This window comes from Ahaetulla prasina, chromosome 4 (assembly GCF_028640845.1).
Source record: "Ahaetulla prasina isolate Xishuangbanna chromosome 4, ASM2864084v1, whole genome shotgun sequence".
NCBI lineage: Eukaryota > Metazoa > Chordata > Lepidosauria > Squamata > Colubridae > Ahaetulla > Ahaetulla prasina.
The window spans coordinates 99,545,048-99,833,405 of NC_080542.1; the positions used below are offsets into that span (position 1 = coordinate 99,545,048).

Here is a 288,358-nt window from a genome sequence, read left to right on the forward strand (position 1 = left end):
ACAATATTATAAGTAATTATGTGCTCTTCGCTGATGATGTCAAACTATTTAACACTACCAACAATGCTGCTACCCTTCAAAAAGACCTTGACTTTATGTTGGAATGGTCAAAAATTTGGCAACTCCAAATCTCAACCAACAAATGCTCTGTCTTACACATTGGAAAAAAGAATCAGAACACTAAATACAAGCTTGATGGACATTGCCTTGTAGATGACCCTCACTCCGTCAAAGACCTTGGAGTTCTCATATCAAATTATCTAAATGCCAAAGCCCACTGCAACTACATCGCCAAAAAGGCTTAAAGAGTTGTAAACCTAATCTTGCATAGCTTCTTCTCCGGAAAGATTACACTACTAACCAGAGCATACAAAACATTTGCTAGACAAATTCTCAATTACAGCTTGCCTGTCTGGAACCCACACTTCATTTCAAACATTAATACAATTGAGTGTGTCCAGAAATATTTTACAAGAAGAGTCCTCCTCTCCTCTGATCACAACAAAATACCTTATGGCACCAGACTTGAAATTCTGGATTTAGAAAATTTAGAACTATGCCGCCTTCGGCATGACTGAACATAACTCATAAAATCATTTGCTACAATGTCCTTCCTGTTGAAAATTACTTCAGTTTCAACCACAACAATACACGAGCACACAATAGATTTAAACTTAAAGTGAACTGCTCCAATCTTGATTGTAGAAAATATGACTTCAGTAACAGAGTTGTTAATGCCTGGAATGCACTACCTGACTCCGTGGTCTCATCCCAAAATCCCCAAAACTTTAACCAAAGACTGTCTACTATTGACCTCACCCCATTCCTAAGAGGTCTGTAAGGGACGTGCATAAGAGCACCAGCATGCCTATTGTTCCTGTCCTAATGTTCCCTTTGGTTGTACTCAATTTGTGTGGTTATTTTATGATTATACTTAAATAATATTAATTATAAATAAAGTAAATAAAAATAAAGTAAAATACTGGTACACAAGACATATATAAGCTAAAGTGCAATAAGAAAGCAAAATCCTAGTGATGATGTTACCTAGTTTGGTAATGAAATGTTCAGAAGCTAAATTGAAACAAGCTTGGAGAGCAAATCACTGCCAAAATCTCTACCTTGTTTATATAATCCTTCTATCTATATCTGAACTTGCTCCAGAGATGGACCTTTGGTTTGACTTTGGATTGGTTTCTGTGGATTTTTCTGGCATATGACCCTGTCTTTGTAACTGTGTCCAGCCAATATTTATTGTTACCCAGGTAAGAATTGTGCCCTGCCTTGATTTATGACTCTTCATGAATGCTTACATCTCCGTATTTACTGTAATTGACAATTCAAAAAATCAGTTAAATCTTACAAATGGAGATCAGCCCTTGATGGAACAATATCATAAAGTGGATAGAAATTTCATAGAAAGCAAGGTCCATAGTCTTCAATGTCCTCTATGATGTCAAAATCTTCTGTGAGGATCTAGCATGACTGTGTTAATCTTCAAGAAAGTGCAAATTGAATCACTACAGAAAACAGGAGGCCTCCAAAACAATGGAGGGTGTGCCAGGATATATTTAGCAGCAGGTGCAGCTGGTCACTCTAGATGGCTTGAGACAATTGACTAAGTCAAGGCATAAACTGAATTATTATAAGTAAACCTAGCCATTGATTAGGTCAATTGCCTTATGCAGTTTAGATTTAACTGTTGGCAATGGAAAAACAAAGATATTTTTAACAGCTAATCGTTAAAAACAAGTTTGCACAAGAATTATATACTTAGAGAAATTAAATGATTCTTAATTTCAGTAGCAGAGAGAGGGGTTATATAAATAAAATTAGCCATCTTAGAAAAGTGACTACATCAATATTGGAACAAGGGAACACATGTCCCAGAGCCACTGTGAGGAAAGGAAAAGATGTAATAGTCAAGTTTGTTGATGAGAGGTTTAACATGGTGATAAGAATAAAGACAGGACATAACATCCATTCAAATGCAAGGCCATCAAAGATAGAAAAGGAAATCATTGTTTTAAGTACTTATAAATTTATAATCAAAAAGGTATAGTGACAGTTGCCAGACATTTATTCAAGGAAAGTGAGAGTGTATAGTTAATCATAATAATGAAATTCTCTACATTCAAAGAAAAGAGGGCAGATAAAAGCAGGTTAGCCATCCAAACCAAATCTGCACTATGGCTCTTGTTTATTCCCAGTTTTTAACCAGGTGGAAATTCTTCTCACTGGTCTGAAGAATCTTACAGGGATATGAGTTTAAATGTTAAAAGTTGAGCAATATTTAATGGAGACAAAAAGGAGATTGATTTTAGGGGGAAAATAATTCTGCCTACATCATAAAATATCTGCCTGATTGTTTTGCATGCTAAAAATGTAAAATACACAAAAGTTAAAACAAGAGAACTGTGGCCACATGAACTAGTGCTGTGTGAATCAGTGAGACATTTATATTCCAAATTCATGTGGTCAATCTGAACCTAAATAGGATGTTTTGCCATTTCAAGGAGATATCAGTGCTGTAAAACTTTTTAAATGTTCCAAAACTCTTTGTTAAAGCATCAGTTTAGCTGAAAAGATTCTCCAGAAGAGAATGTATAGGAAGGAAGCTTCTTTCAGATTCTAGAACAAATTTTGCAGTTCCCCCTTCCCCTGCCAAAAAAAGTCAGAAAGTAGCTTTTACAATGAAGAAACAATATCTGGATCACAAAGGATGGACTGAGAAATAAGTGCCTTTGTAAGTAAAATAATTTATTCTTAGGTAGCAATGTGGTTAGGAGAGCAAAATTAGAAAAACAAATGAATAGAGGCACAGTCCAAACAATGTTCTTTTCCCCAAAAAACCTGCACACAATGGCACACAGAATGATGTTACATTAGTCAGGAGATTACAATACCAATACAAGTAGTAATTTGACTGCCTGATAGCCTATTCAGTTCATGCTTGGGTGCTTTCCAAGGTGCATTACAATGAGTAAGCTAGCTAGACACCAGAAAAAAAGACGAATGGCATCTTGCAGCATTGTTCAGGATCTTCTCCCTTCACCAAAGTCACCTTGCAAATGGGTGTCACATCTGGGAAGGTCCAGTACCAGCAGGGTTCTGATTGTCTGCACAAAGCACTAATTCATCTTCCCATTCAGGTGGTACTTATTTATATACTCACATAGAACATGCTTTTAAATGGCTCGGTGGACAAAAGCTGAGACAAATGACAGGCGCTCATCCCTCCACATGGCGCTAGGATTCAAACTATGGAGTACAGGCCCTGTCCAGCATCCTTAAACCACAGAAGCACCACATCTCTAGTAGCTCATATAATTCAATAAAATAGATAAAAAATGTAATGTATTACTGTAAGTTTTGGCGGGAGTTTTAGGCGGGAAATATCTCGGTTCTGATTGGATGCAGCCTCAGGCTGAAGTGTATATAAGGAGAGGTTTTTCTCCAGAGTTTTGCTGGGTCACACTATATTAAAGAGCTGTTGTCACTAACCTGGTCTCCTGCCTCGTCAATACCCAAACTTAACATTGGCGACGAGGATGGGATCTTGAGGCAGAGCACCAGAACAGAGCTGAACTCACTACGAGAATCAAACCCAGCAAGGTGACGGCCATTGCAGCGATGACCGGCTACACGCCACCCACTCCGTTTGACCCTGCCCAGGAGACATGGGGAATATATATGACCCGTTTCGAAAGTTTCCTGGAGGCAACGAGCTACAGGGAGTCTCCGACAACCGCAAACGGGCTTACTTCATAAGCCACTGTGGGTCAGCAGTCATCGCCGTCGCAGAAGCCCTAGCGGAGCCAACACCGCTACACTCCGTATCGTGGCAGACCCTTCAGACCCTCCTGAAGAATCACTACGCACCAGCCCCGTCCAAATACGTTCGACGGTACGAGTTTGGGGAGCGCAGGCAACAAGAAGGCGAGTCTATCAGCGACTACATGGCAGCCCTGAGACAAGCCTCCAAGCATTGCGAGTACCGCGATCTGGACGAAGAGCTGCTGGAACAACTTATACGGGGGGTCAGAGACATCCGTTTGAGGAGACGGTTGCTAGCCAAGAGCAACCTGACATTGGCAAACGCTCTGGACGAAGCCAGAGCCCATGAGATGTCCAACCATGCAGCAGACACCTTACAAAAGCGACTCACGCCGATGGCGGGCGCAAAGCCGAGCGCAGTCCACCACGAAGAAACCTATCGTGAGTCAACCAGCGAAGAGGAGGAAGAAGTCCACTACACCGGAAAATCGACAAAGGAAGACCCGGAGGAATGCGGAAGTTGCGGGGGGCGACATCAGCGCCAAAGATGTAAGTTCAGGGACGCCATTTGCCGGCGGTGTGAAAGGAAGGGGCACCTGGCTCAAGTCTGCCGAGCACCCCAACCTTCCCGCCGAAAATTCAAATCGGCCAATCAGAGCGGCTCTGAGTCAGAGATGCAAACCCCACATTCCCGCCAAAACTTACAGTAATACATTACACTCCTTCCCTCCCAGAAGGCACTTTGCCAATATTTGCATATTACTTCTCTACGTAGTCCTGCAGGTACGTGGGGCGTCTCCTGACTCTCCCGGACCTGCGCAGTTCACTTTCTGGAGTTGAGTCGAGCTTGCCGGAGGGACTTTTCGTTCCTCTGAGCTCCTCCTCCCGGCCATCCGGCCCTGGATTATTCGCCGGCTCGGACCTGCTGTCCTCTAGAGGGACCGGAGGGTGTCGCTGGACCTCGCCTGACTCAGATAAGTCTCTGTTTGGTTCTTTGCTTACGCTTTCTGTTTGTTCTTGGCGCCGGTCAGCTGTGGGGTTAATTAAATCATAGTCAGGGCTGTTCTCGCCTAATTCTGCCTTATCGCTCAATCTGTTTCTTAATTGATCTATGTGGCGCCCAGATTCTGCCATCGTCTAGTTCCACTAGATAAGATTTGGGGCCCGTTTGTCTATGACTATCCCCCTCTTCCAGTTAGGGCCGTCGCTGTAATTATGTGCCCACACCGAGTCTCCTATGTTTAACTCTCGGATTCTATCTGGTTTTGTTTTGAACCCGTCCTGTACGTAGTTCGGGTGTAGCCGGTCTAGCGGGCACCATAGCTTCCGCCCCATTAATAGCTCGGCTGGGCTGCGGCCGGTGGCCACACAGGGGGTCCTGTGTTGGACGGTTAGGAATGCGTCGATTTGTGCCTGCCAATCGCCGGGGCCGCTTCGTGATAGCGCTTCTTCGCACCGGACAAAACGTTCAGCAAGGCCGTTCGACGCAGGGTGGAACGGCGCTGAGAGGGCATGTCGGATGCCCTCTTCAGCCAGGTACCCTTCAAATAATGCTGCGGTGAACTGTGGGCCGTTATCGGACACGAGGGTGTCCGGTAGCCCGTGCGTGGCGAAAAGGTGTTTTAGTGCTGAGATGACAGCTCCCGCGGTTGTGGATTTCATTAGGATGATCTCCAGCCATTTGGAGAATGCATCCACCACAATTTAATTAACCCCACAGCTGACCGGCGCCAAGAACAAACAGAAAGCGTAAGCAAAGAACCAAACAGAGACTTATCTGAGTCAGGCGAGGTCCAGCGACACCCTCCGGTCCCTCTAGAGGACAGCAGGTCCAAGCCGGCGAATAATCCAGGGCCGGATGGCCGGGAGGAGGAGCTCAGAGGAACGAAAAGTCCCTCCGGCAAGCTCGACTCAACTCCAGAAAGTGAACTGCGCAGGTCCGGGAGAGTCAGGAGACGCCCCACGTACCTGCAGGACTACGTAGAGAAGTAATATGCAAATATTGGCAAAGTGCCTTCTGGGAGGGAAGGAGTGTAATGTATTACTGTAAGTTTTGGCGGGAGTTTTAGGCGGGAAATATCTCGGTTCTGATTGGATGCAGCCTCAGGCTGAAGTGTATATAAGGAGAGGTTTTTCTCCAGAGTTTTGCTGGGTCACACTATATTAAAGAGCTGTTGTCACTAACCTGGTCTCCTGCCTCATCAATACCCAAACTTAACAAAAAACATTTTATTTAACTTAATAGAGAGATTGTAATCACAAAGAATTTCTAAATTTGTTTCAGCGTGGAAAAGAGGATTCTCAGAATAAATAAGCAAACAATCTAACTCACCTCCTCCCAAAAATCAGTCAAAAAGTCATGAAAAAACATGCAGCTTTTAAAAATTAAGAAGGCTGAGAGATTGGACACTAATTGGAATACAATATTTAAACTTCCCCTAACAAATATTAAAGGAAGTTGAATATTTGAGACACTATTTCAGGAGAATCCAATTGCAAACTCCCCAAGAGCTAATGTAGTAAAATTGTGTGCTTTTTCTTAACAGTTTAAGAGCTTGAATGTGGGAGGAAGATGTTAGCCATTTTCATGCTTATTGAATTCAGAAGCTAGTAATAAATGAACTACACAGAGAGAACCATTCCTTTAAATAAAAAATGCAACCATTCTGATGAGGAGGTAGAGGAATAGGCTGTACCTCATTGATAAACTTTTAGACTGTGTTATTTTTGTAATGGACAATAGTATTCTGCAGGAAACTATGCATCAGAAATGAGACTGATAACACCGAACGTATGGTGAACAGAGGTAGAAGAAAATACGTTTTTCCGCTTTGAAACATCCAGAATAGTTCATATATTTTCAGGGAAGGCAGAAAGGAGATTCTGAGAGGGAAATTGAAGATTTGCAAGCCAGGGAATTAAATTACATTAGTTTGGACCAATGCATATGTGATTCGTAAGGTTGAAATCAATACATTCACAATACTATTTGTAAATTGAATGGGAAGCTCAAAATGTTGCAAGTTTTCCAAAAATTGTAAATGATAAATAGAAGTCCATCTTCTTCTGTGATTACACTTGAATGTGAAAACAAGACATCAGTAGTCTCAATCTGCACAGTACATTCAAACAGAGTGTATTTGCATGAGATGGAGAATTCAGTGAAGTTGTTTACAATACCAGAGTAGGAGTCCACAGGAGAGAGTGAAAAAGTTAAAAAGTTTAGCTATGTCCCTGCAAAGTGAAAGTTCCAGCTGACTTTATAGGTATTGTAAAAAGGCATAGAGCTTGGACAGCATGAGCATGGCCATCATGCCTTTTTTGTCCTGCACTAGTCTACATGCACTGCAGTTGTACTTCTAAACCTATATGCTTTTATAGGTTTATTACAGTTTTCTTATTTACAGAAAAGAAATTAAGTTTCTCTGTAAATCACACTGATATTGAAATTATTCAATTATTATTATTATAATAATTGAATAATTTATTATAATAATTTATTATTATAAATTATAATTTATAATAATAATTATTATTCCAGGTCCTCTAGCCAATGGGTTTCTGGAAGCTAAAACAGATTAATTTCCTGACAGGCCAAAGCTGGAATGTTTAGAGCAGCTGCAAGAGGCTTAGGAGGGATCCCCCTAACTCATTGGACTGTAAAGGTGACAGTGGAAGAATTGTACTTTCAGACTTTCAAAGTAGCTTTATCTCATCTGGTCCTGTTTTCTATTTGGTCCACCTGCAAAGGCTGACATATGTACATCACTTCAACTTTTCTCTTGCAAGTAGGATAACTCTGCTGGCTTCTAGCTATAGGGATTCAGTTTCTATAATTTATGATAAATGATAAGAGGTAGGAAATAGCAGAAGAATATAGTAATGTTTTCTTTTCCTGCTATACCCTCCCAAAATTCTTAGTCTTTCATCAAAATTTCAGCAAATTTGAAGTCTTTGGAATTCTCTGACAAATGGGCTTGTCCTATATTTCATTTGATGATATCTCTTTAAAGTTTAATCTCTTCCATTCCACCTTACACCAAATTAACTATTTTAAATTAGCAATATATTCTTGCAAGGAGAGCTAGCCTGTTGGAGGAGATGTATATCATGGTTGCAATCAGGTCAGCCACTTCATTGAAGTTAGCCCTTAGATAGGGTAAGGTAGAGTAAAGGTATCACAAAAATTGGTGTATTTGTCTAAGCCTGGACTGTTTTGCCTAAGAAGAGGGATTGGGCATTTTGTAACTCCCTTTGTTATTATATTATAAGCCATAATCAATCCATGAGAAAATGCTCCAGTTTTAGGGAGAGCTATAATTTACACTGAGAAACATAATTTATCAGAATTCCTATCAAGCTTGGTAATATATGGCTGCTATGGTATCCACTGGCTATGAGATTCTGCCATATTTAGCTGGCTCATTATCTGAGTGAACTAGTCTACCTTCTTTCCATTTGTTTATGACATTGGAACAAAGCATTATATCATCTGTGGCCACTGTTTAATTTTAGAGTTGGACTGCAGGCTCTTACTGTGGTATTGAGAGTTAGTCCATCTGTTTTAAGAGTCAGAGACATATCTTCTATGTCTCTTTAATGATTCAGTCTGGCCTGCATCAATTTCAGCATATATACCTGGATTATAATTGTAGATTCAGACATCATTCAGTGTGGACCAGAGGTGGGTTTTAGCAGGTTTTGACCAGTTCTGGAGAACCAGTAGTGGAAATTTTGAGTTCAGAGAACTGGTAGTAAAAATTCCAACTGGCCCTGCCCCCATCTATTCTCTGCCTCCCAAGTCCCAGCTGATTGGGAGGAAATGGGGATTTTACAGTATCCTTCCCCTGCCATGCCCACCGAGCCACGCCTACCAAGCCATATCACGCCGAAGCCACACCCACAGAACCGGTAGTAAAAAAAATTTGAAACCCACCACTGGTGTGGACATGCTCTATATGAATAATCCAGTTTCCGAAAGTTAACAAAAGTATCTCTAGATCTATATCATATTTCTATGGATGACTATATTCTCTAAATGTGTAAAAAAAGCTATGCCTAGATGTTTTTTATAGCATTTCTCTCAGATGTTATACTTATTGAGGGAAAAACCTTCTGCTGTTGATAATAATTTGGAAAATTTGAGATGTTTCAATTATGCAATCAATTCTTATCCAAACATTCTGAATGCAACTCCCTAAGACAAGATGGTAACCCCTTCCCCACCACTGTTCAGATAAGTCAACAATATATATCTCTGCATATTTATAGATAATGTTGGAAAAGTTGTTTAGCAAGGCTTTGAGGATCAAAAGTTTTTTTATCACATATTGAATGTAGATATTTCACAGCATAGATAATTTAAAATATATTTTATTATGTTCACTAAAAAAATTATATGCTTTAAATCTGTGAGTTTTCTATGAAACCCTTCACTTGCTTGAAATTGTAGTATCTACTAATCTTAAGAGTTCTAATAAGTCTTTCATACAGGCAAGTATTACTAAAAATTATATTCTTTTCAAACAATCCCCAACCGCAAAATTGCTGAAAAGCAGATTTCAATTACTATGCTCTACATTTCCCCTTTATCTGTACCCCCAATGTACCTTGAAAATTGAGTTTTTGCAGCATCTTAAGGTAGGCAGATTGCTGAGGGAAATTTCAGTGAAAGGTCTGAGGTGTGAAGTAGTTGGAAGCCAGAAAAGCAGAAATGATCACTCCAAGATTCTTTAGGGCCAGGAATAAAGAACACAATGCCAATCTTGAGTAAATTAGAAAATCATAAGTTTCAGATGCCACATAGCTTTAGATATAAAACTTCCTCTAGTATTTATGTGAGGTATGATTATTTGCATTTCAAGTGCCCCTTTCCCACAGTTTCAGTCCCTTAAATGTGTCAATTGCCAGTCTGAAATGTCAAAGTCTGGAATATATTACTTTCCCAGGCTATCAGCAGTCTTAATATGCTTACTTACAATTATAATGACCAGAAATAGAATTTCTTGTACTTGGCATTCTGCCACTATAGCATTCAAGGCAGGCAATACAAGAAGGAAGTAATCAAGGGAGGAATATATATTTGGATATGTTTAAGGCTGGATACATTCCAGATATTCTGGTGGTTGAAACTAGAGATTTTAAAGATAATGCAATGTTTTATAATATCACAGAAATATTATGGTATGTTCTGCCATTTTTTTCATGTAGTAGACCGAGTTACAGTTAATTTTTTGATTGTATGTTCAATACAGTAGCTTAATATGAATTTTTCTTTTGGCAAAAGAAGGGGGTTGTAACAGGTGTTCTTAAAATTATACCTGGAGGTTCTATGAACAAAGCTTATGCTTCTTTGTTCATCATGTACCTGAACATAAACAAAACTTATCGTTCTCAGGGCAAGATAAATTTCTATTAAGAGACAAGTACTGTAATTATGAATCCTGGCACCATTGCTAGCTTTTTTTACTTTCACTTCTCTCTCTGTATGCATTTTGTAATAGTTTTTCATCAAATGATGTTAGTCATGCCAACCCTTTTTCCTACAAGTTTTCTCTTAAGTCTCATTCTCTTTCAACCACAAACAATAAGAGCCCAATGCCATATGAGTTTGGAGGTGGCCCGCCAGCTCTAGAACAACACTGCAGATGGAGTCCTGTAGAATTAGACATTAAAATTATATTTTAAAAATGGAATACTCAAGAGAATCTGAATTAAACACTGAAGAGATGTCAGAAAGAAAAACATTACTTACAAAATGATCTTATTGGTTACGTCTCACGACTAGCTGACATATAGAATGGGTGAACTTATTCCTCCAAGAAACTGTTCAGCCCAACTACTCATTGGCTAGCACACAATATGTTAGGCTTGGATAGAACTCTCCCACTGTAAGCCCCAAGGTAGTAATAAAGTGTTCTTGCTCCTGTTTACTTAAGAGATAACCAAGAAATATGTGACTTTTTAGATAATTCTCTTTTCAGCAGCCTGCAATTTCATTGGGTTTCTATGCTTCAATACATTTCATTTGAGCTTTTTCAAATTAGGAAGTATGGGAATCCAAGATCTTCTGAGTGAATGAAAGGTATGTTACAGAAAAAAGATCAGTTCACCAAAAGCTCAACAGAAATTCTGAAATATTTCTCAAGTTTTAGAGAATCTCCACTTTTAGAGAAGAAAAAAAAACTTTTGAAAAAATGCAAGACAATTCCAGCAAATTATTGATAGTAATGTTAATAATAATTTTCAAATCTGGAAGAGAGTAGATTGAGTCTCAGTATACCCACCATTTGGGAAATCAACATCTGGCATGATGGAATACATGAAACTAGCATGTGTAATTTCACTAAGCAATCCTCAGTAAATCACCATGGCTCAGTATTGAATTCTTCTACCCTATCCCTTTCAGGATGGACAGCATCTGAAGATATAAGAATACAGAACATTGCTTTCTGCTGAGTTACGTTTAGTAATCCATTGGTTAAGTATTTTTGACGCTGATTAATTTTAAGATTTCACAGAGGAATTTTCCACTTGTATCTAGGAATACCAAGATTTGAACATGGAACTGTTGGCATCAAAATATGATGTCTTCCCTCGAGACATGAATCCTATATTTAATTCTGAATGGATGTTTACTACTAACAGATGTGTTAATACCTGCTATAAATGCAAAAGCATTTTGTGTTGTTATGTTGCGCATAAATTAGTTAGTTGAAGATATAAGCTTGCATTCATGAAAACTTGGATATAAGATTAAGAGCACTTCTATCAAAGTTTATATCCTGAAAGAGTTATAAATAAAATGCTAACCAAACACTGAATAATGGTAGAACAGAGGTAATCTGGATTCCTTATTGCTTCAATTAATGCTACTATTCAATATCACAAATTTCTATTTTCATTTATGAAATTAGTCATTCTCAATAAACTGTGACTGCTTAGTAAATTATTCAGAAAATTCCAAGCAAAAAACATGACATCCCTAGTCCCATTATTACAGTAGAGATACATATTTCTTATAAATAGGTAAGAATTGGGGGTGTGGGGTAGAAATGTGTTGGTGTTTATTATATGAAGTTGTATAAGATAGTAATATGTCATGTTGGTTACATTTTCTAATGAAAAATGTCAATATCTGGAAACATTTGTTATGTGCATTTCTCATACTTTTCAAGTATTTGGTGCCCTAATGGCATGTAAAATAATTCTTGGTGGCTAACCTTATTAGTTCAGACAAGTTACAAAGCATGACATTAACAAAAGAACTGTGTCATGTACTTTAAAACCAGAGGGGAAGAAGATAAGAGATTTAAAGATTTAAAAGTAAGTTACATGCCTTATCCAGATTAAACAGGAATTTTTGATGGAAGAAAAGTGAGCATCGTGGGTTTGATATTATGGAGTATCATAGCTTGTTTTCATTTGTTTAATATTATTTGTATGCATTTATTTATCCATATCACTTTGAGAGGTAGCATAAGAGTATCTAAAATAAACATTAATAAAAGACAATAATCTTTTTAATATCTTAATATTTATTTTATTGGTTATCATTTTTACATCTTTTTTGCTTATAATGTTGGGTCAATCACTATATCTTAACCTATTTCAAGTTATCCAGGATTCCTTGCTCAAATGAAGACCTAATCTTGAATTTATTCAGTTCCAGTCCAAAACCTCAACAATTAGTTCTGTTACATAAGTGAAAAAAGATAATTTCGAAATTAATTCCTTCTTCACACCACCCATCTATAAAAGATGGCTAATAGCAATCTGAAAGAATCATTACTTTCAGAAAATTAAAATAATTTTAAGAGAAAAACCTTAGATGAATTCTCAAAAAGTGAGGACTGGTATATTCATGGTCACAGAATGCGGAATATAGGAAAGCAGAGTTTAGAAGAAATAGCATTGACAAGTATAATTACTAACACACAAAATTGATAGGGGTCTCGGTTTAGTGTATGAGTCACAATGTTAGCATTGTCATTAACACATTATAATTTTACTTTTTATCTCCAAAGGTATCTACTGCTCAAAGATTTAAGATAGATGTTCTTTCACTTGACAATATCAGTATGGTACATTCATACAAACTTAAAATGGAACTGTATGTTTATTACAAAAGAACAATATAAATTTCACATTGCCCTGTTTGACTTTCTGGACTAATGTAGGCACTATGATAGCAACTAAAAGGAAAAAAGTATAAGCAAGAGAACAATATTTAACACTGTGTTTATTACTTCTTTCTTTGCAAAAAATCCTTTCAAAGGTTGTTTGTTTGCTTGGTTCTTTGACAAACTAGACTTGAAAACAACTCTTGATGTGACAATATGTCAGCGGAAAAAAGGGACATTTGGAGAAAATGTTGGTAAACCCAGATTTGCAAATACATGTTGATACCTTTAAATACTGTATAATGTTGGTTATAATTTTGAAAATATCTTGGCAGAGATTTACAAAAGCTGATCTAACCCATATGAAAATATGAAGAATATGAAATATGAAAACCTATGGAAGTTCTTATTTTTGTTTCCAGCATGAAACCTTATTTTACAAATACAAACTAGCTGAACTGTTAAGGGTTAAAGCCAACTACTAATTACTATGCAAACTATATGAGAGGACAGTCTATTTAAAATAATAATATTCTTATCAGTAACAAAGGCTGACATGTAGTAAAATGTTTTACATGTTTCTTTGAATGTTTGTTTTCTATTTCAACTACTTCCAAATTGTGCTCATCTTTGTAAGACGTTTGACCAACTCATAGCCCATGAGCCACAGGTAGTGGTTAGCTGCTTTCTATGTATGTGGCCTGGTAACTTTTAGGTCCAATACTCATTATTTCCTATTACTTTCAATGGAGACCAGACTGCTATACTTCCAGTGCTGTAAATAGGAGAGAAACATTAACCTGATTAGAATCAATATAGATTTCTTCTCAATGAAATATATCTTTATGCAGTCTGGGATACAACTAATAATGTGCAGGTTTCATTATTGTAAAATAGTAAGACATAAATTTAGCGTTCATTGGATTAAATTGTTCAGAGGAAGATTTATAAAATGAGTTTGAATTTGGCTTTGGTCAAAAATTAAGTTCCCATTGTATGTAATTCTTCAGCATCAAGAACAGAAGCTAAATTATAATAGTCACTTCATATTTTTTAGAACTTTTTTCAAGTGCTCACAATTGCACAATATTTCTCTTTCTGGTAATGATTCAGCAATCTCCAAGGGGCTGGATACTGAGATCAGTTATCCCAACATTTAAGAGATTTAAAAAATGACTTTTTCATACCAGACTTAATCGTTTGAAGCAAATTAGAAACTGCAGAAAATTACCTTTGAAAATAACTTTAGGGTAATTGTGGAGAACCACACCCTCTTTTCACACCTTTTTAAATTTGAGTTATCACTGCAAATAATGCTACAATAGCAGTAACCTTGAGGGGAAATACTTGAAAGTGAGCCCATTAGCAAGACTATATTACACATTATACAATGTCCATTGATGTAAAGAAACCACCAAGAAGATTGAGTCAAGATAAATATTATGAATAACTTTACAGCCTGAGGAATGAACAGGAAAATTAATTCAGTGTATTCAAATTTAAATAAAATTAATTCTGTTAAGAAACTATAGCTGAACTAGATTTCTTTTTACTTTTTCAATAAAAAAAGCATGATGCATTTCTTCCACTCCAATTATTTCCACAAGTAGAAGGGTTACACCCCTTATTCATTGCAGTTTCCTGCTCACAACTGTTCTATGCGTACAAACTTCGCATGTTAAACAATATTTGGATATTCTATATTAGCAAAATGGGTATTTAAACAAAATGATAAAACTGACAAATCAGCATGTATCATTAGATTGGGTTTTAAAGCCCAATGTCAAAATAATGTATTTTTCCTCTCAGACTTTGTAGAGTTAAAAAATACGTTGTTCTTAAGATAAGATAAGATAAGATAAGATAAGATAAGAATTAAGATAAGAATTTTGCTGCTACACACATATTCTGTATGATAACCTATTCTCAAACATATTCTGTATGATAACCTATTCTCAAAATAATTGCACACATGCAAATAGCTTTTACTATTATGTTTTAGGTTAAAAAGAAACATGCTTTTACAACCAAAAAAAAGGAACTCTTAAATTTTATGTAAAGTTAAGATACATCTAGAAGAGTCTGGAGATTTATCACAATCTTATAAAAGCCTATTCAGAATTTGCAGCAGATATTTCTTCTTTCCACCCTAGGAAAGAGACATCTATCCAGGATTGAACCTTCTAAGTGGGAGGCAAGCAGCTTCACTACTAGGCCACTAGGCCACTCTCATAGAAACTAGGATTTACCAACCATTAATTGATTTATAGGCTGCCAAAAATTTTTTAAAATCATGAGAACAATAGCCCATAAACAATAGAACATTTTCAATGAACAATGTGTTATAGCAAAGAAATTCTCATAGGTTACTCTTGTATCAATAACTTGTCCCTTCATGATAAATATTTTGATATACAAATTATTCCCCAATTCTTTTTATGTTTAGAAAAATCCAACATGAGAACAATTGTTTTTCTGGCATGATGTCCTGTTTGCATATATTAAAGTTAAAATAACTGAATAATTCATCCAAGTTGAATCTGTCTGTCCAATGATATCTATTGATGAGAATTCCAAGCCTGAAGAAATGTCACCGACAGAGATCACATATTCAATTCTCAGCAACGCTCCGCCCCCTTAGATCAATATTTCTCAGCCTTAACAACTTTTAAGATTTGTGGATTACAATTCCCAGAATCTCCTATTTTCAAAGAATTGTGGAATCATGGTTTTGCAGAACAGCATATGGAGATGACTAAAGATCTGCTGCTCAAATGAGTGCTATATTAAAATATTCTTGCTGTATTGATTATACTATTGATATTCTAGATTTAAAGTTTAAGTTAATTGAAAGCCATCTGAAGCCTTCGGAAATAGAGTTATATATAAGCAAAAATGATAAAATAAATGCATAAATAATCTTCATAGTAATGGATGCCCAAGATGGAAATACTTACTGATTGCAGTGTGTTCATGGTGAATTCATCCTTTAAAAATTTTACACAAGTTCTGGTCACATGTGCCATGACAACTCTTAAAAACTGGTCAAATTCTATCACAGTTGTTTCCATCATTTGCTTGTCTGAAACAATTGACAGGTAAGAATGGGGCAGACAAATAGAACAAAACCCATTTTATCTTATGGTATTTTCTGAGGCTATCTAAACTCAGAGTATTAACTGGAAAAGTCTGATGTAGTGTTGTAAAAATGCTATCTGGATACTATCCTTGCTTATCTCTTCTTTGATCAAAGCTTTGTGATGATTTTGGTAATAGTTGCACTGAATCACTGACATGTAGGAACAGGCTCTTCTATTTAAAAAGATAAATAGCAAGATGTAAAAATTTTAAGGTAAAACTTGGAAGGTAGGAAACAAAACCGTCTATGTAGGTTACCAACTTTTCATTTAATAAGGCTTGTAAAAGATCAATGCTGTACCAGCAGGATTTGAGGAGTTTTTAGTTACACAAATGATGATGTGGCCAGTTCTGTCCTTCAATAAATAAGGACAAGTCCCCAAGCTCAGCTATATTAGGAGCTGAAATAAAGTTTGCACAATTAATATTAATATTAGTAGAATATAAAGATGCTGAGATATTCTGAATAAACATAATTGAAATATTGCAGAAAAAACATGGTTGATAATGGTTTTGTTACGGGTAGGTATCTTTAATTTTTACAACTCTTACCTTTAAGCATTATGTTCTCATAAATAAACTTTATCCCAAGTACCTGTAATTACTGCTCATGTTAATATTAATATACAGATACACAGAAAGGAGACTGTGTCCCTCAATATTTGTGCTGATAGAAATGCTAGAAGATCTCTATCATAACAATACTCCCTTGTTCCCAAGTTCATTATAGTCACTTATATTGTTACTGTAAATCTTTCTAATGCCCCCATTGCCTCACTACAAAGAACATTTTTATAATGAGGGGTGGGGTATTAAAAAAGCAAACTCCATTCTTTACTAAATTATATCTTTAGTATCAGCACCATGGTGATTAAATCATAATAAAGCTTTTTAAAAATCATGTGAACATTCATCTGTAGTAGGTATCTATGTAAAAGAAAGAAAGCTGCTTTAGGGCATTTGCTAAGCTTCTTTGCTTTGTCCATCAGTTTCTATTCTATGACCATCCTAAAAGATTTATGCTCTGTGTTTTGAGAGTGTGTCATTAAATAGCTTTGCAGAATTAAAAAAAAATATTAAAATTTAAATATAACTTTTTAAAATGTGTGTTGGACCTTTGTGTCGTTCAAAAGAGGTCAAGTTCAAGACACTTATGAAAAGACTACATCCAGAGAGACTACAAGAGAAAGACTATTAGCTTTGCTCCACTTTTCTCTACCATTCTTTGATAATAAAATGATGTTATGAGCAGCAAGAGCAGCAGTGGAAGGAGAAACAAAAAGTAAAGATCCTATTGACATTTCAGTTCTGAGGCAGCAAGTCTTTTACTTAGGAGTAAGTCCCATCATATTCATTGCTTCTTGTTTCTGAAAAATAAATTTGGAGAAACAATTTTATTATTCAAATGAGTAAGGCATCTTTTAGCCATTTTAAATTTTAATTGTGATATATTCACAATAATCTGTTGAGCAATGTTATAGCCATGAATGTAAAGTATTTAAGAGATACTTAATCTTTTTAAACTACAGCTCCCACAATTCCATACTGTTATAGGCATGGTTGATGAGAAATGAAATAATAAACATCTGGAGGATAATAGTCTATCTGAGAAGGTATATTACCATGTCCAAAGATATTGCTTTCTTGAGCCAAGTAGTAATTACATTTCATGAATAGGAGGTTATGTAAGAATTTCAAAGGTGTAACTTTTCAACTATGTAATTGAGAATACATCTAAGTACTCAGTTACAAACATAGATAGTATATGCTTATCTTATTCTCCCTTCACCACCACCCTGACAATACCTAATCCAAAAATTCCATTTCATAAACTTATCTAAGTACAACTGAGATTAATATCCATATTGGGGTAATTTATGGAGATTAATCTCTATATTGGGTCCAGGTTACTTGAGGAATTGTCTCATCCCACTGGGACTGGCCTGTGCATCTGCACTGGCAGAAAAGACATTCCCATAGACGGGGCCCAGAAGGGCCTCTCTAACATGGTGCCTAGCTTTTGGAACATTTTACTCCCTGAGATGAGATTGATGCCTATCCTTCTGCCTTCTGCAAGAGCCTGAAGACCTGACTTTGCAAGATGGCTTGAGGCCCCAAAGGGGTCTATCACATAGGAAGTGATTAATGAAATAAGAAGCCCCCCATCCACATATCCTGCTTCCTCCCCATCTTTTAATTATTATTTTATTTTATTGTAATTTCCATTTTTATTGTTTAAGAAATATTTATGTTTTATTATTTTAATACTTTTAATTCTGTAAGTCACCTAGAATCACTTCAAAATGAGCTGGACAGTAAGTAAAAAAATAGAATAGAAGATTCCTTTGTATTACTTGAAGTTAGCATGGTGAATATGGCAAACACATGGTCTTATTTGGATTCCCATAACTTTCTCTAGGAAGCATAGTCTATTATTAAATGTCTATAGAAATTCTCAGTTATCCAGGTCATGGTTATCTTAAAGATGCTTTTTGAAAAAGTTGCACCTTTGAGATGGTTTATTATTACTTTTATATTTTTTATTGTTACATGTATTTCTTTTAGCTTAGGATTTTACATTATATATTTGTTATGTGTTGTTTTGGTATATGAGTCCTTGGAAGATCTGTTAACAAGACTCTCTGTGAGAAACAATAGGCATTTCTTCTGACCACAACATCGAACAGAATTAAATTCAACTAGGATTAGAATTGGATACCCCTAGTTGCTTTCCAATGAAATGAAATATACATCTCTTCACCAGTGCTAAAGTAAAATACCAATGCCATTCCAATTACTTTTCTACATGTAAAATGGGAGGATACCATATTGCTTTGGGTCAGTGATGGCTAACCTTTTTGCCATTGCGCGCCAGGAGCGGGGAGGGGGTGTCACGCGCATGCCCACACCCATAATTCTATGTGCCCTGCCCCTGCGTGCGCGATCCCCCCCATGTTCCTGGCATGCGATGGCATGGTAGGCCCATTTTTTGTACTCCCCAGCCTCCAAAGCCTTTCTAAGAGTCTGGGGATGACGAAAACAGCCTTCCCCATCCCCCCGAGGCCCTCCAGAGACCGAAAATGGCCCATTTACTGTTTCCAGTCTCTGGGACCTCCCGGGGGGGGGAACCATTTTCGCCTTCCCCAGACTCCTAGAAAGGCTCTGGAGGCTGGGGAGAGAGAAAACCGGGCCTTCCCCACCAACCCCAAGGCCCTCCAGAAGCAGGAAACAGCCAGTTTCCCTACTTCTGGTGGCCACAGAAGGCCTGAAAATCAGCTGTGTACCAGACCTGAGCTCACATGCCCACCAATATGGCTACACGTGCAATCTGTGGCACACGTGCCATAGGTTCACCATCACAGCTTTACAGTTTTCCTGAGTGGCCCAGATCCAGAATCATAATTTTGAAATATTTAATATAGTTAGGTTCCAGTTAGTGACAATCTTGCTATCACAAAAGAGTGAGTTTGTAACCTTGTGGGATGAGCTGCTATTAAAAATAAGCTGTGAAATGCTCATTTCCTTGTAACCAGGGGTGAAATCCACTTACCTTCGCTACACTTTGCAAATGTGAGAGCATGTGTCTCCTCCACACATGCACAGAGCTTTCTGCACATGCACAGAGGGTCAAAAATGGGATGTGATGACAGTGCTGGCGACGGGTGGCTGGAGCCTCCCACCGCCAGCACCATCAGTTCGTCCAAGCCAGAAAGAACAGGCTGAATTTCACCACTGCTTGTAACCGTCCCTATCATTTTCCAAAACATTCTAAACATACTACCATACATTTCTCTATGTAATTTTCCAGAAATAAACAGAACATATTTCATTTCATAGTAAAATCATCACCTTCTCCTCTCAAAATATAATATTTGAATAGTGACACTGAAATCACTGTTGCAAGTTTCTCAACTATGTCCTCAGATGAACATAAGCACATTGCACATATATATCTTTGCAAATTAGTATCTCATGATGAATTATATACAGTAAGGTAATTTGGCTGCAATTAGAGAAAAACTTCAGTTAGGGAAAACTTGACTGGATCTGTGAAATGGGAGACTAAGATTAATCAGAATGTGGCCGTAATTTTCAAATATATCCATATACTTTTTTGCCTCGAAATTAATACCAATCACCAACTTTCTTAAAACACATTTTAATTCACAAACTAATAAGAGAATTCTAATCCAAATAAGTGTTTTATCCACCAGGGAGGGGGGGGAGGGTATGTCCAGTCCCAGTGCGTGCTCACGGCTTTATTTCATTGGGTCCGAAGACGGGGGGGAGGGGGATGTTCAGAGCGTAGAGTGTTATTCCATCGGTACGGTAAGTGGGAGAGGCAGATATGGCAGAGGCAAGGGGTCGTATCGTTCCCTGGGAGCACGTGCTCAATGTTTAAAGGCGATCACGTGCTCCGGCCCCTCAGTCCTTACTCGTTCCCCGGATGGCCAAGATCCTCAGAGCTTGGGTCTTCGGCTGATGCTGTGCAATGCCCGGTCCGTGGTAAATAAGGCTCCCTTGATTTACAATCTTATATAGAGGGAGTCCGCGGACTTTACGGGCATTACAGAGACCTGGTTGGGCACAGAGGGGGGTGTTTCCCTGGTTGAACTGTGCCCTCCGGGTTTCCGTGCATTTCATCAGCCGAGGGCCCAAGGTAGGGGTGGGGGGGTGGCGGTTGTGATTAAAGAAAGCCTAGAGCCAAGGGAGTCCACTGTGCCTCAGATATCTGGTTGTGAATCCCTCCTTGTGAAGTGGGGTCATAGGAATCAGATGGGTCTGTTGATCGCGTACCTGGCTCCTTGCTGCGTGACTACAGCCCTGCCTGAACTGCTGGAGGTGCTTGCCGGGATGGCAGTTGAGACTCCCAGACTTTTGGTCATGGGGGATTTCAACTTGCCATCGGCCGGCTTGTCATCAATGGTAGCTCAGGAGTTCCAGGCTTCCATGACGGCCATGGACCTGATTCAAGTAATTGATGGCCCTACACACATGGGGGGAGGCACACTAGATCTGATTTTTATCTCTGGACAGTGGATTAATGATCTGGTATTAGGAGATTTAGTGACGGAACCAGTGTCATGGTCGGATCATTTTCTCCTTCGCTTGGACTTTCGGACCGCCGCTCACCACCGCAGGGAGACGGAACCAATGCGTTGGTTCCGTCCCAGGCGCCTGATGGACCCTGAGAGGTTCCGGACGGAGCTTGGGCCGTTTCCTGAGGATCTTGCCCACGGCACGACTGAAGAACTAGTTGCGGCCTGGGAGCGGGCCGCGGCTGGGGCTTTGGACCGTGTCATGCCTTTGCGGCCTCTGACCCGGCGTAGATCTCACTTGGCTCCCTGGTTCTCTGAGGAGCTGAGGGAGATGAAACGCCGGAGAAGACGCCTAGAGAATACCTGGAGGTCTAGCCGTTCCGAGGCTGATCGGACACTAGTGAGTTCTTTTACTAAGACCTACCTAGTGGCAATGAGGGAGGCAAAACGTTCCTACGTTTCCACCCTCATTGCATCGGCAGAAAATCGCCCGGCCGCCCTGTTTCGGGTGACTCGCTCCCTCCTTCAACAGGAGGGGCGGGATGACCCCCTACAGGGACGTGCTGAGGAGTTTAATGGTTATCTATACGATAAAATCGTTCAGCTTCGGGATAGTTTAGACCAAAATTGCGATGATCCAAGTGGGATGGCAGAGGCACGTCTTGTTGAGGTTATTTGGGATGAGTTTGAGACTGTGGCTCTCGAGGACGTGGACAGGTTACTGGGGAGGCTACATGCGACCACATGTTTACTGGACCCGTGTCCTTCCTGGCTGGTGCTGGCTACTCAGGAAGTGACACGAGGCTGGCTCCGGGGAATTGTAAATGCTTCATTGTTGGAAGGGGTTTTCCCCACTGCCTTGAAAGAGGCGGTGGTGAGACCCCTCCTCAAGAAGCCTTCCCTGGACCCAGCTATTTTGGGAAATTATCGTCCAGTCTCCAACCTTCGCTTTGTGGCGAAGGTTGTAGAGAGTGCGGTTGCATGGCAGCTTCCCCGGTACCTGGATGAAGCTGCCTATCTAAACCCGTTCCAATCCGGCTTCTGGTCCGGTCACAGTATGGAGACAGCTTTGGTCGCGTTGGTGGATGACCTCTGGAGGGCCAGGGATAGGGGTTGTTCCTCTGCCCTGGTCCTATTAGATCTCTCAGTGGCTTTTGATACCATCGACCATGGTATCTTGCTGCACCGGTTGGAGGGGTTGGGAGTGGGAGGCACCGTTTATCGGTGGTTTTCCTCCTATCTCTCCGACCGGTCGCAGACGGTGTTGACAGGGGGGCAGAGGTCGACCGCGAGGCACCTTACTTGTGGGGTGCCTCAGGGGTCGATTCTCTTGCCCCTCCTGTTCAACATCTACATGAAGCTGCTGGGTGAGGTCATCAGTGGTTTCGGGGTGAGTTATCATCTGTACGCTGATGACACTCAGTTGTACTTTTCCACCCCGGACCACCCCAATGAAGCTGTCGAAGTGCTGTCCCGGTGTCTGGAAGCCGTACGGGTCTGGATGGGGAGAAACAGACTCAAGCTCAATCCCTCCAAGACGGAGTGGCTGTGGATGCTGGCACCCCGGTACAGTCAGCTGCAGCCGCAGCTGGCTGTGGGGGGCGAGTTATTGGCCCCAACGGAGAGGGTGCGCAACTTGGGTGTCCTCTTGGATGGGCGGCTGTCGTTTGACGATCATTTGGCGGCCGTCTCCAAGAGGGCCTTCCACCAAGTACGCTTGGTGCGCAGTTACGCCCCTTCCTTGACCGGGATGCCTTATGCACGGTCACTCATGCCCTTGTCACTTCCTGCTTGGACTATTGCAATGCTCTCTACATGGGGCTGCCCTTGAAGTGCACCCGGAGGCTGCAGTTAGTCCAGAATGCAGCTGCGCGGGTAATAGTGGGAGCAACTCGTTGCTCCCATGTAACACCAATCCTGCGCAGTTTGCACTGGCTTCCTGTGGTCTTTCGGGTGCGCTTCAAGATTCTGATTACCACCTTTAAAGCGGTCCATGGCTTAGGACCCGGGTACTTACGGGACCGCCTGCTGTTACCTTTTGCCTCCCACCGACCCGTACGCTCACACAGAGAGGGCCTTCTCAGGGTGCCGTCCGCCAAGCAATGTCGGTTGGCGGCCCCCAGGGGAAGGGCCTTCTCTGTTGGAACTCCTACGCTTTGGAATGAACTTCCCCCTGGTTTACGTCAAGTGCCTGATCTTCAGACCTTTCACCGTGAGCTGAAAACGCACCTATTTATTCAAGTGGGACTGGACTGAAATTTTATTGGGGTTATTTATATTTTAAGATTTTAAATTGTTTTAATATTTCAGCCACATTATAATATGCTTTTTAATTTCTCTTAATGTTTATATATTGAATTTTATTTGGCTGTACACCGCCCTGAGTCCTTCGGGAGAAGGGCGGTATAAAAATCGAAATAAATAAAATAAATAAAATAAATACACTGAGAAATGCACTGAACAGCTTGGCAACTTTGGGTTGGGAAGAAAAAAGAGTTTTTCTTCAGGTGAAGCTCAACTTCCCTAAAACCCAGTAATTAAGACACAATCAATCCAGCCATGTCAGAGTTTAAATGGACAATAAACTGATTTTATTAAAAGATTTGCATACACTTTGTAAATATAAATTTAAATTCATAAATCATAAATTTAAAAATCATAAATAAAATAACATTTAATAATGATTTAACTAGGCTTCAGAATAAAATGTTGTATTACCCAAACTTACATTGTTTGATATTTTAGAATAATAATTTTATCTTTTTCCATGGCACTATAAAGGATGGACTCTAGACAAAATTCAGATTAAAGTATAACCAATGGACTTTAGTATGCATTTATGTATTCCTGTATATGGTTCTTCAGTTCTTAACTTAATACAGAAAAAGAGACTCCACCTTGAAGATACTGACTTAAAAAAAATGTTCCTTACTGGGAATTTTCTAAATAACATTAAACAAATGGGCCAAATTCTGTTTATGGTCAAAACATTTCATAAAAGTTTAATAGAAACTTTTTGAAAACCATCATGATATATAGAGGTTAAGATGCTGAACTAGAAACAAGAAAACTAGGTTCTAGTCCTTCTTAAGCATTGAAACTAATCGGATTACCTTGGGCTAGTCGTTCTAATCAGTATCAGAGTTGGTTTATTGCTCCATCAATTGATAAGCTTCACTAATAACCATATATTTATTAAACAAATCCATAGGGCAGAACAATTCACACAGAGATAACTCTGGGTGATTGACAATATTAAAAATCCACAACATAAAAACCTTCTCATAATCAATATTTTATTAAAGAAGTTTAAAACAGAACATAAATGTTTGCATTCTATGACCCATTCATAAATTTAAAAAATTAGCAAGCAGGTTTACTATAGATACAATGAATTAAATAAAGGTTAAGAATCAGACCAGGATATTTACAGATATCAGTTAATTAGTTTAAATTTCTCATAACCAGAATATCAGTGTCCAAAATTGTTAAGTAATAACCAATTTTTTAAAATTCTGTAAATATATGTAAATTTAGTCACAATAAATAAATATTATCTTTTTAGATTTAAAAAGTCATTTTTCCTTGAAAGCACTTCACCCAGCCCTCACCTGAAAAAGCAAAGCTCTCTTCAAACTACGTAAACACATTATTAAAGCCAGCTAATTATGCTTTTCCAAAATAAACACTGAAGATGCATGAAACCAACAGCTTTACTGTTGCCTTTTATTTCAATGTTCTCTTCATTCTTGCCACTTAATACTTATTTGTGGTAGCAGCTGGTAAGCCTACTCAATAGCTGCAGAACTTCTTTTGATCAACATCTATAGATATAATGCAGTCTAGGCCTAGTGAAACAGAATGAATTCTAAAATGTCATTGGCTTTTTAAACCTATATTTGTAATAGAGGCACTCTTTTGCAACTGAATGGCTCTGAAGATTAATACGTGTGCAAAGGCTCTTTTTCATTTCAGTTACTACTAGATCAAATAAAAGAACTCATCAGGAATAACTAGCAGTTATTGCTTCTTAATGAATGTGAAAAGTTAGCTGATTTCAGTTCAGTAAATACTGAAAGAAGTTTCATTACTACTTAAGCATTTTCAGCTTATTTTAAACTATTGAGGGTCATATCTACACCATAAATGAATTAACAACAATATTTTCCCTTCTGTTCCTTCTGCACATTGCAATGGTAGAGAATTGTAATTAATGAGAAAGCCTAAGATATCTAGCAGATTACTTTCAGAAACCCAATACAATTCCTGTTTTCCAGGTTCCTTATGAGAAGCAATGCCAGAAGTTAGTAGTGTAGATGACTCATGGCTAGACTTTTAATTTCAATTACTGCACTGCATATTTCAGTGAGATGTCTCTTAACTTTTTATAATTATCAGTAAATTAATACCATTAGTTTTTCCAAGGGAAGTTAACAAATGAAACTGTGTTTTAACCTGACCCCCCACAGACATTTCCATCTATTTATTTCACTGCCAATCATTGCACAAGTTGCATTATAAACACAAGAACATGAACACTGAAACAAGAATAAGAAAAGGTAACTTTAAAATCCATTCAATTTTCAACTGCTCCATAAAAGAATCTTGAACTATAACCTACCACATGCAAAACCAGTCAAACGGGCTCCTGCTTTCTCAATTTAACTGCACTGAATCCAAATGTTAATATCTAATAATATCGTTTTGAGTGAACTTCCAGTGACCCCCAAAAGGAAAATTCCAGAGTTCACATATTGTATAGGATTTGAACAAAGTTGCAGAAACAGTTATTGAACACAGGGATCATTTACAAACATTTTCATTTAGCACCTAATAATTATAATAATTTAACAAAAGACATGATTCCTCCAAAATGAGCCCAAGAAAACACCTTAATTGCTTAAACAGAAGCATTTTTCTGAGCCAGAGGACTTACTGGAGCCTAAATGATCATTTCTAAATGTTTAGGGTTGACAGTATCATACCCTATCCCCTCTGCTTCCTGGATTCCTGGTGGGCTAATGAAGGTGAACTGGTTTCACGATATTGCTCCCAGCATAGAGCATTTATGATATCATCAGCCACAGCACAGAAAGCAGAGATTCATGAACTCAGCATCTGGCAGATAAGCAAAAGAGAAGTTGATTTTCCAGAATATCCTTCCGTTCCATTCTCCAACCTTATTATAAAATTATAATGACACACCTTGTACTTTCTAGTTATATATTCATACAGACACTACTATATTATATGGTGTCTCAGCTTAAAGCATTCAAACACATTAGATAAAGTTTATTCCTTTTTTGCAAATACAAATAATACCATGTGCTTAATGCAATGGATTTATGTACAAAAATATAATTTTAATCACTGAGCTATTTTCCTTATTCCTTTGATTAGGATAATATTTACAACAGGTAGAAAAACAACACAATGCTTTAGAAATACGCAGGTACAAACCATTTCGAAAAATATACCCTCCATCATATTTTAGAATATCTTTCTACTCTTGGAAAGTTTGACTAACATGGGAATAAAAAGGATGTTGCAAACACTGCTCAAAAATGTAACTTGTAAATATACGCTCTTAACAATAAGGACAGGCAATTTGTTAGACCAGAAATAAGAGGAAAGATTTTCAGGATTTTAATATTTTAATCGTGTGCATTCTATAGTTTTCCTCAATCTGCATAGAAGTGCCGCAGATTTATAATGGTGTACACAATATGTTTCATTTATTTAACCTTGAGTTTATATGTTACTTCTTTGCCAAGGAATGACATTTAATACAGTTAACAAATGCAAAATATATTTTAAAAAAATCTTAAAATAACATTAGTCTAAGCACAAAGATTCTCCATTCTCTTTCAAAATGTATTCAGATAGGGCACTGCATTATTTGTTCTTTATACTAGGATTGTTGGTAGGGGGGTGGATGGGAAGCATAAATAGATCTCCCTTTCCACCAGCATTCATCCATAATCAGAGTAAGCATGCCCAAGCATGCCTATAATAATTAAGTATGCCATGTCTTAGGTAACACTATGTTCAAACAAGGCTTAAGATATGGCGCAATTGTAATGCTACAAATCCTTTAACTATTTTTCATGGATTACAAATCAGTTTACTCTTCTTAGGTATTCATAAAAAGGATGACTTTCAAGTAATTGCTTTAACCTTGGTTAAGAGATATGCCCATAACAAGAAGAAGCATCAGGGTTAACCAACATTCATTCTTAATTAGGATTCTGAAACCAAGTCTTGAAACTAATGAAAAACTCCATTTAAATGCAATAGGGAGACTTATTGTCTTTCATTTTAGTTAAGTTTTCATGAAAATATTAGTAATGATATAAGTATTATTTTGACCAGCTAATGAAAATTAGCATCATTCCTATCAGAAAGAGAACCCAATCTATGTTTCATTAGGGATTTGAACAGTACATACTTACTAGTGCCAAACTGATTTCGTTTGAAAGCTAAATTTGATTTTATGTAGTAAATTATTGAAATTTGCATCTAAAAATAGAAAAGTATGGAGGATCCATTAATTCAATTACTAATCAATCATGAGTCAAGGGAAAAGATTTTTGGGCAATCTGGTCAGATTTTCTTGAATTGCATTCTAAAGGAAATAAATTTAATAACACATTTAATAAACAATTTTAAGGCAGTTGTTGAAGAGAATCCAGAAGCTGCAACTGGTACAAAGTATGGCAGTGGGAGCATTTATGTGCACTCCAAGAATTAGCAAGTTACACCTCTGCACCATGTACTGCATTAGTTATGGTTTTGCTTCTGGGTTCAATTCAAAATGCTGCACGGCTTGGGGCTGAGTTATTTGAAGGCCTCTCCCTTAAATTACATCCATCAGTTCTGGCAGAAAATGTATGCTAAAAGTCCTGTCTATTAAGGAGTTCTGTCTGATGGATCTAGGAGAATAGTCTTTTCTGCCTGGCACTTGCATCATCTCCCTTGAGGGTAGACTGGCCCCAACATTATTGGCCTTTAGGAGACCCCTAACATAGTTTTGTAATCAGACGCAGGAATCCCATGGTGGTATGGAGCCAGTATGATGGCTGTATTGTTTATTGATTGTTTATCGATTCTCCTGTATGTTAAATTATATAATTAATTATTTTTAAATTGTTTTACTTTGTTTCAACTGTTATTTTTTGTTATTTATTTATATGTGTTTTGATTTTTGTTTTTAATTTTGTAAGCTACGCATGAGATGGGCAATTAATATCTATATAATATCCTACTCAATACCTTTATTTTTCTTTAATTACTGTTGTTATTTTTCTTTGGGGCAATAAATAAAAAAAAATTGCACACATTTTATTATGCACAAGAAATCTCAAATGTTTTTAAAAGGACTGATAAAAAAAAATTCAGTAATGAAGGAAACATCTTTATATACTTTCCATTGTATTAAAATACTATCTGAGAAAGGATCTGGTTAAAACAAACATGGGCAAAGTTACCAAAAATCTCGAAGTACTTGAAAACAATATTATATACAGTATTTATCTTAGAATGATCTAAATTAGAATAATTTTATTTTAAAATGCATATATATATATTCATCATCAGAAAGCTGATCAGTCTATAGTATGCAGAAAGTATACTGACATATATATACATACATATACATACATATATATATATATATACTATCAGTCTATATGTAAGTGTGGTTTCTGGATCTTAAAATAATTAACTATGGTACTATGATTCATATATAATTATCATTTTCCAGTAATTTCTATGTTGTTCAGTACTAATCACTCTTAAATCAACAGTCTCAAAATTCAAAAAAGAAGTGTATATATCAAGTGTGTTCCCTTGTTTAGAAAGAGCAAAATGGGCAAATTTTGTTTAACTCATATAGAACTATTCATATATGTTTAATGCAATCTTCCCCACTGAAATTAGTGAGACTATTTGATTGCTACATGATTTAGGATTAAAATATAGAGTCTAAATACTACATTAATAAAATAATCACTTCTAAAAGTCTAATAAAATATATTCAGTCAAGAAATTACTTGAGTTAACCTTTAAAATGAAATATCAGTTCACTCAGTGATATGTTAGCATTTAATGGTCAGTCTCTCTAGAGATGTAAACGAGATTACAAAGGAAGGCATTTATTAACAAAAATGTTATTCACTGATTTTTGATTTTGGGTGGATTTTTGAATGGTGACTATTTTGATAATGAAAGGAATGAAGGGAAAAATATGGCGACATGATGCTGAACTAGAGCAAGGAAACCCAGTTTTTTCCTTTGCATATACATGGTAGCCAGTTGGGTGATTTTGGGCTAGTGTACTAGCATGAACTAGATCAGGTGATAGATTTTAATCTATAAACTTCAATGAAGAGGGCTTCATTCTGAATATTCTGCAATATTCAAGCCAATAAAATAGTTATTTATATATAGGGTGTGGATTGATGTACACATGCATGAGGAGTGATGAAAAATCACTGATCCGTTATGTATAAACAATAAACTGTTTTTCTGTCAAGTTATTAGCCGTAATTAAATTTACATTTGAAACCATCTGCTAAAAGAACAGGAAGTACTTTCTTTGATACTTTATGTAGAGAAGAACTGTACAATAGGAGTTCCAGGTTAAGTCTGTTTCTTGTTTTAGATTAGCTTTAATGCCATTGTTTATGGTAGAAAATAAAACATACCTAATAAAATTCATTCAGTTTATTTTTTATTTTTTGCCAGAAATAAGGATGGCTCTAAATCAATGATGGCTAACCTTTTTGCCATCACGTGCCAAGTGGGGTGGAGCACAGGAGGATCATGTGTGCGCATACCCACACCCATAATTCTATATGACACCCCTTCCCCCGTGCATGACACACACCCCCATGCTCCCCTTGCTTTTGGCACGTGTTGGCCCAGTAGGCCCATTTTTCCCCCTCCCCAAGCTCCAAAGGCTTTCTAGAAGCCTAGGGAGTGCGAAAATGGCCTACCCTACCCTCTCCCCAGGCCCTCTGGAGGCCGGAAAGAGTCTGTTTCCCTGTTTCCCTTTCCCCATGGCCCTCTGAAGGCCAAAAACAGCCCGTTTGCTGACTTCTGGTGGGACCGGAAGGCCCGCTTTTTGCTCTCCTCAGGCTCCAGAGTCTTTCTAGGAGCCTGGGGAGAGTGAAAGACGGGCCTTCCCGACCCCACCACAGGCCCTCCAGAGGCCAGAAACAGTCTGTTTCACTACTTCCAGTGTGCCCAGAAGGCCTGAAAGTGTGCTCTGGAGCTGAGTTTGCATGCCCACCAATATGGCTCCGTGTGCCACAGGTGCCACAGGTTCGCCACCACCGCTCTATATATTACAATACCCAAGGTTATAATTCTCCAAACATTTTCTCCGTATATTGATTTTGTAACTGTTTATAATATGGATTTTAAGTAATATGGTTAGTCATGTTCTTCAGCTGGAGACAATTAAAATTGAGAATTATTATTCCTATTGTATGAATAACAGTATTAAGCAATATTAAACATAAATTCCTTCTGGGTAATTTAAACTTTTATTAATGATTAGCAAACAGTAGACAAGAGTAGCTTGCTGTGATTCAGTCTGTCCAGAGTAGTCAGGCCTGATACAGAGGCCTGCATAATCTATCATGCTTTATGTACTTTGAATTACTCTTGAGAAATAGATGCTATGCTCCTTTATTCATTCATACTAGAAATGTAATAGAAGAAGAATACACTAACACAAAAATTTGTAAAAGGCAGAGACAATCACAGAAAATCTGGAATTGGATTGCCCAATATAGCTGTTTGGAAAGCTATCTGGTTCAGACAATAATCAACATGTGCCCCCAATTCAAGATGACATCTGAAAAAATGAAACTTCCTGTCTGTCATTGATCAGTTTGAAAAACACACAATAGTTATAGCCTTATTACAGCCTGCCTTGATCTATAAACTCCTTCCCTAAATAGTATGGATCTCAGCTTCCAGAATTCTCAGCAATACCAACTTGACTTAGAATTTGGGAAACTTGGTGCACCTTTTTGGAGACCCTCCAAACTGAATTAATAAACCCTTCTCCTTTTTTAAAAAAATAAGAGATATTAGGAAACAGATTCTTTTAAACTCATTTGTTTAAGATCATAATTCACAAAAATAGAACAGCTTTTTAGATGTTCTATTCATTTCTTCACCATTCTCACTTTTCTAGAATTTTATAGAGAAACAAAAGTAATGTGGGAGGGAAACATACTATATTTGATTTTTTTTCAGTGCTCTAAAATACAAGAAGCATATGAAGTTTAAAAATAGTGTCATTTTAGTTCTGATTGCTTTGGTGGTCTCCTACTATTAAGCAGAGCTAAAAAAAATCTGTCTATACTGGTTTGATTCCATTTTGGATTAATTCAGATATGACTCATTCCTAGCAAACATATTTCAATGTTCATGTAAAATTTTATGTAAAAAAATTGGCTTCTATTACTATTTGACCATATTACAGTTTTGGTGATTTGCCTATAATGTAGGAAAGGCCCATACTGTCAAAAGGACAGCATAGTCTAACAATGACAACTGGCAACTGTTTTATGATATAGTGTAGCTACATACCTTAGTATTATATCCTGGACTGCATCTATATTTTCCCCATACATAGCCCTCAAGAGCAGCTTGGTCCATTATAATGTGGAACTTGACAAATAGTAGCACCTCCTGATGACATATTTTTATTCATCCAGATTGGCAATCAAGGTTTGGCCTTCGACAACAAATACATAGAAACCCTAAATCATTTCTCTCAAAACTATGAAGAAATCTGAATAGGTTTAAGTGCAAGACTGCTTCTCCTATGAGAATGGGTTATATAATAGATCAGAGAAGTCAGGAAACTAGTATAGGTGCAATAGGTAAGAAGTATGCAGACTTAACTATTTTTTAAAGATAATGTAAGGATAAGGATTCATGTTGAATTTGGACTGAGCCAACTAGATCAGGATTGTAGCATTTTAAAGTTCTACTTGAATAAGTAAAACAACTTAATGTTTAGTGAGTACAGTCTGTTAATACCCACATGATATATTTTGGGTGAGGGTGCATATAAATTGTGTTATGTAATCTTTACTTCTATGTCTCTTTCTGTGAAATAATAATAATAATAATAATAATAATAATAATAATAATAATAATAATAATAATTGTTGTTATTGTTAATATTTTTTAAAAGACAAGAGTTGCACTAAGTTATTAAAAAAAGGTGTATCTTCATAATCATTGCATAGACATCATTCTGTTAAAAGAGGTCTACAGATATATCTGTAATTAAGATTAATACATAATGTAGAAATTAGAAAAATGCAAAAAGGAATACACTAGATTTTGAATGCCCAAAAGCAATCATTGGTGTGGGGTTCCATTTCCAGATTCACGTTCCAGGTACACTGATTATACACTTTTAAGGCAGGGCTTTATTTTCTAAAGAAAAAGATATTTAAACTCTGTCTTTGAGTTGTGGTTACAAAAAAGATACAGTGCAAGAAGGAATCAATCTACTGTGACTCTCCAAAGATAAGAACCAAGAAAGAGCCACCCAATTGCTGAGGCATATCATCTCAATAAGCTTACAAAGTAATACTGCACAGCATAAAGCTCCCACAAAAAGCTTTTCAAAGTCCAGCATTTTAATTAATGGATAATATGAGTTGGCTTCTATCATAGTCAATCCAAATTTCAAAGAGACTCCACTAAATTTGTTTCTGGTATACAGCCTTTGGTCCTCCCTCTTTTCTCACTTCCCAGCCCCTTTTAACCTATCCCTTTGCTCCTCGACGCAGGTCTCCGAGGTTGAAGGATGGGTTCGCTTCCTCTGTCCCTTTGGAGAAAGGGTTGCTTGCTTGACAGGTGGGGAACGAGTCCAAGCGCTTGATATCTCCTCGATTCCCGCTGAGCTTTAAAATATTGATCACCTTTGTTAATCCCTTTTTCGGAGACTGTCCTGTTCGCTCTTTTTTCCCATCCCCTCCCTCGCCTTTCCTAGGGTTGGAAGTGAGCAGCAGCTGAACAACCAAGCATGTGGCGTATAAATATTGGAATAAACGAGCGGGGTGGGGGGGTGAGAAGAGGGGGTAGGGGAAATATATGGAAACAAGAGGGGAGGAGGAGGAGGAGGAGGAGATAAGCGGGGTGGGGGGCGAGCAGCCCTAGTGTGTCTGATACTCCGGTGTGGGGCGCTGCTCTCCGGGAGTGAAGAAGGGGAACAGTATTAGAAAAAAAGGGGGGGGAGAGAGAAAGGGGTGGGAATATAATAGCATTTAAAACAACAACAACAACACAAGCCAACAACAGTGATTAGCTCCTACCCGTCGCACAGGGACTGGGAGGGAACTGTTGTGTGTCTCACCTGACTTCCTTCTTCCCCGGGGCGGCGAAGGAGGCAGCGAGAGGCGCGCACATACCACTCTTCCCAACCAAAAGCAGCCTCCCCCCCCCACTCAAAAAAAAAAAGCCCTTAAAGGCTAGAAGGGAGAAGAAATGGGAGGCGCAAGCGGGCACGAGAGAAGAAAGAAAAGACTGCCACTCTATTGATAACAAAAATAACCGGCCGGTAGAAGCAAGCCGGCCACCCTCCCGCCAGCCTTCTTCAACCCTTCGCCTTTCGCTCCTTGGAACCCGCGCGCAGCTTCTTCCTTCGCGCTAGCCCAGCGACTGGCGGCGGCGGCGGCAGCGGCAGTGGCGTGTCTCGGCTCGGTTCCTATACCAGCGCGGGCAAGTCTCCGCAAGGGGGAGAGCCAGTGAGCCCAGACGGTTCAAGCCGAGCCTTTTTCTGCTTTGCTCCAGCTCCGAAGGAGGAAGAAGAGGGGAGAAAAAGAAAGAAAAGAAAAGGAACGCACCCAACAAACGAACGCCAAGAGATCCCGCGGACAGGACTGAGAATTCCAGAAAGAAGACGGAAGCCGCGCTTTTTGGGCACTTCGTTGGCCCTGGTGTGTGGCAAGAGGGTGGAAAAGGCAGGCGGGCGCCGCCTTCTCGTCGTCGTCTTCTTCCTTTCCTCAGTCACCGCCTGCCAGGCAGTTCAGAAGTGGGGGAGGGGGGAGGGAGGGAGGGTGGCTGTGTGTGGGCCTCCCCCCTCCTCCTTCCTTCCTTTAAACGCCCACTCTTGATGGGTGAAAAGGCAACTTGAAGTTCAGTGCAATTAACTTCGCCGGCGCCTGGGAAGCTGAAGGTGTCGCCCAGCCTCGCCCGCCCTCTCGCCGCGCTCTCATGAGTAAGTTCGTCTTCTTCTACCTTTTCCCCTCTCCCCATCCCGCCTTCGTTTTAGGTATGCTGCACCGACCGGTCACTCCCGTCACACCTATTTTTAAGTTTTTTAGGAACTTATTGTTGTGGACAGTCCATTTCGGTCGGCGACTGACAAAGCATGGAAATCCGATGGGAGGGAGGGATGTAGAGTCCTCTAATATTTGTTCTGAGATGTCGGGATCGGCTCTTAAGAGGAATCATCCTAGCCTCTTCTTTCTTTATTTCCAATAAAGGGAAACTCTACTACAATAGCTTGGTCTGGTGGAAAGCGGCTTGCAGACGCGCAAACACCTGCTTCGCGCTCCGTCGTCTTGCCGCCGCCTCCCAAGCCAAGAAGTTTGCAGGCGAGGTCCTTGGCAAGTTTGCTTGGCTCCGCCGTTCACTGTAATTCAGAAGTTTGGCTCAGTTCATAAGTTTCAAGCCCGGGGCCCCCGGGGATGGAGGACGAAGGGAGGGGGGAAGCGAGGGAGAGAGAGGTGCTTGCGGGATGCTTGCGGGTGGGAGGACAAATGGTGCGGGGAGGAGCGGGACAGTGAAGGCAAAGGGGGGGCGCGTCAACGCGGCGACGCACTTCGTTCTGCCACCGCGTCGTGAAAGTGAGGGAGTTTTAAAAGATTTATATCTCAGCTGTTTGTATGACAGGGGGAAAGGATGTATCCTGCAATATCGGGCAGAGATCAACTTGGGGTGTTTGTTGGCAGAAACGGGCTGGGGCTTTGCGGCTGGGGAACAGAGAAGGGGGGCATTTGGCCTGCCACTGACCTCCAGAAGGTGGCTCCTCATACAGGTGTATCTCCCTCTCTCCGCGTGAGGTCCTCCTTTCGTTCTCACAGTCCTGCCTCTTTTTTGCAGGAGGGGGAGCCCGGTGGTCTCCCAGGAGCTAAAAAGGTAATGCAGTTTCCTTTTGATGCTAACCTGTAGCAAAGCTGGTGCTGGGAGATCACTGAAGGGGCAGCTGGATCGCTTGCCTCTGTGGAAATGTTTCTGCAAAGTTACTCGGTATGTGGGCTCTTTTTTTCGGCGGCGTTTGACCACGTGGAAATAGAACTGTTGCTGACATGCATTATTAAATCGTATCGGTTGTGTTATCTAGAGTCAGTGCCAAAGTTTGGCGTGCTTGTCAAAGCTTCTTACATTTTTGTCCCTCTCTGAAAAGCTTTGGCAACTTTTGAGAGGCGTCTCTGAAAAGCTTTGGCAATGACAGCTAATGTGCCTGAGTTAAAATGTCTATTTTAGTGAAGAAGCCCTTTGCCTCATTGAAAGCTGCGATTAGTAGCTTTCAGTGTATTGACAGATTATTTTAAGATTACTCTTTTATTCAACCTTGCTTTATTTTATAGGCAAAGCATGAAAAAACATCTAGAATATAAGAGTGGAGAACTGGGACCTCTATTGCTATGCCTTTTTGAAGGAACTAATTTAGAAGCCACTCTTTATATTCTCATAATATTATTTAGATCTAGTACATTCATATACTTCTGCTCCAGACTACTGGCAGAAATTAGCAAAGAGGCTTACATTTTTGACAAATGTGCAGACAAGAATATCATTAATCGATGTTTTAAATCTTAACAACCTAAGCATCTGTTACAAAACAAATTTAATATATTTACTCTGTTTTTCTCACATTGTTAAGAAAGGTTATACTATGTGTAAAATTTCAGTTTTAGTTGGCAAAAGGAATTGATTGGATATTTCACTGTTCTTCAGGAGCGTTTACAGCAGTCACCAGATATGGAAGACTTAATTGCAACACACTCTTAAATAATAAAAAAAGCAATCAATATTAACATAACTCAGAAGCTCAGTATACCTCACTAAGTTTAGGCATAGCATAAATTTTGCTTTCTAAATGTCTGCCAGCATTCACATGAGTTGGGAGACATCGTGACAGACAAAGAGAAAGGTACAAAGCAAACATGTAAGAAAATACTTTGGAATTAGAATACACTGTAAATACATTTAGCACTTTGCACTTTATGAAGTGTTTACAGAAATCAATGGCTTATAAATGAAAAAGATACCAAAAGATATTTGCTTTATATATCCTAACAAAAACTAGAATGGAAAAACAATACAAATATATCTGTAATAGTGTTTTTTCTTTTCTTTCTTGGAAATTAAAATATGTAACAGTAGTTATATGTACTAATACCTGTTTCTTAGTGATAAAACATGTCAATGGAATGGGCCTAAAATAGAAAATTTCAATTCTCATGCATTTAACCATAGATCTTTTAAACTGCATTGTAATTTCTTATGGGAATCTTTTTACAACTGCATAATTTAGAAGAATTTCAGAATTCTACCTGTTCCCTAAGGTATATTAATTTAATAGAGAACATATGCCACTTTATTCCAATTCTGAACTGGAGTTTGATATAGAAAAATTATTTTGGCATTCAATTTGTGTTAAGACTTATGCTAGATAAGTAAGGAAAAACTATATATAACCTTTAAAATGTCATTCATTATTAAATGCCTCATGAGAACTATGTAGCTCCAAATCACGTAAGTACAAGGAAGTTCCATCACTTTTTCAAATCCAAAAATGAATACTTTTGCAAACCTTAGAAGAATCTGAAAATTAAATTTTCATAATTCTATTTAATAACAATGCTCAAGAAAATTTGGCCTAGTTTACGTGATTAATCTATTCCATTGTAACATAATTTAACTATATCTATATTAATAACAATAATAGAGATAATTATTCTAGTATGAATATACATGCTGTACAAAATTCACCCAGTCTCTAGAGTCCAGTCTGCTCTGACAAGAGTGCTGTATAAATTTTTCAAAAATGTCTTCACTGATATGTAATGATAGTTGTATTTTATGTGTATTATTACAGATTTTTAGTTTCCATTAAAAATCCTAAATGCTAAATCATACATTCTCTACAGTACGAGGGTCACCAAATACTTATAATATTTAAGTCACCATCAAATGTCTAACCTCCTTCACAGCCAGGTAACCTGGAATTGTTTTTCCCTCTCTCATGTTTAGTCTTATATTAGTATCTATTTTTGGTTGGTGAAGCAAAGGGTACCTTTGTAAAAAAAATCTTATTTGTTACTTCTATTAACATTAATGACTAACCAGGTATTGAGTTGATAACCAAGAGCGGTGTTTTGCTTAATTAAATTATTATACTTGGTTTCTAAAGAGAATCCTTACCTGTAAATTATATGATTTTATTATTTTTGTCCACCTGTACGTGTTTCTCATTTGTAACATTTCCATAAATAGGCTTGATTTCTAGAATACAAGAGAGAATCTTCTGTCAAGTATAAATGTGATTTTACTATAATGGGCACAGGATCTTGGTCATCTTGTTCTGGTTGAGGAATAAACACTTCTGATTTAAAGCCATTATACATCTAGTCTTTATTTATCTTACATTAAACTAACAGAGCATCAATCACAGGAAAAATATTACTTTCCTGAAGTAAATACTAGTTTATAAGTGAGTGCATGTATTTATATCCCTGTCTCCACTAAATAATGGCTCTGTCTTCTTTTTAATATCTACCTGGCAGTATTAACCATGGCAACTAAGTCTTTCTTGTTAGCATGCAGAAAAAAGTTTTGCTATTTGTACCAGGAGTAACTTAAAGAAAGATTCCATGGGAATCACAATATCTAAGTGGTGAATCTTAAGAAAAATAACATGACTAGCAAGTTACACAGTATCTTTATGAGCTGCTGAAGATAGGGGCAGAAGCATATTATTAATAACTGAAAGCACATATGTGTAAGTGAGGAAAAACGTTCAGCAAATCTGTCATCATGAAATCCAATGCATTTTAAACAAAAATGCCACTTAAAATAAAGTTAGTGCAGTTTGCAAAAGCCATTTACAAAGCTAGGTTTCTATATTAAGTTAAATTTTATTTTGAAATGTGAGTCTGTGTTTGGTATAAAATACGATTAAATCTATTCCTATTGTAACACATATAATGAAACCATCCTACAGGATAAGATGGAATCCTCTTGCCGAGTTTGTAGATTCTGTATAATATATTTCATCTTTAGAATTGAAAAACAAATTTAGATTTAATTTACAATTGGAAATATCATTTAATATTAATTTGTTGACATAATTAAGATTGTTTTAAAAAGTATTGTGTGATCATTGTTCATACATATTAACATATCATCTTAAAATATTTAAGCCTTTTAATATAATTACTTCAGTAGTGTTCAATAACAAGCAGCCTATTGTCATCTATCTACCCATTTTTTTAAAAAAAAAAGTTACAATGAGTATTACCTTCAGCTTCTGAAATGCAAAGCTAAAATCCAAATAGCCAAAATATCATCCAACCATACGTATTTGGCTACTTACCTGTGTACCAGTTTATCTATCTTAGTATTTATCTGCTGTACACTTGTTTGGACACTTCAATTCCAGGGCATGGTATGTTGAATATGTTCACAGCAATAGATTTGCATGTAAAATCAAATATTATCACCTATTATCAAAACTTCAGATTATCAGTGCGTTGATAATGTTGTTCACAAAGCAGTCTATATGTGTTAATAATTCATAACAATACATTGAACACAATAAAAAATGTCAACCAGAATTTTATCCACAGGACACCCACTGCATACTCATCCTCCAAATAAAATTAAAATATATTATTCCAAGCTTCAGATTTCCACTTTCTCTAATTAATATATGCTATAATCTGAATTTAAAAATTCTTTTTCAAGGATTGATTTTATATCTGGCTGAATAGCAAAACTTTCACAGATTTCCATTTTATTTATTGACATGCAACAGTTCTTAATATCTTTAAAAAATAAACTGAGTTTCAGACTTTAATATTTTCTATATTAAATAAGTATATACTAAGATATCCATTTCACTTCTTACGATAATTCTTAGTAAATAGATATTTTATTTTCAAGTAGATTAAATACAACTTCTAAAATAAGTAATATGCTTGATATTATTTCCTTCCATATTACAAGATAATCTTCGGATAATCAACAACAAAAATTAACTGCAAGTTATTGTTACAACAAATAAAAGCCAGCATCAAAAGATTTTTCTTGCAAGTGAAAATAATATTTCTCAATAGTTAGGGTTAGGCTATAGAAAGGCAATGTTCTTAGTGCAATTATATACGAGGAAAAATTCTTGCCAGAAATCAATATAAACATTAACAGAACAGGTTTTAGCATTTCAAATTATAAAACAGAAACTAATAAATATGCTTATGATTGAAAGAAGTTTGTGCTTCAATATGTAAACATTCTCTAGCTTTGAAATGTAAAAAAAGTGCTTTTCTTACAATTCAGTGACTTGAATTTATCCTTTATTATAAGCATTTTAAATATGACCTTACGATCAGTATTCTACATAGTTTTTAAATTATATTTCTTGACTGGTGTAATATGTGGCTTGTGGCTTCACACTGGGAATGGAAACCTACCCAGAATGTGAATTAGTGGAGCATTAAGAGTAGCATGTACTGATATGCTGGAGTGGAGGTGGTACTTTTATAATGTAATGTTTTGGAAAAAAATTTACGATGCCATAAGGCATTAATATATGTACCATTGTACATCTCTACATGTGCTCACATGTAAAAATAAGATTACAATTAATACTCCACAAAGCACAACATGTTTCTATTTTAACTTACAGGTTGAAGTTTAAAAATTACAATAGTCATAGCATAGTATGCATTACTACTATCTGACTTAGTACTTTTTTCTCAGTTCATGTTTAATTCTATGATAGTATACCATACTATAGTTTCCATGGTTCTTATACCACATAACTGAACTATTGCTTTCTACAAATGGTCATGCAACCATTTTGAAGATAATAGATTTGCAATACTTTTCTAGGAATAGGAGGCACTGATTCAAGGAAATGTATTTTTGAGGTGAGTTCCATTGTTTTATTATAAGGCTGAAGACCTAGGTCGCATAGAATGTTTTCTAATTAAATAAAATTAAAATGTGTCTACTTGCTACTTTGCTTGTGAAACAGCCTCTTTTTTCCTTTTTTCCCCACTTTTGAGATCACAGAGCGCCATTTCCAATTGAGAAGTATCTAGGATACATATGGTTTTCACAGGAATTTCTCATACGGAAAAGGATTCTTTTTTTAGTCTGTAATCTTGGATATTTCACTTAACATTTGTGTACCCATAACATGACATTTAATACAGTAGATATGCTTGTGAGAATTTGAAACATCAACATCAATAAAACAGTTTTAATGTTACTTTAGGGCTATCCATCTTTTTAGTCTTGTAAAAGGATGAATAGGGCAAACGTTTTGCACAGTAGGCAAACGTTTTGCACTTTTGAAGAATAAATCTTAAAAAATAGCAATATTATAATTTTTCCACCTAACATTCTAGGACCTTTTCCTCATTACTTGCTATAAACTTATTATACTGCAGTTCCCAAACCATCTCTTAGCATAGGTAAATACACAAGTGAACTTTGCGGAAAAGTAATATATATTCTACATATTGATTACTGAAATTAGATAGTGTTAATTGTGCTTATAAACGAATAAAATATAGATTTAGCCACATATTTTGAAGCTATAATTATTTGTAAATTTTCTTACATGCACTGTATCTTTTTTATAAACCAACTGCATCTTTATAGAAAACATATTTTTCAGATTGCATGTAATATGAACAGAAGGCTCATTTTGATTTACAAATCTTTTATAGTGTTTAAATCTATGTAGAAACAAAATTTTCCTGTGAACTTTATAAAGCAAGAACTATTTATTTACTATCTATTATTTAGGATTCTTGAAATAAATTGCATGTAACTGTATTACTTTGATTCACTAAACTAATTTTTCTTTGGAGTCCCTAATGTAGAAAAATAGTTACCCAACTTTATATTAAAAAGGAATTAACTTGTGAGATAACTACTTTTGAGCAATTATTTCTTTGACCAGGCCTTCCTATTAAGATTGTTGTATTAATTATATATGGTTTAGTAATTCTTCTTTCACCTATTAAAAGTAATATTATTTTATATTGATTTTATCATATTATAGTTTAATTATATTAGAAAAAGTTTCACAATATATAATAATGGGAATATATTAAGCAAATATTGTACATATAAACTTAAAAAAACTTTTTAATATTAATCTTGACATCTTTAAATGTCAGGATGTTTTGCTTATTGTTGCTTAGAACTGCAGTATTTCTGTATCCTGAAATAACTTTCTTTCTGTGATGTAGACTTTAAAAGTTTCAGGCATTTTTTTAAAAATCTGTTTTTAAGTTCTGTTTCCTTAATGACTTAACCCTTGCTTAAATTTTTCTTTTCAACAAATTATTTTATCCATATTCTCAGGACTGGATTTAACAACACAGTCCAAATAAGACAAAATAAGGGTAATTTATCTTAATCTGGCTATTTTATATATACATATATTGATGGAAGGTAGCTTGTTTTGAATCTGCAGCCTTGATGTTATTCCGGGACAGGCATGGAAATAATTAGAAATGCTGTCAGCTTTGTGAGAGAATTGCATGAATTTCCCTGTCAGACGATCATCTCTGTGTTCAGTTTCAAAGTGTGACTATTAAGTAAGGCATTTTTAAAAAAACATTGCCTTTGTAAAGTTAGAAAAATAGCTCAGCTGCTAATCAGGTGAGATCCGTGGCCTGTATTCTGAAGTGTGTCGGGTCTTCCTAGAATCTAGGCAGGGTACATAGTATGATTTCTTGTAACCGCATGGTTTCATTTCACTGAATTTGTAATTTCATTACTGATTATATATAAGCTGTTCATTCATTGAAGGAAGCTTGCTATTTTAAATTTTATCTTTCTAGTGTGCTTCAAAATACACTCTAAATTCTGTATCAATTCCAAAATATTATCTTCTAGTCTAGAGATCTTTTAGGAAAAATTAACCCAACAGAATGGATAGTTCTTATAGTTCTATAGATGTAATAGATGCATCAAAACAGCAAACTATATTCATGGCATATAGAATACGTGTTTCAAAAATCATTGTTGTATTTTCAGCCTGTGTTTTGCATATAGACTGTTTCTTTAAAATTGCTGTCTCCTCTATTTGCCCTATTAATTGTTGATATGTTGCCATCCATGAGACAAAAATTAGAGCTGTAATTAAATAATCATGTGATGCTCCTTAGTGCCAGTGAAAGCAAACTCATTTTTTCAGACCCTGATGGTCACTGATTATTCTATTACTACTAACTTGCTTTATTTATTCATTTTTGTAAACAGTCATGTATGTTAACTACTTGACTTCCTTTTAAAATTAAAAAATGTAAGAAAATTATATCAGTTAATTGACTAGTCATTCATAGAGACTTAAAGAAAACTTGTATTTTCTGCTTTTGGTTACCTGATTGGGAGAACTACATTGGTGGTGTGGTTTATGTGCCATTTAATTTACACTGATGTTTGGCTGAGTTGGTTGTTTATGTGGATTGCCAAGAGAATTACAAAAGGCATAGGGTATTAAAATTCAGAAATGATTAAAATTGAAATAAAAGGATGCTGTTTCTTTGCCAGTATTCTGGCAGTCATAATGACACACAGAGATTAGTTTCCACCTTCATCTTTCCTTCTTTCTCATTTCCTCTTGTTTATTGTTGACACATTTTCTCTTATGTTTTTTTCCTTCTGATCTCTCTGTATCCTTCAGTTATTCCCCCATTTTTATCTCTTTTTAGTATAGTGAGCTTCTTTAACCTTCTTATTATAATAACATCATATCTTATCAATATTTAATCTCCAGATATTTTGAGATTTCTCAAAACCCAGGTCACTTCTGTTAAATGAGGGGATGTTGCTTTTTCTTAAGTATCTTCCCTTTCTTTTGACAGTATAACTTGTAATGTTAAAACACATGTGTTAAGCTACTGCAGAAAAAAAGGAAATTTACCAGTCATGGAATAATCAGTTATGCATGAATTCAAATTTAACAGATGGATGCTGGGAGTTAAAAATTTCTCATTTGGCTTCTTGCTTTTTTCCCTGTTTTTACTACACCTGTCTCTTATGTACAGATAAACATCTAACATAGTTTACAGGGTTTTTAAAATATATAACTTAATATGTTTTCTTGCAAAAAATAAATTATCTGTTCCTTACCTTATATATTTAAAAAATATACACATTGCAAGTTTTATTAAATGTTAACTTGTGAAAATACAGCTTTTACAGTGTATGTTTAATTTCAAAGTTTAAATAATTTTTATCTCTAGTTTATTTATTCCAGCATTTTAGTTTGTATATATTGAAGAAAACATGTGCCTATGAAAGAGAAGCAGATACCAAAATGAAATGGACTATTGTCTAAACTATCTTGTTCAAAAAAGAAAAAAATCTGCATTTTATCAGCTCATATAGTATAGTGAGACATCCTAAAGGTTTCTCTAGGTAGTTATATAGCATATCACACTTTAGAGTAGGAAATTAATCTAGAGTAAAGCTCTTTAAATATTCCATTTAATTGCATGATTTATTGTGAAACCTTTATGCATGTTTATCTACAACAAATAACGTAATTATTTTGGCATTCCCACCATGCATTTAAGGTTACTGTGTTAAATTAAAACACAAGGGAGAAATCTTCAGATATTGCTAAACCAGAAAGTCTCATAAATCCAGACAATGGTGAGGAAAACTTGAAATTTTAATTTGGCAGCATCTGTAGACTAGAAGTTCTCTAAATTTTCAAAGTCCACCGAAGGCCATCACTCTGCTAAACAAATAATTCCCTCAACACTGTCAAACTATTTACTAAATCTGCACTACTATTAATCTTCGCATCGTTCCCATCACCAATCTCTTTCCACTTATGACTGTATGACTGTAACTATGTTGCTGGTAATCCTTATGATTTATATTGATATATTGACCATAATTTGTGTTGTAAATGTTGTACCTTGATGAAGGTATTTTTTCTTTTATGTACATTGAGAGCATATGCACCAAGACAAATTCCTTGTGTGTCCAATCACACTTGGCTAATAAAAAATTCTATTCTATTCTAAGTCCAGAAAAGTACGACATGTCATTCTAGTATTTCTTTAGCTTGAGCAGCCTTAGAAGATTATCTATGCATCTGTTTTGATGTTATAAAAAAGAAAAAAATCTTGTTTATCGAATTTTAAAACAATCAACTTTTGAAAACTCTATTGCTTTAAATATAGCCCAAAATACCATCATATGCATGTAAACTAAAATTCAGTAGGTTTTATTCCCTAGTAAAGATATTTGGTTCACTGGCCATGGACTATTTAGTTACTCTTACTTCTTTAGTATGCCAATCAAAATACCAACAAATACATGGTATTGTTAAACAATATTTGTTGCTCGTTTAGTAATTTAAAATCAGGGAAGGCCTATTTGTGGGAAAATAGGCCTTCCCTAAAGCTCTATCTGTGGAGAAATATGCCTTACATTCATGCTTCGACACATAAAAAGGGTATATGTTAGGAAAACTAGTGCTTATGTGGAGTTTTGAAGCTCAGTATAATTGGGCTTCAAAATTCCATATGAGCACCACATATTTTTAAATTTTATAGTCTAGACCTGTTAAACTGGAATAAATTTAATGTAGATTTTATATTGTAGTTATATGCCTTAAATACGTTGCAAAGCCTGAAAGGATTTTTATGGAAATAAGCGGTGGACATATACAATCAGTGTTATTGAATAAAGTGTTAATTGATCAGTCTTAAGAGAAAAGCTAAACTTTGAAGAAACTAAAATTATCCACCTTGGATATCCCATTTCTAATTACCTATCCAACTTAATTGCTATTCAGATCAGGTATTCTTCATCAGAATTAATTACTCCAAAACATTCTGCTATCATTATTAGCAGGCAATATTGTTAGAAGCAATATGTTGATGGAATAACAAATCATTAATTTATTTGATTATTGACCTAACAGTTTGATGCTTTAAAGCAAATAATCATTTTCCAACTGCTCTTGACAGATATAAAAGCTTTTTTAAAAAAAAAATACATTTGATCCATAAAAAGTCTTCAGGATACTTATTTACCATACATTTTACAGTCTGTATTTTAACTTGTGTCTTCATTGGGCTCTAGTATGGAGAATTTAAAATCTCTCTCTGGAATGGTTTGTAATAGCTTAAAAGTAGGATGGATATTTTATTTAAATGATAATAATTAAAATGATAATCTCTTTTTTCCCAGATTTTTCTTATGTATACTGCACTTATACAATTGCTACACAAAACATAATATTACTGCAATCTATTAGATATTCTATTTCAAGTCAATATCAAAGAATCTGTTTTTAACTAATGTGTAAGTCTTTGTACTTGTACCCTCATTTACACACTGAATAAAAACTGATTTGTCCTGTTTAAGGATATATTGTGCATAGTGTTACAATCTGGCTGTTCTGCTTCTTCAACATCCATTCTCTGTTTAATAAATAAAAAATTTGGAGAAAATTGCACATTTAACAGACATGTGCTTATTAATATGCTAATATAGAAAATATAGTTCAAAATACAGCAAAAGAACTCTCTTAGTTAAAAATTTGTATATACATAGCACCAGTGGACATTACTGTCCTATTTTTAAAAAAAGGTTTAAATAGGATTTTTAAAAAAAACTGTAATAGGGCAATCCATTCAATAAATAGTACTTTATTAGGAATTATTGTGTTGTTTTTTAAAAAGCAAATACTGTTGTTCCCTCCAATAAGTAATATCACTTTAAATACCTAATTAAATACTCTAAGCCATAATGTGGTTTGTTTCTTTTGCTATTAGCACAATAAATAGACACTCTTATTGTGTCTTAGCATTGTGTTTAAAGAAGGATTATTTGGCCAATAATATTTAATATTTTGTTATAAACCCAGCATTAAAAGTCTGAAGACAGATTAAATCAAGCAGGGAAAAAGCATGAATATGGTTTGCAGACTGAATATGGTTTGCAGGAGGGCGTACCTGTAAATATGCTTCTCTTTTATCAATTCTGTCAATAAACTGCACCAGGTTATTCTTTTTTTCTTAATAGCTGATATGTATAAGAATTTCTCCCCAATCCCAAGAGTTTCAAATGTTTCCCACTAATATCAAAAATTATGCAAAGTGGCATTACCTAAAGGATTATTGTTGGAGAATGAACATTATGACATTTTAAGATGGCAGTGGAAGTTTTTGAAAAAAGTCACTGCTGGAGAGTATAAAGGACTAATCTTATTCATTCCAAAAGCAGTTTCCCATGCTGCCAATATATGATTACTACTGTGCGGTCTACATAAGGCTCTCAGAAACTGCAATTGGTATAAAATGTGGCAGCTTGTCTATTTCATATATTTATTTCTTATTAAATATATGTTAATCAATTAACAAGTAATATTCATAACGAATGTATTGTTAATTTGATTTTACTGACTATTATGTAAACTATATAGAAAATATGTGTTTTGTCCTCAATCAGTAGAAAAGAGAAAATACAGCTATACATAATAACACTATCTAAATGGTTAGGGGACTCCGCAAATCTACAGAAACGAACATAATACATATCCTACTAATAGCAATAGAAGGCGCTGCACTGAGAAGACATATCCTTATGACACCATCTTTCTTTCATCCCTTATCCACTGGTGAGGCCGTTTTGATTTTAAAGTAGTGTTTTTCCTCTTTTGTGGTGAGTGTAAATCAATAAAGTTTTATCCTGACTCAAGACTTGATTTAGTTATTTAGGCTTCATCAGTCAATGCCTGATACTTGTCCAGTTCCTATGGGCCCTTGTGGTGCTGTGCTAAAGCTTGCTCTTCATGGCCATCTTGGTTTAGGTTACCAGAAAGATTGGATGCCTGGCTTCCACAGAGACATCATCTTATTTAAAGACTGGTTGATGCTGCTTATTTAAACATATATAATGTTTGATGGAAGAGAATTTAACACCAGAATTAAGATGCATTTTAATGAAAAGTCAATGGAATCTGGGAAAGAAAGCCTGATACTATTTTCTATTTTCAATTCTATTGATAAACCTGAGTCCCAATTGATAGGTCTGGAGGTAGAGTATAGTCCCAAGATGAATCAGGAGGGAGCTTTCTGTATACATTATGCAAGTTTACCGCTTTGCCTCACATAGTACCTGCGCTCAACTGATTTGTCATACAGACTAGTTTTGAATATGGGTTTACTAATCTCCAAGAACATCAGTTCAGAAATAGCATGACTTGTTACTTGGGCAACTTGAGAGGAAGCCTCTCTTCCAGCACATACCTAGGCCCACTGTGCTTTATTTTGAGAAATTATAGTGATTTTTCTTGCCAATTGGTGACAACAGTTGGGAAGAGAAGGCAGCCATGCAAACCCACCAATTGTTACCTTTAAATTAGCATATAGCACTAACTATAGAACATTAGTTACTGTTGTTCCTGCAATGAAATAGATCTTGTCCACTGGGGCAGCACAAATTATTCAGACAATTTAAGGCATGGAAAAATGTACTGTACATTAATGTGGCCTTGAGGAAGAACCCTGTATTCATCAAAAGGAATATATTAGGTGGGAGAAAACACAAGATTTAAACATGGAGTTGTTATGGATGAAATATCAAAGTAATTTAGTATTGAGGTCATCCAGATGCAGTCCTGATGATCCTGATACAAATCCACAAGGTTATTTGAAAAAAGAAAAAAAATTGAGAGGACAACAAAAAAGGAAATGGCGAAAAATGAGTGATTCTTCCTTTAAATTCACAAATCAATTGAATATATAGGCTGCAACCTTGCATCCATGTTTTTAACAGTAAAATCTTATACATTCTGTGGTACGTACTCCTAATAAACTTTTATAATTAAAGAAACAGTTAAGGGCATACCTGAATGCTAAAATATAAATTGGGCATCCTTTATATTTACTTTCAAAATAGAGCAAATTATTACAAATGAAGTTGTGTAAGTTAGCCATAAGAAAATATCAAATATATTGGGTATATCAAAATTAAATCACCAAAAGTGAAACTAGAAAGCATATCACATAATGAAAGAAGAACAGAGAGATTCACAGAAATAAAGAGGAGTTAATTTACATTATTAAAGAAACTATAAAAGGCTGTACTACTTCTTTTAAGAAAATAGAAGAAAACCAAAAAAATAAATGAAAAATAATGGGACAAGGAAGAAGAGGGGACAATAGGGAAAAAAATAACGTTATTTTGAAAAATCATGAATCTTTTCCAAAATGGCTGGATAGCATCTTTCAAGAAAAAAATTAAACATTTTGTCGAACAATGGTGAACACTACTATTGTTGAGAAGCTTACTATTTAATAAAATGTTTTTATTTATATAAATTAAAAAAATATGAGATTTTTAAAAAAATAAACAATATGAAATGGACATTCTTTTAGTTAATATTTTTTAAATCCATATCATAATATATTCTGATAATCTTTTCACAAGATTGATATGAGAACATGTGCTTTTGTTTATTATTTAAAAAATGTTACCATAGTGAGGAATAAATATATTTTTCTAACAAGAATTGGAATGTTTATGCAAAGAAGGCTATCCTTTTGCTTCCCAAATTATAAATGATCTTCCCAAAATTATTTCTTTCCCTGTTCGCCCAAGCTCAAGGACAACAGCAAAATCCAATCCATCTTTTATATGCTTCCATCTAATGGACAGAATTTTACCAAACTGAAGTTATAACTATCTACCTACTAGATATATTTTAAGAGATTTTAGGGTGTGATTACCCTGAACTTCTCTCCCCTCCACCCCAGTCCTGTTCAGTTTAGGCCTGTTTAGTGTCTTAATCTGGGCATCTCTCTAGGAAAGCTCTGTATTGCCACATTTTCCCCCCATTGCTCCTGCAGATTTACATTCCATCACGCTCCCCAATTACTAACTTAAATAAATACCCTATGTATTATCTAATGTAAAACATAGCATTTGAATATGTAATTATTTTTCATGAGTAAATACTATGTTCTGTAAGAGTATGTTAAACAAAAAAATCACTATAAATTGCCAATATGCAAGACATTAATTGCTGTATTAGACTAGAATAGGAAGTTGTAGAATATGCTAGAAGGCAGTAGCAATCTATCTTTAGATCATGCCAAAACTATTATACTGATGTATTTATGTAATTTACTCAGAGTCAAGCTCAATATGAATATAATTTAACCTGCCCATAAATATCTATTTATGCTATATTTATAATTATTTGTATTGATACATTGTATGTTATAAATGTGAAATATTTTCAAATTTTGTAAACTCAAATAAAATGGAATTTTATTAATGGTAAATATGATGGGTACTATTTTGAATGAACAATACTATCGTATTACCAAACTGCATTCTTGCATGAATGAAAAACTGTAAGTATCAGGGCTATGTGTAATTCCCCTCCCTTCTCTTTTCAGTCTTCAAATTTAAAATTTTGCTCTCATTATTTGGCCTGTTGTGCCCCTGCGTCATACTTTAATGCCCAGCCAGGAAAGCAAAAACCATGTCCTCAGAAAGTATGGTCCTGGGCATCAAAAGTTGCCACTCCGTGCTTGAATCAGATATACCTAATTCAATATACTGAATTTAGATTAAGTGCACATGCAATGAAATTGATAGAGGAGATTCCTGTCGCTCCTTTTATATAACAGAAAACAATACTCATAGGATCAAGAAAAATGTTTTTTTGCTTTTCAGGCAAAAATTCATTAGGATTTGAAACATGATAATAAAAATTGCAATGAAAAAAAATGATATTGGAAATCCTGTTGTAGGCTACTAATGTGCAAAAGGTCAATAGAATTCAAACACGCATGTTTTGATTGCTTTGTGCTAGTGTTGGCTGTTTCCTATTATATACAACCTTGCATTTTGGTCTTTCCTATAGCTAAAAATAATTAAAGAAACAAAAAAATACAGGAAAACAATGAAAGAATTGTTTGCTTTGTACTTTCCAACTAAAGTTCAAACTGAACTTGTTTTTTCTATGAAAGCAAAACCTAACTTTTGTGCCTGATATTGGATGCAGATTCAAGGAACAGGGAGATGAAGGTCTAGTCTCCTATACACACACTTACAGGGACACATGCATACAAAGAACCATAGTAACCACATTCCAATTATCAGCTAAATTTAATTCCTGCGATCATCATAAACCAGATCAGATTGTGTCTACATCCAGATTGTACTCTGAAACCAACTAATTAATCAGCAATGATTAGAGGCTTTAGACAAAGTGAAATACATGTTTCAGAAAAATAAACATTTAAGTTTATAACACTTCATTTCAACTGATTTGAACATTATTACAATCTAATTGATTATAATATTAGTATTTTTGATTTGCAGAAATTTCTTCAGAAATCTCTATTTCATGCTTTTGAAATGTAGTAAGGCCAGTTAAGTAAGGATCAGGTTTTAATTGCAGCTGATTATTAGAATACTCAATCAGTTTAAAGCTTGCAGTTCTAATAAACTTACCTTATTCCAAAATATATTGTTATATATTCTTTACAAAACTATTTATTTTGGCATCATTATATGTTTTCACATGTCTGACTCCTATTGTTCCCGTGTTAGCCAGTTAATTTTATTCCACATTTTAAATAATTTCAAAAAAGCTATCCATAATAATGAAACAAATGCATTTTTGAGACAGAAAGAATGACTGAATTTAATTAGACCTGTTTTCAGGTATCTTTCAATCTGAGTTCATTAATAATCATTCTAATTTTGTTTTCCTTATTCTTAGTCACTTTAAATGTTCCCAGGGCAGATATTTAACGATTCATATAATAACAACAGTATAAATTTTGTTTTACATTTGTATTTTAATTACATAGATATCTTTATCCTTAATACTGCAAGTAGAGTTCTGTACTGTTACTTGAACTTTTTTTTAAAAAAAATAAAAACTACCAAGTAGGCCCCCTTTGAAAGAAGAAAATTGATAATTGCCTGTCAATGCTTCCAGGTTTTGCATATTCTTTGTGTGTGTATGTTTGTGGGCACGTACACACATGCACATGTGGAGTTTTATCCAGTATGGGCCAGAGTATTTACGTTATAAACTTGGATTTAAAATTAAAATGGATTGTTCTAACTAGTATGCAGATTACACTATTAAAGAATTTAAACTAAATTGAAACTCTTCAGATATGTTAATATTACCACCCACAAAAGTTCTATCAACCTGGCCATTGGTCCTAACACACCTGTTACAGCTTCAATTATTTATATAGCTGCTTATATTTAAAACGTCTTCGAAGTCTATTTTCAACTTTGGGGATTTTTATGAACTATATGTTGTGCGACTCACACAACTGATAATAGCACAAATGAAATTTCTTAATTGCATGGATTATAAACCTTTATAACCTTTAGTCAAGCTGCTTTCCTTAGTTTAACTTAAGCAGTTGTCTTAAAGTGAGTAAGTTGTAGTCTTGTACTGAATTTGTTTGGACTATTGACTCTTGATTTCCAGGGGAGTCATCTGAATTTTAATAAGTGCACGTTCATGAGATTTTTAGATAGATTTACAAATATGTTGATAGCTGAACTGCCTTGATTGAAAAGAATTATATTTCAAATAACACATAGTATGGAATCTTAGTGTTTGATGGCTATTTCACACATGGTAGTTACACTATTTCAAGTTAAAAGCACTGATTATGAAGATATGCATGAAAAATGTGCTGCATTAATTTTATGTGTTTATATTTGTGTATGCACAGACAGGCTGAATATTAACTTCTATATTCTGATCTTTCAAATAACTGCTGTGTTTCAAGCATCATACTCTTTATTTCTAATATAGTAATATATTCTGTGCGTTCCTGACTGCTATAAATATTTTATGTATTTCACCCCATTACCATTTTCTACACAGTCTATGGTGTTTATATCTACTTCAGTAGATGCCAGCCTATGTAACTGTGTATCTTCAATGCTTTGATTTGATATTGTACAAAGATACATGTATTTAATAGTTTTTTTAAAACATTTGCTAATTTATACCTTTTTTGTTTGAAACTTTCAGCATTGTTTTTCATTTTCCTTAAGAAAAATGTAACTCCTAGTTGCCAATTTAAGAAAACACCTTGTTCATATGACAGCCTATTTACTTTAAAAAAAATACTTGCATTTGAAAAGCAGAACAGTAATTTCTGCTAGTTAGGTATACATACATACATACATATCCAGAAACTAATTAACTGGCTGCATCTAGGCTAAAGGTCTTAAAATTTTAATTCATGTTAACTAACTAGCTTGCTTAACTAGCTTCTGGATACTAGGCAGTATATTTCCTATAGATTAATAAAAAAGTTTCTATCGTATTGGTTTGCATGGACTTGTTTTTTCCTTCTTTCTACCAACATGGCTTGCTTCTCACCTGATAAGAGCATATTCACTGTACCATTAATTTTGATAATTATTAGAGTAGCAAGTGCAGTATTTACTGTCCCATAGTATGATTGGTGTCTTCCCAATATAAAGTACTGTGGCAGGCTAACATCCTTTCTAACTTTCAATGAAAGTTAAAATTATTGATATACATATGTTTTTCCATCTTGAGTAATCCCAGTATGTAGGTTTCAACTCCCAAATTTCTTAAAACACCATGATCATTACTGAAAATGCCGGAAAATGAATTTTGACATATAGGATTAATGGGGTAATACACCAGATCCTATCAACAAGCTGTATCACAAAAATTGGCACTAAGTTGTAGAAAATGGTGATAATTTACTACTGTTAAACTTTGTTTTCTGAGATTTCTTTTTACTTTGTTTTCTTCTAATTTACTTATTCTTTTTCTGCACTTCGCATAACTCTCTATATCCTGAAAATAGTCTGATGGGAACATATGTAAGTACATATGTCAAAAAGACTTACAAAAGCTGTAAAATATTCTTTAAAAAAACCCAAATCAAAACAAATTATTATTATTATTATTATTATTATTATTATTATTATTATTATTATTATTATTATTATTATTATTAAATTTGTATACCGCCCTTCTCCCGAAGGACTCAGGGCAGTGAACAGCCAAAATAAAATACAAAAGAAACAATACATACAATACTAAAAAACAACCCTTAAAAAACTTATTCAAATGCCAAATTTAAAATGTAATAATGCCCTATAAAATTGACAGAAATTTCAAACCCATAAAATTAAATTAAAATTTTTTTTTAAAAAAAAATCAAGCCAGTCCAGCAAGGCGGAATAAATAGGTTTTAAGTTTGCGGCGAAAGGTCCTAAGGTCAGATAGTTGTCGAAGTCCAGGGGGAAGTTCATTCCACAGGGTAGGAGCCCCCACAGAGAAGGCCCTCCCCCTGGGGGCCACCAGTCGACATTGTTTGGCTGACAGCACTCTGAGGAGTCCCTCTCTGTGAGAACGCACCGGTCGTTGGGAGATAGAGGACGGCAGTAGACGGTCCGATAAGTATCCCGGTCCTAAGCCATGGAGCGCTTTAAAGGTAGTAACCAATACCTTGAAGCGCACCCGGAAGACGACAGGTAGCCAGTGCAGTCTGCACAGGATAGGTGTTACATGGGAGCTTCGAACTGCTCCCTCAATAACCCGCGCAGCTGCATTCTGGACTAACTGGAGTCTCCAGTTAATGGAATGGAAAATGGAATGAATTGATGTCGTGGCATACTTTTTACAATCTTTTAATCTTTGGCTGCAGAATTACTGCTTCAGCCTGATCTATCTAATCTAATAAGCATATAATTGTGTTTATTTTATATTTTATAAAAAAACCCATGCAATACTTCAGATCATTCAGATCATTATGGTTGTCCCATTTCCACATCATCTTTGCATTACTATAATTATTCATTCTCAGTTATTCTCTCTAACGATGGTAAACTTTGGTGCAGCACTGCAGAGAATTGGCACAAATCCTACAGTACCATTCTCTTGAGCAATTTTTCATTTATTTTTCACTGTAACTCCTCCCTACTTAAAAAAAGTGCAGGCATAAAGTTTGCCAATTTGACATTTTTGTCTATGTGAACAAAACAAATCTGCAACAAACCTGTGTTAGAGATCTGAACATCTGTGTTATATAAATCTCCTGCCCAATTTTTCTGTAAGGTAATAAGATTTCAAAGAAACAACCCAGGAATTAAAACCTATTGTAATTATTTTGACTGACATTTAAATGATTATACTATACATTAATCCATTTTTATTAATGAGTTCCTTGCATATATAACATGCAAGACACTTCATTAGGGTTATCATTGGAAAATTATTAATCAAGCTGAGCCATAGGTTATTGGAGCAAGTTACCACTACTGAATTGCCTTTATTAAGGATTAATTTTATCTAATAATGGCTTTATGAATACACAACCTTAGTTAAGAAAACTATGGAGTATAACTTTTGTATGTGTAATACTGTTTTGTAAGAACTAATCAATGAAGCCCATTTCAATCTTAAAACTGGTAGCGTTTCCATTTGTCTATTCAAGCATTTAAGGCCAAACTTGGGTACAGGGGCAAATAAAATAGCTAATGGTGCTGCTGGTGTGTATATGTATTATTACTTCATGCTGCGACAATTACAGTATTCTCCCTTCCTTCTCCTCAATAGAGTATAGCGCGCTCCATCTCGTTTCTCCCTAGCTAAGAAACCTTGAATGCCAGCCATATGCTCCTGTGCATTATGCGCACCTGCTCTCCATTCCCCCCATCTCTGTAGATCTTTCTGCCTGGGCAGATGCCCACTTCTTTTTAGTCCCACTTTGTTTCTAAGTTTGTTAGGTGCGCTACTCTCGGGAGTTCCGTTCGTCTTTGGACAATTAGTGAGTTACCCCTATCCCGTTGCTATCAATAGCTGCTGTCCCGCTGGTGCTGAAGAAGGCGCTATGTATGTATGTACGTAGCTGCTTGGGGTTTAGAGACACTTTACGCTTTTCCTTGGCCGTCCCTCGATTCTCCCCTATGCCGCCCTCTCAACCCCTGAGCGCCCTCTCTCGCTAGCTTTATCAGGAAGTCGCTACTGCTGCTCCTGTTTTGGCCCGTACCCGGCGGCAGACCGCTCTGCATACGCTTCGCGATTGCCCAGTGCCCCTGCCAGCGGCATCTCTCGTTCGTCCGCATTGCTCCCTGTTATTCCGGGTATTGTGTGTAATAAATGCACAGCCGCCTCACACTAATCAAGCTGATTACAAATTCTTGCGCGCCCTGTGCCGGAAATCGCACCCCCCTCGGCTCTCTCTACCCCTCCCTTCGCCTCCCCCCTCCTCCGGCTTTCTGGTTTTAACCCCCTCCCCCTTCTACCTTAACCCTCCAGCCCCCTTTTTAATCCAATTCCCATTTCCACCCCTTTTAGGTGCCCTTTCTTCCATCCTCTCAAGCCCCCGCGCATCGATTTACGCCGTCACCACCACCTCCTGCTTGTCTGTCTCTCCCTCCCAGGACGGCGCGTCGGATGATCCGGGGCCGCCGGGGAAGAGCTCCAGGCAGCAGGAGGGAGGCTGTGTCCTCCTACTGTCTTAAACTGTATCTCTCTTAAAAAAAAACAAAAAAAAACAAAAAAAACAACAAGCCGGTAGCCCTCCGTGTTATTTTGTATTAAAATGAGGAGGAGGAGGAAGAAGAAGCAGCAGCAGCAGAAACAGCAGAAGCGGCAGCAGAAAGCAATAGCGGAGAGGAAAAGAGGAAGGAGCAGGAGCAAGGGACGGCGGCGGCAGGAGCAGGAGCAGGAGGAGGAGTGATGAGTCAACTAATAATTTAATGGGGACAGAGCAAGCGAGAGGGAGAGGGCGAGAGCGAGCAAGCCAAGCTGCGTCCCCGAGACACACACAAACACACACACACACACACATACATACACGCAGACACACAGCTCTGTAACATCCAGCAACAACCACCAAACCGGCCTAAATAACAGTTATAGCCAGCCGACAGACAACAAGAATTTGAAATCTCACAGGATTAATTTATTACTGTTTTTTTGGTAACCTGATTTCCCTTTTTCTCACTCCCATCTCTTGTCCCTAACCTTGATGTTGTTTAACTCTTCCTAACTATATTATTTTTAATTTTCTCAAATGAAGGATCTTGCTTTTGTTTTACTTTTGATGCTGATTGTATTTCTTTCCGTTCCTCCAACCCGCCCCCCCCCCCGGTCCGTTTGTCCGTCCGTCTCTCCGGGTAAATGAGAAAGAAGAGCTTCTATGCAATACAAAATAATAATAAACAACAAGCGCGATAGTGAAACTAAGTGTTTATATCTTTAGTTTCTACGTTTTCTGTAGCTTTTAGTATTTTTATTTTTATTTTATTTTCCGTGAAGCTTTGTGCAGAAAGTTTTCGGGTTAGTTTTTTTTTCTTTTTGTGGGAAGGAGGCATGCCTTCAGTTGTTATTTTCTATTTCTTTTTATTATTATCTCTGTTATAGTTTATTAGAAAAATAATTATAGATAGAAAACTCACTAGCTTTTCTGCTTTCTAATGAGTCAAATAGAAAAGCTATCTCACCCCCATCTCTTACTTCGTTTTTCCTCTGTTCAGACTTAGGCAGGTCATACCTAATCTCAGCTTCCCTCTTTTTTAAAAGAATGTTTTGATTCAGTATTGTCAGCATTATGTTTGTTTAAATATAATTATTATGTATTATTTATAATAATTATTTCCCTTTCTCATCCGTATTGCAGTCACCACATGTTTCTGTAAATTTATTAGTACTTTTTTCTCTCTTTCTTTGGGTTTCTTTCATTGTGTCCCCTCCAATAGCTGCTACATTTGGTTTATATATTTAATTTTTACCATCTTAAGAAAAGTAGAATTTTGAAAGGAAGCATCCTTCAGGGTTTTTTGTGTTTTGTTTTGTTTTTTTACAAAAAAGGATTTAGAAATCATCTTCAAGACATCGTTCTGCAAAGGAAATCTCCTTTGTTTCCATTATTTATATGCTGTCAAGTTTTGAAGTGGTGAGTTTCAGGTCTTTTTATGAAATTTCACTCAAACTGCAGTCTTCCTGTTTCTAGATAGTGTTTTGCTTCTTTGTCTCTTTAAAAGGTCACAGTGAAAGCTTGGCCTGGATTATCACAGCCATATGGAATGGATAAGAACAGAGCCTCTCTTAAATGTGATTAAGGGCTTTTATCAGAGAAAGGAGGAGGAGATAAAGAGAAAGGGGAGGGAGCTAAGTCTCAAAGTATTGAAGATACAGTAGTCACTTCTACTTGCAGAACCATATGCAAACAACTGAAACCCACTCACAAAATATTTAAAATGTCATCCTCCATCGACAGTATACACATGCAGTAGTGTATCTTTTTCTAAAAACTTATAGCATAGAACAAATGCTTGAATAGGAAACCAGCAGAAACTCTTCTCCCTGTCATATCCAAAGAAAATAATTAAGTCTTCATGACAAATCACATTGAGTATATCTCATTGGTATTTCAGATGGAGGGAAGCTTTATTGCACTTTAGCCTTGAATGTAAAAGTTTAAATTGGTAAATTATGTGGAGGTTTTTTTGTACCTTTTGTATACATTTATTTTCCATGATATTCTTTTTGCAAGATGGTTAAGGTGAACAATGTAGATACAGTGGATATGACCAATTCAATATTTTTAGTCACTATACTGTATACAATTGATTGCTAGCATGATATCTTTATTCACTGGTTATAACGGGAGACATATATGTGTTATCTAATGAAACAAAAAAATGGTGTTTGTTAAAGAATGGTAGGAATATCCCAGCTCAAAATATTTTAGTTTTTCAACTAATTTCAAATTAAGGAAAGAAAAGCTTGGATGTTAGACATGTTTTGATGAACTACTACCAAGGACCCAGTAGATGTTGGTAATTTAGATATGCAGTTTTGAGTTAAATAGCAGTTAATGTAATGAAAAAGAATAATCTTGATTAAAAAAGTGATTAAAGTAGGCATATTTATTGTTAATGAGACTCATAACCAAAAACAGATGGGACCACAATCAATGGTAAACCTTTGGTTCGCAGCATGTCACCCCAGAGTGCAAGGATAAATAACCATTATATTCTGAACTTTATATTTAGTCAATTGGTAGTTTTAAGGCTACAGCTAAACCTTAAGATTAACATTACTTTTTTATATAATGAAAGACAAAGCAGATATGATTAAGTAAGGAATATGCAGTGAGAATATATAGCATTATCACTAAAATGAAAATCTTGTCAGAGCTGAAAAAAGGGAGATATTTTTACTGTAGATTAAAACATTATTTATAAATGGTTTAATGTTTTTTCTTCGAAGTAATCTCAACTTTCCCCTTCACAGTGATAGTGTTCATACTTAATTTTTTAAATACTGCTTCATAAATGACTGGTCACCTGTTCCTAGTGTTCATATTACATATATAATAAAGCAGGTACTGTGATTTAATCTTTAAAAAGGTAGCAGAGCCTCTATTGTAAAGCAAACACCTGTTCACAATAACATATAAATAAATGTATTAATATAATTTTCAATAATTAAAAGTACTTTTGTGTTTTTGTATTACAGTAGTTAGTATGTGCTGTATTACAAAAAAAATCCTAGCAAAAAATAAATAAAGACTTTGTGAGCAATATTGAATGATAGTTGTTAGGCTAACAGCTTTTGTTTAGTTTGATAATGCAAAGTTGTCGATATTCAAAAATTCATCAAATGGTGTAATAGATTTGAAAGACTTTCAACTTGATACCCAAAAAAGTTAGAAGGGTTTAAGGGGAATTCCACATGGGGTATTTATATAGTAATGTAAGTGACCTAGAATTTTACATGTTGCTATAGAAAAATTAGTGTTTAATCTTAACTGATACTGAATTGCCTTTAATTATAGAAGACTTCTTTTTGTAAAATCTAAGTTAATATCTATATCTTTTTATAAATTCTAAGCACATAAATCATATTAAGCTTATAATCTTAGAAGTTATAAATAAGAAATTTATAGCAATGGCTATATTACTCTGAATGCTACTAAATGTATATGCAGTTCTCACTAATGATATATCTAAGATATAAATCTCATATATACAGGTACATAATGAGCTTTATTATATAAGAGTAGGAAAATATATATGCATATTTAAATGTTCTGATAGGTTTCATAGTTACACAACTTTCCCAGAAATATATTTTTTATTTTAAAGCTAGTTAATATTATGTGAACATGCTATACGAATGTATTATGTACTTGTGCAAAGCTGCCTACATAAAATTACGCACGCGTATACAACACATTTTTTTTTTCAAATCATGGCAGGTGATCTTTAGAGGCGGGACTGAGTATGGATCATTTGAACGAGGCAACTCAGGGGAAAGAACATTCAGAAATGTCTAACAATGTAAGCGATCCGAAGGGTCCACCAGCCAAAATTGCCCGCTTGGAACAGAATGGGAGCCCATTAGGAAGAGGAAGACTTGGAAGTACAGGAACTAAAATACAAGGAGTGCCTTTAAAACACTCTGGACACCTGATGAAAACACAAATTAGAAAAGGTAACACTATAATAATCTGATACATTAATTTTTAAATTTATATATATATATACATATACATATGTGTGTGTGTATGTGTGTGTGTATTGTCTTAGAAGAATCTTACTTTCAAGTTTGTGTATAATTTGTACCTCACAATGGCATTTTTATTCAACAAATATCGCATTCTTAAATCTGATAGACATGGTACTTGGAAGACTGAACTGTATACCTGGGTGGAGCATCTTGTTTTACAGGGTGGAGTCTTTTTAATAGAAAAAAAAAGTCATACTTTGATATTCTTTTTCTCAGTGAAAACAAATAACGCTATTAAGCAAGGTCAGTCTTCCTATAAACTCATTTTGTAGACATCTGTGTGTGTATTGTCAAAATACGGTACTTTTTAACATGTGAATAAATACAGAGGTTCTTGAAAAAGCCAGATTTATACTTCTATCTGCTCTTGACAAAAATCCAAAATTGGAAGATCAACATTTCTGAAGCATTTGCTAGTTGGATTCAAGAAAGTAATGCAAAGCTTGTTTGGTGTTCTGTGGAAAACTCCTTTATGACAATTTTTTCACACTTTATTTCCTTAAGTACAATTCATTACTGAGCAATGAACAACTTGGGTGTCATATTGTTCAGTGACTGGTTTGCTGTAATTAGACATTCTCACACAAGAAAAAAACGCTTTTAGAGCCAGTGACTGATGCAGTATGCATGTGTCCGTGGTTGTTGTTTGTATTACGGTTCTGTTGAAGTAAAATTAATAGCATACATGATCTTTTTGGATCATAAAAAGCACTCATGATAATTTAATCAAAATGTAACATATAATTTCAAATTCATTCAATGCTTTTTTCCTCAGTATTATTGTTGCATGTTTCTAAGTCAGATTTCTTGAAATTGCTACACTAAGACAATTAAAAACACCAAGTTACAATGGCTTCCGTACCGATGCATAACATTTATCATACAATCATTTACTTTTTCCTCGGATTGGCGAAAACAAAGAATATATTGATCTTAGAATGAACAGACACAGCAGTCCGTATTGTTTAGATCTGTATCTATTAAAAATGGAAAAACAGCACTTCAGCAAGTTCTTTGGCTTCTGCTCATGATTACCCTATTTATTGATTGTTTGCCAAGAATGTATGCATCTTAAGAAAGCCAAGGGTAAGGCATTAAAAATATAATTTATTGCTGCTTTTTAAACAGAGTGCATTAATATTGTACTTTGAAGCACTGGGTCTATGTAAAAAGGACTTTCTGACGCCTGTAAACATATAAGTTCCATAAATTCCTAAATAGGAGATTTCAGCTGTGTCTGGTATTATGTGATATTTGCACAGCAAACTTTAATGCCAGGACAGTTTTAGACAAGGATTCAACAGACTTCTCTGCTCCTTATGGCAGACACTCTGTTTATATAGACTTATAAACCTTCAGCAAATCCTCTAACATTGCTTTCAGGTTTAAATCATACTATATTTTTAGCAATGAACACTGACCAGTGGTTTCCCTTTAATACTAGAAGGTTATAAAGTTACTGCACTGTTTTGCTAAGTCCTTGAGTGATCAGCAACTTGGCAAGCTATACTAACTAATCAAGGAAGCTTTGCCATCATAGTATCAGATAGAAATATAGCATGCTTATCCTTATGGGGGAAGATTCTCATTTTTAGTTGAGACATATTTCCTACACTGCTTTTTTTAGTTTTAGTAATGCATTTTTCTCTTGTTTTGAGGTCAGTAAAAAAAAAAAAGATAAGGTAAACAAGATATATTATTGTAAATGTGAAATATGAAGTATGAAGAGAATTAGTGAATATTCTGCAGTTAGGCCTCTAATCTGATAATTTTAAATTCCTAGCCTCATTGTTGTGTTCTGATTTGGTAGGTGAGACCTTATCAAAACTCTAAAAAGAAATGAAGGGATAAGTTACCAATTTATATTGTGATATTTGTCTGGAGATTTTTTTTTCTGGTAATGTATGAGATATAAAATATTGGCAAGCATTTAGAATTGTGTTCCATGCTGAGTTTGTTTAACAAACTAGTGAATTTGAGCTTGTTTTGCAAACAAGCATAGAGAAGTTGGTTTGCAAAATGCAGACAGAATAATATCTCATGTAGAATCATACAATTTTGTGTCAATAGTTCCTTGAAATTGATATTAAAATATTCTGAAAATATAGAAAGAACAGAGCACTTTATTAAAAAAATAAAGAATATCCATGTAGGTTATACCATGTGTATTTAGAAATAAGACCTGTTGAATCCAATAAAATTCATAGGTCTAAAGTGTGTGTGTATGTGTATGTGCGTATAATTTTGGACTACAATAAATTTACAGAAATTAGCTTTCCAAAACATCTTCTATATTCAGTTTTCTCTTGTTATTCCAAACCATACAATTAGCTAAGATCAGATTGGTTTTTTAAAACTATTTTTTAAGTATAAAAATTTGAAGAAAAATGAGATTAAGGCAATATTTTATGAGTACTGCTAATGCAGTAATTTTCTATATTAGTTTGTATACTGCCAACAATTTTTATTGTAAATAGAATTATGTAAATTGCATTGCAGTGGCTTGTTCTGAAGTTTTCTGCAATTGTATATTTAAGTAGTAGTGCTTAAATAGTACTTTTCACAAGTAATCATACAAGTAATGGACGATCAGGATTATATCTCTGCAAGCAATCTTATTCTTTATATATATAATTCAGTATTGAATTTCTCGACAGATTCCTCGACCTTTTGCCCTCTTTATTAAATATGTTCGTGTTGTTTCTCATACCTTGCAAAAACAAGAGTTGGTGTTTGTTCAGCTCTGTAATAATTCTTTAATAGACCACTCAGAAAGTATATGTAAGTACTGTGCAAATATTATTTCTGAACATTGTTATCTTATAGGAACCATGCTTCCAGTTTTCTGTGTTGTGGAACATTATGAAAATTCCATTGAGTATGATTGCAAGGAAGAACATGCAGAATTTGTTTTAGTAAGGAAGGACATGTTATTCAACCAGCTAATTGAAATGGCATTATTATCACTTGGATATTCTCATAGCTCTGCTGCCCAAGCAAAAGGTAAATGTCATGATAAATTACAAAATAATTTGTATTTATTAATGGGGACAGTGAAGCACAATTTCCTTGGTTTCAGGAATGTTAAGAATGCAAAATATAGTTGCTGTATATGTAACAGTAATACATCCTTCAAATTTTGCTTAGTTCCATTTTCATAGCTATTTATTTTATTCGTAGGAAACGTTGAGATATGATAGTACTTTTCAAATAATTTTAGTGAAAGAGGCAACATTAACAATATATAAATTTAAAGCATTTTTCAATAGATGAGTAGTTAAAAATTAACTTTAAGCCTCTGGTTCTGTTTTTTTGGTTTTTTTTGGTGAAATTTGCACATCTTTAGTGTGCAAAAGAGTAAGAAGGTGTAGGGCACTGTTTATGATTTCTATAGATTTCTGTATCTGTTTATCAATTCTTGCTGCAAGAGAAGAAAAAATTAAACGGTGAATTGATTTTAAATTTCATTAAAAGATGGAAGTTATTTACAAGTAATTTTACAAACATATTCTTTTATCTAATTTCTTAACATTGTTGACATAGTTTTCCTGGAATCGTTCTGTTTGATGCAGGATTGATCCAGGTTGGGAAATGGAACCCAGTTCCTCTATCCTATGTGACAGATGCTCCTGATGCCACTGTAGCTGACATGCTGCAGGATGTTTATCACGTAGTCACACTGAAAATCCAATTGCACAGGTATGTCACATACAGCAGAAATCTGAGTAAGAATCAGAATCTGATATATTGTGACTACTCCAAATCTGCTTAACTCAGCATAAAAACTGTAAATATTACCTACATTCTTTTGTTACTGCAGTATGGGGGTAATAAACCAGCCCACAATATGGTAAGAAATTTTATATTTAGATAGTTCTGTTTCACAGCTTTTTTTTCCTGGGATCTCATTAAAAGTATATAGCATTTTAGTCAATTAAATGATGCATTGCAAGAAGGCATTTTACATAAAGTTTACTTAAGAGAAAAATATTTTTGCATATCATGAACAGCACCATCTGTGTGCATTTTGAAAAAAGAATGACTTGTTCACTCTTATTGTTGCAGTCAAGGCTTTAAAATTTCGCTGTAACTAAAAGAGGGGGGAAGCTAATATATTAATTCTTTTCATGATCAGTCGTGAAAAGGCATTACACCTTAAATTGTTTTACCAAGCGCATCAGAGCAGGAAGGTAGAAGTAACATGGAAAAATAGTCGCCACATGCAGCTGATGTATAATTCATGCATCAATACAGCAGATGTGTTGTATAAAGTAATTAACTAATCGGAACAATCAGGAGACTGAGAGCAATCTCCAGATGCATCTGCTTGATGCACAGAATGAAATCTGTCTGTCTTAAAGGAATGTTCTGCAGCAGAATGCAATCCTGTAATAATCCTTTTTCTAATCAATGTCTCAAATAGTTGCCCTAAACTAGAAGACTTGCCTCCTGAACAATGGTCTCACACAACAGTAAGAAATGCTCTGAAGGATTTACTGAAGGATATGAACCAGAGTTCATTGGCCAAGGAGTGTCCCCTTTCACAGGTACTTAGCATAAAATTCAGTAAATAGGCAGTGTTGAACTGAGATTTCTGCATACAGTTGCCACTAGAATTTTTGGAAAAAAAAATAAGAATTCACATTTTTACATTGATGTACTATATTTTAAGCATCAATCAACCATTTAAGATAGTGTAGTCTGTGAACAAGTTGAATATTCATTCAATTTTAATATCAAAACTGCTTTGAAATTTTTTATCAGAAGAACATGTTTATTATAATAGTTAATGGAGATCATAAAACCATTCCCAGGTTTAATTTTTATGGTACATAAAAAGTAGATTAATTTTGAAATGTTATAAAAGCTATTATACAGAAATTTAATTTAACTAATTTAGCTATATAATACTAAATAAACAACTTTTGCATAATGGATAAAAATGATTCAACTACATTGCTAAAAAAACTTCTGAATTCATTCCCACTGTTGAGGTTTATATGAGAAATGTGCAAATTAAAATGCACTTGTATTAGATTTTAAGATAGAAAAAACATGCAATAAATTATAATTTCAATTTAATTACAGTATTATTCTATGTGGATAAATATTTTCAATCAAAAATTATTTTGATGTATTTTTAGATTCAATGTTCCCCCCTACTTAATTTTTGTGGAAGGAAATGTAATCTTGATCATTATCAGGATGTACAGTATATAGTCCCTTCATTAATTCATTCTGATTTCCATAACCATAAATAATTGTCCAAAGGTAACTTCTGTAGTTTCTACTACCAATCCATTTGATTTCTCATTCAATTGATCAATTGTCAGTATAATCAATCTTTCTTAGGTTTTTTTTTTAAGATATATCATGCAGATAAAAAATTTCAAATGGTTATACCATCATGAATCACACCACAAAGTTGTTAGATTAAGTTTCAGAGCAATATGAATTCCCTTACTGACTATGCAAGTGGTAGTGTCTTTCACATTAAAAAGAAAAACTATTTTGACTTTAAAGATAGAAAAGCATAATTAGTTTATATGCTAAACCAAACTTACCGATCCGGAAATATTCTCATATGAAAAAGCATGTGTGCGATATTAGTTTAAAATTAACAAAACAATTAATATATTTTATTTCAGTAAACCTTTTTACAAATCTGTAAAATAAGACAATGTTTTTATTCTTATGTTGTAGCTTGAGACTAAGGGACACCTAATTCATTTTGGAGACAGATTTGCACTTGGAACTTCCTGATTTACAGCTTGATCTTTTTCTCTTGATTCTGACACTATTGATTGTTCAGCTTCTAGAAAGTAGTTTAATTACATTTGAATTATTATTTAATTTTTATGTTTAACATACCAACTTTCTTAATAAATGTTATTGAAATAAATGGTTGTTTTATCCAAACAAATGTTGAATCTTCGGGAATCAAGATATGTAGGATATATTCCCTGTTTTCTTCGGAATGTTTATGTAGATAGAACATTTGTATTTAGAAAACTCATATGCCTACTAGAGGCTTTGACCTGAGTATATTTGTGGTTACCATGTAAGAATCAATCACTCTTACTTTTAGGACATAGAAACAAAAATGATGCTTGCAATTTTTATTGTACAAAAACATTCATTTGGGGCCATGGAATTATATTTACATTTGATAAGATCTTATCCAGTTCTGTGTGTAAATGGAGATTTCCTGGTAATTCAATGGTTTCCAATGAAAGATTGTGATACAAATATCAGAAGTAAATATAGCTAATATGTGTGGGTAGTCCCTTTAGTGCTGATTTTAAAGACAGTGCAGATTGATAGTCTGATGCTATGTATGTTTGATGCGCACATTACTTAGAAATAAGTTCCACTTTGTTCAGTAGTTTCTTTGTAAATAGGTTTCTATAGACTTATATATAAAAAGAGCAAATTAATTTCCAGAAAACATATTTTGCTTATTTTGACACATATTGCATTCTAGTTGCAGCTTGTCCAGAGTTATATATGTGATGCAATGAGAAATGAAAAGATCTATCTCCTTTATATCAGTTTCATTACATTAAATGTAATCTGAAAAACTAATAAGACAGTACTTCTCAACCTTTGATATTTTAAGTTCATTTTGCCAAATAATTTTGGTCTTAACTATGATAAAACAGAAAGATATTTTTCTCTAAACAGACATTTGAACATTTATAGGCATTATAATTATTATTTGCAGAAAATTTAAAAAACTTAAAGTTTCAACGTTTTGCCTTTTACCCTACATATATTGTTTTCTGGATTTCACCTTGCCACCTGCTTATCACCCATTAGGAGCCACTCTGCTAAACAGCATTAATATACAAAGAGAATATTAATTTTATTGGACTTAGGTATTTTATTAATTCATTCAATTTGTATGCCACCTGCCCCCTAGTGATTTTGGAAGAGTATAGTAATCAAGCACTCATACTCTTCTTTTTTCCCCAGAAATCTAGGTGAGAATTTTTACATGCCAAGTATCATTGGGCTAATATCACTGAGAAAGAATTGTATTCCATTTTGCATGCTTGTATCACTGGTTTCAGTTCAATTAAGTATAGAATTGTAACAATGTTAATGTTTCAATATTGTCTTGTATAATTTTATGCACAAATATAATGGACAGAGAAAAATAATCCTCTGTAAGATGGATATAAAATCATGTTATTTAAAGTTATTAAGAAGACTTGCCATTGCCTACTAATTTTCCATATTCAGCATATCAAAAACTAAGAAACAGATTTGTATTGAATCTGAGATTTTGAGTCAAAGATTTAGCTTTATATAAACCTATACTAACAGTCCTAAGGAAGTCATTAATAAAGAATCACTAATGAATGATTTCGCTTATATCAAACAAAATCATCTTGTATATACTCTATGTATTGGGCTGTCTTACATATTTTGTGTTTTATTTAGCACTTTTTCACCATCAGTATAATGAAATTTGCATTCTACTTTTTGTTTATAATCGTAGTTTTTTTTTCTTTCTTACGGCTTTTAAGAAATATATGAACATCCTTTTAATGGTTGCAGTACTTATGAAGTGTGCAAGAATATTTATTGCCACTATGTGTAAAGCAACTTACATATAACACACACACAAATGCCCATGTGCAGCATTTATTATGTACCCTGACAAGTTTGGGACCTAAAGATGGTTAGCTATTTGCAGAATAAATAAGCAGCAAATAGCTACTTATTGAAAGAATTATTTTGTGGTTTTGGAAATTAGCTTTGAAGTGCAGGGTATCTTACATTGACCTTTGCTTAAGCACTGCAGGATCATATCTCCAGTCTTTTGAGCTTTTGAGTAGACATCTTCATGCATTTTGTTATTTTAGTAGTTTTTAGCCTAATTTTGAAAGCCTTCTGCAAATGACCAAGTTTCTGATAAGAATATTCTATCATTAGAATAGTCCTGTAGGAACAACATAAAAGGGAGGAAATGACATTGCAGAAGGAGAAATAAAAAGTTCAGCCATTAATATGTGTTCAGTATTTCACTACAGATTTAAACTTTGTCTAAGCACCAGTGTCCAGTTTCCTCTATCAATTGTACATTTTATTTATGTAAAATATGAATATTTTAATTTCTAGGATTAAATCCCATATATTAGCATACTAAGATGGACAAAATGTAGGTTATGGTTGAGGAAAAGTAATCAAGCTTAAAGGCCATTATTCCTACAAAATAGATTTTCCTGGTTTAATATTAAACTTAGCTGTTGAGCACCAAGTTGGAGAAAAATTCTATGGAAGTGAATGAAGTTGTGATAGCATGGAAAACTACTTTCAAGGAAGAGTACATTGTGTTTTTCATTGTTTTTTAAAAGACTCATTTTCATTGAAAGTCATATATAAGTTTTGTACTATACTGCTAATTCCTTTAAGGCTGGTAAAATGCATTATTTGAATCTATCCGGTTATTGGAGTGAAGTTTAATTCAAATGGAAGGAACAGTACACTTCAGATCTGGCTGAGGGGCTCAGTATGTATTCTAAATGAGCCCCTATGAATACGGCAGTAGGTTAGATGTTTGCAAATTAAGAGAGAATTCAGATATGATGGAAGTACGATCGATCAGTGAGGGATTGTCTCTGTAGTTGAATGGGGGTTGTACTTCCTGTAAATAATTATACTGACTCAATATTAATTACTTAATGCTATGTTGTCATTAGGGGTGCTATCAATTGTTCAAAATATCTTTTTATCAGGTTTGATTAATATTTATCCATCAAATTCATATAACCACCCCTCTCCCTTCTCTGGGCAGTGCACTAAAATAGTGCACTATTTTAAAGGTAGCCTAGATAATTCTGGAAATTTCCACTTAAAGCACTGAGTCATATGTGAAACAGACTTTCAAAAGACTGCAAACACTCCATCCAGAATAAATGTTTGCGTTTGAACAGCTGAATTCATCTATTGCTATGTTAGTTGTGGTCAATTTTATGCCATTTTGAAGTACTGAATTTAATTTTAAGTCCCAGATAATTTGGGCCTCTTTTATCTCAAGGATCACTTGATTCCACATCTATAAGATTGATGCCGGGTATAGTATTATCTACTATATCTTTTCACTGATGGCATTCCATTTCATATTTTTACTACTGTCTGGCCTCTACTTTCCATTTGTTTTGATTTTTTTTTAAAGGTCCATTTTAGAGATTGTAATAAATTGGTGTTTGGTTTTTTAAAATAAGACCAATTTTACTTGATTTAAAATATACGTATTTCACTTCAATTTTATACAAATGCAGAAAGGGAGACACACACACTGATATGGACAAAGAAAAGAAGTATCATTGTTCTGATGCCTGGCAATATTTTTTGTGACATGTTATGGATTGGGTGCAGAGGGAGACTGCAAAAGACAAGAGTTGTAAAGTGGTGATTCCACGGACGGTATCTTGCAAACTTTTCACCCTTCCAAAATGAATAAATAAACAAATTAAATAAATAAAATAAATTCAGCAGATTCCTTATAATGTTTCTTGCTTTGATTGCCTCACTCTTTTTTTTCTAATTTCCTTACATTTGATATATTTGCCGTCACCTTGAATTATAAATAATCCACATGCACAACATTTATAGCAAGTTGATCAACATTAACTATCACATAACACAATATTTATAATGCCACAAACAAACTTGTAACAACTTGGAATCAGCTTTAATAAATAAATAAATAAATAATTTAATAAATATTTAATGGAAAAGTGCTGTTAAAAGTTATATTTCTTCCTAATTCATTGATTTACAGATGTGGAATAACAGCTAAGATAATATAGCTTATCTCTCCATATTTTCTTTATAGGATTCTTTCATTTATCAGACTATAAAACAGCATTTACCTGAAGGATGAAACAAGTAATAGCTGTTTCCAATTGTCAAACTGGTCTAGGGCCTGATTTTTTACATTTCTTTATTGAGAAATATTTTTAGTATATGTTAGCTGCTTAAAGTATAGAACAGCCAGAAATATAAGATCATACACATACATGTACAATACTTCTATATTTAAAATTGTTATAGGCTATAACTTTTTAATTTTAATTTTACAAATGCTTATACTCAGTCTGTGAAAAATGGAGAAAACCACATTAGCAGTAGCAACAGCAACAACAAATACTTTTATATGTTTTCACAATCACAATAGTTGCATCATGTCATAGAACAGTTGACTGTTAATACACAATTCTTTGTTACCAGTCCTTTGAGAATTAAGGCTGTTTCTTGTATGTATATGATGCAAACAATGTTGCAATGGCAGTTGACTATTTAATATTGCCCTATACATTTGACTATTTAATTATTGCCCTATACATTGTAAGCCGCCCTGAGTCTTCGGAGAAGGGCGGGGTATAAATGTAAACAAAAAAAAAATAAAAAAAAATAATATAAAAGTGATAGGTCAGTTGATCTGCCAAGTTCATCTCCCTCCCTCCCTCCCTCCCTCTCTCTCTCTCTCTCTCTCTCTCTATTTATATATATATATATATATATATATATATATATATGTATGTATGTATGTATGTATAATTTGAATTTTTAAGAACTATATAGTTTCAATTTTAGAGAATATTTTATTAATCTGATACGTTTCAAAACTATCTCACAGAAATCAAAGCAAACTAAAATAGAGGCCCAAAGTAATATATGTTCAATTTTTTATTCAACTTACTTGTTTTAGCATTGGATTGGTGCTTTAATTCTCTGGAATATTTTTCAGACTACCTGGGGAAAAAATAAGAGTTAATTTCTCATTTGTCTTGACACAAGTATTCATAGAATATATTATTTTCAAATATTTTTGGTTTGGTCTTTGACCATAAGTGAGCCACTGAATTACAAAGAGATACCAAATGCTATGGATCAAAACTTTCAAGTAGTAGGAAAATTTGCACCGTGCAGGTAGTCCTTGACTTAGGACCATTTGTTCAGCAGTTGTTCAAAGTTATGAGAACCCTGAAGTAAAAGACTTTTGATTCATGTCCAAAATTAGTGCTGTAAAAATCCTTCCTTGGTCACATGATTAGCAGCCTGCCTGACAAAACTCCAGAAACACTACAATTCCCCCCACCCTCCTACATCTCCCAATCTTTTGGGCTCCTGCCATTCTTCATTCTACCTAGTTGTCTTCACTGTCTTCCTCTTCAGACTTAAGATGAGGCTTTATTAGTAAAGTTGCTGGGGCTGGCTTCATGCTGTTAAAAGGAATGGGGGGAGGAGCCAAAATCAATCTTTATTTCACAGCATGAAGCCAGCCCCAGATCTACCCAGGAGCTCTGTAGAGTGCTGTTTTGACATAGTATGGCCCAAGGCATAGCTTTGCCTTTTTTAATAGCACAAAAGCAAGTGGCAGAGCACAAGGCAATGGATTTTGGAGTGCAGGATGGTAAGAGAAACTAGGACTAGGCTAAAGTAATTTCGGGTTCGCAAGGCATGGCAACCAGCCCAAAGCTTTTTGCCACTCATAGGTGCAGGGTCACCTAACAAGCAGAGATGAAAAAGAAGATGGGTAGCTGGGGTAAATTGGAAGCAGGCTGTATCTTATTGAGGAATGACTTGGATTGGCTTGGATACTCAGTTAATAGATACTTTGCTGCTGATTTATGTTTGTATTCAGTGTCTGATGCATCTCACTGCAGTGTCCAATAGTCAACAACCTTGATGGACTTTAGATACCCCGTTAACATTTTTCCATTGTGGCAGTGTCTTGGTGAAACCTTTCAGCATGCTTGTCACTGACTGGACTTTTAGATTTTCAGGAAAGAAGTCCAAATGTAAATGCAGAAAATGAATCTTCGGTGACATGTTGCATTTCATGGTCTGTAAGAAGTTTGTCAACCAGCTGGATATAGTTTAGTGCTCTGTAGTTGCCAAGAAAATTCTCAATGACATTCTTGAATGCTTTCCAGGTGATTTTCTCTAGCCCCTCTAACAGATCTTCAAACCACTTGTCATTGACGACATATCTGATCTGTGGACAAACAAAAATGCATCAGTTATTCTTGGAAATATCTCTCCAATAATGAAAACCTTCACCTTGATCATCGCTTTCACAACATTTTTCATTAGTCCTAATTTTATGTGAAGAGAAGGTGAAAATATCTTATAGGTCAACAAATGGTTCATGTGCTATGGGTTTTTTTCCTATCCTGGAACCAAATTCTTTTACAGTGGTCATTTCTTTTTAAAGTAATGTAAGCCTTTTGCACATTACTGTCTCATTCGGATATGTAACAACAATAGTTGTTAAATCCAAGCTGCATTCCAAGCAGCAGAGCCACTACATTAGATCTCCACAGATATTCCAGGTATTCTTGGTGTACTGAATATGCTTCAACTACAGTTCCATGTTTTTGTATTTTTCTTCCATATGTGCAGCCTAGTTAACATGTTCTGAAGGGCATATAATGCCATTGTGTAAAAACAGAAGATTTCTGTAAAATGGTATGTGATATGTTAAATTACAGGTTATCTTCATGCTTAGGAGTCAAAAATGTATAAGATATAGCCCAAAATGTTGAGGTAGTAAAATCTTTGTTATCCAGTGTTATAGTAGCAGTTTTAAATGCTCCATTTCATTTAGTTAATATTTTCTTTCATTTATAAGTTGTCACAATCTATATTGGCTTGTTTATAAAAATAAAACAATATTAAAATAAAAATATCAGCACAAAAGAAATAATACAATAATACAAATTCATCATTCCCCCAAATGATCTCCTACAGTCTGTCCTAAATTTCCTAAAGAGAATGTACTAATTTGACTTCTATGGAAGGTTGTTCCATAATAGAGAAATGCAGCAAAACAACAACGAAAACAAACAATATCCACTATATGCAAAGCTTTGCCCCCTTAACTTCTCAGTAATAAGAGATTAACAAACTTCCTGGGAAACTGAAGCAAATGATATTAGAAAATCATCTGAGTCCTTTGTAGATGAACACAAAAACTGATTTGCACTCATAATCAATGGGCAACCAATTCAAAATCCACAGTAAGGGAATTACATGGTTATGGCAGCTCTAAATTACCGATATACAGTCTGATGCACTTTGTGCTAGTTGCAATTTCTAAGTGATCTTCAAAGGTGGTATTGTGAGTGTACTATAGTAGACTAGTTGTGTACTGATAAATTCTTGCTATTCAGAATAAATATGCTATTCAGAGTAAGACCATAATCACCCACCCACTATTTAGCAGGAGTCCAGGAAGATCATCCTGGTCATAGACCTCTTCATTCAGGGGACATGTCAGCACATCCCAAGTTACAATTAGATGTAGCAGTTTGCTTTTCTGAACACATGGCAATTTGGGTTTCACTTGGATTAGATTTAGGCAGCAATGGAGCACCCTTTGATTTACTTTCCTCTTTTTTTTGTATCCTTGAACCATAATGAAAATACTAACCTCAGAATTTGAATATACAAACAGTGAAAGGCAACGCCATTATTAGAATAACACGATGGTAAGCAATAGTAGTGGAACAATTTATAGACAGATGTAAATGTCTTTATGAAATGCAATGCCGTACTACAAATAATTTTAAAAGCCTTTTCTGTATTTGTTAGCATTGGTGTTGAGGTCAGTGAAAATCTGTTTTGTTTTAGAGCCATGCATCTATATTATTTATTTTGTTTTCATTTAATTTTCCAGTGAATGTTTTAAAAAAAAACCACCAAACACAATTTATTACTTTTCTCATTTGAAAATTGTATATATTCTTGAAATAGTGTGAAGTGTTTCAAAGAGGGATTTCCAGAAGCATGTTGGCACAAGTGAAACACCTTACCTTGAAGAGTGAGCAACTAATTCTTGGAAAACTTAGGTGAAAACTCAGTAGATTTATAAGAAAAATGCTTGACTTTTACTAACATGCTTTGCAGAGCAATTTGTTTTGAGTGTTCTTCACAACCCTATTTCCACCCAAAATTTACTACTTTTTATATATATTTTACACCTCTTAATAAACACTTTTTATATTTCGCATACTTTATATAGTACATGCTCTGTTTACAGCTTTTTAGATTTAACATTTCTCCAAAATTCTTATACTTTTTAAGTGCATTTCGGTTTAAGAATACTGATTTAAACTTCTAAGTTACAGTAAGAATAGTGACTAGCAAAAATGGTGACTGCACCAGGAGCTGTTGATAGAGTTCTGCAGAGAAATTGTTGAGTCTGTCATTTGTACTTCTTTAACTGTCTGGTTTGCTACCAAACAGACAGATACATACTCCAATGGATAATTAGGACTGCAGAAAAAAACAATTGCAGCCAGCTTACTTTCTGTAGATGACCTATATATTGCATAAGTCAGAATTAGGGCTGAGAAAATACCTATATATCCTTAACATCAGTGGTGGGGTTCAAATAATTTAACAACCGGTTCTCTGCCCTAATGATTTCTTCCAACAACCATTGGAAGTTAACAACCAAACTGCTCAGAAAGTTAACAACCGGTTCTCCCGAAGTGGTGCGAACTGGCTGAGTCCCACCACTGCTTAACATCCTGGAAATAACCTGTTTCAACTCTTCTCAAGATGCCACTACAGCTTTTTTCTATATAGCTTTTTGGGCCTTTAAACATATCACATTAACACCCCTATATATGTACACACATGGTGTGTGTGTGTGTATGAGATGTATATGTTATATGTATACACACAACTTGCACATAATACACACACACACACACACACACACACGTGTGTATATGTATATCTGTGTGTGTGTATGAGATGTATATGTTATATGTATACACACAACTTGCACATAATATGTGTGTGTGTATGTATATCTGTGTGTGTGTATAGTTTGTACATAAGTGTGTTTTTGTATACATATGTGTGTGTAGTGTGTACATATAAAATTTGCATTCCAAAGAATAGCATTTATTTAGAGACTTTTTTTATAGGTGTATCACCAAGTATATAGAGATGTAGTTATGCAAACTGCATAATGCCTATGTAAATCTTATTTATACTTGCATTTTAGTCCTTTTATGATTTATCATATTCCAAGGATAGTTTTTTCCTCTCTCTGCTTATTATATTGTTGGAACAGAAAAGGAATGGAGTATCTTCAGCCACAATACAAATTGTTAATATGGTTGAAATTACAATATTTTAACAGCTATTAAATATATTTTCAGAAGAGGAGGAACATACTGGGGTGAATTCTGCAAATGAAGCACAGGAGGACAGTGTAGAAATTTATGTTAAATCCACAGTAATCCATGACACTGAAGGACATCTGAGTTATAATCCCATGAAAGCCCATGCTTCCAAATGGGTAAGAGATTGATATCTATGGAGCCCTTTGCTGTTTGGAAATATCCAGGCATACACAATAAACTTCTGTTGTCTGCTTCTCCCTGTATGGAATGGATAGAAGCTACCCACTTTTCCCCTAGAGAATTCCACCTTTGTCTACTAGTGGAAGTATTTAAATAGTTACTATAAAAATTTTATAGTAACTGTATAATGTGATTCTTTTTTAATGTGACTTCAACAAGATCATGTCCTTCCTAAAATAAATACTATGTGATTACTTTTTAAAGTTTTGACAGTTTAAACATTTAAACTGACAGTTTAAACAGTCTGAACATAAAACAATCTAGAATTGACAAAATAATTTAAATATGATTATATTGAATCCTGTTTAGAATTATATTGCAATATCTTGCATAAACTTACTTATATTTTAGATAATAACATATTTGTGATTTATGTAGAGTTTGACAGCTTACAAAATAGGGCCATGTATATGCAACCTTGGGTTCTAAAGATGTCATTGATTATGATAGGAAAAAATACAGAATCTTTGGGGCATTAATTCAGATTCTAGAAGGTTAATACAAATAATGTTTGTGTGCAAACATGCATGTGTGCTATTCCTGCAAGTTATTAAATCCCCAACTAATATCCAATCTACAGCCCTTCAGCTTGGGAGGTAAAGGAAGTTTAACCCAAAAGTTGCCTTATTGGAAATTTCTGCTATAAAGCATTGAGGCAATAATTGGCCATGGACAAATCACTTGTAAATTTTTTGAAATTTACCTAAAGATTGTATAGTTCTCATTCTCTTGATTTTTATAGATAGAGGCCACAAAACTTTACAGAAATAAGCTTAAAACTGAAGTTGCTATCAAAATATTCTTATTTACTCACCACTTTCATATTTTAAAAAAGCATTTTCATATTTTAAAAAAGCTATGAAAACTAGATATCTGTTCATTTTATATAAAATAAGAAGAAACATTTTCAGATATAATAAACCCTCAATATATATTCTCATTACAGATACAATAGCAGTAGCATTTAGATTTATATACCACCTGATAGTGCTTTACAGCACTCTCTGAGCAATTTACAACGTCAGCATATTGCCCCCAGCAATCTGGGTTATCATTTTATTGATTTTGGAAGAATAGAAGGCTGTCAACCTTTAGCCTGTCAAGATCAACACAGATTTTGGGCAGAATTAGTCTGCAATACTGGATTGTAACCACTGTACCACCAGGGATACAATTTTTACATTGTATGTTCTTATGCATGTGTAGCATTCTGTTTGTTATTGTATACAAATGTAAAATCCCATTCGTATTTTAGTTAATACCTGTCTCTTCTTTTAGTCTTAAAGGGATACTTCAATTTTATTTTAAGAATAGCAACCCCCTCAGTCTCTTTTGACTTTCAGAAAGTTATTACATGCCTAGCTTTCCTTACATTTCCTTTACCTAAAGCTATGATTCCAGTCATACTTATTTTTGTGCATTTATTACATATTTTAAAAGATTTGAATTCCATCTATTCTCCAAGGAATTAAAGGACTCATTACAGATAATATCATATTTAACCAGTAAAACATTTTGCTTTATTATGAGACCTTTAATGTCAAACTCAAAACATAGGCACAAAAATTCAATGCTCATCAATCATAAATATTTACTAAAATAGCAATTAATTTAAAACAGTATATAACATTGTGCATCAAAAGTTCTCCCAAAAAGGAAGGTATTTATTAAATGAATATGCTTCCTGCTCACAATATTTGCCCAAATGCTTTGCTTTTAATAAAAAGAACACTGTAACTGTAAGAGTCTAAAAATTGAATTCAACATTGGAATTTAATTTCACTTTTCTTTGCATAATGTTTTGATATGTAAATGTTCATGGCAAATTATGTTTTCTGTATTTCCAACTACATCTCTGTAATTTAAAAATTGCATTGTGTCTATTATGTTGCTCAGAATTTTCTGTCCTCCTTAGATAATATTTTAGATTTCTTCTTAAATTATACAAAACTTTTTGCTAAAATTAAATACTTCTTTGGAACTAATATTTGGCAGTATATGGCATGGTAATCAATAGAAAGCTTGAAAATCTTCTAAACATGTGACTTAATAGTAGTGATAAATTGTAGCAAAAGGCTGTCAAATTGCAACTATGTGTCATTTGTAATAACAATCTTTTAAATATCTTTTTATAAAATTAATTACAGTTTAGTAGAAATACAGTAGCTGATGGGGGCCCCCAATCAGAATCATAACATAACATAACATAACAACAGAGTTGGAAGGGACCTTGGAGGCCTTCTAGTCCAACCCCCTGCCCAGGCAGGAAACCCTACGCCATCTCAGTTAGATGGTTATCTAACATTTTCTTAAAAATTTCCAGTGTTGGAGCATTCACAACTTGTGAATCTGTATACTATATTTCCTTTTCCCCATCTTGTTTCTTAAAAATTAGCTTCCTTATTAAGTTGTTTTTAATTTTTACGATACATAAATACTGACACTGAGTATTCAGAAGATACTTGAGCAAAGATAGAGCAATCATCTTGAGATGAATCAGAGAGACAGAAACAAAGACAAAATGTAATAACAACAAGGAAAGTGAAGTAGGTATATTTCTGAGCTAATTGGCAGTGTGTTGGAAACAACTTGCATATTTACTTCAAACAGTAATGCTCAAGCAACTGTTATGCTGACTTTACATTTTATGCATTCTTTACATTTTATATGTTCTGTAAAGCTAAATTTATTTGTTTGTTCGTTTATTTGTTTAAACTTGCTGTCCCATCCCAATTCTCTCTTCATTCCTGAACAACCTGTTCCTTTTACTCGGGTCAATTATACTTTGCTGTACTTGTTTCCACTATCTATACTGTCAGTAGAGAAAAATCACATTTTCCCTGAGATTTGTCCCACTTTTTTCAGCCAAATACTATTTTTCATAATATTTTATACATTCCACCTTATAATTTTAAAGTTCAGCCAAATGGTATAGTAGCTAACATGTTTAACTGGCACCAGAGAGACTTTAAAAATTCATGGAAGTTCAATGGGTGTCACACTCTCTTAGCGTAAGCTACTTAATAAGATTGTTGTGGGGAACAAATCAGAGGAGGGAATTCTCTATATGCCATCTTGAGTTCATGAATGAAAAGTAAATATAACAAATAAAAGTTAGCTATTTTTAGTTTCAGTCAGTTTTTCCATGTAGAAATTTTAAGAACAGGTGGAGGACATATTTTCTCCTTTAGGAAAATTGTTTCTTCAATAATATTTTTTTTTGGGGGGGGGAGATGCCATGACAACAGATGGCAGAAACACTTACGTTATATAAATGCCCACATAATGAAAGTTAAGATATTGTTCCTACTATTATGTTTTTAAACAATATTGAATAAAGTGATTATTTTCCATCTTATTTTGGATAGAGTTTCAATATCTGCTCCTGAATCCTAAATCAATTACATTATTTGATAACTGTATACCATATACCAGCTATTGTAGCCATTTGGGTACATGATAGTGTCCCTGAGATCAAACGCAATGCTAGGAACTAGCTTGCCTTCCTTCCTTCCTTCCTTCCTTCCTTCCTTCCTTCCTTCCTTCCTTCCTTCCTTCCTTCCTTCCTTCCTTCCTTCCTTCCAGATGGTTTTCAATATATTTACAGCCTTAGCTTGGATATACAATATTAATTACTTTGAATTTTCAGAATGTTTATTCAATTTTAAGCATGGATAGTATGTTAATAAGTCATAATTATTTGTTAAATATATGTCGTGTATCAGTGTTTTTTAATATTAGCAATAGTGTCAAATTTTGTGTACATCAGTTTGTGTCTATTTAAATACTTGATGAATTTATTCATACATCTGACTATTGTATTCAAACTATCAATTAGGTTTGCAAAAAGAAAAAGAAAAAATGGAAGAATTATGACTTAAATCTACATAAATCTGTTGGAAATAGCAGTCACAATTTAATCTTTGTGATTTCCTGATTGGCTACTATTTCTTTAAGGCTTGTCTTGAATTTCACAAAGTTCAAGAGCCATTGTATTTCCAGAATAGCAAAATAAATAATAATAATAATAATAATAATAATAATAATTTAATTTAATTTGTATACCGCCCTTCTCCCGAAGGACTCAGGGCGGTTTACAGCCAAGTAAAAACAACAATCAATAACACAATACAAATAAAACAATAACTAAAAAACTTATTCAAATTTGGCCCCAATTTAAAATAAATTTAAACCATAAAACCCAATTAAAAATTAAAAACCCAATAATAAGATCTAAAAATTCTATGCCAGTCCTGCGCGGAAAAATAGGTACGTCTTCAGCTCGCGGCAGAAGGTCCGAAGGTCAGGGAGTTGTCGGAGTCCAGGGGGAAGTTCATTCCATAGAGTAAGAGCCCCCACAGAGAAGGCCCTTCCCCTGGGGCTGACAGCACCCTAAGGAGTCCCTCTCTGTGAGAGCGCATGGGTCGGTGGGAGGCAAACAGTGGTCCCGTAAATACCCCGGTCCTAAGCCATGGAGCGCTTTAAAGGTGGTAACCAACACCTTGAAGTGCACCCGGAAGACCACAGGTAGCCAGTGCAGCTTGAGCAGGATTGGTGTTATATGGGAGCCACGAGCAGCTCCATAAATACAGGTAGTCTTCCCTTAACATGCTAATTTGAACTGTAATTATGTCAATAAGTGACATGGTTTAAGTTAAAAACCTTGTCACTGTGCAGTTAGTGATGACAGTTCTGGTTGCTAATGTTAAATGATGATTGCATGGATTGTTACTGGGACTTTATGTAAATACAACTTATGACTTCCTGCTGGCTTTGTCTGTGACTTTGCTTTTTGAAAGAGAGGGAAGGTCACAAATCATAATTACATGACCCTGGGACACTGTAATGTCATCACAAGCTGGGGATACTACAATAGTCATAAAAGCAAAGATCCATCATAACTACTACTTGTTTTATCACTTGTAAATTCGAATGGCCATTGAATAAGAGGTTGTTGGAGTTTCTGATGCTTTTCATAATGTTTGAAATTGTCTTTAATAATTTTCAAAAAAAATAAGAGTCTAGCTACCTATTAAGCTGAATGAGAAATCTAAACGATGTCACTGTGACCTGGTAAATAAATTCTGGAATAAAATATTCTGGCTTGGTGCTATAAATGAATTCGGCCATTGTTTCTAGTTTGGACATAAAGGAAGCTATAATTAATTATGGTTTCCTGATCCGTTTCCTATTCCAATGAAAGAAAATAAATGTCAATGTGAATATATATGAAGCTAGATCACAGTTCACTTTGTAAAATAGAGATTGGATTGCCAGAACGTAACAACTGTAATTCTGGTGGTTCTTTAATATAGTGTCTATTATTTATATCAGAAACAGCATTGTCATGAGCCTTATTTTAATGAATTAAAATATACAGACATTAAAAGCTATTCAGAGTTCATTTTTGTAAATAGGAGAGAAAAGGAACTAGAAGTTTGACAGGTTGTTCAGCAAGTGTGACTTCAACTGAGAATTATAAAATTAGATACTCCTTTATACTGATAAGATATTAATATGATACCTTTAAAATGTTACTGTTAACATTTGAAATCTGAAAATTACCCATAAGGAGTAATGGGTAGCAATTTTTATATTTTACTAAGAATGTAACATATTTTAATGGTATGTAGGAAAGACCTGGGCCAATTTGCAGAATGCAATGATATAACTAAAGCAACAGCTGGGACACAACAAAAAGTGGCTCAGACAATGATCCTGAATTTCTATGGGAGCTTGCCCCATGAAGTTCAGAGTGAACCAGGATAAATTCAGGATGATCGTCATTCAGTGTGAAATGTATATGGGAGGCAGGCTATATGACTTTTTACTGATCACACCAAAATGTGAAGGAAGCAGCAATTAAGTGGACAATACCATCTGATGCTGGACAACTATTAGAACTTCATGCATAAATTTAAATGATACCTTGGGCATCCCATATAGAGAATTGCTGCTAGTTGAGTGATCCAGAAGTCCAAACAGAATAAGGTCATATATTTCAGACTTTAAATTATTTGCCTGCAATGTAGGATAGAATGATTTAGCCTTTACAGGTGATTCTTGACGTATGGGATTGAAATGTTGGACATAAACCATTGCAGTCATAAGTGAGGCACTACACAGCCAGATTTGATTTTCCAACCATTTCTACAACAGTTGTGTTGAATCATCACAGTCATTAAGCAAACACCGTAGTCATATGTGCAACATTTTATCCAGTGGGTAGTTTTTGCCAGCAAACAGCAGATATGTTGCAAAATGGGATTATGCTGCAGTTGATCATAAATGCAATCCGATTGTTAAGCTCCTGAAATATATTCATTTGACTATGACCACAATAATTGTAACTTCAAGAATGGATTATTTTTTTCCAAGTATGTTGTAACTTTGAATGGTCATTAAGCAACCAATTGAAAGTACCTATATTGATCAGAGAAAGGCTGTCTGTGGAGCTAAGGGAGCCAAGGCTCTCAAAATATTATGGAGGAGCTGTATCAATGTTTTGTAATAATAGACACCTACCTGGGAGGATAAAGGAAGGAGGGAATGGTAAGGGGAAAATAACTTAAAGCCTGTGTTCCCCCAAGCCACTAGCTAAATGGTCTCCTCAATATCCAATGTGGGAGAATCCCTGCAATCCAGATGCCTCTCTTTAGAGAAGCAAAGCAGAAAGTATCAAAGCTATGCTTTTACTGTGGTGCCCAATAATGTTTGGTAAAAGCACTAGCATTAGACATAGCAATAAGATAGTAAATCAACAGATCATGTAGCCAGTAAGAGCTCAGCTTACTTCAAAGTAGTACACTGGTGAAACTTTACTGATCCATTTCTAAGAAGCTCCGAAGGGGAGCAGAGGCTTCCACCATTTAAGGACAATTTAAGGACAATTGTTGATAGCAGGCAAGCATATTTAATCATTCTTGTTATTGGTACTTTAGATTCTAGGCAGATGGTGGGATTTTCTTTTCCTGTAGACTTGAGGACAACCAGTAATTTCATATGTATAGAAATAATACAGAAGCTAAAGCTCTAGAAAACTTAAGCTCTAGAAAACCCAATGTTAGTCGAGATGATTGACAGCCACCAAGAGCAGGTTGACTTTGTAGCTGAATCAGCAAAAGTACAGTCATGTTCCCACTCCACCTGCAATACTTTCTGGGTTTTGCTAATTTTTATAGGAAATTCATTCTTAATTTTGCTGGCCACCTAAAACTGCCAGCTCCAATGAAAGGATCAGCAATTGTCATGATTAATCCAAGAACAAACAGCATTTCAAGGATTAAAACACCTTTTTGTTTCTGACCCTGACCCTTCCTGTCCCTTTGTGGTACACACAGATGCTTTCAATATGGCGATAGGGTTGCTGTCGCATAGAAGAGAAGAAACATATTTACCATTGTATTGAGCACAGTGGTTAGAACACAGTATTGCAGGCTAACTCTGCCCACTGCAGGAGTTTGATTCTGACAGGCTCAAGGTTGACTCAACCTTTTATCTTAAGGAGGTGAGTAAAATGAGGAACCAGATTGTAGGGGCCAATATGCTGACTCTATAAACCACTTAGAAAGGGCTGTAAAGCATTATAAAGTGGTATTTAAGTCTAAGTGCTATTGCTATTATTATTGCTATTGTAGGCCTTTTACACCTGAATGTTCTTCCCAACTGAAAGGAACTTTGATATTTTCAATAAAGAGATGTTGGTAGTAAAAAATGCTATTCGATGATAGAGATGTCTGCTGGAAGGAGCAATCCACCCTCTACAAGTTCATACAGACCATAAGAATTTAGAGGTTCGGCAAAACATTCAATCTTTCACCCCTCATCAAATTGCTTTGTTTTTACAAACCTTCCGGGCTTCCAAAACAATTTTTCAGATAATGTCTCACCTAAAACAATTCAATGCATACTCTCTCCCTTCCCCTCTCTCTCTCACACACACATCATAATAATTTTGAGATAGTGTCTCATCTAAGACAATACAATATATGGTCTCCTTCTCCCTCCACCCTCCCTCTCTCCCTCCTTCCCCATTCCCTCACACACACACACACACACTCCATAATAATAGCTATGCAATTCAGGATATGAGGGCCAGGGGCAAGAAGGTTCCTGATGGAGAGACAACTCTTGTGTAATTTTGGAGAGTTACCAGTAGAAGAGGAAATGACACAGCTACATTTTGTTCTCATTGTCCAAACTCAGTTTCCATTATGAACTCAGGATTGAGGCAATGAGTCTGAAGGGGAGAATGGTGTCATGGAATCTGGGGAAAAGTCTAGGGGAATGGGCCAACAAATGCTGCCTAGGGAATTATAGATAAGCATAGCTCAAAGCTGTATAATGGACAGGGCAAAAGGTTCCAAAGATACCTTCCTAATTTCTCAGAGTGTCCCGGAGACAGGAGAATTGTATTTTCCAACTTGCAATATTCTGTTAATGTAACTTTATAATAAAGTTGAAGTAGCTTATCTGGTTGTGTTTTGAATCTGGTCTACCTGGTAACGTTGGCAGGTATTAATGTATAAATAAATCCCTATCTGAAAACAAAGGCATGGGTTTTATAACAAGTAGATTCTTATTTGTATGCAAGCTTGTAGCATGACAAAAGAACATAATTTTGCGCACACACACACACACACACACACACATATATGTAGGTCTTTGGTTATTCGGGTTTTCTCCCGCGTAAAATTGGAAGTGTTTTGGCGACGTTTCGACGAAGTCTCATTCGTCATCTTCAGGCTTCAGCTTCGTGCTTCTGGGAGCAATGTGTGACTTCCAATTTTACGCGGGAGAAAACCCGAATAACCAAAGACCTACATACAAACACCCGCGAAAACCTCAGAAAATATGTATGTATGTATGTATGTATGTATGTATGTATGTATGTATGTATGTATGTATATACTATCTACCAATTAATGGAAACTTTCTGGGTAGAAGGCAGGATACAGTACAAACTGAAATAATAAAATCTCTTTCAAATAATTTTTCCAGGGTATGAAAAATACCTAAGCTGATTCATTTACATTTATAATCCATTTACTATATTTTGCTTCATATTTTGAAAAAGATTTTAGCCACTAGAAACGCAGTACAATACACAGATGGAACATAAGAGAAACTACAACAATCTGTGTCTGTAAAAGGAATGTTGCATCTTACATACTCCACTTTACCCTGTATAAACATATTTTGATGTCTGTTTTTATAGATTTTGAGGCAAGGAAGACTTTGTTAAAAGAATTGTTTTTTCCTGAGTAGTCGCAATTTCAATTTTGCTTTACCTGGAATATGAAAGCAGATGGTCTGCATCTCTTTTGAATATTTATAACTATCAAAAACAATCTCTTGTTATTCACCCTTAGGCTTATGAGATGTCAGAACTGTTCTAGTAGGGAAAAATTGTCTTGGGTGTTTACTAAAAGAGGATTATATTAAGCTGAAATGACTATACATTTTCTAGTTTAATATTTGTTCATCAGCTGTTTAATCATATTTAGATAATTGTGTAAATAAGTTGTTGTAACTCTTGCCCCATCTACTGATCTAGCTTGAATGCTTTCAATATGCAAAGACAAATGTCTATTTATTTTCCTTCTTTAAAAAAATTAAAAAGACCTGTTAAAGTTTTGTACATGATACTTTGAACATATGAGGGATATAGCCTAATATTAGGTTATTTCAGAGAACATCTGTTTTGGAAATTTCCTGTTATATTATTTGGCATACTTTCATAAGCAGTGAAATGTCTATTTTAATCGAAGTTGTTCATAATTTTTATCAAAGATGTGTATGACTAAAGCTTAAGATATTGTTAAAGAGGATAGAGGATATTTGGTTACAGTGGAGGATAAATGGATTTTTGACCTGAAGCTGAGCAATCACAGATAATAGATTTTGTAGTGGCTGGTTGAGTTGGCAGTAAAGCATGAACAGTTTTAGTTTAGATAATTGAACTGACCTGATTAATGTTGCTCTTTTTTGTTTCTGAAAAATACAACAATGCACTTTCAGACACAGCCATTTATGATCAGAGAATCTATATTCAGGTTATTATGAACCTATTCTGAATGCAACCTAAAATGTTGCATTCATTGCTGAAGAATGAAATAAATATAAAAAAAGTTATCTAAACTAAGTAAATAAATATAAGTAGATTGCTGAGAATATATTTTCTTTAAGTTAGAAAATGTATGTAAAATTACTTGGATGCCACTATGGTCATAATATGCAATAACATAACTCCAGATATTGAATAAATTTTTGTCCAGATGAAACAAAAATGAACTTTAGAAAAAAAAATTCAATCCCTATTGCCATACAGTTATGGAAGAGATAATTATAAATAATGCATTTGGCTGCAAAAGAAAGCTGAGATTGTGGCAGATGGTATCATCCCAGTGTAGTAGGGCTTTTGCAAAGGTGGCACCATTTCAGATCAAACCTTCATCAGACAATCACAAAAAGAACTACAGCTACTGGGTGTGTATACATGTGGGTACTTTTAGATGGTAAGTCACATGAGCTCAAGTAATTTACAGTAAATGGAGACAGGGTTCTGTGGGTTTTTAAAATATCTTTTCTGAGTTATGTGTCAAGAAAGAGCAAAAGCTGTTATCAAATCATAGAAACATCTACTTCTGACACCATACCATATTATAATTAGTTTCTTAGATTTATGGATCTTTACAAACTGCTAACATCTATAGCAAAATTCAAAAACAACTGAAAATGTCTAAGCTTTTGTAAAACTGACTACCTTCAAATGAATCTATACTTTGAAACAGAAGAGAATATAGCAAACATTTTTGTTTCTAAAATCAAGCTGTAAAGATCATTAAAGATGTGAGAGGATTTTAAGGATTAATCAATGATAAGTTTGGAAGATAATTTATGCATATATGAAACAGGGGCTGGAATAGCTCAGGCTGTTAGAGCCTGTTATTAGAACATAGTAGCCTGCAATGACTGCAGGTTCAAGCCCAGCCCAAGGTTGACTCAGCCTTCTATCCTTTATAAGGTAGGTAAAATGAGGACCCAGATTGTTGGGGGGGGGGCAATAAATTGACTTTGTAAAAATATACAAATAGAATGAGACTATGTAAGCCGCCCTGAGTCTTCGGAGAAGGGCGGGATATAAATGTAAACAAAAAAAAAAGAATGAACACAATAATTCCTTGTAAGGATCTTCTAACAGTAATCTTTTAAACTTGTATTTGTAATAAGATCATAGAGCACATGACTGATGACAATGTATTGCTTAATAGTTTTGAAAGTATTGCGGAAGCTCATTCCCTTGATACTCTAATCTAGGCTCTTCAAGTTTGGACTTCTAAAATAACTTACCTTGGACCACTACTTCACCATAAATAATTTTCATACTTTGTTATTGTATTATCCTTCATTTTAATAATTTCATAAAGTCATATGGCAATGTAAACAATATAAATTTTGGCTCAGACACCCCTGATTATTGCAATGATTATGATTGCATGCCTTTTCACCTAAAACTGAAGAGACAGATGAACAGGTTTATGCTACTATTATTAAAATATATAATCCAGTGTTGAAGTTTCAGGTCAAAAGTAATATAAAAAGAGTAGCTGAATTGCTTTCTTTCTCTTAGCAATGGATAATTGATTAATTCCAATTAATGTAAATGTTTAAGTGTACATTTTTCTTGGTTGTATGAAGGAATGTACGTACGTACGTATGTGCTGTAGAAATTCAGAATACACTAGTCAGAAAGGAGGAGCATATGGTGTATTTTTTGCTTCTGGAAATAGAAGCACTTTTTAGAAGTATTTCTAGAGATGATCTAGTTATGCACTGAAATAGTGAAATGCATTTTTGAAAATTATTTCAGTACAATTAAGGCTAGTTGTTCATTCATTATGACTTTTTGAGCAAATGACCTTCATGAAGAACAATATATTTACAATGCTGTATGGTAGTCTCCCATTTTGAAACATTTTGTTTCACCCCTTAAGTTTATAGAATTATACGTTTCAGATATAAAGTTTAGCTATACCAAAACATAAACTTAATGTAATATTTTTGCATAGTTGTTAATATTTTTGTTTTTCTTACATCAGTATATATTTTGTAGAACAAAATATGATATTAAAATAATATTTAAATGTAATGGCTGCTGAATATACTACAAGATTTGCCAATAAATGTTTTAAATCATAACAACATAAAACTGTATATTATCTTGTAACTGGGAATGTTACTAATCAAATAATTAAAATATCTTCTATTAAACATTATAATAATATAATTGCTCTTTCTCTTCTTTTTTAGAGTATGATATCTTCCATTGTGAACAGCACTTACTATGCAAATGTCTCAGCAGCAAAATGTCAGGAATTTGGGCGATGGTATAAACATTTCAAGAAGGCAAAAGATATGATGGGTAAGCAAAGCGATCAAAGTTCATCTGGTATTGTCTACATGCTTATGACTGAATACATTTTAAGCTTTGTTTGGATAGTATAAATGGACTAAATTTTATATATCTGATAATGGTGTTTGATACAGCAAATATTTGATAATATTTTGTAAAATATAATGAGAAAAAGAGAGAGAAAGAAAAAAGGAAGGAAGTATAGAGAAAGAAAGAAAGAGAGAGAGAGAGAGAAAGAAGAAGGAAGGAAGGAAGGGAAGGAAGGAAGGAAGAAAGATAGCACAAATATTTAGTTTCAAAATCAGTCATAATTATAATCAAATCATTAATATGTCCTATTCTTTCCATAGTTTGGAAAAGGTATTTAACTTATTTTGCCTAATTGAATATAGCCCATAGCTCTTATATGACATTTCTTAGTAATAACAGTGTGTAATATTTGCAATAGTTATTGAAAATATTTTCAAAAGTATTTCCTCTATAACAAGTGTTACAATATGTCCTAAATCAGTATTATATTACTTCCTTGTTTGTTACATGTCTATCTCAGACAGGAAAGGAGATAGCATTGGCAATAAGGCAGTCATGTAAGACTTTTCTGCTGATCTTTGTATAAAATTCCATGTCATTACAGTTCTGTAAAATAAAATAAACCATTTGCAACTGTCTGTACATGGGAATAGATATTGCCTAAATTAGATAAAACACTGATTTACATATCTTATTTATTTCAATGAATGTACTATAAAAATAACAACATTTGCATTGAGTCCATGTGAAATTCAAATTTTAGAAACTTTGTTTTTCAAACTTTTCACACACACACGCACACAGCAAATAAACTGAAGTGAAATTAGTGATGCAACCTATAGAAGATATACTAGCCTATATTTGATATTTATGATAGAAATGTTGCACGCAATTGTAAGTTGCACATAAGATTTTGGTTTCTCTGATTTGAGATGTAAAAACATGAGACTTATTTATTTTTTTTAATTTTTTTAATTTTTTTTTTATTTTTTTATTACTTTTTTCCAACAAACAAAAAAGATATTCAGCAATATCATAGGTGAAGACATAATGTAATCTAATTCAAAAATATTATGAGATATTCTGTGAAATACTAATACAAATTACTAATATGAATAGTCCACAATATTTTAATTCTTGACAAGGCAGAAAAGCTTACATGACTTACTAATTCCAATCTCTTTAGGTAAGGCCTGGATAGCAACTTAGCAAAATGGGTATCTTTTATTATACAATTTTAACATTTGAAAATTTAGGCAGCATTTTCACCAAAGAGATTCAACAGGTACAGAAGGTAACAAATTACAGAACAGAAAAGCTACTGGCCTAAGAAGGAAAATGGAACAGACTGCAGGTGAAGTTATGCATGTTCATATTTGAAGACTGAGAAATAAAATAATGGCTTGCCTATATGAAAATATAATCTTTCCGCATGTGTGTTGTAGTTAAAGAGCAATACTGTATACTACTATATTCATATAGGAAGCGCCTACCAAGGCACTTCAAGGTTGAAAGGATTAGCTGGTGACATCACTGTTGCCCAAGGTATATCCAAGGGGGCTCCTGTTGTGTTCCTATTATTTTCACACCAAAGTGGTACTATTTATCCACCTGCATTTGCATGCTTTCAAACTGCTAAATGAGCAGGAGCTGGGACAAATTAATGGCAGTTCATTACACCAAATCCCTTGCACTCCTGGGTTTAGAACTGTAGAGTTGTTGAATTCTCAATGGTCTTCTGACTCAGTATCCTAACCACCGGAGCCCTTCGAGCAATATTGTAAGACAGACAGACAGACAGACATATGGTACTCCTTTAAGACACTTTTTTGTTTGTTTATTTTTGTGGAGACCATTTTGAATGATAAGCTGAATAATGCAACATTAGAAATCTTTTTAGAATTCTAACTGGCTGCATCATTTCTCCTGCCTTTCTTCACCAGATCTGGGGCTATGAATAAATGGCCAATTTTGAAGCATTAAACACCCAGTATTAACACTCTAATGCATTTCAGCCTCTCACATAAATAAAAGTGGCTGCCAGTACTGGATGTTCAAGATATGTAACAGCTTAATGCTCACAGCCACTTTTACCCCCAAACTTATACTACGTCTTTCTGTAACTATGAAACTTGCGGGGAGTAAAAATGATGTATATATATTATATAATTTTAAAAACAAACATTTTAAATTATTTAGATGAATATCTAAAGTTAATCTATAAATTCATACACTGAAATGGTTTGATGTGTGACCAAAATATTTTGGAATGTTGTCTTCATTTTCAATTTTATGCTAGTTCACTTCTTCATTTTCAAAAGAATTTTTTTTTAATCATTCCAGTGAAAAGTATTTACTTGTTCTAGGCTGAGAAGTAAAAAAATCCCTCAAAGCAAGGAAAACAGCTTCTGTATTGTTGTTAAGAAAGATAAACCTTTTCAGCTACTCTACTATAAAAAAGAATTAAAGACTCCTGGACAAAAAACAGGAATAAATTGTTTTCTTTTATGGTCTCTAAAGGCAGCCATCCATCTGCAACCAGCTTCATCAGTTTGGTTGTTTCAGAGAATTAGATAATCAAAAGCAATATGGATGGATTAGGGTTCATCTTTGCTTCTTTGCCTGATTACTTCTAACACTTCAACTAATACTTGGAACATAGCTAGCCAATTTGTCATCTGCATTTAGAAGGCAAATATCTGTAAAGGTGCAAGAGTGCACCAATTGGACACTTTTTCAGATCCAGAGTCCCTTCTCATGGTCACTCTTGCTTCAGTCACTTAATGTGTGGACTATTGCAGTGTGCAGAGGCTGCCTTGAAGACTAGAGAGAAGCTGCAGCTGGTTCATCCATGTAACGTCTCTGCTACATTAGTTTCCACTAAGCTTTTGGTGACATTAAAAGTGCTCTAATCTCATTATAATCTATAAAACCATTTTGGGGCAGAATTTAGTTACCTGAAGGACTACCTCTCTCACATTATTTCACCTCTGTGATATAGTTAGCCATATAAGAAAATACATTTCTGTGTGCCCCATAACTTCTGACTGAATACATACCTTTCATTTTCCATCTATTAAACAATATCTTTGGATGGATTTTAGAAAGTGCACCTTACTAATAATCCTATAACTGATGTCTGGAAGGCCTGGCCTTCAAGATTTTAGATAATCCTTAAAAACTTGCCTTTCCCTCCCCCCCCCCGCCCCTTTAAGGTAGGTTGTGCCTAACTGATATAAATTGTTTGATATAGTTGTAAAAGAGTTTTCCTTACTATGTAGAGCTCCTTTTGTTATTTTATGATTTTTAGGTATTGAATGGTTTTATCTATATGCTGCTACAATTAGTTTTTTATTTGTGGTAGTCTTATAAATCAAAATTATAATAATAAATATAAATAACCCATAGGAATTTTGGTTCTTCTCTATCCTTTTCAACAGTATTTACTTCTTTAAATAGAGTCGGTATCTCAGACTTGGGCATTTTATGGCCCGCGGGCCACATCCAGCCCTTTGACTGTCTCTGTCAGGTCTGCGGTGACGGCGGCTGGGGGAGCAGTGGCTGCGGGGGGGAGGTAGTGGCAGCCCTCCACAACAGTCTCAGTTTCTCATGTGGCCCCTTGGGAAAATTAATTTCTCCCCCCGCTGTATCTGCAAATATACTTACTGAAAAGTGCTTTGAGGGGTTGCCTTCCTTCAGGTAAATATAATATTGTCTTGTTGTTATAACTATATTAAGTATATTATTCAGGATCCTGATAAAGTTGAAAAAGTTCCTATGTTCTTTTAATCAAATATATATATATTGAAAGGTAGTCCTCAACTTACAACTACAATTGAGCCCAAAATTTCTGTTGCTAAGCAAGACAGTTGTTAAGTGAAATTAAGTCCAGGACCTTTCTTGACACAGCTGATAAGTCAATCATTGCAGTTTTTAAGTTAGCAACACAATTGTTAAATGAACCTGGTTTCCCCATTGACTTGGCTTGTCAGAAGGTCACAAATTGTGATCATAGGACACTGCAACTGCCATATATACAAATCAGTTGCCAAGCATCTGAATTTTAATCATGTGGCCATGGGAATGCTGAAACTTATCATTAAGTGTGAAATCTGTCACTTTTTCACTGCTGATGTAACTAAATGAATCATTCTAAGTCAAAGACTGCCTGTGTATGTGTGTGTGTGTGTATATGTGTATACATATACATATAGATATACATATATTAACTGAAATGAATTTAAAAAATAAAAAATGGGTATCTGTGAAAAAGTGAATATACAGTATATATTTAAGCCAATTATATATATAAGCCAATTAAAACCATCATTTATATTTATATAAAAAAATCTGGATACAAAATGTATAAAAGTATTCTTATATATTGGGATCTTCTGAGAAAATAGTGCAAAGCTTGTGAAAAATCATTTGAAAAAGCTCTTTGTTTGCATCTGAATCTGCTTCTTAAAGGTGCAACGAATCTGCTCTGAAGCTGAAGGTTTGTAGCCAGATGTATGTTCAGAAAGAAGATATTGACGAAACAAAGATTTGCACATCCCTACATATCATTTGATTAACATCTCTTAAATTGAATGCTGAGAATAAGAGAGCAATGATCCAAATTCAGCTATTCTTTTTTTATATATTCACTTATTTCTTTGGACCAAATATTTATACTCTGTTTTCTCCTTCTTAGCTGAAATGGACAGCCTTTCTGAACTATCACAACAAGGTGCCAACCACGTCAACTTTGGTCACCAGCCAGTCCCAGGGAACACTGCTGAACAGCCACCATCCCCTGTTCAGCTGTCTCATAGCAGTCAACCATCTGTTCGGACCCCACTTCCAAACATGCACCCTGGACTTACCCCCATTAGTCCTCAATTGGTAAACCAACAATTGGTAATGGCCCAGTTGCTAAACCAGCAGTATGCAGTGAACAGACTTCTAGCCCAACAGTCCTTAAATCAACAGTACTTGAACCATCCCCCTCCTGTCAGCAGATCCATCAACAAGCCGTTGGAACAACAGGTCTCAACTAATACAGAGGTGTCTTCCGAAATCTACCAGTGGGTGCGTGACGAATTGAAACGAGCAGGAATCTCACAGGCAGTTTTTGCACGTGTGGCATTTAACAGAACTCAGGTTAGTTTTTTTAAAAAATGTATATAATTTATATAGAACTGGTAGTTAACTTAACCACTTTAGACTGTGATCCTAAATACCCTTACTTATGCTAAGGAATTTTTAAAAAATTCTCTTTTTTTTTTCATCTTTCTCTTTTCTTTATCTCTCTTTTTTAATGGCAATTATTTGGGGAAACAGCAAATCTTTTGCTAAGATTTTTAACAATCTATTTGATATAGTTGCCCTTTATCTCTATGCTATTAAACCTTCCACATTCATCCTTTTAATGGTGCAAGTATGGATTTATTTATCTAGAACAATTATAAAGCCACAGTAATTAAGAACTTTTTTATTCACTTTATTGGCTCAATTCACTTCTCTCTAAATTAATTACACTTTGTGCATGCTGTGGACACATAGAAGCAATATTTGCAAGCTGGGTTTTTTCCCAGAGACTAAATATACACAATCCTTTTATTTCAATGTTTTTATCTCAATTTTATTTCTAAAAGGAGACGTGGTATTGTAAAACCAAACCAAAGCAAATTCAATAATATAAAAATACTACTTGAAAAATATTCTTCTAAAATATTGCTTCAGTAATTATTAAATAAATTTAATACTTTAAAAATAATAGCTGTATAAATGCCTAAGGTGGTGGTCTAGAAACAGTGAGTTAAAATTCTTTCTGACTATCTCACTCAGCTCACACCTCTGAGTTGTCCAAAAATAGAAGCAAAAATTCCTTTTTGAGGAAGATGGGTGGTTAAGAAATTTAATGAATGATTGAATGTCTAGTAAAGAAATGAGGCCATAACCCCTTCTATAATAATATTAAAATTATTATACACTTATTAATTGTATTAACAGTTCTTCATTATGAATAAAGTCAGAAGTTCATATCTCTTAAGTTTTTAACAATCAAAAATGCCAGATGTGTGTTGAATACTTTCATAATAATCTCTTAATCTATTGCACTACTAGCATTTCAAAGCTTCAAAATCTCCAAATAACTATTATTTGAACCACCTCCATCCTTTAAATTTTATCTTGCATAACTTAAACAGATTTGTTTTCTTTATAAAATTAATCAAGCTTCTTAGGTCAATAGTTGGAGTTGTCATATATATATCAGATAAGGTTTCTTGGATTCATTCCCAGTTATATTCTGACCTTGTCACAGTCCGGAGATACTGTCACAGTCCGGAGATATTCCCACATATCTGGGAATGGTTTGAACTTTTTGATCTGGGAAGTTGACAGGGTCTTCAAAAATTATGTTCATAGCTATCTGCTTGTTAGATCCATGGTCCACCTACCCCGGCTTGTTAAAGCAGCCTGGTAAAGGTCATTGCATTGGTTAATTCCATTTTTGAATGAGGCATTGTTCCTATACCATTAAAAAGCCATCCCCACCTAAAGAAAGCATTACTGGATCCCAATGTTCTGGACAATTTTCTACTAATATCTCACTTTCCATTTTGGGGAAAGATAGTAGAGAAAGTGGTAGTGCAACAGGTTCAGAGGACCATGGAGGAAAAGGATAGGACACTTTTCAGTCAGGATTCAGACCTTGATATGGAATAGAAAAATCATAGTTCATGCTTTTGGATGACCTTTGTTATGGGTAGAATAGGGGTAATGAATGGACCCTTGCTCTTCATGACATTTTGTGATTTTTGACAACATTAACCATGTTATCTTTTGGGCATGATATTGTATTGATTTGCTTTCTTCTTTGGGATTGATTCAAATTGATGATGATTGGGGAAGAGAGGTCCTGTTCTTGGCCCTTCTATGTGGCATGCCACAAGGTTCAGTGATTTCTCCTTTTCTTTTTAAGATGAGGCCACTGGGTAAGTGCATCTGTCACCAGAACGTGAGATTATGTTGATGATATCCAATTGTACATCTCCAACTCTGATGAATTAAGCAATACCATGACCGTCTTATCCAGTAACTGGAAATTGTGAGGGTCTGAATAGCAAACAAAAAGTTTCATCTGAGCCCTGGCAAGACTGTGTGGTTTTGGTTTGGGCCCTCTGATCCAGCTTTATGTCATCATATGTGTTAGTCTGCAGTCCCCTAATCATCTTTGTTGCTCTTCTCTGCACTCCTTCCATCAATGGCTATATGTACGCCTAAACGGTGTATGTTATATTTCTGCTCTGTGAGGTGAACTGGTGCCAGTTTTCTTCTGTGTCCAATTCAATGTCCTGGTTTTAACCTATAAAGCCCTTTATGGCATGGGACCAAGCTATCTGAGAAACCACCTCTTACCACTTACACCAGCCTGCTTTATCAGATCTTGTAGAGTAGGCATGCTATATTATGTACCATTGGTCAAGAATTTACATTTGGTAGTTCCCAGAAATGTGCCTTTTCTGTTGTAATGCCTTATGGAACATCCTTCACCCTGAAATTCGGTTGGCCCAATCACTTTGAATATTCTGAAAGACCCTCAAGATATGTTTGTATAACCAGGCTTAAAGCTAATATTGAACTGGATACTTGGACAGATGGCTCCATGGTTGAGGAGGTCATTTTTTAATTCTCTCTATACTTTTGATTATATTTTGGGTTTTTAAGTATTTAATAATATTTTTTAATAATTGTAATTCTTGCTTTTGTTTTGTTATTTATTTATTTATTTATTTTTTATTGCAGAGTTTTACAAAAAAAATTTTCAATACATCTCACTCCCCTCCCCCCACCCATCTTCACCCACCCACCCGGACTTCCCAAAGCAAAATACAGGGTATAAGATCTAACAATCATAAGCTAAAATACATTAATTATCCATAAATTCCCATCCCTCCCCTATAACCTCAACTCTCCTTCTCCATAATAAAGAGAAAAAAAAGGAAATGTTCATTCATAAGATATTTGATATTTCTTCATCCAATAATTGTTCTAATTGTAGTCAGTCCATCTTCTTCATTCCAGTATATTTTCTTGTGGGTATTCATTCAGGTACACTGAAGTTTCCACCACTTCCATCAGTTCAGTACTTTTAACATCCATACCCAATAACATCAATTACTAAATAAACATTATCTTCTTCTAATTTTTTTTTATATAATCAACCAAACTTTAACATTTTATAAAATTTTCTCTTTTAACTTTTTAACTTATATAAAATTAACATTTAACCCAATTTTTTCCTCCCCCATATTTTCATATCAGTGAATTACCAAATATTTTATAACCATTTTGTCATACAAGCCTTAACCAATTCCATTTCTTTTTTTAATTTTTTCGCAACACTTTATATAACCAACATCAATTTTTGTCCAACATAACTAAATCCACCATATATAATAAAATAACATCAATATAATATATCTCCCATATTTAAGTTACAGATTAAGACATATACACCCCAATTCAATTTCCAAATACTATCTATAAAGCATTTTATATAAGAAGAAAAATTTTTCCCTTGAGTTTTATACTTATCTAATTAACTACTTACTAAAGCCAAATATAAATTATCCTTTCTACTTTTTATATCCCAAAATTTTGCTTGTGATTTACCCTTTCCCATAAAAAGAAGCTCTTTTCGTTTGAAATTGTTGCTTCTTTACTCCTTGTTCTTTACGTTTAGTAATTACAATCATTCTTTGCTCTTCCCCTGCTCCTTTCAACCTTTCTTCCTTAGTCACAGCCTCTACTTTAGATTGTATTTGCTTTGCTACCTTCTCACACTTTTTAACCACTTCCACTTCTCTTCCCATTTTAATTTCTAGCAGTGGTGGAGTTCCAGCCTTCAATACATTAGTATAAAAATCTCTTGCTTTAAATACCGTATTAAGTCAGTATTTCTCTCCTGCGTAATTTACTTTTAGTTCAGCTGGAACATCCCATCTGACCATTTCTAAATTCGTCCACCAAAACAGCAAACTCTTTTCTATTTCTTAAAATTTTTGAGGGAATTTCTTTTAGCACTAATACCTCTTGTCCTAATATTTGAGCTTGTAAAATCTCAGTCCTAATCTTCCTAGCTATAAAATAAATCACTACATCTCTTGGTAACTGTCTTTCTCTTGCAACCCATGAATTAACACAATAGATTTTTTTCAATTTGCGTTTTAAGACCTACAGATTTCTGTCCAATCATCTGTGCGAAAACCTCTGCAAAGACATCTTTTAAATTCTCTCGCTTATTTTCTTTCAAACCTCTCACTCTCAATGCAGATTCCGTTACTCTATATTGCAACAAAACTCGTTCTTCATCTGCAGTCTCTACCTTAGTCTGAAGCTCCTCTATTTTATTTTTTAAGTCCAAATTAACTTGATTAACTTCTTCAACTCTTTCATCCAGCTGATTTGTGTATTCAAGAAAACTTTTAAATGCTGCCACCATATCTTTTTTTATATCTTCATCCTGAGCTTCAAGAGTATCTTTAACTTTCATTATTTTCTCTTCAATTTCCTTTTGATCTATAGCAAAAATTTGAGCCTTTAGAAATTCCTTCAACTCTTCTTGTAGTTTATACAGATATAATAGATTTATATAGATTTATATAGATTTATATATAGAGCTAACGAGGCACCAATTTCCTTAGAAACAGCAGGCTTTAATTGCACAGAAGCCATCTTATTTAAACTTTATACTTTGCAACAAAGTCAACTGTTCATAAACTCCTTATTTGGGTTGGGTAAATCAATTCTGCAGTCCTTCAACTTTTCTCTTTAACATTTCTTCACATAAGTATAAAATCCAGCAAGTTTAAACAGAGTTAAGGGTGTTAACGATGCTAACAAGGACTTCCTTAACTTTCGTTTTCACACCCTATTAAGCAGAGGTGCCATTTCCTTTCTTCTCAAGCACCGTTCAAAAATTGAGTTGAGGTCTGATGCTTACATCAGCCTGTCCTCCTGCCTTTGTTCCGTCTGCTTAAGGTAAATTAAGATTGATCTTCATCTTAATTAACCAGCAGAGATGGTCACGGCGTTTTGTTCTGCATTAATAAATTAATGCAGAGGATCCCGGATCCAGAGCTTTCACCAGGCTTAAATAGGGAGCTCTCACCCTTTTTGCCCCTAGAATTTTTTCCGGGGGTCTCAGGGAGCTCTACCTCCACCTGGCAGTTCACCTTTCCCTCTTCTTCCGAGGGAAAGGTTTCCAAGACATCTGCTGAGCGCTGTCTGAATGACTTTAATGAGATTGCGGGGCTGACGGTCCGAAAGGACTGTCTCCAATGCCTACGGCGCCACCTGAAGTCCCGCTTGTTTTGTTATTTATTATTGTATGCCATCCAGAATTGCCTTCAATGAGATGGGCAGCTATATGAATTTGATTCATGAATAAATAAAACAAACACAAACAGTTGCTTGATTTTTATAATTCAGATTTCATTAGCAAAGTCCAGCAATTTAAGCTTTTAAACTGAAAAATTGAATTTGACTCTTCAATCATTCTGACCATTCTAAAAGAATACATTGAAAATATTTTGTGATTGCTCTTCGTTCTGTGATTTTTTTCACTGAAATATTGGAATAATTTTCACATTTAATTTAATTTATTTATCAATAAATTAAATTAAATTTGGATAGGTTTGCAGCCATAATTGTTGCAGTCATTTTGCTAAAATCAATAACAAATGAAGACTGCATAGTTTGATTCTAACAATATACAGTCTTGGACTTACGAGCCCAATTAAGTCCAAAATTTCTGTTGCTAAGCAAAATAGCTGTTAAGTGAATTTTACCCCATTTTATGAGCTTTCTTGCCACAGTTATTAAGGGAATCATTGCAGTTGTTAAATTAGTACCACAGTTTGTTTAGTGAATCTGGCTTCCCCATTGACTTTGCTTGTCAGAAGGATGCAAAAGTGATCACATGATCCTGGGACACTGCAACTGTCATTAATACATGCCAGTTGCCAAGCATCCAAATTTTGATCATGTGATCATGGTCATATAATTCTGATCATGTGATCATTATAAGTGTGAAAGTCACTTTTTTCAGTGCTGTTGTAATGCTGAACATTCACTAAACAAATGGTTGTAAGTACTGTAATTAAAATTAACCATTTCTATTTTCATTTTTTTACTTATTAGATTTATTTTTCTCTCATCTTGTCTAGAGTGATTATTAGTGAGATAGGATCAGGTTCTTTTGCTGATACAAACAATATCATAAGGTTATATACAATGTTTTAATTGCTATATGGGTAATCTTTGTTTAGCAATCACAATTAAAGTAAAGAAGTTGCTAAATGAAACTATGATTGTGCTTATGATCATATTTCAGCTTTACTTTGCTTTACAGAACTGCAAAGCGCATGAATGCAGTGATTGGTTGTAAAATTACTTTTTCATCACTATTGTAACTGTGACAGTCACTAACCGGGCAATTGCTAAATGAGAACTACCTGTTCTATTATAACTAGAGATTTTAGATATAATATTCTAAATACTCTAGTATTATATCTAGATATAATACTAGAGATTTTAAATATAATATTCAGCCAATACCAATATTTTTACATTACATTATCAGTGATAGATAATGAAACTAGATCAAAATTATGACAATAATTGAATTGAACACTTCCTGTGTTTCTTAATGCCTGTCTCACTTGTTATATAATGATCTTTTCATATTTGAGGAAAAGGCCATTATGGATAAAGTGAGAAATGAATTTAAAACCATAGCAAAGTCCTATCCAGGTTACCAAGTTTGGTGTTCATTTCTTTCTTTCTTCTTTTTTTCATTTCACATTTGGTACACTGTTTATTTTCCAGTAAAATGAAGGATGAAGATGCATTATTCAGAAAATGATAACAGTAATGGACCATCTTGTAATGTTTTATTGAATTTGAGTTCTACAAATTACGTGGTAGAGGAAAATTTGCCTGCTTAAGTATAACAGAAATTGCTACTGTGTTCATATAATTCTTCATAGTGTAATTTAAGAAAAACTCACTACCCATATTACTGTTTGAATAAAAGGTAAAAAGGTGCTATTACACTATCATGACAGCTCTCCTCTTGCTAATAAGTGACAAAGACAAATGTGTCTGCTTATATGTTCCTTGGCAGGACTCCAGATATGCGGGTGGAGTTTGAAAATAATGTTCCACCTGGATATGAGATTTCAATCCACTGCAATGCAGATAGCATTCAGTGATGTTAAGCATATTGGTATTTGGGGGTGAGGGAAAGTTTCATCAGATCATAGTTTTCTTTGGAGAGCTTTGAAATTCCATGAAGCTGATAAAAATCTTTCTGAAATAGTGATTATATTTAAAGATCAGACAAACTGGGAACCAAAAAGCTGTGCTTTAATTCTCTCATTTTGAAGAATTTGTAATTAGCATTGGAACCACTTGATATTTTTTTAAATCATTTCTCTATTTATGATGATTTGTAAAAAAATTAATTACTTTTTGTAATGTGGTTATGATGAAGAACTGCATGGAAAAATAAGTAAATATAATTAAATATTTCTTTATTTCACACAAAAGCAAAAGTCTAAACGTTAGTGCAATTGTAATCAAAAATATAAAACAAAAGGGATATAATGTTCAGGTGTGAGATTCATGGAGATAAGCGGCAATCAAAATTAGGTATATTTTAAACTTCAAAATACTATCTAAATAAAATGTATTAAGATTATATTGGTCTGTCTGAAAATAGTTTAGAAAGGGCTCTTACGCAGAAAATATATTTCTCACTAGTATGAGCCTACAAACATGTATTCAGAGTCATCAAATATGTCATGTTTTCTGATAAATTAGGTTTAAAAACCTAATGGTATTGCAGCAAGTAAACACAAATTATTGTAAATGGACAAATTTAATATAAAAGTTTCTAAAATTTTTGAAATATACAATGGACATAAAGAATCTGGCTTGGATTATAGAAAGTAAGATTTGGAAGTGTAGAATTATGAAACAAACTATGTGATTGCACATAGTTGCACAGTGGTTCAGTAAAATATCTAGCAGGATATAGAAGAGGAAAAAATAAGGACAGAATTTCCCACTAGTGAACTGCAATCCTTGTTCTTCCAAATCCAAAAATTTTCTTCCAAAAATTTGAAGCATATAATTTTGGAGATAGAGAGCTAGCAGAAATTTGTACAGATAGTTCTCAAATTACGACCACAGCTGGGGTGAAAATTTTTGTTGTTAAGCAAGGCAGTTAAAAAGTGAATCATATCCAATTTTATGATATTTTGCCACATTTGTTAAGAAAATCACTGCAGTTGCAAGTTAATTGTGGATGTTAAGCAAATCTGACTTCCCCATTAACTTTGCTTGTTGGAAGCTGACAGTGAAGTTCATAAATGGTAATCACATGACCCAGATGACAGTAAGTACATGCTGGTTTTATTTTATTATCGTGACTATGGGGATGTTACAATGATATAAGTGCTAATTCAGTCGAAAGTCACTTGTTTCAGTGCCATTTTAACTTTGAATGGTCACTATTTTGAGAAAATAATAGGCATAAATACAATCCTTAATCCACATATGAACATTTGGAAAATGGCAGTCTGTGTTCATTAGTTAAGATGCATGTAAGTTAGAGTTGTCTACTTAATTTTAGTGTCAAATTCTAAAATAAACTGGGATAAGCTGATTTTTCTAGGACCTGGAAAGACTGGTGGCAATAATGAGCAACAGAGCTGATTTATCAGTGTCTTTAAAAATGTTGGGAGGATTAGATACAATCTCTGATTTGATTTAGTTAATTTGGTTTAATATTTAAGCAAAAAAGGTAGGTTAAGCTCCTCAAAGGCTTAGATTTATTAATCCTGGGAAGAGTTGTGAAAAGAGATTTTCATTTTCAAAGGACCTCCTTTTTTCTATCAAATAAAATAATGTTTCCATTAAACTATCATAATATAGTCTTAGGACACTCAAAACTGCATTCAAACCAAAAGAGCCAACCCTATCCATTAAATCCAATTCTCTCAACTTTAGTTATGATTTATTGGGGAGGGTCATTTTTTTCAGATTAATATATTTATTTTTGCTTTTACTTTACTAGGTAATCAACTTCAATGGTCCATATGTATGCTTACCATGATAATTACCACAGACTTTGATGGCTGAAAGTGGCAGAAATCAAAATTGCTTGTTTTTTAAACAAAGATGATAGTAATACCAATGCATATAACTTATAGCGTGAAAAATAAGAAAGTGTATACGCTTGTATATTGTCTAAAGCTTCTGTCATTTAATAAAAAGTAAATTCAATTTGTCTCAGGAAGACTTAATAACTGTGGCAAAAATCTTGATCTTTAGTATCTAGTGATGAAGTAGGTTCTAAATTTGAAAATAAATAAGTTTGATTCTGTGAAGTAATTAACCATCACAGGGTAAAATTTAAAAAGCTCCAGCATTCCATAATTACAAAGTAAAGCTTTTGAGGGTATTTCCTTAAAAAGAATGTAAGAACGTTGGATATTAAGAAGCTATTTTCTTGATTGTCTGAGGTTATTGGTAGTAAAGTGCAAAATGTCTTGAATTCTTAACATTTTGAAATTGAAACACTGATTCCACTGTTGTTGAAACAATTGAATTTGAATTTAGCATTTTTTTACCTGAAATGCTTCAGTTGGAAAATATTGTTAGTCAGAAGTGGTAAACCTCAACTTTGGATAATCATAAGTAAATAGAAAAAGAACTCTTAGGAGAATCAACTATGAATTGAAACTTCTATAATATTATTCTCTCATTTTTCATGTTTAAATAAATAAATGAGTATATACACAAATATCAAATATGAAATTTTATATTAAATAAAAAGTCAGTAAAAACAGACTAATTAAGCACAGTTGGTTTGTTTTATACATAAAACAGATGCTTAGTAACAAATTAATACAGCTCAGGTTTTCTTCTGGGCTACCTAAATTGTCAGTAGTAAGTTCCTATTCAGAATTACTGTTTTTGTGTGTGTGCATTTTCTGAGGTGGTAACAAAGACAACTATGATTTCATGGCATCTTTCTGGTTTCACTTTGCTATATAAGCCATTTGAGTGTACTTGTATATAAATATATACATATTTATTCTGCAGGGCTTGCTCTCAGAAATCCTGCGAAAAGAAGAAGACCCCAAGACTGCTTCGCAATCTTTATTAGTAAACCTTCGGGCAATGCAGAATTTCTTGCAGCTGCCTGAAGCAGAAAGAGATCGAATATACCAGGATGAAAGAGAAAGAAGCTTGAATGCAGCTTCTGCTATGGGCCCAACACCTCTAATAAGCACACCACCCAGCCGACCTTCACAAGTAAATTATTTTCTACATTTTTCATACCTTTTTATACATACATACATACATACCTTACAAGTATATCTATTTGTAATTAAGGCAAGCTTCACAATATTTTCGACAGATAATATAATATCTGTATTAACACAGATAATGTAATGAATTTTAATTCATTATTTTAACAACATCAGAATTGTTGTCTATGTAACAGCATAGTTTACTAGTGTCCTTTTTAAAAATCATATCAAACTGGAGCAGACATTTTAAAGAAATTGTCAGTTGAATTGAACAATTTAGTTCATTCCATTTCAAGATTTTAAATACCAATTTTAGTGAGTATTGGTGCCGCTAGTTTAAGTGTGATGCTATATGTATCTTGTGTTGGAGAATTGGCAAATTCATTAAATGGCTTACAGTTTCTTAATGAATTCAGTTACATGTGAATAAGAGATTAAGGCTCAACAGAACAGTTTACAGTAAATAAATTGTATTTTCAACAAAAATATGCCAATGATATATCTTTTAATACTTGGAAATCATTCATTTTACCATAATTAATAAATCTAATTTAGTATTTTTCTATAAATCTGGCTAAAAGAATGTTGTATTGAAATATCTAAGATATTTTTTGGATGCACATTTCCTGTTTCTTGTTACATAGATAAGAACTGACCTTCATATTTAGAAGATAAAATAATTTTGGAGACCTTCTTACTATATCTTTAGCTTTTGACTGATGATTTAAACTTTAATAGTCAAAATGTGCTTTTTATAAACTATTGTCTTTTTTATGTCACCTTTTAATGACATATTTGGAGTAGCAAAATATAAAATAGAGCCTTCCATTCTTGAGAAAACCACCATGGAGAGAGCAGTTAATGGAAATACTACTATGTAAATATAACTGTGTTTCCAGGCGCCACAGTAATAATGGAGTAGTAAACTTTGTCCCAATAAAAGGCTATTTGGAAAGTATGTGCTCTTATTATAACTCTTGTGCATTTGCTGAACAGGCTTGAAAAGTAGTCTGTTTTCATTGAAATGAAATACTTCATGAATTTAAATGCACAGTATAAGATTAAAAGCTAAACAAGGATTTAAAAGTAATTTTGTTCCTAAACTAAAACAGTACTTAAAAGAATGCATTTATAGAGTGTATGTGTGTGCATATGTCTGTATGCACATACCTGAGAAAAATATGAACATTTATGTTTATTAATACGTATTAATTTAATGATTCAGCCTTTATCTATTTTGGCTATGTTATTTCTATTTTTATAATCAATCAAAAGTGTGATGTGCTAGATTTTCTAGATTAAACATATTTAAATAGCTTCATCTGATGAGCGTAAAAGCTTAGAATAAGTTTATACAAATGTTAGTGTATTTTTTACTCATTACGAATGAAGGCAAATATATGTGGAAATATATTGCGGGATCCAATCTGGATCAGTCACCGGGACCAGAGGTTTTGTCTTCTGAGCTTTCAGGCTCATATTGCAGCCCATTCTCAGGGAACTCCTCTTTCACCAGAATTTTTCTTCATTGTTGTATTACTAGTTGTATTACATTATAAATAATGGAAGTTAAGTCTTGCATATTTAAATATAGCATTTTAGTGTTTGATTTGACTTATTTGCAATGTCTTGTGTATTGGTAATGCTACATGAAAACCAGTGAATGTGAACCACATATTTTTGATTTTAATTTTATCATTCATTCTTCAATTTTATCATTCATTCTTCACTGTCTTAACACTCTGTTTTAGTAATCTTAATTTTATAACCTCACTTTTTGTTGAGGATTAGATTTATAAAGTAAACTAAATGATGACTGATGCTTTCAATAGAAATTATGGAGAAAAACCATAGCCTCTGAAAGGTTAATTAGCAGTATATAATATAGTGTTCACTAGAGCACAGCAAACTAATCATCCATGCTATTCTTAATGGGTCAGGAGAAAATGTTAAGAAAGAAGGGATAGATATTTGGGTTACTCTGCTAAGCAAGAAACAGATTTTTGGAGGAGAAAAAAATGTTTTTTTGAAGCAAGGTTTATCAACATACATCAACCGTCTCCTAACGTTTTGTTAAATGTTTATACATTTTTTTCTATAAAGATGTATGAGTCTTTATCCATTAATATTCTTATAATCAAAGCAATCTCTATTATAATCAGTGAAAAGCTTTCATAAAAATAAATATAAGTGATCAAAATAGTTATGTATCTAAGTAGATAGATAGCTTAGGTGCAAGAGTGTGTGTGTGTGTGTGTGTGTGAATATAGATATATAGGTATACGTATATAAGTATATTTTTATTTTTAAGTTTATAAGTCCATATGTACATACACACACACAAAAAAAACTGTCCAGTAAAATACTGTTTAGACATTAAAATTTTAATAATGTTGATGCTTATGTGTTTATTAGTCTTATAAAATGGTTCAAATGTTAATTAGGAGCAGAGTTTTGATCTCACTTCATTGCAACACTTCACTACTTTTCATTAAAGCATCCTAAAATTTGCAGCTATTTAGATGTCTGAAAAAATAGTTTTGCTACTTCAAGTGGCTGACTTATTTAAATTTAATACAATCCTTAGGTAGCAACATTTTTTCCTCAAGTTTAAACTAAAGTAAAAGTTGAACTTATTTAATAAACAGCAGAAAAGGACTCATCATATTCATATGTACATATATGTCTTTTGTAAGATATAACTTATGTTACTTTAGCACATTTCAAAAATATGTTCTCTCATCTTGCAAAGGGGGGCATGATGGCTCAGCAGTTAAATAGACTGAGCTTGTCAGCTGGAAAGCTGACAGCCTATGTTTAACATTTAAGCACCGTGCAATTGGGTGAGCTCCCATTCCTACCCCTGCTCCTCCTGCCCACCTAACATTTTGAAAGCATGCAAATGAGAGTAGATTAATAGGTACCACTTCAGCCAAAAAATGGAGATGAGTACTGTGCCCTAGAGTCAGACACAACTGGACAGGGAAACCTTTACCTTAATCTTGCAAACAACAAGGTGACTTAGAATAATCTAGCACACATTCCTGCAATGCTCCCACTTTTTTTCTAATCAATAATTTAGAGCAACATGGGGTCTAAGGGATTATTCAATTTTTACATTATTTCTTAAGACATTGGAACATTAAAATGTATTCCAGATTATCCTAAACTAGAAAGTTATTCTGAAAGAAATCCATAAAACTATGACAAAATTAAACACTGAATATATTTTTAAAAATTATAAGTAAATGTATAAAATATGCAACTGTGACCAGTTGACCATTCTAGCTGGGGGAAAAAATTATACTGTAATTAGATGTTCTATGATAAATTATACACAGTGGCTCAGTGGCTAAGTTGCTGAGCTGGTCGATCAAAAGGTCGGCAGTTCAGCAGTTCGAATCCCTAGTGCTGTGTAACGGAGTGAGCTCCCGTGACTTGTCCCAGCTTCTGCCAACCTAGCAGTTCGAAAGCACGTAAAAAATGCAAGTAGAAAAATAGGGACCACCTTTGGTGGGAAGGTAACAGTGTTCCGTGTGCCTTTGGTGTTGAGTCATGCCAGCCATTTGATCACGGAGACATCTTTGGACATCGTTGGCTCTTCAGCTTTGAAACATGAGCACTGCCCCCTAGAATTGGGAACGACTAGCAAATATGTGCGAAGGGAACCTTTGCCTTTACCTTAGGATAAATTATAAAGTGAACCATACTGAAGCAGTGCAAGTAGTCCTACAGTTGTACAAAAGAAAAGAGGGATATAAATTTAATAATAAACAATCAATCAATTAATAACAGATTTTATTTAATTTGTTGTTGTTAGTTGCGAAGTCATGCTCGACTCATCGCGACCCCATTGACAATGTTTGTCCAGGCCTTCCTGTCCTGTATCATCCTCTGGAGTCAATTTAAGCAGATGCCTACTGCTTCAGTGACTCCATCCAGCCACCTCGTTCTCTGCCATTCCGTTCTTCTTTTGCCCTCAATCTTTCACAGCATTAGGCTCTTCTCCAGTGAGTCCTTCCTTCTCATTAAGTGGCCAAAGTATAATGAAACTGTGAGAGGATTATGTTCAACATATACCTCATCAGAAATAATCCATGAATAAATTAGAATTATTCTGATGTCTCCTCAAAGTTGGACATGCAATGAATATTGAACCCTTTTCAATTTTCAATATATCTGGATAAATATGACCTAAAATATTATGTGTTATAAACTCAAATCTTAAAACTAGATAAAGAAAGCCCAATTAAATTAATGAGTAAAAAAGGTTATATTTTATTTATTGAGGAAAGTGATCCAGTTTAACATATTTGTGTGTATAATAATTGTTCTGTTCCCCTCCAGACAACAATAACTGCAAATAAACATTTCCAGTGTATAGTGATCAGTATTCCATCTTTTTACTTACAACAATCTTGTCTTTAATCTATTTGAATGCTACCTATTCCTTATCTTGAATTTCTTCAAAATTTTAACAAATATCTTTTGTCAAGTACAAAAGGAAGAAATTATACCAACTGCTGTCTTGATATTTTTGGTATTTTTATTTCCTTCTTAATTTTAGAGCCTCATTTTATTATTTTATTTTATTTTTTTATATTCTGGGATAATTTTTGTTCACTTTGTTTTCCACAATCATTATCAGATTAAAAAAATTTCCAATGCTTTTTTCTAACATCTTCTGGTATAACAGGTTCTTCTGAGAACTATACAACATAGCTCACACTAATGTCTCACCGTCCTTGTTATTCCACTTTGATAACCATTATAAGTTGATATACTTAAAATCGTCTATTACAATGTCTTTCCTGTTGAAGACTACTTCAGCTTCAATTGCAACAATACATGAGCACACAATAGATTTAAGCTTAATGTTTACCGCTCCAATCTTGATTGCAGAAAATATGACTTCAGTAACAGAGTAGTTAATGCTTGGAATAAACTACCTGACTTTGGGGTCTCTTCACAAAATACCCAAAGCTTCAACCAAAAACTGTCTACTATTGACCTCACCCCATTTCTAAGAGGTCTGTAAGGGGCGTGGATAAGAGGACAAGCATGCCTACCATTCCTGTCCTATTGTTTCCTTTCGTTATATCCAATTAATATAGTTATTACATGCTCATACTCATATATGCTTATATATTTTATAGTTATTACATGCTTACGCTTATATATACTGTGTGACAAAAATAAATAAATAAATAAAAATAAATACCTCCAATATCAAAAATAATGTTTCTTTCCCATGAAAATGCATGTATTCTTTAAAATTAATTTCAAAGACTTAATATTGAAAAACATTCCTTTCCTTAGACCTTACTCCATTTAAAACTTTCTACAGTCAAAACTTTGCCTTGCTTTTTTGCTGTTAATTTTGAATTCTTGAAGATATAAAAATACAGTTTTATTTTTTTATATTAACAATACGACACTGACCTGATGCTTCCAATCTTGTTATTTGAAAGAGTCCAACTTTTTAATGTAATTAGTAGGCAATTTCTAATTGTGCTGACAAAGAAAGTGTGAATTTAATCTTCTCTGAAGACTGGCGTGGCTGGAACAAGAATGGCAAATTCTTCATTCCCATTTCTCCCAACCTCGAGAGACCACCATTTTAAGAGTCTTCTTCATGAGGAGCAAATATATGAAGTACAATTTAGGTAATCTCCCATACTCTCTTTCTTCAGAGAGGATAAAAGGAGCCAATCTACTTGTTGGCTCCTTGTTCTTAACCATAACTGGTATTTCTGCAAAATGCAAATCCATCTTAAATCTGCCATTTCTTCCCAGAAAACCAGAATTCATCAATAATGGTAAACTATCTTGCTCCAAAGTCAGCAAAGCAGACTCAAACCATGATACAGCCAGTACCATATTTTATACATGGGTGAATTATATAACACTTTTCTTTTGAGCCAACAATTTGCTCTTGTCTATTTACAGAAAAATCTTCCAATACCTTTTGTCTTACTAATGTGGTCTTTTGCAAATTATAGATGACCAGCAATGTCGCACTGGTAGCTTTCTTGTAACTCTGTCATGTAACCATTATTGTTCATGTTTCCCGGATGATGATGTCATGGATATTCACTAAACCAAGAGAGGCTTTTGATTTCTTAGATATTATCCTGGGATCCCTTGAGACCTCCTAGATATATCTTGCTCTTGATATGATCTTTGTTGGTTAACCAGTCCTGGGTGGCAATGGTGATGAATGGACACAATTTGTCCAGCAATGGACTGGTAGCGTCCAAAGTCTTTGGAAATAGTTTTGTAATGTTTTCCAGCATGGTGAGCATCAACAACTTTTTCTTAAATGTTCTCAGAAATCTCCTTTTTATGAACCATGAAACATACCCACAAATTTGCATTGTAAAGTTTCAGACTTCCATAACAAATACCCAGAATTATCTTCTTTAAATACTGTCATACTCCTACCTGATTATTGTCCCATTGATTGAAACATTTGAGTCTATTTTCCCCATCAAATTAAGTGATAAGCCGACAGGTTCACACACTTTATCATACAAATATATAGCTTTGGATCATACACCTCGATAAATGTCTTTGATGAACAAATATAATATTTTTGACTTATTTGTTTAACTCGGTTTTGCTTATATAATTTTAGGACTTGGGTGGAGAACAGATTTTAGGTTTTAGGTCATAGTTATGAAAAAAAGTTGAAAGCTCAAATGGGTTCACTAACCTTTAAATGTTGAGTGAAATTAATTTACCTTACCTTAAAATTGCCTATAAAGTCTGACAGATTATCTATGATAAAAATGCAGGTAAATATTCCTCCATTTTGTTTAGGAAATTTTTTACAAAGAAAATTGGAAAAATGTACAGGCATTTATTAGTTTTTAAAAAAAATATATTTATTTATTTAGAAGCATTTATTTATTTCATTTGCCATAAAATAATTCTCCTTAACACTATAGGGAGGGAGAAACCACTTAAATGAAACATTCTATTTGATCATTTCTATCAGAATCTACTTAGAATTTTTTAAATTAAAAATTTGAAGTTAATAAAACTTCATTGTAGAATTGAATTGGAGAAATGAATTGCAGAGGTATGACAAAAGAGAGGCATCTTTGCTTATTCTCTCTATGTGTTGAACATGGCGGCCAAAGAGGATTTCCATGAGTGCATTCTTATGCTGGGATACAACAAAGAATAAAAGGATGTCTTATAACTAAGGCAATTTTCATATTCAGGGGACCTCTCTTTTTGAAGATGAAATAGTGAAGTTCACTTAAAGCTCTACTTGTCTCTCTTGGCATGTTATTTAAACATTTGGCAGTATCTTGTTATAGGAAATATATAATTATTTCACCTTATTATTATAATTGAGTTTGAGAATAAGCCCTCTTGATTTCAGTGGAACTTATTTATAATTAAGAGCACTTAAAGTCTAGTGTGTACTGACAGTTATAGTGCTCTTAACTGGGCATCTTTTTTATCTGCTGAATAATGATATATCGTATTTCTAGGTAAAAACAACGGCTATTTCAACAGAAAGAAATGGAAAACCTGAAAATAATACCATGAACATTAATGCTTCCATTTATGATGAGATCCAACAGGAAATGAAAAGAGCTAAAGTATCTCAAGCATTATTTGCAAAGGTTGCAGCAACAAAAAGCCAGGTAAGTCTTGTGGTCATCTGTGAATTAATGTTGCTATTCTTGCTTCTTTGTTGTTAGTTGGATGAATGTATGAATAAAATTCTTTAAATGTTAAGTGTGATTAAACACAATAAGAAATTAAATATAATTAAATATGGCTTCTCTAGAGTGTAGGTCAAGATGTTTTTAGCTGTCTATATTTTTTCTGATACATTATAAAACATGACATATTCATTGACAGTATGGTGAAAAAGTATTATGTAGACCTGTCATGAACTGTTCAAATTGTAGCCTCTTATTTATTTATTTATTTTATTTATTTTTCACATTTATATATCGCCCTATCTCCCTAGGGACTCAGGGCGGTTCACAGGCAATTAAAAATACATATAAATACAAACTAAAATGACACGTAAAAAACTTATTCCATAGCCGAATTGTTAAAAACAGTATAAATAATAAAAACCCATTTAAAACCAGTAAATTTAAAATCTAATCCAGTCCCGCGCAGATGAATAAGTGTGTTTTAAGATCGCGATGGAAGGTTCGGAGGTCCGGAAGTTGACGAAGTCCTGGAGGGAGTTCGTTCCAGAGGGTGGGAGCCCCCACAGAGAAGGCCCTTCCCCTGGGTGTCGCCAGACAGCACTGCCTAGCTGACGGCACCCTGAGGAGTCCCTCTCTGTGAGAGCGCACGGGTCGGTGAGAGATATTTGGTAGCAGTAGGCGGTCCCGTAAATAGCCCGGCCCTATGCCTATGCTTAATCCGTTCAATATAATATTACCACTCGTTATAGGTTCAAATCTGGATATCCTTCAATTCTTTCTGTTCCATTTCCCCAATCTAGTCTTCTTTTGATTTAAGACTAGAAAGTTTAATGGTTAGTCCCATGTATGCATAGAGCTTTCTGAATCATACAGAAAATAAGAGTGCAGATTTAAGAGAAAGGAGCCCAAAGGCGAGGAAACATAATGTGGTGGAGGATGGGGAGGTTTTAGGTAGAGAATAATTTTATAAAGAAACAAATGTAAACAAATTTAATATAAAGCTTGGGAGTTTAGAATTTATTTGAGGACTGCTTTATTGTAAGTGGATTCCAACTAGGGTGATATACTTTATGACTTGACCTGCTGTTATGGGCGTCCCAATGGGGAACAATATAAAGACTTTACTAACTAAATATTCAGAGAATACGTTCAAGAATATTTTTGTTGAATGAAATGTTAGGAGACACACATAGCTCAAGAAAAAAAAATTGTTAACAGTAAGAAAAAAGTGGTACTTCCAAACTGTTTCTAAGATAAACCAACAGAACTATTCATTGCTTCAGTGCACATGGTGACACTCAAGGAGCAACTTGTCAGCAACAACTTCTGTGTCTTTTGTGAATTCTAAGCATGATCCTGAGAAACTAAATGTTTGGTATAGAAATGAGCTTTCAAACTGTTTCATGGAATCCTGGGTTTCCATGAGATTCCATAAAATGGGATTCCTTGAGACAATTCCTTGAGACAACGGGAAATAAATTTACTTGAACTCAGTTAGTTGTTTTTTTTAATCATTAAAGGTTTGCATGTTAATCAGGAAATCCAGGGATATATTTTGTAACCAAGATTCTACTCTGATGCCTGAAATATTTTTTTGAATCCCTCAAAGCTTGTCTTTCTTTAAGAGTTCAAGACAGCATATCCATCTATTAATTTCATCCATTTTTCCTGCCCAATATTTAACAAATTATGTTAAACTAACCGGTTCAACAATACTTGTGGTCTTTAGGGCTGAAGATTTTAACTGGATTTCCCTATTCCTAATATAGCACTCTAACCATGGTGAGCCGCAGTGGTTAGAATGCAGTATTGCAGGCTACTTCTGCTGATCACTGGCTGCCAGCAGTTTGGCAGTTCGGGTCTCAGCAGCTCAAGGTTGACTCAGCCTTCCATCCTTCTGAAATCGGTAAAATGAGGACCCAGATTGTTGGGGGGAAAAGCTGATTCTGTAAAACTTAGAGAGGGCTATAAAGCACTGTGAAGCGGTATATAAGTCTAAGTGCTATTGCTATTGCTAACATAGGATAGGAAACTTGGTTCTTTTCATCTGTTTTTAATTCCCTCCCCATAAATCACAGCCAACATATTTAGTAGTAAGTTATAATGAAATTATATATAAATAAAATGTTACATGTTTTAAAAATTAAATTCTGGCATAGATTTTATAATTAAGAATATATTGTTTGAAATCTAATACATACAAGTAACCTTTAAATAGTGCTCTAGTTTAAGCAACACAAAATCACGATAGTTCCCAGCTCAGATTGAATAATTTGTGGCTTGAGTTCAGGATACCAAAAATGAAGGCAATCAAAGACTGAATGTTCTGGGCACATTTATTCATATTGTTTGAATATATTGTGACAGTAGTTTGTTTTTTGACTTGATCAGGTGTAATAATTAACTTTTTATCTTTGATGGATTTCTTTTCCCTATGCACAAACTTTAATGCACCTTCCACAACAAACAAGCACAATGTTGTTTTTATATAGCTAAGGTACTTTTCCTATTCTTGAATTTGTGATTGTATTTATTATTTTATGGGATATTGAATTAAACCTGCCATATATGTTTAGACTTTAACCTGAATGTTTTTATATCAGTATAATAGAGGGTATGATAGCATATATCCCATGAATATGGAATGATTTATTTTGGAGTAAACATCTATTTCAAATAACTTTGGTTAATTGGTAAATTAGAAAAAAGTGACACTAACAACAATTTTTAAAATTTAAAATGTCATTTTAATAAATTTCATCTGCCGATGAAGGAATCCTTTCAGAGTGCTGGAATAACTTATGTGTTTACATCTCTGAACAAACATGCAGAATTAAAATATATGAAATGTAAGTTTTGACTCAATTTTGCTAGCTGATCATTGTTCTTGGAATATATTTGTAAATTTAAATTATTCTGAAAATATTTAAAAAATGGTTATTAAATTGCAAACTTGATCTGAAAGGTTAAATTAGGTTTCTACTTTTCCCCTAAAAAAGGAAACACTTTTTCAGTCCTGACTAAATTGACTAATGTCACCTTTCTTTATACATGATAGAGCAGGGGTGTCAAATTTGTGTCATCACGTGACGTATCAGGATTTTTTTTCCCCCTTCGCTAAACCGGGCATGGGCATGGCCAGCGTGTAATGCATTCTGGCCTGTGGGCTGCAAGTTTGACAACCCTGTGATAGACTTTAAATTCTGTTATTGCAGTTTGCTTTATTATTTAAGCTGTAAGTTTGGAAACGTTGACATTTGGGAATTGCTCCATCTTTCATTATATAAAAAAGATGTTTCTTTTTAAAGTTATATGCTGTAAGGAATACTTAAAAGGATATTTTGGAAATGTTACATCAAAATGATTAAACTCAAGCTGTGGACTGTAAAAAATTACAGCTTTACAGGCCTCATGCCTGCCTACCCTTCAATCACTGTCAAAGTGATAATTCCTGCAATAATATGTTTCTTTTATTGTAGGATTCTAAACACCAAGTGCTGTTTAAACATTAAACTGAATTGTTTCTGTTAGCGTTGCATTCACTGTGTGATACATCAGACCAGTAAAATCTCTTGTGGAATGTAAAATTCTGTCATGAATCATGGCTTGTGTATTGGAAATTACTGTAATTTTGATTGGAAATTACAGGGCTCTTGAAATGTTTCTAATTATGATAGAATGTTAACCATGACTTCAAACCTGTATGCCTTTTTTTGTATTTCTACTTTCAAAAGAAGGTTATACAGTATGCATTAAGAAGAAATATCTGTTGTCAGCATCTCTTCATATACCTATCCTTAATATTTTTGCTTTATTACAATTTATTAGTTACTAAATTGTATATTATGTTGCACTGATATTAAGATTTTATGTTCCATGAATACCACCTGCAGTCACATTGGATTTCATATTACATTTTGTATTTATTATACATATTATTATACATTTATCATACATGGTGGCACAGTGGTTAGAGTGCAGTACTGCAGGCTACTTCTCTGACCGTCAGCTGCCTGCAATTTGGCAGTTGAAATCTCACTGGCTCAAGGTTGACTCAGCCTTCCATCCTTCCGAGGTGGGTAAAATGAGGACCCAAATTGTTTGGGGCAATATGCTGACTCTATAAACTACTTGGAGTTGTAAAGCACTATGAAGCGGAATATAAGTCTAAGTGCTATTACTTTTGCTATTATTTATTGATTAGGTTTTTATTTCCTTTATTATTTTTATAATAACTCAAGGTAACAAATTCAAAGCCTCTTCAGTTAGTCGGTTTTTAAAAATTATTTAAAAGAAAGTTAAAGCTCTAAAAATCCCTCTTAAAGGAGCTACTGAAATAAACAGCCCTCCCTTCATTACTGCCTAATAACATAGTGTAAGTATGCATTTTAAAAATAATATTTAAGAAAATTTAGATTGAAGCCATCATCATTATTAGTAACAAACTACTTAAAAACAACCTGTTGCCTCAAGTAAAAATTATATTTATCATAGGAATAATTAATTACCTTTGATTTATAATTTAAAGATATGTTATGTGGATCTATGTTATGTGGAGATCCACTATAATTTTAAGATTTATATTTTATAATTTTATTGAATTTATATTTAATTGCTTTTAATCTACTGTAAACTGCCTTTAACTCTTCCTATTTTGGGATCCCTGAAAAATCAGGTTAATTTTTTTTAAAATAAAAAATTGTTTTTATATAAGTTTCGTCCTAAGAAAAACATATTTTATTTCTTTTGAGTTTTCAGCACCAAATAATACTTTTGTTCATAGACAGCACTTAAAACTTTAATTTTTGTATTCATATGCCCATATAAAATATATGTTGCCATTTTATGGTGACTACCTCAAGCATTCATATTGCCTTGCCATATATATTGTGACATGGAAGTTTCTTATTTGTAAAGCTTTTTCTTCTCTCCAGTCTTGCACATTGATGGATGCTAAATAGAATCAGAAGACATAAGGCAAGTTTAGACAAATGTGGTATAGACTCTTGCTTTCATTAGCAAAAGTCATATCAGCGCTTTCATTAACAAAAGCTATTATTGATCATTTGAACAGCATAAGTCATATAAATACAAAAAACAAAATCACATTGTGTTTAGTTAATGCCATGGTATTGCTTACATTATGAAGATATATATTACCTGGTATGAAAGTTGATGATACCGTTAAGTTTCTATGACAATCTATTCATCTTGACCTATCGCATTAGATAATTGTAAAAAAAAAAATAGATTGTCTGGCATAACTTTGTTATATACCTGTTACTTTGGTGTAACATCCTACCATTAAATCTATATTCAAAACCATCATTTTTAACTATTTTTCATTCCTTTAATATAAGGGAATTTTAAGAAATAAGCACAAAAGAAATTTTCTATTTATTTCTACTTTATTGTAAGCAGTTAACATTATAAAAATTACAAAATTTTTGTAATAAAGAGCTTTTTTATATTTTTCCCTCTTGCTGATTTAAAGCAGAAATATGGCCGTTCTAATTGACACATAACAGTTGAACTGGGACTTATTTTTCCTATACCTCTGTTTTTGTTTTGGGGTTTTTTTTCTTGAGCTGGGCTAGAACCATCCATTTAGTTTTTGAGAATGCCCTTGAAATCTGTATATATCTCAGTTTTTATAAACAGTATACTGCTAAACACTGGTCTTTTGCTTGCAGCATCATACTTTCTTGGTATTTTTTTAATTAAAAGAAAAATATATAATAATATAAAGCACCTAAGAATGTATTGCCAGTTCTTTTGATACCTGTACAAATTACATTCAGTTCCAGGATTTTGTACAAAGAGATATCTACAAGAGGGAGTGACTGATACAAATAATACAATTTTTGTAATTTTCAACAAGGCATTGTGACTTTATCATGGCTTCAAACAGATGAAAATATATATGCACCTATAGCAAACTGTTTATTACAATACTATCATATTCAGTACCTGAATAACAGGTACTGTTAAAAACAACATAACATACAATATTAGCATTTTATTGGCACTGTTCTTTGTGGCTTGCATTTGCTGAACGAAATATAAATTGCGGGATCCTTGGTGCAATCTGAGCTTGGTGATTTTCATTCAAGCTGTGCATAAATTGTAAAGCACTGTGAAGCGGTATGTAAGTCTAAGTGCAATTGCTATTGCTGTTTCATTACCAAACTAGGTAACATAATCAGTGCAGTTATTGATGATGTTAGCTGATTTCATAATGAAATATCTTCAAGAAAACCATCCAACTCAGAGAGCACTAAGAATCTCACAGTTGAACCCAACAAATACTTTATCAGAATAGAAATTGTAGTTCAGTGAAGACTTACATTGTATATACTTAGTCATTCCATGAGTGTTTTAAATTGTGAACACTTCATTAGAAACATTCAATATTTTTCTTTATATAGAGTTTATTTGTAAAAACATGGTTAATTAACCGTTTTCAAACATTTACCCTCCTTATGTAATTGTTGGAGAATGTAATTGTCCTGATTTATTTTTCTTTTTTTCTCCCAATTCAGAGTTATACATATGCGTAGAGAGAGAGAGAGAGAAAGTATATTCTTACACATTTTTTTCTTAATTCCCATTCAATGATTCATATACATCAAAATGGAATGTACATTCTCACGCTAACATTTTTTTCTGATCATACTCCCACTTTAGGCTTTTCAGTTCATAACTCAGGTTTCAATATTCAGGGTTGAATGTAATTTTGAGATATTTGGATTTAAATTTATTCTTAGTCTGTGGGAGACCATGGCCAAGCAGAAATTTGCTTTGAGCACTGTGTGATGGAAGCAGAAATAAATATGTCCAAGGTAAATGTATGTGGCCCCAAAGTGCTTAACATTTTTCCCCTATGCCTATAGGACTTACCTGCTGTAATATTAATAACCTCAATGATTAATGTAATAATAGAGAAAACAGGTCATTATTGAAATTAAAACTAATAGTACAAGAATTGGGTCTCAGATATTTCATTCAATTCTTAGTATTCCAAAGTAAAATAACATAATATTGGTCAGTTGGCCTAACAGAATTAATTAAGATATATTAACTACATAATAAATGAGTAGTTAGTCTGCCTTTTTGACATTAGAGTAAGAACATAGTCTGAATTATGAAATAGTCAGATGAACAGGAAGGCAGATTTAAACTTAGCTACCATTCATCTTTTGATTTTGGAACACATCAGAGCTATGCAGGAATTAGGAAAAAATCTCTAGTGAATGAACCTAGATTGAAATCTAACATGTTTATTTGCATGTAAATAAAAAACAGATGGTGCACTACTACTTGATTTGCAGATACTGGGTGGTATAAATTAGCATACAGTTTTGGGAATGCTTTGCTAATGTAATGGGACAATGTCAAGTTTTGGTAGATCACAGTTTTATACTGTGTTATATTTTGCTTTTTTCTCACACATTTATCAATATATAAAAATCTGATTACCGTGTTTCCCCTTAAATAAGACCCTGTCTTATATTTTTTTGAATCCTGAAATAAGCACTTGGCCTTATTGCCATGTGCACAAAAGTCCGATTGGGTTTATTATCAGGAAATGTCTTATTTTGGGGAAAACGGTATTTTCTTTGGTAGAGCAGTTTAGAAGTTTGACTGACTCAAGGAGGTAGTGCTCATCTCTGATTCTCAGCCATTATCTGAGAGATGCTTTGGTCATCGTGTGGCCAACATGAAAGTACGGAATGCAGTAACCTTTCCAACTGAAGCATAGTGCCTATTTATCTACTCATGTTTGCATGCTTTCAAACTGCTCGGTTAGCAAGAGATGAGACAAGTAACAGGAACTCACCTCATTGCATGGGGTGCTTGAGTCTCGAACTCGGCCTGTCATTTTTCCAACTCACAAGCCAGCATCTTTAACTGCTGGGCCATTGTCCTTTATCATAGGATAGTATAAGATTTTCACAAGTCTAGTCTCTCAGCAACTTCATGATATTAAAACAAACTGTGAATTTTAAAAAAAACCTCTTCTGGAAAAAGAGAGATTAAACCATAATGTGTAATGTTTGATATTCTGAATAGATCTTTGGTCTGAAACAACATTACTTTTTTAAAAAAATTCTGTTAAGGAAACACTTTCACCTTTACACTTTATATATCAGTTAAATATAATGAAGTAATATTAATAGAATACAAGATACTGCATTCATTAAGATATTGATTGTGCCTTCTTTCTATCTCTGTCTTACAATACCTCATGATAAAATGAGCTCACAGAAATTCACAATGATGTACATAGCTGTTCTGTAACTCCTCAGGCTGCAGTGTTGCCTCAGTACCTCTGTTTCAGAAAATCAGATCATAGGCTGCATGCTGTCATATAATAAGGTGTCTGATCCTTATTACCAGTTTGTTGATGCACAGACTCCTTCAAATTGACCATTGCAACACATGGTTTCCCCTGAAACTAGCTGTGATAATTAGTGTGGCTCTAATGAGACAGAATGTCACTGATCTTGTGCTGAACTGTTGAGTATCGACGCTACGGATGGCAACTGTCATAGCTTGCCATCTGTGACAGAGCCTGGCATATTCTGTTAGCAAGGTAGAGCATGCTTAGTGAGTTGATTTGAAACAAATAGTTTGTTGCCTGATCAGAAAAAGCTGTGATATGGTAAAGGAGATGATATTTTTATATTTCCTGTTTCTGTTGTGCTAAATCAGTCACAAAAAAATGCTAACTAATCTATTTCAATTTACAATTAGAAAAATATTTACAGATGTTGTTTCACATTTTTGCTGTTTGTAAGGCAACAGTTCAGTTGCTTATTTTCATTTTTAAGTGAAAGGATTAAGTAGACAAAAATTATTTAATAAGATAAAAAATTGTCACATTTTCTTTTTATTATTGAACCAGATAATCCACACTGAATCCTTGATGTAAATGAATAATTTTCTCTCTTGGAGGAAGATTGCCTATTTTTGTTTTTTTATATACATGCAGTGTGTGTGTGTGTGTGTGTGTGTGTGTGTGTGTGTGTGTGTGTTTCTACCCCTTCACCAAAGAGATAGCCAAATAGAGGTTCCAAATAAGCAGGGAATTGCCACTGTGATATATATACCAAATGTATCTAAGTGTCAACAAAATAGAAAGATTATTTCTGACAGAGAAACCTATGCTTATTGGCTGGTGTTGTTCTTAACTGAAATACTGGTCACAAAATTTGTAGAAATGGAAGTCCAGCACCGTTTATCATTCCATGATGCTTTGTTGCTTTTTATTTCCTCTTCCTCTGGCAGACCACACAGGGCTTGTTCTGAAGAACATTTTCACTAATCTGATCAGGCAGCCAAATACGCCGGGAAAACTGCTTTAATGATCCCACTAATTACCTCAAGTCAATATGAACTGTATTATTAGACTGAGGGAAAATATTCCATTAGGTCTCCCCCTTGGGAGTTTCTCCGCTTTGTGATGTCACTGAAGCCTTCGCCCTCTTGCTTGTAATTAATTTTATTTACACACGCAGGCACGCACAAGGTCACACCTGCACAACCAGAGCTGGCCAGGGAGCTAGTAGCACTCAGCCTTAATCAGATCTGTCATAATTACCATTCTGCATGTTTCTGACACACGCTGTGAAATATTTCAATTTAACTGCCGCTACCAGCACAACCAGATGTAGTGCAAGTGTGGCTGCATTGGAAATATTATTCCTCAGGATAAACTCACTCCTCCTTTTTTTCCTCCGACCCCCTCTCCCTTTTAACAGCTAATGTGGCACAGAAGCTGATGTATCCTGTAAATCTTGAATGCAGCGCTAGATTGATAACAGCAGATTAGACAGTTTAACCACAAACAGCTTGTTCATTTTTCACAAATGAAAACCACATGTGGTGCAACTAAAATTCCAGGCCTCTTTTCAGTGATAGTTCTTTTTCTAGTTCCTTTGTTATTTGAGGTGTATTTTTTGTCACATAGGTTGTAAAACCCTGACTTACACACACAGAAATAATTGTTATCCAAGGTTCTAAACTTATTTATGGTAACTACATTTCATTAAACCTGTAATACAAAGTCAGTCAGCCAGCTAGCCAGGGGCAAAGCAAAATATTCATGAGATACTATTTTGTGTGTGTTATCACCTTAACCTACTTTTAGAAAATAACCTGCAGGATCATTTTATAAAAAAGCTCATCAGGTTGCAACTATATTTCTTATTTGCAAAGATATATTTTGTCAAAGGCTTGGAGAAACCCCCCTAAGTGAATTTTTACTGAAATAAAATAAAGATTGATGATACATCCTTTGCAATTTGGGGAACTCATAAGAAACAGTAAGTTTTGTGATTCAAAAAGATAAAAACCAAAGATACAAGTTATCAGCTTACATAATGTTCACAATGATTCCTACCACCTATTGCTTAAATTCAGCCATGCTACATAACTGCATTATATAAATATACCCCAAGATTTAATATTGCTTTCTATCCTGAAAGGAAAAACTCTACCATGTTTTCTAAATGTTTTTGAGTTAAAACTTTAGCAATATATTAAATATGAAAGCATGAAAAAATCTTATATTATTGAATTCTTTTTTTTAAAAAAACGTAAAATAGTTATTAAATTAAGAATGGACAATAGTATTTTCATTGTTATACTTTTTAAAAATATTTCATAGGGTTTATATCTATCTTTTTCTACTTGATGTGAAGCCAGTCTAAATAGTTTTCCTTGTCTCAGTTTTTCTCCATAACAGCATTAAGCTGAGAGAGAATCTCAAAATCACAAAGTGAGTTTCCATGACAGAGAGTGAACTTGAACCTGGGTCTTTCCAATTGAAGTTCAGCACCTTAGCACCATATTTCAGGTAATCCTTGACTTACAACTGTAATTGAGCCCAGAATTACAGTTGTAAATCGTGCTTGTCATTAAGCAGGTCATCACGTATTGTGCTCAATTTTACAACTTTTTTTGCTGCAACAGTTGAGTGAAAGCGACCTTCTTTTTCGGGTCCTTCATAACTTTGAATGGTCACTGACTAGTCAAATATTGAGGAATATCTATAGTATATTGTAGTAGGTTAATGATTGTTTTACAGTTGAATTGTAAATAAGTTCTTGCTTTTTAATAATAATAATAATAATAATAATTTAATTTTTATACCGCCCTTCTCCCGAAGGACTCAGGGCGGTGAACAGGCAAATAAAATAATACAATATATTACAATAAAACACATTTTAAAAAACTTATTCAAAATAGCCTAAATTTAAAATACTATACAAAATATATATTAAAAAAAAAAACCCAATAAAATCCATATTTAAAAACCCTATTTAAGCCTATTTTATACTCAGCATGTATGTATGCGTGTGTATGCATGTCTGTGCATGTTATGTGTGTGTAAATGTATATGTCGTGTCCCACTCCTCCGCTGACGGCCGGGTCAGGAAGTCCGTATCAAGTGTGCCTCTGCAGCTCTGCCAAAGTCCTATCAGAGTTCTCAAGGCAGGCAGGAGACCAGGAAGTGACTTCAGCAATCCAAGTTAGACTTTGCCTGACTCAGAGAATGCCAGAAAGCAGATCCTTTATATTGGCCATGGGGTGTGGCTCCATGACTCAGCACTTATCCAGGCCTGCCCCTCCCTTCCTTTTGCTGACATCGCCTCTCTATTCTCCAGAAGCGAGGATCTCTCCAGCCTCTAGCTGTTGGTAATCTTAGCTCATGACTGGCTTCACATTCTTCAGGCTCACATGCTGTGGGGGAGGGGTTTAGTTGCTCTGTTTGCCTGGGCATGGTGCCAGGACTGGGGGCTGAAGGCACGTCAGGCCCTTCGTCTTGCTCGGCCTGTCTGGGCATGGTGCCAGGGCTGGGGGCTGGAGGCATTCCAGGACATTCTTCCGAACTATCAGCATCCGGCAGGAGATAGAGGGGCCCAGCTGCAGCAGGGGGAGCGAGCGAGACACAACAGTATATGTATATATGTGTGTGTGTATTTACATATATATGCATACGTATGTGTGTATTTACATATGTGTGTGTGTGTATTAGATTAGAACAGAACAGAACAGAACAACAAAGTTGGAAGGGAGTTTGAAGGTCTTCTAGTCCAACCTCGTGCTCAGGCAGGAAACCCTGTACTATTTCAGACAATCTCTTTTTCAAAATTTCCAGTGTTGGAGCATTTACAACTTTTGTAGGCAAGTTGTTCTACTGATTAATTGTTCTAACTGTCAGGAAATAAATGGCCCAGAAGCTCATCTTCACTTAACTGTCACTGTTTATGACAGCCTTCATTGATATGAGGAAAAAACACTTCATATATTCCTTGTGATTCTCTCTCCTCACACTGCTCTGTTTTGTTCTCCTGCACTCAACATTAAATCAAGCTAGCCAATCAGAAAGGAGTGAAGAGTCGTTCCTGGTAATAAACAGAAATTTGTCTCCTTCTAAGCCAACAACAAAGTCTTTACCCAGCCTGCCAAAAGTTTAATGGCCAATTTGTTGACTCTTCAGTTATAAGCTATGAGAAATGGAATAAGAAAATCCATGTTAGTCTGAGAAAAGAAAGACCTCCTGTTTCTCTTGGTTCCTTTTTTTCTTCTGTACATCTGGTACCAAGTTAGTTGAGTAAGAAGAAAGCAATTACTCAGTAACAGTACATGAGCTGGTCTAGCTTAGTCTTTCCCTTCTTTGTAGCAGCCCTTACCTAAGATGATCTTGGAACTTTTGCAACACCTGTTTTAACTTCATAAAATAGGGTAGGATAGGGTAGAATGAAATGGAATGGAATGGAATAACAGGAATAGAAACTTTAGTGAAGTCAAATATAACTTTGGAGGATAAGATATGATAACTATATTATATAAGCAATATCAGAGAATTTTATTCTCAGATTCTGTTTCCAGGAAAGATTATTGCTGGAGTTCTATTTATTTGGGAACTCCTTGTGAATTTTTCCTGGGTGTTCTGTTGGCTACAATACACTACAGAATGCTGATCCTGGGGCATATGGAAACTAGCAAGATAACTGAAAAACCCAACTTTCTCTAAAATTAGAACAGCATTTTTAGAGCTAGATTTAACATGTTCCCATCAACACTCTTGCAAAGCAGGTAAAACAAAATACCATAGCAAAGTGAATATGTACATGTGATAATAAGAAAGTTGAAACATCTTATGGTTGATTCTGCTGCAAATTTTACAGAAATATTAGATCAATATACATCCTTCCCCTAATAAATTTCTAAGGAGACCAGACAATTTTTTACATGAACTTCTACAGCTTAAATCCTGCCATCACCCATGCAGTAGCTAAATGTTTGCTGCTGCAATGAAAATAAGGCAAAACTGATTGTAGGAGTCCTATTTTCACTGATGACACATTTGGTTATTTTAAATAATTTTTGGAGGATATTCTGGTGTGTAATCTTAATATATTTTAATTTATTACTGAATATATGATATTGTTTTAATAATATAATAGGGATGTTTAAAGTACCCTGTATTTGATTTACTTACGCTAGTCAATATACAATTGTGTTCATTTCCTTATTCTGATTCTACTTGTTACCTTTTGTTCCTTTTTGTTTGTTTTGTGTTGCTGGTCATTGACCTAATAAATATTACACAGAGAACAGTGATTCAGCTATCATCTGATTTGTACTTATGAATAAAAGTTACCTATGGGATTATTTAAAATAAAAATATAGATACTTTTACAAGTTTTGTTGGTTGGTTGGTTTGTTTATTTTGATATAGCCCAAAATACAGATCTGCTAGATTTTCCAGTGCAAGTACCTGTGAGAACTTGCAAACTTTTCAAGGACATTCTTATCCATTTTATTTGGATACTTATATTATGAATTATATAGTGGCTTTGTTTAAGTGGCTATACTATATATTTCCAAGCCAGAGAAGATATCTAAGGATACATATTACAACCAGTTTTAAAATGATAATAGAGGTAGTACACTTCTTCAGGTTATGTCACGGTAATTTTTTGCTAAATTGTACAACAAAGTTGCTGTCATTACCAGGGAAAAGGTTAAAGGGATGGCATGAGTAAGAAACTTTGCAATTGCTTAGGGCCAATGTTCCAGGTTGATTTTTTTTAGCTTTAGCTTTTTAGTTTGATTTTTTATTACCCCCGCAATATTTCTCTTTGTGTGGAGAAATTGATAGCAGAATTCAGTGCATTCCTAAAAACTGAAGTCAGCTGAATAGATTAAAAATGAATTGCATCAGTTTTAACAATACACTAAGATCACATGCAAAAATAACTAATAAAATATTGTGTCAATTTTTATAACTGAATATATAGATTACTAGAGCCAGGAAATTCCATCATGAAAAGACTAATTAAGCTTTGGAATTTTGCAATAATTAGTGAAGCTATATTTAATAAGCAGAAGTAACAGGTGATCAGAAGAGAGGTAATAATTTCATTCCATAGAAACCGATTAGTTGATAACTATGATAATGTAGGTATTATTGTTGTATGTTTAAAATATGTCAATAAAAGTTACAATTATAGTAAGATGCTATAGGAGGAACTATTTTATCAAGAACTAATTGAAACTAAAATGAAATGTGCTTGATTACATACATTAAAAAAATTTGTTTTTCATAATAATTTACATCAGGAAAAATGTAATAACAAAATATTTAACAATATCTGAAAAATATAAAACAAAATGTCATACTCTTGAAATGTAACATTCTTAAATCGTTGCTTGGTTTTGAAAATACAGTATAATATGGGCTCATTGCTGTTCTCTGTTTCTTCTCACACAGATTCCTTGTAGAATTCACCTTAATGGTGAAGTATACTAAGATTTCCCTCATAATTAAATTTTAAGTAAAGATTTAAAGCAGAATTAAAAATCCTGATTATGAAGGAGTATGATTAATCTTAATACTAGAGAGCTATTATAATATATAACATGGAAGACTTGGGGGTGAGGAAACATTCATAATCGTCCATCGTCTTAAATATTTATAAGGGGGTAAAAAGTAGGTGTTTTTTTTAAATCCTGCCTTTTTATTTTTATAACTCACGGTTGACTAATACTCCATTTTTCTCCTATTTTCCCCATAATAACAACCCTGTGAGGTATGCTGGGCTGAAAGAGAGTGACTAGTCCAAAATCACCCAGCTGGCTTTCATGTAATTATTTTCATATTTCAACAGAAGCATAATGACGGTTTTAAACACTTCCTTTAAACCCCAGCAATCTGTTTTATGATATGAATTACAACTTTTAATTTAACATTAAGACCTGAATTTATGACCTGACAGATAATTTATCTTATTTTAATTTTAAAAACCTTTTTGACCAGTATATTTTTGCCTATAATTGCAATTTTCATAGTATAGAACCACGACAGTGAACCTATGGCACACATGCCTGAAGTGGCACGCGGAGCCATGTCGCCTGGCACGCGCACCATCACCCATTCATCTTCTTGGTTTCTGGCGCACATGCACACGCGATAATCAGCTGGCCTTTGTGCATGCGGCAGTGCTGGAAACTTGAAGAGTTGGTTTTCCTTTTTCCTGAGTGATCATGACGTCAGCCAGCGGATCGTTGCACGTGCATATGCGCCAGAAACCAAGAAGAGGAACGGGCGATGCCATGCATGCCAGGTTTATTCATGTTTAATGAATAAAGATAAATAATAATAATCGACACAATTCAGTTGGAAAGAAGGAATGAAGGACGGCTATAAATGTGAGTACCCATGGTTAATCATTTTGTTTTTATTACATAAGAATACAAGTTTTAATACATTGTATTACAACAGATAATATATTGTAACAGGCAATGATTTTAATTAAGAATTTATGAATGGCATTTATTCTACTGGATAGGTAATTTAATGAAACCTAAAGTTAGAGAAAATAAAATAAATAAAATAAGTCAAAATAAGTGTAACATTATTTAGGGAAAATTTTATTTTGCCTTAATGGTCATATTTTCCAATAATTTAATAAAATTGGAGAGGTTTTGTTCATACATATTTCATCTATAAAAATACCAGTAATTCTATATATTATCGTACTAAATTATGATGAAAAGAAAATTAGATTTGTCTTTGTACTCATGCTTTCAGTAGACTAATTTTAAAAACGTATTTTTTATGTTTTGGTACCATTTGGTAGAGCTAAAAACCGGTTCAGAAAAACTTTTGAAATTCTTTCCAACCTGTTTACCAGCAGTATCTTTTATTTGTGTTTTTTTTAGCATTTTTTAATCCCGTCTTTATCATTTTATAACTAACTCAAGGCAATGAACATATATAATATTCTTCTTCCTATTTTCCCCACAATTCTATGAGGTGAGTTGGTCTGAGACATGGTAACTGGCCCAAAGTCTACCAGCCAGCTTTTATGCCTAAGGCAGCACTAGAACTCCTATTTCTATAGGAAGTCTTCTGTATATTCTACTTCTGAAGAAGTTGTGTATGCATATATAACTGTACTTTCTCAAATGGGAGTAATCAGGCTGTGTGCATATATTTTGCTTGTATGCGTGTCTAGTCAGGGTACGTGGATACGTATGGCCTATGGGCATATCTTTCTGCACTCATCTCAGGCTCTGTCTGGTCCAGGTGTGCACTGAGGACAATAGAGTGGCTGATACTATTCTGCTCTAATCAGCAGCATTCCAAATAACTATCACTCCCATATTGCTTGGTGATTTTTTTTTTCTAGATTGTTCTTCCCCAGAACCATTGTTGGATTTTCTGATCACACTAAAATCACACTAAATGTGATTTTATATTCAGAGGTCTTGCTGATTGAAAGCACTCCAGCCCCCTACAGAATTTCTTTCTAACATTCCTTTCTTTTAAAATAAAATTTGGAAAATGAAAAAATGGTATGTTATTAACACTATATTTATAAATTTATATTTATAAATTTAAAATTTATATAATATTCTATGCTCAGTTACCTGAAAGAAAGCTCCATTAAGCTTAAAACTTCTGAGATTTTGTTATTAGGCAAAAATATTTTTCTGAGAGGCATTAATTGGTTAAATTAATAAATTTAATACAAAATATTTTATTATCCTAATAACAAAATCCTGCATATATTTTCTCAGATGTTTTATGCTCAATGGAGCATAGAATATTGTATAAATTTTAAATTTATCTTACATGTAAATATAGCATTAATAACATACTATTTTTTCATTTCCCAAATTTTATTTTAAATGAAACAAAATTTTGGGAAAAATATTAATCAAAATTGATATTTGATCTATCTTGAATCAAAAGCAGCTTTTGGGCTCCATATGAGATTTTTAATAATCAAATGGCTTGATTATTAGTACATATTTGTTTAAACAAGGTTAGTTATTATTTTAATGCTAATGTAAAAATATTCATATTGTGCAATGTGAGGAATCTGAGTAGGAATAGGTCTTGTTAAAATGGTTCTTTGTGTAGTTGACCTTCACAGTTCAGTTATGTGCATTCTTTGCAGTTAAATTTAAGATATGTCCATAACAAAACTCTCTTGTATTTCAAGGTTTGCAAATGGATTCTTTTTGTTCAATGTATAAATCTCAGAGAAATGAAATTAAGCTGATGTTTTATTATTTGAGTAAACACAGTTAGTGGTTCAGATGTATATGTGTATCAGTCAATGTACTGTATTAGGGTTTTTTTCAGCCTCTCCTTCCTTTTCACATCACATAAAGCTATCCTTTGTAAGTCAAGAAATTTTCTGCAGGTTGCCATGAGATGAAAGGTGTTGAGTGGATGTATTCTATTAAAAGATAAGAAAACAAGAATTGATTGATGAGGATGACAAGACAGATGATCTATTTTGACATGGAGCAAAAACTACAAATTTCTGGATTGCTTGCAAACTCCATGATAGCTTTGGACTATACTCTGGCCCAGATGCTAGTGCTTCAAAGATTGAGTGACATTGAATATCAGTCTGAAGTCAGCTTTTTCATATCTCTAGAATCTCCTACATTCAGATTCCTGGAACCCAGCAAATCTTTTGTAAACTTGCTATTAATTGAGAAATGATTTTTCAAGACAAGGCACTAGATGTTTCCTTCAGTCCTTTTATTTGGCAGGTAGGCCAAAATCCTTACATCCCAGATCTGTGGCCTTACGATTCTATTGAAGTTGAAGTAACACATCCTTCTACAGGATCAACAAGGTAACACTAAGTCCCTTCTTTCTGCAAGTGCCAGGAAGAATGGACAATTTCTATAACTTATACTATAAATTTACCTCTATTCAGATTCAAATCCTGACATCACTCACAGATTAGGTAAACTTGTCACTGCAATAGTTAAAACTAGATGACATTTAATTTCAAACTAAACCTGATAACTCAAATTCCTTGAACCATTTTATTTTTCTTACCCTTCTCTTACTTTCTCTCCTCCTCTTTTGGAGCTCTAAATTATATTATAATAAATATGTAGTAACCAAATAAGTAGAATCAATTATATTCAAAGTATCCCAGATAGAATGTTTAATTAAAACTTTTAGATAAATAAAATATATGATACATACTTTATTTATCTAAATATTTTAATATATCAGCATTTAAATAATTAGCAAAATGGTTATTAAGAAATATACCTTTGTACTTACAGTAGTATTACTGTAATATACAGGTATGTTACAATACCTACCTTTATACTTACTTAGCAGTTAATTCTTGCAATTTCCACTGCCTTACATATTTAAATGAAGTCTGGTATTCCGGTTCTAAACAACTTTTCTTCCTCTTTTTTCTCTCTTGAGTAAATTGTACCCTTAACTATATTCCACTTCCCTTTTCATCCTGTAATGTTGTTGAATTGTATCTACATCTGGTCATTGAGTATAATAAAAAAAATTGATTTGATTTGAAACCAAATAGACATGCAATGCATTGGGAGAGCCTATTCTATGACAAACTTTAATCCTCTTTGAAATGCCTAAACAAAGCTTCTCTGTTTTATTTGTCTTTCAATGTCCATCTACTTCTCCTTCAAATCTTTATACATTTTTTCCTATATTTATTTCCCCAATGCAGCTACCCTCTCTTCTTCCCCTTCCCCTTCCCCATCCCATCCCATCCCATCCCATCCCATCATCTCCATTTCTATTTCTTTATATTGTTTTGCTTTTCTGCAGATAGGATGGAAAGGAATGTTATGTGCATGTATGAAAGAGTGGGCTGTGTATATAAAAATATACCTGCAACCAGATACAGGATAAATTAATTTTATAAATAGGACATAACAATAATGAGTAGTTATTTTTAATTGGTGGTTATTTGACCACATTAATATTAAACATTTTTTTGTTATTAATTTGGCTTTCTTTGAAGTATGGCTTCTACTGTATGAGTGGAGATACATATAACATACATACAACTAAATAAATATGTTATAACAACACATTTACTGGGAATACCAGGATAAGTTTCAGCTGAACTTATATGGAAGATATATATGATACATGATTTTTGTCTGCAGTATGTTTGGAGGTTGATCTTAAATTGTTTTCCTTTGAGGTAGATGCAGTTCTTGTGTTAAGTTGAATATAAACTGTTAAAGCTTTGGATGCAATTTTTAGAGCTCTCAAGAGTTACTTGAGATGTAATAATTTCTGGCATTTCTATAACACTTTCAAGTACCCCAGATATTTCACGTACACTGTATCTAATTATATCCTTGTATCAAAAACAGAAAAGGAATATTGTTTCACGTATCAAAGAATGGGTTGTTGCAGGTTGTAAAATATTACTCTGTTCTTAATGTACCTAAAAGTATTAGCTGTACTTCAAAAAATATGTACCAGCTAAATTACAAAAAAGTAGATAATTCAGTATATAATACTGAAATATAAGCAGGATGCTGGGGATATTTTTATGGGAAGAATATTTAAAACATTTCATTTTTCCAATCAGGGCTGAGGATGGACAGTTGCAGTTTTCTTTATTCAACAAAGGCACAGAGGTTTAAATCTGCAAATTCAGTAATTTTTGCTGGTTTTGCAACATTTTTGTATATTTGTAGTTGTAATCAGGAAAGAGCAAGTAGAACAAATGCTGCAAATGTATGCAAATGAGAGAGAAAGAAAGATTGTGCAAATAAAATGGTATCTAATATAAGGGAATAGATAATTTAGGCGAACAATAGCTCAAATTTAGATAATTGGAATACAGCAAAAACTAGAAATCTCAAGTTTGACTTGTTTTTTTAAATCTTACTGGAACAAAAACACAAAGTTGGAATAAAGCTAATTATGAGTTTTAGAAATATATTTTATATAACTGTTTTAAATATACTGACACATTTTTTTCCCATTCAATCAAGTCTGATTCTTGGTGATTTTTTCACTGTCTCCTTTCTAGGACTGATTGAAGGTAGCTGGCCCAAGGTCCTCAAGCTGGCTTTGTATCTTTGACGTGGGACTCAGTTTTCTGATTTCTAAACTGATGCCTTAATCACTACACCAAACTGACTCTCTACCCAATATTATTTTTATCCAATATTTATTTCTACATATTGTTTATAGTTGCAAGGGGCTCAGTTGGCTAAGACTCTGAGCTTGTTGATCGAAAGGTCGGCAGTTCAGCGGTTTGAATCCCTAGGGCCGCATAATGGGGTGAGCTCCCGTTACTTGTCCCAGCTTATGCCAGCCTAGCAGTTTGAAAGCACATAAAAAATGCAAGTAGAAAAATAGGGACCAACTTTGGTGGGAAGGTAACAGCGTTCTGTGCACCTTTGGCCTTTAGTCATGCCAGCCACATGACCACGGAGACAGTCTTGAGACAGTGCTGGCTCTTCGGCTTTGAGACGGAGATGAGCACCACCCCCTAGAGTCAGGAACGACTAGCACATATGTGCGAGGGGAACCTTTACCTTATTGTTTATAGCATCTGATCAATAGATCATATTATAAGGTCACACTTGTCCAAATATTGGTGAGCATTTATGCTACAGTACACTGTAACAGTTGTAAATGTGAATAAGTAGCCAAGTGCCTGAATTGTGATCATGTGACGACAGGGCTGGTAAAAAGTCCTAACTTCGAGGACAGGTCATAAATTACTTTTCTGAGGCCAATAATAAACAGTGGTCATAAGTTGAGGACTATTTATGTTATCACATTTGCTTAATTCCTGATGAATTCATAGACCCATCTGTGGCAGGCAAGACCTTTCGTGTCTGCTCATACAAATTGACAGCACATTTAAATGATCCTTTTAAAAAGACACATCTTTTTCAATAATTTGGGTAAACTGTTTTATTTAGATATCTATTAAACTTGCTTCCTCTGTCCCAATTATCTATACAAAAATGCATTCAGAATATCAGCTTTTTTTCTTATTGCCCATATCTTGGATTCTTTATTTGTAGAAGCAGTAAAGGAACAATTTGATATTGCGGTTATTTTGATCAAGCCTAAAATTATCCTCTTTCAAGATGAATGGTGATTTACCTAACGAAGAGTAGCACTGGGCCAATTCTTGGGAGACTCATAATTACATTGCTAAAGCCAGGTACTCTATTGAGTAGGGCCAGCCACAGCCATCAATTCACTGAATAGAAGCAGGCCCTTGTTTGAAGAAGCTATAACAGAACTGCTTGAACCAAAAAAAAAAAAATAGTAGTTAAAATTTCCTCCAGAAATGGAGCTACAATGCGATAGTACTATAGTGACTATTTCAGCCACATTCTGATAATCCTTTTTATACGTATACTGGAAAGGTCACTATTATGTTTCGGAACTCTCCATTTATAAGAAGAAACTTTATCTGGATGGCCATAGAAACATATTGTTTTTGGGAATACTCAGCAATGAAGAAAGTCAATATGGAGAATCTTTCTTGGAATGCAGGTTTTTTTCTCTGAAAAAAATGTATGCCTCTATGACACACACATATGATTTGCAGTATAATTCTTTTCATATCTACTCAAAAGTAAATTGCACTGAGTTCAGTACAACCCCTAATTTAGTGTATGTAGTTGAGATGGGACATATTTGCCATCTTTATATTACTGAATTCCAACTATCAGAATCTCTCACTGATCATTAAGTTAGTTGGCTTTGATGGCAATTATTTGGAGTTATTAGAAACATTTGGAGGGCAAGAAATCCATAATATAAGAGGATTTGATCCTGGAGATTCAGGGTTATACATCTAATATATCTCAAAATTATCTGTTAGGTCTCAGCAAGTAATTTGATGAGGCACTTTGCACATGCAGAGACATGCAGAGTATTTCCCAAGGTCTCCATGATGGACTTTCTGATATTTGGGCTTTGGAAGAGGATTAAAAACTGTTAATGCCAGAGATCCAAAGGGCTGCTTTGAATGTATTGCACATCCTAATTGTATAGAGGAAAGGTTTACAGTTAAATATTGAAAGCAGAATTATTTTATTATTTTTAACTAGCATGTATTCTTTCATTATAAAGAAGTCTGTAGTAATGGAGATTGTTTTAAGAACTCTGTAATATTTAAAGGAGTTAATATGAGAGAGAGAGAAAAAATCAAGGCAAACTTTTTTATTTCTGGACATGAGGAAGGGGGTTCTGATTAAATTACAAGTTTATTAGAATGAGATATAAGACAGTGCATTTTTTCTTGCCCTCAGCTTTAATGCCTTTAATCAAATAATGACCTTCTGGAAATAGTTAATTTTAAGCATTTGGAAAGATCAATACCACTTTGCCACCAAAAAATGGCCCTGATGATGTGAAATTTGATGTATTTAAAGTACCCTTTTAACCTAGTAAATAATTTAAAATGCTTTCAATAATCTTTTGCCACCATTATGTATCTCATTGTTAAAAGTATGGCTCTCAAAGTATGACCAATCTTTTGATCTTGGAGATTGGAGCCCAAAGCAAGTTCAATGAGTTTGCTTTCCTTACATACTTATGCAATCCTCTACAAGATTTATTAGAGAAGAAAGTGTGTGTGTGTGTGTGTGTGTGTGTGTGTGTAAATGATAGATAGATAGATAGATAGATAGATAGATAGATAGATAGATAGATAGATAGATAGATAGATAGATAGATAGCAGTCAGACAACAGACAAATGTATAGAGTTTTAACAATTTTTAACCTGTTTCTCCTTTTGGTGTAAAGGTGAAAAATTAGGTGACTAATTATTTTGGAAGTCCATTTTATCCAGTTTGTAGAACACTGGTATGAAATTATGTTTGAGTGTCATCAGTTTTCTAAATGGGAAAAATTACCCTCTATTAGCATGTTTGTGGGCAGATTAAAAACAGTCTTCATTAGCATAAGGAACACTTACTGATTCTTTATGAAACTAGAAAATTATTTGCTGAATGATAAATTGCTAGCTTTACAGTTAGTTGTTGTTGACAATGAGCTCATTCAAAATGCGTATTGCAGTTTAGCCTACAAGACTGAATTCCTTTTTACTCAGAACTACTGCTTAATGGATTATGTACTTAAACTCTGTTCATACTACATATGAAATGTAATTCATGCTTTTCATGAAAATATTTGTATCAAATATCATGCATATTTAGAGTGATTTCTTTTAATACTCTGTGTTTTTATGATATGTTACACTACAGAGATACAATAAAATGCATTCGCATATAATTTTAGAAAAGGAAAAACTCCCATAATACGAAGATTAGGAAGCATGAGTTAGTCTTTTGAATTTAATGGAGAAATCTTATTACATCATTTGAAAAAAAATTAAAATAGGACTGGGTACCCAAACAAAGAGCAATGCTATGTTTGTTGCTAAACATTTTAAGCATATGTAATGAAAGTATTTGCATTCTAAAGAATTAAGGATTAATTTTACTAGAAAGTACATAGGGATAGTGCTATCCCATTGCAGCCATGGTTAGCTTGAAGATCTACCCGCTTGTCTTGTCTGTCCAAATATCTTTATCCCTGGTTTTAGTGGATTAGGTTATATTCTATGAAGAATTCTATTACAATAAAAATTAAAACCAAAAGCTTTATTCATGTTTATTTGGACAGCATTATTCATTCTTAATAATTTATAAATCACATTTTGAAGGGGTTCTTTTGAATGCAAAGCAGTAAAATATTTTACCAAAAAAAATTGAAACCAGAAATTTATAGCTATTACAATAACAAGATACAAAAGGTTACAAATAACACTACTCGTTTATTTTTATTTTTTTTAACATCTGATATAATTTCCACTGAATTGTTTGGCAATTGATTTTCTGTTTTAAAATTTTATGTTTCTTTAATAGCATTCTTAAGGGGGGGGGAGGGAAGCTTACCATAGTTGCCTCCCTTTCATTTTTTGCTAACTGTAGCAAGACTTACATATGTCACTCAGCTACTATAAAAGTGCACAGCAGTTTTTCCTTCGTGGCAGATGGATTTTAAACTTGACTTCTCAATAAATGTAGGTTTACAATACATAACTTTACAGGATTTGTGTTGTATATAACAGGTTTGAACACATTATCTCAGAATTCATCTACATGGCATTTTCAGCTTATCCCAGGCCCCATGCCAGTATCTTAAGTAATAGGGAGAGAGTGTAGTGATTGATAGCAGCTAAAGGCGTGATTTTGAATAGAAACAAAGGCTTTAGAACAGAAGGTGTCAAATTAAACTTTGTCAGTTTGAAAAGTAGTAACATCCTGAAAGTTCATCTACATATTTACATGTGACTAATGTTTATATTTTGCTTTGCTTTGCTCCTTCTTTATATGCAGTGCAATGCTGCCTGGCAGGGTTGCTGCACAGCAGCGAAGGGTGTTCCTACTGTTGTTTTAGGATATATTTTTCCAAATACATACAAGTCCTAAGGGCAATCTTCCATATATGTTTTTATATACCAATATAGACGGATTTTTAATGAATACGTAATTTTTATGGTGAAACCCGCACGCACACATATACATTTCAGCGATCATTCTGGATTAAACTAGCCACTCTTAATAGTAATGCATTCACTTCTAGCATAATTCCAGTTGTGTAGGCCAAACCTTTCCGTTTTGATTTTACCCAAATGAACATGCTCCCAGTGAGAGATATCTGACGCATGATGCATTTTTCATAAAGTTACGAATATTACAAGTTACGTATCTGCATTTTCATTTGTATTGTTTGTTGAATTTGATTCCTATTATAAATAAAATAAAAATAAAATTTGCAAATTACAGCTTGATAAGAATTTTTCTATTAAGCACATTAAGCAAAAAGGATAAGGATGGGATGGGTTTCTCAGAATTAATAAAATAAATATGCTAAATAATTGTGGAATAAACATATTTGAGGAAAACATTACAAATACATTGTTTTAGATTTAAGATGCAGAAATTCTACATCGCTTCATTAAAATATCATTTTAAAAATTCAATATTATTTTAAAATATAAGCAAGTTAAGGATAATTTACTTTTTATAATGAAAAAAAGATTTTGTGTTTTAAATTTGGGTTTATATTTTGACAAAAAGCATTATATTTTAATCTTTTAAAATTACTAGACCACCCTAGAAAAGCTCATCAGACTGTATTTAAATGTGCAATTTATCACACTATTTGAGGCGGTAAGGAATTGGAAGTATTATTTCAGGGCAAAGGTTAATAGCCAAATACTGGAAATGTTTTATCAGACATAGATAATTAATAAGGATATGTTGACACTCGGAACACAGAAGTGACAAAAAGACCAAAATACTTTCTAAATGGATAGATTTTGTTGTGGGGTTGTTTTTTTCCTGGATTCACTTTTTGACTCATGCAGACTGTGTTAAGAAATTAGGTTTGATAATTTCAAAGAATATACTGAAAAAGGGTTTTATAGATAGATATATCCCATCTATTTATTTGATCAAATGTATCTTTGCTTTAAGATTTTATCCACTAAGGTTGAAGATGAGGCAGAATCACATGTTAATTTTTTTATTATCAATTACATAATGCCCTTCACATATATGCTTTTCACAGGATAACATAACTGTGCTGGATATTTGTCATTCAAGATTAACAGGAATCAATCCAAAAGAAAAAGTAAAGCACAGTGTTCTACTATTCCATGAAACATTTCTACCAGGCAATCTCCCACTAAAACTAAGATATTGAGAGCATATGCATCAAGACAAATTCCTTGTGTGTTCAATCACACTTGACCAATTAAAAAAAAATTCTATTCTATTCTATTCTATTCTATTTACATTTTTAAAAACTGCATTCCATATTTATGATATTTAGCAGTTCCCAGGGTCTTTTCAGTGGTTGCCCATACAATTTATCACTGTGTTTTATCTACAATTTACAAACAACCTAAAATGTTTTATACTATCAATAAAAAATATACTATCAAAATTTCCATCACTTTTTGTTAATGGTTGTTAGAGTTTAATATGTGGATTAAACAGGATTTGTTCCTGTGTTTTAATTTTTTATTACATTGTAAACTGTCTTAAAGGTTTGGTCTTCATAAGTAGTATTTAAAAATAGAGAGTTAATGTTAACAATATTTTTAAACTATTCTATAGTTAAAGCATTCTAGAATTTAAAACTAAATTGCCATGGACAATTATGTATCATTTTCTTGTTTGTCTTGAGGCATTTAGACTGACAAAGCTAAACATTGGTGTTCTTTGTCATGTTTGCTTAGTTTAAATATAAAAAAATGATATTGATATAATTTAAGACGGCATGTAGGCAATTGCTAAACTGTTAAGCAAAAAAAATATCTGTGCATCTATTTTAGAAGCAAATTAGCATTTGCTAGAGTTCTCTTGGGACAATCTTTTGGCATACTTTCAAGCTTGCTTTCTACTAAAACATATCTGGGTTAAAGCAGGTGCTTTTATAGTACATAGTTTGCATGGATATATGCAACATGGTTCAAAAATATGATCTTGTTCATATAATGCTTAAAATCATAAATTTAATTGGCAATTTTTTTTTCAAAACCAGAAGACTGAATTGGCTAGAACAGTATCAACAGGTTTTGATTTGTCTGCAGAGTCCCTCTGAGCACTCAACAAGAAAGAGGATACTCTGCTCAGTAATGTTTCTTCAAATAGGTTCTGTATTATATGATTAATGTGAACTTGGTCTCTACTCAGGTTAGATATAGGATACATTATCTAATTCTGAATTAAAGAATAACATCATGATTTTTTAAAAAGTAATATGGGTATGGTGTTTTCCCCGATTATACAGATATAGACTTATATTACCCCGTTTCCCCCAAAATAAGACATCCCCTAATAATAAACCCAATCCGGCTTTTGAGCGCATGGCAATAAGGCCAAGCGCTTATTTCAGTGTTCAAAAAAATATAAGACAGAGTCTTATTTTGGGGAAACACGATAGATAAAAATCAGCATTGTAGATACTATAATAGCAATACAACTATAGAACTCAAATAGCAAATTCTTTTTTCTTGTATATTTGAAATAATGATGTGCTGTAGTTGCTTTCTCTTAAAACAGTTCAAAGTTATTCTTAATCTAGATATTTGTATGCAAGATAAGTAAAAGTTCATGATGCTAGCTTTATAAACTGAGATTTTGCCTATGAACTGTCTATAGGATTCTCAAGAAGAAGAATGAAGTGAGATTGGGCAAAGATGTACATTTTGTTCTTAGTTTATTCACTTTGCTTCCAAGGAAAGTGCCTTTTGGCACCTAAATTTTTGATAAAGTTATCTAATGTTTTGCTGATCGTTGTCTTAAGGGCTGGCTCTGTGAACTCTTGCGTTGGAAAGAAGATCCCTCACCTGAGAATAGAACTCTGTGGGAGAATCTGTCAATGATCCGGAGGTTCCTCAGTCTTCCTCAGCCTGAACGAGATGCCATTTATGAACAAGAAAGCAACGCAGTTCATCACCATGGCGACAGACCTTCTCACATTATTCATGTTCCAGCAGAGCAAATGCAGGTTAGTTTACCTTGACCAATTCAGTTTAGGAGTAAGAAAAAAACAAAACAATTTATTCTTAAGAGAAAACCATTCTATCTCTTCTTGTTTTGTTTAATAGAAATATTTTAGTATGAATTAAAACACTCATGTTCAGTAGAATATGTGACTTTTTTTCTCAATGCAAAAGCATTTGTAAAAATTAATTTTAGAAGCCCTCTATTGGCAGGTTTTTTGTATTGGGTTTCCAAAGTTCTTTTTAAACTTAAAAAATAATGGGCATACGTAAAAGATGCTTAAAAGTGGGCACACTAATAGAATAATGTGAAGCATTTTTCTTTTCCAGCACTTTTTATACCAGCAATTGGGTGGATAGCTAAAAGCGATGACATTTTTTTAAAAAATGGTGCACGTCTATCACATGTAGTCATAATTCATAAATGCATAATGCTTAGTTATTTTAGGTGTCATGGCTTTAAAATAAGTTTAAAGATTCATTTAAGCAGAAAGAATAGGAATAGATTTGGCCCAGTTTTCTCATCCTACTTACCCTCAGTTTGAAAGTTAGGATGAGTCAATGTTTGTTTGTTTTTCCTTTAGAGCCCCTCTCCCACCACCCTTGGGAAAGGAGAGCATAGAGGCGCTTTCTTACCTGGCCTGCTGACCACTGGACCTTGGCTGGGTGCTGCTCCTCAGGTGAGCTGGCACAAGATTAATGTGTAGGAGAGATATGGAGAGGTTTTAGAACTTGATCCAGCTGTTTCTTTCCATTTATAAACAAATCAGGGTAAATTGCCTTTTTTAGGAATGGATGAGCCTTAATTTTATTTTAACCCAGCCTGACAATGTATTTAAAGGGCGAGTTTTAAATACAAATTATAAATAAATTGTGTCTTTTTTAAGTCCATCCTGTTTAAAATGTGGGATTGGACTTTTTTTCTCTCCTTTTCTATAAGTAATGGATTAGTCACTTCAGTCATTTATTGTATTATAAAAGCTATTTATAAAGCTTACCTGAAAGTAATTTATAGAGTTTTTTAGAAGTTAGCATAACTGTGATATTAAAAAATAAAACAAATGAAGCAATTGGATACTGGTTGATCAAAATTCTAAAAGTGAAATAGCTTACAATGAGTGATTTAGCCAAAGATGATAAACAAATAATTTTAGTACCAAGTGTTACTGCAAATTCCTGGAAATTACACATTTGAATACACTTACCACATGTAGAAATAAAATCTCCAGCAATTATCCAGCAATATATTTCCAAGATTCGTCCAATCTGCTAATAAAATTTTATTGACTTTTGTAGGTAAGACTAAAATTTGCAATCTTTAAACATATTGTTTAAAATTTTTAAAAATGAATCCCTATGGAAATTAGTAGCTACCAGTTCTAATCATGTATAGGCACATTATTTATTTAATTGTGTATTTTTTATATCCCACTTTGTTCTTGAGGCATTCAGTTTAGTGGTATAAATTAAAACATGAATATCAATTAAAATTATAACTAATCCAACTCAAAAACCAAGATAAAAAAATCCAGAATTGTCTCTCTTCAAGTACTAGCATATAAGTATAGCCAATAATGCAACATGAGACTTTGATCCTCCTGTTTCCTGAGGATCTGTCTCACGGCTCGACCGAAGAACTTGTCGCTGCCTGGGAAACGGTGGCGGCAGGGGCTTTGGATCGTGTCGTGCCTTTGCGGCCTCTGACCCGGCGCCATTCTCGACCAGCTCCTTGGTTCTCTGAGGAGCTGAGAGAGATGAAGCGCCGGAAAAGACGCCTAGAGAGCAACTGGAGGGCCAACCATTCTGAATCTGACCGAACACTAGTACGGTCTTATGTTCAGGCCTACTTAGTGGCGATAGGGACGGCAAAGCGGGAATACTTTTCTGCCCTTATCGCATCGGCAGATAACCGTCCAGCCGCCTTGTTTAGGGTGACCCGCTCCCTGCTTTTCCAGGGAGCTCGGGAGGACCCCTTGCAAGGACGTGCTGAGGAGTTTGGAATGTATCTGCACAATAAAATCGCTCAGATCCGGGACGGGCTGGACGCTGATTGGGTGGATTCGGGTGGGACGGCGGAGGCAGCTCTTGAGAATATTATTTGGGGGGAATTCGATTCTGTGACTCCCGAGGACATGGACAGGATACTTAGGGGGCTGAATGCTACCACATGTTTATTGGACCTATGTCCCTCCTGGTTGGTACTGGCCACACAGGAGGTTACACGAGGCTGGCTTCAGAGAATTGTTAACGCTTCTTTGAAGGAGGGTATCTTCCCCACAGCCTTGAAAGAGGCGGTGGTGAAATCCCTCCTCAAAAAGTCTTCCCTGGATCCAGTTATTTTATCGAATTACCGTCCAGTCTCTAACCTTCATTTTGTGGCGAAGGTTGTTGAGAGTGTTGTGGCACATCAGCTCCCTCGGTACCTGGATGAAACTGTTTATCTAGACCCGTGCCAGTCCGTCTTCCGGCCTGGGTACAGCATGGAGACAGCTTTGGTCGCGTTGGTTGATGATCTCTGGAGGACCCGGGATAGGGGTTGTTCCTCTATCCTGGTCCTACTTGATCTGTCAGCGGCTTTTGATACCATCGACCATGGTATCTTGCTGCAGTGGTTGGGGGGCCTGGGAGTGGGGGGCACCGTTTTTTGGTGGTTCTCCTCCTATCTCTCCGACCGCTTGCAGACAGTGTTGACGTGGGGCAGAGATCGACCGCGAGGCACCTCACATGTGGGGTGCCACAGGGGTCGGTTCTCTCGCCCCTCCTATTCAACATCTATATGAAACCGTTGGGGGAGATCATCAGTGGTTTTGGGGTGAGTTACCAACTGTACACTGATGACAACTGTACATTTCCACCCCGGATCACCCCAATGAAGCCGTCGATGTGATGTCCCGGTGCCTTGAAGCCATTCGGGTCTGGATGGGGACGAACAGACTTCGACTCAACCCATCCAAGACGGAGTGGCTGTGGATGCCGGCGTCCCGGTACAGTCAGCTAGTTCCGTCGCTGACTGTGGGGGGCGAGTCACTGTCCCCCAGGGAGTTGGTTCGCAGCTTAGGCGTTCTCCTGGATGCACGGCTGTCGTTGGAAGAACACTTGACGGCCGTTGCCAGGGGAGCTTTTTATCAGGTTCGCCTGATCCGCCAACTGCGTCCCTTCCTGGACCGGGATTCGTTATGCACGGTCACTCATGCCCTTGTTACCTCCCGCCTGGATTACTGCAATGCTCTCTACATGGGGCTCCCCTTGAAGAGCACCGGGAGACTTCAACTGGTACAGAATGTGGCTGCGCGGGGGATAGAGGGAGCGTCTTGGAGCTTCCATATAACACCTCTCCTACGCAAGCTGCACTGGTTACCACTGGTCTTCCGCGTGCAATTCAAGGTGTTGGTGATCATCTTTAAAGCGCTCCATGGCAAAGGACCAGGTTACTTACGGGACCGCCTACTGCTGCCAATAGCCTCCCATTGACCTGTGCGCTCCCACAGGGAGGGTCTCCTCGGGGTGCCGTCAGCTAAACAATGTCGGCTGGCGGCCCCCAGGGGAAGAGCCTTCTCTGTGGGGGCACCTACCCTATGGAACAAACTGCCTCTGGGGTACGCCTTCTTCCCGACCTCCGGGCCTTTAAGCGCAAGCTCAAGACTTTTTTGTTTCAACGAGCAGGGTTGGCCTAAGAGTTGAGGTTGAGTGGTTTTATTACTTGTTATTTTAATATTCGGCCTTATGGCCGAATAGATTTTTAAATTTCAAATATTGTGTTTTAATTTTTGTATATGTCTTTTTAACTTGGCTGTAAACCGCCCTGAGTCTTCGGAGAAGGGCGGTATAGAAATATATATGAATAAATAAATAAATAAATAAATAAATAAATAAATAAATAAATAAATAAATAAATAAATAAATAAATAAACATGAAACTCATAAGCATTAGGCCAGCCACATGTATCCTAGTCAAGAGTTATGTTATGTGTCCAAAGTCAACAATTTTTTAACTTGATGCTAAATGTAGAAGTGTTCTAGAATAATTAATTTCATATGAGAATTTTATATTTTATTATATCTATGTTCCAGATTTTGTCACAGTTTCTCAAAATAGCTTTTTATGTAGTGTAACATTGTTTTACACACACATATCCATGCACACAAATGCAGAGAGAGAGAGACGGAGGACAACCCTGTGAGATATGTTAAAATTCATACTTGAATGGTTGTTTGGGTTTTTCTGGATTCTAGCTGACACTATCAACCCCTTCACACAGGCACTCTCTTACAATTGTAAATGATAATAAATGACATATCCAACTGTTCTTTTTTTTTAAAGGCTTCATTTATTAAAATATCCTTTTATTCTGTTCCCTATCACAGAATATTTCTGAGGTTATTGAAGACTCAGGGCGGCTTACATTGTGTTAAGCAATAGTCTTCATCCATTTGTATATTATACAAAGTCAACTTTTATTGCCCCCAACAATTTGGGTCCTCATTTTACCTACCTTATAAAGGATGGAAGGCTGAGTCAACCTTGGGCCTGGTGGGACTTGAACTTGCAGTAATTGCAAGCAGCTGTGTTAATAACAGACTGCTTAGTCTGTTGAGCCACCAGAGGCCCCATATAAGGATTATTTTGAATTTCGCTTCTCTAGTCTAATGTAGTTGGTGTCTCAGTGATGTGTCACTTGTACATTTGAGCATTTATTTTTACTTTTTCTTCTATATTATATACAAAAAAGAACCAATCCAACACTTTGATAGGACACTGTGGATGAGCACTCAATATAGTTTTCAAGATGGCTGTGAATCCACATCACATAATTCAGTGCTAGGTTATCAGTCAGAATATTTCATGACAGTTTATCGAACATTTAATATCAAACATTTAATAAACATTTCATATATTAAATTAATACACCCTGCAGCATTCTGATAATATTCAATAATATGAAATAAGATTAATCTGGATTTTTTTTCTTGATAAATGCTGATTTTTAGTAATAAATGCATCCCCCCCCCAAAGCATTAAAAGATCAATTATGATCTGATACAGAATGTTCCCCAGTAAAGATGTCAGATCAAGTGCTCTGTAGTCCCTCACATTCAGAATTACAGAATAACAGAGTTGAAAGGGACTTGGAGGACTTCTAGTCTTATCCTCTGCTAAAGCAGGAAAACCTATACCATTCAGGACAAATGGTTGTTCTTAAATAATTTCTTAAAATCTCCATTGATGGAGTACTCACAAGTCATTCCACTAATCATTTTCACTGACAGGAAATTTGTCTTTAATTCTAAGTTGAATCTCTGTTTGTTAAGCTTCCATCCATTATTTCTTGTCTTGCCTCAGGTACATTGGGGAATAGATTGCTGCTTCCCACTTCTCTGTGATAGCTCCTCAAATATTAGAAGACTGCTATTGTATCAACTCCTAGTCCTTTTCTTCGTTAGACTAGACATTCTTAGTTCCTGCAACCATTCATTGTATAGTTTAGCTTCCAGTCCCTAATCTCTTTAATGCTCTTCTCTGCAGTTTCTAGAATCTCAGTATCTTTTTTGCATCATGCTGACCAAAACTGGATGCAGTATTCCAAGTATGGTCTTACCAGTGTAGTATAAAGTGGTAGTAACACTTCATGTTATCTTGATAGTATCCCTCTGTTGATGCAACAAAGGTGCATTGGCTTTTATGGTAACTGTAACAGGTTGCTGGCTCATACTTAAGGGATTGTCCACTAGGATTGCTAGATCCCTCTCACAATTACTACTGAGGCAGGTACCGCCTATTCTATATCTGTGCATTTGGTTTTTCTTGCCAAAAGTAAGTGTAAAACCTTACTTTTTCTACCACTGAATTGCATTTTGTTGAATAAGGCCTTTTTGTTGGATAAGGATTTCTGCATTCCTCTTTTTAAAATAATGTGACCCCACACAGCAATCTGGAATTCTTTGTTAGAATCAGATGAGATTTGCAAGCAATACTACTACTTCAATGGAAAATATATAGGCAGTCCTCAATTTAGGATTATTCATTTAATGATGGTTTCAAAGCAGGGGCGGGTCACTACCGGTTCACTTGTTGGCATGCACACATGCATGCGATCTTTCTGCACATGCGCAGAAACGTCCAGGTAGGTGGGCGGAGTCTCCTGCCGCTGCTGCTATTGTTTCACCCAAACCGGGGCAAATCGGTAGCAACCCACCACTGGTTCAAACTTGCAGTGATGCTGAAAAAAGTGTCTTACAATGCATTCTCAAAGTTGCAACTGTCGTACCATCCCCACAAACATATGATAATGATTTAAACACTTGGCAAACAGTTTTCATTTACAACAATTGCAGCACCTTGTGAGTGAGCAATTCCAATTTTCAACCTTCCTAGCCAGCTTTCAACAAATAAAGTCAGTGAGGGAAGCCAGATTTATTTAATGACCATGTAATTCTCTTATTGACAGTTTGATTTGCTTAATTACTGCAGTGATTCACTTAACAACCACAATAAAGTGGTCATAAAGTTGGGTCCAGTCACTTGATGACCCACATTTCTTTACAAATCTACTACAAACATACTGCAATATATAATAGGTAAGAAATGTGGTTAAAAAAATCAGGCATGATCTCCAGAATCACATATTTTTCTCAGACTCCCTTCCCTTTTTAAGCCCACATTTTCCCTGATTCATGTCTATAGATGTAGTCTGACAAAATAATTTATGTGGGCATGTTAGATGAGGGTCAGTACAAATGGTGAGATGTTTCAGTACTTTTCTGTATTGTACATGCATACACTTTGATCTTTGATCAACTGGAATGAAGGTGCTGTTTTTTTATTATTCAAACATTTAAAGTGCCCTAACTTTTTTTGCCAAAGTAAGTAGCATACATGGATATTTTGATTATTATACAGTGGTCAAGGTATGAAATAGTGATTGAAAATGTTTCGTTCAATATCATTAGTATTAACATTTTTATCCATGTGCTATCTATATTTAGTCTTTATTTCTAAAGACTAATACTTTATTAATACTAACCTAGTATTAATATATTAATTAGCATAGTATTAATAATACTCTAATAGTACTACATGATATTAATGCTATTAATTAATATACTATTAGTAATTGGTATTACTAATTAGTAATATTAGATTATAGACTATATAAATCAGGAAAGGCAATTTTGTGCAAGAAAAAGAAAGATGGTGAAAGATAAAATCATAGGGGCTAAGCATGCCCAGAGGTGTTCATTCTATTGCAACTCAAACAGTGTTATGGTTGTTTCTAAATAAAATAGCTGAAAACAAATCTTTTTATTATTATTTTTAACAAAAGTGTCTTTTTCAATTTGTGTTCTTAACTTTTTCTTTCATTGTCTATCAACAGCAGCAGCAGCAGTCCCAGCAACAGCCACCCCAGCAGCAGCCTCAGCAGCAGCAGCAGCCCCCACCCCCAGGTCCCAGATTACCCCCAAGGCAGCCAACAGTAGCATCACCAGCTGAATCTGAGGATGAAAATCGTCAGAAGAGTCGTCCACGAACAAAAATTTCTGTAGAAGCTCTGGGCATTCTTCAGAGTTTTATTCAAGATGTAGGCCTGTATCCAGATGAAGAAGCAATCCAAACTCTGTCAGCCCAGCTCGACTTACCGAAATACACCATTATCAAGTTCTTTCAGAACCAGCGATACTATGTCAAACACCATGGAAAGCTGAAAGATAACTCAGGCTTAGAAGTAGATGTGGCAGAATATAAGGAAGATGAGTTACTTAAGGATTTGGAAGAGGATGTCCAAAACAAAAGTACGAACACACTTTTTTCAGTTAAATTAGAAGATGAGTTATCAGTAGAAGGGAACACTGACTGTAACACTGTATTGAAAGACTGAAAAAGATAGTATTTATTCAACAGCATCACTGCTTACTAATAAAAAGAAAAATCCATCCTGTATACTGTCATCAACCTCTTTATTCGTTGTTTGGCCTATGAATCTTCCAAAACTTGCACAAAAGTTGAAAAAAAATTAAGGATAATACAGACTGCACTAGATATTTTACAAACTGCTTCAGCGATAGAAATGAAGCACTGAAGATTGTTTCATATTAATTTGTGTTCACTGGGTACATCAACATGTATCCAATAAGCATGATATCTGTGGGTTGTTTTTCTTCTTATTGTTGTTATTATTCTAGAGCTTTCAGACAAGCATTACTTTGTGACTTATTGTTTTTATTTTTTCCCAGTTATTGTTAACACTCCACACTTGATCTATGAAAGCTTAACATTTATTTAAGTAAAAGATAAAAGAAGAGTTAGTTACTCTTGCTCTATTGTATGTTACAAAAGAACTATAGACTGTGAGATGCAGTTTAAAGTTAACATATGCCAACAAATGCCTTGTATTATATGGCACTGCCGTAACTCAGATTTTTTTTCAAAAGTAAGAAGTCACTGTATCTTTTTCATTTTCATTTGTTATATGAATTTTTGAAAACAAAATGTGAATCATGGTTTTTCCCATTATTTATTTGTAGATCTTTAAATATCATGTTGTAATTAATTTTAGAAGTTTCCGTTAAATGTAATATTGCTTCTCTTGTTACCATATTGGGTTTTTTTTTCTATTTATAAGTGTATTTTGATGGGCAGTAAAACAAAGTGTCTTAAAAGTTTTAAATAGAAAAAATGTGCTTTACACAGTTGCCTATAAAAAGTGCTCTATGTTATCCAAGCAATTCATACTATAAGCTTCACTCTTATTGTTGTATGCAATTTTTACTATCATGCAAATAAGCTTAGGTAAATCAAACTAATAGATCACCTTAGAAACTTATGCAATTAATGTGAAAATAATTGATGTTTGCAATGTGTCTTCCTTTGGTTTACAATCAATTTTAAAGCTACAGCTGTATAAATTTTCTGTATAAAGGTGTATTTCTTTTTTATGAGTTTATTGCTATGAAAACACCAGTTATTTTGTTACAGCTGGCTGTTTTTATAAGTGTATCACAATTTTCTTTATGCAGAAATGTTCTGACTAGGAGTGGTTATTGACTGTAACTACACAATTAAAATTGTTTGTATGGTATGATATGATAGGGTTTGTGTGCATTTGTGTATCTTACAATAACAACACCAAAAAGTGTGTTGGATTTTTTATTAATTATCTTGAAAGATCATTTTCAATCACCTTAGCAACAACTTATATTGTGGATTTTAAATTATCCCAAACTACGAAACTGAAAAGATGCTGTTCAGAAATTTAGTTTTACTGTAAAAATCATAACCTGTCTCGACTTGATTTTAAAAGTTGCCTGGCGGACAAAGATAGCAGGATATTATTGAGTCAAAAGGCTATCAGGCAAAAACATATTTACAGTTCCTGGCAGTAATGCACTTATAATAAATGCAGCTGGTTTTGTTTTACAATATTTGAATTTATGATAACACTGTTTCTTACACTAACATATACACATTTTAAGATAACCATTAGGAGGCACAAACAAAAGAGGAAGGATATATAGTCCTTTCCTAGGTAAGATTTTATTTAATAACATTAATAATGGTGTTGATAAAAAATTATAGGGTTTTGATTTCACATGGACTACACGTTCAGGCTTGTAGGAGCTGATGTGATGATGCAAAAGAGTACTAAGGAATATATTGCTTTTTTAAAAATAAACATATTAAGTCTTCATAAATTCCATTTAAACATTTAAATGGAAATTTAAAGCAATTATACTTCAAGGCTCATAGTTATTACTTAGTTTATGACTATAATAATTTTTGAAGAAGTTACTTTTTGAACTACGCAATGTTTTATGCAAAAGAGAAGTAGTTTCCTCTTCTGTTGAAACTTATTTCCAATTAGCCAGTAGCACTGGATTACAACTCCTTCAATGTATGGCCAACAAACCCAAATGCTTGAGCATTAGATTGTGGAAAACTAACAGTGTTACAAAAACAAACAGCACAAAATATCATATTAATATATTTCCCCATTTTTGGCTTGCCAGTACAGCTAAAACAGAAATGGCAAACCTCTATATGCTTTAGATGAATCAGAGTTTAATGTGTCATCCAGATCTTAAAACTGTGTTTTGTCTTAATCATGGTTTGTTCAAACCAACTCGTAGCTTATAATTTTAAATTGGCTTATTTTACCAAACAAAAAGATGAATCAGTTTGACACTGGAATATAGGAAAAATCATAAAACAAGGAAAAAACAGTTGCATGTATCTTTGGCAACTTGACTGTGGCAATTAAGATGTTTAATTAAGTCTATGAAGAAAAAACTGGTAAGTTAAAAAAAAAATGGAAAGCCTGGCTGTAGTTGTTTTAAGGAATTAGCTTCACATATATCTATAAATAAGTAGTAGTAATGGGAGCACAATTCACCAAACTAAATGTCTTGATGCTTATTTGTATTAAAATGCCCCACTTATAATGCTTTGTCAGCATTTCTATTTGGCTGCATTTTAAAGCAACAAAAATCAAAATTGCTTGAGTGATTTGTTGGAGAAAATCTCAAAATCGTGTCTAAACAATTATTTGTTTAGCTGATTTTATGCCACTTGACTGTTTGCATGGATTCCCATTCCATTTTCTCATACACCCTCCTAGGATAAAAAATTAAGCATAACCCACAAATCACTCCAATCTGCAACCCACCAGTCACTCCAATTCCAAAGCTTTAAACAAATGGAACATTTGAAAGAATTATTCTTGAAGTGACGAAGGTTTTTTTCATGCTTTGTTTTATTTCTGGATGTAAACATTTGGACAGATTTTTTTTACTTCAAAAGATTTATCATATCTCTAGAACAATTATGCACGCCAGTTGCCAAGTGCCAGAAATGAGATCACATTTTCATGGGGGTTAGGGTAGCAGTTGTAACTGCAGATAAGTCATAAGTAGCCTTTTAAAAGTCCATCTTAATTTTAAATGATCATTAAGCAAGCAGTCATGTTAAAGTCTACCTGTACCTACTTCCTCCACTTTGTGCCACTAATGATCAATAATTTGCCATGAAATTTTAACATTATAGTTTGTCAGGGTGGATGCTAGGAACCATTACAACATGTGGGAAGGGGTATGTATTCTGCAAGTTGCTATAAGCCTGAAGGAAATGTTCTATGACTCAGAAAAAAAACACAGCTGATTGAAAACTAGCTATCATTGCTGTGCTCCTATATAAATTACTTGGAGGTCTCATGTATTACTATTTAGTGACTGTTTTACTGGAGAAGCAATGCATTTAAGATAAAACAAAGGTTGCATTGAACAATAAATAAAATTGTGTGTTTAATATTGAGAAGGCCGATCCATTCTCTACAAAACAGATAAAGTTCAGTTGGTATTTCTTTCTCATGTATGTAACTAGGCTATGACCTCCCTGATAAGAAAACTCCAGCTTTAAATAATTTGGAGGAGAGGGAGAGACAGATCACGACTTAGCTAACTGTGATTGGTAGAAACTGTTGCATAACACATCAGTTGACAGCCCCAAATAGAACAGAAATGTTATGTCTTGAAGGTTTGCAGGCAGGGATGGACCGCAACCGGTTTAACAACCAGTTCTGTGAGAGTGTGCTTTGCATGAGCACATGAGCTTTGCGTGCGCCTAACGCGCTTGTGTGCAGTGTTCAAAATACAGCAATTTGAAGCTTAGCTGCTTACCTTCTAAGGCAGCCGTGGTAAGTAGAACAGTGGAGGCGCGGAAATCAACTGTGCCACATGAATCAGCTGAGCCATAAAGAAGGAAATATAGGACAGGATAGTGCAGGGAGACAGGGCCAGCTGATTGTCGGTACTACCAGTTCTCCTGAACCAATCTGAACCGGCAGCAGCCCTCTATTGCTTGCAGAGCAAGACGTCTCTGTCTGCACTGTACTGTTTGATCCAGTTTTTCAACAATTAACATAGCAGTGACATAGATATAAACACGTCAGTGCAAATGTTAAATCTTTAAATTATTACTGATTTAATTTTGACATAATACAAGTGTGTCTTAATTTTTGGCCTTCTATCATGTGTTATTTCAAAGGGTTGCATCGTGTTAGATATATTTTGGGAATACTGTCCAATGGCTGGAATCCAAATATATTCTTGACTCCCCTACCCCTAATCTTACAGCTCTAAAAAGTTTTCTAAAAAATGTCCTTAGTTAAAGAAATAGTTTACCAAGAGGTGATAAGAAAAATTTAATCAAAAAGAAAATGCAGTTACTTAATGCAAAACTTACACTTTCTTTTTGAAATGCTGTAAATTTAAATTCTGACCAATTTCTTAGCTGGACAAAATTCCCGAGTGTTTTCTTTTAATTGCTTTTAAAATAATAACAGGGGAAAAAACACAAAAAGAGCAAAACACAAAAATACATTAAAAATACATAAGAAATGATTTAAAAAGTGAAAAAATTGAACAGAAAATAAGTTATAGTACTATATATAATTACCTAATATAAACATTATACAAGCATATGTGTGTGTATATATTACACTTTCTATCATGCTTTTTTTAACCTGTATTTTGTATAAATGACTCCTGTATTTCATTATTTATCTATGCAAAGTCCACTTCTATAGGGAGTCCTTTCATAAGTAACAAATGTAATCAGGTCTGCAGTTCATTAAGTAACTGGGACCCTAGTTTTAACTTTCCAACATGGGAATATCAGTCAATTAATAGACAATTAATTTACACTGTCCAGTTGTCAAATTTCATGTAATAGCGATGTAATTCAGGAAAAATATTATCTTTTGAAAATTAAAAGTTTTGTTGCATAATCACATTCGCATAGTCTACCTCATTCTCCCCAAATTTAGTAGGTATAGGACATGATAAAAACATGTGTTTTAAAGAAGCATTGTCCTTTTTACAAACTCAACAAAATGCTGTCCTAAACAATCCTTTTCTATACAGATATTGTGAAGTCCAATAAATTCTAAATATTATTTTTTATTGTATAAGTTGCAATTTAAGATTTATTGACATCTTGCTATAAAAGTTAAAACTCTCACATTGTCTAGGAACGTCTAATTCTTTATACCACTTATCTCTTAACATTGCATATCAATTAGATAAATATCTATAAAAACTAAGGGTTTTTTAAGTTTAAAAGATTTAAACACATTGTTCTGGTATCTCAGTTATCTCGGAAGTGGAAATCACTGCTGGTCCAGACAATATTGTTAACATATATTAGCTGTATATAATACCACTGAGTTATATCTGATAGATGATATTTTCTCTCAGCAAAGTATATGTTTAAAATTGATTCTCATCATCAATTTCAATTTCAATTAGTTGAAAGTCAATATCCCTGCTTTCATCCCATTTTTCCATATCACAATTTCCCCCCAATTTTTAATGTTGTATTACTCATGAAGTCAATTTACCACAGAAAAAATGATCTAATCTCTTTTTATTTGACATTCCATTCCATAGTTTTCCAATTTGATAGAACTGTTTCTGGAGATGGAAGGAAGGAAGGATTTTTGATGTTCTCTGGAAGATTTTCACAGAGAAACTTAACGAGGAAGCTGGTAGGAAGTCAGAAGTCACTCCCACTCCCTCTGCATTTTTGCTCATTCTTGGTTCTTCTGTTTCTCTCTTTAAGTAAGAAAATAACTCTAAAAGAATGATCCAATGTCTACAGGTTGTCTAGTGAATTATTAATTCACTATTAATAATATTAATATTAATAATAATAATAATAACAACAACAACAACAACAACAACACTATTACACGAGCACACAATAGATTTAAACTTAAAGTGAACCGCTCCAATCTTGGTGCAAAAAATATGACTTCAGTAATAGAGTTATTAATGCCTGGAATGCACTACCTGACTCTGTAGTCTCTTCACAAAATCCCCAAAGCTTTAACCAAAAACTATCTACTATTGACCTCACCCCATTCCTAAGAGGTCTGTAAGGGGCGTGCATAAGGGCACAAACGTGCTTACCGTCCCTGTCCTAATGTTCCCTTTGATTGTATCCAATTTGTATAGTTTTTCTTTTTTTTATACTTATGCTTATATATATGCTTATATATTGTATAGTTATTTCATGCTTATGCTTACATATACTATTGTGACAAATAAATAAATAAATAAATAAAAAAAAATAATTAATTGATTTCAGAATCAAGGAACCCTGTTAGATTTCACATATATATTAGGGAAGGGTTTACCAGTTTGATAACATAAACAGTTTACTCTAATGCTTAAGGTACTGGTCTAAGAACCAAGAGACCATTAGTTCCAGTCCTGTCATAGTCATGAAAAACTTTGGGCCAATTACTCTCTATCAACCAACCCATTTCACAGGGTAGTTGTTGTGAGGAAAATAGGAAGGAAAAAAATATTAGTTATTTTTTCCACCTTGAGTTATTTATAAACAATAATAAAGATGGCATAAAAATAAATGAATAAATAAATATTTAATCTCAAATTCCGTTATGATCAGAAGAACCAACTCACTGATGTGTTGATTAAACGTAAAAATGGAATAATATGCAGAGAAAAAATATATATGACAATATATGTGACATTTATAGGATATAATTGGCCTTCCTAAGTTGCCAGTATTTAACATCTAACTCCTTGCCCAATTCTTCAAAAAGAAAAAAAAGTATCTTCTCTCTTGTACAGCATTTCTTAGTTACTGGAAAGAATATAATTGCAAGCCCACATATATACTGAAATTTCCAAGATTGGTGGTGGTGGGGTTGTTATTAAAAGGAAATACATAGTCTTCATATTTGGATAGAAGTTTTCCAGATAAATGGGGTGATCTTGGCTATCGTCCAATATGAGTAGAATCTTGAAATTGATGCTTTTTCACGTCTCCATTTCCAGGATGAAATAGTAAAAAATAGTTTCCAAAGATGAGAAAGATGAGTCAAATTTTGATGATGATGATGATGGTGATGATGATGATGATGACGATGATGATATCAATTTCAGTTTCTGACTCTTGGACATGCTATGGGCCAGGTTTGTCCATATCTTTCAATCTTACACTGTAATCACAGTTAGCCTATCCTTTGTAGCTTTGAAGCCTGGCATCAACATTTTCTTTTTGCTGGTAAACTGTCTGGCATTTTCTTCCAGTAAAAGCTTGTTTATCCACATTGAATATTTGCATGTACTAAAATTGAAGGAGAAGGTGAAGGCTGAATTTCCTAGTCTAATTTACCTAGTGGGATTGATAGGTCATCTAGCAGTTGAAGCCAGTTATAATGAAGTTCTTTAAGAACTCTCAGATGAGGAATTACCTATTGCTCATAGAATATCTTATTCTCCTGTACGCTGCTAAGAGAGTCCAAAGCAATGGGTTGTTAACTTCATCTGATTGGCCAGAGACTGAGTTGAATTTGTTTAAACACACCTCCTCTTCATGTTTAGCCCCAGTTTATTAACTCAGTCGACCATAGAGAGACTACTTCCTTTAGCTCCATTGCTTTTGACTCTTTTATCAGCTCATAGGACTTCAATAAATTAGGAAAAATTCTTAAAAAAAGTTTTAAAGTGCCCAATTGTTTTTTCTTGACTGCTGGGAGCCGGAGCAGCAAGGAAAGAGGCTCGTGCTTCGCGTGCAGCCCAGCGCCGCTCAGCTGAGCCGCCCGAAAGCCAGCGGCCATTTTTTCACATTCCAAGCCTCTCAAGCCTCGTAGAATCGCCGGTTTGAGGAACGGACCTCACTGGACCTCACCAAACTGTAAGTGGAGGCCAGCGGAGCGCAGGAGAAGCCGTGGTGTCGGCTTCGCGCCTGCAGGGGTGGAGAAAAGATCCGTGGTGTCGGAGGCTAGTTCCCCCTGCCAACGCTGCAGTAAAAAGGGCACTATAGGAGCAGTGGTGCCTGCTTCGCGCCATTTGGGGACACCCCCCCCAAAGCAACCCCCCATGCAGCCTTTGAATGCTTTGAATCTGGCTGTGGTGTCAGCTTGGTGCTAACTGGCCCTTATTATTTGATCTTATTCCAGGATTCTCAGATCAGGGCCACTATATTATTTGGGCATATATTCCAGGGCCTCTGATAACCACTAGGCCTCATTTCCAAGATGGCGGATCGCAGCAGATCTCCTTCCCGGGCTTCTGCCTCGCCCTCCCAAGGACACCTTACTAGCGTGGCTCCTCCCCCTCACAAGAGCAGATCCAAATCAAGGGCTTCTGCCACCAAATCTAAGTCTTCTACTTCTCTCCAAACCTCTGCTGCTGCAGAGAGAGATGCCTCCAGAAGACAACGGGCCTTGGATAGGCAATTTGATAAAGCAAAACAAAGATTAGCAGAGGAAGGCAGGGAAACTTCTGTTCCACTAACTGAAGATTCTCCTTTATTAAATCAGCCTGGATGGTCTCCCACTATCCCTAGTGGTTCAGGAGAAAACCAGGAAACAATTTGTACAGTTTTTGGAGATTCTTCCAGAGCCATGCCTGAGCTCATCATCAGGCACCTTCGGCCACCTTCACTCCCACAGCAGCGGGAGTCTCCCACAGAGAGGACAGTAATCCTGCCATTTCTCAGGATATACGTCATCTTATCATGCAAACCATTTCTCAAAGCATTGACAATGCCTTCACTCAGAGAGGTTTCCCAGCTCCATCTCCTTCGGGCAGCTCTGACCAAAGACCCCATTCTGATAGCCACCCACCCAGACTATGCGCGCTGTGCACACGCTCTCCAACTTCTTCACACCATAGTGAGGACTCCTTTTTGGGGGAGGAAGACATAGTAGAGTATAATCTGTCTGAAGACGAAGAGTCTGCCCCAGACAAATCTGCTCCCACCGGCCTTTTTCGCCATGAGCTTTTCTACACATTACTACACAAGGCAAAAGTTACAGCCAACATGGGGGTTGCCTTACGCCAATCTGAGGGAGCTTCAGATCCGTCAGACCCCAACAAATTCCTCTTTACTGAACCAGTCTCAGAGCAACGGGTAATTCCTTCACCCAAGCTCTTCTTGGACACCATCCAACGTCAATGGGGTCACCCTGGTGCCATTCCTTCTCCTAGTGGCTCAGACAAAAAGATGTACATGACGGATCAAGATCTTGAGGACCTCCTCAAGGTTCCTACCGTAGACACCCCAATTGCCACTTTGGCTTCTTCCTCCAACATTATACCTTCAGATGCAGCAGAAGGTCTCCGAACGGAGGACCGCAGAGCGGAACTCTCCACCTGCAAAACCCATCAAGCGGCTGCCTGGGCTATCAGATCTGCCACAGCAGCCTCATTCTTTGCTAGAACCTCTTTGATATGGCTCAGACAAATGCAGGAGAGGATTCCTCAGGATGATTCCAGATTACATCAGGACATAAATAAATTGATAGCGGCTGCTGAATACACTGCAGATGCCACCCTTAATTCTGCAAAATTTGCATCCCGAGCCCTTGCTTCCAGCATCACCTCCAGGAGGCTGTTATGGCTCAGACAATGGCAAGCCGAAATGAAGACCAAATGGCAGTTAGCGGCTGCCCCATTTAAGGGTGGATCTCTCTTTGGTGAAGCCCTAGACCCTATTTTAATTGAGGGAAAAGACAAACGTAAGATCCTTCCCTACGTCTCTAGACGTTCATATAGACGTCCTTCTCTTCCTTACCGCAGACAGCCTTTTCGCATCCAGGATCCCGGGTTCCGATCCCCGGCCTATCAACGTTCCTTCCAACCTCCCCCTGACAGGTTTCAGGACAGACAGTCCTTTCGTGACAGGACCAGGCAATCCCAGACCAGACATCCCTACCGTGGATCCGGTTTCCGACCTTATCGCAGGAACAAATGACTATCCCGACCAGGATCCCATTGGCGGTCGTCTCACCAAGTTCGTCCCTACCTGGTCCCGCACGACAACCAATGCCTGGGTACTGCAAACCATCACCCTTGGTCTCTCCCTCGAATTCAATTCAAATCCTCCGAGGAGATTCATCCAATGCCAGATTCCCAAAGAACCCACCAAGAGGGCTCAAATGGAAGACGAGATTCGACACCTATTGTCCATCAGTGCCATAGAACCGGTTCCCATGCCTCACCAGGGGACCGGCTTCTATTCAATTCTTTTCCTAGTGGACAAAAAATCAGGCGGCACCAGAGCCATCTTAGACCTGAAGCAACTGAACCTTCACATCAAATATCGCAGATTCAAGATGCACTCCCTCAATTCAATCTTAGGGAGCATCAGAAGAGGGGACTATCTAACATCCATCGACCTCAAGGAGGCCTATCTACATGTACCCATCAGACCTGCCCACAGACGCTTTCTCAGGTTCAGTTATGCCGGAGCCCATTTTCAATACAGGGCCCTGCCCTTCGGTCTATCTTCCGCTCCTCGTACCTTCACCAAGATTCTGGATGCTGTGGCGGCCCACCTTCGCACAATTCCAGTAAGAATGCAATGTTACCTGGACGATATATTGATTCTGTCGTCCTCCGCCCAGCAGGCGTTACAGGACTTACAGGTAACAATTCAATCCCTACAGGATCACGGCTTTTCGGTCAACAAAGCAAAGAGCCATCTAGTGCCTACGACCGAAATTGTCCATCTGGGAGCAAGAATCAACACCAGATCCTGCCAGATGTTTCTTTCCCGAGACCGTCTCCTCAACATAAGAGACACGACAAAAAAGGTAAAGGCACTCAAGAGGGTTCCACTCACAGTTATTGGGAAAGATGGTCTCTTGTCTGTCGATCGTGCCCTGGGCACGTCTTCACTCATGACCCCTACAATGGCTACTTCTCCCACACCAAAGAACAGGCAACAGCCATACCGATATCAGAATTCCTCTACCCACAAAGGTCAGAAAGTCTCTACAGTGGTGGCTGTCTCCAGCCCTGACAAAGGGCTGCTCATTCCAGGAACATTGCCGTCTCGTCCTCACCACGGATGCAAGCCTCTACGGCTGGGGTGCCCACCTATCAGACCAGGTAACTCAGGGTCGTTGGTCCCCCAACGACCTCAAGAACGACATCAACTGGTTGGAAATGAGAGCTGCTCATCTAGCTCTCAGGTACTTCCAAGCGCAGCTATCAAACCATCATGTGCTACTGCTGACGGACAACACTACCACAAAGGCCCATGTGAACCGTCAAGGAGGCACCCGATCCCGCATATTGATGAAGGAGGCTGCAGCCATAGGCCTGTGGGCAGAAAAACATCTCTCACTACAGGCAGCCCACATATCCGGAGTCGCCAACACACAAGCGGATTGGCTGAGCAGGACGACCATCGATCAATCAGAGTGGCAACTGCATCCGGATCTGTTTCTCACAATCACGATCAAATTCGGGCAACCCATAGTAGACCTCTTTGCCAGCCCGACCAACAAACAACTTCCAAGGTTCTTCTCCAGGTTCCAAACCCCAGGAGCAGAAGGAACAGATGCTCTACGAAGTCAGTGGCCCCGGGGCCTTCTTTATGCCTTCCCCCCGACTCCCCTTCTGCCAAGGGTCATACGAAACATCTTGGAACAGAAAGCAGAAGTTCTCCTCATAGCCCCTTACTGGCCTCGACAGAGTTGGTTTGCGGATCTGGTGAGCCTGTCCATCAATCCACCTTGGCGAATTCCACCGGATCAGATTTCCCTACGCCAAGGAGCCATTCTCCACCCAGAACCTCAATGTTACCAACTAGCCATCTGGCACTTGACAGGGAGATACTAAAGAAAGAAAAACATTCCATGGGGGTCATCTCCACCCTTCTGGCTTCTAGACGCCCATCCACAACGCGTATTTACGAGGCCACATGGTCATCATTCCATCGCTGGTGTCTTAGACATTGAATAGAACCTACCTCTGCCTCCATTAGACATATCCTGCAATTCCTCCAGGACGGATTGGACAAGGGTTTAGCCACCAACACCATCCGCTGGCAGGTTGCAGCTCTTGCCACTGTTTTATTCTGTGACGGGACCTCCACACTTTCTCAACACCCCCGTATCCGACGTTTTCTGAGGGGAGCTTACAATCTGCGACCGCCTCCGGTACACAGATACCCTACCTGGGACCTAATCCTTGTCCTTCAGAAGCTTACGTCTTCCCCCTTTGAACCCTTGAGCTCCTCCAGTCTCAAGCTCTTAACCTTTAAAGTCGCCTTTCTCATAGCCATAACCTCAGCCCGCAGGATCTCCGAGATCGCTGCCCTTTTGGTCAGGAAGGACTTATTGATTTTTCACTCTAACCGAGTCATTCTCCGATTAGACCCTACCTTTCTTCCTAAAATAAACACAAGCTTTCATAGATCTCAAGAAGTCATCTTACCGGATTTTTGTCCTCATCCCAAGCATCCATCGGAGCGTCGATGGCACACGCTGGACGTAAGAAGGGCCCTGCGTATTTACCTCAACAGAACAGCTCCTTTCAGGAAGACAGAATCCCTATTTGTTTCCTTTCAACCAAGGGCTCTGGGCACCAAAGTCTCCCCATCCACCATAGGCAGGTGGATAAAAGCCTGTATTTCCATGGCCTACGACCAGCAGAAACACCATCTTCCAGGCCGCATCACTGCACACTCCACCCGCAGCGCGGCCACCACAGCTGCCTGGGCCACCCAGGCCTCTATCTTGGACATTTGCAGAGCAGCCACGTGGGCCTCTCCTTCGCCATTTATTAAAAACTACAAGATGGACCAATTTGCCTCAGCCGAGGCCTCATTCGGACGGAGGGTCCTGCAGCGAGTTCTTCCTGTTGCTGAATCTTCCTAATCTTTCCTTTCCCATCCTAGGGATATTTAGCTTGGGTATATCCCATTGCTTTGGACTCTCTTAGCAGCATACAGGAGAAGGAACTTTGGCTTACCTGAAGGTTCCTTCTATATACGCTGCGTGAGAGTCCAACCCCTCCCTATTTTCACTTATTGTTTTTGTCTATATACAGGGATCTGGAGGTTATTGTTCCGTTTTTTCCAGTTTTCACATTGAGTTCGTCTTCTCCAATACCGCTTCTTCGTTAATAAACTGGAGCTAAACAGGAAGAGGAGGTGTGTTTAAACAAATTCAACTCAGTCTCTGGCCAATCAGATGAAGTTAACAACCCATTGCTTTGGACTCTCACGCAGCGTACATAGAAGGAACCTTCAGGTAAGCCAATGTTCCTTACTTCTGCTTACTGTATCAAATCCAACTGACAATTGTTCATTGACAAGTATGCAAAATATAGTATTAGTCCACAACATTTGCCTCTCAATCTAGAACACAATATCTTCTAGGATTAAATCTAGAGTTACCTCCCTTCTGATCGTCCTGAAGACAGATTATTCTAAGAAACAGTCATTTAGATTATTTGGTTGTTTTTTTCTTGACCCAATCAGTATGAACCCATAATAACTGAAGTAACTTATTATTAAAAATAGCTACGCCTTTATGTTCCTCCCTCATTTCTTTCACTATCTAAAGACAGCTTTTTGATCTGATAGTGATAGCATATTCCTAAATCTGATTTACTCTTTTGGCCTGATATTACTACCCATTACAGTTCATTGGAAAAATCCAGTCTTCCAATATTTGCCAGTATACTATTGTCTTTATATTGTCTTTACATAAAGAATAGCATTTCTCCCACGTAAACTATCCCTTTCGGTAGAGATGGTAATAAGAAATAACTATTCCCGCTACTCCATCAGGTTTTTGGTATACCACTACATCTATATACTTGATCATAATCAAGTACTCTACCTCATTTTAATTCAAGAGTCTTCTGGTGCTGGAAAGAAATATTCATATACAACACAAACACAAAGTTGGCACAAACCTTTCTCCTTTCTCTGTTAAGCTTCTTTCTCCAGAGTCCACTCAGTAACATACTGTCAAAATAGCCCTTTATTTTGTTTTATTTAAAAAGGAGTATCATTTCAAAGGAAAAATCACTCTGAATCATTCTATCAGTTTGGGCTAAGCTCTGCTCTATTAAAGCTGTGAACCAGGTCAGAGCCCAACTTATAATATAAAGATTGAATTAATGTCAATTGAATTAAAGGCCCCAACAGTAATCTGATAGCTGCTGAACTTTCAAAAAGTAACTTTGATTGCTGGACTACCACTTTGTTTTATCTGTTTACACAGATTAATAACACATTCTAAATCCCTAAACACTGGAACTATTCTATCATTGTCCCAGTTTTCAAGAAAGGTGGAGCATTGATCCTTCTAATTGCCATCTGATTAGTCTCCTAAGCATTTCCAATACATTATATGCACACTTTGTTTTTATGAGTTTCCAGATTGGCTGCAACATGAAAAATTTCTAGTTGAAAAATAAGCAGGCTTTAAGGAAAGCAAATGATTGGCTAAAGTGTTAACAGAATAATACATTTTTTAGCAAAGAGATGCAGACATGCTTATTACCATTCCCTATGTATCACATTCATTGATTTCAAATCACCCTTTAATTCATTCCTTGGGAAAGAATCTAGTAGAAATTACTTCATTTCTGTATACATTAGAGATTACTTTATCTAATTAGAATGCTGAACAAAAATATGGTTACACAGTTTAGATATACTAGTAGCATCTACCTCTTTGCAGCTATTTTATTCCAGAAAGGTGAGAGAAAAGGTTGCATTTTTCACTCCTTCTCAATACTCAGCCATTAATTTTATTTTTTCTTCTTTTTATAACTCTATTTACATTGCATTTTTACTTTTTGTTTTGTTTTCTTGTGTGCTATCCAGAGTCAATCTTGAGATGGTTGATGATTGTAATTCAATTGAATGGTCATCACTTTAGCCAAGACCAATTCCAACCCCCTCAAACTTCATAATAGAAGAAAATGGCTGTGCTTTTCTATGTTGACAAGGCAGTTAATCTCTTTCTAACTCAGGCTATGGATATAGTGGGCTGTTTTCAATCTAAATAAAATAGCAACCTCCTACTGGTATAAAAGTTGAATATTACATTGATGAATAGATATAGATGAGGGATTGGGTGCCTGACTTTTCTTGATTTTTGTTTTGTTTTGTTTTATTGCTTGTGATTTCATCACTGTTGTCAGCCACCCAGGATTGTGCACAACAAAGTAGGTGGCAAGAGATAGAGATACAGATAGGAGAGATAAAGAGAGGGACGGAGGGGAAGAGGGGGAAGGAGAGAGGGAGGGAGAGAGAGAGAGAGAGAGAGACACAGAGAAAGAGATGATAGATAGATGATAGATAGATAGATAGAGATATATAAGAGAGAAAGAGAGAGATGGATTCTTTAATGTTGAATCATTCTCTCAGATATTATAGAGCTCTCAGATATGTGCTTAGAATAACTTAAAGCCTTTAAATATTATACAGTTTAGAGTCCCTTGTGGTCTTTCAAAGATAGCACTCCTCAAGAAAAGCCCTCTTGGCCATGGGTTTACCAAGGACCAGTTTCATTCCACCAGCAGCTATCTAGCATAACTCTCCAGATAGGATGAATTAGGCGACTAATTCTGGCAGAACATAAAAAGGACATTTTTCACACCAGCAAATGACCTCTATGTTAGTTGTCTAGTGTCCTTCTTTAAGAACTTCATTTGCAAATGAAGGTTGCTGTGGTACTGAGAATAACTTGTTTGTTTCCTATTATTGGAATGGAATGTTAACATCTTAGGACATTCACATTTCTTTCCAATATTTTATGCAGGAAATTTGTCCTTTAATTCCCCCAGTATATATTTCAGTTTACAATTCACCAGTCACTGATCCCAAATGTTTATATGTGAACACATGCAAAAACATATATACTCTTTTTGAAGCTTAATGCTGAGTAAGTGGGCTTTTTAATACTTTATTCATGAAGTAATTTTATGGCCCTGCTATTAGTTTTTAATATTTAGGGTTTCTTTTTATTAGTAGTTTTTATTAGTGCTATATTTCCATTTACAGCATTACAGTGAACCCTTTCTTTTAGTATTCCTGGTTTTTAAAACTTTTGTCTTTTTTAATTTAAACCTTGTAGCTTTTTATATTAATTGTACAAATTGCTGGTCAGTGACCGTAGCAATAAAGATTATGATTACGAATTATACTAATAAATCCAAACATATGTTACAAAACCAAACATATGTAAGAATTTCACTGATTGCATTATCATCATAAAACCTACAATTAGAAAAGAAAAAAAGGAACCTTGGCAACAATTTAAAGGAATGGATTTTACTTTTAACTTGCCTGTAAAATATATCTATTCCAACTCCCTTTTCTTGCCACTCCTTTTTCTCTGATACTGGCCTAGATCTCAAATAGCTTTGAATCTCATGAAGAAAACTATTCAGTGCCATGCATGTGCCAAGTTTAATACAGCTGCAGTATTAAAATGATGATCATGACGATGATGACGACGACGACGTGAAGGCAAATAAACTTTCATTCATACGGCATTTTCATTCATATGCTAAAAGTATTAGACTAGAGGCTAAAAAATAGTGGGTTTTAGTCCTTCTTTGTCTTAGCATAAAAATAGATGAGTGTCTTTGAAGATGAGAGTCCTTTTTCACAGCCCTAGATTAGGAAATTGAAGGGAAAAAAACTATCTGCTAATCCACACTGGACTCTGTTGATAATCCTCAACTGAGAATTGTGCAACCAACTGATTCAAGCTGATTATACACAGAAATATATACACACAAAGATAATGTTGGAAAAGCTCTTCATAACTTGAAACCATCGCTATCTATTGGACCCGATGGACTATGTGCATACTTCTTAAAAAAACTTTCCACTAATATAGCAGAACCCCTAAGCATAATCTTTGATAAAGCTTTCATGACCAGTTCTCTTCCCAAACTTTGGTCACTAGCCACAGTTATCCCAATCTTCAAAAAAGGAGAATCCAGCTTAGTTGAAAATTACAGACTAATGGACTGTGCTCGTCACCTGCAAAGTTATGGAATCAATCATCAACCAATCCATTACCTTCCACTTAGAAACAAACAACCTACTCTCTAATAAACAATTTGGTTTCAGGAAAAAATTATCATCTAACTTACAACTTCTCCACTGTAAAAACACATGGGCTACAAATCTTGATCAAGGCAAAACAATAGATGCAATCTACATAGACTTCTGCAAAGCTTTTGACTCAGTAGTACATGATAAACTTCTCCTAAAACGAAAATCCTATGGCATTTCAGGACTCCTTCACAAATGGATATCTGCTTTTCTGTCTAACAGACAACAAGTGGTCAAAATTGGCAATGCTTTATCAAATCCTGTTCCTGTCAAGAGTGGCGTTCCTCAAGGCAGCGTTCTTAGACCAACACTCTTCATACTATACATAAATGATCTTTGTGACAATCTCTCAAGTAATTGTGTTCTCTTTGCTGATAATGTCAAACTATTTAACACCACCGACAATACATTTACCATTCAAAAAGACCTTGATCATCTAACCGCTTGGTCTAAAACTTGGAACTCCAAATCTCAACCAGCAAATGTTCAGTCTTACACATTGGAAAAAAGAACCCAAACGCTAAGTACATACTTGATGGACATTACCTTACAGATGACCCCCACCCTGTTAAAGACCTTGGAGTTTTCATGTCAAATGATCTAAGTGCCAACGCCCACTGCAACTACATAGCAAAAAAGGCTCTAAGAGTTGTAAACCTAATCTTGCATAGCTTCTTTTCCAAAAACACTACACTACTAACCAGAGCATATAAAACATTTGCTAGGCCAATTCTAGAATACAGCTCACCTGTCTGGAACCCTCATCACATTTCTGACATCAATACAATTGAACAAGTCCAGAAATATTTTGCAAGAAGAGTTCTTCACTCCTCTGAAAACAACAAAATATCTTATCCCACCAGACTTGAAATCCTAGGCTTAGAAAACTTAGAACTCCGTCGCCTTCGACAAGACCTACGTTTAATTCATAGAATCATCTACAATAATGTCCTTCCTGTTAAAGACTATTCCAGCTTTAATTGCAATAATACAAGAGCAACCAATAGATTTAAACTTAATGTTAACCGCTTTAATCTAGATTGCAGAAAATATGACTTCTGTAAAAGAATCATCGGTGCTTGGAACACTTTATCTGACTCTGTGGTCTCTTCCCATAATCCCAAAAGCTTTAACCAAAAACTTTCTACTATTGACCTCATCCCATTCCTAAGAGGACCATAAGGGGTGTGCATAAGAGCACAAACGTGCCTACCATTCCTGTCCTATTTTTTTTCTTTTTTTTCTTTATATATATATATATATGTTTTCTGAGGTTTTCACGGGTGTTTGTATGTAAGTCTTTGGTTGTTCGGGTTTTCTCCCGTGTAAAATTGGAAATGTCTTGGCAACGTTTCGACGAAGTCTCATTCGTCATCTTCAGGCTTCAGCTTCGTGCTTCTGGGAGCAATGTGTGATCGCAGCTGTTTCTTCCTTTTAACTGCTAGTGGGGGTTTGAACTGATTGGGTGGGAGCTTGGCTGTGCTCTGATTGGATGGAGGTTTTTTTGTGCTCTGATTGGCTGGGGGTGTGTCCTGTTTGGGTGGGGGCTTGGTTGTGCTCAATTTAGTCTGTGTTGCAGGGGGATTTGAGCTGGTGAGCTGCATAGCTGTTGTTTGGCTTTGTGGTGGTGCTACATCTTCATCGTGGGTGTCAGTCTGCTGCATGTATGGATTGGAGGGGTTTGAAATGGCTAATGTTGCAGCTGCGGTCTGGCTTCTGGTCCTTGGTCGTGCTTCATGATCAGTGTGGGTTTGGGTCTGCTTTCTGGGTGGATGTGCGGTGGTGACATCCTGTGTGGACCTCGTGAGTGTGGGTCTGGTGTCATTCCTCGTGTTAGGGACTCGTTTGTCAATAAGAGCGGGTTTCCAAATGGCTGGTAGGCGGGAGGTATCATCTCGTTTGTTCATGCTGTGTGGGCGTTTTTCTATCTCAATGGCTTCTCTGATTATTCTGTTGTTAAAGTGTTCAGTTTTGGCGATAGTTCTGGTCTTTTTAAAGTCAATATCATGTCCTGTGACTTTAAAGTGTTGGACCAGGGAAGAAGTTGGTTCCTCTTTTTTGACTGAGTTCTTGTGTTCTTCAATGCGTGCACTTATTCTTCTGTTGGTTTGTCCGATGTATGTGGTGGGGCAGGCGGTGCATGGGATTTCATATACTCCTTGATTTTCTAACTCAATTTTGTCTTTGGGGTTTCTTAGGATGGTGGATATTTTTCTGTTTGTGCAGAATGCTGTCTTGATGTTGTGTTTGTGGAGGATCTTGCTGATTCTGTCTGTGGTGCCTTATATATATGGGAGGAGGGCTGTGCCGTTTTCTTGTTCTCTGTCTTGGATTTTAGTGGGGGGTTCTTTTTGGATTAGCTTGGTAATCTTATTTCTTTGGAATCCATTGGATGTTAGTACGTTAGTGAGAGTGTCTAGTTCGGTTTTTAGGTGTTGTTCGTCAGCTAAGCATTTTGTTCTGGAGATGAGTGTCTTGGCTACGGAGTTGATCTGTGCTGGGTGGTGGTGTGAGAGTGTTCTTCAATGCGTGCACTTATTCTTCTGTTAAACGGCACAGCCCTCCTCCCATATATATAAGGCACCACAGACAGAATCAGCAAGATCCTCCACAAACACAACATCAAGACAGCATTCTGCACAAACAGAAAAATATCCACCATCCTAAGAAACCCCAAAGACAAAATTGAGTTAGAAAATCAAGGAGTATATGAAATCCCATGCACCGCCTGCCCCACCACATACATTGGACAAACCAACAGAAGAATAAGTGCACGCATTGAAGAACACAAGAACTCATTCAAAAAAGAGGAACCAACTTCTTCCCTGGTCCAACACTTTAAAGTCACAGGACATGATATTGACTTTAAAAAGACCAGAACTATCGCCAAAACTGAACACTTTAACAACAGAATAATCAGAGAAGCCATTGAGATAGAAAAACGCCCACACAGCATGAACAAACGAGATGATACCTCCCGCCTACCAGCCATTTGGAAACCCGCTCTTATTGACAAATGAGTCCCTAACACGAGGAATGACACCAGACCCACACTCACGAGGTCTACACAGGATGTCACTACCGCACATCCACCCAGAAAGCAGACCCAAACCCACACTGATCATGAAGCACGACCAAGGACCAGAAGCCAGACCGCAGCTGCAACATTAGCCATTTCAAACCCCTCCAATCCATACATGCAGCAGACTGACACCCACTATGAAGATGTAGCACCACCACAAAGCCAAACAACAGCTATGCAGCTCACCAGCTCAAATCCCCCTGCAACACAGACTAAATTGAGCACAACCAAGCCCCCACCCAAACAGGACACACCCTCAGCCAATCAGAGCACAAAACCCTCCCATCCAATCAGAACACAGCCAAGCTCCCACCCAATCAGTCCAAACCCCCACTAGCAGTTAAAAGGAAGAAACAGCTGCGATCACACATTGCTCCCAGAAGCACGAAGCTGAAGCCTGAAGATGACGAATGAGACTTCGTCGAAACGTTGCCAAGACATTTCCAATTTTACATGGGAGAAAACCCGAACAACCAAATACATACATACATATATATATATATATATATATATATATATATATATATATATATATATATATATATATATATATATATATATGCTTATACCTCCTTATATTTCTTCATATATATGTTTATATACTATATAATCTTTTGTGTGATGCTTATGTATATTGTTGTGACAAAATAAAATAAAAAAATAAATAAATAAACAAATACATATATACAGAGGTGGAGGGGGGAGACAGGAGAGGAGAGGAGAGGAGAGGAGAGGAGAGGAGAGGAGAGGAGAAGAGAAGAGAAGAGAAGAGAAGAGAAGAGAAGAGAAGAGAAGAGAAGAGAAGAGAAGAGAAGAGAAGAGAAGAGAAAGAACGTTTATAAAACTAGGAAATAGTTCTGCCCAGTGTTAATATTCTTGTTCTCTGCCCCAAGGGTTATACACCTGGTGATTTTCAAGGGATGGATTTAAAAACAGTTGTGAAATATATTAACTAATGCATGAGAATATTCCAAGTATCATTTGTAGATAAGATAATATGGGGATGCTTTGATGTAGTGTGTGATGGAACACACAAACATACTTTCCATTATTTACCTTGTAAACCCTGGAACACGGAGGGAAAAATGATTTGTTCTGATTATCTTAAACTCTTCAGAATTATTTTTATAAGCATTGCAAAGCAGAACATTTTCATGTCTAAAAGCAAAGCAGAGAAACAGCTGCTTAATCTGATACTGATATTTAATAGTCTGAATGAAACTGAAATCTTTTGTTTGGAATTGTTCTGATTATTTTGGTTTTTTTAAAAAAAATCTGTAAGGCATAACTGTGGTTTATCTCTACAGGGCTTTTTAAATAAATTTTGTTTCTAAAATTACTAAGATCAGGAGCAACAACTAGAAATATTGATAATATATTGATAATATATTTTTAACTCCTTACTGGTTAAAACCACCATTCTGCTGAGTAAAAATATCAATCATAATCAGTAGTGGGTTTCAATTTTGTTAACTACTGGTTTGCTGGTGGGCACGCATGCATGATGCTTCTGCCCATGCACAGAGACATCCAGACGGGTGAGCGGAGTCTCCCGCTGCCACCACTACCGGTTCTCCCAATCCAGGGCGAATCAGTAGCAACCCACCACTGATCCTAATTCAAAATATACTTATTTATAATGCTAAACTGGTTTAGCATTAGTCATGACTAAATGAAAACACTTTGGTCGTAAAGGGATTAATATATTTCTAAATATATAAACAAAACCCCCAAAAAAGCAGTTACAAGTATATCAGGAGTACTAAAAGGGGAGTTTCTCAGCTGTATGTTGTCTGGAAGAGATATGATGAACCTGTGATATCTCTCAATCTCACTTTATAATTTTTCAAATGCCATTTGATACTTCACTGTAATTGATGAAAACCCATTGATAGGAGCTTGGAACAAGCTTGATGGACATTACCTTGTAGATGACCCTCACTCTGTCAAAGACCTTGGAGTTTTCATATCAAACGATCTAAGTGCCAAAACCCACTGCAACTACATTGCAAAAAAGGCTTTAAGAGTTGTAAACTTAATCTTGCATAGCTTCTTCTCCAGAAAGATTACACTACTAACCAGAGCATATAAAACATTTGCTAGACTAATTCTAGATTACAGCTCGCCTGTCTGGAACCCACACCTCGTTTCGAACATTAATACAATTGAGCGTGTCCAGAAATATTACACAAGAAGAGTTCTCCACTCCTCTGAATAAAAAAAAAAATACCTTATGCCACCAGACTTGAAATCCTGGGTTTAGAAAATTTAGAACTCCGCTGCCTTCGGCATGACCTGAGTATAACTCATAAAATCATCTGCTACAATGTCCTTCCTGTCAAAGACTACTTCAGCTTCAACCACAACAATACACGAGCACACAATAGATTTAAACTTAAAGCGAACCGCTCCAATCTTGATTGTAGAAAATATGACTTCAGTAACAGAGTTGTTAATGCCTGGAATACACTACCTGACTCTGTGGTCTCTTCCCAAATTCCCAAAGCTTTAACCAAAGACTATCTACTATTGACCTCACCCCATTCCTAAGAGGTCTGTAAGGGGTATGCATAAGAGCACCAGAGTGCCCATTATTCCTATCCTAATGTTCCCTTTGGTTGTGTCCAATTCGTATGGTTATTTCATGCTTATATATATTGTTGTGTTGACAAATAAATAAATAAAAATAAATAAAAAATAATTTTTGAATAAGGTTTCTATCCATTGAATTGCCATCCCATCCAGGTTACACTTAACTAGCAAGCTAATCAGGAAAATGTGGGGTATTTTATCAAGTACATTGCTAAAATACGTATTAAATCTACAGTGTTACCATAATCTATTAAGGAAGTTGTCTGATTTTTAAAAAATGAGCCAAATTATCTGGCAAGATTTGTTTTTGATTAATCTGTGCTGTTATAATTACCACATTATTTTCAAATATGCTTTCAAATTGATTGCTTTTGTAATATGTTTTGGATCATGCTACATGCAATTGCAAATATTTGAACAAAAAATATTAATAATAAAGATCTTAATTATTCCAAAATTTGATACACTATATTCATAATCCTTGAATAATTACAAATCTGCCGATATGGTGTATTATTAAAACTCTTGTTCTTATGACCTTTAACTGGTTGAAATAGTGCATCATAGTATAACATCTTTTCAACCAAAATCAGGGGTGAAATGCTCCTGGTTTGGATCCGGATTGCCCGATCCAGTAGCAATGGTGGTGGGTGGTTCGGTGAACTGGGAGTAAAAATTCCTGCCCCCCTCTGTCACAGCTGAGCCATGCAAGCATCAAAAGTTTTTTTTTTGGTTTGGTTTTTTTTTTACTTTTAAAAGCATTTTTTTTTGGCCAAAAATGTTTTTAAAAGTAAAAAAAAAAGCTTCTGATGATTGTGCGGCTCACTGGAATTGTCAGAACTCTTTAAAAGCATTTTTTTCTACAACCTCTTCAGCCGAAGAGGTTGGGCAAAAAAGCTTTTAAAAGGTTCCTCTGGCGATCCCAGCTGAGTTGCCTGATTGCCAGATCCTTTAAAAGCATTTTTTACAACCTCTTGGGCTGAAGAGGTTGTAAAAAATTGCTTTTAAAAAGTTCTGGTGATCAGGCAACTCAACTGAGATCATCAGAACCCTTTAAAAGCTTTTTTTCCTCTGGCGATCCCAGCTGAGTTGCCTGATCATCACAGGCTTTTAAAAGCATTTTTTTACAACCTCTTCAGCCGAAGAGGTTGTAGAAAAAATGCTTTTAAAAGAAAAAAGGCCACGCCCACCCAGTCACATTACCCTCACCACCATCAAGCCACACCCACAGAACCAGTAATAACAAATTTTATATTTCACCCCTGACCAAAATACTAACTTACAGAATGTGTCTAACATTTGGGACCATGTCTACTGTTAAACTGAAATTTGGCAAATTTTATAAAACACTTTATGATATAAAAATTAGCATAAAGTGTTTGATGACATAATACAAAATGTCATAAAATATTCCTTGTGGGCAACTGCTGATGTTCGACTTGCTATATAATTCAACATGGGCTACTTTCAAGGTTTTCTAGTACTTTAGAAGTTGATAGCATTGAGGAAATATCCCTAAAAAAAATTACCCAACAAATTACAAGTTGTATAATATTTTTAAAAACTTCAAAATCCATGGTAATGTGATATTCAATTATTGTGATGATCAAATTATATGCATGCATAATTCTTTATACAAGCACAGGTCTTTGGAATATGCTCATAAGTATTTACAAAATAGTAATATTTGATAATAAAGCTCAGGACAACAGCATAAGGCTGTATTGAAAATCAAATAGCCAACATGCCTAAGCCCATTCCAAGGATTACTATGGATCTGTATGCAGTTTACATACATTTATAAATCAATTACTGAAGTGTAAATTATAGTATTTTTCTATTTTTTAAACAAAGTGATCAGAGTAGTATAAGTCTGGGGAAAAATTGGTTAAAGATTTTAACATGGTAAAACAATGATAGCCCACCACAATTTTTCTATACCAACATATGAATAATAATTCATAAATGCTTTCTCAAATCTCTTTCTCTCACTCTCTTTCTCTCTTTTTTACTTCCAAAAATTATTCCCATGTCTGGTGAAGCTTTGCCAGCTCATTATTCAGTTGGAAATGCAGCTTCCAAACAGAATCTATTTTTATCTACATGCATTGAAAACCAGTCTTTTAATTTAGGTGGGTTGGCATTCTGTTGTGACCCTTTTCAATACATGAGCCTCTTGTCATTGAATTTAAATCATCAGTTGGGAAAAAGAAGGACGGACTTTGATTTGGCAAAGAAGTGTCAGTGCTCATTTGCCTCTCTCTCTCTCCCTTTTCTTATACTATCAAAGGCACCCAAATATCACAATGATTAACACAATGGAATAAAAACATAGTCTTCAAATACTTTCCATATTTTTCTGGCTTTGTATTATTTTTAAGTTAAGGAAATGCAGGCTTCTCCAAAAAGTCTTGGGCTGCAACTTTCAATCTCTCTACCACAAAACAGCAATCTGGGCCAACAAGCAGCAGCTTCTCCCTTTACACAAACTCATCAACAAGTATAAATGTTTTTGCAATAATCAGGAAATTATTGACCAAAGACAACACCCCCTTTCTGATAAACGATAGAAATGTTAATACTCTTGGCAAAATTGTTTTTGCACTAATTACTGTATCCATCTGCTCCGAAAGATTGATTAGATTAAAAATGTTTGTTCTCCTTTTCTCAGCAATCATGGGCTTCTTCTTGACATTAGGTTAGTCCTGCTACTGTCTCTGCAGAGATGGATATGCAGTTTTAATCAAACTAAAGTAAATGTTCATTTTAAATGGAAATAAGTCACTTTTCTTTCTTAAGGAAGTTTGAAGGGAAAAAAGCCACATTTGTATGGATGCTGAATTGTAAAATTGATATAACTTGGCTGATATAGCCAGTGTTGTAGTCTTTTCTATAGCTTTGTCCAGTTTCTCAGTTTATTGCAACAACTTATTGCAAATGTATGAACATCACACTTTTTTTCCCTTGAACTACCAAAAGCCAGATTAATTCAGACTCAATAGACAAAGCAATGGAAGCATGGAGAGTTGACTGATTTTTCAAACTCATTTCATTGACTGGATGGAGACTATTATTTTAAAAAAGGAACACTATGTGTTTTGTATGTGTGTGTGTGTGTGCCTGTGAGTCTCTCTCTCTCTCTTTAAAAAAATCTGCTTTATTTTTCTGTTTTACCAGTCTTACTTTTTTTCTTCTCTTTGTTTGTTCCTGGATGGTTACTTGATCCTTCTAAATTTCTTCTAAATTTTTACTCTGTATGAGGGAAATTGTTAGAACTTTTACTTCATACCAGCTCTGAGGGAAAGAAGCACATCTTCTTTTCCATTTTCTCAGCTGTTGTCTTTTGTGCTGTTGTTTCTTAATATCAGGGTGACAGTCTTTAAATATCTCTCTTTAATGCCTGGTTTTGGGCTCTCTTTATTCAAACTTTAACAGTAACAGAGTTGGAAGTTTCTTCATGAGGTCTATGGCTGCAGAGCAATTGGGTTACCACCTTGCCTTCCAGCTCATCTCAAAACCTCTTTTAGCTGGTAGTTGGGTCATCTTGATGAAGCAGGAGGGCCAAGAAAGGAGGAAGGTGTGCTTGCATTTTACTTATCACTATGCTATGCAAGCTAGGGTCTCTAATCTAGAAATCACTTTCCAAGCCAGCTTACTGTTGCCTGTATCCTACCAATTCAGAAATCTCAGAATACTGATAATTATCGAAGATATAGAAAAAGAGATTTCTGATGAATTAAAAATTAATTCCAAGCTTAAACTTTTTATTTTATTTATACATTTTTTATTTTTTCCATTTGGCAATTACTGACTTCTTCCACCCATTTCCTGTTCTCTGCCTCTGCCAACATTTGTTACTATTACTTTGCAGTTTTTTCAGAAATACAGCTCCACATCAATTGTGTCAGATTGCAGGTAATTCCCCACTGCCTTTCTTTTTCTTGTATTCTACAAGGGGTTTTTTTCCATTCTAATTTTATACATTCCTTTTGCATTCAAAACCAAGTAGCCCTAGAGACTTTCTGGCAAATATATAGGTTTTGTATAATATTATCCCACCTGCCACTCTTGTAAAGTGTAATTCCCATCTGTTGGTATTTGGACATAGAGTAAGAGTCCAGGTCAGGTCAGGAAGACACATAGAGGAAGTGCTGCTGCCTTCCATCCTGAATGGTACACAACCATTGCTTAAAAGGGCTATAACTCTACTCCAATATTGACAGAATATGGGGAGTAGAATATGGAGGAATAAGAGGAATAAGAAAAGGAGACTAGACTACCAGCAAGGAACTAGTGAATATTATTTGGAACCTTTAACCATATTAATCTCAGAGGTTTCAGCTTAAGAGCTAAAATAAAATAAGACAAAATAATGTTCTGCACTATTAGTTAGTTCTCATTACACAGGAGTTTTTGCTTTGTTTTAAGTTAAGAAGTTAAGTTAAGAAAAGACCTCCATTAACTCTCACTCATAATTTTACAATGATAGCACTATTATTAACAGTTGTGTTGTAATATTTTACTTTTTTATATATACTATAACTGATAGACGTAACAGAATACTTGTAAATATATACTTGTTGGGTAGGGAAGGATGTTAGCGTGATGGGATCTAGATTTTTTCAGGGTTTGGTGGAACCTAGAAGTGGTTCAAACCTCCTAGATTAGACTATGAAAGAATCCAAATGCCTACAATGTCTTTCTTGTGTTTGAGCACAGCTGTAGAAATACAACCTGTTTTCCTTTCCACCTCTTGGCAATGTATCTTCCTAGTGAAGAGCTTCGTGTCAATTAGCTCTCTGCATCTACCAGCACCTGCAAAGATGGTTGGCCTGTGATTGGAATATGAATGCCAGCCAAATAATAAATCCCTTAAAGAGGTACAGAAGAAAAACATCCTTTCCTCTAATTAAGCTGAAATCACTGCCTGACTCGCCCTGGACTGTTACTTGCACTAAGTCCAAATGCCACCACTCCAACAGATGGGAATTGCAAGCAGTGGCAGGCAGGACTAATATTATACAAAACTTACATATTTGCTAGAAAAACTCTATCACTATTTGGTGTTGAATCTAAAGGGAATGTATAAAATTAGAATGGAAAAAAGAACCCATGTAGAATACAAGGGAAAAAGGCGGTGGGGAATTACCTGCAATCTGACACAATTGATGTGGAGCTGTATTTCTGAAAAAACTGCAAAGTAATAGTAACAAATGTTGGCAGAGGCAGAGAACAGGAATTGGGTGGAAGAAGTCAGTAATTGCCAAATGGAAAAAATAATACATATATATAAGTAAAATAAAAAAATTAAGCTTGGAATTTTTAATTCATCAGAAATCTCTTTTTCTACATTTTCAATGATTGTCAGTATTCTGACATTTCTGAATTGGTAGGATACAGTTAACAATAAACTGGCTTGGAAAGTGATTTCTAGATTAGAGACTCTAGTGTGCATAACATAGTGCTTCAGAGAAAGATTTTTGGTTACACTTGTGACTACTAACCTGGGCAGCCTCCTGCCCACATCCAATAATCTTTCTTGGTGACATTAACTTAACACTTATTGGGCCCTAAATGAATGTACAACTGAACCCATATATGCAACTCTGTACAATACTGTAACTAATCTTGGACTTGTTCAACTAGTAACCAACAACACTAGACTCAACAACTGCCTTGATCTTATCTTCTGCAACAGTTGAAATTCAATTTATGGACTACAAATAAAAGAACCATTCTCCAACAGTGACCACAGCGACTTTTGTCTCAACTTACACCCTCTCAAAAATCACAATGATGAGATTCCCTGTTATAACTTTAAAAAAGCCAACTATGATCTCATAGACAATGAACTCTCATATCTTGATTGGCAAATTCTATTCTCTGACTGTAATACTGCTGACGACCATTACAACATTTTCTTGCACAAAGTCAAAAAAATCATTAAACTTTATGTACCACTAATATCCCACAAAACCAGAAGAAATAAACTACCAATATCAATAAGGAAATTATAATCCAGAAAAAAATCTCTTTGGCGAAAAAACAAAACTAACTATGTAGCTAACTTCAAAAACTGCTACAAAAACCTATGGCAACAAATAATTGACTGTACCAAATAAATGACTGTACCAATTATCACATCCAGCAAGAAGAAAACCTTCTATGCACAAAATCCACCCGTACCTTCTATAATTTTGTAGAATAGAATAGAATAGAATAGAATAGAATTTTTATTGGCCAAGTGTGATTGGACACACAAGGAATTTGTCTTGGTGCATATGCTGTCAGTGTACATAAAAGAAAAGATACGTTCATCAAGGTACAACATTTACAACACAATTGATGGTCAGTATATCAATATAAATCTTAAGGATTGCCAACAACAAGTTACAGTCATACAGTCATAAGTGGAAAGAGATTGATGAGATTGTTTGTAAACAACAAACTTAAAGATTCGAGATCCATCCCACCTCTAAAAGGACCAAATAACGGAGACTGTATTGACGAAACCGTTAAAGTCAATCTCTTTAACACATTTGTCACTTCTGTTTTTGTAAACAGCAACAACACACACACAATATTTCCCAGTCGTACTACAGACAATTACAATGATTAAGTACATACTGATTTTACAGAAGACAATGTTGAAAAGGCTCTACGCAATCTAAAACCATCTCTATCTATTGGACCTGGTAGACTATGTACATACTTCTTAAAAAAGCTTTCCACTGCAATTGCAGAACCTCTAAGCATAGTTTTTGAAAAATCTTTCAGTACCAGCACCTTGCCATACCAATGATCACAAGCCAAGGTCATACCTATCTTCAAAAATGGAGACCCTAGCCGAGTTGTAAATTACAGACCTATCTCTTTATGTTGCATCACCTGCAAAGTCATGGAATCAATCATTAATCAATCTATTACCCTCCATCTAGAGAAAAACAACCTACTTTCTATCAAACAATTTGGTTTCAGAGAAAATTTATCCTGTAATCTACAACTACTACATTGCAAAAACTTATGGACTACACATCTAAATCAGGGCAAAGCAATAGACACAGTTTAGATAGACTTCTGTAAAGCTTTTGATTCAGTGGTACATGACAAATTACTTCTAAAATTAAAATCCTATGGCATTTCTGGATTCCTACATAAATGGATAGCTGCCTTCCTGTCAAACAGACAACAAGTGGTCAAAATAGAAAGCGTTCTATCAAATGCTGTGCTGATTGCATAAAAAATAAAACCTACAATCAAAAAATCACCTCCAAACCCCCCCATCACCCATAACAATCAACCAGCCATCCCAGTATTCAATCAAGTACCCATCACCCTACCACCCATTCAACCAACCATCTCACCAGCCATTCAACCAACAGCCATCCAACCAACAACCCAACCAGCCATCCAAACAGCCATCCAAACAGCCATCCAAACAGCCATCCAAATAGCCATCTAAACAGCCATCCAAACAGCCACCCAACAATCCACCCACCCAACCATCCATCCATCCAAACAACCATCCATCCAAACAACCAAACTACCATCCAACCATCTATACAACCATCTGTTGTACACAACCCCCAACCTACTAACATCCAAAACTAGGTATGCACTCCCCTTACCTCTTCAACACCAATCATTTCAGATCTCAAATGCAAATTGATAAATGCAAGAAGCATATTACCCGAATTTATCCTCTTATTAAACAGTGGCACATTTGATATCATTTTTGTTTGTGAAACATGGCTGAACTCATCCCTTCCTGACTCCATTATCTCAAACAAAGAATATAAAGTCTATCGATCAGATCATGAAAACCGAAGAGGTGGTGGACTATGTGCATACTTCTTAAAAAAACTTTCCATTAATATAGCAGAACCCCTAAGTATTATCTTTGATAAAGCTTTCACTACCAGTTCTCTTCCCAAACTTTGGTCACTAGCCACAGTCATCCCTATCTTCAAAAAAGGAGACCCCAGCTTAGCTGAAAACTACAGACCGATCTCCCTTTGCTGCATCACCTGCAAAGTCATGGAATCTATCATCAACCAATCCATTACCTCACACTTAGAAACTAACAACCTACTCTCCAACAAACAATTTGGTTTCAGGAAAAAATTATCATGTAACTTACAACTTCTCCACTGCAAAAACATATGGACTTCAAATCTCGATCAAGGCAAATCAATAGATGCAATCTACATAGACGTCTGCAAAGCTTTTGACTCAGTAGTATACAATAAACTTCTCCTAAAACTAACATCCTATGGCATCTCAGGACCCCTCCACAAATGGATATCTGCTTTTCTGTCTAACAGACAACAAGTGGTCAAAATTGGCAATGCTTTATCAAATCCTGTTCCTGTCAAGAGTGGCGTTCCTCAAGGCAGTGTCCTTGGACCAACACTCTTTATACTATACATTAATGATCTTTGTGACCACATCTCAAATAATTGTGTTCTCTTTGCTGATGATGTCAAACTATTTAACACCACAGACAATACTTCTATCATTCAAAACCACCTTGATCATCTATCTGCTTCATCTAAAAATTGGCAGCTCCAAATTTCACCCAGCAAATGCTCAGTCTTACATATAGGAAAAAAGAACCCAAAAACTAAGTACATACTAGATGGACATTACCTTACAGACGACCCCCATCCCATTAAAGACCTTGGAGTTTTCATGTCAAATGATCTAAGTGCCAAAGCCCACTGCAACTACATAGCAAAAAAAGCTCTAAGGGTTGTAAACCTAATTTTGCGTAGCTTCTTTTCCAAAAACACCACACTACTAACCAGAGCATATAAAACATTTGCTAGACCAATTCTAGAATACAGCTCGCCTGTTTGGAACCCTCACCATAACTCTGACATAAATACAATTGAACGTGTCCAGAAATACTTTACAAGAAGAGTTCTCCATTCCTCTGAAAACAATAAAATACCTTATCCCACCAGACTTGAAATCCTAGGCTTAGAAAACTTGGAACTCCGTCGTCTTCGACAAGACCTAAGCTTAACTCACAGAATCATCTATTGTAATGTCCTTCCTGTTAAAGACTATTTCAGCTTTAATTGCAATAATACTAGAGCAACTAATAGATTTAAACTTAATGTCAACCGCTTTAATCTAGATTGCAGAAAATATGACTTCTGTAACAGAATCATCAGTGCTTGGAATACTTTACCTGACTCTGTGGTCTCTTCCCATAATCCTAAAAGTTTTATCCAAAAACTTTCTACTATTGACCTCACCCCATTCCTAAGAGGACCATAAGGGGCGTCCATAAGCGCACAAACGTGCCTACCGTTCCTGTCCTATTGTTTTTCTTTTCTTCTTCCTATATATATGCCTATACCTCCTTATATTTACTCATATATGTGTTTATATACTATATAATCTTTTTGTATGATACCTACATATATTGTTGTGACAAAATAAATAAAATAAAATAATAAATAAATAAATAAATCCTGTACCTGTTAATAGTGGTGTTCCCCAAGGCAGTATTTTAGGTCCAACACTCTTCATACTTTACATAAATGACCTTTGCGATCATTTTAAAAGCAATTGTGTTTTCTTTGCTGATGATATTAAACTATTCCACACTACAAACAATGCAACTACCCATCAAAAAGACCTTGATTATGTGTCAGATTGGTTTAAGAAGTGGCAACTTCAAATCTCAACCAACAAATTCTCTGTCTTGCACATTGGCAAAAAAAAATAATAATCAAAACATAAAATACAAATTGGATAGACGTGACCTTGTAGATGACCCTTACTCTGTCAATGACCTTGGAGTACACATTTCTAAAGATCTAAGTGCCAGAGCCCACTGTAACAACATTGCCAAAAAGGCACTAAGAGTTGTTAACCTAATCTTGCGTAGCTTCTTCTCTGGTAATATTGTACTACTAACAAGAGCATACAAAACATTTGCTAGACCAATCCTTGAATACAGCTCATCTGTCTGGAACCCACACTGCATATAGGATATAAATACAATAGAGAGAGTCCAGAGATATTTCACAAGAAGAGTCCTCCACTCCTCTGCTCGCAATATAGACTATTGCGACCTGGAATGTAAGTATTATAAAGTGTAAAGCGTTATGCTAATGGAAAATTATAATATGGATATTTGATGCAATGATGAAGTTTTAAAAAATACTTCTGGATGCAAAGAAATCAATAAATGAATTATTGTTGCCAAACTACAAGAATGAGAGAACTGCATATTGTGTATGAAGTGAAAAAGATAGTGGCAAAGAATGTAGTCATAGAGGACTACGAATGGTTCAGAAATTAAACATCAAAAGAAAGATGGAAAGCAATGGAAAGATTAAAAATTTTAAAGTAGAAGCAGGTAAATAGGGTTAAACATGAAGCTTTTAGCAAAACAAATGGAATTAAAAAGAAAATGTGGTGAAATTATTTGGAGTGAAAATAGAAACATGCTAACGTGAGTATTTCAAAATTTTGTGGCATTAATATATAGAATAGAATAGAATAGAATAGAATAGAATAGAATAGAATAGAATAGAATAGAATAGAATAGAAAATTTTATTGGCCAAGTGTGATTGGACACACAAGGAATTTGTCTTGGTGCATATGCTCTCAGTGTACATAAAAGAAAAGATACGTTCATCAAGGTACAACAATTACAACACAATTGATGGTCAATATATCAATATAAATCATAAGGACTGCCAGCAACAAAGTTACAGTCATACAGTCATAAGTGGAAAGAGATTGGTGATGGGAATTATGAGAAGATTAATAGTAGTGCAGATTTAGAATAGAATAGAATAGAATTTTTATTGGCCAAGTGTGATTGGACACACAAGGAATTTGTCTTGGTGCATATAGAATAGAATAGAATAGAATAGAATTTTATTGGCCAAGTGTGATTGGACACACAAGGAATTTGTCTTGGTGCATATGCTCTCAGTGTACATAAAAGAAAAGATACGTTCATCAAGGTACAACATTTACAACACAATTGATGATCAATATATCAATATAAATCATAAGGATTGGCAGCAACAAGTTATAGTCATACAGTCATAAGTGGAAAGAGATTGGTGATGGGAACTATGAAACGATTAATAGTAGTGCAGATTCAGTAAATAGTCTGACAGTGTTGAGGGAATTATTTGTTTAGCAGAGTGATGGCCTTCGGGAAAAAACTGCTCTTGTGTCTAGTTGTTCTGTTGTGCAGTGCTCTATAGTGTCGTTTTGAGGGTAGAGTTGAAACAGTTTATGTCCTGGATGTGAGGGATCTGTAAATATTTTCACGGCCCTCTTCTTGATTCATGCAGTATACAGGTCCTCAATGGAAGGCAGGTTGGTAGCCATTATTTTTTCTGCAGTTCTAATTATCCTCAGAAGTCTGTGTCTTTCTTGTTGGGTTGCAGAACCGAACCAGACAGTTATATTAGAAGATGGAATTTAAATGAAATATATAAATGTTGGTATCCAAATGGAAATATGATGAAAAGGAAAACATAAATGCAGGCAGATTGTTTTAAAAATGGTAATGCTACGTGTGTAGATGATATAAGTGAAAAAATACTAAAATATTGACATATCGGTACTTGCTTATGGAGCATCTGTTTGATTTGTTTAATACATGTACAAATGTTATCCTTTGTGTCTAACATATGAAAAAAACTCTCTTAGCTTTCTACTATACACAGGAAAAGTAACAAGACATTAATATGTTAAATTTTTCCTGGGAAATTATTCCTGGCAGAATTCTGATCAAAAGATATGAAACTCAGCAAAATTGGGAAATACCCTGCTGGGCAGGGCAGGTCTTTTACAAATTCATGAATGTGGGAGAATTTATTGTTTGTGGATTGAAATATCAAGTTCACTATATTTGCCAAGGAAAATAAAACAATAATAAGTTGTATGTAAATAGTGGGAAATTAGAACAACAATATACTTCTTGGCCTTTGGGCAAAGAGCAAATATATAGTTGTGTATGATATTTAATAAAGATAAAAATAAATGGAGACAATTTTAGGTTAATGTATACAAATGGTGTTTGAAAGATAGTGGGTAGTGTATTTTCTATTGTGAAGCAGGAATAACAAAAGAAATGGAAACCTTTGCGAATATATTCAGTGCATGTTTCTATTTATTATACTGAAGTGGGAATTTGGTATGGCAGCAGAAATATAAAAATTTGGATTGGGAATGGTTTAATGTGTGATGAGCAAAATGAGATAATCAATGTGTAATGATTTATAGACTAACTACAAAAAATAGTGACCTTAGTTAAAGAAATAAAGTGGACACAAATGATTTGATAATAGAGAATAAATCAGGATTAAACTGCAAAATAAATATGTGAGAGAAGACTTGTTAAAATATATATGTTTTAACATACATATGTTGAAATATCTATTATTCTTGTCTATGCTTATTTGATTTCTGGTATGATTGGAGGCCGTACGGGTCTGGATGGGGAGAAACAGGCTCAAGCTCAATCCCTCCAAGACAGAGTGGCTGTGGATGCCGGCATCCTGGTACAGTCAGCTGAGTCCACGGCTGACTGTTGGGGGCAAGTCACTGGCCCCGATGGAGAGGGTGCGCAACTTGGGCATCCTCCTGGATGAACGGCTGTCTTTTGAAGATCATTTGACGGCCGTCTCCAGGAGAGCTTTTTACCAGGTTCACCTGGTGCGCCAGTTGCGCCCCTTTCTAGACCAGGATGCCCTATGCACGGTCACTCACGCCCTCGTGACGTCTCGTCTGGATTACTGCAATGCTCTCTACATGGGGCTCCCCTTGAAGGGCATCCGGAGACTGCAGTTAGTTCAGAATGCGGCTGCGTGGGTTATAGAGGGAGCCCCTCGTGGCTCCCGTATGACACCTATCCTGCGCAGACTGCACTGGCTACCTGTGGCCTTCCGGGTGCGCTTCAAAGTTTTGGTAACCTCCTTTAAAGCGCTCCATGGCATAGGGACGGGTTACTTACGGGACCGTCTACTGCTACCGAATACCTCTCACCGGCCCGTGCGCTCTCACAGAGAGGGACTCCTCAGGGTGCCGTCAGCTAGGCAGTGTCGTCTGGCGACGCCCAGGGGAAGGGCCTTCTCTGTGGGGGCTCCCACCCTCTGGAACAAACTCCCCCCAGGACTCCGTCAACTTCCGGACCTCCGAACCTTCCGTCACGAGCTTAAAACACACTTATTCATCTGCGCAGGACTGGACTAGTTTTTTAAATTTATAGGGGTTTTAATTGGTTTTAATATTTATACTATTTTTAATAATTTGGCTTTTAGAATAAGTTTTTTAAATGGTTTTCTTAATTTGTACATATATGTTTTTACTTGCCTGTGAACCGCCCTGAGTCCTTCGGGAGATAGGGCGGTATACAAATACGAATAAATAAATAAATAAATAAATAAATAAAATTAGCAAGTATTGGTCTTGTCGGTATTGGTTTTACCAGAATAACAAAGTAACAGAATTGGAAAGGGCCTTGGTGATCTTCTAGTTCAACCCCCTGTTCAGAAAGGAAACCCCAGTGGTGGGATTCAGCCAGTTCGCACCACTTCGGGAGAACCGGTTGTTAACTTTCTGAGCAGTTTGGTGAACTGGTTGTTGGAAGAAATCATTAGGGCAGAGAACCGGTTGTTAAATTATTTTAATCCCACCACCTGGGAAACTCTATATCATTTCAGATAAATAGTTATCCAATCTCTTCTTAAAAACTTACATTGTTGGAGCATTCAAACATCTGGAGGCAAGTTGAACTTCTGGAGGCAGCCACTCAGATATGTTTCTCCAGCTGAGCTGATATTACTTTTCAGGGGTGATCTAGAATATTTGGTGATGCTTTCTTCAAACAACCTCCCAAATAAGTTACCTTTGTTTGACAGGATTCTGCCAATTGTTTTCCCTTTCCATAAACCAATAACTCAAGGGTATTAAGCTGCTAAAGCAGGGACTTCTGTCTAGCCATTCCAATATTACTTATGTGATGCACATTGTGGCAGATTGCCAATAATGCAACTGTTCTTGCCTTGATAGAACAAGAAGTGGCTTATAAACTAGTTATTTTGAGCCTGATTAAACACTGGAACCATCCTAGCTTCATTTTTGAATTGTCCTTTGGTTGTCTGTGTCAAAATATCTTGACCTTTTGATTCCCGTAAGCTGAGAGTCCTTTACTTAAAGAAAACTGACAGATTTCTCTACTTATGCCTGAGTAAATAGGGCCAAGAAGCTACTAAGCTACTTCATAGTTATTTCAAAGAGCAGATTTCAGCTGGAACACAACAGCTTGGGAGGGTCGAAGCAATTTCCACTGAGTCTAAATTTCTGTATGAAGAATATCCAGGGTTATGCTTTCTGCATAACCCTCTTTCTTTCTGTTAGAACCTCACTTTTTAATCATTAAAAAATGTATCCATTTTCACAAAACTAAAACACTGCATTTTCATGTCAGGTTACAAGTGATGATAAACATTTTCTGCAAAGTATAATGCTTTCAACATTCTACTGATGAGGCAAGAAAATTAGAAATTTGCAAAGTTGGTAAGGTTAAACTAAAATATTATTTTAATTTAAAATAATATACACAAAGATAAAAAGAAATGCCATATATTGTAAATTATAAAGAAAGGAAAAGGGGTTTATTTATTTTACTTAACGCAGCCTCTCCCAGTTTCCCATGCTGACTATATATCAAACAGAAGATTGGTCTAAATCATATCCTTCACTTTCGTAGCATGTACCTTAGCTCAAGAAATTCAAGCTAACTTTCTCTCTATAAAAAAGAGATCTAAATTATATATAAATAGAAATAGGCAAGACTGTCAATATATGGTATTTGTAATATTTCAATAATCCATTACATTACTCTTTAATATCCTAAAGAGTAATGGATTATTGAAATATTACAAAGGGCAAAGGCAAATAAGAAACTACTTACTTGAAGGGCTCTTAATTTTTATTTTATTTTTTTAGTTGTTGTTGTTGGGCTCAATATTCGGAATTTAGAGAAAATGCCATTTCCCCATTTATGTGAATTTGTGCATGTTTGCAATTATTATTTTTTTAAAAAAATCAGCTAGAATAAGATTTCTCTGGTTGGTGAAGGAGATGTCTGTGGCAATTGGTGCCTATGGAGATCAGCTTGGAGGCAACAGTGCTGAAAAATAAATATTTTCAAAGATGGGAACTCTGCTCAATCGCAATCACATTTCATTTCCCTAAAATATGGCTTTTTTAAAATCCACTGTAAATTTTGAATTAGCAGTGAATTGTGCTTGTTAAATGTCTTGTATCCTTGTACAACTACTGCTTGCAAATGATTTATAAAATAATTAATTCGCTGGAGTCGGAATGCATGATTTAGAATAATCAACGTCAGAAAAATAACTGCCACTCCCTATAGATCAGCCCCCAATGTTTTGAGCAGAAATTTAGTTACTTGCCAAGAACTGTTAACCTTCAAGTTAGATGGCAAGATAAAAGTCCGTTTCCAATGTTCAGTCAGTTGCAGCATTCTTCCTGGAATGGCTCTACAAGGTCACAAATTGCTGGATGTATGCACAGAGAAATGTTCATAGTCCCCTTTTATGGAGTTTTCTTCCTTCCTTCCTTCCTTCCTTCCTTCCTTCCTTCCTTCCTTCCTTCCTTCCTTCCTTCCTTCCTTCCTTCCTTCCTTCCTTCTTTCCTTCCTTCCTTCCTTCCTTCCTCCCTCCCTCCCTCCCTCCTTTCCTTCCTTCCTTCCTTCCTTTCAAAAGGTATCATTGTTACACAACATTTAAAACAAATATTGCTGTATTTTAAACAGTCTTCTATCTGAAAGAATTGCATCATTCTAGTCACATTTAAAAATAAAGACAGGTATAGAATAGAGAATAGGGACCTTAAAGTTCAAACATGATTTGTTTCTTTCCCTATTTTTCTTTATAAATAGCTGCTATTGTGAGATGTTAGAAGACTATCTGAACCTGTCTGTCCCTCTGAATGTTGAGTTTACAAGACAGACAAGCTGGTATCATGCTTGACTGTCAGTCTAAGCCTATGCAAAAAGGTTCATGCTTATGAAGTAAAATCGCAAAATAAGTACAAGTGCCCACCACAAAAAAAGGGTACTTTTTCCACAGATTAATATTGGTAAAATTGGTATTCTGAGTGCTTGAGAAATGTCAACTCAACAAGATAAAGAAAGATACTCTTCAAGGAAATAGCAGAATAGATCAGAAATTTTAGAAAGGAGAAGATTTGTAAACCTCAAACTCATCTAGGTTTATTCCAGTAATGCCAAATGTACCAGTAATTTAATGTTATTACAGGTAGTCCTTGACCACAATTGAGCCAAAAAAAATTTGTTGTTAAGTGAAACATTTGTCAAGTGAGTTTGACCTTTCTTGCCTCAGTTGTTAAGTGAATCACTCCAGCTGATTAGTTAATAACCAGGTTGTTAAATGAACCTGGCTTCCCCATTGCCTTTGTTTGTCAGAAGGTTGCAAAGGGGGATCACAGGAGATGATCTTGGGACACAGCAACGGTCATAAATATAAACCAGTTGCCAAGCATCTTAATTTTGATCACATGATCATGGGGATATTGGAAAGGTCATAACTGTAACTTTTTTCAGTGCCATTGTAACTTTGAAAAGTCACTAAGTGAACTGTTGTAAATTGAGGATTACCTGTACTTGTACTCTCAGAGTAAGAAGTTCTGGAAGGTAACAGTAGTCAATTGGGCAAAGTTTGGAATTTTCTGTCATTGAACATCACAGCATTCTCTTCTGCTTCACAGATCTAAGTCTTTCTTACATAGATGCCTGGTTTACATTTTTGCTTTCTATATCAGTACAGTATTTCAACTACTCTGACGTTTTGCAGGAAGGAGCAAGTTAGATGAATTTAATTTAATTTTAATTAATTTGTTTAAATTTTAATTCATTGGATTTTGAGACTACCCAACTCCAAAAGACTATGGGTGGCTTACAATGTTTAAAATACATAATTTAAAAAGCAGGATGAAAGCCTGTTCCAGGGCTTCTTCTGCAACTATCAGGGTTCTGATATGTGTGGTTCTACTACATGGTGTTTCACATCTAGCCATTCTTCTTGTTTTTGGCAATGTTAGATGAAAGTTTTCTTAGAGGGAACAATTTATTTTCTCCATCAATCACTATTTCAAAATATTCCTTCCCAATCCATTGTGGATATCTTGCCAAACATTTAAAAATTTGTAATTTTCTTTCCTTTCCATTTCCTAATGGAATTAGTGAACACCACGAAAAATGAAATGAAAATGAAAAACAGCACTAATGGAATTAGTGAACACCACAGGATTCTCAAACTGTACCCTATTAATGTGTCGTCTGTAAGGAGTGAAAGAGAGATTTAGAATAGAGTAGACAATCTTTACTTAGGGATAGAACAATATTCTTATGTAAGAGGAGAGCAATTCTGATCACTATACTAAGTCAAGCTATGATTTTACCATATAAAGGCTTTTTAGACTATTAACTAATCTTTTAGTGACAGAACATTATTCTAATTTCTAAATTATAACTTAGGTTTATAGGCTTAACAACAAGAGGTCTGAAATTGAATGTCTACCGACTTAAAATGTAAGATAGATCTCTTTAAATACTTTTTATTTTTATTTATTTGGCAGCATTAATTTTAAAACGTATTCCTCATTGAGAAGGTGCCAGGAATGGTTGATAATCCAAGAAAATATATGAAAAGAAAAGAAAAAATTATGGAAAAGAAAAGTAATACTTAATGTACAAGCTCTCACAGCAAAATCAGCAGTGAAGAACTGAATGCCACAGCTGGAAGAATATGCCACCAAAATCAAAAAAACAAAACAAAACAAAAAACAAATTACCCATATCAATAAAAAAGCTTCAATCCAAAAAAAAAAAAATCCCTCTGGAGAAGAAACAAAAAAGGCTATGTAGCAAATTTCAAAAACTGCTACAGAAATATATGCAACCAAATAAAAATTGAATGCACCAATTACCACACTAAGTAAGAAGAAGACCTTCTATGCACAAATTCCAATCGTGCTTTTTATAATTTTGTGAACAACAAACTTAAAGACTCGAGATCCATACCACCACTAAAAGATTCTAACGGCAAAGAATATAATGATGAAACAGTTAAAGCAAACCTCTTCAACACATTCTTTGGCACAGTCTTTGTTAACAGTAATGGCTTATACCCGACATTCCCCAATCGTACCAACAATGAGTACAACGCCTAACATATATAGATTTCACAGAATATAATGTTGAAAAAGCTCTTCACAAACTGAACCATCCCTATCTATTGGACCTGATGGACTATGCATACTTCTTAAAAAAGCTTTCCACTAATACAGCAGAACCCCTAAGCATAATCTTTGAAAAAGCTTTCACGACCAGTTCCCTTCCCAAACTTTGGTCACTTGCCACGGTCATCCCTGTCTTCAAAAAAGGAGACCCCAGCCTAGTTGAAAATTACAGACCTATCTCTCTTTGCTGTGTCACCTGCAAAGTAATGGAATCTATCATCAACCAATCCATTACCCTCCACCTAGAAACAAACAACCTACTCTAAAATTATGTAATTTACAACTTCTTCACTGCAAAAACATATGGACTACAAATCTTGATCAGGGCAAAGCAATAGATGCAATCTACATAGTCTTCTGTAAAGCTTTTGATACACTAGTACATGATAAACTTCTCATAAAACTAAAATCCTACGGCATCTCAGAACCCCTCCACAATTGGATAACAGCTTTCCTATCAAACAGACAACAAGTGGTTAAAATTGGCAATGCTCTCTCAAATCCTGTTCCTGTCAAAAGTAGCATTCCCCAAGGCAGCGTTCTTGGACCAACACTCTTCATATTATACATTAATGATATCTGTGACCATATTACAACTAATGATATCAAACTATTCAACATCACCAACAATACAACTACCCTTCAAAAGGGTAGTTCAAAAAGACCTTGACTTTGTATCTAAATGGTCTAAAATTTGGCAACTCCAAATCTCAACCAGCAAATGCTCAGTCTTACATATTGGGGAAAAAAACCTAAACACTAAGTACAGGCTTGATGGACATTACCTTACAGATGACCCCCACCCTGTTAAAGACCTTGGAGTTTTCATATCAAATGATCTAAGTGTCAAAGCCCACTATAACTACATCGCAAAAAAGGCCTTAAGAGTTGTAAACCTAATCTTGCGTAGCTTCTTCTCTAAAAACACTACACTACTAACCAGAGCATATAAAACATTTGCTAGACCAATTCTTGAATACAGCTCAACTGTTTGGAACCCATACCACATTTCTGACATCAGTATAATTGAACGTGTCCAGAAATATTTTACAATAAGAGTTCTCTACCCCTCTGAAAACAACAAAATACCTTATGCCACCAGACTTGAAATCCTGGGTTTAGAAAATTTAGAACTATGCCGCCTTCAACATGACCTGAGTTTAACTCATAGAATCATCTATTACAATATCCTTCCTGTCAAAGACTACTTCAGCTTCAATTGCAACAATACACGAGCACACAATAGATTTAAGCTTAATTTTAACCACTCCAATTTTGATTGCAGAAAATATGACTTCAGTAACAGAGTTGTTAATACTTGGAATATACTACCTGATTCTGTGGTCTCATCCCAAAATCCCCAAAGCTTCAACCAAAAACTGTCTACTATTGACCTCACCCCATTCCTAACAGATCTGTAAGGGGCGGGCATAAGAGCACAAGTGTGCCTACTATTCCTGTTCTATTGTTTTCTTTCGTTATATCCAATTAATATAGTTATTACATACTAATACTTATATATATGCTTATATATTGTATAGTTATTTCATGCTTATGCTTATATATACTGTGTGACAAAATAAAATAAATAAATAAATAAATAAATAAATAAAACACTATTTCTTTTAGATTTAATGAGAAATGGCTGAAATTGGTTCGAGCTGACTTATTCAAGAACAAGTACCCAGTATTTTAAACAACATTGTTTAATATGGTAATTATAATATTATCTCATTATAAATCAATACCATTTTCCTCTTTCTTTTTTCTCTGAAGAAGATCCCCTAGTCCTCTAGTAATTGAAAATGGTGGTTCATCATCCATCTTTCTTTTTTCACGACTGTGAAAAGACTGAATGCAATGCAACTGCATGTTCTGGAATATAGGTATAGATATAGAGATACATATATATCCAGTATCAGACCACTCATACTGGGTAATGCCTCACCAATGAGTCTGACTAGTTGTTTTATAACTACTTTTATTATTCTACAAACATGTATGTAAACATCTATTCACATGCACACAATATGCATACCCAAAAGGAAGAATCTTAGAGAGCAGACAGATTTCTTTTTTTTTTCATGGGCCAAGTAGATGAAAAGGAAGGGAAGATTCTAGAGGGCTCTTACTGGGAGAATCCCAGCTTTTCCTATGCCATACTTATATCTTTTAGAGGTTACAGTAGAGAACTTAATAGGATTCTGAGATAATGTAGTAGGAAAAGATGTAGAATAGAATAAAGAATGAAGATACCAAAAGCAGGGGTATCTAGAGCAGGGGTGTCAAACTTGCATCATCATGGCAGCAACACGTGATGTATCAGGACTTGTTTCTCCTTTGCTAAACCGGGCGTGTGCATGGCCAGCACTTGACACATCCGGCAATGGGCCAGGAGTTTGACAGCCCTGATCTAGAGAATGTATTTCATATCAAGGAAAGCAATTAAAGGGCAGATATCCAAGCTACTGTTTGCTCTGTTTGCTTCCGATCTCGTTGTCTGATTTAACTTGCCCGCTAGATAGAAACAAGGAAGAGGACGAGCTGGAGGAGAAACAAGGATGAAGAAGTTTGGACAATGTTCCTATTTTCCTTTTCAGCACCCACTGTACCTTGAGAGATAATAAGTGTGATAGACTAGAACAGAACGGAACGGAACAGAACAGAAGAGAACAGAACAGAACAGAACAGAACAGAACAGAACAGAACAGAACAGAACAGAACAGAATAGAATAGAATAGAATAGAATAGAATAGAATAGAATAACAGAGTTGGAAGGGACCTTGGAGGTCTTCTAGTCCAACCCTCTTCCCAGGCAGGAAACCCTACACCATTTCAGACAAATGGTTATCCAACATCTTAAAAACTTCCAGTGTTGAGCATTCACAGCTTCTGGAGGCAAGTTGTTCCACTGATTAATTGTTCTCTCTGTCAGGAAATTTCTCCTTAGTTCTAAGTTGCTTCTCTCCTTAATTAGTTTCTATCCATTGCTTCTTATCCTATCCTCAGGTGCTTTGGAGAATAGGTTGATTCCCTCTTCTTTGCGGTAGCCCCTGAGATATTGGAACACTGCTATCATATCACCCCCAGTCCTTCTTTACATTAAACTAGACATACCCAGTTCCTGCAACCATTCTTCATATGTTTCAGCCTCCAGTCCCCTAATCATCTGTGTTGCTCTTCTCTGCACTCTTTCTAGAATCTCAACATCTCTTTTACATCATGGCAACCAAAACTGAATGCAGTATTCCAAGTGTGGCCTTACCAAGGCATTATAAAGTGGTATTAACATTTCACATGATTTTTTAACAGCTGCTGCACACTGCTGGCTCATATTTAAATGTGGTCTGTCTTACACATTGGAAAAAAGAATCAGAACACTAAATACAAGCTCGATGGACATTACCTTGTTGATGACCCTCACCCCGTTAAAAACCTTGGAGTTTTCATATCAAATGATCTAAGTGCCAAAGCCCACTGCAACTACATCGCCAAAAAGGCTTTAAGAGTTGTAAACTTAATTTTACATAGCTTCTTCTCCAGAAAGGTTACACTACTAATCAGAGCATATAAAACATTTGCTAGACCAATTCTCGATTACAGCTCGCCTGTCTGGAACCTGCACCTCAATTCTGACATAAATACAATTGAGCGTGTCCAGAAATATTTTACAAGAAGAGTTCTCCACTCCTCTGATTACAACAAAATACTTTATGCCACCAGACTTGAAATCCTGGGTTTAGAAAATTTAGAATGCTGCCGCCTTCGGCATTACCTGAGTTTAACTCATAGAATCATCTGTTACAATGTCCTTCCTGTTGAAGACTACTTCAGCTTCAATTGCAACAATACACAAGCACACAATAGATTTAAGCTTAATGTGAACCGTTCCAATCTTGATTGCAGAAAATATGACTTCAGTAACAGAGTTGTTAATGCCTGGAATGCGCTACCTGACTGTGGTCTTTTCCCAAAATCCTCAAAGCTTTAACCAAAGATTATCTACTATTGACCTCACCCCATTCCTAAGAGGTCTGTAAGAGGTGTGCATAAGAGCACCAGTGTGCCTACCATTCCTGTCCTAATGTTCCCTTTGATTGTATCCAATTCGTATAGTTATTTCATGCTTATGCTTATATATACTGTTGTGACAAATAAATAAATAAATAGGACTCCAAGATCCCTCTTGTAATTACAACCATTGAGCAAGATACCACATAAACTATACCTGTGCACATTGTTTTTCTTGCCTAATTGTAGAACCTTACTTTTTTCATTGGGTTCATTTCATTGGGTTCATTTCATTGGGTTCATTTCAATCCATTTCATTGGGTTCACAACCCCTAGTGATCACAGAAAAGGAAGTGCAGGATCTATTTCACAGACAAAAGCCAGGAAAAGCTCCAGGCCCAGACAAGATAACTCCTTCTTGCTTAAAAGTCTGTGCTGACTAATTGGCCCCCATCTTCACCCATATTTTCAATAAATCACTAGAGATGTGCTATGTTGCTTCTTGCTTCAAATGCTCTACCATCATTCCAGTGCCAAAGAAGCCCACCATCAAGGAACTGAATGACTACAGACCAGTTGCTTTAACATCTGTAGTCATGAAAATCTTTGAAAGGCTAGTGCTTTCCTACTTGAAAACCATCACGGATCCACTATTAGACCCCTTGCAATTTGCATACTGAGCAAATAGATCAACAGATGATGCTGTTAATATGGCTCTGCACTACATCCTACAACATCTTGAGTCTCCAAAGACCTATGCAAGGGTCCTTTTTGTAGACTTTAGTTCAGCATTCAATACCATTATTCCATACATTCTTCTAACTAAGCTAAACCAGCTACAGTTACCGGAACAGACTTGTAAGTGGATCACAAGCTTCCTAACAAACAGGATGTCAGGCCTGGAAACCATACTAGACTTTAGGGTTCCAGACGCTGCCACATTTTTCCCCTAGGGGAAGAAGGGGGGTTGAGGGGTATGGTAACATTCTTCAAGCGGTCAAGGTCGGATGATGTTCACATCTGCAGGAAGAGTGGCGAGAAGATATTCGAATGAACTGGGAGAATGTGGGACCATGTGACCAGCAAAGGGGTCAGGGGGGTGGGACTCTTGGGGTTTGTATAACTGGGAAAAGAATCCAGAAGTTCAGTTTTGGAATTTCACTCATCGTGTGCCAGTTTCCTCATGCTAGTAAAGAACTCTGAAAGACAATGGCTTCTGAGTTTTTTTTATGCAGAAGAGGTTTTTCTGGAACCTTGACACAGGAAGCAGCAGGAGAAGCTAAGCAAGATCACATCAAATACCTGTACAATTAGCACAGGGCCCCCCCAAGGCTGTGTGCTCTCCCCAGTTCTCTTCTCTCTGTATACCAATGACTGCATCTCCAATGATCCATCTGTTAAGCTACTGAAGTTCGCAGATGACACAACAGTGATCGGTCTCATTCGAGACAATGACGAATCCGCATATAGACGAGAGGTCGAACAACTAGCTTTGTGGTGCAACCAAAACAATCTGGAACTGAACACACTCAAAACCGTAGAAATGGTGGTAGACTTTAGGAGAAACCCTTCCATACTTCCACCTCTCACAATACTAGACAACACAATATCAACAGTAAAAACCTTTAAATTTCTAGGTTCTATCATATCGCAAGATCTAAAATGGACAGCTAACATCAAAAACATCATCAAAAAAGGACAAAAGGACAAAAGGATGTTCTTTCTGCGCCAACTCAGTAAGCTCAAACTGCCCAAGGAGCTGCTGATTCAGTTCTACAGAGGAATTATTGAGTCTATAACTGTCTGGTTCGGTTCTGCAACCCAACAAGAAAGACACAGACTTCTGAGGATAATTAGAACTGCAGAAAAAATAATGGCTACCAACCTGCCTTCCATTGAGGACCTGTATACTGCATGAATCAAGAAGAGGGCCGTGAAAATATTTACAGATCCCTCACATCCAGGACATAAACTGTTTCAACTCCTACCCTCAAAATGACGCTATAGAGCACTGCACACCAGAACAACTAGACACAAGAACAATTTTTTCCCGAAGGCCATCACTCTGCTAAACAAATAATTCCCTCAACACTGTCAAACTATTTACTAAATCTGCACTACTATTAATCTTCTCATAGTTTCCATCACCAATCTCTTTCCACTTATGACTGTTTGACTATAACTTTGTTGCTGGCAATCCTTATGATTTATATTGATATATTGATCATCAATTGTGTTGTAATTGTTGTACCTTGATGAACATATCTTTTCTTTTATGTACACTGAGAGCATATGCACCAAGATAAAGTCCTTGTGTATCCAATCACACTTGGCCAATAAAAATTCTGTTCTATTCTATTCTATTTTCACCATTGAATTTCTTGTTGTTAGATAGCGCCCAACGTTCAAGTAAATCAAGATCCTTCTGTATCTTAAGCCTATCTTCTGAAGTGTTGGCTATTCCTGCCAGCTTAGTGTCATCTGCAAATTTTTTGAATTCCCCATCTATTCCCTTGTCTAAGTCATTGATAAAGATGATGAAGAGTACTGGGCCTAAAACAGAACCTTAGGATACTTCACTGTATACGTCCTTCCATGTTGAAGCAGTTCCATTGAGGACTACACATTGAGTGTGGCTGGTCAGCCAGTTACAAATTCATCTGGTGGTGATGCTGTCTAATCCACATTTTTCTACTTTATCTAATAAAAGGTTATGGTCTACTTTATCAAATGCCTTACTGAAGTCCAAGTAAATTATATCAACAGTATTCCTCTGGTTCATTAGTTTTGTCACTTTGTCAAAGAATGCAATAAGATTAGTCTGGCATGATCTGTTTTTGACAAAACCATGTTGGCTTTTGGTTATTACTTTGTTTGCTTCTAGGTATTCACTGATTTGTTGCTTGATTATCTTTTCCAGAATCTTCCCTGGTATTGAGGTCAGGCTGATAGCCCTGTAATTTCCTGGATCTATTTTTCCCCCTTTTTTAAAGATGGGAACTACATCAGCTCTTTTCCAGTCCTCTGGCAGTTCCCCTGTGCTCCAGGATCTTTGAAAGATATCGTTCAGTGGTTCTGAGATCTCGTCTGCCAGTTCCTTCAGAAACTTGGGGTGTAATCATCGGTCCTGATGATTTGAACTCATCTAGGGTAGACAGGTGTTCATTTACCATTTTCTTCCCTGTTTTAACTTGTGTTCCTAATCTGTTTTTTGTGGTGCTGTTTTTGATAGATTGGACTGTTTTTTCCTTTATGTAAAGATAGATGCAAAAAACAAATTAAGTAGTTCTTCTTTCTCCCTGTTGCTTATCACCTTGCCACTTTCTCCCAACAATGGACCAATTGTTTCCTTGACTTTTTTCTTGTTTCTAACATGTTGGAAGAAGGGGTTTTTTTTTGTTATTATTTTTTACTTTTGTCGCAAGCCTTTGGTCATTGTGAGCCTTCACCTTCCTCACTTCATCTTTACAGGCTTGGGCTATTTGCTGATATTCTGTCTTAGTTATTTGCCCCTCTTTCCACTTTTTATAATTGTCCCTTTTGTCTTTCAATTTGTCAGAGAGTTTTTTATGCAGCCATGCTGGTTTCTTTTGAGAGCTGTTATTTTTCTTCTTTGGTATTGTGCTGAACTGGGCTTTTATAAACTCACTTTTCAAAATTTCTCAAGCTTCTTGAGTTGTTTTCCCCTTGAGGATTCTCATCCATGGAATCCTTCCCAATCTCTCTCTAATTTTATTGAAATTAGCTCTCTTAAAGTCCAAGACTTTAGTTTGACTTTCTTCTACTACTTGTGCCTGAATAATGTTGAATTCCAATATTGTATGATCACTTGCCCCCAAGGTTCCTGTAGCTTCAACACCTTCCATCATTTCATCTCTTTTAGTGAGAATTAAGTCCAATATGGCATATTCCCTTGTTCCCTTCTCTACTTTTTGGGAGACAAAGTTGTCTGCTAGGTTTGTTAGGAACCTGTTGGATCTTGGTGCAGAGTTTGTCTCCCAGTTAATGTCAGGAGAGTTTTAAAAAACCATTACTCTTTTGATGTGCTTCCTACATACCTTAGTTAGCATACTAGCAAAAAGTTCATCTACTTCTTCTGTTTGGCTGGATATAGGCTCTGTTAATGTCAATGAGCAAACAAGGTGCAAGGTGTACTGGTGTAATTTGCTCTTGACAAATTTTGTCAATCTTGTCCATGAAAATAGCTTCAATTCTGAAGCAACAATAAAATACTTTATCAATAAAAGGGTGAAAGTTTGTTTATGCAAAGCAGCTCAATGAAGTAACAAATAGTTGGCTGAAATCTCTTTGATAATGTTCTTGTGGGGAAATGAACATAACATGTTATCTAGATTAACTTACTTGATCTGAGAAGATGCCTCACCCTTTCTCACAAAATGGTGGTTAAAAAAGGAGGGAAAGAGGAAGAGGAAGAGGAAAAAGAGAGACAGCCCATTCACTCCACTACCTAAACACAAGACTGAGCAGACAAAACAATGAGACTTAACTAGGTGCAAGCAACCCAGAAGGTTGGCTAATCTAAAAAGTATAGGCTCAAATCTACTGTTCTGTTTAAGGGCTAATTACCCAAGCAATAGTTGGGAAGAATAGAAAGAGAAATCTAGAGATCTAAGAAGAGAAGGAGAGACTGAGCCTCTCATTGCTTCTGCTTCTCAAGTTCCTAGGTACTCTGCTAAGCTATTTTTCTAGAATTGGTTGAAGATGTTGTTCTGTCAAAAAAATCCAACACACCCTTTCTAAAACAATATTTAATATAAACTTTTATGCAGAACAGGCTGTACTGTAACCTTAGAAATAAATCTGCTGATAATCATCCTATTTCACTGCTTTGATTACATTCTATACATGATAACCATAATCAAAATCTGATAAGAGGACTTATTTATTAATTAAATGCATAATTAAAAAATATTTTCAAAGAACTTGGCAAAGAGGTGTTTACTAGGTCAAGTCATTACATGCGTTGTAAGCAATGCATGACTTGTATTTTTATGTACAATAAAATAGCAAGACAGTGAGCACATCAAAATAATTTTTGATTCAATGTGTATGTTATCTAACACTTTGCCTGGGAGCAGCTAGTTTTTTTATGCATTTATGTAAAGGTATGTCCATATTTCACCATCTTATGGAATCAGGATTTTAAGCCGATGTTGGAACAGTAATAAGTTTTTTTTCTTCCACTCAGCTTCAGGCTGATAGATGTGCCATCAGCTCAAAATGCAGATTTTCTTGGTGACAGTTGCTATGTGAAATGTTATGAGATAGAAATTCCTGTCATAATTAATAATAAGCAAAGGTTTACCCTTTGATGTGTTAAATTCCATGTTACTTGATTGAGACTATATGGCTATGTTTATTACTATAAATTTCTCTTTTATCTTATTGGTTTCATTGCTATCCAGAATCAAAACTACCACGGGATTCAGAGATAACTATTAATACTTTAGTTGTTTATCTCTGTCTTTCTTACCTGGCAAAAAAAATCTTAATTAAATTATTAATATTCTTTTAATTGTAAAATCTTTATAAGGAAAAACTTATAAATATAGTACATAGTAAACTTTAGTTGAAAACAGAATAATAATAGTGTTTAACATTCTTCCTCCCTCAGGAAATATTACAATAATGTATATTAATATTTTTTTTAAAAAACATTATTTTTAAATATGATAGACACTCTGAATTACTGGGAATATGAAACAAAGCTTCCATGTGGAAAGGCAAGTTTTACAGAGTAGGACAAAGACCATAAACCATTTTTCCCAACCTGGTTCCTTCCAGATGTGTTGGAATTCAATTCCAATAACATTAACCAATATAGTAATGATTCTACCAACTAGAGATTATGGGAATTGAAATCCAACACATTGGGAAGGTACCAGATTGAGAAAGCCATAAAGGAATATTCATCAGCTGTTTTGAAAAGCAAAACACACTCTACATGAAATAAGATCAAAATGATTAGCTGATTTCCACCAGTCTCCCATCTGTATGTCTATGTATGTTTCCACAATTTCTAAATCTTTGATGTTCCATCCAGTATCTACATTTTCAGATACAGCATTAAAATATATATATATTGTATAGTGGCAGTTTGTTTGGTGAATATTGGATTTATTCACTATGAATAAGGTGTTTAGATAGGACATATTCCTAGGATAAATCTTGCTACATATTAAGTCTGGTGTCAGTGCAACCAGAAAGAGTCCAGTCAGGAACTGCTTCAATATAGGTTTATAGGAACTGCTTCAATATAGGTTGGTTTATTTAAACCAACGGGGCAAACAGCAAGAAAACTCTGACTAAACATAGAAGCCCTTGACAGCTCTTATATACTGGCTGCCAGAGAGAGCTGCACCAATGATGGGATTTCAAAACTCCTGCTTTTCTTTTGGCGCATCTCATCCAATCAGGATACGCCTGGCTGTTGCCATGCTAGAGACGCGTCGCAACTCCGAGGACTTTACACTACAGATATCCTATGAATTGATCCTAGGCCATGTCTAATATGTGACTGGGAGGGGGAGCTAAATTCATAATGGTTTGTTATTATCTAGTATGTTTTCTGCATGGTTGTTTGTGTGTGTGTGATCTTTCAAATTAGACTACTAATAATTCTGGATTGTTCTTGCAAATCATTACCAGGTTAAAAAAAAGTAGAGGAGTCCCTGAGGATTTAACTCTGCTAGTCATTGCTGAATATAGGGGGCAGTGCTCATCTCCATTTCAAGCAGCTGAGCCAGCATTGTAAAAAGACATTTCCATGGTCATGTGGCCAGCATGATGTCATGGAGCACTGTTACCTTCCCACCAATGTGATATCTATTTATCTACTCGCATTTACATACTTTTAAAATGCTAGGTTAGCAGGAACTGGGGTGAGGAAGGGATCTCACTCTGTCACATAGTGCTCAAGTCTCGAACCTGGTCTATCAGCTTTCCAACCAACAAGTCCATTATCTTAACCACTGAGCCACTGCACCAGCACTAAACAGAATATGATAGCAATCTGAAGTAGCGACGCTGGGGAAAGGAAAGTGGTGGCAATATAGTGATTAGGTAATATATATAAAGTTCACATTGACAACTTCATGCCTTCATGCCTTCCCTTGAGTGCAAAATCCGACTGAAATGTCAACATTTATTTATCAATTCATATTCTACACATGGAGAGCAATGGCATCCTTTATTCCATGTATCCAACCTGTGGGCCAAGCGCCACATGAAACTCTGAACAGTTAGAAATGTAGCCCCACAAGATCATAAACTTTTAACATTATTATATGATTTATATACATTAACTATATTATATATTTTAGGCAAGTGGTCTCTATGTAAACCTGTAAAGCACAGCTTTTTTCGATCGTTGGATATTTGTCTTTGTAATAGTTTTGATGTTACGAAGCCAGAGTATTCTTTGCTTGCTCCTTCTTGTTCCACTAACCATTGACTTGCTGTGGAATGAATTGCACAGAGAGGAATTGCACAGAGAGGAATTGCACAGAGAGCAAGGATGAAGAAGTTTGGGCAATGTCCCTGTTTTCTTTTCAATACCCACTACAACTTGATGCATGATAAATGTGATTGGCTGGATTGGCTCTGTTTATGTCAATGAGCAAATGAGGTTTGCAATTAATTTGCACAGAGTCTGATGTTTTAGTCATTCAATCTAAACTGAATGACTAAAACAAACAAAATATTATATATTTTACATGTGGCCCAAAATAATTTCTCTTCACTCAATACAGCCCATGCAAGCCAAATGGTTGGACACCCATCTTCTATTTTTTACTCAAGAAGCAAAACACATTGGGTCAATCCAGGCACCAACTATAATTTCAGTAAATCACTGTTTTCTGTAGTGGCAAAAGTTCAAATTTTCAGTCTTCTGCAGCATGCAATTGAGGATATTACATTTGCCTGGGATTTATTCAGATTAATCTGCAAAGTAGATACAATTCTTTCATTGTGGCATTCCATTTGGTTCAAAGACAACAGCATTGAAGGGATCCTTCTAAATCCATGATGCCGAATCTATGGCACCCGTAGCCAAAGTGGCACGTGAAGCCATGTCCCCTGGCATGCACAGCCTTGCCTCTTTGCCTTCCAGGTTTCTGGTGCACACACGCATGTGATGATCAGCTGGCCTTTGCACATGCAACAGTGTGCGTGTGCTGGTCAGTTGATCATTGGGCACGCATGCGTGCTAGAACCCAGAAGTTCGGCTTTTCTGGAGTGCAGCCCTGATTAGCATGCGCACACGTGCAATGTTTCCATGTGGCCTTTTTGGCACTCAGTGCTGAAAAGGTTTGCCATCACTGTTCTAAACATTCAAATCATGCTGAATAGAAATTAAAGGCTCAGGCCATTTGCCTAGCAAATATTTTTTTTTTTTTTGTTTACATTTATACCCCGCCCTTCTCCGAAGACTCAGGGCGGCTTACAATGTATAGGGCACAGTCTGCTAGGACTACACACCAATATATATAATGTGTAATGTAACTGTTTAGCTCCAAATTAAAACACACACACACACAATCTTAACTTGCAGGTTGTTCTTAATGCAACTTATGAAGCCATGTTTCAAGTAGAGCCCATGTAGAAGAAATTTCAAAACAGATGGGCAGGATAACAGAGCAAAGTAGCAGAGTATTTTTGGGGTGGATTTGGCATTAGTAGTTTAAGTAGAAGGGCCAAAGGATTGATCATAACAAAGATGCTCATCCCCAATTGTTATTTAGAAAAGTGATAGCGTCCAACACCACATCTCTATAGCTCTGATACAATGAAACAGACACAACGAAGGTGAGCTATTAAGTATAACTGAACATCAACAGCACAAAAGAATAAAAAATAAAATCAGTGAGCTTGAAAAAATAGTTTGAGAATGAGTTTTTTAGACAATCTCAGGAAAAGATCATGTAGGGAATTGACCTATTTCAGGAAACATTGCAGGCAAAGAAGGTTCTTTGTATATTATGAAACTAATAACTTCTTCCACAATCTGCTAATCCTGTATTTCTTTGTTGTGTTGTTTATATTACTTCAAGCTGATGCAGAATATAACTCTGCATTTATTGTATCTATTATAACCTTCAGAATTGAGTGCAGCAGCTCCACTTATAACATTAGCTGATTATACATTTATAAATGAATCTGCTGCACTTGACCCTACAGATACAAATACTTATTCCTTTGAAGTAAGTTATACTAAGAGGACAATATATGGAGAATCAGAGGCTGCAACTTTGCCTCCTGCTTTTCCATGAGACTGCAAGAGGCGTTCTCAAAACATGGTAGTATTAAAAAAAACCACACATTTTTTTTTGCCCAGGGTGAGTTTTTGTCTTTATTGCTTTTGTTTTTCGCTTGTTGCTTTTCAGAGTTTTAAAGATAGGAATGGCACAGAAGATCACTGGAAGTTAAACTACTTCTATCCCTTAAATTATTCATAACTGAAAAAAGTTGCAAATGTAAATTTAGCAAACTAGCTGACAAAATTTGATGGTGCAAATTCAGAAAGCTGTATTACAGTAGTCTAAATGACAGGCTACAATGGCATGAATTAATGTGAACAAGTATTTGGTCCAGATTTGGATGCAACTTGCCTGAAGATGTGCAGAAGTCCTTCTAGCCACAGCTGCCATCTGCTCTTCAAGCAGGAGTTACAAGTCCAGAAAGACACCCACACCCACACACAAGTTGTATGCAGGTCTATCTGGAGATAATTTATAAACAAGATTGAAGAACATTGTCTATGGAGGGTCCAAATACCAATAGTCACTCCCTCGTGCTCCATTCATGAGTTGGAACTGTTCTGCCCATTCAAACTCTCAACCACCTCCTGACACAGCCTTCACACTTACAATTGTTGCACCACCTCAACAGGCATGTCATCAAAATTTGGACAATGGGTATATATTTACAAAAGTTGCAGTATGCTAGTGTCATTTGTGATCTTCCTAGCCATATTTTGTGACCATTTGTGACATTCCCAGCCAAGTTCTACTTGATTCATTTAACAACTGAAGTAGTCAACTTAACAACAATGGCAAAAAGGTCATAAAATTGACCACAGCTCATTTAACAACTGCCTAACTTAGCAATGGAAATTCTGGTCCCAAATGTGTCTATAAGCTGAGGACCATCTGCAGGGTTCCTTGTGGTGCTAAAATCTGTATAGAAACAATTCACTGTACAATAAAATAGCCACTTCATGGCAAGCCGTGAATTAGTTGGTAGTATTGTTTCACATGTTTATTTCTGTACAACAGTTATTCACCATAGTCATTATTGTAATGTGATATATATCTGTTGGTTGAGATCTGTGAAGATGGAGAAGGCCTAAAGGAATTTAACTCTAACTGCATTAACTAAGAATTCTGTGAAGCACTATTCCATTGAGAGTACTTAAGGAAGACTGATTTTTAAAGATTAAATCTGAGTTGCATTGTAGATCATAATGTGTTAGAATGTCTTATTTGTATGGACATTATTTTGCAAATTTGCAGCAGGAATTCTCAATTTTGGTGGCTGGTAGGCATGTCTTTTGCAACTGTGTCAAAAAATTTCCATGCCAGGCCATGATTACTCATAAAATGGCTGCCATGATGGATATATTCAGTTATGACATACCGATTTATGAAAAGACATTAATCACTGTCCTTACTCTTTGGCAGGCTTGGTTTCTTTTAAAATAATAATCTTAATTCAATTCAATAAGGAATTGAATGGGAAGCTTGCATACAACAAAGCAATACCAAACTCTGCATTACCTTTATTTCTGATAATTTCTCTGAATGCTGCATACATTTCTAGATAATAAAAATCCCGAATGACTGCAGGACAGATCACAGGTCCCATTGATGTCCCCGGCACCTTACTCAAGAGGTGAGGCCAAAAAATTATCTTCATTTGGAAACTCTAGAATTGCAGGTTTGTTTTTATTCCAAATAACATGCTATCTAAATCCTGTGTCAACTTCTGTAGTAATATGATCCAGGGAGGGCTTTATCTTGTCCTTTTGGAGAATATCAAGTTTTGCTTGAAAAAATTACAAGAAAATAACTGTGCTGTTGAATTAAACATGCCCAGGAGGCAAAATCACTAAAATTATGCAGGAAATTATTATACAACCCTTGCACAGATATATGGTTATGCTTTGCTTACATAATGTGAGAATAACCCCCATTGCCCTGATCTGTGGATCAAGCTGTTCACATTCTATGAATAAAGGCTTGAATATAAGAGAGAGGAAAGGATAGAAGGAAACCTGAATTGTTTATAGCTATCATTAGAGGATAAATAAATACCAAAATATTAATATGAGAGTTTTATCAAGAGTGCTTTTATCTCCTATGTGAAACAATAGTTACCTAAGGGAAGATGATTCAGGAGCCTTGAAGGCTGAACATCAGCCATAACTTTAGAGCCAATTTCAGAGGGCAACAACACTGCCAAGTTGCTCTATTTTATGGGTATCAACTGAAGACGGGAACAGACTTTGTCATATTCTATCATCCTATTGTAAATCCAATCTTAGCCTATGTTTTACCGGTATAAAACATGGTTTCATTTATTAATTCATTTAAACCCTTTATGTAACCACCCATTTATGCCAAATTCTGGACATAATCACCAATCAACAGTTAAAACAAGATCAATGTATACGCTTATCTATTAAAACTACAAAAATTAGAATCTTTAGCAATGTAGTCCATCATTAATCCTCTTCCCATGTCATCTTTTCCAGTGCTTGGGGTGGAGGGCGGAAGTCAGGTGCTTTTCAGAAAGTTAGGAGGATAGAGGTTTGCCAAAGATGAGGGAGAAGAGCATTCCCTAGAGCAGCGGCTGCCACAGAAAAGATCTATTTCATGGTTCTCATGAGATGGCAATGTTTAAGCAAAAGGACTAGAAGCACGTCCACCTTATGTAATCTGGGCAGGGTGGGGAGTCCTAGGATAGTCCCTAGGAAGAAATGGTCTTGCAGATAACCTGGGCCATTATATATAATGCTTTAAATATAATAATGAGCACTTTGAATTGCATGTGGATTGGAAGTCAGGAACTAATGCCACTTGCATGGATAAACACCTAGGGGCACCTACCATTGCAGGCATCACTGCATTCTGGACCAGTAATAGCTTCTGGTGGTCTTCAAGGGCAGTCCAATGTAGAGGGGAGAGAAAAACAGGGAGAGAGAAAGGGAGGCAGGGAGAGAGATGTTTAAGAAAGGAAAAAATAAGAATAAAAAGCACAGATTTCAAACTGAGGATCAGAGTATGGAAGAGCATCCAATCTTTGGAAAGGTAGTATAAAAGGCCATAGGTTAAAAACATTGTTTCTTGAACTTCACATGGGCATATTCACTACAAGGTAGGAATCTTTTTATTCTTTGTAATATCACTAGTATTTTCTAATTTAATTATATTGAAAGCCCTATTAAAACTGTTTTCAGAAGAAAGCTCTGAAATTTATTTTGCCATCTCAAAAAAAGAAAGGGCATGGCAAGAAGTCTCTGAGGTTTTGGGAAGTCGTCATGTAAAATATTTTTATTTTATTCATTATCACACCCCAGTTTTAACAAAAACTAGTTTAAGAAACCACATTGACAAATATAGTCCTGTGGCTGGGTTAAATTAAAAGTATTAAAGACATTTCCATCTTGGATTTTGGATTTTCCAAAAACTGACAGAAAAACATCATCAACAGTCAGAAAGAAATAATTTTCTTCTTGTTTGCAACAATTTTCTTGCCTTTTAAAGTAGAGATTTTATCTAAATACATGAAAATACATATAAATACAGTGTCGTGATTCTTAGAATTAATTTTTTTTTATTTTCAATAGACAGCAGTATACAAATTAACTACATAAATAAATAAGTCTTGAACCTATTCATCATAGAAGGAGAAATGCTTAATTCTTCAATCAAGGCAAATGCAAGCAACACATCTCACATTCATACTTTAAAACTTTCATGCTTATTTATTTCTAAACTTAATTCTAACTTTCAAAAAGAAAAAAAGAGAGAGAGAGACTGATCAGATTTTGAATCATGGATTAATCCCATTATAATACAGCCCTGTTTATAGACCTGCAATGGTGAACCTTTAACTGTGATCGCAAACCTATGGCACTTGTGGCACAGGTGGCACACGGAGCCATATCTGTGGGCATGCGAGCGTTGCTCTAGCTCAGTTCTAGTGTGAATGCGCATGCCAGCCAGCTGATTTTTGGGCCTTCTGGGTCTTCCGGGAATCAGGAAATGGGCTGTTTCTGGCCTCTGGGGGAAGGGGAAGGTCATTTTCGCCCTCCCCAGGCTCCAAGAAAGCCTCTGGAGTCTGGGAAGAGTGAAAAACATGCCATTACGTGCCAAAAGCTGGGGGGGTCATGCACACATGCATGGGGCACATTGAATTATGGGTGTGGTCACACGCATGCGTGATCACTCCGCGCTGCCCTCCCTTTTTGCACTTGAGGTCAAAAAGGTTAGCCATCACTGACCTATAAAATGCATATCACAAGTGACATGCTATGTCATTTTTGGTGACACGTAGAGGCTACATGAAAATATGTCAGCTTTAAATTCAGTTAAGAATGCCTGCTTTCATGCAGCCTCTGAACCTTCCCAAAAGTGTATGAGAACAAGGCATGCTTTTCTGTTCAGGTTGGTGGCTGCAAGGCCACACAAGTACATTCTCCAAACTTTCCAAAGTGAAGGCTTGTGTGACCTAGAGCTGCCACAGCTAATCTTTTTTTTCCTTAGGAAGTAGGCAGAATGTTTATTTCACAGAGTATTGTGCCACTTCCTTAAAAATTGTGTGTGTGAGAGAGAGAGGCGGGAGGGAGGGAAAGAAGGGGGAGGGAGGGAGAGAGGGAGAGAGAGGGGGGAGAGTGGGAAGGAGAGAGGGGGAGAGAGAGAGGGAGAGGGAGAGAGAGAGAGAAAGAGAGAGAGGATCAAAGCAGCAGAATGAAGTTAGGTATTTTCTGAATTTTTAACATGCTAATCTCAAAAAGTTTGCTCTCGCTGATATAAAGCATTGTCTTGAGATAAATATCTTTAAGATAGTTGCAATAAATGTCCATACAATAATATTTCTTTTTTTCCCAAGTTTTTTATTTTATTTTACATATACATATCAATCCGTGAACAGTGTGGCACCTGTGTGTCATATATTCTAATAAAAATAAAACTAGTAAAATTAATCATGGTTATTACATTCAACCAACTTATATATTTCTAATAATAAACATATGTTTATATTAAGTTGTAGTCTATCATTATTTAATTATTCCATGCTTTAATATATTGCTCAAATACCACTCACCATATTATTTGATCATACATAATAATACCACCATTCAATTTCTAAGCTTCCCTCTTGTTATTGCTTTTATTTTATTATGTAAAAATGTATACACTAATATTCCCCCTTTCTCTTATTTCTATCTCTATTCTAACTTTTAATCATGTCACCCTTTTATTAAAAGATGTTTTCTTTCCACTCAATATCTCTCGCCCACTTTGGTGCTTTGAATCCTGTTCATTTTTAACTTATCTCCCATATTTTACTCTTTGCATTTATTTGTATTAAGATACATTATAGATGAACTTTTTGCTAGTGCACTAACTAAGATATGTAGGAAGCACATCACAGTAATAATGAGGTTTTTTAACTACCCTGACATCAGATGGGAGACAAACTCTGCACCAAGATCCAACAGGTTCCTAACAAACCTAGCAGACAACTTTGTCTCCCAAAAAGTAGAGAAGGGAACAAGGGAATATGCCATATTGGACTTAATTCTCACTAAAAGAGATGAAATGATGGAAGGTGTTGAAGCTACAGGAACCTTGGGGGCAAGTGATCATACAATATTGGAATTCAACATTATTCAGGCACAAGTAGTAGAAGAAAGTCAAACTAAAGTCTTGGACTTTAAGAGAGCTAATTTCAATAAAATTAGAGAGAGATTGGGAAGGATTCCATGGATGAGAATCCTCAAGGGGAAAACAACTCAAGAAGCTTTAGAAATTTTGAAAAGTGAGTTTATAAAAGCCCAATTTAGCACAATACCAAAGAAGAAGAAAAATAATAGCTCTCAAAAGAAATCAGCATGGCTGCATAAAGAACTCTCTGACAAATTGAAAGACAAAAGGGACAATTATAAAAAGTGGAAAGAGGGGCAAATAACTAAGGCAGAATATCAGCAAATAGCCCAAGCCTGTAAAGATGAAGTGAGGAAGGCGAAGGCTCACAATGACCAAAGGCTTGCAACAAAAGTAAAAAATAATAACAACAAAAAAAAAAACCTTCTTCCAACATGTTAGAAACAAGAAAAAAGTCAAGGAAACAATTGGTCCATTGCTGGGAGAAAGTGGGAGAAAGTGGCAAGGTGACAAGCAACAGGGAGAAAGAAGAACTACTTAATTTGTTTTTTGCATCTATCTTTACACAAAGGGAAAAAACAGCTGATGTAGTTCCCATCTTTAAAAAAGGGGGGAAAATAGATCCAGGAAACTACAGGCCTATCAGCCTGACCTCAATACTAGGGAAGATTCTGGAAAAGATAATCAAGCAACAAATCAGTGAATACCTAGAAGCAAACAAAGTAATAACCAAAAGCCAACATGGTTTTGTCAAAAACAGATCATGCCAGACTAATCTTATTGCATTCTTTGACAAAGTGACAAAACTAATGAACAGAGGAATACTGTTGATATAATTTACTTGGACTTCAGTAAGGCATTTGATAAAGTAGACCATAACCTATTACTAGATAAAGTAGAAAAATGTGGATTAGACAGCATCACCACCAGATGAATTCGTAACTGGCTGACCAGCCACACTCAATGTGTAGTCCTCAATGGAACTGCTTCAACATGGAAGGACGTATACAGTGGAGTATCCCAAGGCTCTGTTTTAGGCCCAGTACTCTTCATCATCTTCATCAATGACTTAGACAAGGGAATAACTGGCTGACCAGCCACACTCAGCGTGTAGTCCTACAGAAGGATCTTGATTTACTTGAACGTTGGGCGCTATCTAACAAAATGAAATTCAATGGTGAAAAAAGTAAGGTTCTACATTTAGGCAAGAAAAACAAAATGCACAGGTACAGTATATGTGGTACCTTGCTCAATAGTAGTAATTGCGGGAGGGATTTTGGAGTCCTAATGGACAACCATTTAAATATGAGCCAGCAGTTTGCAGGAGCTGCCAAAAAAGCCAACACTGTTCTGGGCTGCATAAACAGAGGGATAGTATCAAGATCATGTGAAATTTAATACCACTTTATAATGCCTTGGTAAGACTACACTTGGAATACTGCATTCAGTTTTGGTCGCCATGATTTAAAAAAGATGTCTAGACTCTAGAAAGAGTGCAGAGAAAAGCAACAAAGATGATTAGGGAACTGGAGGCTAAAACATATGAACGATGGTTGTAGGAACTGGGTATGTCTAGTTTAATGAAAAGAAGGACTTGGGGTGACATGATAGCAGTGTTCCAATATCTCAGGGGCTGCCACAAAGAAGAGGCAGTCAACTTATTCTCCAAAGCACCTGAGGGTAGGACAAGAAGCAGTGGGTGGAAACTAATCAAGGAAAGAAGCAAATTAGAACTAATGAGAAATTTCCTGACAGAGAGAACAATTAATCAGTGCCTCCAGAAGTTGTGAATGCTCCGACACTGGAAGTTTTTAAGAAGATGTTGGATAACCATTTGTCTGAAGTGGTGCAGGGTTTCCTGCCTAAGCAGGGGGTTGGACAAGAAGACCTCCAAGGTCCCTTCCAACTCTGTTATTCTATTCTATTATTTCATTATTCAATGTTTCAATACACAATTCTAATACCAGTCCCAATATTATTTAGACACGCAAAATTATTCTAATCATATTCTTTACAATCATCAAATCTATATAATTCTGATAGTAATACACATGTTTATATTAAAATATGTTATTTCATTTATACAATATTTCTTGTTGTGGCACTCTACAAATATTCCTTGGAGATAATCATAATTGTCATTTTAGAATTTATTGACAAGGTTTTTAAAAAGTGGGCACTTGAAAAGTTGCCCTAAAGATAGTGATAGAATAATTTGTTTTCACTTCGACTCACTTATTCCCTCAATCTCCCCTCAGTTTTGTCTCTCTTACTCAGACATGTTAAAATACAGCAAAAGAGGAGCTTATGTTGTTCATATAGTTTGAGTTAGAAAATGTAAATGTCTTTAATAATTCTCAGATAAATAACCCTGTAATGTATCGCTTTTAAGTGCTTCATTTATTTTAATGAAAGACTTCTTAAAGAAGTGCTCAGTGTCAGGCCAGAGAGAGCACTTTATAAAAAGATATTAATTATATCCTGAAACTTACTAGTGTCATTTGGTAAGAGTCCTGCTGTATAAAATACCAATATACCATTCTTACTTTTCATGACTAATTTCGGCTAGTCCAAATCCTGAATTTCCAGCTGAGAACTGGAATTATTTAGCAATTATTTAGTGGAGCATAAATATTTAGAGACAGTTTGTACTAACAAATCTTGTCTCCAGGAGCTGGGCCCACAACAATATTCGCAGTGTAACTTTCTCTCCTATAAATCAAGGCTGTAACTTCACACCTTCCTTATTTCATCTTGAATATTTATGCCCTGCCATGCTAAAGTTTTATACAATGCCAGAATTTGGGATATAACCCTGAACCTATAGACATGCCAGCCAAAATAAAACACAGAGGGAATAGAGAACAGGGAATATTATGGCAGTCTTGCTATGGCTTGCAGCTTGATTTTTTTACAGAAGATACTTACTGATAGGTTAAAAATGGCCATTCTGAAGCACTTTGGCCAGGAGTCACAGCCAGAATTTTTCTTCCCTTTTTCATCTTTTGAGGCTAAATCTAAGGAAAAGGAAGACACAGAAATTCTAGTGATGAATTTGGGTGGATACTCATGTGGAGACTTTCAGAAAGTGGGTGAGCCTGGAAAGTACAACTGTTTCATCAATCCTCAAGGAGGTTTTGAGTATGCTCTTGTATGTTGCAAAGCACTGGCTTTGAAGGATTTGCATAGCCTAAATGCTACAAACGTGCTTCACATTCAGTCCATGGCTTCCATGTGAAAGGCTTGGAAGTTCAGTGTGCAAGTTAGGTCTTCCCCACTATCAGGTTTCCTTGACTCAGCAGGAAAGTAACTATAGCAGCACAATATTAGCTGTCTCTCTTGTCTATCTCTACATTTGTATGTCTATTTTGAAACACTGCTAAATACAGCTTCCTTGATATTATATGAGGTGGATAGAAAAGACAAAGCAAGTGCTCAAGCTTTGTTTCCTTTCCTAGTCAATGCGTTACTTGCTAGTGGGAAAACATCTCACTGCAATCATAGCTGGATTGAATAGTCTAGTGCTGTGATGGCAAACCTATGGCATGCGTGCCACAGTGGCACGGGTAGCCATATCAGTGGGCATGCGAGCTCAGCTCTGGCATGCATGCGCGTGCCAGCCAGCTGATTTTCAGGCCTTCTGGGCCCACCAGAAGTAGGAAAACAAGCTGTTTCCTGCCTCCGGAGGGCCTCGGGGGTGGGGGGTAGGGAAGGCCCATTTTTCTTTCTCACCTGGCTCCAGAGCCTCTCTAGGAGTATGGGGAGTGAAAATGGCCTTCCCCACCCCCCACCCCGGAGGTCCTCCGGACGCCAAAAACAACCCATTTGCCAACTTCCGGTAGGACCAGAAGGCCCATTTTTTGCTGTTCCCAGCCTCCAGGGCCTCTCCAGGAGTCTTGGGAGGGCAAAAACAGCCTCTCACCCCAGAGGTCCTCTGGAGGCCAAAAACGGCTCGTTAGCCAACTAATCCCACCAGAAGTTGGCAAACGGTCCATCTTTGGCCTCTGGAGGACCTCCAAGTGGGTGAGGAAGGTCATTTTTGCTTTCCCTCTCAGACTCCTAGAAATGCTTTGGAGCCAAGTGAGAGAAAAACCAGCCTACCAGACCATTGCATGCCAGGAGCTGGGGAGGTTGTGTGTGCATGCTTGGGAATGGGGTGCATAGAATTATGGGTGTGGGCATGCATAGAATTATGGGTGTGGGCATGCATTGCGTGCCAGGAGGGCTCCTCCCCTCCTGGCACGCAATAGCAAAAATATTAGCCATCACTGGTCTAGTGCTACCTCTCAGTTCTGGTTGGTTGACTGGCTGAGAGCAATAGCAAAAACATTAGCCATCACTGGTCTAGTGCTACCTCTCAGTTCTGGCTGGTTGACTGACTGAGAGCAGTAGATGATTGGAAGTAGAGATAAATCATGTCATAAGTGTGTGTAAAACAAAGAATCAGATTATAAATAGGAAAGTTCTAAGTCAGGGGGTGTCAAACTCAAGGCCCGGGGGCCACATCCAGCCCATGGGGTGCTTAGATCTGGCCCTTGGGGCGGCCCTGGAAACAGTGAAGGACTGGACCACAGTGCCTCTGCCAGCAAAAACGGAGCTCAAAAGGCCTGCATGCCGCCCTCCTGAGGTCTTTTTTTTTTTTGCTGGCAGAAGGTTACAAGAAGCCATAGCAGCAAGAAACAGAGCTCAGGAGCCCATTTTTGCTGGCAGAGTACTCGGGCCACCACAGATGCCCCTGACATGAGTGATGTTGAGCTGGTCATACCCACCCTGGTCACACCCACCCTGGCCACACCCACCCCAGCCCCCCTCCCCCGAGATCAAACACAACCCTGATGCAGCCCTCAATAAAATCATGTCTGGGACTTCCGGTATGGCTCCGCTTCGTTGAGAAGCAGCTTTGATTAGGCTGCTAACTCCCTAGTCTGTAGAGCTGTCAGGACATCATAAATCTGGTCCAACAGCTTGGAAATCTCTTCCCTCGGGCAAAGAGGGAGAGATGAGCACTCAGGCTGAAGTTGAGACACCCAAATATAGCCACAGAAAAAGCTTCTGAGGCTTGCGGGGAGCTCTCCTTCCATAGCCTGAAAAGCTCCAGATTGGGGGAGGCATCTGCCTTTTATGGCAGACGAAACGTAGCATCCAATTTCCATGGCAGGAATTGATTTATGATGGATTGTAACATGGACGGAGCAGAAACTGGAGTTCTAGCACTTGTTTGTAAGAAGACTGCAAGCCCCTGAGGATATATTTGTTGCGACGATAGGAGAGAAGAAAGCAAATGGCGGTTTTGTGGAATGTGTGTACTGGAAACGAAAGTTAAAGAAATGCTTACTAACAGCTAGTGTCGAATTAGAAGATATATAGGAAGATACTGACTAAATGGAAGAAACGAGAATTTTATGATTTATATTTTTTCTTCTTCTTTGGGATTATAGTGATTTAGAAGAAAAGTTTTTTGAATTTTTCTTTTTGATTTTTTTTTTTTTGGTCTGTTATTAAGTTATATTTTTAAAAAATGGCTTTTAAGCAAATAGTGCCAAAAGTCATTAAAAACTTTGAAATTTCTTCAGTTCAGATTCAAAAATTAAAAGAAGAAATCAAAAAGGAATTAAGAAATTCTTTACAGGAGTTTTTGGAGAGTCATTTTTTAGAAATAGATCAAAAATTTGATGAAATAGAGAAAGAGATGTTGGATTTTAAGGAAGTGGTGGAAGAGCAGAAGAGGGAAATGAAAATGGTGAAGGATGCAATTGCGCAAATATTAAGCTCTTGTATTCAGATGGAAGATGATCTTGCAGAAATTAATAAAGCTAATTTAGAGTTGCAAAGGAAAATAGAGGAAATTCAAAAGAATCAAAACAATTGGAACTTAAATAATAAGATGGAAGATATACAGGCAAAGGTAGATAGGGCAGATGAAGAAAGAGTAATATTACAATATAGATTAATGGAATATGCTATAAGGGTGAAGGGGTTGAAACAAAATAGGAAGGAAAATTTAAAAGAGATTTTTACGCAAGCCTTTGCTCAGATAAAGGGTGTGGAGCCAGAAGATTTTGAGATTAATATTGAAAGAATTTATCGTGTTAATTCTTGGTGGGCAAGACAAAATAGAGTACCGAGGGATGTAGTTATTTATTTTACAACTAAAAAGGTTAGGTATGAAATTTTGCAAGCCTTTTATAAAAATAAATTTCAAATATTGGGACAAGATATAAAAATGATGAAGGAAATTCCTCCTAAAATGTTAAGAAAGAGAAGAGAATTTGCTTTTTAGTGGATGAGTTTAAGAAACATCAGATATATTTTAGATGGGAAGTTCCAATGGGTTTGTCAGTGAATTTTAGAGGCAGAAAGTATTTTCTTAATTCAGTTATGAAAGCGAGACATTTTTATATTAATGTTTTAAAGAGTGGGAATCCTTTGTTGTTAGATGCTAAGTTAATTGGTTTGGAAATGATGGAAAATAGAATGGGAGAGGGGAGGAATGTTTAAGATGTGAATATGATGATTATGGTTAATTTTTGGAATTGATTTGTTTAGGATATAAATTATAGGATTTTTGTTATTTGCTATTTGTATGGTATAAATCTATGGGATAATATTATTTAATTGTGAAGGATGGAAAGTGAAATTTATGAATTTAGATGATGAGGATGTAATGATTTTAACTGTTTACTGTTATATTGTGGATGTAATTTAAATGATTATTTGTTTTAATTGACATGTTTATAGATAGTAAAAGTTATGAAGTTAAGCTGGAAATATTATATTTGAGAGATTTTATTCGAAATGATATTTGATTGATGGAGTAGTATTGGAAGATTGGATATTAAATGTTATGACAATTGAAGAAATATATAAGTGATGAAAATTTGAATTTGAGAAGCTGGATTGTAATTTAAGAAATGGACTTATGAAATTTGAAGGAATATACAAGTGGGTGAAAAAAATTTGAATTTTAGAAGATGGACTAATTTTTAAAATGGACTGTAAGAAGAACGGACATTAAATGTTATGGCAATTGAAGAAATATATAAGTGATAAAAATTTGAGTTCGAGAAGATGGACTGTAATTTGAGAAATGGACTTATGAAATTTGAAGGAATATACAAGTGGAAAAAAAATTGAATTTGAGAAGATGGATTAATTTTAAAAATGGACTGTAAGAAGAAGTAATATGTGAAGTTGGTATTGCTTCTTTTGTTCTTTTCTTTTTATTATTCTTTCCTATCTCTTTATTTTTATTGTGAGGGGATCTAAAGTTTTAAATTTTTAAAGGTGGGAGGTTATGTATATTTTGTATACTTTAGCTTGTGATTGTTGGCATAATACCTGGTATTTGCTCTGGGAAGTCTGGGAGGAGGTGAAGGGAGAGGGGGGGGGAAAGGGGGGGGAATGATACATGGATTGATTATTAATGTACAGTAATTTTTGAAGATATGAAATTAAAATTTAAAATGATATTGGGGATGCTCGACTGCCATTTCAGAAAGAAAAGGAGAGAGGAGTAGAAGGAGGGAAGAAAGTAGGTAGGAAAGAGTAGAGAAGGAGGAGGGGAATAAGAAGGTTAGATAGGGTGGAAGAAGGGAGGAGTGGAGAAGGAGGAGAGGAAGTAGTAAAGTGAAGGAGATGAAGGATGTGAGTAGTAGAGGGTAGAGAGGGAAGTTGTGAAGAAAGGAAGTGGCAATCGGGCAGGCCTGAATCAGTAATAAATAAAAATTAATGATTAATGATGGATAATAGTTTGTACATAAATATGACGTTGGAAAATGGAAATAAAAATTATTTATAAAAAAAATAAAAATAAAAATAAAATCATGTCTGACTTGTTTTAAGGTATGTCTTAAAATGTCTTGGGGGGGGGGTGTTATTTTTTCATTGATTTACCCTTCTCTTGTTCAAAAACATTACTAGTTTCTTATTGAATATACTGCAAATAAGGATATCATTTCTTTAAAGAAGAAAAAACTTGACAACATTAAAAAATTTTTTTGAATAGATTAGCATTTCTCCTATGCCTACTCTGACACATTACTGAGATTTTTCTTTTCAGTTTAGGAAATAATTTGGAATAGGGGAGCATGGAGAAGAGATGCCTGCATCGACTTCAATTATATTTCTTGGCACAGAGTCCAACACCAAAAATCAAAGATTCCCCAAGTTATGCTATGAACAGATAAAATCACAATCACAAACCTCTTACTAAACTGATACATTTTGTAAGTAGTTGTGGCCTGTCTTTTGCTTAACAGGGGAACAAGCTAAAAAATAGAAGCTGCCCAAAGAATCAAGGAAATAGAAGCGCAAAATGATATAGCTATCCTTAGTAAGGCTGTTAACTTGAAATGGCTGAACAGATACAAACGTACAGTAGAACCTCTGGTCACGACCATAATTCATTCCATAACTTCGGGCGCAACCCGATTTGCTCATGACCCAAACCTAATTTTGGAAATTTGGTGATTACAAAAAAAAAAATGGTGTGGAAGGGAAATGATACATGGATTGATTATTAATGTACAGTAATTTTTGAAGATATGAAATTAAAATTTAAAATGATATTGGGGATGCTCGACTGCCATTTCAGAAAGAAAAGGAGAGAGGAGTAGAAGGAGGGAAGAAAGTAGGTAGGAAAGAGTAGAGAAGGAGGAGGGGAATAAGAAGGTTAGATAGGGTGGAAGAAGGGAGGAGTGGAGAAGGAGGAGAGGAAGTAGTAAAGTGAAGGAGATGAAGGATGTGAGTAGTAGAGGGTAGAGAGGGAAGTTGTGAAGAAAGGAAGTGGCAATCGGGCAGGCCTGAATCAGTAATAAATAAAAATTAATGATTAATGATGGATAATAGTTTGTACATAAATATGACGTTGGAAAATGGAAATAAAAATTATTTATAAAAAAAATAAAAATAAAAATAAAATCATGTCTGACTTGTTTTAAGGTATGTCTTAAAATGTCTTGGGGGGGGTGTTATTTTTTCATTGATTTACCCTTCTCTTGTTCAAAAACATTACTAGTTTCTTATTGAATATACTGCAAATAAGGATATCATTTCTTTAAAGAAGAAAAAACTTGACAACATTAAAAAAAATTTTTGAATAGATTAGCATTTCTCCTATGCCTACTCTGACACATTACTGAGATTTTTCTTTTCAGTTTAGGAAATAATTTGGAATAGGGGAACATGGAGAAGAGATGCCTGCATCGACTTCAATTATATTTCTTGGCACAGAGTCCAACACCAAAAACCAAAGATTCCCCAAGTTATGCTATGAACAGATAAAATCACAATCACAAACCTCTTACTAAACTGATACATTTTGTAAGTAGTTGTGGCCTGTCTTTTGCTTAACAGGGGAACAAGCTAAAAAATAGAAGCTGCCCAAAGAATCAAGGAAATAGAAGCGCAAAATGATATAGCTATCCTTAGTAAGGCTGTTAACTTGAAATGGCTGAACAGATACAAACGTACAGTAGAACCTCTGGTCACGACCATAATTCATTCCATAACTTCGGGCGCAACCCGATTTGCTCATGACCCAAACCTAATTTTGGAAATTTGGTGATTACAAAAAAAAAATGGTGTGGAAGGGGAAATTGGCTGTGAAAAAAAAATGTGAATTTTTTGATTGGAACCTGATTTCATCATGGTCAGAAGCATCCATGACCAGAGATTCCACTGTACTTTTCAAATAGAAAGCAATTTAAAGCTACAACTGTTAAAACATCTTAGGAAGATTTTACATGAGTGAGATTCAAACAGCTTGACACAATGGTCAGAAATGGAAGATTCCATTCTATACCCTATAATGAAAGTCTCTGCATTTTCGGAGCGGTAGAGTTAAAAGACCTGGCTTACATCCTATTTGACTGTTGCTTGTATAAGAGGGTGAGGGACAGGTACCTTGGTCTATATACTAAACAAATTACCCCATATCAAAACAATTACCTTATGTGTGGCCAGAATTTGAAAGCAATAAATACAGCACAATATTTGCGCAAAATCATTTGGCTGAGATTGGCATATGTGGGACTGATTGGGGTAGATAGAAGGGGTGACTCTGAAATATAATTTTATCATGTTTTATTTATCCATATATTAAATTATTGTATTCTATTCCAATCTCATTTTAAATTGTTTTTATTGGATTTTAGTAATAATTTGTGTTTGATATGGCCCATGCGCTAATCAATAAACTAAACTAAACTAAACTAAACTAAACTAAACTAAACTAAACCAAACTAAACCCAAAATCACACTTCTATCTGATTGTCTCTTACCTAACATAATAGCAAAGCATGATGGATATTAAATATGCAATATTTAATATCCACTGCAAATACATAGCAAAAAAGGCTCTAAGAGTTGTAAACCTAATCTTGCGTAGCTTCTTTTCCAAAAACACTACACTACTAACCAGAGCATATAAAACATTTCCTAGACCAATTCTAGAATACACCTCGCCTGTCTGGAACTCTCACCACATTTCTGACATCAATACAATTGAACGTCTTCAGAAATATTTTACAAGAAGAGTTCTCCACTCCTCTGTAAACAACAAAATACCTTATCCCACTAGACTTGAAATCCTAGGCTTAGAAAACTTGGAACTCCGTCGCCTTCGACAAGACCTAAGTTTAACTCATAGAATCATCTATTGTAATGTCCTTCCTGTTAAAGACTACTTCAGCTTTAATTGCAATAATAGAAGAGCAATCAATAGATTTAAACTTAATGTCAACCGCCTTAATCTAGATTGCAGAAAATATGACTTCTGTAACAGAATCATCAGTGTTTGGAATACTTTACCTGACTCTGTGGTCTCTTCCCATAATCCTAAAAACTTTATCCTAAAACTTCTACTATTGACCTTACCCCATTCCTAAGAGGACCATAAGGGGCGTGCATAAGCGCACAAACGTGCCTACCTTTCCTGTCCTATTGTTTTTATATATATATATATATATATATATATATATATATATATATATTTATATATATATATATATATATATATATATATATATATATATATATATATTTGGTTGTTCGGGTTTTCTCCCGTGTAAAATTGGAAGTGTCTTGGCAACGTTTCGACGAAGTCTCATTCGTCATCTTCAGGCTTCAGCTTCGTGCTTCTGGGAGCAATGTGTGATCGCAGCTGTTTCTTCCTTTTAACTGCTAGTGGGGGTTTGAACTGATTGGGTGGGAGCTTGGCTGTGCTCTGATTGGATGGGGTTTTTTTTGTGCTCTGATTGGCTGGGGGTGTGTCCTGTTTGGGTGTGGGCTTGGTTGTGCTCAGTTTAGTCTGTGTTGCAGGGGGATTTGAGCTGGTGAGCTGCATAGCTGTTGTTTGGCTTTGTGGTCATGCTACATCTTCATAGTGGGTGTCAGTCTGCTGCATGTATGGATTGGAGGGGTTTGAAATGGCTAATGTTGCCATTTGAGTCTGGTGTCATTCCTCGTGTTAGGGACTCATTTGTCAATAAGGGCAGGTTTCCAAATGGCTGGTAGGTGGGAGGTATCATCTCATTTGTTCATGCTGTGTGGGCGTTTTTCTATCTCAATGGCTTCTATTCCCCTAACACGAGGAATGACACCAGACTCACACTCATGAGGTCCACACAGGATGTCACCACCGCACATCCACCCAGAAAGCAGACCCAAACCCACACTGATCATGAAGCACGACAGGACCAGAAGCCAACTTCCTCACACACCTCAATAGCCTACACCCCAAAATACAGTTCACCATGGAAACAGAAGTTAATAACCAACTTCCCTTCCTGGATGTCTTAGTCTACAAAAAACCCAATGGCTCCCTAGGACACACCATCTACCAGAAGAAAACACACACAAACCGCTATCTGCACGCACTCTCACACCACCACCCAGCACAGATCAACTCCGTAGCCAAGACACTCATCTCCAGAACAAAATGCTTAGCTGATGAACAACACCTAAAACCCGAACTAGACACTCTCACTAACGTACTAACATCCAATGGATTCCAAACAAATAAGATTACCAAGCTAATCCAAAAAGAACCCCCCACTAAAATCCAAGACAGAGAACAAGAAAACGGCACAGCCCTCCTCCCATATATAAAAGGCACCACAGACAGAATCAGCAAGATCCTCCACAAACACAACATCAAGACAGCATTCTGCACAAACAGAAAAATATCCACCATCCTAAGAAACCCCAAAGACAAAATTGAGTTAGAAAATCAAGGAGTATATGAAATCCCATGCACCGCCTGCCCCACCACATACATTGGACAAACCAACAGAAGAATAAGTGCACGATTGAAGAACACAAGAACTCATTCAAAAAGAGGAACTAACTTCTTCCTGGTCCAACACTTTAAAGTCACAGGACATGATATTGACTTTAAAAAGACCAGAACTATCGCCAAAACTGAACACTTTAACAACAGAATAATCAGAGAAGCCATTGAGATAGAAAAACGCCCACACAGCATGAACAAACGAGATGACACCTCCGCCTACCAGCCATTTGAAACCCGCCTTATTGACAAACGAGTCCCTAACACGAGGAATGACACCAGACCCACACTCACAAGGTCCACACAGGATGTCACCACCGACATCCACCCAGAAAGCAGACCCAAACCCACACTGATCATGAAGCACGACCAAGGACCAGAAGCCAGACCGCAGCTGCAACATTAGCCATTTCAAACCCCTCCAATCCATTCATGCAGCAGACTGACACCCACTATGAAGATGTAGCACGACCACAAAGCCAAACAACAGCTATGCAGCTCACCAGCTCAAATCCCCTGCAGCACAGACTAGACTGAGCACAACCAAGCCCCCACCAACACAGGACACACCCCAGCCAATCAGAGCACAGAAAACCCCATCCAATCAGAGCACAGCCAAGCTCCCACCCAATCAGTTCAAACCCCACTAGCAGTTAAAAGGAAGAAACAGCTGCGATCACACATTGCTCCCAGAAGCACGTTGAAGCCTGAAGATGACGAATGAGATTTCAAAACGCTACAAGACATTTCCAATTTTACACGGGAGAAAACCCGAACAACCAAAGACCTACATACAAACACCCGTGAAAACCTCAGAAAATATATATATATATATATATATATATATATATATATATACACACACACACACAAACATTTATATCCCGCCCTTCTCCAAAGACTCAGGGCGACTTACAGTGTATAAGGCAATAGTCTCATTCTATTTGTATATTTACAAAGTCAACTTATTGCCCTCCCAACAATCTGGGTCCTCATTTTATCTACCTTATAAAGGATAGAAGGCTGAGTCAACCTTGGGCCGGGCTTGAACCTGCAGTAATTGCAGGCTACTGTGTTCTAATAACAGGCTCTTTACAGCCTGAGCTATTCCGGCCCCTATATATATATATGCTTATACCTCCTAATATTTACTCATATTAACAAAGGATAACTTATGCCTGACAAACTCAAGCTGGGGTTGTAGAATCATGCGTAGCAGAGGAAGGGGACAAGTATTTTAGTAGAATTGTAGTTAACTGCAGTCACCTATGGCTAGACAGTTTAATAAAGACAAAGTAAAGAAGGGGGAATTTTTGTCATCAAGAGGTGAAAGACTGAAGTGCTTCTAACTATCCTGAGTTTTAAAGTTTCTAACAAGTCTTTTATTTATTCAAATATATATTCAGTTTCTACCTATAGGGCACTGAATGCAGCCAAGAGTGAAATATAAATCGTTTTTTAAAATATTAAAAATAATTAACGCAATAACACTATAATTTAAAATATCCAGCTGGGGAAAAAAAGATTTAAACTAAAGCAAAAAATGAGGAGAGAATTAATAACAATTCACCTTAAAAACAGTCATTCATCATACATCAGCTGAATCTTACATATTTGATATACTGTAAAGAATCCAGATTGATATGGCATTTTTCTTAGTGGTGATATGTCAGGAATGCACATGGCATATATTCTATACCTAAAGCACTGGTACTTCCATTCTACACTTGGTATCTTAGTTCTTTGTGCAGAAGTGAAGGCGCCACAGAACAAAGCTCTTCTACTATGTTGGCAGGCTCCCACTCTCTTCTTCCTAAACATGTTAATGGGAAAGCCACAAAGTTCTGGCTGAAGACAGGCCATTAAAATGTGCTAAACAAACAAACAAATAAATAAATGATGATGCAACAAATGGCAAAATGACTGAAATGTGTCGAAAGGGTACTGGCCTTACAAGTGCTTATGGTTGTTCAAATTCAGCAATTACCCTGCTGTAAATATAAATGTCACTTTTGTTTAAAGTTTATTTTCTTCAAGTAGCCGGAGTAGCTCAGAAGATTCTCCTTCCTGCCACCATACTCACAATTCGATGATTTAGGCCAGAGAATGGTAACCATCCCCAGACCATCCAGTGAGCTTCATATTGCTGTATGCATGGGAAAAGGGACTTGGAAATTTAAAGCATGTTATATGTATTTATTTCCACGGTGACACTCTCACTGCTATATTTGTTCTCCATACTGCAGGAGCTTCTTTTTGGTTTTCTCTTGGTCCAGGCCACTATCAGTGTCTTTGGCAAAATTGTGCTGGGTAAAAAAAAATACAGCTGTCCTTTGGGAATGGGTTGTTATAGGGAAAAGGCAAAGGTTTTCCATTTGTATAACCTATACAAATTGTTATCAAATCAGACTCTGTTCTTCAACCTTGGAAACTTTAAGGAGTATGGACTTCAATCCCTGGAATCCCTGGAAGGTCTTAAAGTTGCCAAGATTGGAGAATATACTGTACTAGAGCCATTAAATATAAAAGCATTATAAACAGCAAGTCCTTCCCAATGAATAGCAAAATGAGTTAAATTTAAGCTCTAAACATATAAGATGCATAAAATTCACCAATCAAGGAAAAGAATGTTTTGGAGAATTCTCCAAATTGTTACATCCCAAATCAACACATTCTGTACATTGCCTACTAGCAATGTTAGATCCAAGAGGTTGAACCCACGCCTGCAGCTGGCTAAATATTTACCGCCTCAGTACTATCCAAATATTGTAGAGCCTTCTCCCAGGCTGATTTTAATGTCTTCCCATCTGGTCTATTGGAATGACTCTTTTACAAGGAACTTATGTGCCCTTGGCTATCAGAGGGATTGAAAAAGTTGAAAAAGTCTGCTACTATTTATACTATAGCTAGCTTTTGTATGGCAGCATGAAATGTGCAGCAACAGATCCTCAGGAGATGCCAATTGTAGTTCATAATCTTGTTAGCTTTATGTTACTTTCATTTTATTGTGTATTATGTTATTGTTATGATGGGTTGAGCAGTCAGCCAGATGTTTAGACTGGATTTGACATGTTCATCCACCAAGAACTTGGGATGCTGGGATGGGCAGATGATGATGATGATGCCTACAAGTCAATGTACACCATTTTGGTTTGCTGCTCAATCCATTCATTCATCCAGTCATTCATTCATCCATCCATCTTTTGGAAACTGCCATGGGGAAGTTCTTCAAATGTAACCAATTCTATTATTTGCAGTGAAAGAGTGATAAAAGTTCTGCTTTATTTCAGTTTAATTTTCTGTAGCAGGAATTGAGAATCTTTCTCTCTCCAGGAGTTGTTGAACTAAAACCACCAGCATTTGTCACTACTGTTCTAAAACTTCTGGAACTTATAGTTCAATAATATTTGGAAGGCAAGGGTTATCTAGTCTTGCAATAGCACTTAGAAAGTAGCTTTTTGCAACCTCACAACCTTTCAAATGGTTGTCAGCCATGCTGACTGAGAATGCTTGTTGTTGGTAGACCTCAAATTTCTCAAAGGTTTCTGGTTAGTGAAGTCTGCAATATAATCAGTACCATCCTCAAAATATTACCGTCAGTCCTGGATTTTTTTTAAAAGTGCAAAATTGTATAACATGAGCTGTTAATGAATTATAAAGTTATGATAGGTCATTGCATACCTAGTAAAATTTCAGCCATTAGTTGATAATTGTATCCAAGTAAGAAGCATCTTAAATCTTTATTAGACAACGATATTAAAACTTCGCTGATACAGAAATATATCCCATCTGGGCCCTCTTTCATTGTTGTTGTTACTGTTGCTCCAAAATGTCTATTTCCCAAAGGAATATGGCTCATTTTAACCTGCTGTGGGACAGAACACCTGTTCCACATATCACTTCATATGGATAATGTAGAGTTCCACCATTGTTATGCAAAGCAGCTTGGGGAAATGAAACAATGGTTTCATGGAATGTGCAAGATATAAAAGCAGATATACTTCCTTTACTAGTATAACTGAGTCACCTCCCCCACCCCCCACAAAAAATACACATTCATGCACACATGTCTTCCAGCCTGCTAGGAAAGTTTATAGCAAGAGTTGATATTTTCTGTTTCTCTTAATAAAAGTGTAGGGGTGTGTGTGTGTATGTGCAATAATATTTTTAAAAAACTTCCAGTATGAATGCAGATTCATTTCTGCCTTATTAGAAATCTGTTTGCAAAGCCAGTCTGTAATATGAGCCAACTGTATCTTGGCTGCCAGTTACATATGATAATGTATGGCCCCAAAGTGGATAGAGGGCAGTAATTTACTTGAGGGATTCTGCTTATGTCATAAAGCGCTGGAGCAGTTTATGAATAGCAACAGAACCTTGAGAATGAATTACAACCCTGCATTCACTCCTAGGACATCTGTTGTTGTTGTTGTTAAATACAGGGTATACCATTTGAAAAAAATAAACATGCATACACAAATGTAAAACATCTTCCTTTCAGTAAGTCTTTATTTTCCAAAAATAAAATACTCAGCATTGCTCTTATATGTCCATAACAATTTTAATTTGCAAGTGACCCTTGATAAAGGAATTAGAAACCCCTCCCTTCAGTCCAATGTGGATTCAGCCAATCCACAGGTGTGAAGATGTTATTGTAATGGCTGTCCTGAGAACATGATAGGTGAATGTTCTCAGGGTCATCGTCTGCTGTCTTTCGGAGTGATACAACACATATGGCCCTCCCTATCCTTACATTCCCCAACACCTAAGAACCAGGATAAAGGTTATAAAGTGAAAAGTTATAGGCTGTGAGGAGGTGAGGACCAAAGTAATAAACTAACTAAGGCATCCAGGGTCCCCCCTTCTCCAGAAGAATGGCAGCATCACGATAGGGATCTGACACAAGGTGACAATTCCATCTGCAATGAACTAGTGTGGTTTCATCTGTTATAGATGCATTTAAGCCTTGATAAGCCTGCTTTTAACTAAATTTGGAATGAAACTCATAAGAGTTCCTCCTCTGGGTTGTTGTTTTTTTAACTTTTGGGGGAGAGGTTCTCATTGAATTCCAAATAAATCAACTTTATTTTAACTTTGTGTGGTATGCAGAATCAGCCCATGTCATTAGTTCATTGTTCAATGCATTGTGTGAACCAAATTTTAGTTGAATAAACCAGTTAAACATTGGTAAGTGTAATGTAAACATAATTTATATGTTTGTTAACTCTGACTTGCTTTTTTGTGTTTAATTATATTGTGTACAACCATTATTTACAAAATGAGTTAAAACATTTCAGGTAAATTAGAGAGAGGGAGAAGTAATTCATTCAGGAGTTTTTATACTGTCAGCATAACTAGGATTGTAACCTTATTTTTACAGCTATCTGCATATATGTGTGTGTGCACAGCTTCAGATGGGAAAACAGTTTGTAAGGCAAAATTGTCAGCGGTAGGAGGTTGATTGTGAGAGCTATTTTACTGTTTTCTTCTACATTGGAAGATAATTGTGGCAATGAATGGTTCCACCACTAGAGGATTACTATTAGTGTAAGAGCAGTTAGTGAGCAAAGCATTTGGTCTTCTATCCAAAATTCTATAGTATCATGGTGCTGAAGTACCCACCTGTTGCCTTTCCAGATAGAAGTGAGATAACCACCCCATTTCACCTTACATATAGTGTTGAATGCCTACAGTGCATATATGTGTGTGAAAGAAAACTTTCCTCCATAACTGGAGAGTAGGAATTGCCTATAGTTGAAAACAGTTTTTTATTTTATTTATTTTATTTATTTATTTAATTTTGTCATGACAATATACATAAGCATCACACAAAAAGATTATATAGTATATAAACATTTACTATAAACTATATAGTACATATACTATATACTATATAAACATATATATGGGGAGAAACAAGGAAGTATAAGCACATAAATATAAGAAAAAGAAACAATAGGACAGAAACGGTAGGCACGTTTGTGCTCTTATGCACGCCCCTTAAAGCCCTCTTAGGAATGGGGTGAGGTCAACAGTAGATAGTTTTTGGTTAAAGCTTTTGGGATTATGAGAAGAGACCACAGAGTCAGGTAACAGAAAACTCTGTTACAGAAGTTATATTTTCTGCAATCCAAATTGGAGCAGTTGACATTAAGTTTAAATCTATTGGTTGCTCTTGTATTATTGCAGTTGAAGCTGAAGTAGTCTTTAACAGGAAGGACATTACAATAGATGATTCTATGAGTTAAACCCAGGTCCTGTCAAAGGCAATGGAGTTCCAAGTTTTCTAAACCTAGGATTTCAAGTCTGTTGGGATAAGGTATTTTGTTGGTTACGGAGGAGTGGAGAACTCTTCTTGTAAAATATTTCTGGACACGTTCAATTGTATTGATGTCAGAAATGTGGTATGGGTTCCAGACAGGCGAGCTGTAATCAAGAATTGGCCTAGCAAATGTTTTATATGCTCTGGTCAGTAGTGTGGTGTTTTTGGAAAAGAAGCTACGCAAGATTAGGTTTACAACTACTAGAGCCTTTTTTGCTATGTAGTTGCAGTGGGCTTTGGCACTTAGATCATTAGATATGAAAACTCTGAGGTCTTTAACAGGGTGGGGGTCATCTGTAAGGTAATGTCCATCTAGCAAGTACTTAGTGTTTAGGTTCTTTTTTACAATATGTAAGACTGAGCATTTGCTGATTGAAATTTGGAGTTGCCAAGTTTTAGACCAAGTGGTTAGATGATCAAGGTCTTTTTGGATGGTAGATGTATTGTCGGTGGTGTTAAATAGTTTGACATCGTCAGCAAAGAGATGGTCTCTAGATTAGTATAACATCTATTCTCCTTTTTATTCCATTAGGCTATCAGGTTGTAATGTATTCTAGCTTATATAAGGTTATGTTTTTAGGATTAGGGATGAAAAACAAAACATTTTAAAATTCCTAGCCCAGAAGGACCATTCATGACTATGATTACAGAATACGTGACTTGCATTATACTTATATAAATACATAGCTAGTTACATCTTTAAGTGAAACGTCTACAGGTTTATTCACTGTCATGTCACGGAAATAAACTATCTAGCTTCTCTATTTTTTGCAGGAAGTTGTTTTATATAAGAAAAACAACATTGAACAAAATATACTGCTTTCTGAAAATGCAGTTTTCTAGAAACTAATTGTTAATCAAAAATCATTTTGTCAAAAATTTTGCAGACATTTCTGGAAGATATTGTCTGCTGTGTATGTTGCTTCTATGGTTATTTGCTTGAAAAAATGCTATTTACAACATGAATACTCATTTACTCCTGCTGCTTAGTCCACCACTGAAGTCACTTGTGTGTTTTTGGCATTACAATTAATTGCTCTGGAGATGATTATGATGTCACTGAGAGCTGTGAACAGTGCAACTTGAAGCAATACACAAGCAGCAGGAGCAAATGTAACAAGAAAAGAAAAAGAGTCTTTTGAATATCTTCCTACTAATGGGAAGATACTAAAACCAAAGCCTTCTATTAATCATTAAGCAAAATGTGAGCTATTTCTAGACGCACAGCTTTCCTAATCTAGTGCTATTCAGATGCATAGAGTCAGTTTGTATCATAATGTTGACTAATGGGGTGGAGTCGTTACTCAAGGCATCTGAAGGCCATTAGATGGGGAAAACAATAGTACCTGGTCACAAAATATTTCAAAAAGCAGTATAAACTACATAATTAATTAGCTGCCTTCTTTCATTATTAATACTGTATTATCAGAATACTCTTTTAACTGAAACTAATATGACTTGTTATATATTAAGGACCTGCTTCAGTTTGATATAGTATATTGAAAACATTGACATTCTCTCTTCTCCAAGTATTTGCCCATCAAGGATTAACCTCAAGGCATTTTCTCGGATGTGAATAGAAAGAATATGACTGAGGAAGTAGTATCCTGGATTGTATACAGCACCATGGCACTCTTAAACAAGACCTTTAGTGATCTCTATTTCCAGATAAAGGAAGTAGTCATCAATAGATCAAGAATGCATCTTTGAGTGGACTACTGGAAAATAATAGTTGATTGCCACCCAAATATTCAGACCAAAAACTAACTCTCTATTAATGTTTAGGATTAATGTTTAGGATTCACAAGTCTGAATATTTGGAGGGAGAGGTAGAAAAGGAGAAAAGGAGAAGAGTGGGGCTGATCTGGATTCACTTCATTAGGCTCCATGTCTGCTTTCATTTGGATTGCAGAATATGCCATGCATTATTGCATTAATTGTTAAATTCTATACAATAGAATTTCTATACAATACAAGTGGAGGGAATTAAATGGGCCTTGCTCCTAGCCTAATTAGATCGCAACTTAAGGTGGAATTAATAAGGGCAAGATTAAGGGATTTAATATGTAGCATGGGATAAAAGTCTATGAAATATTATCTACATCATGCTGACAAAAATCAGAAAAGAAATTGAAATTGATTATAAATAAACAAGATTTGTCTTTTCAATAGACTGGAGAACATTTCAAGTTATTGCTGATAATACTAAGCTCTGTAGGCCAGTTGTGTGACTCAGTTTTTTATGCTGTGATGTTTTGAAACTGGAAAATTGTAGCTCCGTTATGGTCAATATATTTGACCCCAAAATAATATTGACAGCTTTTACCCTTAAGTATTGTATAAACATCTTGAATTAGGACTGCTATACTTAGGCTGCAGAACTCTTAACAATCACTAGATGACATCAAATAGTTCTGAACCTCTGTTGCTGTCTGCTTTTTCTGGATTCCTGCACCCAGATATAGTAACAGAAATGTAGTAATACTTGAATGGTACTCAGTTACTCCTGTATTCTATATGGTTGTTGCAAAACCTGATTTACAGCCTATTTAAAGCACAGGGACTTTTCTGGATATAATAGTCAGGTGCCTACAGCCAGTGGCAGCATCTTAACTACCTTAGCTGAACGAAAAAAAGCTACTCAGTTGCTTTGTCCTTGGAGATAGCTATAGATTAGACTTCCCAAGGAAAAACCATTTGAAGCCATTGAAGCAAGCAAGCAAGCAAGCCATTTCAGAAGGCAGCCAAGGAAACTACATGAATATATTCATGTAGTCACCAAGAATCAAGTTCAATTCCAGGGAATCTGTTTCAAAAGGAAATATACACAAAACATTATCATTTGTATGGAGCCAATGCATGGAAAGTTGAAATCCAGGGTTGCAGGTATATTTGGTTTTTAGATTGTGTTGGAAGAAAGCTTGAGTATCAAGCCCAGATGAACTACAAAGAGCTGGGAATACAGCTCACCAGACAAAAGGCAAGCTAGGTGAAGCTTGAACTAGAATGTAGCCAATTTAATGAATGTCTTGGCTATAATATCCTACAGAATAAACTAAGCAGAGACTCATTGAAAAGAAATTCACCTTGATTCCTTTATTACTTCTCTTCCTTTGTTCTAATCTAGCATGTTATTATTCTTATGCTCTAAAATTCAGTAAAGCCTCAAGGTCTATGTGCCAAATCAGAATTTATTTACATGCCACCTTCAGTGTTTTCCAGACCTAAGAAATATCAAAGCAAGTGTTGAATTAAACATTCCTGAAAGGAAATGCTTCAAAGTATTGTTTAATATGGTTAGAGCTGCCCTATCTATCAGATTGGTTAATCTAACTAAAGCTAGCTGGGTAGGGGGGGGAAATCCACTTGGCGCCATAAACTGCTGAACGCTTCTTTTCCCCTTCTGGTTACTAAGCTTGCTGTTTAATTGTACAAATATTTGTGGGTTTGGCAATGGTGAGTACTAATTTGTTATTCTAGCAAAAAGCTTCAGATTGTTTGGAGCGTGCTAGAAAAATAGTCAGCACCTTTACACGCATGACATGCTAACAGTTGAAAAGAAACAACTGTGCTACTAAGAGGACCTTGCAAGTAGGTGCTTGTAAAGAAAATCAGTTAAATTTCTAGCACTTTTTTCCTGGTATGCTGAACGTCATAGCTTGCAAAGACCTGCCTAATAGGCACCAGGGAAGCATTCTTACTTGCATATTGTTTTAATTTGTTTTTATGTCATTTCTTAATCATTTGTATAAACGATATCCTTGATGGATGCATTTGTGGTGGATGATTGTGGTGGATGTGTGGATGATTAAGAAAAATGATTGATTCTGTCTCGGTAAAATATAGATTTAAATTTTTTTAAGACATTGGGAAGTTTTATTTTGTCTTCCACTGATCTGCAAAATAAATATAATTAAAATAATAAAATATTTGCAAAACAGAAATAGTGGAAGTTAATGAATGGATTTAATAGTTATATATTATTTAATAGTTCAACACACCGTTAAAAAGCTTCACATATTCCATAGATCTTCTAGTAGAAATAGTGCTGATTGCCATTTGAATATCACATAGAAGCAACCATATTTTTCATTATTTCTGCTTGATAAGTACACAGAAGATCTTTTATCAGCATATATATTATTTATTAAGCAGAAGCCTTTGATAGGTGGCTAAAGAATGTGCCAGGATGGTGGGTCTAGAATTGAGGCTGTTTTCCTAATCTTATAACCAATAACATAGAAAACAAGTCAGAACAAAGCTAAATTATGTCAACAGTGTAGGAGTACATAAGGCTTAGGAAGTTATGGTTCTTCTGTCATGAATTCTTTTTTCTTTGCTTACATAGAGGTGCTCAAGCCATTATCATTCTATTCTCCTTTGTATATCTATTATAGGATATAGATTGTTATCCTCCAACACCATGCCTTGACAAAGAGCTCTTTTATTTATTTTTATTTTATTTTATTTATTTGTCAAACACAACAGTATATATAAGCATGAAATAACCATACAAATTGAATAAAATCAAAGGGAACATTAGGACAGGAACGGTAGGCATGCTGGTGCTCTTATGCACACCCCTTACAGACCTCTTAGGAATGGGGTGAGGTCAACAGTAGATAGTCTTTGGTTAAAACTTTGGGGATTTTGGGAAGAGACCACAGAGTCAGGTAGTGCATTCCAGGCATTAACAACTTTGTTACTGAAGTCATATTTTCTACAATCAAGATTGGAGTGGTTCACATTAAGTTTAAATCTATTGTGTGCTCATGTACTGTTGCAATTGAAGCTGAAGTAGTCTTTGACAGGAAGGACATTGTAGCAGATGATTTTATGATTTATACTCAGGTCATGCTGAAGGCGGCGGAGTTCTAAATTTTCTAAACCCAGGATTTCAAGTCTGGTGGCATAAGGTATTTTGTTGTGATCAGAGGAGTGGAGAACTCTTCTTGTAAAATATTTCTGGACACGCTTAATTGTATTAATGTCCAAAATGAAGTGTGGGTTCCAGAGAGACGAGCTGTAATCGAGAATTGGTCTAGCAAATGTTTTGTATACTCTGGTTAGTAGTGTAATCTTTCTGGAGAAGAAGCTATGCAAGATTAAGTTTACAACTCTAAAAGCTTTTTTGGTGATGTAGTTGTAGTGGGCTTTGGCACTTAGATCGTTTGATATGAAAATTCCAAGGTCTTTGACAGGGTGAGGGTCATCTACAAGGTAATGTCCATAAAGCTTGTATTTAGTGTTCTGATTCTTTTTTCCAATGTGTAAGGCAGAGCATTTGCTGGTTGAGATTTGGAGTTGCCAAATTTTTGACCATTCCGACACAAAGTCAAGGTCTTTTTGAAGGGTAGTCGCATTGTTGGTAGTGTTAAATAGTTTAACATCATCGGCAAAGAGAACACAATTACTTATAATATGGTCACAGAGATTGTTAATGTATAATATGAAGAGTGTTGATTCTAGAACAGTGCCTTGGGGGACACCACTATTGACAGGAGCAGGTTTTGATAGGGCACTGCCTATTTTGACCACTTGTCTGTTTGACAGGAACGCTGTTATCCAATTATGGAGGGGTCCAGAGATGCCGTAGGATTTAAGTTTTAGAAGAATTTTGTCATGTACCACTGATTCAAAAGCTTTACAGAAGTCTATGTAAATTGCATCTATTGCTTTGTCCTAGTCAAGATTTGTAGTCCATATGTTTTTGCAGTGAAGAAGTTGTAAATTACTGGATAATTTTTTTCTTTATGTCTTCTTGATGATGGAATAGCTGCCAGAAAAAATACTGGAAGGAAAAAGAATCTTATGGTATCCTAGGGCCAAGAAATTATTTTGGCATAAACTTTTACAGGTACCAATATTTCATCAGATGCACAGAATAAACAAGTATATATACAGTAGTTGGATAATTGTCCATGCATCTGTTGGTTTGGACTGTAAGCCATGCAATTGAAGCCATAATGCATTTAGTAGCTTTTAAAATTCAGCAGTACTCTTTCCTGTTTTTCCAACTGAACTGACTTCCCTTTTATGGAAGGGAAAACTTCATAGTTATTATTACATTTACAGATTAGGAGTCTGATTTCGTTATTGGTTTGATATGTTATTAGCAGCTCAGTCTTTGTGAGAAAGAAAGGTAAAGTAGAACATTGAAATGAATTTAATTACAATTCTAGTCCTTGCCCTAGGCAATTGATAGTTTAGTACAAAAGTATTGAAAGACATATCTCATGAGTAAATGAACAAGATATATAACATTATAATCTTACACTGGAATAAAGCAAGATACTGTTTAGCCTAACATTTGCAACTCTTCACAAGTGACATAATCAAGTAAGAAGTCCTATTCCTAGCAGAGAAGTAAAAATTAATCCAGATTGTTTGATTCCAGAGCTTCCCATAATTTTACTGCTTTGCTCCATAATATTACAAGAAAGTAAAGTTTTCCAGAATTCTTTCTACAGAATTGATCTGAATATACTGATTGGAGACTTCATTTTAATTTTAATAATATTTAATAAAAACAGCAATAGAATGTATTTTATTTATTGTATAATACATTCATTCAATGTATCTTATTCAATAAAATTTATTATTTTATTATTGGCCATTATTTATATAAATTTTAGTTTGTTTTTAATGTGTATTTATTGTATCTTTTAAATTGGCTGTAAACCGCCCTGAGTCCTTTGGGAGAAGGGCGGTATACAAATGCAATAAATAAATAAATAAATAAATAAATAAATAAATAAATAAATAAATAAATAAATAAATAAATAAATAAATAAATAAATAAATAAATAAATAAATAAATAAATAAATAAATAAATAAATAAATAAATAAATAAATAAATAATTCAAGACTAATATTTTGTCTTAATACAAGCTATGGCCCTGACTGCTAAATCTTGATTCTACATTTGCATTAAATATTGCCTAGGTAATGTAACCAACAAATGCTTCCTTGCTAAGAAAAAAATCAAATGCTCTGATGTATGTAATAAGTGTGTCAAAAAACTACTTACACCATGTTTCTTGTTTCTTTTTTAAAAAAGATGTAAATAGAATATATATCTGTTCTTCAGAAGTAGATTAGGATTAGTTTCTAAAATCAACTCAGAAGCCCATCACAATATTTAATTAATTAATTAATTAATTAATTAATCAATCAATTAATTAATTAATTAATTAATTAACTTTCTATACCACCCTTCTCCCGAAGGACTCAGGGTGGTTTACAGCCAATGTAAAACAATATTCATAAATAAGGTTAAAAAACGCTATAAAAATCTAATTCAATTTTGGCAAACGTTAAAACTAATTAAAACAATAATAAAACCCTGACTAAAACCATTAACACATTAGGCCAGCCCTGCACGGTGAAACAAAAGGGTCTTGAGCTCACGTCGGAAGGTCCGGAGGTCGGGGAGTGATCGTAACCCTGGAGGAAGCTCATTCCAGAGGGTAGGTGCCCCCACGAGAAGGCTCTCCCCCTGGGGGTAGCCAGCCGGCATTGTTTGGCTGATGGCACCCTGAAGAGACCCTCCCTGTGGGAGCGCACAGGTCAGTGAGAGGCTGTCGGTGGCAGCAAGCGGTCCCGTAAATAGCCCGGTCCTAAGCCATGGAGCACTTTAAAGGTGGTTACCAACACTTTGAATTGCACCCAGAAGACCACCGGCAACAATAGAATATATAGCACCATCCTTTAAGCTCAGAGAAGATACATTGCATTATGTCATGCCCCCTAAACAATGTTTTACATAACTTCCAATCCCTTTATGCTCCTAATGCTCCTCTTCTGAGTTTGCTGGAACACGGAGGGTTATAAACAGTCTTCCTAAATAACATTTCCCCAGGAATTTTAAAAGCTCAGAGGAACAGAGTCCAATGGCTGTTGCAAACAAAGATGTTGTCAGTCTTCCATTTCTCCTCTGTATCCTTCACTCTTCTTCTCTGTACAATACAGAGAACAAAGCAGGATATGATTCTTTGTTCTCTATGTTGCCAACAGTTACCCTCTGAAAAAGAGATAGGAGATTATGGCAGAAGCTTCAGTATGTTATTGCAATTCTCAGGGGGGGCATAATTACACACTAGAGAGTAATGGTCTGTTGCTGCCCCTGTGAAGAAATCATTAGTGATTGCTACTTATTATTATTTAATATAAAAGATGGGTTTTGCACTGTAGCTGAATACCAAAGCTTGAAATGAAACCTAAGATAAAGGTGTGACCTATTTAGGGCTCTAACTGTGCAAACATTATATATATTGCAGGGATGGTGATTGAAGGCAAACAGAGGCCTTAATTACAGCTTCCAAGGAATGGAGCACCTTTGACCAATAGCACTTACAACACTAGAAGAACAGAGCTTATGACTGGCCTTCTGGGGAGCCACTTTGAAAGAAATGCCCATATGTAATTGATTGGAAGCTATGTGCAGAAGCTAATAAATAGTCAGATGCAGCACTATGGAATATATGGCCGACCTATCAGTTGGAGTTGGATTAACTTCCCAAAATGTATAGACAGTACCCACTATTGACTATTGTGAAATATGGGCAAGAAGCATACCAAAAAAGATTTATATTTAAAACAGTTGCATATAAATAAGCTTTTAATTTTGAGGCATGCCAAAGGCTGTAGTCAAAAGCGGATAGAAATCTTTGTGATGAGAAAGGAATTCCACTTGCAGTTCCTTAGAGAGCTCCCAATATCTTGTTCAGGAATAGGAAAGCTAAATCCTGGGGTCAATGATGTATCATAATATACATGGCAGCAAAGGCCAACTTTATTAAAATTCAGTATTACAGTTTTTTGCAAAGCAAAGAATGGTCTATTCAATTCAAGAAGTCATTTCAATATTTCCAACATTTTCAACTTAAGTTAAACATCAATAACATTAACCATTTTATCATAGACATCTTTTTTAAAAGTCGGGGAAGGGGATTTCTGTCCCTTTCCTCCGTGGGAGAAAAATGGGATGGAAACACCCAAGTATGGTATTTGGCAATCCAGAAGCTATTAAGGAAACTCTTTGGCTCCAAAGAAGAAATTAATTTATATACTGGGAAACTGGAAAATTATTTTTCCCATTCTGGAAGTTGCTTTCAAAAGGTATTTTCCTTTCTTTGATCTTTGGAAACAGATAATGCTTATGTATTGTACCAACCGGATTATCTCACAAACCACCCCATAACCAGTTTTGCCTGTTAGGATTTATGGTCCTATTTGTCCGATGTCTGTAAGCACATTTTGAACTAATCTATTCCATGCACACATTCACACACACACACACACACACACACTTACAAACATCATCATCATCAAATTCTTCCATAGTGTTTGCAGTTTCTAATTTGCTTATTTTGATGAACAGAAAGAATGCAAAACAGCCAGCAGTTTCTCATTTGTCCAAAAAGGAAGGCAGAGGAAGTCTAAACAACAAACACACAGGAAGGGTGGCTAATAATATAGGAGCATCACATACGCAGCAAGATGGGAGCATTCTTCTCTTGATGCATGAGAGACTTTAGCACGTGCATTGGATTAATGGGAGGGAAACAAAGAAAAGGCCTTGAATTAACCACAAAAGCAATCTATGGATGGCAAGTATCTCTATAAAGTGAATATATAGCATATTAATCATAAAGCAAGCAGCTGAATGCATGTAAATTAGATAAAAGGCTTGGGTATAAGATGTAGCGTATAAAGAAAGAGTATGTTGAAGGATGCTTGCAGTTCTGAGAGATTTGAATACAGAGGATGAAAAAAAAAACATACTTTTACAGAAAGCCTTCTCCCCCCCACACACACACAAAGAAATTCAAGAAAGATGGGTATCATATATTTACAAGAATATAAATATATTTACAAGAATATATATATGTGTGTGTCCGTGGCCACATTCCATTATACAGAGATGGTTAATACTGTGCTGCAACCTTCTAAATGTGGGTCTCAAACATTCTGTCAACATCTGCATTCTACAAGTAGTGATGAAATGGAAGTCCTTTTTGGTGATAGAAACTGCTACTGTAAGAAATGTCAATGATTGTTATCTTACTAATCATTCCTTTGCAAATGAGCAGATTGTCCAAGCATTTTTTGCAACGCAGAAGCTGGGCTCATTCTAAAGCAGCATCAAAGTCAATACCTCAACAGCTTTCCAGCCAATAACAAATTAACCTTGAGCGTATATAAACAGAATGAATACAATATGTGTTCTCAGATCTATTCATTTCTGCAATCGTTGTTAGGTAAGGGTGCTTTAAAACAGGAATAACAAGCTTTTCAGCTTCCAGCGTGAGTGGATGGCCATTTTTCATAAGCCTGTTCTATTTAGAAGCTATCCAAGGTTTGCATTTTTTTTAAAAAAAACTCCTTTATTGTTGTCATCATTGTAAATAAATTTTTTGCTTTTTGCCAAAGTTTCTTTGCTTCACCCCACTGCCCACAGTCTGCCATCATGGCTACTGGTCTGGAACAAAGCTCTCAAACATACTGAAAACTGGCAGAAGAAACTATGCAAAGCAGAACAAAACAGTAAACCAGCCATTAAGCAGGGAGTGGAATAAAAACAAAATATTGTAGGAAACCTTGGGAGAATAATGTGGTGTACAAATCAGCCTTATTCTTAACCCATGATGGTTCTTTACCTTAAGAATAAAGGTAAAGCATTTGAGTTTTGCTATTTATAGGCAATCTACAATTAAATCCTAGTTCAGCCATGAAATTTACTGACTGGCTTTGGGCAAGTCATTAGCTGTCTTTTAACCAACTCAGAGATTATTCATAAGGATAATATATGGAAAGGATATATTGAATACAATCCATGTCATACGCAGTACTGCGGCAGAAAGGACCTTATAAATAATGAGTATATCATACTGAACTATAAAATAAATACTGGAACTGAATGGAATAAAGATGGCTTTTCCATCCATAATTTCTTGCACTGAAGCAATGTTTTTAATCCCATTATTGCAGCCATATCTTCCCCTAAATCTTAAACTGTTTAGGATATACTTAAATAGGAGATGGGCTAAGATAAGAATTACCGGTCCCTATATGCATCATCAATGGCCAAATTGGCTGGAGCTGTTGGGATTTGTACTTGAGCAACATCTGGAAGGCCACATGTTCCTCTTTCTTGTCTTTGTTCTGACTAGGCAAATAAGGCCAGTCACACTATTGCTAAAACTAACAGTGCTTTCAAAAGCAGCTCAGGGTTAAAATTCACTTCTTCAGGCAAACAAAATTATCCAAAAATATAGTGATTTGGCAAAGTAGGGTGCAAAAACCAGAGTTTAAAAAATACAGGGAGAACAAGCTGAATATCATTTGCAAGCCTGAAACCATAGGTCAGTCCAATTATCAATGTTAAGAATGCAGGAACTATTCAAGGCTAGCCTGCACATCTGGAGTAGGATAAAGATATTTCAACATCTGTATCAAAATTACAGCATTATAATGCCAGAGATCCTTTGAGCCCTTCAACTACTGCCTCATAAAAGATGAATCTGCAATACCTGCTTAAGGCTAAAGTTTTCACTCTTAAGGAAGACCTTTAATTTCAAGAAGACCTGCACTTGACACACAAAGTCAGCAGTGAGCCTACAATCACAGATGCCTGAATCCCCAAAAGTTTGATGGGATTTGGATCCCTTTTTCTGCTCTAATGTGGAAATGCTGTTCAACTATTTTTATATTAGGCAGAAACTGCGAAACAATCTGAGCTCCCATGATAAAAAAGAAACTACATAAAATACATGTGTTAGGTTCAGATAAACCAGTGGTAGTCAACCTGGTCCCTACTGCCCACTAGTGGGCATTCCAGATTTCATGGTGGCCAGTAGGGTTTTGTTCATACTGAAGCACTTTTCTTTTTTTTAATTTAATTGACTTTTTTAAAAAAATTCATAGCATTATTTAAGAACATTTTCATTAGGTTTTCATAAAATTCCTCATGACAATTTAAATGCCTGAAAATATACTATTTGTATCGCCCGCACATAAGTTTAGTTCACGTTATGTAACTGAAACTAAATGGCGCTATAGTGCGACCGCAAACAAAAAAGCCTCATCCCAGAATAGCTCACGCATCTCCCCCCACACCACCCAGCTGTAACAGACAAGCAGAGTTGGTAGCTGGCATCCCACCCCCACCCCCAATCCACAATGCACGAGAGGCATGCACAGACGATGATACATGGCGCATTACTGTGGAACTGTGGCGGTTAGAAAATTTTACTACTAACAGAGATACAAAAGTGGGTGGTAGGTATAAAAAGGTTGACTACCCCTGAGATAGACCAATTCATGCAGTCAGTCCAGTCAATATGCTTAATAGCCAAGTTTAATGCTGTAATAGTAAATCTCATTGTACAAATTCAGTTTCCTTAGTAGTTCCATATCTTTAAGGATAGTGCATATTGTATTGTATTTATGTAGAAAGACTTGTTCTACATTTGGACATTCTGATCTACTAATCAACATGAGCTATTTTCTTCAGTACTACCAATAAGTAATACCAGCAATATGGAAAACTGAATCTGTATGACTTCCACTGGTAAATTAGAATTATAAAGCAACAATTGGTTTGACTCTTTCCTGCTTCTGCAAGATGAGACCTGGCTATCTTTATTAAACTTATTCAGGTAGGAATTTGTTGAGGTTCATACACTCATGTCTATTGATGGAAGGATTCATATACTTTATAATCACTTTGCCCAAATTGGATATTAGTCAGAGGGAATGTGATTATAAGTCCATATCTGTTAATACTATCAGGGATGTACTCTCTCACTAGTCTTTAAAATAAAAGTCCAATTTTCACTCATCATTTATGTAGTGCCATAATTTTTTGGCTTCCACAAGTCCACAGATTGTAATCAAGTGTGTGGTATTTTACAAAACCCTTGTTACTACTATTCATGCACAAAAAATTCTCCTTGTGAGAATTAAAGTATCCAAAATTAGATTTATATATATGGTAAGAATACAAGTCATACCAAGAAAGATCTCTCTTTTAGTATTTGATAATACTATTAGAACTGGGGGGGGAGGGGATAACAACAAAAGGTACTCTTTTTCAGATTTGAGAAAGCTTTGTGGTTTCTGCACAACGAGGCTGAGCACATGCATTTTATTTGTGTAGTTTACCGCTGTGCAGTGTTCAATAAACCAGTCCCACAAGACCCATTTGGTATCTCCAATGTGTCATCTGTTACACTGTTGTCAGTGATGGCTCACATACTTTATTCAGGGGGGCAAATTGAAAATTTGAGAAAGGCAAATTAAGATTTAATTTTAACATTTCTGATGTGTTCTTGTTGCATCTACCAGGTGTATAGATTTAGTAAATGCAACAGGATGTGTTTGATAAAGCTATATATGTAGTTTGATTACTCAGTGAATAAAGTAATCCATTATGCATTTGTTCTGATTTAGGCATGTAAAGAAATCAGGAATTTGTTAGATGTAAGAAATTCTTCCTGATTTTTTTACAAGTCTAAACAGAACACACACACAAACAAAATATGCTTGTATCAGACTGAATGGAATGTGGTCCAATGTACTTAAAAGGTTTTCAGCACAAATGTTTGACAGCTCTTACAAAGGCAGGAAAATCTCTTGGAATTGTCAATAAAGATAAAATAAGATATAACCTATGCATGGAATAAACCAAAACAATGTTGCTATAGTATATCTCTCCATTGTCACAAAATAATCTGGCAAGCTTAAAGACTTTTTAACAGCTTTCCTGCTCTATTTCTCTTAGACTGAGATGTATCAACTTAGTTTTGCATGATTCAAATTATGTAAAAACCACTTAAGCCAACATACAGGTACTTTAAGCAGTGATATTACTTCTGGCTTCTCTGGGACCAAGAGAATTAAAGAATGTTTAGCATTTGTGAAATCACACAATGTTTACTGCTGGGTAGATCAATGGCTAAGCTAATTTTACTTTGGGCCATATTATTACACAGCATGGGTTTTTGTTTTTTGTTTTTTGTTTTTTTGTGTTTTGTTTTGTTTTTTGGTCTGCCTGGCAAAGCCAATCCTATATCAGCAATCCTATAGCAAGATTCTAAAGTGTCAAAGAAAGGGAGTCATAATTATAAATAGACCTGCACATAGTTAGAATTGCACTGTATAATATTATATCAATTGAGCAATTTTATAACTATCCTTCCTTGCTATCATTTCTTGGAACACCATCACAAATCTTATGAACATATAAAGAACCATAACTGCTGAACAAAGAACAATCTTTTATTATTACATATTTGATAAAAATTATTAGAACTGTATAGAGAATGGAGAGGCCTACAAAAAAATTACTCTTTTTTTCAGATTGGGAAAGCTGCAGTGAAGAAACAAGAACACATGGCTATAATGATTTGGAACAAAATTAGCAACCTTCCTTCTCCGGTTTTTCCTTTTCTGAGCTGTTACTTGGTACAATTGACATTTTTTTTTCTGCTAATGAATTTTTCTTTAGCATTTCTTTTATTCTTCCCATTCTTTTAAGGGTAATTTATCTTATGAATATCTCTGAAGAGGTTTATATGTTTACTGGCTTGCAATAAGCATGTGATAAAGTGAATACACTTGAATTGGGGAACATTTTACAAAAATACAAAGGTCAATGTTGTAAGAGTAGAAGGTGTGAAAAGTAAAGTTTGGATGAGAATAAATAGAATGTTTAGCCAATGGTCCAACACTGGGAAAAGAAAACAGCAATAATGTGTAATGTCTACCTGACTATAAATGTATCTATGGATGAATATTATTGATTGCTTCTGATTAGAAAAATGTTGATTGAATACTTCAACCTGCCTATTCTTTTGTATGTTGTTAGCTAAGAACCAAGGGTGAAATGCTCCCGGTTTGGACCGGCTCCCGCGATCCGGTAGCAATGGCAGCTGCTGGTTCAGAGTACCAGTAGCAAAAATCCCTGGCCCCGTCCCCCCTGCCTCTGCTGAGCCGCACCATCAGAAGATGGGGGGATTTTTTACTTTTAAAAGCAGGTTTTTCTTCAGCCGAAACATGCCTTTAAAAGTAAAAAAAAGCCTTTGAGGATCCCTCCCCTCAGCTAAGATCGGCAGAGCCTTTAAACTTTAAAAAAAAAAATCTTAAAGGCTCCTCTGACAATCTCATCTGAGTTCCTCATCAGCAGAACCTTAAAAAACATGTTTTTTGTAGCAAACATGTAGAAAAACTCCTTTTAAGAGATTCTAAGGCACTTACCTGATTACTGATCAAACGCATGGCTTTTTTCCCAGCCCAAAAGCCCCAGTTTCACTTTCAGCATCAGACAGAATCAATTGCTTAGCTAATCTATTTCATCACTGAGCAACTAATGCTGGCTGGCTTTGCTGGCTGAGGAACTCTGGGAAGTGAAGTCCACAAACCTAACTTGGAGACCCCTGATCTAAAAAATTTTTTAAAAAAATATTTGTGCAGCTTTCTGAGATTTTGTGTGTTTCTGTAGTGTTTCACTCTAACTACACAAACACACAAAATCTCAGAAATCTGTATGTGGTATTGTGTGTTTGTGTGTCAGTTGTGTTGTGTTGTATTGTGTGTGTGTAAAGTGTGAAAGTTGGTTTTTGAGCTTTTTGTGGCTGTGTGAAGTGTGAAGTGCAGCTGCTTTTACATTGTGTGTAAGTCAGTTGTGTTGTGTTGTGTATGTGTAAAGTGTGAAAGTTGGTTTTTGGTACCTCTTATTGTTTTTTTTACTTTGTTTATTATTTTTATTATTTATTGTTATTGGCCACACCCACCAACCCATCTGACCACCAAGCCATGCCCACCAATTAAGCCACGTCCACAGAACCGGTAGGGAAAATTTTTAGATTTCACTTCTGCTAAGAACCCAAATGATTTGCAGCAACTAACAGTACAATATAAGAAAAAACATGAATCTCAACTTAAATATATTAAAGCCCAAAGTAATTTGGGTTTGACCTGGAACATAAGGAAGTTATACAATAACAGCAAAAAAACTAAAACAAAAAATAGACCAAGTAGATTAATTTGTATATTTTACTAAATGTGGATGGGAAATTTTTAAAAATGCACATACATATAGAAAAGTAATAGATTATGATCTGTTGCAAAAATTAATGTTTGTCCACATAATAAGGTTTTGGTTAAATGGAAGTGAAAACTTAAGTTATGAGAAATGTAAATGTAAAATATAATACAGTATGTAAGAAGGATGTATAGTAAGATGTTTGTTTGTTTGTTTTGAAATTTTAAATGGCCATCCAACTCACTATGTGACTCGGAACAGCTTACAGAAACATGAAGAGATAGGATTAAGAATGAATGAATGAATCTGGACTGAATATAAAAGAGAAAGAAGATAGTTTGCAAGGCTATAGTGATATGAAGAGGTATAGTAAATGGTATTGAACGAAGTGCAGAGGTATTCCTGAACAAATAAGGGTGAAGGCAAATTACTTCCACAGCAAGGGTTAGCCTTATATTTAATTCATAGTGGTAGGGTGGCATTACAAATTCCTTTGATGGGACTATGGCACTGGTCCTTGTTCTTCTAAGCACATTGCCCACCATCTCCCACTGAAGGCTTAGCAGACAGCTTCATTGTCTGTTGCCTGGAGCTTGAGTGACTGGAGAGTTCCCATTCATGGGGCACAAAATGGGACCAGTTTGTTGTCCTTTTTTCTTATAAGACCTTATAAATCAGGAAAACACAAAAATTACCATTAGCTAGTTCAGTTTGTCATGTATTTTATTCAATTGAAGATGTTTGTTTGTTTTTCTGACAATTTTTTTCTGTGAACAATACAAAAAGAATCTTCCTCCCAACTCCCAGTATGGATGGTTCACACTAGCAGCTCTTCCAATCATTTTTCACTGAGTATTATTCTCAAATAATTTCATTAGAAATAATCTTTCCTAGAGTAAATTGATGGTGTAACATCTCCTGAAATTACATTCCTTCTTTTTTGCTCTGATGGTTGGAGGTGATACTTAAAGATACTTATAGACAGTAGTTTACGTGGGAAGTAGACAGATTGCATCTGTAACATCTAATCTACAATAACAACAGTAAAACAGGCTGACATGTGTTTTTCTGTGTAAATATTTTCTTCTGAACATGGAGCCAGTGAAGTGTTTTGAGAATTTTGACTTTTATGACCATATTTATTGTGTCTTTTAGAACATCTCCTCCTGGAGCCACATTTGTATATTCCACATTCTCTAGAGAAATAAAAGGGGTTTATACAAAAAAAGCTGATGTGATGGACATTTTATGAGGCCCATGCAACAAGCGCACATGGACAAGTCATGCTGGGATAATTATAAATGCTCTAAAGAGGAGGCCTGTAAATATCTATGTTTCAGAAGGGACAGGAAAGTAAGGCTTGTAATTCTTCTAACAAAAGAAATATGCATTCAGCTATACATTATAACATGAGAGAATGCAGTGGACTGATAATGACACTTAGAAATTTCAATGTGGAATTTGTAATCAATTTTAAAAATTCTGAGATGGGAGCAACAGACAACTAGAACTTCAATAAGAAAATTAAGCCAAACCAATAAATAGCCAAACTCCAGTTGGCTCCAGAAGTAAATTAAATTTAAATAAATATGATTGCAGTTTGACTAGATCTCTCCCAGACACAGAAAGATTGTGCTTGTCAAACTACAAATATGTGCTTGATATCAAAACCTAAATACTGCTCAACCATTCAAATAAAAATGTGGGGAGCTTAAAATGAGGTAGAATCAGAGAGCAAGGCACCACATGAACCCTGCCCTCTAGCTTCTCTAATTTTCACAGCTGTAGCTGTAAACTAAAAGGAAGATCTACCCACATTGTCTTAAATATGAACATGCCTTTCCATGTGATCCAGAATACTAATAAAATAGAATCCAGTAATGTTTACTCACCTTCAAGCAGTGCCTCTCAGATGCATTTAAAACCTCATATGAATGCATGAAGGTAGGGAAATGTAATAGATGACAGATGATAAGACAGGGTAGGTCCAATAGTCTGACACTGTCTGGATGTGTTGTGATTGCAACTCCCAGGCATTATAAGTCTCAGCATCCCAAGATTGTTTCCTGTAACTGGTATTCATGGGTTTGAATGGCAGAGTTATAATTTTACATGTGCCTCTAACAAGAAATGAAATCTTCTCAATAGAAAAGATTGAGATTAACTAATAAATATGAATATGAATCACTATGCCAAGCATTTCCCTTGCCACCTATTTGATTTTTTTGGAAAGATAAAACATTGCTACTCTTTACATGTAAACATAGAGCCTCTCCACACCCCATGTCTTAATGTTATCATCAAAAGAGATACCAATAATGTCCTTATGTTGTAAGGAAGTGAGCTACCAACAGGATTAGATTATTATAACAATTGTTTAGCATTTTCCTGAGTTATACTAGCTTTGCCGAAGGCATTTTTTAGGCAACAGGAAGAGCTCCTAGCTGGGTGTGAAGTTTATATTTAATTTTGTCTCATCACAATTTCACAAAATAATTGCATGTTTATGACCAGTCCTAGCTGTGAAAAGGGCAGACAGATTTTTATTCTGGTTCATTTAATTTCTTCAGTGCCTGGACTCTCACAAAGTGTTTTGGGAACTCTGTCCTTCTGCTATGTTAAATATGGCCCCCTTTTTGAACTGCTTATAAAGAGACAGTGGGAAAAAGGAGAAACAGGAGGAAAGATAAGTCATTTCTTTTCTAAGCTAGCGATAGAAGATCTGATCCTTCACAAGTTCTTTCCCAAAATAAAGCTGAAATAAAGCAAGGGTTTGTGTGGTAACTGATCTGTCCTGTTATAATGGACTAAACAAAAATGAAAAAGACTTATAACTGTTTACATTCACAAACCATTATTTGGATCTTTATTTGGATCTTTAAAATGAAGGTTTATAAAGAAATAATTGGAAATGTGGTTGATAGCTAGACAAGAATTTATATTGTCTAGGGATAGACTTTTTTTTCTTTCTCCAGTGTCATATGTGAATGCTGTTGTTTAGCTAAAGTGGTCAAGATGTCTCTAATTTCAGAATTATTTTTCTCTTGCTGGTAATGTCAGCGTTCCAGAAAAAAAAAAACCAAGTCCAAGTAAAAACTCTGAAGCAAGCATTTTTCAAAGTTCTATTTACCAGGTAATGCAATATCTTCTACTCTAGGATACTGCAAGGCATTGAGAAATATTGTCTCTCCACTTTTTTCAGTCATCTGTATCTTTGTATCCATCTTCCTCAAAGTCATCTTCCTTCCCAAAGTCAGTGTCACTGGTAGCTGCAGAAGCTTTATTGTGCAATCAGTCAAAAGAACATGAATTTGTGAAGTTACTACAAATAGAAATGGAGAAGAAGGCAATGTTCATGCAGACCATCTGCTGCCTCCAGGGATTGTTCAATATGCAGATAGTCCTTTCAGTGATTCAAATATTCATGCTGCTACTAAAGTGCTTGGAGTCTCAAATGTGCTCTATCTCAAACTCCCCTCCTCCTTTACTGAGATGGGAGTGTATCGTGGGGCAGGACAGCATTCTCAAATCAGGAGAGAATGCTGGAAAACTGAATGTATCTTTAGTATTACCAGAAAATGCAGCTGAAAAACCAGCGGGTAAAAGAGAAGCAATTTGGTAGTAACCCCAACATAATCTCCAACATTCATGGGGAGGAGGATTCCTGATGATGGTGGTGGACTTAGTATGAGCTATTAATTCCTTAAAGTAGAGCTGAGCTTTTTGAAACGCTTGGATAATTGGGAAACATCTGGTGAAAAGACATTTGGAAAAAAAGAAACAGGTAAAGACAGCTGAGATAGGATCTATAAGAAGCTTGAACTGTGGTCTTGTTTCAGAAATCACATGGCTGGGAAAACTGTTATTCCAAATAAATAAACAAAGATGCTCAAATGAATGGGTAAGTTTATTTCTGGGGAAAGAAAAGATCAATAGAGATTTGGCCATCCTAGATAAGTCAGCAATAACCACCAAAATATCATTAAATGCCTTGATGTGAAGTAAGTCATTTATAAATTTATACCTGACGGCAGGACAAGAAGCAATGGGTGGAAACTAATCAAGGAGAGAAGCAACCTAGAACTAAGGAGAATTTTCCTGACAGTTAGAACAATTAATCAGGGGAACAACTTGCTTGCAGAAGTTATAAATGCTCCAACACCGGAAGTTTTTAAGAAATGATTGGATAACTATTTGTGTGAAATGATATAGGGTTTCCTGCATAAGCAGGGGGTTGGACTAGAAGACCTCCAGTCCAAGTCCCTTCTAACTCTTCTCTTCTCTTCTCTTCTCTTCTCTTCTCTTCTCTTCTCTTCTCTTCTCTTCTCTTCTCTTCTCTTCTCCTTTATTTTACTCTACTCTACCCTATCCTACCCTACTCCACTCCACTCCACTCCACTCCTCTCCACTCCACTCTATTTTATTTTACAGATCATAGAAACTTTATCCTATGGCCCTTTCAGAAAGGTGGCTAATATATCTGGCATGATATTGTGTAATTCTTAATCAGATGCTTTGTCACCAAAAGTTACAGAGAAAAAGGTAATTTTGAATACCTCAGAATGGCAAACTGGCCAGCAGTTATGGCAGAATTGCAGAACATTTTTCCTCAAGGAAGGATGACCATAATCAGCTGTTGTGGTACAATATTCCCTACTTGCTGAACAAATGGACAAAGAAAATAAAGTGACCTGAAGGATGTTTAACTTAGCCAGCACATTATGTGCTGTAGGTTCAATCAGTTAAGGAGAATATTTACTGCTATGAATATCACAGAGTGAGAAAGTTGTTGCAGAGTTATAAACTCAGATATTCTAGTTTAAAGCATCAGCCTGCTCAGAAAAAAAGACATCAGAAAATCAAAATGAAGGGAAAATATGTCCATCTAATATTGACAGAAATATATAAATAGTTTTGGTTCTTGTAAAATATCTCACTTCTATAGGGTAACAAGCCCCTTCTAGAAAATGGTATCGGGTCCAAGAGCTTTTTGATGGCCAAAAGTTTCTTCTAAAAAAACTCCACCCTATAGTTTGATTTGGTCAATAGCAGTGGTGGGATTCAGCCAGTTCGCACCACTTCGGGAGAACCGGTTGTTAACTTTCTGATCAGTTTGGTAAACTGGTTGTTGGAAGAAATCATTAGGGCAGAGAACCGGTTGTTAAATTACTTGAATCCCACCGCTGGTCAATTGATAAAGACTGCTGAGGGCAAGATATCATCTGGAAACTCTGAAATGGGCTGAAGAGGAAAATTCCCAAGAAAATCAGAGCCATCATCCAATAAACCAAATGGATTGTGAATATTTCAATTACAGTAGATGAGCTGAGAAAGGAATATTAACTGTATTTGAATAAAGGTTTTCTGAATTTTGGAAGCCTACTGAAAAAAGTATATTTTTGGTAAACTAAGGTGATGATATGGCTTAGTTGCAAAGTTAGCAATAAGGTAAAATATTTACAAAATCAAATAATTTTTCAGTGCCTCTGATAGTGTTTATGAGTTTGTGTGTATGTGTGTCTGTGTTTGTCTATATGTACTTTACTTGGATCCACTGAGTTCCATCAGAGGAAATACAGATTTCTCTGTAATCAAATAAAGGCATGTCAAAGGAATAATATGCAGCTTAATAGGGTGGTTGTTGTAAAGAAGTTGAAGAACTACAAAAACCTGATCATCATGGTGAAGTAAGGTCCTCAAAGTAAAATAGCAAATACTCTACATCAGGTTATTAAGCAATTGTCAGAAAATCATGGAACATGTAAACTTTTGAACACAGGCAAACTCTTTGCCAGCTATAAGGCAATGTGGTATATCCACCCAGAATTCCTGTAAATAAGCTTTCTCTTTCTTTTTGTTTTGGACAAATAGACACAAACTTTTGGACTGCAGCCATCTTCCATTTTTATGTTCTAAAAAAATCTGTGTGGCCTACTTGAAGCCCAGAGGCAAACTCGGAAATAAAGATGATGTTGAAGTGAGGGCTGGTATTTTGTTTGTAGCATCTGAAGTTCCTATTGCTTTTAATATTTTAATTAAAAATAATAGGAACTTTAGATGCTACAAACAAAACAAATGTAAATTGAAAAAACCAAAACCAAAAAATGAGCACATTGTTGCACATTGACACCATGCCACCTCTTTTAAAATGTAAAATTGTAATTCTGTATTTTTAGCGGATGTTTAATTGAATAGTTATTTTCCATGCTGATACTTGCCTGGGTGTGGTTCTGATTTTGTTTTCTGACTGTCTCCTTCTTTCTCATTTGGTTCAAACTTTACATTAAACCAGAATTTAGAATTTTGCACAATATCTGTGTCTGCCCTATTGCACCTGCTGGATCATATAGAAGTTTGTAACAGCTGCATTGCTATACTGCTAAAAGTTATGTTTCATGGCTTCAGGGGTGGGTTCTAAATTTTTTTACTACCGGTTCTGTGGGTGTGGCTTGATGATCATATGACAGTGGGAGTGGCTTGGTCATGTGACTGGGCAGGCGTAGTTTGGTAGCCATGTGACTGGGCAGGCATGGTTTGGTAGTCATGTGACTGGGTGGGTTGGCCAACTTGATGTCACTCACGTCAAAGGTTGATGTCACTGACGTCAATTTCCCTGTCTATTTATTTACTACTACTGAACATCCAAAATATACTATTAAATCCTATGTATATATGCCATATGTGTACATATATATTACATAGTATAGCGTGTATAGGCACACAAAAAGATACATTATCTACTATATATATACTCTATGTACACACACACACACATACACACACACACCCCTCTTCTAAAACTATACACATTCAACCTCACTTACTACATTTGGAAAAACACACCTAGAGTCCACTTTTTGCCACACATTTAACTATAACTTCTGTACATTTAGGACATTACACACACTTCAGATGTTCTTCCCTAACTTGCACATGACTGTTAGAGCCAGGAGAGATCATGGATTGAGTAAAATGTGGTGAAACTCATTTAACAACGCTCTTGCTTAGCAACCAAAATTTTGAACTCAATTCTGGTCATAAGACAAGGACTATCTCTGCCTTTCTCTGCATGGCAGCCTTGTCCTAGTAAACTCCTTCTCCTTTCTGGCAATTTTCCTCTCTGTTAGAGGCACCAAAATAATCCAGACGATAGAAGGTTTCCTGCTGGAGCAGGGGGTTGGACTAGATGGCCTCTAAGGTCCCTTCCAGCCCCAGATTGCTGTCCTATTTCAAAGTATCTTCTGAATCCAAGTCTAGTGCCAGGGTTTGTGGTCCATCCTTCCTCTTCTCTCTCTCTCCCTTCTCTCTCTCCCTTCCTCTTTTTTTCTTCCTTCCTTCCTTCCTTCCTTCCTTCCTTCCTTCCTTCCTTCCTTCCTTCCTTCCTTCCTTCCTTCCTTCTGTCAAGGTTCCAGAAATACCTCTTCTGCGTAAAAGAAACTCAGAGGCATTTTTTCTTTTTCTCAGAGTCCTTTACTAGCATGAGGAGACTGGCACACGATGAGTGCAATTCCCAAAACTGAAGTTCCGGATTCGTTTCCCCAGTTATACAAACCCCCATAGTCCCACCCCCCTGACCCCTCTGATGATCACACAGTCCCACGTTCTTCCAGTTCATTCGAGTAACTTCTTGCCACTCTTCCTGCAGACGTGAACACCATCCGACCTTGACCCTTTGAAGAATGTTACCATACCCTCAACCCCCCCTCCTCCCCTCAGGATAAAAATGTGGCAGCGTCTGGAAACCTAAAGTTTAATATGGTTTCCAGGCCTGACAGGCGTCCCCTCTTAGAAAAGAAACTATATCCTAGGAAAGAAAAACAAAGAGTCGATAAAGAAAAGTGCCAATGGCCCACAGTTCCCTTCTACCCCCCCCCTCCAAGAGGTTTCTTAGGTTTGTCAGGGAAAGTGTCGTGAAATTGTTTAATTAAATTGTCCGCATTCACTTTCCAACTTTTGACCCAAGTAGATTCAGATAATGGGTATCCCTTCCAGTGGACTAAGTATTGTAATTGACCTCTGTAGAGTCTAGAGTCAAGAATTTTCTTGATTTCATAGTGGGTTTCACCTTGGATTATCAAGGGGGGGGGAGCGGTAGGGTGAGGCCTTAGGCAGGATTGTTTAGCAGGTTTTAGTAAGCTGGTATGGAATACCGGGTGTATTCTTCCCAACATGCGAGGGAGTTTGAGTTGGACGGTAACGGGATTAATAATTTTTACAATGGGGAAAGGACCCAAAAATTTTGGACCGAATTTCCTGCTGGGTATTCGTAATCTTAGATACTTAGTAGACAAAAAGACTTTATCTCCAATGCGAAAAGGGGGTTGAAGGGAACGGTGTTTGTCAGCTTGGGCTTTGTAATTTCGAGCTGTTACAGCTAAAGCCTTTTTTGTATTTTCCCAACCTTTTTTTAATGAATTCATCCAGTCTGTTAGGGAGACTGAAGTGGGGGGTTGAACGGGGAGTTCAGGCATTGGAACGAAGTCCATGCCGCTGGTTACTTGAAAAGGGGTTAACCCCGTGCTGGTGTGTACCGCATTATTATATGCAACCTCTGCAAATGGTAACAAGTCGGACCAGTTTTCTTGTTGGTAATTTACGTAACACCGTATGTATTGTTCCACCATGGAATTAAGTTTTTCAGCCGCTCCGTTAGTGTCCGGATGGAAACCAGAACTAAGTCCTTGAGACGACCCAATGGACTGTAGGAATTCTCTCCAGAATTTGGCTGTGAATTGAACACCCCTGTCGGATATTATCCTTTTAGGAACTCCATGTAGTCTGTAGATGTGTTTGAGGAAGAGCTTTGCTAATTTTCTAGCCGATGGCAATCCGCTGCACGCAGTGAAATGGGCCTGTTTAGAGAATAAGTCCACTACGGTCCATATCACTGTATTTCCTCCACTAGGTGGGAGTTCAACAATAAAATCCATGGCAATCTCTTCCCATGGTCGGGTGGGTTCGGCTACGGGTTGTAGGAGTCCAGGGGGTTTCCCTGGTCTGGCCTTCATGGTGGCGCAGGTAGCACAGCTCCTGACATAGTCTTCCACATCTGATTTCATTTTCGGCCACCAGAATTGTCTTCTGGCCAAGTGGAGAGTTTTTAAATACCCAAAGTGACCTCCTAGGCGAGAGTCGTGGCTTCTCTGTAGTATTGACAACCGCATAGTGACGGGTACATAAATTTTTGTGCCCTTCCAGGGTATCCCATCCCTTAAGGTGAGGTGTGGCGAGTTTTCCTTAAACCAAGCATCATCAGTGAGTGCTGATTTTAAGTCCATTAGCAGTTTGTTTGGCGGGATGTTAGTAGTGTGGTGTGATCGCGTCCGAGTAAGTGCTTGGCTTGCTGGTTCGCTATCGGGGATCATCGCATGTATCACCTCTTCGCGTTGGCTGTCAAATTGTGGTTTCCTAGATAGAGCGTCAGCCAGTAGATTTTGGTCGCCTGGGATGTATTTGAGGGTGAAATGGAAGCGCTTGAAAAACTGAGCCCATCAAACTTGTTTGGGAGAAAGCTTTGGGGTTTTTTTTAAGTATTCGAGGTTTTTGTGGTCAGTCCACACCTCGAATGGTTCTTTCGCCCCTTCAAGGAAGTGCCTCCAGGAGAGGAGTGCCCAACGTACCGCAAAGGCTTCCTTTTCCCAAACTGCCCATCTGCGTTCAGTGTCCGTCAATTTTTTAGACACGTACGCGCAGGGCATAAGGTTGTTCTCGGTATTCCGTTGTAATAAGACAGCGGCTATTGCTACATCACTTGCATCAGCTTGGACCACAAAAGGTTTATTTGGATCCGGGTGTTGAAGAATCGGTTCCATCGAGAAGAGGCGTTTCAGGTGTTCAAAGGAACGTTGGCAGTCCATTGTCCAAGGTAGGGGTTGGTTAGGTTTGGGTTTTGTGGGTAATGGTCCAGTTTTTAGTAATTCCGTTAATGGTAGAGCTACTTCTGCGAAAGAAGGAATGAATTTGCGGTAAAAATTTGCGAATCCCAAGAAACTTTGAAGTTGCTTACGTGTGCGTGGCGGTTGCCAATCCAACACTGCTTTTACTTTGCCGGGTCCATTTCGATACCTTTGTTTGATATCCGTAACCTAGGTAGTCCAGGGATTCCTTATGGAATTCGCATTTGGAAAGTTTGACATATAGCTTGGCTAGGAGCTTTTTAAGAACTTGTCTGACCAATTTGATGTGTTGTTCCATATTGTCTGAGTAGATAAGAATATCATCTAAGTAGACAAGAACCCCATTGTAGAGATGGGGGTGCAGGGTTTCATTAATTAGTTGCATAAAGACAGCTGGAGCCCCTTGGAGGCCAAAGGCATGACACGGTATTGGAAACTACCCAAGGGGCAATTGAAAGCCGTCTTCCATTCATCACCTTCCTTGATACGGACACGGTAATAGGCTTCCCTTAAATCCAATCTGGTGAAAATTTTGCCTTTTGATAGGTGGTTCAACAAGTCGTGCATAAGTGGCAACGGGTAAGTGTTTTGTATGCAAATCGCATTGATATTTTTGAAGTCAATACATAATCTAAGCGAACCATCTTTCTTTTGTTTAAATAGCACAGGCGCAGCTACAGGTGATTTTGCTGGTTCAATGAACCCTCTGGCTAGGTTAGTGTCAATGTATTTTCTTAGTTCAGACATTTCTGCTGGCGTCATTGAGTACATTTTGGGTTTTGGTAATTTTGCCCCTGGGTGCAATTCAATTGCGCAATCAGTTTGCCGGTGGGGGGGTAAGAGGTTACATTCATCCTCGCTAAAAACATCTGATAAATCCATGTATGCTTTAGGGATGCGGGGTTCTTTAGGAGATGGCTTGGACATGGTGGTTGTTGGTTCCATCTGGTGGTCATTTTGGGTAAGGGTTTTTTTTGTTGGGGGGGGATTTGGTCTAAGGGTCCGAAGGTCCATATAATTTTCCTGAATCCATCCTCCCATTTAATTGTGGGTTCCCATTTGTCCAACCAAGCTAAACCCAGGATGATGGATTCTGACATTTTAGGAATTACTATGAATCTTATAAGTTCATGATGGGCACCAATTTCTAAGCGAACCAGTTGTGTGACTCGGGTTGCTGGAACGCCACCAATCAAGGTTCCATCTACTTGGTGGAATTTAATTGGGTGCTTCAAGGGAAATGTTTTTATACGGAGTTGGGCGACTGTGGAGGTTGAAATCAGGCATCTGGTGCATCCTGTGTCCACAATAGCGTCTAAAAGTTTTTTGGCTCCTCCCCCTGGAATTATTAAGTTTACTTTGATGGCAAAAGGAGGAATAGGTGCACTCACCATTGGGTCGTTTTCTGGTTGGGTTGAGTCGTCGGCAGGCGAATTGGACGATGGAAGGTCAGTGAGGAGGTCTGTGGCTTGCCTCGCGAAGCGACTGGTATTAGGATTCTTTCGAGGGGGGTTGCGTGGTCGGGTAGCAGTTGGTGGTCGATACTGTGGGAGGGGTGTTGGGGCTAGGCAAACTGACGCCCGATGACCTAGTTTCCCACAACGGTAGCATTTGATTATTGTTGAAGGTTGAAAGGTGGAGGGTGTGGTTGGTCTGGAGGGGGAGGATCTTGTAGGTGGTCTTTGTGGAGCTGTAGTTGGTGATTGGCTTTGGAGGGGTTGCGTGGTCGGGTAGCAGTTGGTGGTCGATACTGTGGGAGGGTGTTGGGGCTAGGCAAACTGACGCCCGATGACCTAGTTTCCTAGCGGTAGCATTTGATTATTGTTGAAGGTTGAAAGGTGGAGGGTGTGGTTGGTCTGGAGGGGGAGGATCTTGTAGGTGGTCTTTGTGGAGCTGTAGTTGGTGATTGGCTTTGGAGGGGGTTGAATTCTCTGTCCAGAGCAATGGACAAGTTGTACCAGGCATTCAGTTGTTCTGGGATTCCTCTGGTGGAGCAGGCTTTTCTGATGTTTTGATCAATCGTCTTTGAAGTAATGAAGAACAATGGCTTCTGGCCAATGTCTAAGATTGCCAGCAACTCTTCTGAAATCCCATACAAATTGTTTGAGCGGCTTGTTGCCCTGTTTCATTGTTTTTAAGGTGGTTTCACATTCTGCAATTAGGTCATCATCTTGAAACCGGTTGCGAAGCAGTGTTATAAATTGTGAACATTATTCAGTTCTGGTGCATGTTCATTGTATAGCTGTGCTATCCACTCTGAAGCTAGCCCCACATTCATTCCATCTGAGATGGCGTTGATTAGGCTTCTTTCTGATGGGTATAGATGTCTATATTGTTCAGCGTAAGCCTCAATTCTGCTGAGAAAGTAAGCCAGGTGGTGTGGATTCCCATCAAAGGTTGGTTTGAAAGGGGGAAGGGTTGGTGGGGGTGCAGGGGTTTAGCTGGCCTGCTTGCGGCTGCAGAGGGATTTGCGGGGGTGGGGCTGCTGCTGTTGTAGCTGGCTGTTGGGCTGCAAAGGGGGGCGGCATTCCCCCTGGCTGCTGAGCAGAAGGTCCTTGAAACGCTTCAGCAGATGAAACAACCATCGGCGTGAGGCCCACAGGAAAGGAAGGGGCTGAACTAGCTGGTTGCCATTGATACTGAATCCACCCTTGTCCCGGATAGAACGCCCACCCAGGCGGGATAGAAGCTGCTGGAGGCAGCGTAGGCCTCTGCTGGCGGGAAAGATCAATTGGAGGGGGGAGTTGCGTTCCCCCCCAAGCTTCTGGTGCTGCCTGAATTCCCTGCCGTTTGAAAGAGGGAGGGGGGGTTCTCTTGCGTTCATCGGAACGGCTTCGAGCTTCAGTAATTTCTCTCTCTCTGGTGGGAGGGAAGGTGAATCTAGGCTGAGCTAAAGGCTCTCGAGGTCTCACCTCCAGCCGCTCAAAAGTTTCAGGGAGGTCTAATAGAGACTGGGATTTCAGGGGGTTTCTCAGGTCCCAATCCAGGGACTCTCCCGATTCTCCAGGTTTTATTGCCCTCCAGTGAGGTTGAGAAGAGGGAGGGGGCTCTCCATTCCCCCCCGGGGAAATGTTTTCTCCCGACTGGCAGCTCACCCATGAATCAGAGTCCTTGGGGCGTGCTCCAAGCGGACAAGCAGGCTCTTCCTTTTCGGGGCTTCGGGTCCTGTCGTCAGATGGGAAATAGGTGACTTCTATTAAATCGTTAGAATCCTGTTTCGTGGCTCCTTCTACGCTTTCAACTTGCTGCTCTTCCATCTTCACTGGGTCTTTGCACCGCTGTGGAGGTTGCGGAGACTGGGGCCCAGCACCCCTCTAACGGGCCCCCTCTGAGAGAAGGAGAGGGTACCGTTAGCAAAAGAAAGTTTTTAGAGTTTTGGGAATAATGTCAAGGTTCCAGAAATACCTCTTCTGCGTAAAAGAAACTCAGAGGCATTTTTTCTTTTTCTCAGAGTCCTTTACTAGCATGAGGAGACTGGCACACGATGAGTGCAATTCCCAAAACTGAAGTTCCGGATTCGTTTCCCCAGTTATACAACCCCCCCTAGTCCCACCCCCCTGACCCCTCTGATGATCACACGGTCCCACGTTCTTCCAGTTCATTCGAGTAACTTCTTGCCACTCTTCCTGCAGACGTGAACACCATCCGACCTTGACCCTTTGAAGAATGTTACCATACCCCTCAACCCCCGCTCCTCCCCTCAGGATAAAAATGTGGCAGCGTCTGGAAACCTAAAGTTTAATATGGTTTCCAGGCCTGACACCTTCCTTCCTTCCTTCCTTCCTTCCCCTCTTTCTTTCTTTCTTCCTCCCTCCCTTTCTTTCTCTTTCTTTCTTTCTCTCTCTCTCCCTCCTTCCTTCCCTCTCTCTCTCCCCCTTTCTTTCTCTCGCTCTCGCTCTTTCTCTTTCTCACCCTCCCTCCTTTCTTTCTTTCTCTCTCTCTCTTCCTCCCTCCCTCCCTCCCTCTTTCTCTCTTTCTTTCTCTTTCTCCCTTTCTTTCTTTCTTTCCCTCTTTCTCTCTCCCTCCCTTCTTTCTTTTTCTTTCTCTCTCTCCCTCCCTCCTTTCTTTCTCTCTCCTCCTTCCTTCCTTCCTTCCTCTCTCTCCTCCTTCTTTCTTTCTTTCTCTCTCTCTCTCCTCCTTCTTTCTTTCTTTCCCTTCTTCTTTCTCTCTTTCTCTCTCTCTCTCTCTCTCTTTCTCCCTCCCTCTCTCTATGCAGAAGGACCGAACCTTGGCCACACCAAGCCAAAAGCCTGCAGTCCTTTGGCACATCGGGACTTGGGGTGAGCAGTAGCTTCCCCAACCTGGCGCTCCCCATGTACGGAGCGGGGGAGAGAGCCCACCCCATGCCCAAGATCCCACCCATCAGGAAGGAGCAGGAGGGGGGCTCTGCTCTTCCCCAGTCCCCTGCCCCTTGCCCCCCCAACCCTTCCGCAACTCAGCTTTTCTTGCACAAGCAAGAAGTTCTATCCCCATGAAAGCGCTCTCAGAGTTGGCGCTTCTCTCAGCTGCACCCGCCGCCCCCACTGGCTCCTTTTGCACAGCTCCCTTCCCCAGTTTCCTGGGTCAGGGGAGGGAGAGGTAGGCGGGGGGGGTCTCCCGCCTGCTTTCCTCCGGGATGCTGCCCGCCTTCCTCCCTCCCTCTCCTCGGGGGCCGGTGCCAGCCAGTACCTGCCACTGAGAAGGATCCAGTCTTTGAGGCTCCATTCCGGCACCAGCCACCACAGGCTGCAGATGGAAGTGGCGAAGAGAGCTGGGAAGAAGACCAAGCCCAGGGCCAGAGTCTGCCACATCCCAATGGGCCTCCGGCTTGGCTCTGCTCTGCCCAGCCTCCAGGAGCTCCTGGAGCCTTTCACTCGGCACTCCCCCACAGTGGGGCAAGAGGCAGGGACACCCTCTGGAGCCAGATGCTCCCCGCAGCCCAACACCTGCCTTGCCCCACCCTGGCCGGCTGTTTGAGCGAAGGGAAGAAACACTGTGTGCACCTCCTGGATCAGCGCAGCCCCCATGGGCCCCCCTCCCCGGAAACCCCCTGACCCTTCGGAAGGGCAGCCTCCGCTTGAGCGTCACCTCATGATGGTGCACTTGCCCATCACGTCGGCTCCGGCGTAGCAAGCGACCTCCGGCTAAGGAGCAAGAGAGCAAGGCAGAGAAAAAGCAAGGAAGGCGGCTTGGGTGTGTGGCTCCTTTAAGACTTGTGGACTTCAACTCCCAGAGTTCCTCAGCTAGCAAAGCTCTGGGAGTTGATTGGTCCGCAAGTCTTAAAGGAGGCAAGTTTGAAGATGCCTGGAAGCGATGGGGCAGCAGCAGTGGTCGGGCGGCAGGGCAGCGGTGGCGGTGGGGGCGGCGGGGCAGCAACAAACATGGCGGCTGGGGTGAGTGACCGGGAACCAGTTTGGGGGCGTGGCCAGCCATCTTTTACTACCGGTTCTGCGAAGTACTAAATATTTTTACAACCGGTTCTCCCGAACCGGTGAGAACCAGTAGCAACCCACCACTGCATGGCTTGTTTGTTTAGAAAATGCAATATTCTTTATAATGAATAAATTACAATAATGCAATATTTATCAATATTACTTTTTTCAGCTGAAGGTTGAAGTGAAACAAGAATGTTTAAAGCACAATGATCTGAAATTATATTCCATCTCTAAGCCCAAAGACAAAGTTTGGAAGCATCTGCCAAATCAATAAAAATAGAACTGCATAGATTTCAATTGAAATAAACAAAGTTCAAGATCATATTTTTTGCTTCCTACTCGTCTGATACTAGTTTTCTTTCAGGTAAGAAAAAGTTTAAATGTTTCTTTCTACTTGATAGTGTAAAGCTAAATTTAGTAGTAACCATATTCTTTTGTTGTTCTTTTAAGAAAAGACTGATCATGAAGTTTTGTAATTACAATCAGGGTGTGGATTTTTTGGGGGGGGGGTTTGTTTTTTTTTTGTTTTTTTGATGAGAAAAAAGCTGATGAGAATAAAAGGCTAGTTGAGGTTCTTTGTGATCATGTGTTAAGAATCTGATACAACGAATAATAAATTCTGAAGTAACTTCTGATTTCACTGGAAATAGGGAGAGGGAACTTTGAAAAGTAACTCATTTCTTTTTATTTCAGGTTTTCTTTATTGAGTATAATTTTATTTTGTATTTATGAGGTTTTAAAGAAGGTGTAGATATCATATCAACTAAGAGGAATTCTCAAAAACCTATATGTCAGGTGTGAAGGATCCGATATGAAGATACAAATTAACTGATGTATAGCTAAAATTAATTTTCTCTACTAACAATTAGTTCCTGGTTAGAACTAGATAAGGGCTAACAGCATTCAAAGAGGGAGGCGGTTGGATTTAGTTCACCTGTGAACTTATGTAGCAATTCTAAACTGATGCTTCTTTTAAGTCCTTTTAACTCCTCCCCTGACTCTGGCTCTATCCTACACTATAAGATGGAGAAGACTGAAATGAAAATGGCCATGCAATAGTTTAGTTACTTTTGAGACAGAAAAATACCTGAAGTTGGTCAACTGAGTTTCAAAAGAGGACACGAAAAACATTATCACTGTGTTGCAAGTAAAAAGTTTTAATAATGGATAAAAGAAAGCTAGATGTTGCTGTATATTATTCTGATTGTACACATTTGAACAAGCCAGAATCTATGATATGAATGGCATATTAACAAGCAATGGATGAAATGGTCCATGGTTATTCATCAATGCCTACTCATTAATTCAGGGCTGCCAACCTAATGGCCCGTGGGCTGGATGTGTCACGCGCTGGCCACACCCATGCCCAGTTTAGCAAAGGGGAAAAAAGTCCCGATACGTAACGTGATGCTACCATGACGATGAGAGTTTGACAGCCCTGCATTAGACCAACAGGCAGAATTGAAGTAGTGGGAAACAACATGCTGTACAACAGCCATTAAACTACGTTGGTTTTCTAACATGTGAACTCCATTAGTATTTGCTGCCATGAATTTCGCACTGTCAGATATATCAACAAAACATATTTTTCACTTTCCCATATAAAAATACTTACAGTGTAAATTAAGCAATGCCTTAGTAAATATACATAGGAAGACATTCAAGTCATTCATATACAAGGGTCACCTTGATAACAAGCATACATTGGAAATAGCCCATTGATTCAACACTCATGGGATTCTGCATAAATTCAATAAGCAAATTTCTTTGCCCATAAACTTTGTTGCTTTGAGATGACAGGAAAGAGAGCCATTTGCTTAATTAGAATGGTTAAGCTTTGACCTTTATATAAGCACCACCCTTCTGCAGATGTTAAAGCATTTTACAAGCATTAATTAGTTGAATATGCGAACACTGGAAGCTTCCTTATTTCGGGTTAGATTAATTGTCTATCTAGTCTATTACTCTGAATGTGCACACACACCCTAACAGACATTTATGCATGGATGGGGAACATATGATCCTTCAGATATTGTTTGACAGCAGTTCCCATCACTCACCACTATTGATCATGCTGGCAAAGTTGGTAAGCATAAGTTCAAAAGTAGAATGCCAACATGTTACCCATTCCTAATCTAGAAGTTTGTTCGACTCTATGAATTGGTTTATAAATGAACACAACTGGAATAATAATATTATGCAGTCTAAAATTGCTGGGGAAAATGTAATCATTTTGTTTAATTCAAAATGAAAACTCATTCTTTTAAGAAACAGTTCAAGAGACAAAAACAATTTAGGTCAAGCTATCAAGGGAATTATTGTGAAAGCTACAATGAAGACACTTCACATGTACAGATCATTTAAAGTATTGATCTTTGGCAGTCCGTTTCAAACTTTACTTGTTCTGTTAAGTAAAGTGGGATCAAAAATAAAGAATATCCTTTTAATTTAATTCCATCTGAGAATTAATACAAGCTGTGGACATTCCACGAGAAAGTGAGGAGTAAAAAAAATAATTGGGTGGGGACTCAGCGACATACTCATTGTTCTTCCATTTAATGCCATCTCTCCAAAATGCTTCAATGGTGCTTTTCTACTCATGCAAGATTAACATTTTCCACTATTTACATTTATTGTAATTTGGTTTTCAGGCATTCTAAGATCATGTATAAACCTCCCCAATCAATAACCTTCCTTTATAATTCTAAATAAACAATGTCAAAGAAAAGCTGTCTGCCATCGGAAGAACCATTTAGGCCTAAAACATAATCAATGGGTGTCATTAGAAAATAAATATATTGTCAATTTCAACAAAGTAGTTATATTTTCTTATAAAATTCAGAAATGCGGCTTTCAGATTTACATCTCAGAAGCACCATATTTCAAGAGAGACATTTAAGTCATCGTTATTTTTTTTATCTTGTCAAAGAACCTGGGCAAGTCTAACTGATCCATCTTATTGAAACCAATTTTAAATAACTGTTAAGTTCTCCTGTTTGAGTCAATTGTACAGAACACATGGGCACTTGCTATTTAGCAAATCAGCCAAATTTTGCCAACTCAGAATAAACTTTTCAAGGAGATTCCCTTGAAAAGCTGAATTTCTTCAGCTGAAATTCCATTCCAGATTGATGACCCAAAATTCATGGATTTTAAATTCATATACCCCATCCAAATTTATTCAATATTTTCTCATAAGATGCAAACACTCTATCATAAAATGAGAACACCACAAATGAGAACACCACAACGATGTTAGATATGTGTAATGTTCTTTACATATACAAAGTTTAATATTGAACATGATGCTTCCTGATCATATTTGGCTGTCAGATTTCTCTTGGCTTTTGATTAGCATACAAATAACATTTATTTCTGCATTCCTAAAAAGAAATTCATTGCACTGTACAGCTGTGCACCACTAAGTGACCAATATGTTTTCTAATTCTTATGATGGGCATGATGAAGAGTTAAAAATAATGTTTTTTTCTAGTTTAGGGGGAATAAATTTATTGTGATTGAAGCAAGAATCTGATAACTTTTAAGTAAGTTATCTGTACTCAAAATTAGTATTTAGGTAAATTAGTATTAAATTTCTAATAACATGCTATAATCCCAAGAATATTTTTTTCCAACAATAATTCCCCAGAAAGACTTAAAGGGCACTTTTATTATCTAGGAAGTTCAGTGTTTCCCCAGGTTCATTTAAACAGATTGATTATTAAGTAATAATTTCCTTTCCTTTAGTTATGTTTTTCAGAGAAAGCAAAATTTGGACTGCAGACCATTTGCTCTGTGATAATTGAGCAGACTATGATGGGAGGATCCTACAGGGAAGTGTTATAAAAACTGAATTCACAAACTGAATTGTTTGTGAATATATATACACAAACAAATAACAAGATGTCCTCGCGGTATAAATGAATATAAAATTAGTAAACACTTGGTCACTGTGAGCCCATTAGGAAAGAAAAGATTGAAATCCCATTTGCCAGAAATCTCCAGAGGTCCTGGAGGACAGTGCAAATCCAGTGCTATAGATATTCTTTGGCAACCTATACTCTTTCTATTTTTTCCTTGTGATAATGATGGTATGGAGCCAAAGGAAAATCTGGGTAACAATCCTTCTCCAAATGCTAGTGTTACAAAAATCCCTGTTCCTGAATCAGAAAAAAACTCTATGATTTTTATTTTAGCAGAGATCCCTCACCAACAAACAGGAATCTGGGAGTGAAATACTGATTGAGATTATGATGCTGAAATGTATGGGATTATTTTTCCTATGAAAATTGCTTCCTTAATATTCTCCATTATGAAGCATAAATATTTAATAGAGAAAAAAGAGATATTTGTAACTTAAGATCCTAGCTACTAAGTAATCTATTTCTGTGTTCTTTTTACCATTCATTCACGCTGGTCTGCAAACTATTTCTGTAAAACAAAAGACAGATAGTACATTTTAGAAATTTGGTGCTGGAATATCATTTTATTCTAACTAGTACTGTGCTGAACCATAAATCTCTCCCACTCTGTGGACATCTTTCTAGTCACAGTCTTCAATTTATTTCAAAAGTCTATTTACTTCACCATGCTTCTAGTTTTAGAATGCCACTGAATCTGTTCCTAGAGACTTTTACATTTAAAGGAAAAATTAAGGATTATAAATGTATCTAACTGGATTTTCAGTCATGTCAGCATAATGAAAGTAGATGAGTATGTTGAAATTCAGTTGGAAATAGATACAATTGCCAGCTGTAGAATAATTTACAATAGAAGCTAGTATAGAATATAAAGTTGTCTTTGCTGTGTGTTAGATTTGTATGTATAATATTCTCATCCCCATTCTGCTCTTTTCTTTAATATGTTCTTTTTGTATATTGCTCAAAACTGGAAAGAGAACCATGGAAACAATCATCCAAGCAGTTGTAGATCCCAACCTCATTTCATTTCAATAGGATTTAACAAAAACAATATTCCCTTTCAAACAGCATTAAATGAAGCAAAAAGTATTGTGCTGAAGCTGTGTCCGGTGGACACCACCATATCAGACAGATCCAAAATCCATGTATTTGATTTGATACTGCTAATGTCAGTGAAACTTAGTTTTGGTAAATAGAATAGACTTGCACAGATTTTTCATCAAGACCGAATCTGAAATCAGAAAATAAGAAACAGTGAGGAACTAAAACTAAAACAGATTTGTTCGTGTCTAGGGTAATGATATTTACTTTTAGATTAGATGCATATAATGTAGCCCAAAGGGTTATGGAATAAACTTTGAGGATAAATAGATGATTACATCAGCATCTTTAAATCCAAAATGCTAAAGTTTTTTTTAATTGATTTTCTATTAAATATATATTTTAGTGTTTTATAAACATCATGTTGTCTGGGTATTTAATTTGCTGAACAATAAAATTACAAATTAATCTCCACCCCTTTTTTCCAACCATTGGTAAAATAAATTCTATGTTTCATAATATTCATTTTGAATCCATTTCTGCACAATCTAGTATCTTCTTAACTATTTCTTCATCTCGCATTTTCAAATACTGGAAAAATGAAGATATACCATGAGACAAATGCTAAAGTTTCTGGTTGAAAACTTGGGGAGGTAATACTGAGAGAATGCTAGGCTGGACTGCGTATTTCCAGATTATTTAGAATATCTGCAACTGGCATTTTCATGGCAACCTCCAAATCTACTTTTATCTTTATTTATAAAGATTTCTTTGTGTCCTTGAAAATTAAAGTACTGAACACCCACACCATTTCCACTAAATCTTCATAATATTTCAGCCACAACAAATATCAGCTGGAATGATTTGGTATCAAAAAGCATTTTTAGGCTTGTTGCACCTTTTAATTCATGATCCTATTTATGAGACATGAAACCCTTGGAGTATCTATAAGGACCTCAGCGCATTAACCAAAGTCAAAGTTTCAACTCATTACATATTTAAGGCAACTTTTCTCCAAAGAGTTCAATGTAATATATATGCTTTTCTTTACTTTTTTTTTCTCTTCCCAAATTGGTGCCATATTTATGAGATAAGTTAGCTTGAAAAACTAGTAAAAAGTTACCTATTTAGGTTGCCTTATCATTCCTGATCCAACACTTTGACCTAGTGATGGTGGATGGCATCAAAGCCAGTGCACTACTTCAGTCGTTATTATTAAATTGATTGGAACAACTTTCTAAAACGGAATCTTGCAAATATGATCTTCATAATTGAAATTGGAACATATGTGTGACATTGGAAATTGTTCCTATATTATAGTTATCTGATATAAAGGCAGCCTGTGAAAAGAAAAGTTTGTAGCTGTTGCCATGTACAAAATGCATCAGAATTAAACTGTCCTGATGCAACTTCAGATTCTGAAATTCCTTGCTTGTCAAAATATTGGCTCTTTTCATGGAATATTTTTAAAGTAGTAATTCATCATTACCAGAAATTGAAATATGTAGATCGCATGAGATGAATGATATATGTGGTCTCTGAAATAATAACTTGAATGGCCTGTTCTTTTAAAATGGTGGATTGTCATGCAATATATTTCTAATCTTAAAATTTGATTTAACAAAACAACAAAAATATCCTTGGATCTCTCAGAGTTGGGCCATTAATCCATATGATTTTAGCCTGTTTTATTATTGTACTTCAGTCTGAAATTTATAAATTTGATTACATTGGTTAGTGCATTCATCTTGAATAGATGAAATTCATTAACTTACTAAGATTTATGGATAGTTTATTTATTAAATAGTGAAAATAAGCATTATAAAACATTGGAATATTGATAATTCCATTTGTATGTACAAAAGAAAAAAACAAGGATTTTCAAAAATTTTGGTCATATTTAAATATTTTTATTATTATACATTGTTGTGTAGTTTCCTTTTTCCATATGAAATCTAGTGTTCCTGATTTTCCTGTAAATCAACAATAAATAGTCTAGTGGTTTTGAAATGTCCTGGAATTATATTATATTTCTTCTTTTACTACAGTTCTATTACTGTTTATTTTTTTAGTGTGTATGATTGTCTATTATTGCATGAAGTAGTAAAAGAAAGCTATGGCAAAACCTACAAAGTCTAGAAGGTGCCTCTATTTATTTATTTAATGTACTATTGTCCATTCTGATTAGAAGCAGTCTTACTCCAGGAGAACGATATAAATCTTTTACTTAACAAGCTTTTGCTATTTATTATCCGAAGTATCCTTGGATCTTTTTCAGGCAAAGTATGCATTCTGTCACTTTTCATGAAGCTATTTAACTGTTTTTAATCCAATATGGTGATTAATTCTTGAGAAATGTAACACATTAGGATCTAACAACTAAGGTTGACAGTTGTTAGCATATTGTCCACTGTTATGCATAGATCATTTGAATGTCTTGATGGCCCTAAGGAGGAGGTGGTGAAACATTTTCCAAAAACCTGAAAGTAGCTTATGGAAACTGCACATCTAGACAGGGAAGATTGTCCTTTCAAAGTCAATGGCTATTTGTCCTAGTTCTACATCCACTAAACAAAAGATGTGCATTTGTGATTAGTCTGGTTTATAGAACTGCCTTTCAGCTCTGTAGATATTTACAAAGGGATATTCAGATTTATTTACACAGAGAGAGAGTTTAATAAAAAAGATTAATCAACTGGCTTAGCCCTTGAAATTGTTAATAAGACAGATCAACCCCTTTAAGCCTATTGTGCCTTCCGATTGCCATTTTGGCTGGGAATTCTGCAAGGAGTTCAGCAAACACCTTGGACAGTTCTGGATTGGGACAAGGTCCCCTATCCCATGCCATCTGAAAGATAATGTATAATTTTTCTACAACACTGCAAATAATTGCTGGGGATGTGGCATTCTGGAACCTAACTGTATTTCACAATCTTTAAACCGATATGTGGAACAAAAGGGAAGCTGAAGAAAAAGTCACTAAGTAATTTTCCCCTTCTGATCCTGGAGAGCAGGGCAAATGCCTTTCTGTATAATGCAGATCCCTGAACAGCTATTTCTCAGCTGCCATTTTATGTTGCTATACCTTCCATGGCAATTATATCAAATCACACTGGCATTACAAAGATTTGTGGCCCTCTCATCCTTTCACATCATTGACAGCTCCAGGGATGCATCTGACGTTTTCAGTAGCCTCACTGCCTGTGGTGAGAGAAATGCATACTGCTAAATTTTTATTCTAGAATTCAAGCTGCTTTCCCTCAGTCTTGGGCTCTGTGGTTTTTAATTTCTCCCTGCCTCATACATTGTATCGGAATCACCAGCCAATATTGTTAAACTGTCAGGTGGTCTACGCTGCCTCTGAATTTTATCGGTAGAAATAAATACTATGGCATTAAAGAGAGAGGGGGAAATGACAGAAATGATGTCTCTTGGTTGAATTTGACAAAAGGAGATGCAAAGGAAAATCTTCGCAAACTTTAACATGATTTTTTAAAAAACTAACAAAAATAATAATAATAAAAGGTTGGAAGAGAATATTCAGGGTGATTTATTGCACATACAGAAAGGGATGCCAGCCTGCTTCCCAAACTTGAACTGAGTTCAAGGGAAAGAGAATTTAAAATCCCAGAAAGAAGAAATATTTCCAAATTAATGGCATTGCCCGAATGCCTTGGCTCTTTGCACCCCACCAGGAAGGTTTATTATTTTCTGGTAAAATGTTGCTAGAATGAGGAGTGGTATTCAGTGATGCGTCAGAGCTGCTCTTTGAAGACATTAAAAAGCTGAATGCACAACAAAGAACAGATGTTCCAGCATGCTTTATTTATGCACCCATCAGCAATCTTCCAATGACCACAAAACACAGGCTTTCTTTCTTTCTTTTTTTCCTGAACACTGCACAATATTATTTTCTGGTCAACCTTATTCTATATCTAATTTTTCCTCATGGCTGAAGAGAATAGCATTGTATGTGTGGAGGGGTGTGTGTATGTGTGTATGTTTAAAAGTCAGTGTTCATCGAAAGAGGCTTCCATAGAACGGTAAAACAGGTGTGGATTCTACAATTAGATCATACTGGGGGGAGCATAAGAGGCAGAGAAAGAGAGTCATACAGAGGGTAATAATGGTGGTGAATTTTTCACAGTAAATGCTGCACCATAGCGACCGGCAACAATGAAGAATAAGAGGTATTAGTATTAGGGTGATTATTTTTAGTTTATGGACTCATTTGATTGAACACTGCCATAAGGCACCGTTAACGTGTGTGCAGTGCTCGCCAGCTGTAGAAAACACACTTGTTTTACTGGCGCTTAGCAGAGAATCTCATTGCTTCCACCCCCTCAGTTTGCAATTGGAACAAAAAGTAGTGATTAGAAAGTAGGCTGGGATGCAGATGCAACTATATGATAGACTAAAGGCCTGGTAGGTTTTATGAAAGCCTCGTCTGGATGCACACTTTTCAAATCATTCTATTTATCTCCATTTTGTATTTGTTGGTAGGAGGATTTTTTATTACTATTTTTTTAAAGATAAAATTAAAGAGCAATGAAAGGAGAAAGAGAAAAGCATCATATGTACTGTATAGCTAATACGATAACATGAAAATGCTTGATAGAAAGCTTTTGAATTTGTGCTCTATCGGCTTTAGTGATGTGCAATAAGCCAGACAATGGTTGGGATGAGTTTATTTTTAATACAATTAATTGTCAGAAGTATTTCAGCCAAGCATGTAGCAGGTACATTATCACTCTTCTGCTAAAAATCATTGAAAGTATGATTTTTATACTCTCTGTTAATGATCCACTGGTTCAAAAGAGAATGTAGCACTGATGAAGCATCCTAGAATTAATAAAGAAAATAAGCCTGATTTCATATTTTATTAATATGTAAACTGGAGATTATATTTAAATGGAAAAATGTATCGATTTTATTTGCCATATCTTCCAGCACTTGCTGATATTTGTAGTGCCCATACTGTATCTCTTTAAATCAAATATTTCAGAAGATGTCTCCTTAAATAACTTGTATTCACATAAGCAGCCGTTATTGACCTGTGTCTAATTTTATTTGCAGGGCAATATCTAAATATTCTGCTCATTAAAAAAAAGAAAAGGAAAAACAGCATGGAGCAAAACTTATTTTAAAGCCAAAGCAATTGTGGCAAATAATCACATGCAATTTTAAAGAAAATAACGGGGAATAGAATCAGGTTCTAGAACTAGAATATTCTCCAAATTCTTCACTGTTATCCCACCCAATCAGAGATGTCGCTCCTTTAAAAAAAAATAGGCAACAAATGGATTCATTTGTCCATGTTTAGATCCAGGCTACCTGATGAACAGCCTCATCCCACTAGAAAAAGTCCATCCTACTCCTTCCAGCAGGGAGGGCCTACTTTGGATCCTGTCAATCAAAGAATCCTGTCTGACGCACTCAGAGGAAAAGCTTTCTCTGCTACAGCATCTGCCCTTTGGAACATCTCATCATAAGGTCTGCCTCTGCCCTCTTATTCCTCAGCAGGAGGCTAAAGACTTGGCTCTGCTAATTGGCCTAGAGACCAAATGCGGGAATTCCATATTGGAAGTGGGCTGTTAGATTGATTGTGGACTCCCTTGTTCTCTGCTCTCTACCCATCCATCTTTCTTTTGTGGCAATCATACTGTTGTATTATTGTGTTCTTTCTCATTGGTTATTGGCTAGATAAGTGGAAAATAAATAAATAAAGAATCTGCACAGAACAGATTAATTATGGCTGTCTATGCAACATCTCCTGCATCAAATTATAGGAGGAGGAAATCACTCATTTACCATATCTAGTTATCATCATTTCTAAAATTGATCTGATTCATTTCAGTCTGGGATCTAATATTGGAGGGCATAGTAATGAGGCCAAAAAATTGCTCAAGATTTGCCTTTCCTAGCTGATAAAATCAGCTTTGTTGGAATTGTCCCAATGGCTAAAAAATTAATGACTCCTTCTTGAGTGCATGATGTGTTCCTTCATGCTTAAGAAAGGAACTTAAAAGGAAAAGATCTTTGTATCTATATGGCATTTTTAAAATTTCCATTCGTAGAACTTGTGGCCTCATAAATTGAGATGCAACATAGAAATTAATTTTTTAAGCTCAACTAGTGGCTTTATTGAAAATTAGCAGTGAGTGGGAGAATGGAAGGGTTGGCATGAGGAATGTACGTATCCTGCCATCCCCGGAAAACCACTAGCCATTCCAAGGTCACACAAAGGAATGCAGGAGGCAGGACTGCTACCCAAACAATTTGTTAGCACCTAATTGGGCATTCTTTGTTAACCAGTGGGGTGGATGGGATCAAGGGAATGTTAACTATATGCTCTGGGCATGAAAATCTCAGATCCAGTTTTGCTTCTTCTGTAACCACCTGGCTTTTAGTAAAGTATACTTTTGGATAACCATGAGTCTGAGAGACTTTCTTTTCTAACTGACCAAGTTGGGGTGCTTGATAGCTACACTTAAAACTTGATTATGGTCCCCTATATTTTTCTTAGATCTCTCAGCAGCTTTCAATGGTATTAAATATGGTATCCATTTCAACATCTGCAAGAACTGGGCTTTGAGGCCATATTTTACAATGAATCCAGTCTTTCCTTTATTTTATTTATTTCCTTTCATTTAGGGAATTACTGTTTAACATTCGATTTATTGAAGTACGGTATCCAGCAGAGCGGTGTCTTATTTCATTTGATGTTTAATATTCAGAATTTTGGAGTGAGATTCCATATATCACTTTATAATGCCTTGGTAAGACCATACTTGAAATACTGAATCCAGTTTTGATCACCACAATGTAAATAAGATGTGGAGACTCTAGAAAGATTGCAACAAGAGCAGCAAAGGTGATTTGAAGACTGGAGACTAAAACATATAAAGAATGGTTGCAGGAATTGGGTATGTCTAGTTTATTGAAAAGAAGGACTAGGGGTGACATGATAGCAGTGTTCCAATATCTAAGGGGCTGTGAAAAAGAAGAGAGAATCAATGTATTTTTGTAAGTAACTGAAGGCAGAACAAGAAGCAAGGGATGGAAACTAATCAAGGAGAGAAGCAACATAGAACTAAGGAAAAATTTCCTGACAGTGAGAACAATTAATCAGTAAAAGTTGTGAATCCTCCAACACTGGAAGATTTTTTTTTAGAAGAGATTGGACAACCATTTGTCTGAAATGGTATAGGGCAGTGATGGCTAACCTTTTTGCTATTGTGTGCCAAAAGCGGGGGGAGTGTGGGGGGTTGCGCACGAGCGTGTCCACACCCATAATTCTATGCACCCCACCCTCCTGTGTACCCCCCTGTGCACCCCACTGTGCTCCCCCCACTTTTGCACGTGATGGCACAGTGGACCCGGTAGGCCTGTTTTTCACTCTCCTGAGGCTCCAGAGCCTTTCTAAGAGGCCAGGGAGGGTGAAAACAGCCTTCCCAATCCCTCTAGAGGCCAAAAATGGCCATTTGCTGACTTCCGGTCCCACAGGATCAGACAGCCTCCAAGGGAGTGAGGAAGGTCGTTTTCCCCCTCCCAGCCTCCTAGAAAGGCTCTGGAGCCTGGGGAGAGTGAAAAACGGGCCTACCAGTCCCACCGGAAGTCAGCAAATGGGCCGTTTCTGGCCTCGGGTGTGTGTGTGGTAAAAGCCATTTTTGCCCTCCCCACCCTTCTAGAAAGGCTCTGGAGCCTGGGAAGAGTGAAAAATGGGCCTTTCCCACCCACCCCCGGAGGCCCTCTGGAGGTTGGAAACAGCCTTTTTCCTGACTTGCAGTGAACCCAGAAGGCCTGAAAATTACTTGGCCAGCGTGCTGGAGCTAAGCTTGTGTGCCCACTGATACAGTTCCACGTGTGCCATAGGTCGCCATCACAGGTACAGGGCTTCCTTCCTGAGCAGGAGGTTGGACTAGAACACCTCCAAAGTCCCTTCCAATTCTGATATACTATATATGCTGCTGACATTCAACCTACCATTATCTGTTTTCAAACTGTGAGAAGGCAACCAGAATCCCTGAAAGCTATCTAATCGGAATAACGTGTTGCATGAGGAAAATTAAATCCAGAGAAAATGGAGGTGATATTAATAAGGAAAGAATTTGTCTTCGAGGTAGAGATGAAGCTTATTTGAGATGGTGCTGCACTCCCTCAATTTTGTAGTTTAGGAATGTTCCAGATTTCACTGTATTTGCAGGTGGTGACAAGGATTTCATTTGTAGAACTGCATTTAGAATGACAACTGCAGCTTTTCTGTGCAGATTGAGCTTAGTACACTTATCCACATCTTGGTTACAACCTATTTTGATTGTTGCAAAGTTCTTTCTGAAACACACGTAGTGCTCGACTTACAACAGTTCATTTAGTGACTGTTTGAAGTTACAATGGCACTGAAAAAAGGACTTATGACATTATTTCACACTTATGACTGGGCAGTATCCTCGTGGTCACATGATCAAAATTCAGATTGGCAGCTGATTCATACCTGTGACGGTTGCAGTGTCCATGGATCATATGATCCCTTTTTGCATCCTTCTGTCAGGCAAAGCCAGTGGGGAAGCTAGTAACTGTGTTACTAACTTAACAACTGCAATGACTCACTTAACAACTGTGGAAAGAAAGGTTGTAAAATAGAGCTTATTCACTTAACAAATGTTTCCTTTAGCACCATAAATTTTGGGCTCAATTGTGCTCGTGACTCAATTACTACCTGTACTACTCTAATAAGTATCCCAAATTTGCAACTGACTGAACATGCAGATGCGAGACAGCTGACCATTCACTGTGTAGTAATCATATAATGTATACAGTAATCTGAATGATCTGCAGCAGCTTCCAGTTGCCTACAGAGCACAATTTAATATCTTTGTTATTACCTTTAAAGGTCTGAAGGGCTCAAGCCCATATTATATGTACGATAACTCTCCAATTATGAACCGCCCCCGTTAGTTTACTTCCATTCATGGAAGAATTTATTCTGAAAATGCCCCATTTTCAGAATCTTGATTGTTGGAAATATGGAAAAAGTGTTCTCCTTTATGTCTCCCCGGCTTCTAAGCTGATACATTTGTCTCTCCACCTTGACTCTGGTCTTCCTCTTCTTCTCTTTCCTTCCATCTTTCCCAGAAGAAGAGTAACTTGTTTCTCATAAAAATAGACATTCTGGCCTGGAAGTGATTATGTCCTAACTTGTTTTGGAGATTTACCTATTGGCTCTCTTTTCTTTTAGAAAAAAAAAGGCTATTAAACCTAATATGTTTTATCAGGACTACTAATTTTTATACTTCTTTGTATTAGTTTTTATGACTACTGACTGCTTTTATGTTTTTTCTTATAAACTGTATTGATGTAACTTTTGTTGCTAGTTTCATAAACATTTGTAGCGTGATTTTATTCTTAGTAGGCTGCACTAAAGATTAGATATAAATCTAGAGAAGAAAGAGTGACCATATTAGAAAGGGGAAATCACATCCTTATGACTGGCAGGTGCAATGAAGCAGAGTTTATGATTAAAAAATAATAGTTTATGATTTCAGACAGAGGAGTCATAAACTAAGAAACCACATTTTAGTCCAACAATGTTGTATTACATCAACCGATGTAAATAGTTCATGTATGGCCAAAGCTAGAACATTTCTGTTGGCTTGTAATTAGTAGTAAATGTCTAGAACAATCTACCTGATCCTGTTGTTAGTTTCTCTAATCCTCATACCTTTTACCATAAACTGTCTACCATGGACTTTTCATGTTTCTTAAGAGGGGGTGTGCATAAGCACACCAGCGTGCCTACCATCCCTGTCCTCCTGTTCCCAATTATATGTAATCATTCTATGTGTTTATGGCTATGTTTTGCCAATTTATATCCCTTTTTTTTGTGCCAAATTTTTTTCATGTGTCCATGTCTGTGTCTACGCTGTTACTTGTTTTCTTGTATTTGTTAACAAATAAAATAAATAAATAAATAAAAAATAATTTAAAGTCAAGCAAACTGCAAATCCCAATCAATGTGTTTTGTAATGGTAGTGTTGGTAAGAGGAAAATAAAGAAAGCTTACATAGATTGGTTCATTCAAGGTTTAGTGTTTTTAACTTACCATGATTTGCTGGCTTGTGAAAGGAAAAATGGCTTACAAATTATAACATAAATTTTTCATCACACACTGCACAAGCCCTTAGGATGAAACCATAAAAGGAATAACACATTTTAGCTCTACTATTTGGCCAAGCAGACAAAAAAGATATGAAACTACTTAGAGAGCATATAGCCTGGTTCCCTGAATTCACAGGTTTGGGGAAATATTTAAAAAGTGGCAAATGAGAAATTAAGTAGTACTTAAGTAGGTAACTACATTTATTCACATAAATTTTACCCTTTGAGCTTTAGGAGGTTTTTTCCCTTCCACTTTACAAAGACATGAAGATCTCCAAACAGGAATACATGCCGTGAGGGAAGGAGAGATTTCAATATTTCTATTCCTTTGACAATCTGATTTACTTTATGTACTTCTCTCGTTTTCACATATTCCCTCAAATATTCCCCAAAAGGTTCTTCTTCATCCACCAAAAACCTGTTGTGTCTTGCCCGCTCTCACCGCAGCCGGGGTCTGCTTATCTGCTTCCGAACGCTGAAGAATGTCCTAGCATGCCTCCCGGCCCCAGCCTTGGCTCCATGCCCAGACAGGCTGAGGAGGGGGCATCTCCCGGCCCTAGCCCTGGCTCCATGCCCAGACAGGCTGAAGAAAAGCAAGTATCTCCAGCCCCCAGCTCTGGCTCCATGCCCAGGCAAATGGAGCAACTAGACCCCTCCCCCTCCTCCACAGCATGTGAGCCTGAGGAAGGTCAATTACCAACAGCTGCCGATTGGAGTGACCCTCGCGTCAGAAGACTTAATAGGCAGAGGCAACAGAAGGAAGGGAGGGGCAGGCCTGGATAAGTGCTGAGTCATGGAGCCACACCCCATGGCCTATATAAAGGATCTGCTTTCTGGCATTCTCTGAGTCAGGCAAAGTCTAAACATATCTTGCTGAAGTCACTTTCTGGTCTCCTGCCTGCCCTGAGGACTTTGCTAGGACTTTGGCAGAGCTGCAGAGGCACACCTGATTCGGATTTCCCTGACCCGGCCGTCAGCGGAGGAGTGGGACACGACAAAACCCTAGCCACCAGATTCCTTCATCTGGACAGGACATCTGGGTCAAAAATAACCGGTTTGGCTCACAAACACCTCACTTTTGCAAGAAATATGTGTCATTTTCTGGAGCCAATTATGTGAATAATATCATGTGCCTTCTGTACTGATGACATAGTGAATAGCCAAGGGCTACATGATGAAGGTAGAGACTGGGACTTTGTAAACATTCTGCAAAGGGCACATTATAACTTTTTCAATAAAATATATGAATATAAAATGGTGCAGTCAAAAAATATCCACAAGTACCACCTGGTAGAATAGAAAATCCCAGCCACCTGGTACCTAAAAATCTGTTATAATTACATTTTATTTCACACAGATGATAAAAAAATTGAGATGAGCTATATTATTTATGCTTATGATGTATCATTTTTGAAAACAACATGTTATATCCAGACAGTTCTGTCATCACCATGTCATCTGAAGAGTTGCTTTTATCATCACCACATATTGTTTTCACAGCATGCATTATTGACATGGGATTCTTACAATAGCTAACTCCTGAACTGAAACAAACTGACTTCACAGCAATTAAAGAAGTATGCTAACCTCCTTGCTATCACAACTTAGCTATGACCACACTTAAAAGATTCAGCTATGTGGCATAAGCACTTTGCATAATGACCTTCCATTTAGAATGATGAAAATAGTTAAAAGTTTAAGATTACTTGTTATGGTTCATTCCTAGGTGTTCTGTCTTGAAATATAAAATACAGGGGTATTTTTAGGCAACTCTTCAGGGAATCCCAGGGTAGCTATTCCAGAAGAATAGTATAGTTCTCCAGCACATTGTTGCTGATGCTTCCCAACAAGGATGCCTGCTTAGAAAAAAGGGGCAAAACTAGAAAAATCAAGATGACAGTCCTGAATGTTCTATTGAAGGAGTCATAGCTATCATTGAATGGTGTGTGTGTGTGTTTGTGTTTGTGTAAAAACAAGTTGGAGCTGTGATGTGATGGCTACCAAATTGCAATTGAATTTTCACCCACACACTGCAGATGTCCCAATTCAGGAAAAATAGTTATAGATAAATCAAGATGTATACCTTTAAAATCTGAAGATCCTAGAAATATAGGGAAAAATTAAATACAAGAAAAGCTGTAATGTGTTATCTTTGCATGTGTGTTTATAGGCCACCATATCAAATGAAATACAAAAAATGCAATATAACTGCAATATAAACCAAGAATAATCATCTGGTGAGCAGTTTGCCTTTTTTCCTGAACACAACCTTTGGACATATCAGAATGAAAATGGAAACTTATGTATCTGGGCTATACCATGTTTGGTTGGTGAGAAATCACTTATTTCAATTAACTCTGATACAACAGAATCTGTTTAGTGATGTCAAAAAGGTATTCTAATCTTGTTTTATTAGTTTTTGTGTACAGAGAATTCACATTCAAATATGTAATTTACAATTCTCTTCCTCCCCTAATTTTAAATGATGCAGACAGAAAAGCTGTTTATAATTTAAGATGGATGAATTTATCTAATACATAATGTGAAAAATTATCAACAGTCATGTACAATAGTCCTCCACTTAGAAAAGTTTATTTAGTGATCAGAGTTACAACAGCACTAAAAAAAGTGACATAACTATTTTTCACATTTATGATCTTTGCGGCATTCCCATGGTCACATGATCAGAATTCAGACACTCGACAATTGGCTCATATTTATGATGGTTGCAGTGTCCTAGGATCATGCGATCTGTTTTTGCAACCTTCTGACAAGGAAAGTCAATGGGGAAACTAAATCCACTTAATGACTATGTTGCTAACTTTAAAAGTGGCAAGAAAAGTCATAAAATGGGACAAAATTCACTTAAAAATATTTAGCTTAGCAACAAAAAATTTGGGCTTAATTGTGGTCGTAAGTCAAGGACTAACTGTAACAGTGGGGGTGATGGAAATATTTCTGCCCTTTCTAGCTGTTTCCTGATGTCTGTTCTTCCTTATTGCTATTGTGTTGTTGGCCTGGAGCAAGCCAAGAATAAGTCATAAATAAATAAAAATAAAATAAAACTTTTCAATAGATAGATATTGGCAAAGCATATCAATTTTAAATTAAATGTATCAATTTTAAATTAAATTAAAAGCTAGATATAAAAGTTCCCTTTTTTTGGTAGTGTTATAAATTTCTCAGGAAGGATGACAAGCATTAACAACTATTCAATCTGCAATCTTGAATAGACAAGTAACTTTTAAGGATGTGAAATGTGTTTTTTTCTAGAGCTATATCAAAGCAAAATGAACTATAACTATAGTTCATTTATAACTCTCTATAAGTTTAGAAAGAAATCGGCGAAGGGGAAAAAACAGATTCTTTTTTTCCACCTACCCTTCTTCTTGAAATACAACAGCTGTGGGTGGATCCGAAGTTGCAGGACACAGTTACATAAGATTGATACTCATGCATTTTGGCTTTCTTTACATGCCAGCTATCCAGGATTCCACCAGGTTTTGGGGGACACCACCAATAGTTGTTTTGCAGATAAAGAGTGTGAACATACATAATCAAACATACATAATCATGCCTTTCTATTGGTCACATACATAATTAATCCACCAAAGAACACAATCAGTTATTTTCCAAAACAGGCCTTGTGTCTGACCAGAACTGCCTTGCAAACTTTCTCTTTATAAATTATGCCATCGAAATCAATTTTTATAATATTCAGTTGTCCTATAACCTCTTTCTAAAATAATACTTTACTTTAAAAAAATGATTGGGTTTCAGAAGAACAGTGGGCTTGCATTTAGCAAAAGATGTAACATGTTAATCAAAACAAAACATGTTCGTGTAGCTAGTTAGATAAATATAACAATTAATGGATCAAACCCCATTTTATACACTGGTCAATAAAAAGGACATACAATTTGTTTGAATGCTTCTTCTTATAAATAATTCAATATCAGGGCAATCCAGAAAGGAGTGGAGAGTGTAAAAAGAAAAAAATCAAGATGGTGCACTGTAGAAGTAGTTCTCAACCTTTTCTTCACCACAGACCTCCTTTAAATACCTTATGGACCATGGCCACAGGTCACCAAATCTTAACTCAAGATTTAAATCATAACATTTCTTCAAGCCTTCTTCAAAGACACCTTGTGATGACAACATGGACCTCCCAGGAGTCTATGGACCTATGCTGTAGAACTAGAATACTTTACATAATCCCCTTTGAATGGTTATAAAAATGTAATTAATAAAAAAATAATTCTCATTCTTTTATACTTTAGCTCCTATTGCACAATTCTCTCTCCACTTCAGCAGAATCATGAAAATGATTTTAAAGGATGAATAAATAATGCAATTAAGACCGAGCCTTAGAACCAAACTCCTGCTGATGCCCAAATACTATCCAGAGCATTGTACTCCTATAAACCATTTCAGAGACCAACTATGAGCACTTGGATTGATATTGGTATACTAAGCACCATCAAGGCTGGTATTATTTACTGAAGTAACATTTCACCTTTTAGCAGAATGCTTACAGAAGGTATAGACAGATAGATATGCATATAATTATAGATACATTGGTAATTCTTTTTACACTAAAATGCATGTGCACCTTTTTCTAGCTACCTCTTTGTGGTACTCAGTATTATGTGAATTTAAAATAACTGTACATATTTTAATTTTTACTGGGATTGCCTAATTTTGTTGTTCTTCTTTTAAATCTAATATACCAGGAATGTTTAATACTAAACTACTAATCATAGTTTTAAATCAGAAAATGGTACAGAATGTGTGAGGGTTCCATGAGACCATTAGAGAAATAATTATCTCTGTATCACTGGAGAGAAGGCAGAACTTGACTGGGTTACTCCCAATTCTCATTGTAATAAGATAACTAAGTGCTGAAAATGTGCAAGTAAAGAAAGCTTGACTGTTCTAAAGAATATACTTATTTATACTGCAACCAACTGGCTATTTAATAGATAAGGCTAAACCAAACTATAGGCTTCATCATGGAAAAAAAATCAAAACTATATTATGATTCTTTTTTACTGCTAGAAATCTAAAATACAGCACTGTAATAATACATAAATAATACTCTAAAATGTTTAATTATTTAGAAAATGTATATGCCTCATAACTTATATATGAACACTGGGCAGCTAACAACAATAAATAAGACAGATGTAATAAAACTTCTCTAAATGAAAACAAAAGAAAATCCAGAATTAAAAGAATCATGGCAACAAGGCTTCAAATGTATGTTCAAGTTGTCTCTGAATTCTTGTCACCACCCTCCACTCATCAAGTCCCTCACTCATCAGGATTGGATTGCTAAAATAGGTCTTCTTCCTGCAAAATATTAGTGATGGATAAACCATAAAAGTCAGATAGTTTTCCTTTATTTTAATTAAGTCAATTAAACGTTTTTTAAGAATCAACTGAAGAATTCAAAAAAGAAAACAGGAATGTACATGATATGTGTTTTTAGTCATCTTTGAATCAGTGTCAAAATTATGGCAACCATCACGAAACCCACCATGCTTTTAACAATCAGTTTAAAGTTATGCCTAAATGAATGTTCTTGTTATCTATGTTCTTGATATTTCAATGTTGATTTTGCTTTCTCATCTGCTAAATTATCTGTAGCTTTTGTAATCCATGGAAGCACAAGGACCTTTAACAAAATGGTCTTTCTACTACAGTAAAAAAATAACCAGACAAAATCAGGGAAACAAGGAAAATGGAGCTGAAAAATGGTTTCCCACGTCCCTTCATATAAAGTTCATACATAGCGGCATCCATCTATGTTAATCTATCTCAATATAAACAACAATGAGAAATGTTGATTTATTATAAGACTTTTTCACATTATAGTTTATTAAACATAAGCCAAATATTACAGCAAAATTCCCCATGAAAAATTAAGAAAACAATAATAATATGTGGACTTCATGGGACTGAAAACTTGTTAGTATTTTGGATTTTGATTTAAGCTTCATCCCTAGGCTATTCTCAGTTTAAGATGGGGTGTTGGGCCATTGGATGACATATGACAATGTCCAGCATCTCTCACAATCAGTAATGCTGGCTTTTTAAATAGGCTATACATGATGCATGAAATGTAATTCTACCGAACAATGTTTTATTAATTGTTTAAACGTGTGGTATTTAAAGCCAGAAATAAAAACTGAAAGTTTTAAAGGTGTTTAGTCATTGTTTATATACACAATATTCTTGAAAATTTTATGCAATCAGGAGAAACTAAAGAAAATATTTCTTTACAACACTGAGATATGAATTATCAAAAATCATAAGTTTTGATAATAGCTATTTGTTTACTTTTAAAAAAAAATAGTCCTGGAGCAAGGGCTGTTAATTGCTGCGAGTCATGGTAGTTAAATCATGTGGTATAGTACTTGCAAATTCAGAGGCAATGTATCCTAGTACTCATTGGCAGTTATAAGACTTCAGCCTTATTTGGTGGAGTTATCTGAACTACAGAACAGAATGCAGAGAATGTAAACAAAAAGTTATCATCAGTTGGCTCTCTGGGAATAAGACATAAATGAAAATCCAAATCTCCTTTTCTGAAAGGGAAAAGCTCATTAAGGATTTGATTCCTGAACAGGTAAAAATTCCATTTTTCACTGTTTCAGAAAACATCAACTATCTTTTTTATAGCTACTATTCCCAGAAATATAAATATATAGTTCCTAGCTGAATTTATCCTTCTACTTCTGGGAACATGATAGTATATTTGTTGCTGGGGAATAAGAATGATAATGTACCAATTGCTAAGAAATAACAAAAAGCATAGATTTTGGACAATAGTCCAAATCTAAGCTTATACACTTCTCATAGGTACTAATTCTTCACAGTGATGTATAGAGATACTATATAATAGTTTTCTCCAGTGGCTCTTTGGATTTATCTGCTTAGATTAACTAAACAGGTAGCAAATTTCGTCTATTTATTTAGATTTATATTCCACCGTTTCTCCAAAAGCTTAAGGCAGTTTACACAACACTTCTGCAATTCTTCTCACAATATTCTAAGGTTGAAGTTCAAATGAGGCCCTATTCAATGGAAGCTTGGCTAAAGGAAATCAAAACAGTTACTTGTGTGTATGAGATAGCAAGTATTCATAGGAATTTTTATCACTAATCTCTGCCTCAGAAACATTAGCATTTAAGGTTGTTCACAGTGGCATCTTCAACAAATCATGATGATACCAAAATAAAAACATACATACAATGGTATGTTCTCACTATTAAGTCCCAACAGCTGAGAGAAGTACATATGTTGTGACATTTGTTCAATGGTGTCATCTTGCATATGTCATCATTAACTCCTGTGTATGCCTATGATTATTCACAAATATACATTGGCTCACTTTACAAAACTTGTTCCTGAGTCACATGGAAGTTCAACATTAGCAAATATAGAATCTGGTCATTTCTGGCTCAAAACCTAGTTCAAAATAACTTCAGAGTATTTGGGATAATTATTGGTTATCTTACTGAGTCAGATAGTACTGTATGAATGCAGGGTGGGCTAACCTATTTTCTGGGCTTAGAATACAAAGAAGCTCCATCTTTATGTTGCTGTGTTGAGATTTTTTACTTTTCACTCCCAAAGATGTATTGAAGAAGAAATGAGGCAGAAAAGGTATAGGGATGGGTCAGGGACCCTGTCCTCAATTAGATTACTATACCGTTGAATTTATAGCTTCTAAGAATCCTTTTGTATAGCCAAAATGAACCACTATCAATCTAAATTTTCAATTTTTTTCTTGTTTGCCACTAAATCACTAGGTAAGTCATTGTTTCAGTGAGCTGTGTTGCATTTGTAGGTTTAAAGATATGAGATAGTATATTTGCCATCACTCAGTAACAAGTTCTACAACCTTTCCCAATCAGGAATTCCTTACCTATTGGATTTACTGGCCTGAAAATCTAATAAACGCAATATCAAATCATCTACAATCAGTCAGGTTAGGGGAGATTGAATTACCATTGACAACATTGTAAGCAAGCTGGCTTACTTACTTCCTACAATCACTTGCTGCTGGTTAGGCTGGCTGAGTAATACCGTAGGAGTTGAAATGCAGAACTTATTGAGGGAGAAGCAGTCAAGTTTAGAAAAAGGGTTTAACTTGTAGAACCCATTTTGCTTGTATAAGGTTCAAACCCTGACATTTTCAGCTAACAATTGAGTAGTGAATATTGAGAAATTCTCTTCCTAAGAATCTTGATAGTTGCAGCTTGTCATTGAGATTCTTGTCTAGAAAGACAAAAATCTAAATCATTTTATTGCTGTTTCATATGCCATAAAAGGCAGCTTTTATGGCATACAAAACAGCAAAAGACTACAGGAAAGAAAGTCTAGTCAAGTCTATTCACCTTAACTATGAAAGGATGTGCTGGTATTAGCACCAGTTAAACTATTACAGAAACTCTTTTGCTTCTCCTTCTCCTCCTTTTCATTCAACACCTGTGTGGTCAGTATGGATTAAGCTGCCATCTCAGCAAACCCTGAAAAATATTTTTGGATATGCATAAAATATGATGAGATATATAGAGCTCTTTATGAATAGCAGACAGATAAATCTTCTTTAATCTGTGCTGAATTCCTCTGCCTGCTCTGCACTTAGAGCTAACTACTATCATTAAAAATGTTTACTCCTTCTCCTGTGCATCATCAAATTGCATCAATTTTCATAACAAAATCTTTGCCCTGATATAATTTGCTCCGAGTTGTCAATATAGGAACAAACTTTTACATTTTTACCACCTCACTACTATGACCCTTGGCAATAGAGAAAAGAGCAAAAGGTGGAATAGAAGGAAGAAAGAAGTTTCTTTATATTTATAAAATATTTGGTTCATTGCTGAAGGTAAAAATAAAGATATTGCAAAAGGTATTACATACTACAAGAAAGTACAACCATTTATTTGAATTATAAATAAAATCCAATGATGCTTTTATGAGTCTTCCATAATTTGGTGCTCTCTGGAAATATAGAGTTCAGCTCCCATAATCCAAGCCTGATATAAGGCCCCCAGAACAAGAGAATTCCATGGAATTACTTCAGAGCAGTTTCCTTTATTGTTCTTTACCTATAGACAGAAATCTTCCCAATCTAAAAACTATTTGCCTCAATATAAATATATTCTGGGAATCACTAGGATGGAGCCTTCTTAACTCTTTTTCTCTCAACCAAACTTTTAATAGTTTGCTGCCTCATTGCTTCATGAATACAGCCCATTCATACTGGGAATCCAAACTACCTTCTACTTATACTTGCATGGCCAAAAGCTGAGGATAATAGGAGCAGAAGACAAAGACATCTGGGAAGCTTTGGATTACAGAAAATAGTGGATATGTAGGTGTCACTTGCAAACCAATAATCAGCCTTACTTAATTCTTTCCCGATAATTTTAATCACAAATTTAAAAAATATTACAGCAATAAGAAGTCTCTGGAATTTCCAGACATGGCTTATCAGGGCTATGTGGAGCCAGGGCATTAAGCTGTACAATCTTGACTATCTGAGTTTGTGTGGTATAAAAATGATTTAATTTAGTTTGACTTTATAAATATAAACTAGTATTTTAAGATACTTCAAAATTATTCAAAAGATATATGGTCAAGAGTGCTGTTTTTTAAATAGGATACAGAGAATTTATAGTTCTCCATTGTGTTACAGAAATATGATTTTCAGCACTTTTTAGTTTTTATCATGTTAGCTGTGGGAATTCATCAAAATCTAGAAAGCCAGTTTCATTGGAAAGCCTAGTTTAAATTTCTTTTGAGCAATGGTTCAAATTTACTCTGAAGTTAAACTATGGTAGAGAAAAAAAAAATCAATAGTAGACTTGTTGGTAATTGTTGTCTTTTTTTTTTTTTAATCCAAGAAAAATACTTGGATAATTGGAAAAATACCCTGAAGTGTCCCAAAGGTGCTTTTTCAAAAGGCAACTTGTTACTTGGAAAGATTCAAGAGTAATTGAAGAAGGGGGTAACAGTTGACCAGCTATTATGAATAATGTGAACATAGCAAGATTTACAAGAACTATAAGACAGGGTGGAAGATGTCCTTTGGGTCACAAAGAGGAAAAGGCAACTGAATGGAAGAACAACAATAATAAAGGAACCAAAAGTCTTGCAAGCCAATATTCTCTTCATTCTTGTTTTACAAAATATTATGATAAAGGAAAAGGGATGCTTAGTGGCTAAGATGCTGAGCTTGTCAATCAAAAGGTCAGCAGTTCAGCAGTTTCAATCCCTAGTGCTGCCTAACAGGGTGAGCTCCCATTATTTGTCCTAGCTTCTGCCAACCTAGCAGTTCAAAAGCACATAAAAAATACAAGTAGAAAAATAGGGACCACCTTTGGTGGGAAGGTAACAGTGTTCCGTGCACCTTTGACATTTAGTCATGCCAGCCACATGACCATGGAGACGTCTTTGGATAGTGCTGGCTCTTTGGCTTTGAAACGGAGATGAGCACTGCCCACTAGAGTCAGGAATGACTAGCAGATGTGTGTGAGGGGAAGCTTTACATTTACCTTAACCTATAATAAAGTAAAAAAAAAATGGCACATTTTCTTACATATTTGAAACCAATTGTTAGAAAGCCAGATTCCATGGAAGTGTGGAGCCCATTAAAAGTCTGTGTCGTGTCTAAGTTAAGAATGCATTCACCTCTGTCTTTTTGTTATTATACTTTTCAATTGCTTTTATCTGGTCTTTAATAATTGTGTTTGAATTGTGTCTCTTCTATGTTGATTGTTTCGCTTCTATTACAGAAATTACTTATGCATGCTGATGCTCAGAATCACATGCATGAAATGGGCAGCTATATAAATTCAAGAAATAAATAAATGGCAACTGATATACAAATCATATGATAAAAATTGTTTTTACAGTTATATTTCAATTCCACTCAGGAGAAAAGTAGATGAATTTAAGAGGATCTCACTCAACAGCTCAGCTTGGCTTTTGGGAAACAACAAAATACACCAGCTTTTCTCAATCTGATATGTTCCAAATACATTTCGACTACAACTCCTCAAACCAAAATCATTGTTGACCATGAAGTGGTAATTTCAACACATCTGGAAAGAGCCAGAGTGAATAATATAGCTTGTATTAGGCCTAAATAATTTATACCATACTAGGCTTCATCAGTGTCTTTTGCCCACACTAAACATGGTAATGTTCAGAATTTAACATCATATACTCCGAACCTCTTGTATAGGAGGATCATATCAACCCATAATATTTCTTCTTGCTGAGAGATCCCATCCAACTACAACCATATGTCTTCAGGATTTCTGATACTTAAGTCATGCAAATAAACCAATTATTGCCTCAATAAACTTTGCTCTTTAAAAAAAAAAACTTGCATTGTACCCACAATTTTATATCTACCCAATTTTCGTTCTGTTTCTATTACTAACTTTACTTCTAATATATTTCACTAACTCTACTGTAAACATAATTAAGTTTGGCTTATGTTCTTTATTTCATTTATTCATAGCCTTAATATCTAGGACTGCATACAGCATTTCAATCATGATGAAATTTTATCAAATAAAAATGTGGAAGAATTATTAAAACATTCCTAAATTCATTCAATATTGCCAGAAGAAAATATTTTTTCTTAAAATTTCAATGTAATATACATAAAAATAAAGACATCTCCCCCGATGCATAGATATAATAAACACACTTGCAAATATATGTGCACACATGCATATTCTTTATGGGTCACAACTATCACAACTAACTTCATGCATGCATATAAACTGCACTTTGGTGTGCTGTAAAAGATATTCCCAGTATTACAATAAAAATATAATGGTACATTGTATTTTCATATAGTAGTGGTACTCTGATTTTACTATTAGGAAAAGCATTGTGCTTATTTAATTGAATATTGTAAATGTCTCACAAGCAGAATCAATATTTTATTTTCTCAACAGGTTTTGCCAATAAAAGTTTAATATTCCATATATGGAGTGTTTTTATATGTATTAAAATTGTGATTGGTGTAATAATATGCTCTGAAATATGATTTCCCATATTCTTTTGGTTTCGCTATTTAGACTCTGTTAATTGTTATTTTACACAACTTTCCTTTCACCTTCATTGCCTATATGGTATAGCTCTTAAGCTGCCAGACCAGCATTGAGAAGATCTAGTTCAGGTGTCCCGAAGGTGCTTTTTTATTTATTTATTTTATTTATTTATTATTCATATTTGTATACCGCCCTATCTCCCGAAGGACTCAGGGCGGTTCACAGGCACATAAAACATTTATATACAAGTTAAGATAATCATTAAAAAACTTATTCTAATGCCAGATTATTAAAAATATAAATATAAATATTAAAATCAATTTAAAACCCCTATAAATTTAAAATCTAAGCCTTAATATTTTCAAAAGACAACTGGACTTCCTTTGTTTTATCTTGAAGACATTTCACTTCTCATTGAAGAAGCCTCTTCAGAACTGAATAAGCTTCTTGGATAAGAAGTGAAATATCTTCAAGGAAAAATAAAGTCCAATTGCCTTTTGAAAAGCATCTTTGGGACAGCCATGACCTGGATGACAGAGAATCTTCATAGAAATCTAGTTGAAGCCTACTGAAAGCCATGGAAATTTACTTTGTACCTTTAGACTAATTGAAGGATGTAGTTGTGGGATAAAACAAAAGTACAGAAAAGGTGCTATATACATTGCACAGAGATCTTGAGGAAAAGGGATATATTAATCAACTAACCAATAAATATACTTGTACCCAAGCTTACTTCTCTTACACGTATGAATGTTCAATACACTCCAAAAACTGAACTTCAACCTGATGAACATCAACATATTTCTTTACTTATCATTTTTAGGAATGGGGAAACTTTTTAGAAAGGCTGTTGGAACTTGCAATCTATTAAAGAGTAGAGTTAATTGCCATTCTCAGCTATTTTGCCAAGTGGTTTTGATTTAGTTTTCAATTTTTTTTCTTTTTTGGGGGGAGGAGATTCAAAACGTGTTTTAATTGATTTTGTGCACAGGTTGTCCTTTTTCTAAAAGGACATGGTGGCTCAGTGGCTAAGACATTGAGCTTGTCAATCAAAAGTTGGCTGTTCAGCGGTTCGAATCCCTAGCGCTGCGCAATGGAGTGAGCTCCTGTCACTTGTCCCAGCTTCTGCCAACCTAGCAGTTTGAAAGTACACAAAAAATGCAAGTAGAAAAATAGGGACCACTTTGGTGGGAAGGTAACAATGCTCTGTGTGCCTTCAGCATTTAGTCATGCCGGCCACATGACCATGGAGATGTCTTTGGGCAACGCTGGCTCTTCCACTTAGAAACGAAGATGAGCACCATTCTGAAAAATGACTAGCATGCACGGGCAGGGAAACATTTACCTTTAGTCCTTCAGCAAGTAAAATTTGGACCAGTAACTCACTTAAAAAGCAAAGTATTTGCTAAATGAAATTATGACTATGTTTATGATCTTACTTCAGATTTCCTTTGTTTTATTAATCTTTAAAAGTTATAAACACAAGGATTTATTATGAAATTGTGTTTTCATCACCACTGTAATTGTGAACTGTGACTTTCCAAAGTGATCACTTAAGCAAGGACAGGTACATATAACGATACGCTATACTTTCTAATTCTGGTTTATGAACAAATTACTTTTTAAACAAATTACAGATTTCTGTGCTTGAATGAAATGGAAAATACTAAATATTGCTTACTACAGTTGGATAATTTTCACCTCTTCCATTCCTACTCCAAGTAAAAATAATAATTCTATGTGTAGGTAAGTGTATGATATTTACCTTTTACATGTTCTCTAAAGTGTGGTTATAAACCCTTATTTCAAATTAAGAATAACATATTCAAATTTCAGCATCTCTTCATTTTTAATTCTCTTATACTAAGATAGTACTGTAGCCATATAGTCTATTAAGCAGCATTCCCATTTACCCAAATTCTTACTATTTTGGTGATTTGGCTTACCTCCATGTTATTTGCATAAATGTGGGTGTACAGAACATACAGAATATGATTCTGAAAATAGATTAACATTAGCATCAATTTGTACTGACTTTCTGTGCCTATAAAGTATTAGTGCACTTAGGGTGAACACAAACATAATATTCAAGAGCGAATAAGAGTGACTAAGGACAGTTTAGGTTAAAAATGTATGCATTTATTCATCAGACTTCTTTGCAGCTGCTGGCCGTGCTAAAGTATATATCTCATTTGAAGCGGCAAATCAGTTCCTCTAGACAGCCATAGAAAACCTATTTGAAGGGATATTTTTTCCTCAGTTTTCAAAATCTAGCATAGAAAGCAACCTAATAACGCATCATTGGAGGAAAAAATATTTTCTTGATTGCAAGGAACTACGCTCACACTAGCAGGTGTTTGAAGTGCAGCAATATTTTTACAGTTCATGCTTGTTACTGAATCAGATCCTTGGATTGGGAACACTGACACTCAAACATCCCTAAGCCGTGCACTATAAAGACCTTACATAGAACAGTTTCGTACAGAGATTCAGTTTGCATTAGAAACTATGAATAAAACATATCCTTCACCTCTGTATTCCTTATCACTACATCAGCAGGATGATATTTGGAATGAGAAAGGACCTCTTTGGAGTAATCTTCTAAGAACTAAGCTATGGTCTTAAACACCAAACGTTGCTACAATTTGTCATTGGCATGTGGCAATATAGAGAAATAATTAAATTCCCAACTGCTGTGTCAATGTATTAATATGCTGAATTTTAGTTAAATGTATATGTAAATGAAACCAAATCAAATTTAGTTTTTATTCTGGCTCTATCCTCAAGTTCTTGGTGTGCAATCATCAACATATTTCTGAAAGATTAAGGATAATCTTGGCTGAGAAAAAAAATGTGCATCTCTGCCATAAATCTTTCTCTTAAGCTTTTGAGAGAAAGTAGGCTCTTTCTCAGTTTCTGAAGCAAAGTTCAGACACTGTTTTTATGCCTTTAATCAGACACCATAGAAGGCGGTCAAAAAAGTCCAGATGGAAATTACAACAATGCAACAATGCAACACATATTTAAAAACAGTGGTCTTTCAATTGCACAGTCACAGTTAATATCTTGAATTCTTTGATCCTTCCCTTCCCTAATGGACACCTCTGGGATACAGGTATTATTTCAATAATTGAGAACAGTGGGCACGATCACTTTAGTTTATAATCTGTCAACAATATCTCCAGGAATTCTAGTAATTAAAAAGTGCTGTCCATTAAGCAGGCAACAGTTGTGCTTGTCAGCTCCGCTGGTGTCATACTTTGCTTACTTTTGATCTTGCAACGCATTTGTGGAGAGTTAAGAGGGGCGCATGACATCTTCGTCTAAATGATTACCTAAAAACATTCAAGGCTAATGGAAGAACTTTTTTTGTCTGTGAGTTCTATGTACAGCTTGCTAGAAGCCACATTAAATAGAAATATCAGTTCAGGTTTCCCGCTCCCAAGCAGTGTTTCTTCAGGGGCAGTGGGGGAGGCTATGCAGAGGAGATAATCCCTGTGTGCTTGCTTTAGTGGCCATGCTTTTGAAGACACTAATATTGTAAGACATCTCTCTCCAGAGTGTTGTTGATGCTATAGTAAAATAAAATTTATGTCTTCCTCCTCCTCCCTCTGGCCTGTTCAGGTATCAGAGCAATGGGCTGTTAAAATAGCAAGGCCTTTGTGAAAGATGTTCACTGCATCAAAGAATGTAACACCTATGAAATGTATAGTGAAATATATAAATGAAAGTGTCTCAAAATCTTTAGAAATATTGCATTCCTTATTTCAGTATTTTTCTAACAGTGAAAATTAATTGTGAAACAGGTTGCAATGAAATGTACATGAAGAGTACACAATTCCCTTAATTTTCACCTGTTGTTGTCTGAGGCTGAGGCTGAGGCTGAGGTCATATTGAGGTAAAGTAAAAAATCATTTTTGAGCTTCAAGCCTCTAAAAACAAACATAATTCCATTTCTCTACCACTGACCCTTTGAGAAACTTTGGGAATCAAATTATCAAATCTATTACATAAATCTGGGATTAGAAGTCCATCTTAAAGTGCCAAGATTAAAAATCCCTGCTCTACAAAATGTGTGAGATCTCTAGTATAAGACCCATGGTTTTGACTGTGGTCAGTGCAATGTATATAGATGCTCAGAAGAAATGTTCCATACATTCACAAATCTATAGTGCAGAGTCCATTCCACATGAGAATACTTAGAGAAACTAAGGTTGGACTAAGGGGCAATCTTTAGAAGATAAGGCTGTTTTTCAACAGACCCTGTTCAGCATAATTTTAAGAGTTGTTCAGAGGAAGCATAGATAGCTAACATGTATAATAAAAAGCAGAATTGCACTCAGCAACTGCAACTGCAGAAGTTGTACACTAATATACAAGGTTCAGGGACATCTGAAGAGAAGTAAACTGCAAGGATGGTGAAGCTAAAGCCCTGCCACTTTTTTATATATATTACATATTGGGAAAGAAGAGTTTCATCATGCATTTACTTTTTAATCCAACAACCTGCTTATATTAAGTGATCAGATAAGGATATAGTACATCCACTCAGTCATCTTGAAAGTCTAGAAAATACAAATGCACACGAA

General features: G+C 36.0%; 1 protein-coding gene and 1 long non-coding RNA gene across 6 annotated transcripts; one reads left to right on the forward strand and one right to left on the reverse strand.

Annotated features, from left to right (window-relative positions):
- Positions 1-12,118: 12,118 nt before the first annotated feature.
- On the reverse strand, positions 12,119-34,150 carry LOC131198628 (uncharacterized). The gene is made up of 3 exons (XR_009155124.1): positions 33,958-34,150; positions 15,857-17,404; positions 12,119-13,674 (listed from the first exon to the last, which is right to left on the reverse strand). It is a non-coding gene; the product is annotated as an uncharacterized LOC131198628 (long non-coding RNA).
- A 42-nt stretch (positions 34,151-34,192) lies between these two features.
- On the forward strand, positions 34,193-147,833 carry SATB1 (SATB homeobox 1). 5 transcript variants are annotated; one of them, XM_058183457.1, is made up of 13 exons: positions 34,238-34,331; positions 35,219-35,365; positions 59,644-59,879; positions 62,781-62,957; positions 63,527-63,653; positions 64,378-64,501; positions 87,665-87,776; positions 92,494-92,942; positions 102,963-103,175; positions 110,680-110,835; positions 138,558-138,761; positions 139,341-139,436; positions 146,130-147,833. In XM_058183457.1, exons 3-13 carry the CDS (start codon positions 59,669-59,671, stop codon positions 146,628-146,630), a joined length of 2,370 nt encoding a protein of 789 aa, XP_058039440.1. In that variant the 5' UTR covers positions 34,238-34,331; positions 35,219-35,365; positions 59,644-59,668; the 3' UTR covers positions 146,631-147,833. The 5 variants fall into 5 exon arrangements, with proteins under 5 accessions (XP_058039439.1, XP_058039440.1, XP_058039441.1 ...); XM_058183458.1 differs by lacking the exon at positions 34,238-34,331 and adding an exon at positions 34,948-34,962; XM_058183454.1 differs by lacking the exons at positions 34,238-34,331; positions 35,219-35,365 and adding exons at positions 55,823-56,357; positions 57,249-57,333.
- Positions 147,834-288,358: the final 140,525 nt, after the last annotated feature.

Bases quoted from the DNA above. Each gene is read 5' to 3' on its own strand.
- SATB1 (XM_058183456.1), top strand. From the start codon at position 59,669: ATGGATCATTTGAACGAGGCAACTCAGGGGAAAGAACATTCAGAAATG. The intron at 63,654-64,377 runs GTATGTCACATA...TGTCTCAAATAG, and splicing joins CTGAAAATCCAATTGCACAG to TTGCCCTAAACTAGAAGACT. The intron at 138,762-139,340 runs GTTAGTTTACCT...TTTTTCCTTTAG, and splicing joins TTCCAGCAGAGCAAATGCAG to AGCCCCTCTCCCACCACCCT.